Below are 288,358 nucleotides of genomic sequence, written 5' to 3'. Positions count from 1 at the left end.
AGAAACAAGTGTTGGCAAGGACGTGGAGAAAAAGGAACCCTCGTGCACTGTTGGTAGAAAGGCAAATTCTCTGTTAAAAATAGGACTACCCTATACCAGTAATTGAACTGTAAGAACACGAATTCACAGGGATACATGCATCCCTATGTTTGTTGCAGCATTATTTACAATAGCCAGGTTATGGGGTTAGCCCTGGTGGCCATCAATGGATAAATGGATGTGGTGTATATACATAATGGAATATTATTCAGCCGTAAAGAAGAATGAAATCTTGCCATTTGCAGCATCATGGATGAAGCTAGAGAGTATAATGCTAAGTGAAGTAAGTCAGTTAGAGAGAGACAAATACCATATGATTTCACTCATATGTGGAATTTAAGGGAAAAAAAAACAAGTAAAGGGAAAAAAATGAGAGAGAGAGAAAGACAAACCAAGAAACAGACTCTTCACTATTGAGAACAAACCGATTATTACCAGGCAGGAGGTGGGGGTGGGGGTGAAATGGATGATGGGGACTAAGGAGTGTATTTCTTTTCTTTTTTTTAAATTTTATTTTATTATGTTACGTTAGTCACCATACAATACATCATTAGTTTTTGATGTAGTGATCCACACTTCACTGTTTTCATATAACACCGACTGCTCCATGCAATACGTGCCCTCCTTAATACCCATCACCAGGCTAACCCATCCCCCGACCCCTCTCCCCTCTAACACCCTCAGTTTGTTTCTCAGAGTCCGTAGTCTCTCATGGTTCATCTCTCCCTCTGATTTCCCTTCCTTTTTCCCTTCCTTCTCCTAATGTCCTCCATGCTATTCCTTATGTTCCACAAATAAGTGAAACCATTTGATAATTGACTTTCTCCGCTTGACTTATTTCACTTAGCATAATCTCCTCCAGTCCCATCCATGTTGATGTAAAAGTTGGGTATTCATCCTTTCTGATGGCTGAGTAATATTCCATTGTATATATGGACCACATCTTCTTTATCCATTCATCTGTTGAAGGGCATCTCAGCTCTTTCCACAGTTTGGCTCTTGTGGACATTGCTGTTATGAGTATTGGGGTGCATATGGCCCTTCTTTTCACTACATCTGTGTCTTTGGGGTAAATACCCACTAGTGCAATTGCTGGGTCATAGTGTAGCTCTATTTTTAATTTTTTGAGGCACCTCCACACTGTTTTCCAAAGTGGCTGTACCAACTTGCATTCCCACCAACAGTGTAAGAGGTTTCCCCTTTCTCCACAACCTCTCCAACATTTGTTGTTTCTTCCCTTGTCAATTTTTGCCATTCTAACTGGTGTAAGGTGTTATCTCAGTGTGGTTTTGATTTGAATTTCCCAGATGGCTAATGATGATGAACATTTTTTCATGTGTCTGTGAGCCGTTTGTATGTTTTCTTTGGAGAAGTATCTGTTCATGTCTTCTGCCCATTTTTTGACTTGATTATTTGTTTTTTGGGTATTGAGTTTGAGAAGTTCTTTATAGATCTTGGATACCAGCCCTTTACCTGTAGTGTCATTTGCAAATATCTTCTCCCATTCTGTGGGTTGCCTCTTGGTTTTGTTGACTGTTGCCTTTGCTGTGCAGAAGCTTTTTATCTTGATGAAGTCCTAAAAGTTCATTTTTGCTTTAGTTTCACTAGCGTTTAGAGATGAATCTTGAAAGAAGTTGCTGTGGCCGATGTCAAAGAGGTTACTGCCTATGTTCTGATGAGCACAGAGTGATGCATGGAACTGTTGAATCACTATATTGTATACCCGAAGCTGATATAACACTGTATGTGAACTCTACTGGAATTAAAATAAAAAACTTAATTTAAAAAAGGGGGAAAGTACTAAAATGTAAAACTTTTCTTCCATGGTTTTTCTCCTGCTTGTCGTTGTGTTTATTATGTGTTATTTAACATTGTTCTAAGGAGAGAAAAATCAAAAATTTAAATTATTTTTAAAAAGCACATTCCCGGGTTCAGCTTGCAGAGGTTCTGACTCAGTGGGTCCGTGGTGGGTCCCAGGAATCCGGGTCGGATGCAGGTGTTGCAGTGGCTCTGCAGACTGGGTGCCAATGCCAATTCCTGTGGTGTGGGGGCTACAGGAGACAGAGGGGATGTTGAAACCTCAGGCCTTAAGCTGGACATTGGCCAAGGCCAAAGCAACATTGTCTGCCTTAAAGAATTGATTGGTTTTGACCTAAATGAGCAGAAACAGTGGTATTGTCCACGCAGAGGTTTATCAGAGAAGGAAAAGAAAAGCTCATGACCCCAAGTGTGGGGTCTGAATCCTCAGCACCGTTCACCCCAGAAGTGAGAAATCAACCTACATGGACAAACATCAACAGATTTAGCTGAATCTGAGCCCTTCCTTAAAGTTAGTCTTGCGTCTTTCTCCTACATTCTTCCCATGTGAGCCTAATTCATTATCTAGTTCCTTTAAGCCAGAGGCTTTTACAATTCAGAGCTGAGTGGAAGATCTCTTTGGGTGAGCAAAGAAAGTACTATTCTTAGATCCTGTTTATTTTATAATTTTACATATAAAGAGTAGGCAGCCAGAAACACAAATGATCTATTTTTTTCTCTATTCTCTTCCTTCCAACAGAATTCATATTAAAGCTAGAGCAATATTATTTTAAAAATTACCGAGTAGTGGGCATGAGTGACAGGCAACATGAAGTGGCATTAAATGCCCCCTCCAATACATACACAGGCCACGTGGCACCAATACAACGCATCACATCACACCCCTTCACACTAACTGATGTATCTTTAAAAAATACACTCTTTTTTTTTTTCCCTCTAACACACATTCTCTTGTTCTCTCACTCCCAACTTTGGTATGGAATCCACTTTTTGATTTAGTCAGAATCGTAAGGATCTTACTGCAGATGATCAGCTCTAATCCTATGAGAGACCACTAATGCAGGAACTTGGGTAAGGAAAGGTCTCCACACAAAAGAAAAACAAGCTGTGGATTCGTGAGCCACACTCGGCAGATGGTCTTTGTGGGCTTAATGAAAGGAGATTCAGGCTGAGAACCTTGGGATATACAAATTGGCTAAACAAACATCAATTTGTCTACCAAAGTGCCTCCAAATTACAAATGAGTAAAATCGAGTTGTCTTGGGATCTGAGTTATTTGGCTTTAAACTTGGCCAGCAGTACCATTAACTATTGATCTGTTATTTTATGATGGTTTAGAACAAGACTTTGATGGAAGCTACGAGAGCCTTGACCAGAAAATCGATAAGTCTTTTATAAAACAACTTTACCCGTGTATTATACATATGCTCATTGACAAGACTTCATCTGGGGCATTTCTCAGTTGGGCGTGAATTCACTGACTATTCAAAATATTGAAAACCTCCTATTAAACCCAGGCCATTGAAATTTCTAATTATCTGACCATTCTACATTACCTTAATACTGGTGACTCAGTACTCTGTGACTCTCTAACGTGCTAATAAAAAGAGAGTGTGAATCATTTTCCTATGTCCCCTTTTCTGAGAGATGAATCAGAGACTCTTGCTCTAGTGCTTGTGTTCAAAGTGTATTTCAAAACCAGAGTAATTGAAAACATTTCTCTGTATGGAAGAGCTAAAGAATATGGTCTTATGCTAGAGCAGAAACATCGGTGAGCCATATGGAGCAGGGGATGGGAGGGCCACAGGGGCTCAAAACTGGGAAAGGCAGGATCCAGCAGAGAGAAAGTCTCTCGGTGCTCCTGTGATTGAGTGTTCTCTCTTAACCTTCCCTTCCCCTTCCCAAGTCTGACTTTTCTTTTACCCGTCAGACTTCCTGTCTCCTTGTGAGAGACAGTCTTCCCCAAGGTCTAGTTTTCTCGAAACAAACAGTCCTGAAAGATTGACTTCCCTCATTACCATATTTTGGATGGAAGCCCATCTCATTGAGTTGAAGACACTTGCAAGTTGAAGTAGTATTTGTACAAAAATGAGCAAAAGGCCTCCTTGGACATCTCTAGGCTCAGTCCCAACATGACCTTAACTGTTCCCTCAGTGCTACACCCTGCTCAGTCCAGCCTGCAAACCATCCTCTTCCAAAAACCACGGATCTTTTAAAAAATCTTTCCAGATCCCTCAGGAAAAGACAATTCAAATTATTAACAAATATATGAATAACAAACATATGATCTCATCAGTAAAGAACAGCAAATTCAAACAAAATTAAGGTGATTTTGTGTGAGTGAGTTAATTCGGGGAAGGTCTTTAATGATTATATTCCTGGTGTTCCAGTTAAAATGCTTTTAGGCTGCAGTAACAGAACAACCAAATCAAACCTCTTAAACAATATGCATAATACATTATTTCACTTGAAAAGCAGTCCCGAAAAAGGGTGTCTCCTGGGTAGATTCATTCAGGGGTTCAACAGCATCATCAAGCTCCCATCCTTCACTGGTTTTGTCCTCAGGCTGGCATGGTTCCAAGTGCTACATGTAGACTTGACAATGTTCAGTGAAAAAAGGGAGACTGTTCCTTTTCCTGTCTCTTTTTAAGAATGAAAAAAAAAATTACCCGGTAAACCTCACCTTTCATCTCATTGGCCAGGACTGAGTCACATGCACACCTCTAAGCCAATCACAGGCAAAAGAAATGAGATTATGGAGACTGGTTTAGACTCATCCAGATTTAGTCCCACAGGAAGCATCTGCAAAAACCAAGGCTCTTTCAACAGGGAAAAGGGAAAATAATGGCTCTTGGGTAGGCAAACTCTGGTCTGCTCTAGCTGCCAAGGGTATAGTGAGGCAGGACATACCCATGGCTGGTGAGAGCTCTGGGAGTCATTTGGCACATTGAGTTGAAGACACTTGCAAGTTGAAGTAGTATTTGTACGAAAATGAGCAAAAGGCCTCCTTGGACATCTCTAGGCTCAGTCCCAACATGACCATAACCGTTCCCTCAGTGCTACACCCTGCTCAGTCCAGCCTGCAAACCATCCTCTTCCAAAAACCACGGATCTTTTAAAAAATCTTTCCAGATCCCTCAGGATATCAAGGGATATCAAGATGCTTAAAAGTGTCCATTCCTTTTGACATAGTAATTCCACTTCTAGGACCAAAGCCCATGGAAAGTATACCTAAACACAGATAATGCTTTATGCTTAAAGATGTTCACTGTAGCATCCACTATAATAGAAAAAAAAGAAAAAAGAAAAAACAGTTTAAGGGCCCAATAACAGAGAAACCATCACGTAATTACATTACATCCTTTTGCTGGACTACCGGCAAAGCATTTAAAAATTATGTTTACAATGAGCTTTGAAGAACATAGGGAGATGTTCAGATATTAGAGTTAAATGAAAAAAGCAGAATGTCAAATTATAAATATAACTCTGTCCATGTAAAATATTAACAGCAACTATCTCCTCAACATCTACTATGAGCTAAGAACATACACACTATCTCTAATCCTTTCAACCCTGAAATGTAGGTGTTCTTAGGCCCAGTTTGCAAATGAGACAACCAAGGCTCAGAGATGTTTAGTACATTTCCCAGAATCACTCAGCTAGTAAGAGGCAGAGCAGGGATTTGAGTCTAGGTCCCTCTGGCAGTTTGAATGGCAGCTACTCAATTTAGGAGCCACCCTCTTTCTTTCCCCTTTGTTCTGTTCTTCCTTCTCCATGGTGGATGGATGAGATATTCATGAGTTTTGCTACAAGAATGAGCCATGCTTCAGAGGTATAAACACATGAATATTTAGTGAAGTGGAACTGAATAAGGACAATGGGAAATTGGGGGATTTGGGAGGGGGGCAGACAGATAGGAAAAGAGGAGAAAGGGGAAAGAGGGATAGCTGGAGTGACTGTACTAAGAATTGAGAAGTGACTGTTCACCAGACCAGCCAGAATTCTTTGATTTCCCTTTTAGCTGGAATTGTTCTCCGAGTGCTTCATTCAGCCCTTGCTGCCATGGATGGTCCATACCAATTCATCAAGAGCCTCTTTCAGGCCCCAGATGCTTCTCTAGATGTTGGATCCTAGTCTAATTCATATGCTAATCAGAATCTCTCCTACCATGGCTAGCCAGATCAGGAGGAGTCGGTGCACATGTGATCATAGGGATAAAGGTAGTGAATGGCAAATCTGTGAAAGATGGGCTGGGGAGCACATATGTTGGTGATCATACATTATATCCCTTAAAACAATACTCACAGCCCCAAGCTGGGGGTATACTTGCACCTAATAAATGGAAATTATTGAATTAAGGAGGAAAAAAAAGAAAGCCAATCCTCTGGACATCTGCTTGTTTTTCACATCCATGCTGTGTCTGCTAACCCGTTTCTGCATTGGAGCCCTGTTATACACATTGGCCAAAGACACAATCCATTGCTGTAGAATTGATCTAAATATAGATAAGCTTTGTTTTAGTGTTTATCCAGTGACCAGGAGGACCCTCAATCAGGCCTTAGTGCTGTATTTTCACGACCATTTCCATATTGGAGTCGAAAGCCCGGCTGTCACGGTGCAAGGGTTATAGAATGATTAGCATCTCCAGGTCCCCTAGCTCCCTTGTTTGAGAAATGCAAGAACAAAACAACCATGCAAGAATAATGAGCATCACATCTGATTTCAGAAAGCCCATTAAAATAACAAATCAGAAATGTCTTCGATAAAAATCACTGGAGATAAGAATCGTTCAAAGACTGGTTCTTTTGGATGGAACAATGCATATTGTTGTGGGATTTTTAATGCTGAGATTTTAAAAGCTAATTTTCTCTTTCATTTAATATTTTAAGATTTATTTACTATGTCTGATATTTCCTATCTAAAAATACATTAAAAATGGGAAGAGAAGAAATCCTTGTGGCAAAATCGTCTTCCTGGAGCTTTTTACATGATATATCTGTGCAGATTTCTCCGGGCGACCCTGAGCAGCCAGCATGCCACCCTGATCACCTGAGTCATGTGCCTGAGAGCACTTTATCTCCAAAGCCCTTAATCATCAACCCAGACATCACAAGAAACAGTACAACAGCTGGAGGGCTTCCTCCCGCAAGTCCAAAGGAAGATTCTTTGGAGCTTAGGAAAGTAAGATTATTTCTGGGCTCCAAACTTTAGAGATGTCCCTTATTCCTATGCTTGAGAGGAACCCTGGAGAAAGTATGGCCAGGACGAAGACCTGGGCCTAGGGACTTGTTGAGCAGTGTGGTGACCAGAAGAGCTGGAAGCAGAGCCAGAGAATAAGGGCAAACCAGGCTTGAGGAACTTGCCAAGGGAGAAAAGGGGAACCCAGCTTTGCCTTCAGATCCAAGCAGGGCATATTTAGGGCCAGGAACATGAGACAAGGCTAACAGGTCAAGAGTCCTGGGGTAATTGCAGTGATGGGGCAGGAAAGATGGGGAAAAGTGAGAACAAGTCCCAAGGTTCAGGGTTGGGTTTTCCAAGCTCTTCCTTGTCATATGTCAGCTACAAGGAGTGTGAATGAATCCTACTGATCTAAAAGCTTGGCTTCTGGAACTCCTCCCTTTAAAACCAAACGGCCAAGTGCTGGGTATTCAGCACAGATGATGTTCCAGAGAAGACTGAAATTGGCTACTCTCATCTAGAAGTTGTCATGTTTATCCTTATGCTTTTAGTCTCCCTGATATAGCTCTGAAATTGAAATGTGTAGGTAACAGAGCATAGCAGTTTAGGGCCTGAGATGAGTAAGTATTCTGCCAATTCTGGCCTATGTAAATCCTCACCATCAGTGGCATGCTTGACATTTCCACTTCAGAGAGGTGTGCTACCATAAATGCCTGCCATTCCTGTTAGGTCATCGGCTGTGAGGTAAATGGAGTTGCCAGGTCTGGAATCTGAGAGCCAGGGCCATTATGCAAAAGGTAGAGGCCAGAGGGCATCCCCTCGTGTTTCTATCCCAATGTGTGGGATCTGCTGGAAGAAGCAATGAGGGCTGCCCCGACAACCCACAGGGTTAAGAGACACATACAGAGAAAAGAAGAAAGGCTGGGAGGGAGGGAGGCAAGGCTTTACTACCACCGCTAGAGTGGTCCCTGACTTCCATTTTCCTCACTCTGCCCAAAAGAAACCTGCCATTGCTGTTAAAATTTCCTTCTATCCACTCTTGCCCCTGAGGAGAGTTTATCTTTGCCAGACAAGTTCCTCTGGCGTTTTTGATGTTGGATTGGAATGGTAGGAAAAGCCTGGAAAGGTAGGAGGATTACAAGGACTAACAAGAGGTGTAGTGACTCTACACAATAAGGAGCTGGGAAAGTGACAAAGAGGAGAGACTGTCAAAGTTTCATGGGTGGAGATAAAGAAGGTGTATCTGATTCGGCTTTGTCAGTGAGGTCTTGGGCAGCTTAAAAGTTCCTGAGAGTCGAATGCTACAGAATTGGGAAAACGAGGAAGGAATGGGCCTGAGCTTATCACTTGGGTCCCCTTTGATTTCCTTTAAGAGATTCAAGTTAACAATAAAATTCCTTCTTGAGCAGAGCTTCTTTATATGTGGCCTGGCTCTGAGACTGGACCACATGGGCAGAGCTTCAGGAGGGTTACGAATCCATAACCAGGAGACCTAGTCATGTTCCGGCTATTGACAAATTGATCTTAGCCAAGTCACTGGAATCTCTGAGCCTCAGTTTTCTCATTTGTAAAATGGAGGGGAGGACCAACATTTCTACATTATGTTCTGTAAAAATTATCTGGAAAAAAAAAGTATTTGAAATATGTTTTGGAAACAATGAGTTAAACATATTTAGAACAGTTAGCTACTTCAAGAGCCTCTAAAAGACTTTGAAATTTAGCCAGTGTGACTTGGGAATTTCCATTAATGTTCCCAAAATTTGTTTGATTGCTGTTATGGGCTGAATTGTGTCCCTTGCCAAATTCGTATGGTTGAAATCCTAACACCAGTTACCTCAGAATGTGACTGTATTTAGAAATCGAGTCTTTAAAGATTTTAAGTTAAAATGAGGTCTCCAGAGTGGGCCTTGATCCAGTATGACTGGTATCTTCAAAAGAAGAGGCAATTAGAACAGGGGCACCACACAGACAGAAGACGATGTGAAGACATAGGGAAAGATGGCTGTCTACAAGACAAAGAGTGAGGCCTCAGAAGGACCAACCTTGCTGACCACTCAGTCTCCAGACTTCTTGTCTCTAGAACTGTGAGAAAATAACTTTTTATTGTTTAAGCCACCCAGTCTGTGGGACATGGCGGCCCTAGAAAACTAATACAATTACGGAATCTGTCTCCATAACATTCTCTTCTCAGAGTTTCTCAGATTTCACCTTGGGTAAATGCTGAACTAGATGTTCTTTAACATTTTTTCCACTCTACAATGCCATGATTTTATGAAAAATCATGTCGATCAATATAAAACATAATATAATTGATTAGTTAAGAAAATACATATCCTGGGGAGTCAGGAACGTTAGAGCTTAGTGTCACCTGGGTTATTAGTTAGGCTCCATGAAAAAAGATGGCAGAAAAGAGGGCCTGAAGGAGAGCAGGGAGGGCTACAGAGGACTGTGGTAAGAGTGAGTAGGTCTCCCAGAGATGTCCGATTCACTTGCCTTTGAAGTGGCCAGAATGCTCATGTGTATTTTGGTTTTTAATCCTAGTGTAAGCTCTAAGGACATGTGTATCTTCCTGGGATGGTGGTTGTCAAGTGAAGGAGGACTGTATCTTATCGTCTCAGGAGTTCTGCCACCAGTACCTTCATCCACAGAATAGCACAAGTGAGCACTGAGTAGGACATCATTTGAGATACCGCAAAAGCAGCAGAGAGGGTTGTTCGAGAGAGAGATGAATTCCCACACCTTCTCTCTGTAGACAGCCGTGGGTACTATCTTTATGCTTCCTACCTTCCTAGAAATCTACCACAGAAACAGGAGACCAGGCAAGGCTGTAATTTCTAGAGTCCCAAATCAACCCTTCAGAGGATGGCCAATACAAACAGGTTGTAGTGATGTTTATTTCCTGAGGGACAGTACAGCTAGATATTGGCAGATCTAGACAACTGGAGTCACACAAGAAAACAAAGACACATCAGCGTGGAGGTTGACATGTCATGCTTTATGCACTGTCTCCTGGGGTTTCTTTCTCTTTTTAGGGGTTGGCTAGAGGCCATTCCACCAGAAAAGATAAGTCAGGTCCTGGATGGCAGTTTTCACTTACTGAAATACTTCTTATCAAAATCATTTTTTTTAAAGCATGTACTCTATAGTTTCTCAGTTGTAAAATCTGGCCAGATAACTAGACACAATTACTGTCTTCATTTGCTCTGTGGAAAGATCTCGTTTTGAGTGCACTGAGGGGCTCGCTGAGCACATCAGATACTGTCCCACCCTCATAGGCTGTGCAGCAAACACATGCCCTTAGAAAAGGACAGCAATTCTGTAACAACATAAAACAGCAACTGAGGAGCAAAGCCCTGTGGCCGAGACTCACCCAACCAGATTGCATTGCTATTTTTATCCTCCGAGCTGAGCGTATTGACGGAATACAGAATTACTTTTGTGATTAAACGTGGCCAAAAACCTTGCAAGTGTTAATCTCTGGAAATCTGTTACAAATTGGATGGCAAGCACCAGCAAACTGCTATTTTTTAAGTCTAAAAATAATTCTGGGCACTCTTGTGTGTAAGTAATGTAGCAGGAAGAAAAGAAATTTTATTTAACCAGCTGCAGTGGTTTGGTTTTTAGCAGTCAATTCCTCAGTTCCTCCATAGAACAGCAGGTACGGTTCTCTGAAAGCCTCCAAATGGAGGGAAAGTCAGGTACCGAGCAGCTGGCCACGGGCCCTGGCAATTCTTTGCACTTAAAATTCTGCATGACTCTGGAACCTGAAATACTTTGAATCCACTTTTTGGAGAATTTCTGTGATTGTGGTGGGGATATAGTGAGATGTGTGCAAGAGTGTGGTGGAGGGATCACTGACCCAGTGGCACTGTTGGAACTGGGGGGTGAATGCCTTGGCCATGTAAAGTCAGCACTGGCCCCATTTCTTCTCGCTGTGTCCCTTTGGAAACCAGGGTCTTTCTGTTCTATCACAGAAGGGGGTGGAGTTTCCATTAGGGTCCATGTCGGGTGGCTGGAGCCAAGACAGCTGAGGCATACTTATCTCAGGATGCAAGTGGGACAACACAATCCTTCAATCATCTGAATGCAGGCATTTTTCAAACATCTCCCAGAACACTCACACCAGGGTTCGGTCCCAGATTGATTCCCCAGGCCCTTTCAAGGAGCCTAGCCACAGTTGGCAGTTTCCTTTCTGCTTGAGTTGACCCTGTGATGGCCATTGGTGTTCCTCTCTTAGCCACACCTCCTGTGTCTGGTCCATATTCCTGGGTCTCTGTTCTATTTCTCCAACCTTCTCCAGTTCTGAAACTGCATTCGCCTCCTGAATTACACCTGAAAGCCTGGCCTAAACTTTGTCAGCTTTCTCTCCCTGCCATTGGGCCCTGTCTTCTCCATCTCCCACCAGGGATCCTGCTTCATTCTGGGTAGACTCTCTTGGGACCTAAGAAGTTGGACCTCCACTGCCTCGAGGCTTCTGCTGCCAGGCCTGATCTATCAGATCACACCTCCAGGAAAGCAGTACCTTTCCAGGGTAGTATGGTGGCAAGAGAATGGGCTTTACAGCTATCCTGTCTTTCCTGTATTAAATGTATTTTATAGCTTCCAACTAGTCAACAAGGGCAAGCTTTTCTTTAGAGGTCCAGCTAATAAATGCATGAAGAATAGTGGAATTAGAAAATTACTATTTTGGAACACCCAGTGAAACAATGGGTCTATTCTAGACAATGATGAATGACTGCTCAAAGCATTAGGTAAAATCTTGTTGGGGAATTTTATAATGGATAGATCAAGTGGACAATACCTGATTTGACTGATTAATCTTAAAGGCATTAATGGAAAGACAGGCAGACATTATGAGCTTTCCCATGTGATTCAATGGGAAGTTGTAGACCTACCTATGAGGTATCCTTTGAAAAGACTGAATTTGAATCTAATCAAGCCTTTAGATGTGAATACAAAATTATGGGGAATAAAAGAATATGTTAAATGACATCACATGGATGCATCTGCCAAATCTAGATTGTGAGATTTTACCACAAGGTGAATGACCCAGCTTCTTAAAATAAAAAGGGGCTTAACTGTTAGAGAGTTAAAAAGACTTAAGACCATATCAACCAAATGCAACATATGGGTGAAAATGCTTCATCAATGGCCAAGTCATTTAACATTTCATATTATTACTATGACTATTGCCCTATGTCCCAGTTCCAAATCTTCAAACCTGGGAAATATATCGTTAAAATAAGCTTCAAAAATATATACTTTATTTCCTGAGGTTTGTGTCTAGAATATTTGAGAAATCTTAAACATATGAGGAAAACACAACTTCCTAATGGGCAAGGAGAAGCTAGGACAAACAGGTAATGTACCCTTAGCCTGCATCATGAAGCCATGGCAAAACTGAAAGTCTCACCAGTTCGTGAGATCTAAACCTTCACACTTTTTAAAAACCCTCTGATCACAGAAAGATTTGGCATGACCACATATACACACCCATATGTGCTCACTTTAAACAGTATGACAATGCTATATGCATATATGTGTACACACATATGTTGACAAAATTTACTAACATATGTTCGTGCATACACATACCTTTTAGCCATGAGTAGATAATAAACCTTTTTGTTTTTCTTTCTCCCAAGTAAAATCTTACATAGTAAAACACTGGCTATGGGATCCTCACAGGAAGTAAATTCAGCTGGATACGTAAAGAGTCTCAAATAAATCAAGGTGTTATATCCTCGATCACTGATTTTAGTTTTTGTCTTTCTGGATGGTAATCCTTGAAAAATGTGCTTCACTCTTCCCTGTATTGTAAAAAGAGAATTCCAAACACTTCCTTGGTACCTTGGAACTGTGATTCAAACATGATTATGCTAGAATAAATCTGTCCTTGGAGTTCATTCAAGGAATTTGAGGTGCTGGCTGTTTTCCAGTGTGTGAAATGACCTCAGCCCACTGTGCTCTTTGAATTTTTTTTTTTTTTTAAAGATTTTATTTATTTATTTGAGAGAGAAAGAATGAGAGACAGAGAGCACGAAAGGGAAGAGGGCAGAGGGAGAAGCAGACCCCCTGCTGAGCAGGGAGCCCGATGTGGGACTCGATCCTGGGACTCCAGGATCATGACCTGAGCCGAAGGCAGTCGCTTAACCAACTGAGCCACCCAGGCGCCCGCTCTTTGAATTCTTATTTCTATATTTTATGGTGTTTATTTCTACTTCTGTGTTTCCCCTTGCATCAGTAGTTGCTACCTGGCCGTCCCTTCCAATGGCGGCCTCCAGTCTGTTTTATAACCAGATAATCAAGCTTACTGATTTATGGGCAAAGTGAGAGTGAAGAGGCTCTGCTCAGCACCTAAGAGATCCATTTGTAGGTAAAGAGCATGACCTTGAGAGCCTGGACTTGGTAAACATTACTTTGCTGCTGAGGCCTCTTTTGTTGCCTATCAGGTCCTTAGCTGTGTTTCATAGGAGTGAAAGAGTCTGCCAAAAAAATGATTGCTCAGAAACACAAGATAAAAATGTATCCTTGGAGTGTACTTGAGTTGGAGGCTTCCATTAACTCCTTTTCGGGAAAACACGACATATTCCCAGGGAAAAGTGCATATTGCTTTTTCTTAAGTCCACAATGAACCTCTATAACACTATTATTCTGAGACCCCAACCTCGGATTAAAAAACACCCTTCTAAGTGAAAACAGGTTTAATATCTTTCTTAGATCTTATTTGAATACATTCACTGGACTTACCAGACCCCTGACCTATGGAAGGTTACAATGACATTTTTTCGGGCTCCTCCACATACAAATACCTGGCAGTGATATGAGCATTTCATACTCTTGAATGATTTTCCGATTAAAGAGAATTTTCTTGGTCCAACTGGAGTGACACTCAGTTACAGTTAGGTAGGCCTGTGAAATTGGTTTTTATAAAGTACCTGGTTGAAGTGTATTACTTTAGTCTTCTTGCCCTGCATGAATCTCTCTCCCTCCTTCCTCTGTTGTATGAATCAACACATGGTGTCCCCAATCCCAACCACTTTCAATTAGATCTTCAGTGCCCTCAGTCCATCCAGACTAGATAGTTTAAGTGCTTGGAAATAACAATCAGAACTCTTCAGGTGCCTTCCATAATATCCATTAGTGATTTCTGCTACATCAGACTTTAGTGCACGTCTCAATTACAATGGGTTTACCTTGCTCCTTGCAATCTGAAGTGGAACGTCTGTGATTTTAGTGTGTGTATAGAGCGATGGATGCATGGCTTAAGAACACAAGGTAGGTAATCCCTAGGCTTTTCTGAGCTCAGCAGCGCAAATGTACACAGAATCATGAGTGCATTATTGCAGGAACAAAGCATTTCCATCTAAAATGAGGTACCCATTAGCACAAGCTTCCAGTACTCTCTCTTCTCCACAAGACTGAAAAATCACGGGAGGGAGCTGAGCTGATTTGAGGAGACCAAAATTCCTTTTAATTAAGGTAAATAACCTAGCTGCTATTAGGATTTGAGTCAAACGAATGTATAATAGCCACCATTCACAAGTTCTCTCTCACAAAATGACAAATATCTTTATAGCAATAAACTGTTCCAGACCTGGGAAAGGAGAAATTCTCAAAACATATCTTCTTCATTGGCTCGCCTCAGGGATATTCTGCTTTTACTCATATTGTAATAAAGTTATTAGTGAGGGTGGGTTATAGAAATATAAAAATTTCAGAAGTTTCCTATTTTCGGAACCAAGAGTGTTCCCATTACTTCAATTTTCAGAAGAATTTGCAGGCTCCCATTTACCTGACTGCATATATCATAATCAAAGTTAACTAAATTTACTTTTTAAGATCTATAGAAAACTCAGAGCTGGTAGAATGATTTGAAGAATTCGAGTTACCTCATTCAGAGTACTTTGGTTAATGAGATCAAGGCAAAAGTTTGACCTTGGTAAAACCAATGGCCATAGTTCTGACCCATTCACCTTGAAAGCATATATTCTATTGTGGGTGGACCAATCTTGGGAGTACCCTTGAATAGTAAGAACGAAACAGTCCGTATTAGTTTGGGCCAATTTCAGATGGAGAACAAGAGAATAAAGTGTAGTGGTTAAGCACATAGACCTTGGGGTCTGATACACCTAGGTTCAAATCTAGCTCTACCACCTAATAGTTGGGTGACCTTTGGTATGGCACTTAGTTTGTGTGAGCTTCATTTGCTTCATCTATAAAATGGAAATGATAATAGTGTGTATGAGTTTAATGCAGAAAGAAATTCCAGGTGTTTTAAGCAGAAATAGCTTGAATACAGGGCAATAGCGCTCACAAAGTCGAGGAGTGGACTGGTGTAGCAGGAGTCTGGGGAGACACCAATGGACCATAGACTTCAAGGGAAGACCACCCTTGCTGAAGTCCAGAGGCCATGAAGATGTTCACTGCAGCCACTGCTGTTCCTCTTCCCCATAAAGCTGGTGACCAGACACTGAAATGTAGAATTCTCTGTGGCAAACATAGCCATCTGACCTTACTTGATAGAATGAACAATAGCAGGCAAATAGTCACCACCTTACTTCCACTGTCCAAATCTTGGGCCATTGCTTCTCACAGGTAAAATTTTCTTGCTTCCAGGACCCTAGCTTCAGGGGAATCTGAGAAATTTCCTAAACCAGCAATATAGGACGGTACATAGAAAGTTGTGAATGATATTAAATCGCCATCCCCAGCACACCTACCTCCTTGAGTTGTTATAAGGATTATATGAGATGATATGGATAAAGCGCTTAGTACAGTTCTTGGAACATGGAAAGCACTCAGTATTTCTATGGCTGTTTATATTTATATTGTTGTTACCATTGAAATTGAGGCAACCCCTGAGCACGAAATGCCCCTTATAACATAGTTTTTCCCTACTGGCAGGATCTCTCCCTTCTTAGACAACTTTTCCAACATCAATTCCTAGATGTTTAAGGCCCTATCTCAAAGCCATCTCATTTTTTCCTGGCCCTGGCCTTCCTCAAGCTTTTCTCAATTCCCAGTCCCCCCATTCCCTTTACTCTATAACATACGCTCTCCTGGCAAAATGTATTCTCTTGTCCTTTACCAAAGGGTCGAAATTATTACCAATGAATCAAACAAGCACTGTGCTTTTTGAAAATTCAAATCAGTATGCTTGTAGTGTTGAGAGAATTTTGCATCCATAAAACAAGAATATGTTGCTATTGAAAAGGAATAATGACAGAACAAGAAATATTCTTAGAAATGTAAAATATTGGAGTGCCTGGGTGGCTCAGTCATTAAGTGTCTGCCTTCGGCTCAGGTCATGATCCCAGGGTCCTGGGATCGAGCCCTGCGTCGGGCTCCTTGCTTCTCCCTCTCCCACTACCCCTGCTTCTGTTCCCTCTCTCACTGTGTGTGTCTCTCTCTCTGTCAAATAAATAAATAAAATCTTTAAAAAAACATGTAAAATATTATTACTAAAATAAAATAATTTATTAGAAAGTTTGGAAGGATATCACCTGGAACACAGTCATTACACAGAGAAATGCAAGAGATGAGAATCAACAATCAACATGGTAGATTAGTGTAGGAACTCCAGTATTCCACTAATAAGACTTTAAGAAAGCTGTAACAGAAAATTAGGGAGCTAATTATTTTTTAAAACAATACAAGAAAATTCCCCCAAGTTTAAGGTTTTATAGAATTTTAAACCATCAGAAACACTACCATCTTGGACTGACCAAGAGAGAGTACGGAATGAAGGTTGTCAGACTCCCAGACTATAACATTCAGTACCTTGTAAATTTGTTTTATAATATTTCTTTGATATTTTTTCAATTATTTCTTTGATATCAAAGTATGTCTTTGATAACCAGCTAAATACTTGTTTTCTATTTTTTACTTTTAAACTTAAATAAGATTGTTTGGATGAACCCAATGGTGTGAGTTTTATTCCTGGGACCCTGAGAGACACCTACCTTGTTCAGGGATTACACTGACAAGAGGAATGACCCCCAGAGACTGATAAAGTCATCGTGCCACTTCTGCAGCCTGCACCCTAATTGCTGGTGCCTGCTCCACAGCTCAGTGGTTTCTCATGTTGGAGGAAGGGCCCCCTTTGCATGTACTCCCATCCACCTCCATCCAAGTAAAACCAGCCCTTGCTTTCAACCTCGGATGGCCCGATTTGTAAATGATTTCCAGTCTTTCTACATCTTCCAAAGGTAGCCTTATCCTTTTAGCTTTAATGTCTCCCTTCAAACAAGTACTGCCAAGACTAGACTGAGTGATATCTGAGAAAAAGCATCCTATATCTCAGTTGACTGTAAATTTGTGTCCCATCACAGGATTAAGGCACTGTAATCCCTCTACTGAATTGTGAATTTCCTGCCAATGGGGCTGCTTAATTAACCTGCACTTACCCCCAACCCTCAACTTGAAGAATAATACATTAAGCCCCAGAGATGTTGGATGAGTATCCAAAATGCCTAGCAAATTTCCAAACAAATAAGAATAAAGCCAGCCATGTTGACTCCCAGGCCCATATTCATCTTCATGCCTGTCCATTTTCAAGGCCAAGTCAGGAGTTGTGGCTCTCTAGGAAGCCTGGGTGCTATATTTTTAGACATTTGACCTCATACTTACTGACTGCATCCTGCAGTGAAGGCTTCATCTTTAGGCGAGCTTCATCCTTGTATACTTTGTTTAAAATCATAACAGTAAAGGGTTATGTTGGGAGAGACTGAGACCCAGAATTGTACTGATGGCCCGACACCACTCGCTCGGCATGGCACACTGGCTAAGGACTTAGATTCTGGAAAGATAGCCCTGGGTTTAAATTCTTGCCGGCCATTTTTAAGCCGTGAGATTTTGGGGGAGTCACATAGCTTCTCTGAGCTTCATTTTCCCCATCTGTATAGGTGAGGGGGGACTATTAATAGCATCTATTTCATGAATTTGTTATGAGGATTAAATAGAATGATGTTTACATATGCATCTAAAGTGGCTGGCCTATATTTATTGAATGTTAGCTTTTAATATCGACAATGTTATTTTTGTTGTTATGACCATTGGCATACTGACTCATCAGGTTTACTAAATTGCCCAGGAAAGAGAAGTGAATGCATAAGCTACTATTGGAAAGAGGGAGAGTTAAATCCCAGAATTGATCCTTTCAATGGGGAAAACACCTCAACACAGATGGTTTGGAAAGAGCACTTTGTCATTTGGATCACACCCAACTTCCCTTCCTATAATCACAGCAACTTTGCATGGGTCATAACAAGGACATCCCAAATGAAAAGCGAGAAGGACCAGCTCTAGTAAAAGCCAGGGGAGAGAGCTCATTGCACGGCAAGGCCCTCTGAGGGGTTAACTGTCCTGGGGGCAGAGCAAAGCAGTGCGCCAGGCTTCCCAAGGAGCTATTTTTATCTCCAGTTTTAAGTATCTGACTCTAGCTGGTAAAAGGGTTCATTTTCTCACTTGGAAAGTTTTCAAAACACCAAAAGGATTTGGTCAGGAGGGAAATATACCCACTCCAGCCAAACCTTTTTCAGTGGTCAGAGAAAAAAAAAAACGCGAGCAAAAAATCGCAAATCTGCTTCAGGCAATATATGGGTCCATTCAGGGGAAGTTGTCCCTGGTTTATCAGCACAGAGCAGCCTCCTGCAACCAGCAGCAGCCGTCACCCTGCGAAAGGACATCTTTCCATTTTCATGAAGAGTAGTGAAAATTTGAAGGCAACGCACATGACAAAATATTTGACTGCATTTATCTGCCTTTTGGCTATTTTTACCCCAGCGCCATGCAAACGCCTTCCAGACTTCCCTGACAACATCTTGCTTTTTACCCAAGTCTTGCTTAGCAGCCAAGGCACACGGCTTGTCATTTACATTTTACAGATGGAGAAGCTGAGACCCTAAAGCGCTAAGTAACATGAACACAGTAGGGCCAGGCAGAGTGAGAAGCCACATCACAGCTGGTTTAAAACTACCCCAAGTCCCAAGGGAGGGACAGTGGTCATCCTCTCTTTTCCTTGGGACATGGGAAAGAATTTGGATTCAGTGAAGGCCAACTTGGAGCAGGTCAAAGCAGTGAGTGTGGTGACCTAGAAAAATGTGGAGCCTGATTGATACTTTCTTCCCCACCGAAGAACTTGATGTGTAACAGCGTCATCTGTTTGCAATGTACAGATTCTGTTTTCTCAGCTGAGAAGAAAGGATGGGAGACCATGTTTATTGGAGCAGTTTACATCTCATAGTGCCTTTTTACTTATTCCTGATCTGGATAATGTTTTCTACATATTTCTGCCAGGCTGTGGAGTTCTTTCCTCATCCAGACTTACCATAATTATTTTGCTAAAGTACCTGAACCCATTCATTTCTTTATTGATCCCATACCGAGTCCCTGCTACGGGGCCGCAGGGCCAGGGACCTGGGAACACAGAGATGAACAAGTGTCAGTTCTGCTATCAAGGGATGAAGAGTCCACTGATGGGAACTGGGCATGGAAACAAGTAGGCAGATTTGTAAAGAAATGTGCTAGGAACTGTGGAAGTAATCATCTCTGATGGGCAAGGAAAGGCCCTCCTCTTTCCTGGGTATCCTTGGTTATCTCTTTTTGACCTCTCACCTCTGCCAGCCCCCTCTGCCTGTCCCCTTTGGTGTTGGTACTTCCTCTCACACCTCCCTAGCTGTACTTCAGATCAGACCTCCAACACCCCTGAAAGATATTATTCCACAGCACGGAGGACAGTTCTGTGCATAGAGTACGGATTTCCCCATGTCTTGCTCATGAGCAGTTCTTCCCATAGAGTAAATCAATGCTAATTCTTTAAAGCAAAGCAACATTAAAGTAATTTTTTTTTTCCTGGAGCACATTTCAAAGATTATGATCTATGAAGAATACTAAAATGAGAAAACATTCCTGGGCCTAGCTTGTTACTAATTTTTATTCATCTGATTTATAGAGGTGATAGGCAAGGCAACGTCCTCCTCATCTCTGGATTGAGGATATGCTGACAGCTCGATCCATCAAGCAAGCTGTCAGAGCACAACACTTCACAGAAGTTGTTAAACAGAGGTCCAGCTGGTCAACACTTCTAGGAGATGAGAAGGAAGAATGTTAACCTTAGTGTCCGTGCAAAAGTATTTCACTTGCCCAGCAGGGAAATGGACAGAGCGGTAAAGTCTTTAGTCAAGGTATTAGAATTTAAAGACAAATTTCTTTCTTTTTTTTTTTTTTAAAGATTGTATTTAGGGACGCCTGGGTGGCTCAGTTGGTTAAGCGTCTGCCTTTGGCTCAGGTCATGATCCCAGGGTCCTGGGATCGAGCCCAACATCGGGCTCACTGCACAACGGAGAGCCTGCTTCTCCCTCTCCCTCTGCCTGCCATTCTGACTATCTGTGCTCTCTCTCTATCTCTCTGTCAAATAAATAAATAAAATCTTTAAAAAAAAAAAGACTGTATTTATTTATTTGACAGAGAGAGATACAGTGAGGGAGGGAACACAAGCAGAGGGAGTGGGAGAGGGAGAAGCAGGCTTCCTGCCGAGCAGGGAGCCCGATGCGGGGCTCGATCCCAGGACCCTGGGATCATGACCTGAGCCGAAGGCAGGCGCTTAACGACTGAGCCACCCAAGTGCCCCTAAAGACAAATTTCAACCATATGTCTGTATTTCTGCTTTCTTTGTGATCCTGGAATCAATCCCTGCTTGAAACATATTGATAAATAATCAGCCAGCGATGGCAATCTCACTGAAACTTGCGTCCATCTTCATTAGTAAATTTAAAGACCACTGATGTCTATAGATACAGGGCAGAGCAAAGAGAGAAAGTGCGACTCCAAGCCCACAGGGACACTGGTCCACTGAAGAGCTGGACTGTAGCTGGACGCCTTTAATAACCAGAGGGCCAAGGGAAGGACAGTGGCCATTTACACGATCACATCGGTTGGTGACATTTTATGCTAGCTTGAAGAATTTTAAGCCCATGCAAAGCATTGAAAGGACATATTTTAGCTGCTAGGCTTAATATATTTTCTTTCTTTTCTTTCAACACTTCTCAACAGTTTTGGGTCCTTCTGAGTTTTAGGTCATCGAAGTTCCTCAAGGACAGAGAGAGATTCCACAAGGGCAGGAGAGAGACTCACAGAATTACCTGTTACGAAGTCTGGGTCAGGGAGACAGCCCACCTGAAAAGCCTCCTATGTTCAGTCTTAGAGATCCTTGCTGTGCTTGGGGCTGGGAATAACTTCTAAAATGGGGCCATACGAAAGGCCCCCAGGGGGCAAGTGGCACTGCAGTCTTGGCAATTTGAGCTTTGTGGGGACTCTCTAACAATGGCCTCCGCTCACCGCTCTAACCAAAATTTTGAGTCCCCTGGATTGTCTTCTCAGTTCTCTGTGGTAGGGTGGAGTGGGGGGGGGGGGAGAGATTTTTAACAATCCCCTCCTGACTTCTAAAGAGGAAGGATCCTAAAGAGGACCCCTCAGTTGCTGAGGGAAGATGGGGCTGTTGGATTGACTCAGGCGGAGGATGCAAATTGGCAGGGAGGGCACCAGATTATTCTATACAATAAGAGGAAGAAAGACAGAAAAAACTGGTGAGGGGTGGGTGAGGGGAGAAGGAGACAGCTATGGTGGAGATTTTGATGAGGTTTGTGAGCACTGTGTGAAACAGCATCTTCTATGAAACAGCCTGTAAAAAGTCAACATTACCAAACAACGCCTTTGCAACTCTATTGAGTGTTGGAGGGAGGGGAAGAATGGAATACGGGGAGGGGTTCCATTTTTGAGGAAGGTGTTTTGAGTGACCAAGGACTGCCTAAAGGGCTGAGCCAGAACTGGACAACACCCATATAGTTAGCAAAGGTGAGGGATAACACTCCACTTGGGTCTATTGTTACTACAGCCAAGGTGATGGGGACACTCTCCAGATGAGGTATAGAGAGACACCACAAAGAACTTGGAGAAATGACATCTTCAACCACCCCTGGTGCTCAGCCATGGATCTGAGAACAAAATGCCCTCTTAGGCTGGAAGCAAAAGTTCATGGGTTTCATTCATTGGAAGTATTTGTCTTGATAAGAAGCTGTTTTAAGGCCACTGGATGTTTGGGATAATGGTACCACATGGCTCTGAGTGTGACTCAGCCCAGATAGTCGTTTAGTAGTTCTCTAAATGTGGATCCTGGACCCTAAACACTAGAATCACTGGTGAGCTTGATAGAAATCCCCATTCTCAGGCCACACCCAGATCTACTAACTAGATGGTTGGAAGATAGGGCCCAGTGCTTTGGTTAAATGAGTCCTCCAGGTGATCCTGATCCACCCAACATTTGAGAATAACTGGTTTATGCAATGATTCTCAGTGTGGATGGCACCAGAACCCCCAGGAGAGTTTGTCAAATAAAGGATCCCAGAATCCCTGGCATAGACCCCAGGGATTTTGACTCTGTAGGCCTGGAGTAAGCCTGTCACCCTATGTTCAACAAGCCCTGCAGATGCTTTGGGGGCCTCTCCACATTTGAGAACCACTAGAACAACAGGTTAAGAAGAAGCTCAGTCCCATAGCCTGAAATCGTGAGCCAATATTGCTAGCGAATTCAACAACCTAATGAAACAATCAAGGCCTTCCTGGATAGGTGAAGAGCTTAATTAATGCTCCTTATTCATACAGGTGTCCTGCCACTGACAGATAGGAAGTTTTGGAGATCATACCCAGGGAAGAATGCTTCATCCACAAGCCCAGAGCTCCACCCAAAAGAACTGGAGTAGCTTTGGAATGAATAGAGCACTGGGGAGGGATGCAGAGACTCGTTCATGTTTTGCAGGGTGAGAGCTATATTCCAAGTGTCCAACCCAGGAAGGACAGGGCATTGAGCTTCTGCAGGGAGGATCTAGCATTCAGTGGCTCCATGAGCAGTCCTCAGAATCACCTCATCACCTCGGAGCTTGTTACAAATGCAGATCCAGATTTCTGGGCCCCACTTGGGTTTGCTGAATTAATTTGTGGGATTGGGGACCGAGAATCTAAATTCTTTATCAATACTTTAGGTGTCTCTCACACACATTCAAGTTTGAGAACCACTGATCACCAAGACTAGAAAAAATGGATATAGAAGTAGGGTGGGTTAGCTTCATTTACATTTTAGTAAAAGGTAGAGAGAATCAGAGAAGGTCCAGGACCAAAAGCTGTGTGGCCTGGATGGAGAAGCAAGGAGGATCCTTAGGTCACAATCCCACCTCAGGAAAGTCAAAATGCCATTGGTTGTGGGTGAGGTCACTTATGAATTGTTGGTTTCCCAACATTTGGTATAGACCAAGCACTTAAGGTTTGAGACATGGACTTATAGTATTCTAAGTATATTAAACTTAATATATCTCTGTGGTAAGAGTGCTCGCCTGGTATTTAAAATATTTCCAAGAATGCTGGGAATGTAAGGAAATGCCTAGCTAGCAATGTGCCATAAAATTTCCTGGGGAAATGGCTCTGATGTATCTATAAATATAAGAGTTCCCATAATATTTAACTTCCTCATTTCTTGTTCTTTTTGTTAATCCCATTCTTCTTGTGGTGCCCAGGTGAAAAGTGCCTTAAGTAATTAAAAAGGAGTGGGTGAGGGGCGCCTGGGTGGCTCAGTCGGTTGAGCATCTGCCTTTGGCTCAGGTCATGATCCCAGGGTCCTGGGATCGAGCCCTGCATTGGGCTCCCTGCTCGGCGGGGAGCCTGCTTCTCCCTCTCCTGCCTCCCCTGCTTGTGCTCTCTCTCTCTCTGTCAAATAAACAAATAAATAATCTTTTTTTTTTTTTTTTTAAAGGAGTGGGTGAGTGCGTGTTTTGGAGACATCAAAGATAGGGTGCAGTTAGGGAAGCTGGAAAGCCTGCCTTCTGTCCTTTGTGGGGGGCTTGTGAGGGTCAGGAGGGAGCACTGGGGAAAGGAAAGTGAGCCCAGTTCCAGGGCCCTCTGAAGTGCCAAATGGGAGAAACTGTCTAAGCATCCCATTGCTACCCCCGCTGGGTCCTTCCTAAAAATTGTACTGGCAGAACCAAAATTTAAATTTCTAACATGAGTTACACTATTTTAACAGTGGGTGTTGGAATGCACATGCCTGTCAGTATCCAAGGTTTTAGAAGTAACTAGACACCTTACATATTTTTTTCCCTAAATATTTGCATGTCTGCTTCTACAGTGTAGACTTGTAATGTCTTTTTAAAAATCTGCTCCCCTAAGTGCAGCTTCATTAGAAGTCAGCTGGCTTTCTGACTAGCATTTCAGACCCTTGATTATTACACCAAAATCCATTAAACACATAAAATCTCTTACTGGAACCTGCAATTAAACCTCAAGTCTCATAAAAGAGAATGGAGTGATTATAGGAAAGTGATCTAATACGGTGCAAAGTGTTGGGAATAATAATGCTGGGGATTTATGTGGGGCCTTTTGCCCAAGCAACTAGAAGAATTTCCTAACCTCTGTTTAGTGGAGTAAGTTTTGATTCCTATTTTGTTCATTATTTGGCCTGGCACATGTCCAGGTTTCCCCCCTTATAAAATGGGGATAAGAATAGCTTTCTAACCTAACACCCAGAGATAACGGGTGCAAATGTTTTGTACAATATCAGGGAATAGTTGTTGCCATAGTAGAAACCAAGGAATGGCTGTTCCTTCATCTTAATCTTCGAGATTTTTTGTGGTGTATTCAGGGGAACCACTCAGCCTAATAGTGTCCTGGTCAGCATCAATGCCCAGTAGGGCAATGGTTCTCACACTTCACTGTGCCTAAAAACCACCTGGAGATCCTATTAAAATGCAGATTCGCAGGACCTGCCTCCAGAGAGTTTAATTCAGTGATTTTGGATTGGGCTGGAGAAATTAATTCATCCAGCAATTATGTGTGCTGGACACTGTTAAAGACATGAGGGGAATGCAGGTGAACAAGCAGACAAAAATCCATTCACAGTCTCTCTGCATTTGTGGCAGGACTCCAGGTGACATGGAGACTAATAGTCACACACTCTCCCAAAGGTCACACCTTGAGGACCGGAGTAACAGCACAAGTCAACTAGGGACGAGTCTAGTCGCTGTCATACCAATGGCTATACTGATGGAAACTTCAACACGTTTCAATATCCCATTTTTCTTCTCTCCTGGGACCTGCTCCTTGATCACAGTCTTCTGGAATATTTTAATTTAGGAACACTGGGTTCATTTTGGACCTTCTTAGCAAATCTGTTTGCTCCATGTTCATTGTTTTTTCATTCTAGTATCACACATCATTTACACTGATTTCTCAAGGGATCTCCTTAGTATCAAAGTCTTTAAGGAGAACTGGAAAACCCATCACTTGTTCCAGGGACTCTGGGCACGGGAATGATCAAGAATATGCTGGATTTGACCTCCAACAATTGAAAGACAATTAATTTGTCTAGTTCTAACCTAACCTGAGAGTTTACTTTAAATGGAAATTAGTCTTGGACTGGACTTACTCTGAGTCATTTCATTTTCATTTTCCTTTCTATGCTATAACATTTTGAAATGGGGAAAATTAGCTTTTGTTAATGACCTACACTTCCTGTGGAATGAAGGCAGTTGATTAATTTCTCTAAGTCCTTGGATGCATCTGTACTGAAGATGTATTGGAGACTCAGCTGACCCAGACCAACAGAGCAAATGAAGTACAGATGCAAAAGAGCATTTCACTTAAAAAAATACTCTTCTTATTTGCAATAACCTCCTTTAAAAAGATGTGTTAATAAACAGAGCTGAATTAAAAAAAATTCATTTCACTCCAGGAAACCTCGAATGCCCAAAGCTGACAGCAAATCATTCAGTGAGTAAACTAAAGGTAGAAAAAAAGCAACAAGGGCAAATAAGACTTTAAGTTAGTGAAGAAAATGAAGAACTAAAAAAATACCTAATAGATTTCAGGTTCATTGAAAAATGTACGTAGGGAGATTTCTTAAGTAATATTTCATTTAGTCCATATTTTATTTGTTATTTATGTCCTGCTTCCTTCCTCAAAGGATTTGAGGCTGCTCATTTATTCTCGGTACCTAGTGTGAGATAACATTTTAAAGGAAAAGATCATCTCTTTATCTTCATCTCCTCCTTCCTCTCAAGTTCTCCAACCACTTAGGAATTTCAAACAGGATAAGGAAAACACATTACTTATCCTATAATAAGTTTTCCAGCATCCAGTATAATCTCTGCCATTTTAATAGCTATTTTTATCAATCTTAGAGATCTTACCAGCTCCAAAACCTCTGAGTCTATATGTATGTATTATGTTTGCAATGGATGGCACAGGTAAACATCTCGCCTCATTTGCATTTTTTAGAAGTAACTGACACTTTTTTTAATAAGTCTGCAATTTTGGGAAACAATGTTCCTTTTCCTAGTCCTTCAGGGTCTTGTCCTCATGTGTACATATTTTACATGCAACTATTTTACTCAATGTTATATTGTGAACATTTTCCACACTGTTATACATTTTAACTTCAAAAGTTTACAAATTACCATATATATATACATATATACATAAAATATATATAATTTTTTTGAGAAAGAGAGAGTGGGCATGCATGCATGTGCATGCACAAGCAGGGGAAAGGAGCAGAGGGAGAGGAAGAGAGAGAATCTTAAGCAGACTCCACACCCAGCGTGGAGCCCAACGCGGGGCTTGATCTCACAACCCTGAGATCATGACCTGAGCCAAAATCAAGAGTTGGACACTTAACTGACCGAGCCACCCAGGTGCCCCTATAAGTTACCATTTTTAATGGTTACATAATTGTCCATAGAGTTGATGTGCTATTAGAACACTGGAAGAGGAAGGGAGGTATTTGAGCAGAGGGTCACAACATAGTTCACAGAATGAGTCCCACCCGTGTTATTTATAAGTGCTGGAGCACTTAATATTCCAGGGAGAGAAGTCTGGTACCAAGGAGCTTATTACTCTGAGGGCTTATCTATCAGGCATGCACAAGATGTGAGCTATCTTGGTCTCAATTTTGTTTTGAAACCCCTCTTTATCCATTTCCTGTATCAATATCCTTCAAGGGACAACAAGTTCTGCAAAAAGCAGAGAGAACAGCTGAACTGAAACTACTCACCCCTGTCTTCTTGCCAGTGGCTACAGAGGTGAGGGCTGGGTGCCCATCGACACCCAACACACAGACCCTTGCATATGCAGCCGCCTTTAGTAGAGGCACGTGGAGAGGGAATGCGTCTATGAGGCAGCAAAGCAGTGGCTCTGAGCAAGTACCCTGCAACCAGACTTTGCCTCCGTGTTCTTGTGCCTTACCTGTTCTTACCTGCAAAAATGAGGATCTGATGTCTGCACTCACTCTACAAGCTTGTTGTAAGGGTTATATAAAGAATGGGATGTGGCACACATTAAACACCATATAAGGGCTTGTTATTATCATTTCTTTTTCACTCACTTTTTTTTAGGCGGGAGAGTGAGAGAGAGAGAGAGGTGGGAGGAGGAACAGAGGAAGAGGGAGAGAGAGAATCTTAAGCAGGCTCCACGCCCTGTGCGGAGCCCCACACAGGGCTCCATCTCACGACCCTGAGATCATGACCTGAGCCAAAATCAAGAGTCAGATGCTTAACTGACTGAGCCACCCAGGTGCCCCATCTTCTTCCACTTTTTCCCCATCTTTTTCTCACTTTTGAAGGAAGGCAGGGAGCACAGCACAAGTCAAGGACACTAACTGGGCACTAACCATTGAAAATAGTAAAAGGCAAACCGTCCAAAGCAATCCTGGTCCCCTTTTCCTGTATTCACTTGTTTCAAAAGATTTTTAACCCAGAGACAATACTCGAGACTTCATGTGTGCACTTTAAGCCCAGAACTAAAGAATACCTCCTGCAAGTTTAAGCTGTGGTTTCAACTTCAGGCACAGAGCCTGTCTCAGTGATGCTGGCATTTTGTTAGTACGAGACCGTCTCATCACAGTGACTATTCATCACCTACCGGATGCCAGGACTCTGTGAGGCGCTTCAGAGAACCAGATCTAGTCTCCCCAACAACCTTATGGAATAGGTGGTGGTGGTGTTGTTATTCTCATTTTACAGGTGTTGGAACTTGCAGCCAGAAAGATAAAGCAATTTGCCTAAAGCCAAGTGGACTCAGAATTGAGAATTTACATGCAGGTCTGTGTAACTCCCTTCTATTCTTTTTCCACCTCTCCCCGTCCTGCACAGTGTGATATTTGGGCAAAGATGACTTGAGTCTTGGGGGCTTGCATTGCTGATGGAGGCAACTGGCTAATGCCCACAGCTGCTCTGCTGAACTATTCAGTGCTTCCCACAAAGCTCGGGCTCGATGCCAATCTTACAAAGCCCCCTCACCCACCCCTGCATTTCAGACTCAGCATCTATGCTCCTGACCCTGCCTGCAATGGATCGTCCACCCTGACACAGAGCCCATCAGAAAAAGCCCGCTGGCCCTGGTCCTGTTTTCCCACTCCTGCTCTGTTCTCATGTCTGGTGACCTTCTGTCTCAACTTATCTCCATGGCCCACTCTTTACCCTCTTCTTCTTGTTGAAGAGCGGGTTTGGGGGGATACAAAGGAATATGATGGAAACCCCCATCGCATTTTCCCTTAACCCCCAGCTGACACACTCCTGGATGTGAGGGTGCACACACCAACCTCAAGACAGAAGTTGGGAGAAGGTAAAATGAAAGATTTGCAGGCAATTCATACTGAGCTGCTTTTGTGGATTTCAGGCAGAAGAGGCTCTCATTCAAGGCCCATCTGAGATCACAGGTCAGTGTGAAATGCTGTCATGGGCTGAATTGTTTCCCCTCAAAATTTATACATTGAAACTCCAACTCCCAGCATCCCAGAATGTGGCCTTATTTGGGAACAGGGTCATTGCAGACATAATTAGTTAAGACAAGGTCATACTGGAGTAGGGTGGGCCCCTAATTCAATGACTGTTGTCCTTACAAAAAGGGGAAATTTGGACACAAGCATGCATGCCCCCAGAGGGAAGATGAAGGCAGAGATCACCTGAATAGGTCATCTTCTACAAATCAAGGACCACCAAAGATTGCCAGCAAGACTCTGGGAGCTAGAAGAGAGGAATCGAATAGATTCTCCATCACAACCCTCAGGAAGAACCGACCCCGCTGGCCCTCGATGTGGACTTCTCGCTGCCAAGACTCTGAGGAAATAAATTTCAGTATGTAAGCAACCCATCCCCCACACCGTGTTTGTGGTACTCTGTTGCCACAATCCCAGGAAACTACTAAACTGGAGGGATGCCCAAAAACGTCATCTGAAAGCTATTGTGAGCCTGGTCATGGGTGAGGTGGGGCGCAAACAAAGACAATGTTGCAGGAGCCTTCCTGCCTGGGCTGAGGGTCCTGGTGCACAGATGCCCCAACCCCACCCTGATGTTCCTTGGAGACTGTTCCAGACCAGGAACAGCTCACCCTCACAAAACACCTGATGCACCGGCCTTCTCTGGTGCTTGCCTGGGGAAAGGGAAGAAGTTCGATTTTAAGCCTAGTGTTACCTCGACCACAGGGACACATGATGACTTTCTTGGGCCTGAGGCAATTTGATCTTTGTGGGCTCCTTCCTGTATTGAAAAAAAAAAAGTTAAAAATATTTGACAACCTCACTGATGTCAAGACAAGGATAATCTATGCTGGATCCATCATGACATATTCGTTACTATTACATTTACTTTTTTTCTTCATATTTTAAAAGAAATTAAAATTAAAACATGTCTGTGGGGCTCTAAAATTGTCAGTGGGCACTGTGCCTATTGATAAGTCAGCCCTGCCCCAAGGATAAACCAGTGAGCCATCAAGGAGTCAAAAAAAAAAAAAAAAAAGAAAAGAAAAACAACAAAAAAGAACCCTACCCTGCTGTGTGCTTTTGCCACAAGAAACGGCCTTAGAAAGATCTATGAACAAGTGTGTTATATCTAATTAGGCACTCTTTCCAACCTCGGAAAGTGACGCCATCTTCACGTGGGTTGCATTTCTTGAGTCAAAAAGTCCATAGTTTGCCTTACACTTTTCCTTTACCTCGGGATGAACCCCAAAACAAATACTCCCAGGCGCAGACAGAGAGCCATGCCACATATTAGCTGCCACCACCTGCAAGTGTGGGACCATAAATCCACCCCCCTCCCACGGAGGTGGCCATGGGACGCTGTCCGAACCATACATAAAACATGCCCCTCTGCACTGTATTATCGGCCTTCCTGATTTACTGTATATACAGTCTCCAAGTTAAATACCAACAGAAGCACCCGAAAATATATTCTCTTGCAGCCCCTATCTGAAAACCACATTGCCCAAATAATGTCGGCTCATTCCCGGTACCTGAGTGTCATTCTCAGAAATACATCCCTACAGCAGGGCCCCATGAAACTCGTGAGCACAGAGAAGGAGAAGCAGAACCTCCAGATTTAAGGCCCAGACATTTTAAAAGTGCACATGTTTCCAAAATGAGACTAAGCAATTCAAACAGTCGGTATCTGATGCCCCCCTTAGCAGGGTTTTTACTGGCTTCCCTTAATGTCATATTTGAATCTCTCTTTCTTTTATGCACCCCTCCTAGCAATAGGAGCAGCAGTAACAAATTGAATAAATAAACGCACACTAAATGATTCTCCCTAGAAACCATAATGAAGTGTCTGCATTGATGCAGAATTCCAGTTACTTTCTGTGGAGGACCCAGGAGCATAGATTTCTAGTCTGTGCCAATCCACTGGAGCATGAGTCTCAGGAGACAGAGAGCAATCCCCAGTTACATGTTATCAATTTGAGAATAGGAGTAGCATTGGTTTTTGTAGGCTGGTCTGGGTTTAAATATCAGCTTTACACCTAGAGAGATGCCATCTTGGAGGATCCGAGTCCTCATCTTCTAAGTGAAGATAATGCCAACTGGGCCATGTTGATTGGGAATTCCATCTAGATGCCCTCCTTTCTAACAGGACCCTGATTTCATTTAGGTAACTACTCACCCAGGCCCAGTTTCACGGACGTGGGACCTGCACAGGCGCCCAGGGCCTCATGCTCAGAAGGGCTCTGTGCTTGGTTCAGTGCTCTGCTATCACCATCTTGAAATCGTTAATAATTTTATTTTTGAATTTGTGACTTGTAAGTAAATCTGCTGAGACAGTGGAGTGTGCATGTGAGCAGAGGAAATATAACATGCCTGCCACCTCATTCACACTTCTGTGATAATTCCACAGAATATTTTCATGGGTTAATTCCATCCTGGTGCTGGTGGTTGGTTTGTTCCAGACCAGGCATGCCACTCAAATCAGACCAATGTGAAGCTTTCTGGAGGCTTCTGGAAGAGTTCAGATTCCTGCTTCCAGAACTGATTCTCTCTACTTCCATCTTTCTGTGACAGTAAGCATGAAGCCAACATATAGAGCAGGGCAAAGTCAATAGAATCACAGAAAAACAGAGCTAGAGCTTCTGGACCAAGCAACCCAAATACTGGCCACCACTGTGGACTTACAAGAATATGAACCAACCATTTCACTGTGGCTAAATCCCACTTAAGATGGACTTTCTGTAACTTGATGCTGAAAGCAGACCAGTATATATCTGCTGACTGAGTAGACAGATGCATACAGCATTGAAAAATCAGAAGTCATGGCTGGCATTGGCCAAGAAAAAACATCAAAGATCTCAAGGAGGGGGGGGATCTGGTTGATAGGTGAAGGGCAAGAAAAGGCAGTCCCGGAAGGAAGGGGTGCTATAGTATGTACAAAGCCCTGAGGGAGACACACACAAGGGGGCAGGGAAGACTATAGACTGGAGATGCAACGGCTCACGCAGGGAGAATGGGTACCATGGTGTGGCTGCCCTAGATTGGCGAGGGTCTGGGGTGTTCTGGAGGTGATGTGGTCAGTTGCAGGTGGACCCTGTGCTAGGGCGTGGCTTCGAAATGCCTGGTGTGGTGAAGAGACCTGTGGCCATGCTGTCGCAGTAAGATCTTATGAGCTACTTTCTTATCATCTTATTCAGGAAAAGGCACTTTACCAGAGTGCTAATAGGTCCATTTTAGAGTCCAATTATCTGGGTTTGAAACCTCACTAATGGTATATCGTGGGCAAGTGACTTTATCATTCTGGGCAAAATGAATACAGAATGAAGGTATGAGCAGTATCTATCTCACCCTTTGCTATGAGAATTATGAGGTTGTTTAGTGTTTGACACTTGGTAAGAGTTCCATGGATGTTGGTGATTATTATTAATAGATTTTAATGGTCTTACATGGGTCCTTGCTAGGGAGATTTCTTCTGGGGACCATTGACCCACAGGCTCCTACACCCTCTCCTCATCTCTCATTGTTTGGAGACCGTCATCCACAATTGCAAACCTCTCTTTCACCTTCTTGGCACCTTCTACAGTGGCCTCTGAGCTGCAAGATGAAGACTTTCTGGGCCCCAGACTCCGTGTGCCTGTTTCTGCCTTCCTGACATTTGGGCTGGACGAGGTTGCTGCAGAGGCTCTTTGGACCAAATTCCGTTAGCCATAGGCAGCCAGCCTCTCTGGCTTATCCCCAATAGTCAGGGGAATGAATGCCATGGGACACTTGAGTCCTGGTCTGCTTAGAGTTTACAGGAGAAAGGGTAAAAGTCATACGAGAAATACTTATGTGGCCGATTTCACTTGATTTATAAGAATTCCTTAAGCAAGAAAAGCATATTGTCACCATTTTCAACATATTGTAGAGTGCTGTCCATTTTGCTGATCCGTTTGTGCAGGCCACATTTGGGGTTAACTTCACACACCCCTGCACAGGATCAGCTAGGACTCTGTTAAGTACAGCATATTGCCTTTAGTTTATTCCTGTATCAGGTACTTACTCAATGCCTCTTACGTGCCAGGTACAATTTGGTGACTTGTCTTACACAGCTATCTGCATTCTAAATGTTATGTATGATGTAACAGATGATGTTACACATAGATCCTTTCATATTTTCAAAGACTTAGAATCAAATTTCAGAGGGAACATGCCACTTAAACCACAAAGGACTCTTAAAAACTTTCCTTCAAAACTTCGAGAACTGGCTAGTTAGAAGTTCAGCTGATGTCTGGCCTCTGGATTAGTATAATCTTTCTGAGGTGGAGATAGGAATGCAGTTCCACTCAGCACACAGTTACCACTAATATTTATAGCTTACCTTTTAAAAGTAAACAAATTAGGGGCAACCAGAAAACTCGAAGCCACCAAGCCCCAAACTTTCTACGAATCCTTCTTATCATGCTATGCTAAAGACAGATAAAAATTCTTGGATATAGTTCAATACCAGAAGATGATTCTGCATCTGCAGAACATCTGACATATACAAAGTTTGAAAAATTCTTTCTAAATGAATATGTAGAATAAAGCACGCTCTGTGCCTAGGGACAAAATCATATGTTATCAATTATTGGAAACACACAGCACATGTACCAACAAACACATGTAGAATCCACCAGTGTTGTTGGTAAGATTATGGAGTGGAGAGATTGTTTGCAGCTGTTATGTTAATTAAGGAACAAAATGGCTCCATCTGCCACACCATCTCTCAGTTGGGCTACCAACCCTTTTTCTGCTTGGCTCCAAGTTGATATAGAGAGCGAGGGAGCTGATGCCTAGTCTTGGCCCCAGTCAGTTCCCATGTGGAGTAGATGTTGGAGAGGCAGGTCTGGCAGGCTGAGTCACAGAATCCCATCTGGCTAATTCTCCACCACACTTAGGCTTGGAATGGGCTGACACAGGATTGTCTTCCCCCACATGGATGTGGCTGGGGTTGGGGGTAAGGATCTGTGGACCAGGCTGGGCTGGACCCTATGGAAGTAATCCATCAACAAGAACAGATGGGGCTGAACAGACAGGCTGAGCTGGGTGGCATGCTGAGTTCCCTTTGCAGTATGTCTTGCTTGATTCATCCCCATAATGTATGTGTAGCAATAGTGCCCTACAGGACACGGCATAGCCGCCATATGGTCAGCTTTGCTTGCAAGATCCCAGAACAGTAGGGCTTGGGGTAAGTTTCTGTTTGGTACCTTTCCGAGGGCCAAAATCAGAGACACATTGAATAAACACTTTCTAGTAACTGCAGAGACATAGATCATACAGATTGAATATATTTTATTTTTTAAAAGGGGGTGCTTCTCAGTCTTCACCTATAAAGACATGACACTTTGTTGTTTCCTCCATGGTCTCATGTTCTCTAATGGTGGTGAAAATCATTCTGTTAACTGATACAAATCAAAGTTGAAGATGAAAGTAAGAATAGGAAAATTTTAAATGCATTATATTCATTTCCATGATTAAACCATTAATGGGCATCAAAAGTCTTTGATAAAATTAACATCCCATTATTTTTAAAAGTCGGTGAAAACCGTACTATCCTCCCTTTTGATTTCCAACTACTCTTTTTTCTAGAGGTACTAAGGAGCAATGAGATGCCAAGAAAGTAGTTAAAGTTCAAGAGGAAAGATTCATTGAGCACCTGTTGTGTGGTAGGCATAGTTCTCTATCCATAGAGTGCCCCATTATCCACAATACCCTCCCCCTTCCCCAGCACTCAAGGCCTAAAGGGCTATTTTTCCTTCTAGCTCTGGTGATGAGATGAATTGGAAATCACCTTCTTGCCACTTCCCCGTCTTCTTCCCCGTCTTTCTATTTCCCCTTTCCACCGTGACTACTGCTAGGGGATACACAGTCTAGAGTGGTACGGTAGAGCAAGCTCTACCCCACCCAGGAATGAAAAAAGAACAGCCATTGACAACTAAGTGGTTTCTCTAAAGAGGTAGTAGAGCTCAGGGGCAAAAAAGGGTCAGGAGGCGGAGTCTATCATATGAGAAGAGAAAGACCAAAGTCATGGCTTTGGAAGAAACATTCTTTCTTTGAGATGAAATTAGGCTGCTGACTCTAAGAAAAAAATTAATTAATGTTTCCCTGTTTACCTTTAGCTGTAGCTCCCTTAAGTGGTGAGACTGGTCTGGGATTGGAGTGCTTCAGTTCATCAATGCCTTGGGCCCATCTGCATCTTCCTCCAGAGCTTACCACATCCAAGAAGAGGAAAACACCAACAAGGTTGAAGCACCAAGGCGTTATTACTCAAGTTGTGAGTAATAAGAAGGTGTTGACAATCTTACTCCTTTTTGGTGGAGGGATAGAGCTTCCTGGGGAAAGGGAATTAGGCCATTTAGGGGGTTTCAGGGCTGGAGGGGTGCCGGGTGAGAGAGCAGAGAGAGATGGAGGACTCTACCCCAGGAATATACAGGTCATGGGGATCTGTGTCTAGATGGTTCTTCCCATTTGTGCCACAGGAGGACAGTTGAGTTGCTGTTTTTGGTTGTTTCAACTTTCATTTATCCCAGACTCTAATGCCCCTCTCCGAATTGCCTGCCCTTTCCATAGAAAGCTTCTTCCACCATGGCATCTTCACCCTCCGGTTATGTATGCGTTACCGCTCCAAACCATTTTTGGGTAGAGGCAGTAGGACAGATGCTAGCAGCCTCTGGAGGGCACTAGAAGAAAAAAAAGAAAAACTTCAGACGCTAAGGACACTATGATGCAACATCTCTGTTGCTTCTTTAATTTAGTGAAGATTCCTCTAACAGTGATTTCACAACCCAAGTTATGTCCACATTAACCACCAAATAAGATTGCAACCCAAGATGCTATGAATTCTTCTTTCTAAATTTTTTGAAACAAAATTCTTTTTAAAACCATCCAAACTTACAGGTCAGAGGTCATGTGGAACACTCGAATCAAAAGCTCACAGCAGAGAAAGTCAAAAGTGAGACCTCACTGTGGTCAGAATGCATAAGCCCAACATGGTGAGGAGGCCAAGATACTCAAGCCCTTTATACTGGAATCATCATAAAAAGGCAAACAATGATGATGAGAATTCATTGAGCGCTCACAAAGTGCCAGGCACTGTTCTAAGTGCTCTCCATGCAGTAACTCATTTAACAAGCAAATGTCTGCCAATCAAGGGCAAACAGAATAAAAGAGGTTTACGCACTGTGCCTAAAGTTTCCTTCAAAGGGCATATTAAAATTCAAATGCTCTTCTTCCATGATATAGTTCATTGTTTACCAATCATTGATAGCAGACTTAGACAACAAGCAGGCAAATACCAGTGTGGCAAGGCCAACTCTCCTAGATTTTCCTAATGATGAGCTTCCCATCAGAGGACTGCAGCCTGTACAGAAGGACCGGTCTTTTAGGGGTAAAGATTTGGATTGAATTAAGACCCAGTTGTCTGAGCAACAGAAATTGAAGCAGCATATCTAAATAAGTGAACTATCTTTTAATCAAAACTAATTTGACTACCTTTTTCTTTTTACAATTCATTAATTGAAAAATGTGTTATTACACAAAACATAGAAATCATTAATTAAAATCTCTAACATCAAATTAGGCTCTGTGGGTCTGGAACTTTTAACAGATAATGTATAGGGGTTGCCATGGTAACTCATCGTGTTGTAATTCTGTCCCTTCCTGGGCAAGAGGCTAGAAAGGAGAAGACAAACCATTTGAGGAGATAGCAGCATCAGAAATTGAGTTAATCTGTGACATAAGCCCTCTGTAATTTTGCTTGCCAGCTTTCACCATGTGAAGGAAAAACAGATAGTGAAAAGGCATAAAAGATTTCATTTTCAAAGCTCCCTAAAATTGCCAATTCCACTCTATAGTTGATTCTCAGCAGAGAAGGAAATGGGAAGAGAACACAAGGGGATGATGCTGTCATAAAACGATGAGCTTGAAGGAGAAAGTGGAATCGTTGCTTCTGAATGGCAAGAAGCAGGTGCCTCCCCAGGGGAAGGATTCTGTCTAATCCTTATGTTTGAATCCGCCCTCAACTCAGCGTTAACAGGCCAATTACCAGCCTGGGACAACACAGAAGCAACTGGAAGCAAACTCACAATCTGCAGGCACACCTTCCCTTCCCAGGACCTCTGTGCGTTCAGGGCTGGAACTGATCAGGCGCTGAGCACTCCGTGCGTCCACAGCTGCTTATCACATCGTGGAGATCAGACGGCTGACCATCAACTTTCACTTCCCCCCTTTTGTGAAGCAGGGCACAACTGATAAAAACCGTTTAGCCTTTTTGTGAACTTCTTTTCATTCTCCCTCACCTTATTCAAACTACATTGAATCAGGATTCTCTGAGACAGTCTTCCCACCCTTCATTCACCTGAGTCCCAATTTCCCTATTTAAAATACTTGTATGAAAACTGATGGATTATCAAATCCATTTACTGAGCCGGTCTCTTGCCTAATGTGGTCAGGAAATGTGAACAAGAGCCATAATAATCTCGAGGACATTATTACAGGCAGGGATCTAAATTATTTAGCTTTTAAGATTCCAGGTTATCAACAGCGGGATCAACTGCACAGCTTTTGTCAAGGGCGCTGCTCCTGCCTCGTGTTACTTGCAGTGGAGGAAAACACTGGACAGGACGGGGCTCCCATGCAGTCAGTGATGTTCGAAGTGTCGCAAGAGCGGGCACGGGGTGGGGGTTCTCTCCTTAGGTGACGTTAAGTGTGGTGAGTGTGTCTAGAATGGCGTTACAGGTAACACGTTGTCAAATAGAGTAAATAGCTTCTTAATTGCCAGGGCAATTCCAATTTTTATTGGGGTTACACTGGAGACAATTTCATGTCTTAGGAGTTAACTCACATGAGGAATTTATCAACTTCCCAACTTTGCACCGGGGAGTTATTTATGAAACAGCTCATGGGGGCTGGGAAGGGGACCTCAATGCGGAATGAACTGGCCACACTCCAACCAAAAGGCTTTGGAGTCGACTTTTCAGCACAAACCAGCAGCCATGTGCTACTACGCCACGGGGGTAATGAAAGCGGTGCTGTTGTATAAACGGCATTTGTCAGGGGCTCCGGTGTGGCCGGAGAAGGTGCAGCCTGGCATCTCTGCTCGGAACGGATCCCTGTCCATCCTGGCCCACAAAACTGCCTCTGGACCCCTCTGACCACATTCACCAGAGGAATAACTGTGACTGAACTTAGCTAGGGATAGATAGTGGTGATAGTTACTGTCAAAAGTTCAAAACCAACCAACCAACCAACCAACCAACCAACCAACCCTTAAGTAAAGCCAATGAATCACTGAAGCAGTAATTAGTAAGAGTTTATTGTTCACATACAAAAAAAAAAAAAACCAGTTTGCAAACTGGGAGCGCTCAAACCAAATTATGGCATGAGGCTCAGGGGTATATTGTTATAAAGCAGCTTACATAGAATGGAGGCAATGACTATTTATTCTTCACTGTGATTGGTTCCTATATTGAATTCTCTTCAATGGAAGGGGAACTTGTTAGTGGTTACCTCATATCAATTTTTAGGAATGATCTAAGTTTCACTTATGATTTTTAGAGGCATAAACAAGAAGTGACCCAGGTCAAGGTAGCCTCACTTGTCTGGCAAAATAAGCTAAATTAAACTTTACTTGTATGACTAAACTGGTTTCGTCTGGCTGGGGGAAGTTTCAAGTCTGGTCTCCATTTGCGTTTGATTTAAACATTACACAACATTGTAAATGTATTTAATGACATTGATTATACACTTAGAAATAGTTAAAATGGTAAACTTCATGTTATATATATTTTACCACCATAAAAAATGTATCAAGCTTTCTTTTAAAAAAAAAAGAGTGATATCTATCTATCTATCTATCTATCTATCTATCTATCTATCTAAAGTTATATATGGAGAGAGAGAGAGCATACAGAATGAGTTGCAAAGTATGGTGGGAATTTCCTAAGCAGTCAAGAATGTGGTAAGTTGTGGTAGACATTTGTGGTGTTTGGTCTAATATGTGACCATTCTACTTTGGAGGGATCTCAAGATGGAAGCTGAAGGGTGGCAGGTGTTCCCTCAACTGCTCTCTGAAAGTTGGAGAACAGACCAACTGGAAAGCATCCAATAGAATGTTCATGCCCAAGACTCTCAGTCTTAAGGGAGAGAGCCAAAGATGCAGGTTCAGCCAGATCGTCCATGGAGATGAGAGGAGGGGCGGTGAATGACAAGGTACTGCTATGGGGATGGCATTCTCAACCAAACATGGACAGCTCTGAGGTCTTGTCTCCTCTGGGTCCTGCCCATTTTCATGGTTTCTCCAGCCCTTCTGTGAATTCTGCACTAAAATCCTTCTAGTATATTCTTTTTCCACTTAAGTTATCTGTGTTAACTTCTGAAGTTTGTAGTATGAATAATGAGAAAATATTCCATTTCTTCCACATTGTCAAATAATACTTGAAATCAAAGTCAAAATGGAAATTAAGTTGTTTTTTTAACCAAGTGAAATTTTTTTTTTAATTTCACTTTATTTTATTTCTGCTTTACTGAGGTATAATTGACATATAAAATTGTAAAATATTTAAAGTGTACATTGTGGGCATTTGATATACGTATTCCTTGTGAAAGGATTCTCCCCATTGAGTTAATTAATGCATCCATCACCTCACATATTTATCTTTAGGGGTGAGAACATTTAAGTTCAACTCTCTTAGCAAATTTCAATAATACAATACATTGTTATCAACTACAGTCATCATGCTTTACATTAGATCCTCAACCTATTCATCTTCTAACTGAAAGTTTGTACCCTTTTACCAACCTCTCCCTATTTCTCCCACCCCCCAGCACCTGACAAATACTTTTCTACTCTATTTCTATAAGTTTGTTTTTTTTTTCTTTTTTTAGATTTCACATATAAGTGATATCATGCAGTATTTATCTTTTTCTGTCTGGCTTATTTTCACTTAGCATAATGGCCTCAAAGTCCATCTCTATTTATAGTGGCAGGATTTGCTTCTTTTTCACGGTTCAGTAATATTGCATTATATAATATATAATAAAAATAAATAAATGAGTATTATTCTGTGAAAAATAGTGTATCTTTATCCATTCACTTGTTGGTAGACACTTAAGTTGTTTTCCTATCTTGGCTATTGTGAATAATATTGCAATGAATATAGAATGCAGATAACTTTTTGAGATCCTGATTTCAATTCTTTTAGATATATACCCAGAAATAGGATAGCTGGATCATATGGTAGTTTTAGTTTTAATTTTTTGAGGAACCGCCCTACTGTTTTCCATAGCTGCTGCAGATATTTACATTCCCACCAATAGTGAACAAAGGATCCTTTCTTTCCACATCCTCACCAACACTTAGCTGCTGTCTTTTTAATAATAGCCATCTTAACAGGTGTGAAGTGATATCTCCTCGTAGTTTTGATATGTATCTCCCTGATGATAAATGATGTTGAGCATCTTTTCATGTACCTGTTGACGATTTGTATGTCTTCTTTGGAAACATGTCTAATTCAGTTCCTCTGCCATTTGTTAATCAGATTCTGTGGCTTTTTGTTTTGTTGCTTTTCAGTTGCATGAGTTATTTATATATTTTGGATATTAACCCTTTATCAGGTATGTTGTTTGCAAATATTTTCTCCCAGTCAGTAGGTTTCCTTTTTATTTTGTTGATGGTTTCAAGTGAGAATTTTAGCTGAGTTTTTAGCCACAAATCTTCCTCTGCTGTCATAAAACTACTCAACCCTGCCAATCCTCAGTCAAGCAGGGGCTCAAATGATTAAGAAATTATTTTCTTTCTTGTCACAATACACAGATTCCCTGGAAGATCAGAAGGACCAATTTCATGTGCTCTGGTATTTTGTTATGGTTACTTCAAAGGTTGCAGTATGATCTTCCAAAGAAGCTGTATTTTCCCTAAAAACCTTACTGATGAAGGTGTGCACAGTAAGCACGTCACTTCAGCTGACCCTAGCTTATTCTTCCAGCCAGGCAAACGAGCCTCAAACCGACGAAGGCCAGGTTCCAAAGGCCAAACTACAGAGTCCAGTGCTGAGAAGTGATCTTATTCCCTCTCCCAGTTTCTCTTCCAGCATGTTCTTTAATTCTTCCTTTATCAGCCTTGATAGACAAGAGAGTTCTAAAGAAATTGTGGCAACCATAAATGAAAAATGCACCCTCATCTGTGGAGCGGTGGCTCGGGTTGCTGGTTGACCCACGTGCTGTTTCCACCGACTTGCCCTTCTTCACCTCTTTTCCTTTGACATTGGCAATTTGACCCCATGGGTCAGAAATGGACTGTACACCAAAGAAGTGGACTGTACACCAAAGCCCTAACTCTAGGACAAACTGTGCTTTAAAAAAATCTATGTAGTCTATAAGGATGATTTCAACCAGCCTCCCAGAAGGCTCTATCAGAACCATGTAGGGTGGTGGTTTTCCTTCCTCCTAAGCTATGGGCATTCACTGCTCCCTTCCCCAGCCACACACACTCCCCCATTTGGATAAGTACCCACTCTTCATTGAGGTGCCCAGGGCAAGGTGTGACAGAATTTCTTCGGGATGACCAGCTGCCAGGGCTGGGATTTGCATCCAGCACGCCTGCCTCCATGTGCATGTGGTTTCCAGTGACCTCAGCACACTGTGGAAACCAGGTGACCAGGTCCTTCCTTGGCTCTGTTGCCTCACCATATCCTAGTCAGTGCCTGCATTTGAGGTGTTGTGATGTTTGGGGAGAAAGCGGGGTAGGAACATGTGGAGTGATGCAAAATGCTGCCTAAATGTAATTTGTTAACCGATGAACGATAGTCTTATCATGTGAGTGCTAATGCTCCTGCAGAACAGTGTCTGGAGAAGAAAGGAAGCTGTGACCCAGTGACAAGCAAATCATGTCTTGCTTCATTAAAAAAAAAAAAAAGCTTCTATTTCTTACAATAGGAAAAAGAAAACAAATGGCAATTAAGGACATGTGTGACTCAAGAGGTGAACCTGTTATTCCCTGAGAAATTTGAAAATCTGCAAGAAGGTAGAAAACCCCATCACTCTGTGTAACAGTGGTGGCGTGGCCATCTTCTTTCCAAGAGTCTGTGAGCACTAGGGATTTATATTTGGTTTCTTTGCTTTGTTTTCCCTCTGCCTGAATATCCTACTGGAGAAATTATGTGGGTTATCTAGAGACAGAGGAAAAAGACAATACCACTATGAAACAACTTGTTACTATGCCAAATGTGTGATAATGGAATGAGTAGCCTTTAGGAAGATACATAAAAGTAAAAAAGATTTTACTGACAAGCCCGTTAGATTCTGTTAAGGACTGGCCCTGTTTTTTGTTGAGATGTCACGCTCTACTTTCAATGACAATTTTATGGGGCTTTTCAGAAATTAAAATAGCAATAAAAATAATTACATTAACGCCTACACAGATGTGTTGGGGTTGTTTGATATTCTTGTAATATTTTAAGTCCTTTGCATAATCGGATTAAACAATATGAACACGTAACTCCAGAGCTAAAGGCCACCGTCATCCCAGGAAAGAGACCAGCATTAGCAAACAAATTAATTCCTGGGTAAACCAGAGAGAAAGGAGGAAGGCTTTGATCCAAGACTTAATATTTTCAAACCATCTCCCAGTTAAATTAAAGAGATATTTCCTGAAGCAAATCAGTGGAGACCAGGGTATACATTGCATTCTCTTCTAGCACCTAAGCGTCCCATAGAAAAGGACATACTCTTGAAGTTGCTGACCTGCCAAGTGAGAAAAAACACATTATGTGAGCGAGGGGAGAATTGGTGCTCCATTTTGAAAGAGTTTGTCATGTTTCCCCCTTTGTGACCTTGGGTAAATGACTTCAGCACCTCTGAGCAGGGTGCTGCCTTTCTCACACTATAAAAACGGCTATTATGCCTATCAATCATGCAGAGGTGCCACGAGGCTTAATTTATTAGTTAATGTTTGTGTTCCACTCTGCAGCTCTTAGATGGAAGGTGTTATAGAAATGCAAAGCAGCAATATATTATCTAAACATCTGCCTCCTCAAATAGCTCTCTAGAAAGTGTTCATGGCTTCAACACAAATGATTCCTCCAAAAATGGATCATTTTGTCCAGGTCTTCCTTGGTCTATAAATCGTTTCACCGTCCTGCCAGCGTACAGAGTCTCTATGCAGAATCGGCTCAGGAAACTGTGATTTCCTTCTTGTCCCTGGAACAGCCGCTGCAGATGCTGCCCCTTGCATGCCTCCTTACAGGTCTTCCCGGTTCCTCACCGCATCTACCCTCTTCGTTCTTTACTCCAGAAAGCATTTATAATTAGGCATTTCTTTTTTTTTTTTAAGATTTTTTTTATTGTTATGTTAATCCCCATACATTACATCATTAGTTTTAGATGTAGTGTTCCATGATTCATTGTTTGTGCATAACACCCAGTGCTCCATGCAGAACGTGCCCTCCTCAATACCCATCACCAGGCTAACCCATCCTCCCACCCCTCTCCCCTCTAGAATCCTCAGTTTGTTTTTCAGAGTCCATCATCTCTCATAGTTCGTCTACCCCTCCGATTTCCCCCCTTCATTCTTCCCCTCCTGCTATCTTCTTCTTCTTCTTTTTTTTTTTTCCTTAACATATATTGCATTATTTGTTTCAGAGGTACAGATCTGAGATTCAACAGTCTTGCACAATTCACAGCGCTTACCAGAGCACATACCATCCCCAGTGTCTATCACCCAGTCACCCCATCCCTCCCACCCCACCCCCCACTCCGGCATTTCTTTTGATGTTTAACTTTATACATGGGCACGTTTCACATAACCCAGGGGCTTGGTGTTTTAAAATTTGGCAGGAAAACCAAGAGAAATCACTTAAAAGCTTCTTGAAAATAAAAGAAGAAAATGCAAAAAAAAAATCGGTCCAGGTTTGAACATGTTTTGATGAGATTTAATTAATTGCTGAACTGCTAAAGATTATATTGGAGATTATTTCTGCTACTATTCATACTGTCCATAATTTTGTTAAAACTCAGTACCCTAAAGCAAATGGGCATTTATTCCCATAGGAATTCCATAGTTCCAAGTATATGCTTGGATTGAGGCAACTTCTTTCCCAAACACAACCAGAGAAAGACAATGAATAACAAATTCAAATGTTTTCCTCTTCTCATATTTTTATTTCCACTTCAATTTTGAGAGCATTTTTTTTCTTTGCATATTATTCCTCAGACCTATTGTTTGTGGTCTGGGAGTGTCTTCAAATGTACTCAGGATTTGTTTTAATCAGGTATAGTAAGATGACAGACACGGAGACAATGGACTTTGAAAGAAGAGTTTATTACTTACAATGCCCAAGAGGAGTGGGCGTGCGGCTCCGCACAGCGCCATGTGGGGAAATGCCCAGGTAAGTCAGGAAACAGAAGGAGTGATGGGAAAAGCATGGCCCAGGGGCTCTATTGTGGTTTCTGTGGGAAGGATGGGGTGAGGCAAGTTTGAGCAAACAGGATTGTATAGTTTGAATAATTGGGGCAGGCTCTGGGCTATAAAGGTGGTCTCTAGTTGTCTAGTGCCTGGACCTGGGGTGATTTGGGGCAGGGGAAATGTGGGCTTGGTGTGTGAGGGCTTGATATAGGGAGGTAGTTGGGGATATGGACTTTGGATTGGTTGGTTTGTAGGTGAGAGATGTGCTCATGGGCAAGTTGTTTGCTACATCTAAGAATTAGCCAGCTCAGGAAGGGCCGTCTCTCCCAAAGTCAAACATCATAAAATATAGAAAATAAAAAAACATGATTAATACAGGGAGATCTTCTCTAGTATCTTCCAAGAAAATCTTTAAGAATTTGGCTACACAAGTCCCTCTGTTTATTTGGTGATGAAATATACGCTTTGTAAAGAGAAAAGTTGTGGAGATAACCATGAAAACAGCTACCACTGATGAGTACTTACTATATCTAGCAATTGGTGAAACACTGAAACCCTTTATGTGAGAATCTGAGAATCACTGCCTTTTAGATTTGGGAAGAACATTTCAGAAGAAATGCTACCCATAAACCTCACCCTAAATGGGCACAATACTTCTTCTGGAAAATGCCCATCTTTTCAGAAGTATGTAAGTCTCTTGAAAAATGTTATTAAACCGGTGGTGAATTTAACCCAAAACAGAGAGGTGAACCACAGTGTACGATAGAGGGTAAATATTTCTAAGAAAGCCAAATGTTATGAGATGAGAAAGGATATTCCTACTGCTCAGGGGTGGGAATCGAAAGCCGGAAAATCTGCTGTGCTTAGTGGGGTATGCTCACCGGATTTACATTTTTGTTGATTGTAGAAAAGATTCCCCTAGAAGCCCAAGTTCTCATTGCCCTCTGTCCCAGGCTCGCGTAGAATTGTCAAATCCTGCTTTTGGCACTTAGTTACTTGATTACCTGTCGAAATCCTGCAGTTGCCACAGCTGTTGCTATTTTAGCTCTTTGCATTTATGAGCACAAGTGCATTTCCCTTGCGCATCTTCCTTGCATCTGCTTTGGCTGTTGCTTATTTTCTTTTAAGATTTATTTATTTTGGGGGGGGGGAGGAGAGGTAGAGGGAGAGAATCTCAAGCTGACTCCCTGCTGAGCACAGAGCCCCATGCAGGCTTGAGCTCACAACCCTGAGATCAGGACCTGAGCCGGACACTTAACTGACTGAGCCACCCAGGCGCCCTCGGCTGTTGGTTTTGAAACGAGCAGTAGCACTAACAGGGAGGGGATGCAGCCCAAAGAGCTCTGTGGGACTGAAGACAGCTAAGAAAAGGAGCAACTCTTTAATTAGTAATACTAGCAACATTAGAATTAGAATACTAGCAACATTAACTGTATCTTTTTTTTCTGAGAAATGCCAAGTATTTTAAAGAATATGCCCCTCATCATGGAGAAGCACAAGGACATGCTAAAAATCGTGGCATGGTTTGTAACATCTAGATGCTCTGCAGTGCAGTGACAAGAGGTGTTTTTCAAATAGAGCGACGATCTGCGACGATCTACGGAGAGAATACAATTATCTTCTCTCTAAAGGACCTTGTGAGCTCAGGGGGATCTGCCTTTCAGATGGTTCATAGGTGACAGGGGAAACAGAGCCAAGAGAGAGGGATGTAGGTCTAGAATGAGGTGATACTATTTCCATAAGCGTATCTCCTCACTTAATGGGAACTGACATACACTGTTTTCCCCAAGGTCCTAGATGAAACTGACTTAAGCCAAGGAGCAAGCCCATCAGACACCTTTAGGAGTCCTCAGTTCTACTCAGATTTGGGGAAGGCAATTCTCCTGTTTGCCTCAGCTCTGCCTAGCCTCCTGTTGTCCTGGCCTCAGAAGGCCAAATGCTGAGAACGTTCACTAAGGACAGTAAGATATTTTCTGTAAAGTCAGGTATTTGGGATCAGTTGGGGTCACTGGCTCTTTATGCACAAGTGACCAGAGTTACTGACTAAAGAACCTCAGAGCAAAACTGAGCATCTCTCCTGCCTGAGCTGCAAAGCCTGGACCATCTCTCCATTTCCATGCATAATGGCTCCTTCAAAAGACAGAGGGAGAAGATGCATCCCCCCAAAATAAATTCTAGTCAACTCTGGCAAGTGAGTCTACAAACCCCATTAAAATAAAGTGCCATCATTAGTGGATGGCACATTTAAAGTAGAATCATTAAATGTCAGGATTTCATGTTTTTGTAAGTAAATATCATTTGAAAGTAAAAGAACAGAAAAAACAATTTTGGTATGTATTTGTCAAAACTTGAGGACCATTAACTTTCTGAGCAGAGAAGAACTCTTTAGGGCCCTGAAATAGAAATGAGATAAACAAAAGCTTCATGGTTGAACACAGCTCTTGTTCTGTGGCCTCAAATACAGACTTAGAACTCCTGCCCATGTAGGATGTCATGCAGCAGACTAATGTTCTCACCAAGAATAAACAGAAAAGCCAGAAGATAAAACATAAGATAAAATAAATTTTAAAATTCTGTTAAAAGCATTAGAGGGCAGCTGATGCCCACCCATCACAACTAGACAGGTTTATACTTTGAAGAGAGTAGAATCACAGAGAGGTGAGCTATGAATCCGCAGCGTCTTTTGCCCTGCAACGATTGTAGATTTGAGATCTAGAGTCAGAGCCTGCGAATCTGGTATTTGCAAAGAGGACTGTAGGAAACCAGAGAGGTAGAGAAACCAGCAAGGCTCTTGATGGTCTTATAGGATTTGAAAATTAATAGAGGGTAGCAACCACTAACAATCACTAGCACAAAAAATATGGTAGTGGCATCCATTAGCATGTTTCATGGAAGGAATGTGGACTAGTGGTCATGTTGCAAGGTTCTTGTCTCAGGGACTAAAGGGTGAAGTGAAAGTTTACTAAGGGAAAGTGAGAACAGAAAAGGAAAGAAAAGGAGCTCTCTAAAGTGAGAGGGGTCCAGAATGTGTTGCCACTGAGGAATGTTATGGTTGGTCTTTTATAGAAAACTGACCAGGGAACTTGGTAAATATCTTTTCTATAACATTTAAGACAAGGTAGATTTGTAAATATCATGAAAATATCCTGTCTATATTTAGAACAAACAGGGTGGATTTGTAACTATCCAGTAAATATCTCCTCTATATTTAGAACAAACAAGGTGGGTTTGTTCTGTTCCCTTCTCTGTGGTTAATATCTAGTCTATGACATTTCTCCACATCTGGGATTTCTATGAGCCTGGTTACATAGCCCTCTACCTGGCCTCCCTGTCCCTTAATCAGTTCTGTAAGAAGGTGAAATAAAGGTCAGATAGGAGAGTTTCCACAGAAAGAGTTACTTAGGATGAGGAACAGCTTTTGTCAGCGAAGAGTTAGTGTTCCCGAGTATTTACATACGTGACAGTTTAACTACTATACAAGTTAAACTACCTTGAAGTATCAATTAAAATTTTATTCTAAAGAATGAATAATATATATATCACCAGTTCATGTACCTATATAGTAATATATAGTCAAATATTTAATTAGTTTTTAATTGATATTTCTGCCATGCTCAGTCTTTTTGAAGTTTAATTTTCTTTTGGGTCTTCATTCCTCACTTTAGGAGGAAAAGAAAGGGTTTGACGGGCAGAATTTGGTTCTGTTTGGATTATCAGAAGCTCCAAATGAATGGATTGCACATTGCATTGTGGCTTGTTAGGCCACTGGTGGAATGCAAGCTCCTGGAGAATAAAACTGCTGTGTGTATAATGTACATAGGATGCTACTGACACCAGTTCCTCATGAATATAATTGTTTCCTTTTAAATTCAGGCCTGTAGCAAAAATGCAGCTCAGCTCTATCCACTTGGTGCTGCCTCCACTTATATATTATGCAAGATATGATACTATGCATGGGTTTATATTTATTAGGTAATTTTTGCCTGATATATTTCTAAGAATGGCTCTCATTGTTAGATATTGTTAGTGATTTAACTTTGAAAACCTTTTCTATTCTCTTTCAAGCTTCTGGTTTGGATTAAAGAGTATCAAGATTGAAGTTGATCTATGAATCTGGTTTTTTTCCCCAATGAAACAGAAAAATCAATAAGGCTGATATGATTATAACTACTTTCCATAATCCTAGAGTTTATCTTTTTTTCTCATTTGAGTAATTTTGCCCATTTAAGCTTACAAAACTTAAGCCACTAAAATATTGCTTTTATCTACTTGCATATTAGAAAACTGCATGAGATGTGATGTGATTTTTTTTTTTTTACATCTACAATCTGAAAGCCATTGATTTAGTCCAATTTCTTTTTAAAAATTTTTTATTGTGATTAGAACACTTAACATGAGATCTGTCCTCTTAACAAATGTATACATTATTGTTGACCATAGGTGCAATGTTGTGCAGCTCTCGAGAGCGTGTTCATTGTTTCTGAGTATGGTTGACACACAGTGTTATAGTAGTTTCAGGTGTACAACATAGTGATTTGACAATTTTATACATTGTGCTGTGTTCACAAGTGTAGCTGCCATCTGTCCCCACACATCGCTGTTACAATATCACTGACTGTAGTCCCTATGCTGTGCCTTTTGTTCCCATGATTTATTCATTCCATAACCAGAAGCCTGAATCTCCCACTTCCCTTCACCCATTTTGCCCAAATCCCTACCCCTCTCCCCTCTGGCAACCATCCGTTTGTTCTCTGTATTTATAGGTCCGCTTCTGCTGTTTGCTCATTTTGTTTAGATTCCACTTATGAGTGAAATTACATGGTATTTGTCTTTCTCCATCTGACTTATTTCACTTAGGTCCTTCTATGTGGTCTCAAATGGCACAACCTCACCTTTTATATGGCTGCCTAATATTCCTCTATGTGTGTGCATGTATGTATGTGTACCACATCTTCCTTATCCATTCATTGATTGATGGACACTTGGGTTGTCTGTTGTGAATACTGCAAGAAACACAGGGGTGCATATATATTTTTTTTATTAGTGTTTTTTTTTTCCCTTTGGATTAATATCCAGTAGAGGAATTGGATCATATGGTATTTCTATTTGATTTTTTAGGAACTTGCATGCTGTTTTCCACAGTGTTTGTAGCAATTTACATTCCCACCAATAACACACAAGGGTTCCTTCCCCACCCCCCTCCCCCACATCCTCACCAACACTTATTGTTTCTTGTGTTGATATTACCCATTCTAACAGGTTTGAGTTGATATCTCAAGGTGGTTTTGATTTGCATTTCCCTGATGATGAGTGGTGTTGAGCATCTTTTCATGTGTTCATTGGCCATCTGTATGTCTTCTTTGGAAAAATGTTCAGTTCCTCTGCACATTTTTTCATTGGATTTTTTTTTATGTTGAGTTATAGCTCCTTATATATTTTGGACACTAACCCCTTATCAGATATATCCTTTGCAAATATCTTCTCCCTTTCAGTAGGTTGCCTTTTTGTTTTGTTGGTTTCCTTCACTGTGCAAAAGCTTTTTATTTTGATGTAGTGCCAATAGTTTGTTTTCCCTTGCCTTAGGAGACATATCTAGAAAAAATGTTTCTATGGCTGATGTCAGAGCAATTATTGCCTGTGTTCTCTTCTAGGATTTTTATGTGTCAGGTCTTTAATCTGTTTCAGGTGTCTTTTTGTGTATGGTTTTAAAAGGTGGGAGAGCTTATTCATCTTATTTAACTAAAACATCATGCCTATTGGTTAATAACTTCCCATATCTCCTTCCCTCCTTAGCCCTTAGTAACCACCATTGCACTCTTTAATTTTATGAAGTTGAGTATTTTGGATATTTCCTATAAGTGGAATCATGTAGTGCTTGTCTTTCTGGATCAGGCTTATTTCACTGAGCAACTGAGCATAATGTCCTCAAGGTCCATCCATGTTGTCACATTTTACAGCATTTCCTTCCCTTTTAAGACTAAATAATATTCCGTTGTATGTATACACCACATTATCTATTCATCTGTCAGTGGACATTTGGTTTGCTTGACATCTTAGCTATTGTGAATGGTGCTACAATAAATGGGAGTGCTAATATCCATTTGAGATTCTGGTTTCACTTCTTTTGGATATATACCTGGAAGTGAGATTGCTGGATTACATCCTAGTTCTATTTTTAATTTTTTGAGGAACATTTGTACTGTTTTCCATATGGGATGTGCCATTTTTGCATTTCCACTGACAGTGTACAATGGTTCCAGTTTCTCCACATCCTTGCCAACACCTCTGGGTTGTTTTTGTTTTGTTTTTTTGCTTGTTTGTTTTAATAGTCATTCTGACACATGTGACATTGTATTTCATTGTGTTTTTTAAGTTTTTATTCCAATTCCAGTTAACATACAGTATAATATTAGTTTCAGATGTACAATGTAGTGATTAAACACTTCCATACAACATCTGATGCTCCCCACAAATGCACTCCTTAATCCTCATCACGTATTTAACTCTTCTTCCCACCAGCCTCCCCTCTGGTAACCATCAGTTTGTTCTCTATAGCTAAGAGTCTGTTTCTTGGTTTGTATCTCTTTTTCCCCCTCTGCTTGTTTGTTTTGGTTCTTAAATTCCACATAAGCGAAATCCTATGGTATTTGTCTTTCTCTGACTGACTTATTTTGCTTAGCATTATACTCCATAGCTCTATCCATGTCATTGCAAATGGCAATACTTCATTCTTTTTGATAGCTGAGTTATTCTCACATCTTTTTTATCCATTCATCAGTCAATGGACTCCTGGGGCTGTTTCCATAATTTGGCTATTGTACATAATGCTGCTATAAACATCAGGGAACATGTATCCCTTTGAATTAGTATTTTTGTATTTTGGGGGGTAAATACCTAGTAGTGCAATTGCTGGATCATAGGGTAGTTCTATTTTTAACTTTTTGAGGAAACTTCATACTGTTTTTCAGAGTGGCTGCACCCGTTTGTATTCCCAATAGTGCAAGAGGGTTTCCCTTCCTCCACATCCTTCCCAACACATGTTGTTTCTTGTGTTGTTAATTTTAGCCATTCTGACAGGTGTGAGCTGATATCTCCTTGTAGTTTTGATTTGAATTTCCCTGATGATTGTGGTTTTGATTTGTATTTCTTTGATTAGGGATGAAGACCATTTTTTCATACACCTGTTGGCCATTTGTATGTCATCTTTGGAGAAATGTCTGTTCAAGTCCTCAACCCATTTTTAAGTTATTTTTTCTCATTGAGTTCTGTGAATTCCTTATATATTTCATAGATTAACCCCTTATCAAATGTATGGTTTACAAATATTTTCTCTCATTCTATAGGTTGCTTTTTCACTGTTTCCTTTGCTGTGCAGAAGCTTTTCAGTTTGTCTATTGTCTGTTTTTTTGTTTTTTGTTTTTATTGCCTGTGCAAAAGCATATCCATGAAATCATTATCAAAACCAATATCACGAAGCTTATCCCTTATGCTTGTTTTTGAACATTTTTTACAGTTTCAGGTCTTTCATTTGTCTTTTATTTTTTTTTAACATTTTATTTATTTGAGAGCGAGCGCGAGCATGTGCATGCACACATGAGCATGAGCAAGAGGAGGGGCAGAGGGAGAGATAGAGAGGGAAAGAATCTCAAACAGACTCTGTGCTGAGCTCAACATAGGGCTCATCTCATGAGCCTGAGCTCATGACCTGAGCTGAAACCAGGAGTCGGACACTTAACCAACTAAGCCACCCAACTGCCCCATCATTTTACTCTTTAACCCAGTTTGAGTTGATTTTTGTGTATGGAGTAAGATATGGTCCAACTTCATTCTTTTACATGAAAATATCCAGTTTTCCCAACACCAAGTAGTTGAAGAGACCATCATTTCCCTATTGTGTATTCTTGGAACCCTTGTTGAAATTAGTTGATCATGTATATATGGATTTATTTCTGGGCTCTCTATTCTGTTCCATTGTTTTATAGGTCTTTTTATGCAAGTACCATACTGTTTTGATTATTAAAGTTTTAATAACTTTATAATATATTTTGAAATCTGGAAGTGTCATGCTTCCCGTTTTGTTTTTTCTTAGAATTGATTTGGCTATTCATAGTCTTTTGTGGTTCCTTATGGATTGTAGATTGCCTTTTCTATTTCCATAAAAAATGACTTTGGTGGCGCCTGAGTGGCTCAGTCATTAAGCATCTGCCTTTGGCTCAGGTCATGATCCCAGGGTCCTGGGATCAAGCCCTGCATCGGGCTCAGTGGGAAGCCTGCTTTTCACTCTACCACTCCCCCTGCTTGTGTTCCCTCTCTCACTGTCTCTGTCTCTGTCAAATAAATAAATAAAAATCTTTATAAAAAATGACTTTGGAATTTTGATGGGGATTGCATTGAATCTGAAGATTGCTTTGGGAGGTATAAACATTTTAACAATTTTAAGTCTTCCAATCCATGAACACAGGATATCTTTCCATTTGTTTGGGTCTTGTTTAATTTCTTTCATGAATGTTTTTGGTTTTCAGTATAAAAATCTTTCAACTCCTTAGTTTATTCCTAAGTATTTTATACTTTTGCTACTATTATGAATGGGATTGTTTTTCTAATTTCCTTTCCAGGTAGTTCATTGTTAGCATATAAGAGCACAACTGATTTTTTTTTTTTTTTAGTAAAGGGATTTTTCTTTTTAATGTATCTTAATTTTTAAAGGTTTTATTTTAGTTCCAGTTAACATAGTGTTGTATTAGTTTCAGGTGTACAATATAGTGATTCAACAATTCCATATGTTACTCCATGCTCATCACATGTGCAGCCCTTAATCCCCATCATCTATTTAACTCGTCTCTTCACCCACCTTCCCTCTCGTCACCATCAGTTTGTTCCTGTTAAGAAACTCTCTAGTTAAGTGTCTGTTTCTTGTTTGCCTCTCTTTTTTTCCCCTTTGCTTATTTGTTTTGTTTCTTAAATTCCACATGAATGAAATGATATGGTATTTATCTTTCTCTAACTGACTTATTTCGCTTAGCATTATACTCTCTAGCTACATCCATGTCATTGCAAAAGGCAAGATTTCATTCTTTTTTATGGCTGAGTAATATTCCATTGTATATATATGCCACATCTTCTTTATCCATTCATCTATAGGTAGATACTTGGGTTGCTTCCATAATTTGGCTATTGTAGATAATGGTGCTATAAACATAGGGGTGTGTGTGTCTTTTAGAATTAGTGTTTTTGTATTCTTTGGGAAAATACCCAGTAGTGGGATTACTGGATTATATGATTATTTTAAATTTTTTGAGGAGCCTCCATACTGTTTTCCACAGTGGCTGCAAAAGTTTCCATTCCCACAGCAGTGCAGAAGCATTCCTTTTTCTCCATATCCTCACCAACCCCTGGTGTTTCTTTTATTGTTGATTTTTAGCCACTCTGACAGGTGTGAGGTAATATCTCAACATAGTTTTGATTTACATTTCCCTGATAAGTGATGATAAACATCTCTTCATGTATTTGTTGGCCATCTGTATGTCTTCTTTGGAGAAATGTCTGTTCATGTCTACTGCCCATTTTTAAATTGGATTATTTGTTTTTTGGGTGTTGAATTTGATAAGTTCTTTATATATTTTGGATACTAACTCCCTCTATCAGATATGTCATTTGCAACTCTCTTCACCAGTCTGTAGGTTGCCTTTCAGTTTTCTTGATTGTTTCCTTCACTGTGCAAAAGCTTTTTATATTGATGTAGTCCCATTAATTTATTTTTGCTTTTATTTCCCTTGTCTCAGGAGACCTATCTAGAAAAAAAGTTGCTATGGCTGATGTCAGAGAAATTACTGCCTGCGTTCTCTTCAAGGACTTTTATGTTGTCAGGTCTCACATTTAGGTCTTTATTCCATTTTGAGTTTATTTTTGCATATGGTGTAAGAAAGTGGTCTAGTTTCATTCTTTTGCATGTCACTGTCCAGTTTTCCCAACGCTATTTGTTGAAGAGACCATCTTTTTTTCCCATTGGATATTCTTTCCTGCTTTGTCAAAGATTAATGACCAAATAATTGTGGGTTCATTTCTGGGTTTCCTATTCTGTTCCATTGATCTATGTGTCTATTTTTGTGCCAGTACCATACTTTTTTGATCACTACAGCTTTATAATACAGCTTGAAGTCTGGAATTGTGATGCTTCCTGCTTTGTTTTGCTTTGCTTTAAGATTGGCTATTCAGAATCTTTTGTGGTTCCATACAAATTTTAGGATTGTTCTAGCTTTGTGAAAAATGCTATTGTTAATTTGATACGGATTGTATTAAATGTGTAGATTGCTTTGGGTAGTATATTTGTTCTAACCCATGAGCATGGAATGTCTTTCTCTTTCTCTGTGTCATCTTCAATTTCTTGAAGAAATTTTTTGAGGAGTTTTTATAGTTTTCAGAGTACAGTTCTTTCATCTCTTTGGTTAGGTTTATTCCTAGGTATTTTACTGGGTTTTTTGGTGCAATTGTAAATGGGATAGATTCCTTAATTTCTCTTTCTGCTGCTTCATAATTGGTGTATAGAAATGCAACAGATTTCTGTACCTGGATTTTGTATCCTGTGACTTTACTGAATTCATGTATCAGTTCTAGCAGGTTTTTTGTTTTGTTTTGTTTTGGTTTGGTGTTTTTTTTTGTTTTTGTTTTTTTGTGGAATCTTTCAGGTTTCCTTTATAGAGTATCACGTCATCTGCAAACAGTAAGTTTCATTTCTTCCTTACCAATTGGATGCCTTTTATTTATTTTTGTCTGATTGCTGTGGCAAGGACTTCCAGTACTGTTTTGAATAAAAGTGGTGAGAGTGGACCTCTTTGTCTTGTCCCTGACTTTAGGGGAAAGGCGCTGTTTTTCCCCATTTAGGATACTAGCTGTGGGTTTTTCACATATGGTCTTTATTATGTTGAGGTATGTTCCCTCTCGACCTATTGTTGAGGGTTTTTATCATGAATGGATTTTTTACTTTGTGAAATGCTTTTTCTGAATCTATTGAAATGATCATATGGTTCTTATCCTTTCTTTTATTAAAGTGATGTATCATGTTGATTGATTTGCAAATATTGAACCACCCTTGCAGCCCAAGAATAAATCCAACTTGATTGTGGTGAATGATTTTTTTAATGTATTGTTGGATTTGGTTTGCTAGTACTTTGTTGAATTTTGCTTTTATGTTCATCAGAGATATCGGCCTCTGTGTGTGTGTGTGTGTGTGTGTGTGTGTGTGTGTGTGTGTGGTATCTTTATCTGGTTTTGGTATGGGGTAATGCTGGCCTCATAGAATGAATTTGGAAGTTTTCTTTTATTTTTTGGAATAGTTTGAGAAGAATAAGAATTAACTTTCCTTTAAATGTTTGGTAGAATTTGTCTGTGAAGCTATCTGGTCCTGGACTTTTGTTTTTTGGGAGTTTTTTGATTACTGATTCAATTTCTTCCCTGGTTATCAGTTCGTTCAAGTTTTCTATTTCTTCCTGTTTCAGTTTTGGTAGGTTATATGTTTCTAGGAATTTATCCATTTCTTCTAGGTGGCCAAATGGTTGTCATATAGTTTTTCATAATATTCTCTTATTATTTATATCTGTGGTGGTGTTATTTCTCCTCTCTCATTTGTGATTTTATTTGGGTCCTTGCTCTTTTCTTTTTGGTAAGTCTGGCTAGAGGTTTATCAATTTTATTAATTTTTTTTCAAAGAACAAGCTCCTGGTTTCCTTGATCTGTTATATTGTCTTGTTTTAGTTTCTATATCATTTATTTCTGCTCTAATCTTTATTACTTCCTTCCTTCTGCTGGCTTGGGGCTTTGTTGTTCTTTCTAACTCCTTTTAAATGTAAGGTCAGGTTGTTTATTTGAGACTTTTCTTGCTTCTTGAGGTAGGCCTCTATTGCTAAAAACTTCTCTTCCTGCTTTTGCTGTGTCCCAAAGGTTTTGGACCATTGTATTTTCATTTTCATTTGTTTCGACATACTTTTTATTTTCTGCTTTTATTTCCTGGTTGACCCATTCATTGTTTAGTAGCATGTTATTTAACCTCCACATATTATTGGTTATTCCAGATTTTTTCTTGTGGTTGATTTCTAGTTTCATAATGTTGTGGTGAGAAAGGTGCATAATATGACTTCAGTCATCTTGTATTAAGTCCTGTTTTGTGGCCTTATATGGGATCTACTCTGGAGAATGTTCCATGTACAGTTGAATGTGTATTCTGTTTTAGGATGGAATGTTCTAAATAGTTGTTAAATCCATCTGTTCCAGTGTGTCATTCAAAGCCATTGTTTCCTTGATGATTTTCTGTTTAGATGATCTGTCCATTGATGTAAATGGGGTGTTAAAGTCCCCTACTATTATTATTATTGATTAGTTCCTTTGATATTAACTGTTTTAGGTGTTTGGTTGTTCCTATGTTGGGGGTATAAATACTTAAAATTGTTGTATCTTGTTGGATTGTTCCCTTTATTATTATATGGTGTCTTTCTTTGTTTCTTGTTACAATCTTTGTTTTATAGTATAGTTTATCCAATTTAAGCATTGGTACTCTGGGTATATTTTGACATCCATTTGCATGATAAATGTTTCTCCATCTCCTCACTTTCAATCTGCAAGTGTCTTTAGGTCTAAAACGAGTCCTTGTAGGCAGCATATAGATGGATCTTGTTTTTTTATCCATTCTGACACCCTGTGCCTTCTGATTGGAACATTTAGTCCACTTACATTCATAGTAATTATTGATTTGTGTTTATTGTCATTTTATTTGTTTTGTAGTTTTTTCTGGAGATTTTCTGATTCTTGTCTTTCTGTCTTTCATGGCTTACTTTCTTTAGTGATATATTTGGATTACTTTCTCTTTGTACTTTTCATGTTTATTGGTGTTTTTTGATATATGGTTACCATTAGGTTTGTATATAACCTCTTCTCCATATAGCAGTCTGTATTAAGTTGATAGTTAAGTGTGAACCCATTTTTTTCTCTCCTCCTCCCTACATTTTAGGTATGTTATTATATTTTATATCCTTTTTTATGAATTCTTTGATTTTTTTTAACCAAAATTTTCATTTATACTGCTTTTATGTTCCCTGCCTATATACCGTCACTTTTGGTCTTTTCTTTCCATTCAAAGAGTCCCCTTTAATATTTCTTGCAGGGCTGGTTTAGTGATCACAGGCTCCTGTAGTTTTTGTTTGTCTGGGAAACTCTTTACCTCTCCTTCTGTTCTGAATGACAGCCTCGCTGGATAGAGTATTCTTGGCTGCAGATTTTTCCATTCAGCACTTTGGATATATCATGCCATTTTCTTCTGGCTTGCCAAGTTTCTGTTGAGAAATCTCCTGCTAGTCTTATGGGTTTTCCCTTATAAGCTAATGACTTCTTTTGTCTCACTGCTTTTAAGATTTTTCTTTATCACAATATTTTGCCAATTTAATTACAATATGTCTTGGTGTGGGCATGCTTTTGTTGCTTTTATGGGAGTTCTCTGTGCCTCCTGGATCTGAATATCTTATTCCTTCCCCAGCTTAGGGAAGTTTTCACCTATTATTTCTTCAAATAAATTTTCTGCCCCCTCTTCTCTCTCTTCTCCTTCTGGGATTTCTATAATACAAATGTTACTACATTTGATGGAATCACTGAGTTCACTAAGTCTATTTCTGTTTCATATAGTTCTTTCTTTTGTTTAACTTCACTGCTTTCTATTAGTTGTCTTCTAGGCATTAATTCATCCTTCTGCTTCTTCCAGCCTGCTGTTCAGGATATCAAGTGTGTTTCTAATCTCATTTATTGCACTGTTCATCTCTATTCTTTTTTAATTCTTTTATCTCTCTGGTAAGGGCCTCACTGATGTCTTCCATTCTTTTCTCAAGCCTAGTGAGTATCCTTATGATCATTGCTTTAAATTCTCTATCAGGTATGTTACTTATATCTGTTTCACTTAGATCTCTGGCCATGGCCTTATCCTGTTCTTTCATTTGGGATAAATTCCTCTGTCTTCTCATTTTGTCTAGGTCTCTGTCTTCTGCTGTATGTTAGAAAAGGCAGTTATGTCTCCTGCTCCCAAAAGTAATGGCCTTCTGAAGAAGTCCTATAGTGCCCATGGCCCAGTGCTTCAGGGAGTGCCTCCAGTGTGTGTTGCATGCACTCTGTTGTTGTGTTCTGGCTGCTCTATCCTTCAGGCCAGTCATCCGCAGAAGCTCTTCTTGCCTGCTATGAGCAATATTTTGTCCCTGGTGTAAAGGTGGTGAATTTTAACTACTTTGGTTTGCTTGTGAAATGAGACCTGTCACCACCTCCACTGGAACTGAAGCCCTGCAAAACTCCCTGTTTGGGAGACATGGTTTGGGCAGGGGTTTGTGCTGGTCTTCTAGAGGAGGGGCCTCCCACACTGGGATCAAAGTAAGTGTGACCAAAGAGGCAGTTCCACTGGAGCACAGGGGGATAGGGCTTATGTAAGTAAGGTAGGCAGCCAGTGGCTGCGCTACACTGCTTCCCACAGGTGGCTCTGTGTTTATGCTGAGGGAAATGGCACCATCTCCTTTGTTCCTGGAGAGGTGTCTCAGTGAAAGCTGCCTCTCAGGCACACACTCTGAGAAGAGCAAATAATCTCCCCACTGTGTGCCTCAGGCGCTCTTCAGATCACTGTTTCCACACTGTATGCCCATGGGTTGTTTGCCTGCCTTCTCTCCAAGAGCAGTGCAGTGCCCTTGGGCTCTATCCCAGCCAAGACTGTGGACCTTTAAAACTCCAGGCTTTAAGCCCTGCTGATTGTAAGAACTTAGGAAATTCAGCCCCTCTCATTTTGTTGTGGGGAAACATTTTCCTTGTGCATTCCCCTGTGTGCTCCTTTCTCTCTTGCCCTTCTCCTTGACCATGGCTCCCTGCCCTCTGCAGGAGTCAGGATCCTTTTCTCCCCTAAACTATGTTGCTGCACTTCCTACCTTCGTTAGTGTGGCCTCTTCTCTCCCTTCAGTTGTGGAGTTTGTCTGCCCATCTTCAGGTCAATTTCTGGGGTATTTAAGATGATTTGATATTTATTTACTGTATTCATGGCATGAAGTGAGCCTAGGGTCCTCCTACTCTGCAGCCATCTTCCCTTCTCCTAGGGTTTGTCCATTTTGTTTCTTTTCAAAAAAACAGCTCTTGGTTTCATTGTTTTGTTTTGTTTTTGTTTTGTTTTTGTCCTCTTGCTTTTTGGTGTCTACATCCTTTATTTCTGTTCTCATCTTATTTCCTTTCTTCCACTCACCTTGGGCTTTGTTTTTTCTTTGTTTTCTTGTTCCTATAGGCATAAGGTTAGATTGATTGAGTTTTCTGTTTCTTGAGGTAGGCCTGTATTGCTATTTTTTTTCTTGGAAGTGCTTTCACTATAGATTTTGGACCATTGTGTTTTCATGTTCATATGTCTCTGTATATTTCTTTGATTGCTTCATTGATCCATTGGTTGTTTAGTATCATGTTTAGTCTCCAAGTGTTTGTGTTTTTTCCAGCTTTTTTCTTGTGATTTATTTTAATTTCATACTGTTGTGGTCAGAACAAATGCATGGTATGATTGTTATCTTCTTAAATTTATTGAGTCTTATTTTATGGCCTAATATGAAATCTATTCTTGAGAATGTTCCATGTACACTTGAAAAGAATGTGCATTTTGCTGTTTTAGGATGGAATGTTCTGAATGTATCTGTTAAATCCATCTGTTCCAGTGTGTCATTCAAAGCCATTGTTTCCTTGTTCATTTTGTTTAAATCTGTTCATTGATGTAAGTGGGGTGTTAAAGTCCCCTACTATTGTATTATTATCGATTAGTTTCTTTGTTTTTAGTTATTTTTGTTGTTGTTGTTGTTGTTGTTCTCTCTTGTTCTCAAAGTTTTGGAATTACAAAGACTCAAAGGGAGAAGTCTATGTTTTGCTAAGGAGCAAGGTACAAGATAATGAATGATATAATGTAACCAAACATGACCTAATGTAACATCTACCTGTATATATTTGTAATATTTTTTATGATGAAAGATTTTTATGATTTTTATGAAATATTGTCATGAAATATTTTTATGACAAAAAGAGGTAGGAGATAGACTCCATCCTATTAATCTTGTTTCTTTTCCCCTTTGGGGGACTGAAGATGAGATTGGTGTAGGAAATTAATTAACTTTTACTTTTTATATCTATGTAGTATTCTTGTTAAGTGAACCTGTTTTTTTTTTTTTAATTTATTATGTTATGTTAGTTACCATACAATACATCATTGGTTTTTGATGTGGTGATCCACGATCCATTGTTTTCATATAACACCCAGTGTTCCATGCAGTACGTGACCTCCTTAATACCCGTTACCGGGCTAACCAATCCCCCCCGCTCCCCTCTAAAACCCTGTTTGTCTCTTAGTTATTTTAGGTATTTGGGTGCTTCCACATTGGGTGCATAAATATTTACAATTGTTGTATCTTCTTTTTGGATTGTCTCACTTATTAAAATATACTATCCTTCTTTGTCCCTTGTTACAGGCTTTGTTTTAAAGTCTAGTTTGTCCAAAATAACTATTGCTCCTCCAGCTTTCTTTCAATATCCATTTCCAGGATAGATGTTTCTCCATCCTCTCACTTTCAATCTGCAGATATCTTTAGGTCTAAAATGAGTTTCTTATAGGGAGCATATGGATCGGTCTTATATATTGTTTCATCCATTATGCTACTCTGTCTTTTGATTGGAGCATTTAGTTCACTTACATTCGAAGTAATTATTGATAGGTATGTACTTATTGTCATTTTAAAAATATGCTATCTGGTTGTTTTTGTAGTTCTTCTTCCTTTCTTCTCTTGCTCTTATGATTATTTGTAGTGTTTTGTTTGGATTTCTTTATTTTTTGTGTAGGTATCATAGGCTTTGGGTTTGTGGTTAGCATGAGGTTCATACATAATATTCTAAGTAAATAGCAGTCTATATTAATTTGATAGTCATTTAAATTCAGACACATTCAAAAAAATAGAAAAAAATATTTTTCCACATCCTTTTTCACTCCCTTCCCCAAGTTTTATGTATATGTGGTCATATTTTACATCTTTTTGTTCACAGTTTTCTTATGTCTAATTATGGCCATTTCTTTTCCACTTTAAAGAAGTCCCATTAACATTTCTTGTAAGGCTGGTTTAGTGGTGATAAACCCCTTTATCTTTTGTTTGTCTGAGAAACTCTTTATCTCTCCTTCAAATCTGAACAATAACCTTGCTGGTAGAGTATTCTTGGTTGTAGGTTTTTCCCTTTCAGCACTTTGAATATATTATGCAACTCTCTTCTGGCCTGCCAAATTTCTGCTGAAAAATAAGCTGATAGCCTTATAAGTTTTCCCTTGTAGGTCACTTTGTTTCTTTCTTGCTGCTTTTAAGAGTCTCTCTTTAACATTTGACATTTTTAATTATTATGTGCCTCCTTGGGTTCATCTTGTCTGGAACTGTCTGTGTTTCTTGGACTCGGATGTCTATTTCCTCCCCTAGGTTAGAGAAATTTTCAGTTATTTCTTCAAATAAGTTTTCTACACCTTCCTCTCTCCTTTTGGGACCCACCCCTATAATGTGAATGCTTCTCTTGATGTCCAAGAGATCTCTTAACCCATCCTCATTTAAAAAATGTATTTACTTTTTGCTGTTCAGTTTGTGTGCTTTCCAATACCCTGTCTTCCAGATCACTGATAAGTTCTTCTGCATCTGCTAATCTGTTGTTTCCCTCTAGTGTGTTTATTTCAGTTACTGTATTCTTCAGTCCTGGCTCTTTCTAATATTTTCTCTCTTTATTGAAGGTCTGAGAATTCTTCACTCTTTTCTTTTGAGCCCAGTGAGTACCTTTTTGATCAGTACTTTAAATTTGTTATCAGGCATATTGCTCATCTGTTTCTTTTAGTTCTTTTCTGAGGTTTTGTCTTTTTCTTTCTTTTGGAATATATTCCTCTGTCACCACATTTTGCTTGACTTTTTGTGTTTGTTTCTATGGATTAGGTGGAACAGCTACTTCTCCTAAACTTGAAGGAATGGTTTTGTGTATGGTGACCCCTACGCAGACTCTGTGCTTGGTGACTTGCTGGCTGGCTGGAGCTGTGGTTTCAAGGAGTAACTAGCATATATAACTACAGCATTTTACAGAAAGAAGAAAGGAAAAAATAATAAAAAAGAAAATAATAAAGGAAAATATATTTTTAAGTGAAAAAGAGAAAACAAAAAATTATAAAACAAGACAAAGCTGAATGCCAATATCTATAAAACAAGAGATTTTCCTTTTTAAAAAGGAAAATAAAATAAATTAAAAATTATACACACAGAAAAAAACCCCTGCAGTTTGTTTTCTGTGTCCCAGCACCAAAGGGCAGCTGCTGTGGGCTTGTGGACTTGTGGATCCTGGGCTTACTTGAGGTTGCAAGTTTTCTGTGAACCAGACCCTGTTCTGCTCTGGGCTTTTTTTTTTTTTTTTTTAAAGATTTTATTTATTTATTTGACAGAGACAGACACAGTGAGAGAGGGAACACAAGCAATGGGAGTGAGAGAGGGAGAAGCAGGCTTCCTGCGGAGCATGGAGCCCAATGTGGGGCTCGATCCCAGGACCCTGGGATCATGACCTGAGCTGAAGGCAGACGCTTAACGACTGAGCCACCCAGGTGCCCCTCTGCTCTGGGCTTTTAAGGTAGAGGGGGGGAGAGCATTCCTACTGCTGCTCAGCCCTTTTAAACCCCAACCTTTTTTCTGTGTCTCAGTGTGAGGAGCTGGTGTGGGCTTGTGGACTCTAGCCTCGCTGAGATCATGAGCTCTCTGAGACAACCTGACACGCCCATGATGGTGTCCAGACCCTGCTCTGGTCTGGGCTTTTATGTTGGCGTAGGAACATAAATCATGTCATTCTCCAGTTCCTCTGACCTGGAGAGCATTCCTGAAGCTCTTCTACTGTTTGGCAGAGTTTCTAGTGTTGTCTCCTATATAAAGGAGTTGCTCTTTTAGCCAGTTACTCTTTTAAACCATGGCTTGCTTTCTGTGCCCAAGGACCGAGGGATCCGTTCCTGGTCCCTCAGTACTATCTCTCCCCACCGCCATTCACAGTGTTGGCAGTGTCTCTATCTTCCTTGCTGTGTCTCTATCTTCCCTGATGTTTTCTTGCTGTTCTATCTTTGGTTATTCAGTAGTTGTTCAGTCACTCTCCAGTTCTTCTTCAGGAGAAATTGTCCTATTAATAAGTGTAACTTGGTGTGTTCCATGGAGGAGGTGACTTCAGAGTCTTCCTACATTGCTCTTGAACAGGAACTCCTGAAACACACTTTGTATCCAGCAACTTTACTGAATTCACTTATTAGTTTTATTAGTTATAATAGTTTTTTTAAAAAATGGATTCTTATGGTTTTCTGTATGTAAGATGTCCTCTGCAAACAGATTGTTTTACTTTCTTTCCAATATGGATGACTTTTATTTCTTTTTCTTGTCTAACTGCTCTAGCTAGCACTACTAGTACTGTGTTAAACAGAAGTGGGGTGAGTGGGCATCTTTGCCTTGTTCCTGATTTTTTAGAAGAAAAATTTTCAATTTTTCAGCAATATGTTATCTTTGTGCTTTTAATATACGGCCTTTATTTTGTTGAGGTATTTTCCTTCTATTCCTAGTTTGTTGAGAGTTGTAATCCGGAATTGATGTTGAATTTGAGCAAATACTTTTTCTGCATCTATTGAGACCATTGTGATTTTTATCCTTTATTCTTAGGATGTAATATATCACATTAATTGATTTTTGTATATTGAATCATCCTTGCACCCCAGGGATAAATCTCAATTGGTCATGGTGTATAATCCTTTCAATGTGCTGTTGAATTTAGTTTGCTACTTTTTTTGAGGATTTTTGTGTTTATATTTATCAAAGATATTGGCCTGTAGTTTTCTTTTCTTTGTCCAGCTTTGGTATCAAAGTAATACTTGCCTCATAAAATGAATTTGGAAAGATTCACTCATCAGTTTTTGGGAAGAGTTTGAGAAGGATTGGCCTTAATTCTTCTTTAAGTGTTTGGTAGAATTCACCAGTGAAACCATCTAGTCCTGGACTCTTCTTCATTGGGAGATTTTTTATTACAGTTCCAATCTCCATGGTAGTTATAGGTCTGTTTAGGCTTTATATTTCTTCATCACTTAGTTTTGGTAGGTCCTATGTTCTGGGAATTTATCCATTCTAAGTTGTCAAGTTTGTTGGTGTATATTATTCATAGTTGTCTATCATTCTTTTTATTTCTATGTCCTCAGTTATAATATCTCTTCATTCTGATTTTGAGTTTGTGCTCTTTTTTTTCTTAGTTTGGCTAAGGGTTTGTCAATTGTGTTTATCTCTTCAAAAAAAACTGTCAATTTTTTCTATTTTTAAAATATTTCTATTTTGTTTTTTCTGTTCTTTGTAATTTTCTTCCTTCTCCTAACTTTGGGCTTGGTTTTTCTTTTTCTAGCTCCTTGAGGTGTAAATTTTAGGTTACTTAAAGTCTTCCTTTTTTGATGTATGAACTTATTGTTATGAATTACCCTTTTAATATGTAATTTTGGTATGTTGTAGTTTTGTTTTCACTTGTCTCAAGGTAATTTCTAATTTCCTTTTTAGTTTACCCTTTGACCTAGTAATTGTTTAAAAGTGTGCTATTTAATTTCCCCTTTATTGTGAAGTTTCCAGTTTCCCTTCTGCTATTTTTGTTTCATTTTGTTGTGGTAGGAAAAGATAGTTAATGTAGTTTTTTTCAGATTTTTAAATTGAGACTGATTTTATGACTTGGCATGATCAATTTAGTCCAATTTCATCATCTCCCATGGGAAAAACAGGCAGAAAGATTAACTTGCATGAGATCACACAGTTAGAAGTCACACAGTTACCATAAACTGACACCTAACTCAATGTTCTTTCCTCTGTCCACACTGGCTTTATGTTTTCTAATATTAATCACGTTGATTCAGACTGAAGTAATCATTAAAACCTTTATTTTCTAAAGCAGATTTCATCCTACAAATTTAGGAATACACGCAGACAATCAAAGCCATTAAAAATTGAATGTAATTGGGGTGCCTGGGTGGCTCAGTAGGTTAAGTGTCTAACTCTTGATTTTTGGCTCAGGTTATGATCTCACAGTCATGAGATCAAGCTCGGTGGAGGGCTCCACACTCAGCGGGTAGTCTGCTTGAGGATTCTCTCCCTCTGCCCCCCTCTCTCAAATAAATAAATCTTAAAAAAAAAAATCGAACTATAATCAATTGTAACTAAGGAGTTCTCATCCAAAGGAAATCTTGGTGGGTGGAAGAGACCAAAATCTGGCTAGTTTATTGGATTTCATAGCATAGGTTGCAGCACTTTCAGTGAGTTTTTACTCTTGCTCTATACAAGAAACTAACAGGAGAACCAGTCAAGCATCCTGATGCTTTTCATATGCAACAAGGGATGATAATCCAGCTTGATACCCAAGTGGATAAGTGAATAAACTAATTCTAATAAACAGAATAGGACTTTATCAAAAATGCATTTAAAAATGAGAAACATCTACCAACTGAAAAGGTGGCACATACTTGTCAGTAGCCTTGTTCTCAAATATATAGTCAAAGTATAACTTTATGAAAATATATAGCAAATATTACATGGTCATCATTAAAATGTTTTAAGTCCTAGAGGCTGTGATACAGAGCTGTACATTACAAAAAGTAGTATATTTAAATATTAGTTTAGAACTACATAAATATCAGTGCCCACCATTGGGCTCATGCTCATTTGTTTCATTAAAAAATAATAATAATTTTGAGAACGTGTGGCAATAGTCCACAACTGCTAAAGCCTACCAATTACAGCACTCCCCAAGAAAGTAAAACATTATATGGGAGAAGAGGGGGTCTGTAGTCAAATAAATCTGGGATGTACTAAATTGCTTCCCAAGGTCATAAGGTTAAAAATGACCCCACTCCACCCAAGGTCTCAGCCAAACTTTATTTATGTATTTATTTAAATTTTAATTCCACTATAGTTAACGTACAGTGTCCTATTCATTCCAGGTGTACAATATAGTGATTCTATAATTCCATATATTACTGAGTGGTCATCAAGATAAGTGTACTCCTAATCCCCTTCACCTATTTCACCCAGCTCCCCAACCACCTCCCTTTTGGTAACCGTCTGTTTGTTATGTATACTTAAGAGTCTGTGTTTTGGTTTGTCTTTTTTTCTTTGTTCATTTGTTTCATCTTTTAAATCCCACATATGAGTGAAATCATATGGTATTTATCTTTCTCTGACTTATTCACTTATTGTTATACTCTCTAGCTCCATCCAAGTTGTTGCAAATGGCAAAATTTCATTCTTTATGATGGCTAAGTAATATTCTGTGGTCTGTATACCACCAACTATATCCATTTATCTATCAATGGACACTTGAGCTGCTTTCATGACTTGGCTATAGGAACTAATGCTGCAATGAACATAGGGGTGCATATATCTCTTCAAATTCGTGTTTTCATTTTCTTTGCATAATCTGGTGTAATTACTGGATGATAATGTAGTTCTATTTTTAATTTTTTGAGGAACTTTCATACTGTCTTCCACAGTGGTTACACCAGTTTGCATTCCCACCAACAGTGCACAAACGTTCCCCCTTTTTTTTTTCCACATCCTTGCCAACACTTGTTATTTCTTGTGTTTTTGATAGTAGCCATTCTGATAGGTATGAGGTGATAGCTCATTGTAGTTTTGATTTGCATTTCCCTAATGAGTGATGTTGAGCATCTTTTCATGTGTCTGTTGCCCATCTGTATGTCTGTTTGGAGAAATGTCTGTCCACATCTTCTGCCCATTTTTTAATTGGATTATTTGTTTTTTGAGTGTTGGATTGTATAAGTTCTTTACGTATTTTATAAACTAACCCCTTATTGGAGGTGTCATTTGAAAATATCTTCTCCTATTCAGTAGGTTGTATTTTAGTTTTGTTGGTTGTTTCCTTTGTTGTGCAGAAGCTTTTTATTTTGATGTAGTTCCAATAGTTTATTTTTGCTTTTGTTTCCCTCGCCTCAGGAGCAATATCTAGAAAAGTCTTGTTATGGCTGATGTCAGAGAAATTATTGCCTGTGCACTCTTCTAGGATTTTTATGGTTTCAGGTCACACACGTAGGTCCTTAATCCATTTCAAGTTTTTGTGTATGGTGTAAGAAAGTGGTACAGTTTCATTCTTTTGCATGTAGCTGTCCAGTTTTCCCAACACCATTTGTTGGAGAGACTTTTCCCCCATTGTATATGTTTGCCTCCTTTGTTGTGGGTCAATTGACCATCTAATTGTGGGTTTATTTCTGGGCTTTCTATTCTGTTCTGTTGAACTATGTGTCTGTTTTTGTGCCAGTACTGTACTGTTTTGATCGCTACAGCTTTGTAATGTATCTTCAGTTCTGGGATTATGATACCTCCAATTTTGTTCTTTTTCAAGATTGCTTTGGCTATTTAGGGTCTTTTGTGGTCCATACAAATCTGAGGATTATTTGTTATAGTTCTGGGGAAAATACTGTATTTTGTTAGGGATTGCCTTAAATGTGTAGATTGCTTTGGGTAGTATGGACATTTTAATACTATTCTTTTAATCCATGAGCATGGAATGTCTTTCCATTTGTTCATGTCTTCAATTTCTTTCATCAGTGTTTTTTTTGTTTTTGTTTTTTTTCCAAGTTTGCTTTCTCTTGAGTTCCTGTTTTATTTTTAAATCATGAGTTTTCTCTTCCTTGTCATAATCTTTCACATGTTTCAGTGATGCCCAAAATCACAATTCTGTTCTTTCTCTTCCTTTTGGGCACTTGTCTCCGCTTGCCTCACGGAGAGCCCATAGTTGTGGCACATGCAGAAACTCAAGAGTTGACTCCTCTTCACCTCATTTCTCTCTGAAGCAGGTGCTGTTTATTCTGCATAGAAGCTTCCTATTAGCTTTTATTTTTATTTTTTATTGTTATGTTAATCACCATACATCATAAGTTTTTGATGTAGTGTTCCATGATTCATTGTTTGTGCATAACACCCAGTGCTCCATGCAGAACGTGCCCTCTTTAATACCCATCACCAGGCTAACCCATCCTCCCACACCCCTCCCCTCTAGAACCCTCAGTTTGTTTTTCAGAGTCCATCGTCTCTCATGGTTCGTCTCCCTCTCCGATTTCCCCCCTTCATTCTTCCCCTCCTGTTATCTTCCTTTTTTTTCTTTTCTTAACATATATTGCATTATTTATTTCAGAGGTACAGATCTGTGATTCAACAGTCTTGCACAATTCACAGCGCTCACCATAGCACATACCCTCCCCACTGTCTATCACCCAGCCATCCCATCCCTCCCACCCCACCCCCCACTCCAGCAACCCTCAGTTTGTTTCCTGAGATTAAGAATTCCTCATATCAGTGAGGTCATATGATACGTGTCTTTCTCTGACTTATTTCGCTCAGCATAACACCCTCCAGTTCCATCCACGTTGTTGCAAATGGCAAGATCTCATTCCTTTTGATGGCTGCATAATATTCCATTGTATATCTATACCACATCTTCTTTATCCATTCATCTGTCGATGGACATCTTGGCTCTTTCCACAGTTTGGCTATTGTGGACATTGCTGCTATAAACATCGGGGTGCACGTACCCCTCTGGATCCCTACATTTGTATCTTTGGGGTAAATACCCAGTAGTGCAATTGCTGGATCGTATGGTAGCTCTATTTTCAACTTTCATCAGTGTTTTATAGTTTTCAGATAACAGATCTTTCACCTCTTTGGTTAACTTTATTCCTAGGTGTTTTATTCTTTTTGGTGGTATTGTGAATGGGATTGTTTCTTTAATGTCTTCCTGCTACTTCATTATTAGTGAATAGGAATACAACAGATTTGTGTATATTTGTATTCTGCAACTTTACTGAATTCACTTATTCTAGTATTTTTTAGAGTCTTTAGGGTTTTCTATATAGGGTATCTGGGTTATATGACCTTTTCTTACAGAAAATTTTCTGAGACTTAATTTCTAAAGATTACATGTTAGGAAATGTTTCTGCAAGGGAAAAATAAAAACCATTATTATTTACTGAGCACCTATTATGTACCATAGTGCATTAAGTATGTTACTTTTACATCTCTAAGGAGTAGAAGCACTATTATCATTTCTGTTTTATAGATGAGGATATACTTGCCCATCCACTTAACCCAATGAATGGAATTAGCAGAACATTTCCAGAATACATGTCAAAATCAAACTGTAATTAAAAAAGGTTCCTTTTGTAACTTTTATTAGAAATACATCACTAGATGTAGAAACCCAAAGGCTGTGAAATGTGCTGTGATGACATCCACTTTGCTGATACATGGCAAGTTTCCATCCTGTTTAATAACAATTTTGAGAACTCAGCAAGCTCTCAGAATTATGTATAAATCTCACCTTAACCCTGAACTCCCTCAATGAATTTGAGAATTTCAAGATTCTTTCCATGTAAGGTGGAAATGGTTAAAGGCATGAACTGAAGAAAGCAATGATAAAGAATAGGGATGGAGCTGAGTCTGTTCTACTCACCTAAGAGAAAATGGAAGGTAGAATCATGGGGTAGGAAGAACTCTTGACTGTCTGGACCATCCATTCCCATCTCCATTTGGGCCATATCCTTCAGGTTTCCAGGAAACCACATTGGGTCAGCCAAAACCAATGCACACAATGGGGATTCAGTAACTTGCCCCAGAGGCATATGCTTCATACAATCACTTCGTTAAAGAAAAGTTTCCTAAAGCATGGAACATGCATTGCCTGAGGCGTCATTTAGGTTGTCTGTCCAAAGTGTAAATTACTGGAGAGGCCTAGAAAACTAGAACATTGCCAGCCTCTGTAGATGCCACTAAAGAATCTGCATTTTCAGCAAACACCTCATGGCACTCTGATGTGACCTCAAATTTGAGCCTGGAAGTAGGTAAGAAAGAATCCACTTTACCTTTTTTAACTAATAAGAATAACTTTATTCTTCAACTAGAACCTGTTTAGAAGACAAAAGAAGGAAGTAATGTTTAAGAGTAGTCCATTTGGGCATTCCAAAGTGTGTCCCTTAATTGGCAGTGGGTGTTTAGGGGGACACAACAGCTTGAAAATAGTCTTCTCAGGCTTATAGCTTTGGCAGCCCTAACCACCATGGTCTCATCTTGCCAACCTTGGACACATTTCATGCTCTAGGAGAGAAAACTTCCTTTTGTAGCTGTTTATGGAGAAACCCACTACAGCTATATCAATCATTTTTCCCTCTTTTCCCAAAACCACATTTCAAAATTTATATCAGTCTTTGTAATTAAATAACTAAATACCAGAACGAAATTGAAGTCACAAAAATTCATTTTTTAAGTTTAGAAAGCTATAGTTCCAAATACTAATAGTTTATTTTTGAGTGGTAGAGGAAGAGGTTTTATTCTTCATGCTTTCCAGATTTTTAAATCTTTTACAGCTGCCCTCTGTTAGTTTTTATTTTGATTATAAGAGTTTTCACATAAAAATACTTTTTATTTCTTTATTATGTTAGTCACCATACAGTACTTAATTAGTTTTTGATGTAGCGTTCCATGATTCATTATTAGCGTGTAACACCCAGTGCTCATTGCAACACATGCCTAAAAAAATTTAGAGAGAAAGTGTGCACGTGAGCGGGGGGAGGGGCAAAGGGGGAGGGGTAGAGAGAGAATCTCAAGCAGACTCCCTGCTGAGCACAGAGCCCCATGGGGCTTGATCTCATGACCCTGAGATCATGACCTCAGCCGAAATCAAGAGTGGGATGCTTAACTGACTGAGCCACCCAGAAGCTCCAAAAAATACTTTTTAAAGAAAGTGGACTTTGAGGCCTCAGAATAGCATTCTATTTCTTCCAGAAATACCATTCTATTTTTTCATCCTAACAGCAAAAAGGGCAGTCCATCCTTAGGAATACAAAGTTCTCATCAATTCTTCTTAGTGGGCTTTTATCTATGCTCTTCTTTATCTAATGGCAAGTGGAAGTGTGATAGAAAGGAATATGCTGTTTTAAGAGAACATCTCAAGGTAGGCATGGGAGGATCCTAAATATTTTTATGTGAAGCACTAAGATTATGGTGCTGTATTTAAATTCTAGGATGCAAATTTTTCATGATCTAACATTTCTGAGTTTAGTATGTATCTTTTAAAAAGTTTTGAGATATAATTCAGACATTGAAAGTCACCCTTTCAAAGTGTAAAATTTGTTCAGTATATTCAGAATTGTGCAACCATCACTGTTATGTAAATTTAGAACATTTTCATGTAATCCTGAAAGTAATAATGTAGTAATTACTCCTTGACTCCTCTCTCTCAATGTCTGTCACTTATTAATCTATGTTCTGTCTCTGTGAATATGCTTATTTTCTGACATACAATATGTGGTCTTTTGTGTCTGGCTTCTTTCACTTGGCATGTTTTCAAAGTTCATTATCAGTACTTCATTAATTTTTATAGCTAAATATTCCACTGTATGGATATATCTTGTTCATTCATCAGATGGACTTTCAGGTTGTTTCTACTTATTGATTACTATGAATAATGATGTTATAAATATTCATGTACAAGTTTTTGTGTGAACATGTTTTCAGGTCTCTTTGGGTACGTATCTAGGAGTCACATGGCAATTGTCTATTTTACGTTATGAGGAACTGCCATACTATTTGTTCCAAAGTGGTTGTATGTACTATCTTACAGTCCCCTCCCCCTCAACAGTGTATGAGGGTTTCAATTTTTCAACACATTGCCAACACTAGTTACTGTCTTATTTTAGCCATCATAGTGGGTATCAAGTGCTATCTCCTGGTTTCAATCTGCATTTCTCTGATGCCTTGGGATGGCAATCTTTTTATGTGCTTATTGGTTATTTCTATATCATCTTTGGTCAAAAGATTTGAGTAGATATTTTTCTATTTTTTTACTGTGTTCTTTTTATTGATGAGTCAGGAGTTCTTCACATATAAGGGGTACAACTCTTAATAGGATTTTCAAATTCTATTTTGTGGTTTGTCTTTTTACTTTCTTGACCATGTCCTTTGATGTATAAAACATTTTGTTTCAATGTGGAATTTAAGAAATGAAACAGATGAACAGAGGGGAAAGAAAACATTTTTAATTTTGAAGCCCAATTTATTTTTTTGTGTCATATTTAAGAAATCACTGACTGATCCAAGGTCACAAAAGTTTACTGTTTTCTTCTAAGAATTCTATAGTTTCAGCACTCTGATCCATTTTCAGTTAATTTTGGTGTATTGTGTGAAGTAGGAGTCTAACGTCATTCTTTTGTATGTGGCTATCTAGTTATCCCAGTTCCATTTGTTGAAAATACTGTTCTTTTCCCATTGAATACTCTTGGCACCCTTGTCGAATGGGATGTACCTCACAATTGTAAGTGGCTGTTTTTCTAAAACCCATCTTACAATTCAGGGAATCTTAAGTGTTCCAATACTTTATCAAATTTAATTCCTGAAATAAAAGCCCATGTTAATGTGCATTTTCTTTAGGGAAATGAAAAATCCATTTCCCTCAAAAATATTAAGCCTCCTTAAATATCAATGTGATGAGAAACTATCAAATACATATATTTTCTTATGAAAGACCTATTAGTTTAAGGCTTGAAGGCTTACCCATAATCCTTATGTTGTTAAAAGTGAATGAAGATTGTCGCAAAAGTAGCCATATGACTATAATGAACATGAAGAAAATCCATTCTATGAGTCAGGCTGAATTCTCCTGGAAGTTAGATTTAAGCACTGATGGAATTTTTTTAATAAAAAAAATTAACGGGATTTTCAAAATCAGATTTAAATATGTATTGTGTGGAATAGAATACAATAACATCAAGTATTTGGGATCAACTTGAAAGTTTGAGAAATGTAAAACTCACGTCTACTTTTGTGTCAACTTCGTATTAAATGTCCTGATAAACCCCCAGACAGCCACAGAGTCTGAAGACAATGACTCACAAACATACTGAGATCCGTTTAATAATTTTTGAAGATTTTTTTCCTGTAAAATGGCTTGTATTTCCACAGGTACAATAGTGAAGAAATAAACTTTTCAATTTGACATGAAATATAAAAGAACAGTTTTACAAATATATCCATAAAATTTAACTGCTCATAACACTATACATGGTAAATATGACCACCCCTTAACTTCTAGACTATTTAATACAGAGAAACAATGTCATCTCAGCTAAAAAGAAATAATTTCCCTTTCATCAAGTTTATTTTTGTTTAGAAACAGTTAAGTAGAACTGGAAAAATATTTGCTTCTTCCTATCTTCCTCTAGGGCTTTTTCATGAGGGCGAAAACTTGAGAGGCTATAAGTTTTACTGAAAAGAAACACTGGACCTTATTTTACTACTTCAGTAATGCTTATGCTCTTCTAAAAAAAAAAAAAAAAAAATTCCTGGAGTTGTCTCATTGGCCTTTGGGTCATGAAGAAATAAGAGCTCTGCTCTATTTCCAGCCCTGGAGAAGGAACTTCATACCCTCAGCCCATGAAGGCTAAACTACGGGGATAGAAGATCGCCTGCCAAAGGAACGGAGCTGGATCTGGCTTAAGATCAAGGTTCTGTGGTTTGCCTATCAGAAATTCCACTGTTACAAGGCAAAACTGCATGAAGATAACTAGCTTGTAGCCAGCATGAACAATGCCGTGATCACACATCCTCTCACACGAATCCAAAGCACAGAATGGCTTTCAAAAAGTTGATCAAAATCTTAGAACTGCAGGTAACAATTCTGTAAGCTATGAGAAAAGGAGAAAACATGCTCCCTTTAACTGTCAAAATTACCCAAATCACAATACTGAGCTCCCAAAACACAGGGGTTTGAGTTTTATGTAAGCAAAAATAAAGCAACTGAAGCTTTATGAAGAGTTCTCAAATTTCCTAATACAGTATCTGCAATAACTTAAGATTTCCCTATTGATACTGGAAATAAATTCTATTACAATCATGTATATGCCAGTTCCTGGCATATTTCTGCATCCAGATTCATTAGTCTCCTTCATGGAGCCCATCATTTTTCCAATGGCTTTCTCCTTTCTTTAAACCCTAACCCTGAAATTCTAGAACCAGTTTATATCACGTGGCTTCCCTGAGGCACAAAGGTACCAAACTCTATAATTAACTATTGAGGAATGATAAATATGCTCTCTATTTATATTAAAAGATTTTAATTCTTTTGGGCCACAGTTGGGGGAAAAAATAAAAAACCTAGGAAGTTTAATACTTACTCTGCAGTGTGAACCGTAGCCCTTTTTGCAAAAAGCGAAACCAAATAAGGGAAATGTTGAGTTGCAGCATGCATGACCCGACAGCACCGATTATTAATAAAAAAAATTCCAGACTAGAAAAATATTCAGAGTTGTATCCCATCCACCTTTTTTTTTTTTTTTTTTAAGTAAACTGACAACTGAAAAGAATTAACTATGGGAATACATCACTGGGGTTTTACTTCTGGTGACCTATTCACAAAAGGCATTTTGGTCAGGCCAAGATCAGGATAATCGGTCAGCAGTTTCCTATGTGGACACCTGGAGGAGTGGGATTCCCCCCTTAATGTGGTGGCAAGCAAGACAAAAAGAGAAATAACCTTTGAGAAGTTTTTTCTAAACTGCATTACTCCATAGAGCTGGAGCTCTTTATTCTCACAAACTGAACTGCTCTCAGCTCTGGAGAAAACTCTAGTCCAAATTCTAAGCGACTCTTACTAGAAGCGGCCAACACGAGCATGGCCCCTTTTTGCAGACTTGTCCCCTCTCTGCTGTTCCTTCGGTGGAGTGGGAGGGGACCTCACTTGGAGGTCAAAGGAGATGCAATGTGGACAGAGGGCAGTGCACCATGACCCCCTTCCAAGAGCTTGGAATTTATTACTCCAAGTTCAACTTTTACTTCATCATCTCCATTTACTGAAAGTAAAAAACAAAACAAAAACCCACAAACAACTTTTCACATTGGAAGATTATTTGGGGGCATGTTTTGCACGTGCTAGACTGCTAGACCCTGAACTGTTACAGTCCTTGAAATGGAAGATTACAGCAGATCGTTGTAACTTTCCAGAAATGTTTCTGATAGGGAAAATCCAGCCCTTCTAGGTGTAAGGACATTTACCTTACAAGATGCTTTTAGAGTATCAAGACTCCTCAAACCACCTTCTAGCCATAACAGGAAGAAAAGGGACTGTTGCCCCCTTTGCCATTTTGTGGAGCCCAAAGGAGCACAAACTGAAAAGACACTCTAAGTGAAAGCTAATCCTTGGGGACAGAGACTACCTAAAAAGGCATTTGATACATTATGACTTACTCTACCTGAAGACAAAATGACATTACCTACAGAATAGAGTAAGCTAGCAAGAGGACTGTTTTTGGATTTTTCACATCACTTAAAAATTACCAAAACAAAAAAAGTCTCCTCCTTAACGATAATCTCCTTTGAAAAGTAAAGCTTTTTTTAAAACTGAGAAGCTGAACTTTCTAGATATTAGGTCAAATTAAGTAGCAGCAATCAAAGATCATCTAATCACTTTCAGGAAAAAAAAGACATTCACAATGTGTTAGAACAACTGAAAATAGGGCAACATATTTCCTTGAATGGAAAGACATTCAAGTATGAATACAGTATGTGAGAATCCTATAAATTCTATAGCCTTACAAAGGTTAAAATGTAGCATGGATCTGTAATGGTCAACTTAAGAGAATGTTAGTTTAAAATACTTGCTGCTGGTGGCAGGATCCGCTTCCTGCCAGCCAGCTCTGGCAGTCTCCGGGCCTAAAGAACCTTTACATTCTGGGAGCAGTGATGCTATCAGCACCGAGGACCGAGAATGAGCATCTGAGAATTAGTCAAGACGAACGGAACGAACAGAAGGATGGTGGCGCTCATATGAAATTCTGATTTAATTATTCCTCAGTAAACACTCATTTGCTCTCTTGAAATCAGGAATTTCAAATTATCTCTGCAGATGTACCACTTGGTGTTGTGTATATCTAATGATCCCATTTAAATTTAGTTTGATTTGCAAACATTTTCGAAACTTACAGGGCTCCATAAGCCGGAGAAGGTGACAGATGGCAGGGAGGGAGTGAACCAAAATGACTGCATCCTTGTGAGCTGTTGCTTTTCGGCTCCCAGAGTTTTGGCCGCCTTAAGAAAAACTTAACGAAACCCCAACAAGTGGTTTTAAAAAGTAAAACCTTGTTTTTAATCCTAAGTCCTAAACATTCCAGTAAGCAAATGAACTTGATGGTGTAGTACCTAGGCCATGCCACAATAATCACCCTCAATTACTGAATTTTTAGGAGTTGCTGCATTTTAATCAACTAAATAGTTCTGGCCGTGCACGTGGAGTATCACGGACGTAACAAAAGGGGGACTAAGAAGTTATGGAAATTTCTTTGAAATGCCAAGGTATTTGAGGACTGTGTGGATAAAGTCATTGAATTCCACCAAAGTAAAAAACAAAACACGGCAGCATAGGGATGTTCTTTTCCCAAAAAAAGAAAAATCCGAAAGCCCCCGATTTCAGAACGCGCCCCTGCGCCTAAGGTCTCCTGCGCGCCCCCCCGGCCCCGCGGTACGGAACGGCGGATTCGGCGCCGCGCAGCTCCCAGCCTCAGCCGAGTACGGGCGGGCCCTGCACGGCTCGCCGGGAGCACCCACGGCACGCAGCACGGCAGGGCGCACAGTAAGAGCCAGCAACTTCTGAATAAACTTCTTCTACATTTGTAAAATAGGATTTAAAGTCTCGTCCAAGTTTACAAAGGAAACCGTCGTTTAAAAACCCCCAAGGTAAAGTAAAAGCATGGCATGTGGAATCCAATTATTACAAAGACAGGATGGTTTCATCAAGCATACTTCAGGGACAACGCCGCTGTTCGGAGCATGCACCACACCACTGCGACCGGGCCTGTTCCACGGCCAGGGCTCCCCCTCCTCTTCGTCCCCTCCCCCCCCAGCCTCAGGGCCCGCCCCTTCCCCTTAATAAACAGCATTATAAAAAGGTAAAATCTAGAGTTAGTGGCAAAATCTTCACAGTAACTTGTTAATAAAGTCGTAGATGGCTGTGACGGGCGTCAGTCCACGGGACCTTGGAAAATTAATTTGATGCAGTTCTGCTCCCCAACCAGCTGCGTGGCACAGAAAGGGCAGGCGGCGTGGAACGCGTGAGTTCCGTGAGGCAACGGGATCTGCGACCAGTACTTCGCGGACTTCTCTGAGCACACGTGTCCGCAGGGGGTGAAAGCGTGAGTGGGGGGTCCGGCGTCGACATAGAAGCCCGCCTCGCAGCCGAGCCAGAGCGGAACGTAGGGGCCCACAGTCCTGCACATGGGACACTCTCGCTCGTTGGCCTCCGTGTCGCTCCGGTGGCCCCAGTTGTGGTAGCCGTGCACGTGGCCGCAGCTGAGGTAGGCCCAGGGCTGCTTCTCCTCCACCACCTCCTTCCTGTTGATGCTGGGGAAGGCCAAGGTGTTGAGCCCCACGGGACACTGCGGCCGCGCGGCGTTGATCTCCTGCCGCAGGGCTTCGATGTGCTTCTGCGTCGGAGCGTGGAACAGGCCGTCTGCCGTCCTCCAGAGGAGCGTGGCCCCGCACAGGTCGATGAGGGAGCCGTCCTGCAGGACGTTGGTCTCGCTTTCCACCTACAACGAGTTCGACAGTCAGGCGGGCCTTGTAAAAACACAGGGCAGCCCCGCGCGCTAACATGCAAGTAAACACGGGCAGGCAGCGTCTCCCCCTGCCTCCCCGACAGGCTCCGGGGGCGTGTTCCTCCCCGCGACCCGTTTGTTTCCTCACCGGGACACGGGACGGAATAGGGGCAGGCCATCCTCACAAATCCTAAGCGCAGATGCACCTAGCTTTACCTGTTCCATGGCTGTGGTGATTATTTTAACCAACTTCACAAATCTTAGGTTTTCATCTTTCCTCAGAGTCAATAGCACCATTGCTCCTTGACCTCACAAGGGACAGGACATGTCCCACCGGTCCAGCAGTGAAGATTCCTACTCCTCGTGACTAGAGCCGATCCAGGTCCTTGTGGGACCCTGCGATAATGACTGCAGCGGCCCAAATAATGCCTGGGGATCCTTAGCTTCATGCAATCTACTGTTTGTCCTGCATTTCTATGGTTTGGAGCAGAAGCGTTCGCCATTAGCCATATTTTAAAATTTAAATTCAATTAGCCAACATATAGTACATCTTTAGTTTCAGATGTAGAGTTCAGTAATTCATCAGTTGCATGTAACACCCAGTGCTCATCACATCACATACCCTCCTTAACTCCCATCACCGAGTTACCCCGTTCCCCCACCCACCTCCCCTCCAGCAACCCTCAAGGGGTTTGTCTCCTCAGTTTGTTTAGGAGTAGTTAGGAGTCTCTCATGGTTTGCCTCCCTCTCTGATTTCTTCCCAGCAATTGCACTACTAGGTATTTACCTTAAAAATGCAAATATAGTGATCCGAAGGGGCACCTGCTTCCCAATGTTTATAGCAGCAATGCCCACAATAGCCAAATTATGGAAAGAGCCCAGATGTCTATCGACAGAAGAATAAAGATGTGTGTGTGTGTGTGTGTATATATATACACACACACACACACACACACAATGGAATATTACTCAGCCATCAAAGGATGCAATCTTATCATTTACATCGACGTGGATGGAACTAGAGGGTATGATGCTGAGTGAAAGAAGTCAATCAGAGAAAGAGAAAGGCTTCACTTTTAAAAGGATGGCACGCTACACCCCAGGTGCTTACAAGTCGGACTAAGCTGATGAGCAGCTGTTAGACACGGCAGGCAGGAATCCACCCACTGCCTCCACAGACCTGTGTGCTCTAAGGCCTGGGGGTAATAAAGCTGCTCTACCCATCCTGCAGAGCCCTCGTCTTTAGGAGCGGGAGGCAGACATGCTAGAGCCAGGAGCCAGCGACAGTCAGAGCGCTGCAATCGTCACGTGAGGCCACGTCACCAAAGCGGCTAAGAGAGGGGACTTCACAGCCCGTGGCCTTGGTGTGCACTCCGGCTCGGTCATGCACTAGCTCTAACCTGGGGCAGTTACTTCAGCTGCCTGAGCTTCAGTTTCCCCTTCTGTAAAACTGGACAAGAGGAGGGTGAGCATTAAATACTACAAAGAAAGTTCTTAGAACCCCATCTGGCATGCAGTAAGCACGATGCAAATGTTTGCTACTATTACTTTGATAGGAGGTCAGAAATGCTTTTTAAAAAAGATTTCTCTTGAACAGAGATTTGAAAAAACTGTCAGGAACCAGTGGGTGGCAGAGAAGACACTCCAGAAAGAGGGATGCAGAGGCCACAGGGCGTGCACACGGAGGGAGCCGCAGGCCTGCTCTGGGTGACCAACGGCGGGGCGGGGGGGTGGTGGAGGATGCAGAGCTTTCAGCAGTTATAAAAGAACAGATCTGCCTTTCCAAAAGGCCACTTCAGAAGTGTGGAGGAGGGAATGGATGGGTGTAAGACGAGAGGGAGACCGTGGGAGTTCTCTCCCAGGCAAAGGGGGGGCGCACCTCAGCACAGATTATCAGCGGCACCAGCCAAGACAGAGAGAGTAAACGCGGAGGACTCAGCTCCTGATCTGAGGAAGACAGATGTACGGATCTGGCTTTACTGTCTGCATAGGAGGCGGCTTTCCAGGGAGCAGGAATCTAGGAGAAATGGCAGATTGGGGGGAAAGGAGAGGAAGCTCAGTTTTGGGTGTGCAGAATCCGAGGGCTCGGGCAGAGAGTCTGTCACGGTGGTGCCCAGGAACCACACGCGGCTGCAGATCTGGCTTAGAGAAGCATGTCTGCGACTTACTAGCATTGGGCCGAAGCCCTGGGAGTGGACGAGACTGCCCAGGCAGGGTCTCGGGGAGGGCAGAGAGGTCTCGGGGAGGGCAGAGAGGCCCCGGGACAGAACTGGGCCACACCCCTGCAAGCCCCGGGGTCGGGGGTGGGGTTGGGGGGTATTTGGGGGTGGAAACTGTGTGAAGGGCAGCAGAGGTACAGGCTGAAGAGAAATTTTGTCATTCTCTGGCTCAAAGGTCTTTGCTGGCTCTCCACTGCCCTCAGCATCACCCCCAAACTTCACATGCTTAAAAGGCCATTCGCCACGTGGCCACAGGACCTTTCCTGCAGTGAGTGAGGGCTGCCCTGATCTGAGTCCTTGCACGCACTCGGCTGCCCTGTCCACAGGCCTGTGCGCAAGCGACCTCCACCTAGAATTCTCCAGCACGGCGCTGCACGCCCCACCCCAGGTCTGCCCGCGGTCGGGCACCACCACTCAACATTCAAGTCTCACGTGGTGCCACTCTGGAAGTTTTCCTTAAGCACCAGATATTAATAGTTAGAAAAAGTTAAAGTCCCAACAAAGTGATAAACCTTAATACTGCACAGGACAAGCACAGTGACCCTCTCTCAAATAACCTTTTAAAAAATCTGCTACTGCCCCCTCCCCACCCAGCACTGCCCGAGTACTGCCTGTCTCCTCGCCTCCCTTGGGCTGGCCTGAGGCTCCCTTCCAGGGCTGACCACAGGCAATTGTCAGGGACGTGTCATCTAAGCCGGTAACCATGTCTGAAAGAATAATGCTGATGTGGTAAGAAACTGGGGTTCGGGAGTGGCCACGCTGGTGAACCACCCCTTCTTTCCTTTCTACAGCGCAGTTCTTGGTAAACAATATCCTATAAATTTTGAGTGGATAGCTTTTTATTTTGCACACATTCTTGACTTCCATGTCTAGGATAGGTGTTCCTCCAACGTTAGAACAGGTTCCTCCTATACCTTCTAGTACCTTCTCTACGAGCGTGTTCATCACCTACAACATGTTACTGATTTGCTGCACTGTGACCTTCTCCAGATGGGACAATTTGAGGGCAGCGCCCTGGGCCTCCTGTTCATTGCTGGATTCTCAGCTCCTACCCCTGCTGGCTCAGAATGGCTACGTTATCACGGGCTGCAGCAGGGCGCAGGGCCGCTCCCATCCACACTTGGTTCTCTCGATCGTTCTCGAAGATACGGACCAGCACTATTCCAACTGCTACTGCGTGTGGCAACCAGGACCCCCGTCTACAGCCTGACTTCAGAACCGCTGGTAGACCTGCTTTCTCTCTTCCTGAACTGGTATTTCTCATGTGTTCTCTTTCAACTGTGAACACAATGCAGTTTTTCTGCAGACGACGTGTGGGGGGTAGTAGCATGGTAAAGACACCGCTGTGCAAGGACACAGGCTCGGATTTTATTTTTAAAATTCTACCAAAAAAAAAAAAAAAGGCAAGGAGAAAGCCTGAGGAATCGACAGTGATATTGTAAACGTAAGACACTGAAAACATAATGGCCCCTCCCGATCAGACAGCTAAGGTTACGGTCGAGAGTTCAAATCCCCATCCACTACTTACAAGCAAGTATCAACTTTTTAAAGCCCTGCTTTTCTCATCTGTCACTGGGAACCATGACACTGATCTCATGAGGTTGCTTTGAGTGCTGCCTGAGAGAGACTTAATATGAAGCACTTGGGAGAGTCTGTAACACTATGGTTATTTTTATAGCACCTAAAATTAGGTAAGGAGATTAACTTAGCAGAATTTACTAAATTTTACAGAGCCATTATAGTTTAATTAAATACCCCAAATAGAATCTGAGACATTATATGTCTCTAGTAGATAGGTCTCTAGTACACTCACACCTAGTTGAGAACATTTATAATGTTCTAGGTAAAGGAAGAGGATACAATTCAAAGTCTATTCACCTATTTATTCAGGGGGTTCAGCTCCTGAAAGGGCATTTCCTCCACATTTAATTAATTATGTTGATCAAGGACAAAGCTTTGCTGTGATGAGGAGAAACCATGGCAGTTAACACATCCGTACGCTGATCCACATGAAATGCCAAGTAGGATATTAACACGAAACCATCTACCTGCACTAGTTCCGCACTGAGAACAGGAGGCATCTACTACTTTTATAGTATTCTGGATTTCCAGCAGATCACGTTAGTCTTCATATTTCTGTGTTAAACTGCAAACAGAGAGTTATTGCCAGAGACCGTTCCCCAAATCTGATCTCCAGCTAGACCATTTACCTCGATGCTACCAGTCACAGGTACAGAACCAGTTAGAAATGGACACCTAAGCTCCAAGAATCAGCAGGTGTTCACCTCAGACAAACTTCGCCTGGTTAACTAGAGGGGGCTGCAGGGAGGCTGGGTCCTCTCATCCCCACGGTGTCTCCCACCGTGCAAAATCAGAAGGATGGGAGCTCAGAAACCTTTCGTCTAGGCCAGGCCCGTCGTACACTATCAAACAGGACAGCACAATCTGAGGCAGGTCTAAGGGTCTCCTACAGGGACTAAGTTTAAAATTAGTTGAGATTTAACACAACCCATGACCACAGGCTATGTTTGGAGTCGTTTCTTCTCAGGAGCACTGTCCCCTCCTCTGGCACACACAGCTGCCTGAGCTGGGTCACTGCACAATCACCGAGGGTGGGCAAGAAGCTCATCCTATAAATGTGCCCTTTGAGACAGACAAGCCCCTTACGGACTCCAGCGAATGCTTTTCTATTTCCCAGGGAAGCAAATGCTCTCGTGTAAACCCGCTCAGGTGAGGGCCTGGTGCTGTCCCCCACGAGATTATACTGAGTGGCAGCTTGGAGTCCAGATTCTCAATCAGGGAGGAGGGCGTTTTAATCCCATCTGCTGCCACCTTCTCACTCTGGGACCCTGGGTAATATTTAACCTCTCTATGCCATACCTTCCCCATCCATAAAATGGGCAGGATTCCACTTCCCTGACAAAGCTGCTCAGATTTCATGAGCTGAGGTCTCTGAAATGTTAACGTAATGCCTGCACCCCACAATGATTTATAATGACTTCTACTGTTGCCATCATAATGACTGATAACCAGTTCAGCCAACCTAGGTCAGTTTTGTATAAAGTCATCCAGTGATCAGAAACAAAGTTATTTGGAAAAACTGCTTTCACAGTCTGTTCCCTATTTACATTCTCTTGAGAAGTGTTTAAACAAGAGGTTATTGTATTTGCTCTGGTCTTTCTTAGAAAACACTTCTCACGTTTACTCAGCCAGGATGCTCTAATATTGGGCTTTATTGTAAAATGCTCAGTAATACTATGAAACATAAATAACAGTTCCCTACAAACAAACATCGAGTAGAGTCTAGCAAACCAGGTTAGTATAAGAGTCCCTCTTCCCCCAACCTCCCGCCACTGCCATCTTTTTTCCATCTCAGTAACAGCTGGTTATCATCTTGCTGAAAAATGCTAGATCACTCTGTGCTTTTCTAGAGGGGTTCTGAAGGAAACGGTCATTCTCTCTAGTTCTAGGTTCTATCTACCAATTAATTAAAAGCACTGGAGTCGAAAGTTTACTCAGAAACTTCTGGCGCGGTGCCACAGCCATGGCAAGATCAGACACCCAAAACTTCCCATTTAAGGGCTTATAATTATTCTCCACAGAAGAAAGAGTTAAAAAGCCAACTGCTTTAGGGCATTTGGGAGAAGCAGGGATATTTATAGGAAAATATTAACATGCCAAGTCAATGCCCTCAATGAATGATTTCAAATAAAAAGTTTTATGATTTTGGTGAATTATATAGGGTATTATGTATTAATTTCTTACTATGAACTCAAGGGAAAAAAGCTAACTTAATTATCTTTTAGTTCCAGAAAGTCTAGTAAATAACTCTGTAATTCATAATTTTCACTAATTAGTCTTGGACAGCTCAGGATTTTTCCACATTAGTACAGTTTTACACTAAAAATAAGTTTGTCCTTCTTAAAGTGAATTTAAGAGGAATTTAAGAGGAATGAAGCATACAATAAAAGAGATGCTATTAAGGTAGTAAGGAGCAAAAAGATAATTTTCTTCTACTATGGGAAAAGCTTAATCATGGAAGGAAATAAGCCCATTTCCTTAGCATTTTCAGGGGCTTAAGGAACGCTCATTCTCCTGGGTCAATGGTCCACAGCACTGGTGCTTCCACAAAGGTTCTGGATTTTGGGGGAGACAAATGACAGTCCTTGAGCTAGGCTTTTGTAGTGTGGTACATTTTCCAGAGTGAAGACCACTCACCAGCTTTCCTCTTTGCTGGGCTGACCTGGTTTCTCGCAGGGTGTACACGTCTCCACAGACAGAGATCTCACGCCAGACCCCAGGCTGGGACTCCTCAGTGAAGCCCCCTCGGGGGTGCATCACTAGGACGCCATTTGTAGTGAGCCCATCCATGTGGCCATCGGGGTTTTTCCACTTTGCTGCCTTTTCCTGGAGAGCATACCACAGAACAGAAAAAGCATGCTAAGATTAAGTTCAAAATGAAGGGATCCCAGAATCTCTTTAAGATACCCAGTATGGGCAGAAGGAAGGAAAGTGATGAATTTTCATTTTCTATTTAAAGCTAATAATCAGAAGGATAAAATATGCAATTATTCTGATAACATGAAAGTGCTAAAATGTATGAATGATTTATCATTGGATATGTATTATATTCATCTTGGGAGCTTTAAAAAAAAAGGAACCTGATGCCTGAGCCCTTCCCTCAGAGATTCTTTTCTATCCAACCCCCTTACCCCTGGGAGATTCCAGGAATCTAGTATGTGTTCTTCAGTTCTATTTGTGCAATCCTTTCGCCTCTTATGTACCAGTGCTTTACATGTAATCATCACCTGGGAAGTATACAGAAGGAAGGGGAAAAAGGAATTTTTACTAAACATACAAAATTTTTAAAAATGTTAGGCTAACAAGTTTTGGCCAGTATGTCTTGATAAATATCAATGTTTATATACTCAAAGATGGAAGGTAAAGACAGCTTGATATAATGGCAGGACAAACACTCTTGGATGCCTGCGCCAGTGATTTCTCTTTCTTGAGGACAGAGCCAGATACTGCTCACATGACTCAGGAGTCAGTTCTGATTAGGATAAGCCCTCTTGCCAGTGACTGAGCTCTGGCCAATGAGACATGAGTGGGTCTTCTAGGAGCCTTCCTGGTAAGGTTCCTTTGCTCTAAAAAGAGAACAGGAAGGGGGGAATGACATCAGCCTCCCAGCGGCATGGGTCATTCCTTTTTCCTTGCCCCTTGGATTTACAACTAATCAGACATCCATAACCAAGCAAGAACATGGCTGCGCAGCATCCAGATCACCTGAGAGAGATCCATACATCCATGCCCCTGAAACTGGGTGCATCACAGAGGAGGCAGCAGAGGGGAGTCACTGGGGAGCCAGAGGTGACAAAGGCAGTGGCCAGTGGGCAGGGGGATAGCACGACCTTTTCTGACAAAGGAGGTGGAGGGTGAAGGAGGTTAAGTGGGGGTCTGCCCCACATATGTTCTATAGCTGGAAGGACCCACTGCTGTCTCTGAGGAAAAACTGCAGTTGAGTGGGGGGAGGGAAGTAGGCAAAGAGAACTTCAGGGAAGGGTCTTCTACTGTCTGCCCCAGGGTTCTGGTCCATGGATTTCTTGGACCACCCCCTCACCCCCCCACCCCAACTTGAAGATTCCCCTACCAGGCTGTGGGCACATCAAAGTCCCAAGAACTGGGCGCCTGGGTGGCTCAGTTGGTTAAGCGACTGCCTTCGGCTCAGGTCATGATCCTGGAGTCCCTGGATCGAGTCCCGCATCGGGCTCCCTGCTCGGCAGGGAGTCTGCTTCTCCCTCTGACCCTCCCCCCTCTCATGTGCTCTCTCTCATTCTCTCTCTCAAATAAATAAATAAAATCTTTAAAAAAAAAAAAAAAAGAATAAAACTACTTTCATTTAAAAAAAAAAAAAAAAGTCCCAAGAACTAAGTACATACCTCCCCCAGCTCTGCTGCACCCTCCCATTCCTTTTCCCTTGGTGCCCACTCCCAACCTCTGAAAAGGCAGCCCCTACCCCTGAAGATAAACCAAAAATTTGTGCTATAGTGCCACCTTCTGGAAAACAAAAGAAAGGCTCCTAACTACCAACATGTTGAACTGTTAGAATCAAAGTAAACAGAAGCTTGCCTAAATAGGGTGTTCCCTACTTCCAATGTGAGGACAGAGGCACTTTTAATCAAACATCAAGAAAAATCAGTCATACAGTATCGCAAAAAGAAAATGACAATTTTCCAGCAACTGAACCCAAAGATATGGAATATTGCAATCTAATGGATACAGAATTCAAAACAGCGGTTATGAAGAAATTTAATGAGCTACAAGGAAACTGAGAATGGCAATACAATGACCTCAGAAATAAAACTGACAAACAGAAGGAATACTTTACCAAAGGCACCAAAATTCTTAAAAAGAACCAAACAAATTCTGGGTCTGAACAACTCAATAAATGACATGAAGAATGCATTAGAAAGCACTGGAAATAGAGCAGATCAGGTGGAAGAGAGAATTAGCAAACTGGAAGACAGAAACATAGAAATGATTCAGATGGAAGAGAGGAGAGAACTAAGATTTAAGAAGTGAAGAAACACTACAAGAGCTAGCAGACTCCATCAGAAAAGCCAACATAAGAATAATGAATTTTCTGGAAGGAGAAGAAAGGGAGAAAAGGACAGACAGCATATTTAAAGAAATAATTCCTGAGAACTTCCAAAACTTGGGGAAAGACCTGGATATACAAAGTCTATGAAGCCAACAGAACATCTTATTATCTCAATGCAAGATCTTCTCCAAGACACATTATATTAACTATTAAAAGTCCATGACAGAATTTTAAAGGCAGCTAGGGAATAAAAAGATAGTAACCTACAAAGGAATCCCCATCAGGCTATCAAATTTCTCAGATAAAAACTACCAGCCAAGAATAGTCTACCCAGCAAAGTTATGCTTCAGATATAAAGGACAAGTAAAGGCTTTCTCAGACAAACAAGAGCTGAGGGAGTTCACCATCTCTAGATCTGCCTTACAAGAAATGCTGAAAGGAGCTCTTCAAGCTGAAATGAAAAGACGGAGGCACACAAAACTCTGATTAAAGTGACAGAATTAGAAACTGCAACTCTTTGTAGTAATATGCTAAACTCTAAACTCCTAATGATAGCATAAAAGGCAAAGAGCATGAAAAATACCTGTAATAAATAAAAACAACTACAGCTACTACAACGTGGTAACAAAATCACAGCATAAAAAGAGATAATTTGTGATATGAAAAATATAAAAGGAAAAGAGTAAAAGGATGGAATTTTCATAGGCAAAAGAAGAGAAATTGCTATCAGCAGAAAAAGGACTATTTTATCTATGAGTTGTTTTATGTAAACTTCATGATAACCACAAAGCAAAAATCTAGAGCAGAGACACAAAACATCAAAAGTGGGGGAAGCTGAGCAAAAAGGACCATGGAAAACCACTAAGGTACAAAGGTAGGTAGAAATGAAAGGAAAAAGAAACAATAGAGAGACAAAATAACTAGAAGGCAAAAGAGAAAATGGCAGTAGTAAGTCCTTACATATCAAGAGTCACACTAAATGTAAATGCACTGAACTCAGCAAAAGGCATAGAGTGGCTGGATGGATTAAAAACAACAAAAGACCCAACTATATGCTGCCCTGCAGGAGATTCATATCAGCTTTAAAGACACACATAGGCTCAAAATGAAAGGATGAAAGATTATATTCCAAGCAAACAGAATCCAAGAGAAGGCTGGTATAGTCATACTTACAATCAGACAAAATAGATTTCAAGCCAAAAAGGGTAATAAGAGACAAAGTCATTACATAATCATAAAAGGGTCAGTACATCAAGAAAACATAATGATTGTAAATATATATGTGCCCAAAATTTGAGTACCAAATTATATGAAGCAAATAATAATAGATCTAATAGAGAAACAGACCACAATATAATAATTGTAGGGGACTTCAATACCCCACTGTCAGCAATGGATGGATTTTTCAGACAGAAAATCAACAAGGAGACATTGGAACTGAACCACACTTTAGAACAAATGGACTCAGTAGACATATATAGAACATTCTATCCAACAGTAGCAGAACATTTTTCTCAAGTGCACTGGAACATTCTCCAGGAGAGATAGGATAGGCCACAAAACAAATTTTAGCAAGTTTAAGAAGACTAAAATCATATCAACTATCTTCCCTGACCACAGTGACATGAACTAGAAAGTGACAATGAAAGGGAAGTGAGAAGATCTACAAATATGTGGAAACTAAACAACTCCCTTCTAAAGAACCATTGAGTCAAAGAAGAAATCAAAAGAGGAAATATTATCTTGAAACAATTGAAAGTGTAAACACAACATATCAAATATTGTGGGATACAACAAAAGCAGTTCTGAGAATCCTATAGCAATAAACATGCATATTAAGAAATTAGAAAAGTCTCAAATAAACAATCTAACTTTACACTTCAAGAAACTAGAAAAAGAAGAATAAAGCAAGCCCAAAGTTAGCAGAAAGAAGAAAATAAGGATCCAAGCAGAAATAAATAAAATAGAGACCAGAAAAACAACAGAAAAGATCAATGAAACTGAGAGCTGTTCTTAAAAAAGATAGATAAAAATCGACAAATCTTTAGCTAAACTAAGAAAAAAAGACGACTCAAAATTAGATATGAAAGAGGAGACATTATACCTGATATTACAGACATACACAGAATCATGAAGGACTGCTAGAATGTAGAAGAAATAGATACATTTCCAGAAACACACATCTACCAAGACTGAATCAAGAAGAATCAGAAAATCTGAACAGCCCAATAATGAGTAAAGAGATCAAATCAGTAATTTAAAAAAAATCCCAAGAAAACCCTAGGACTAGTTGGCTTCAACTAGAAAATTCTACCAAACATTTAAAGAAGAATTAACACCTTTGTGAATGGTGTTAGAGAATGGTCGAGTTTCATTCTTCTGCATGTGGCTGTCCAATTTTCCCAGCACCATTTATTGAAGAGACTGTCTTTTTTCCACTGCATGTTTTTTCCTGCTTTGTCAAAGATTATTTGACCATAGAGTTGAGGGTCCATATCTGGATTCTCTATTCTGTTCCATTGGTCTGTATGTCTGTTTTTGTGCCAGTACCATGCTGTCTTGGTGATCACAGCTTTGTAATATAGCTTGAAATCGGGCAACATGATGCCCCCAGCTTTGTTTTTCTTTTTCAACATTTCCTTGGCGATTCGGGGTCTTTTCTGATTCCATACAAATTTTAGGATTGTTTGTTCCAGCACTTTGAAAAATGTCATTGGAATTTTGATCGGGATGGCACTGAAGGTATAGATTGCTCTGGGTAGCATAGACATTTTAACAATGTTTATTCTTCCAATCCATGAGCATGAAATATTTTTCCATCTTTTTGTGTCTTCTTCAATTTCTTTCATGAGTGTTTTGTAGTTCCTAGAGTATAGATCCTTTACCTCTTTGGTTAGGTTTATTCCAAGGTATCTTATGGTTTTGGGTGCTATTGTAAATGGAATCGTTTCTCTAATTTCTCTTTCTACAGTTGCATTGTTAGTGTATAAGAAAGCAACTGATTTCTGTGCATTGATTTTGTATCCTGCCACATTACTGAATTGCTGTATGAGTTCTAGTAATTTGGGGGTGGAGTCTTTTGGGTTTTCCACATAAAGTATCATGTCATCTGCGAAAAGAGAGAGTTTGACTTCTTCTTTGCCAATTTGAATACCTTTTATTTCTTTTTGTTGTCTGATTGCTGTTGCTAGAACTTCTAGTACTATGTTGAACAATAGTGGCGAGAGTGGGCATCCTTGACGTGTTCCTGATCTTAAGGGAAAGGTTCTCAGCTTTTCCCCATTGAGGATGATATTTGCTGTGGGTTTTTCATAGATGGATTTTATGAACTTGAGGAATGTTCCCTCTTATCCCTATACTCTGAAGTATATCCCTATACTCAGGAAAGGATGTTGTATTTTGTCAAATGTTTTTTCTGCATCAATTGAGAGGACCATATGGTTCTTCTCCCTCCTCTTATTAATGTGTTCTATCACATTGATTGATTTGCGAATGTTGAACCACTCTTGCATCCCGGGGATAAATCCCACTTGGTCGTGGTGGATGATCCTTTTAATGTATTGTTGGATCCTATTAGCTAGGATTTTGTTGAGATTTTGGAATCCACATTCACCAGGGATATCGGTCTGAAATTCTCCTTTTTGATGGGGTCTTTGCCTGGTTTGGGGATTAAGGTAATGCTGGCCACATAGAATGAGTTTGGAAGTTTTCCTTCTGTTTCTATTTTTTGAAACAGCTTCAGTAGAATAGGTGTTATTTCTTCTTTGAATGTTTGGTAGAATTCCCCAGGGAATCCATCAGGCCCTGGACTCTTGTTTTTTGGGAGGTTTTTGATCACTGCTTCAATCTCATTACTGGTTATTGGCCTATTCAGGTTGTCAATTTCTTCCTGTTTCAGTCTTGGCAGCAAAGATAAACTCAAAGTGGATGAAAGACCTCAATGTGAGACAGGAATCCATCAAAATTCTAGAGGAGAACATAGGCAGTAACCTCTTTGACATCACCCACAGCAACTTCTTTCAAGATACATCTCCAAAAGCTAGTGAAACAAAAGCAAAAATGAACTTTTGGGACTTCATCAAGATAAAAAGCTTCTGCACAACAAAGGCAACAGTCAACAAAACAAAGAGGCAACCCACAGAATGGGAGAAGATATTTGCAAATGACACTACAGAAAAAGGGCTGGTATCCAAGATCTATAAAGAACTTCTCAAACTCAACACCCAAAAAACAAATAATCAAGTCAAAAAGTGGGCAGAAGATATGAAAAGACACTTCTCTGAAGAAGACATACAAATGGCTAACAGGCACATGAAAAAATGTTCATCATCATTAGCCATCAGGGAAATCCAAATCAAAACCACATTGAGATACCACCTTACACCAGTTAGAATGGCAAAAATGAACAGGGAAAGAAACAACAAATGTTGGAGAGGTTGTGGAGAAAGGGGAACCCTCTTACACTGTTGGTGGGAATGCAAGTTGGTACAGCCACTTTGGAAAACAGTGTGGAGGTTCCTCAAAAATTTAAAAATAGAGCTACCCTATGACCCAGCAATTGCACTACTGGGTATTTACCCCAAAGACACAGATGTAGTGAAAAGAAGGGCCCTATGCACCCCAGTGTTCATAGCAGCAATGTCCGCAATAGCCCAACTGTGGAAAGAGCCGAGATGCCCTTCAACAGATGAATGGATAAAGAAGATATGGTCCATATATACAATGGAATATTACTCAGCCATCAGAAAGGATGAATACCCAACTTTTACATCAACATGGATGGGACTGGAGGAGATTATGCTAAGTGAAATAAATCAAGCAGAGAAAGTCAATTATCATATGGTTTCACTTATTTGTGGAACATAAGGAATAGCATGGAGGACATTAGGAGAAGGAAGGGAAAAATGGGGGGGGGGAATTGGAGGGAGAGATGAACCATGAGAGACTACGGACTCTGAGAAACAAACAGGGTTTTAGAGGGGAGGGGGGAGGGGGGATGGGTTAGCCCGGTGATGGGTATTAAGGAGGGCACATACTACATGGAGCACTGGGTGTTATACGAAAATAATGGATCGTGGATCACCACATCAAAAACCAATGATGTATTGTATGGTGACTAACATAACATAATAAAATTAAAAAAAGAAAAAAGAAAAAGAAAAGGAATAACACCAATCCTCCTCAAACTCTTCCAAAATATTGAGGAGGAAGGGACATTTCCAAACTCATTCCCTTGATACCAAAACCAGATAAGGATACCACAAGAAAATTATAGACCAATATCCCTGATAAATGTAGATGTAAAAGTTCTCAACAAAATATGAGCAAATCAAATTCAAGAACACATTAAAAGGATTATACACCATGAGCAAGTGGGACTTCCCCTGGGATGCAAGTATGGTTCAACGTATGCAAATCAATAAATGTAATACATCCTATCAATAAAATGAAGGATAATCACGTGATCATCTCAACAGCCACAGAAAAAGCATTTGACAAAACACAACATCCTTTCAGAATATAAACCCTTACCAGATTGGCTACAGAAGGAATATATCTCAACATAATAAAGGGCATATATGCCAAACCTACAGCTAACATCATACTCAATGAAGAAAGACTGCAAGTGTTTCCTCTAAGATCAGAAACAAGACAAGGATGCCCACTCTCACCATTCCTATTCAATATAGTGCTACATGTCCTAGCCAGAGCAATTAGGCAAGATAAAGAAATAAATGGCATATAAATTGGAAAGAAAGAAGTGAAACTATTGCTTAGCCCTATTTGCTAATGATACAATCTTGTATATTGAGAATCCCAAAGAAGCAGTCAAAAAGCTGTTGGAATTAACAATTTCAGTAAAGTGGCAGGACACAAAACCAACATAGAGAAGAAAGTTGCATTCCTTTACACTAATGATGAAGATGAAGCATTTGAAAAAGGCCTAAAGAAAACTATCCCATTTACAACAGCATCAAAAACAGTGAAGTACTTGGGAATAAATTTCACCAAGGAAGTGAAAGATCTATACAATGAAAATTAAACACTTTGCTGAAATTGAAGACACAAATGGAAAGACACCCCATGTTTATGAATCCGAAGATTATTGTTAAAATGGCCATACTACCCAAATCCATCTATAGATTCAACACAATCCCCATCAAAATATTAAAAGAATTCTTCACAGAAATAGAAGAAATAATCCTAAGCTTTATGTGCAACCACAAAAGACCCTAAATAGTCCAAAATTTAAAAACAACTACCATATGATCCAGCATTTCCACTTTAGGGCACATACTCAAAGGAAATGAAAACAGGATTTCAAGGAGATATATGCACTCCCATGTTTATTGCATTATTCCCAACAGCCAATATATGGAAGCCATCCAATGCCCATCAATGAATGAATGGATAAAAAAAGACACTGTACATATTATTTACCCACGAGAAAGGAGGATAGCCTTCCATTTGCAACAACATAGATGGACCTTGAGCACATTATGCTAAACAAGTCAGAGAAAATACGTACTGTATGATATCACTTATATGTGGAATCTTAAAAAGTTAAGCCTACAAAAACAGAGTAAAATGACAGTTACTGGGGATGGGATGGGTGTGGGTGGGGGAAACACAGGGAGAGTGGTAAGACTGATGATGTTTAAAGGTACAAGCTTGTAATCAGCCATAGAGATCTAATGCACCGTGTTATGAATATAGACCATATTATTGTACTATAGTTGCGCGATGTGGTAAATAATCCTATACTGGCAATCATTTTACAACATATAAGTACATCATGGTAACATGGCTGTACACCTTACACTTACACAATGTTACGTGTCAAATTTATTCATTTGCAAAAAGTAAATAAAAAAACAATAAAAAGAGATAAGGAGGAAACAGTGCCTCTGCCGCCTCTTCTTCAGCCGGAAGTGGTCATGTGGCCGGGGATAAATGAAGTGCAGGAGCCGTCTCTCATCCCTAAGGCAGCCTGAGGAAGTGGATTTGCCCGGGGAGGAAGGGGCAAGACAGAACGAACCTGCTTCCCTGGATGACACGGAATCACTGAGTTACCCAACCCTGGAGCTGTCTTCCTTGGCGCTCCTTGTTACATGAAATAATACATTTTTATTATTGTTCAGGCCATTTAAAAAAATATTTTATTTATTTATTTGAGAGCGAGAGTGAGCAAGAGAGAGAGAAAGAGCATGTGTGCCCAGGAGCGGGGGGTGGGAGGGCAGAGGGAGAAGCAGACTCCCCACTGAGCAGGGAGCCCAAGGCGGGGGCGGCGGGGGTTGGGGGGTGTCATCCAGGAACCTGAGATCATGACCTGAGCTGAAGGCAGATGCTTAACTGACTGAGCCACCCAGGCGCCCCTGTTTAGGCCATTTTTAAAGGCCATTTTGAATGTTGTTTTTTTTTTCCCCCTGCAAAAACATCCTGATTTAAAAAAACAAAACAAAACTATATTAAAATTGGATATTCACTAAAACTTCTAGGTTTCATTTACATGGAAGCCTTATGAAGCCAGAAATTTTTAATCTGTTTTGTTCTGTGATATCACACCTATATAACACCTGACATAGAACCCAGCAAACACCCAATGAAAATTTTTTGCATGAATAAATGAATGTCACTTTTTCCTTTGAACTCTATGTAGATTTGACCATTTATTTTTCCCACTGAAATAAACCCCCTTAAATCTACTATAAATACATTAAGTACAATGTTAATATACATTTTTTAAAAAGTAATTACTGTACATATACATAATACAGCAAATGTAACAAGTATCAAGTAATGACTTAATTATTTTTAGATTCTTAATAACAGCCTTTCAGACTCCACATCTGAAAACTAAAATCTCCAAATCTAACTGGAGGCACCATGGAAGGCAGATTTTTGGCCACAATTAAATGTTGTATCTGATGATAATGGGCGTTTTCCTTGAAACAATGTACTTAGTAATAGTACTTACTCCAAGAAATATGTTTTTGGAAGAGTCAAATCCGGCTGCGAATATCCGTGCGGTGTAAGGTTCGTTCCTGTCGCAGACAATCCTGCAGGCAAACCTGGATATGGTGCTCTGTGTAATCTGGGCCTCATCGTTGTTCTGACTGCCAGAAATTGTGTCTGTAACAACGAAGTCGATAGGGCTTTCTGTTGATCTGCCCACCTAAATAAATCAAATGTACTCATGATTCGTTTGAAAAATATGTCACCATATTTTGTTCACATGGAATCAGTGTTCAGGATCCCTTTAACATTAACATTTATTATCTCTGCTTAAGAATTTCATGAAAAAAATTTAGTTCTTTTCCTTTTCTTGTTTAACTAAGGGAGATATTAGAGTAACCAATCATGAGATTTTAAATATTAAGAGAAAAGCTAAATTTTTTATTCTGGAGAAAAACATTAGATAGCGCCCCCCCACCCCGAGATTGTATCTCTTGGATCAGGTGAAAACATTAACAGCAAATTATCCTCTACCCCACCCACCCGCCCCCCTATTTCCAGCTGGAAAAAACCAAGATTTTAAAGAACGCCAACAAACAAAGGAACTCTTGCCCGGCAGCAAGGATTGGTTTTCCCCACTAAGTGAATCCACCAGTAACTCATGGCATAGAGCAAGAATAGCCCTAACCCCGACAGATCAAATGCCTGTTGCCATTATTCAGTGTAAACGAGAATGATGTAAAGGGCAAGACAAGTCAGCCCAAAGTTTGGGATGCAGTCAGATGAAAGGTTCAAAAAGGTGGTCTTAACATTTCAAGTTTGGATTAAAAAAAAAAAAAATCTCTCTTGGGAAAGTCTAAAAAGCTGCCAATAATATTATGTTGACTAACTTTCTTTGGTAAGATTAAATGCTTCCAGAAAGAATATATTTCATTTGGAAGATCTTACAGTTCTAAAAAAAGGTTTTCATATTCAAAAATACCAATAAGATAGGTAACTGCTCTGTCCTGTAAACTGGGAAGAGTTAAGTATTTGTTTACAAATAAAAAAAAATCCTCAAGACAAAATATCAAAACATTTTTGTAATGCTGTTCTATGAATCTCTGACCAGAAAACAGTGATACATGTTATTTATACACCATAGAGACTTTTTAAATTAAAATCATTTATATGTAAACAAATCATTTCTCACTAAGTAGGACGTTAATGTTCTTTCCTAATGCTAGTGACTTTGATTTGGAAGCTGATGAGGGGAGGGACACAGGGAGCTCCCAGACATGTATGCAGAAGACCCCCAAAAGTCAATTTGTCAGGTATCTTTCACCTGATCTCAAAATTCTATCTAAAACATAAGATGTAATATATTTTTCATCCAAAGAAATAAAAGTGAAAAAATACATATTATCTTGCATTATTTAGCTCTGTTTGCTTCCTGGAAAATTATTATTAAGTTTCTTTTATAAATCTCACACATTTTCATGCATAGACTATCTCTATTAAACCAATAGACAACAGACATCTATTTTCTCTCTTTCTTTCTTTCTTTCTTTTTTTTTTACAACCCTTGATTTCTTGTCCTAATGAAATGTGCCTGGAATAAAATAAACCTCTGGATTCACTGAAACTCATCAATGTGAATAGATGCACATTGCCTGAATGTATGCATTTCAGGTTTAGAAAACATAAAACTTGCTAAAAAAAGGCAACATAAAATCTAAATTAAGAGATATTATAAATCTTATATAATTCATCTTTCTAAAGTTGAGAGTCTTCCCTCGGCTAGACTCATTTAAAAGCTGGGTATGTGACTCAGAAGCTCTGATTCAGACTGCTTTTTTTTTTTTAAAGCTATTCTCTTAGCTACTTTGAGGTATACAATACAGTATTATTAACTATAATCACCATGCTGTACATTAGATCCCCAGAACCTATTCATCTTACAGCTGGAAGTTTGTACTCTGTGACCAACACCTCTCTATGCCCCCGCCCCCTCAGCCCCTGGTAACTACCATTCTAGTCTCTGCTTCTATGGTTTTGATTTTTTTTTAACAGATTCCACATGTAAGTGATATACAGTATATGTCTTTGACTTATTTCACTTTAAAATATTTTTTAAACTAGAAAAGTAACAAATATTTATTGTAAAATATTTCACAAATACAGAAAAGAATAAAAAATAACATAAAGGCTACTCTAAACTCAGGAATCAACTTGTCCTGAACCTCTGTTCCAACAAAGCTTAGGAGCGAAATGTGGAAAGTTCTAAAATTGCCTAGAGCTCTCACAAAGACACAGTCTCTGACATAATTTCGTCACCTCCATGGAAGAGGGCAAAGACTCTTCAAGCTCTGTTGTAAGCGCAAAGCTAAAACCATGCTCAAGTAGAATGTCATACAACTGTTACTGTCGACAAAGATTACTCTCTTCGGGAAAGGCCATGTATTAAATTAATGTTTTGATGAGTTAACGGAAATGGACTATAACACATGACATTTTATTCCAACTGGAACATACTGCTAGGATCGATTATTGCAAGTCATGATACCTATCTGACTTGGTCATGTTTGAGTTGTTTTTCAATTCACTTCCACTTAAATCTAACCTGTGGTGCACCAGTATAATTTTATACTTCCGGATACAAACCTCATGGTGCTTTTGCCAGAAAAAAAAAAAAAAAAAAACAAAAAACTAAGCCACTTTTCTACTGAAAGCTCACCTGACGTGCAAAACTTGGAACCCATCCTTTTGGGTATTGGATCAACTCTACATTATCTTTTTTTTTTTTTTTTTTTTTTTTGGCTTTAAAGCATTATTATTTTTATTGTAGGTACCTACATAGAATAAAATTGTGTTTTTAAATCATTTTCCTACATCACTAGTTTTTGATGTAGTGTTCCATGATTCATTGCTTGCGTATAACACCCAGTGCTCCATTCCATACGTGCCCTCTTTAATACCCATCACCAGGCTAACCCATCCCCCCACCCCCCTCCCTTCTAGAACCCTCAGTTTGTTTCTCAGAGTCCATAGTCTCTCATGGTTCGTCTCCCCCTCTGATTTCCCCCCCTTCATTCTTCCCCTCCTGCTATCTTCTTCTTCTTCTGCTTTTTTTTTTTTTTAACATATAATGTATGATTTGTTTCAGAGGTACAGGTCTGTGATTCAACAGTCTTACACAATTCACAGCGCTCACCATGAGGAATTCTTAATCTCAGGAAACAAACTGAGGGTTGCTCAACTCTACATTATCTTAAGGGCAGTCATGTAGACAACCAAGATGGTTCTGAATTCCATCTGGTAATCGTACAGTGCTGATATTCTTATAGTAGCCAGAGGGAGGATTTTACTGACACCACACACACAGCATCACTCAGCATGTGAAATTTTTCATATATGAGAAAAGTTTGGGTTTGTCTGGTTGTCAGTCCAATTCAGTACAGGTAATATGGCACAAAGTGGCTGGAAGGGCCTCCGTCATCTTTCCTGGACCACTGGTACTCCTATCCCTGCATCAGTAACCTTATTTTCTGACTTCCTTCTAATGACAAGGATGGAATATCGCGGCTCCTACCCAAGACCAAACTCTCTCTTGATGCCTGGCGTCTCACTATTCTTCCCTTCCCAAGAATTTTGTTCCTGACGCTGTCCCCTCTCTCTACAGAATCATTCATTTCTCTCTCTAGACTACTAGATCTTATCATCAGCTATCAAACACATTCTGGAGCTTCTCAAACTCCGTGACTCTGTGGGGATAAAAGGGCCAATTTGTTTTTTAAACTTCAACTTGTCACTGATACTTTTTAAAAGTACAATCAGAATGAGTATTAGAAAAACGATCATCTGCTTTAAGGTTTCAGGTACTCTAAAAAGTGCCGTAGGTTTCCAAACTCCTCCTGGAGATTTCATACTCAGCTCATTCTGCCCTGTTAACAGAGACTTGGCTGCTCAGTTGAGCACACTTTGAGTAGCATTTTTCTAGACTAGTCTCTCACCTTTAAAAACATATTCCTTCACTTGTAAGCAGCCCTCAAGCTATAGCCCCATTTCTCTGATTCACTTAGTGGAAATACATCCCGTAAAACCTGTCACTAGTTGTTACCCTCCCATTTCCTTACTCATCCCCTTAACTTCCCTCCTCAGCCCACCCAGCGGGAGTTTCTACCCCAGAGCTGCACTGACACCACTCTTGCAGAGCTTTCCAGGGCTTATAATCCATATCCTGGCATATCTGTACCTGGTATTGGAATAATGAAACTCTTACAGGCTAGTTGGCAAATAGCCCCCTTCCCTGCGCTTTCTGTTCTCTCCCTAGGTAGTCTCGTCAAATTCCATTATTAGCCAAAAAGCCCTGATCTCTACCTAGAGCTTCAGACTCGTATGCCCAATCTCCACTTGGTTGTCTAATAAGCATCTCAAAATGTAAGATGTTCTTAACAGAACCTGGACTCCTCTTCAACCCCTAGATTCCCCAGGTCAATGACTGACATCCAATTTGCTCAAGCTAGAAATCAATACCAAAGAATTATCCTTGATCCTTTATTTCCTCCACACCCACGTTTAACCCTGCCTGTCAACACTCCCTCCGAAGATATCTTTAAGGAATGTAAATCAGATTTTATCTCTCCCGTGCTTAACACCCCGATTTTTTTACTTGGCCTACGGGCCCCACCTCTCCAAGCTCATCTCATTTCACTGACCACCTCCCTCACCCTGCTCCTGCCTGGGGGCCTTGGCATTTGCCTTATTTGTGGTCTGTTTCCCTCCTCCAGAATGCAGGCTCCAGGAGAGGGGCTGCCTACCTCCAGTAACTAGATGACTATCTGATACATAGCAGGTGCTCAAGAAATGAAATTGATGAATGGAGGATTAGGACAGTGACCTTGAACCCTGGGAGAGAGACAGGCATCATGTTTTAAGAAATAACTGTTTAAAAAGTAGATATTCTTTAACATTTTTTCTCACCTAGGTGGGTGCTAATAAAATGTTACCATCTAAAAGTGGTATAAACCAACTAAATTAAAAACCAAACAAACAAAAACCCAAACCGTAAGGTCCAGCAGCACCCAGGATCGAAGACCATGAAACCGAGCAATGTTTGAGGCCTCTGGTTTCCTTACCCCAAGGATCAGGATGCATTTGGCATCACACCTCCCTTTAGGGGTCTTGTAAAACATTTTGTCACTTCCTGTGACAAACGACTCTTTATATTTTACTTTCTCAAAAGCTACACTCTTTTTTTCTGTCCTTTATTTACACCTATTCTAGAAAATAACTACTATGAAATTGTTGCTATACTAACTCAGACTTTCTCACCCTTAACCCATCTCTTAAATTCAGATCAAATTGATACTTTTTTCCCTAGGCAATAATATTTCTGAGTTCTGAGCTACTACCTGTTTTCCAGGGAAAGGCAGCACAAGGCCCTTCTTTGGCTTGGTTTGGTGTTCTGCTTTTAAATGCTCAATTAACCTAGAAATCATTTTAAAGAATAATGGCTACAATGAACAGCCCTCAACACCAAGGTCCATGCTTGAGAAATAGGAATGGTACAGTGCTTTTTGCTCGGTAACCTTTATCAGTGGTGGGCTGGGGACATAAAAATGTGTAAGAGGAAGAAAAAAAAATTAAAACAAGCTTGATTTTTCAGGACCTTCTAAGAGTTTGCTTAATTCTACTCTGCTTAGAGTGATCTGATATTAATCCTCCAATATGTCTAGTTATTTTGCAAGTGGAATCAGATTATTTTAGTAAAAACGACAAATGTGTTCTGTTTTCTTAGTAAATCTATAAATGCTTGTTGAATTACCATGCTTCATATAAAGAGGTCGAGGTGGTACCACGTAGGAGTGTAGAACTCAGGAGACATGAAACTGACTTCTACCACTAACGCTTTCTCTGCCCTTAGTAGCTAGTCACTGTTCCTTTCGAAGACCCAGATTTCTCAGCTATGAAATGCAAGAGGTTAGTATAGTATAATTCGGTATTTCTTAGTGTGGTCTATGAACCTCTGAGGGTCCCCGAGACCTTTTCTAAGGATCAGGTCCATGAAGCCAAAATTGCCTTCATAATAATACAAACACGCCATTTGCCTTTTCCACTGTGCTGTTTATTCTAATGGTGCTAAGGCAATCATGTGCTTTGGTGGAAATCAAACCAGTGGCACCAAACTGTATTATTAATGGCCACTGTATTCTTCATGGCCATGCACTTGCAGTTAAAAATAATGCCAGTTTCACTTAAGTATGCTTTTGATGAAGTAGCAAAAAATTACTTTTATTAAATATTGAGGCTTTCAAATATTCTATATGATGAAATGGGAAGTATGAAAAAAAGCATTTAGAAGTTTATAACAGTATGGAGGTTCCCTAAAATATTAAAAATCAAACTACCATGTGATTCAGCAATCCTGTTTCTGGATATTTATCCAAAAAAAAAAAAAAAAACCCCAAAACCCCGAAATCAGGATCTCAAAGAGAGATCTGCTCCCCATGTTCACGGTAGCGTTATTTACAATAGCCAAGATATAGAAACAACCTGAAAGTCCACCAGTGGGTGAATGGATTAAAAAAAAAATGTGGTAAAAACATCCAGTGGGATATTATTCAGCCTTTAAAACAAGGAAATCCTGCCACACGCAACAACATGGATGAACCTAGGGGACATTACAAACACTGCAGGATTCCAATTACGTGAGGTACCTAAAACAGTCAAACAGGGACTGTAGCATGGTGGTTGCCAGAGGCTGGTGGTGGAGGGAAGTGGGAATCATTGTTCAACAGCTCCAAAGTTTCAGTGCCACAAGATGAAGAAGTTCCAGAGATGTGCTGTCTAATGCTGTGCCTATGGTAAAAATACTGCATGTGCGTTCGTCGAGAGGATGGATCTCATGTTAAGAGTCTCATGAATCTTTCACTCACCCTGCACTTGCAGAGATGAGAAGGAAGAAAGTGAGCCATGGGAGTGGAATGTGCACGACAGTGAAGAGTACGCGATCTCTGTCACAACACGTCCCTACAGGACAGTGATGAAATTACAGGTGCCTCTGCAGTGTCGGGTTGATTTTAAAGTAGTAAAAAATGTACCACCACAACTGTAAAAATTTTCTTGATGTGCTTTTTTTGGTGTTGAGAATCTGCTATTCTCTAGGGTAAAATGTGTGTAAAAAAACTTCCTATGTAAAAAAAAATCTTGTCAGTAGAAGATTTATAATTTTGGAAAGTTATTAAAAAATTATTATGAAGTCCCATAAAATTAGCAGGGAAGTGTATGCAATACGTATTTAGGAAAGGATTTTCTCTGGTAGAATGAGAAGAAAAAATATTTAGAATATTATAAAATGGAATTGTATGAGGAGTAAAACCATTGTTAATATTTTGTCTAAATATGATAAATCTTACTTTTGAGGCACTTTAATAATTGTGTCTACATCTATGACTATGACTCTAGGACTGTTTAAGTTTATTTTTTTAAATTTTTTAAAAAGATTTTATTTATTTATTTGAGAGACAGTGCACACACGGGAGAGGGACAGAGGGAGAGGGAGAAGCGGGCTCCCTGCTCAGCCCGTTTAGTTTTTTTAAAAAATAGCTAACACATTCACATGTTTCAAAAATCATAGTGTGAGGGGCGCCTGGGTGGCTCAGTTGGTTAACTGTCTGCCTTCGGCTCAGGTCCTGATCTCGGGGTCCTGGGATGGGGTCCCTCGTTGGGCTCTCTGCTCAACAGGGAGTCTGTTTCTCCCTCTCACTCTCCCTCTGTGCTCTCTTCCTCTCTCAAATAAATAAATAAAATCTTAAGAAAAAAATCATAGTGTGCAATACCTCTCTGTGTACCACCTGCCCAATCCTCTTCCCCACAAAGGCAACTGCTTTAATAATAATGTCTTATTTATCCTCTTGGAACTTTTTAGTGCATGTAAGCATTATTTAAATCATTTAACTATGCTAATATTTAATAATTAATATACTACTTAATATTTAATATATTTAATAACTTAAATTTATTAACATTGAAGATTAAGTAATCTTAATTGAATACATTATCAATGGCTCAATATAATAATATTAATATTTAATTCATTAAATAAGTTTGGAGCTCTTCCCATGTCCATACATAGAGCTTTTTCTTGTTCTGTTTCATAGCCTTGGAGGCCTCCCTCAACTATATGGCTGTACCTGAATTTACTGAAAGGGTCCCCTACTGAATGACATTTACATTGTTTGCAATCTTTTGCTATTATTATTATTTTTTTTTAATTTAAATTCACTTAGCAATCTTTTGCTATTAAACCATGCTTTGAGCAATGACTTGGTAAAAATGTCATTCTGCATGAATGTAGGGGTATCTCTGGGGTAAATCTCTAGAAACAGAAGAGCTTTAGAAAGAGAAGAGCTGAGTCAAAGTGTAAGCATTTTTCATTTTTCACAAGCACTTCCAAATCACCGCCCCGCAGAGGTCATACCAATTTATAGGACTAGGAGAGCGTTTCCCCACATCTCTGACAAAACTGCTCGGATTTTTGTCAATCTAGTAAGTGAAAAATAAGATCTCTGGGTGATTTGAATTCACATTTCTCCTTTTTTTTTTAAGTCAGGTTGAGCATATTTTATTTTTCAGAGCTCCCTATTTCCCCTTTTTGATAATATCTAGGATACTGTTTGACACCTGTTTCAATATCATTTATTTAATAATTTAACGTTCCACATAGAAATGCAAAGTCTCATGGTTCCCAATTTGAGTTTGCTTTTTTCCTCATTAGCCTTAATTCTAACTTTCTATTGTTTTAAAGTACCAAATCTTAGATATATTATTAATTCTCTTCTTAAATTCATGAATTTTTTTACCATTATTATTTCCTTCCTTCTGCTTTCTTTTGATGTATTTCTGGACTTTCTATTATATACCACTAAAGCTAGTCACGAACCTGTTCTGTATTTTCTTACTGTCATTTTTTAAAGAGAACTCTTGGAGACCAATGTTTAGTTCCTTGTTCCCTCCTTCCTTGTATAATGAAAGCACTTCAGATTTTTTTTTTTACATTTTCTTCTGAGTATGAGGTCAGTCACATCTCATGAGTTTCGCTACATAATGTTCCCATAGTAACTTTTTAAAAGGCCTAATAACTGCAGTATCGATGTCCTTTCTGATTCAAGTGTTTAAACACGGCTTTTCAAAGTGGTTGGTTTTTAAAATTTTTATCGTTATTAACGTGTATTTTTATTGCACTGAGACCTAAGAATGTAGCTTTTATAATTTCTGTCTGCAGTTTAGAATGAAGGTTTCCCCCTTAATCTTTCAGAACCCAAACAGGAATTCATTTTTATATTATCCTCACCTCTTTCTCTGAGTACATCACCAAACACTACTGGGCTAGTTCTGATTACATATCGAAATGCAGAACTGAAGGAGAGTGTGCTAAAATTTCCATGAAGAAAAGAAAGGTGTGTCCTGGGGATGTCACATAGAGCATGGTGCCTATAGTAAATACTATTGCACTGTGTCCATGAAAGTAGCTAGGAGTGTGGATCTTAAAAGTTCTCATCCCAAGGAAAAAGCTTTGTAACTCCATGTGGTAGCAACTGTTAATAGGCCTTCTGTGGTGATTACTTTGTAATATGCACAAGTATGGAATCATTACATTGGACACCTGAAACTGATGTCATGTTAATGACACTGCATCCAAAAGAAAAATCAAGATGTTACCTGAAACATATCCGTATCTTTATCATGTGTGTACTCCACCACCACAGTCTGATTCCTTGACAGAGTGTATGATATACTGTGTTGACCTTTGCAGCTGATAGCCTAATAATGAAATAAACACATATAAAAATTCAGTAAAATCTCATTTCAACAACTTAATCACAATTCTTGTAGTTAACAAATATCACTCTACCAGCAAAACCAATACAAGCCAACAGTTTTTCTTTTTTTAAAAAAAGTCAGAGCCTGTCCCTGGGGCACCTGGGTGGCTCAGTTGGTTAAGTGGCCGACTCTTGATTGCAGCTCAGGTCATGATCTCAGGGTCGTGAGATCGAGCCCCACATCTCGGGCTCCGCGGTCAGCCGGGAGTCTGCTTGAGGATTCTCTCTCTTCCTCTCCTTCCGCCCCTCCCCTGCTCACTCTCTCTTTCTCTAAATAAATAAAATCTTAAAAAAAAGAAAGTCAGAACCTGTCCCTGCTGTGCCCTGAATTACAGAGAAGTTAACCGTCACAACTCTGGCTTTACCCAACCCTCTATCTTTGTATGAACAATATTTAAGCCAAATCAAAGTTAATTTACTAGTTTGCAAGATTTAATTTAATCGTATTTCTGAAAAAACATACACTTTCTCCATATTACCTTAACTCAGTGATTGAATTTTTAGATTAATAGGGTTTATTTAAAAATTTAAAGTTTATTTCAACACTACAGCAGTTCAGTCAATGACATTTTGTTATATTTTCCCCATGCAATAGAGATTATAATCTAGTTAAAAAAAGTCAGTGAAAAAAATGTAAGTGTTCTATAAAGATATCTATACATTATTCTAGCCAGTGATCATACATTTATGTAAGATGTATAACGGAGTATAAGTAGTTGCTTAACCCAGACATTTACTAAGTTAATAAAAAAGAAAGCTAAGTTAATTTTATCTTTTCTATTTTTAGACTAAAGCTAATAGCCTTTCTTAAAGAACCTACAAACCAGTAATACAATATTCTTATTTTCTTCATAATGATATATTTGAACGCATCTTAAGCTGTGGTCACACACTTTTAAGACTTCCAAATTAACAAAGTTTATTTAAATTGTACTCCAAATTATTTCAATTACATTTTATCCGTTCCACTTCAACCTAATTTATCTTCACTTCTACTCTTTTACATTAAGTATACTAAATAAAATTTTAATGAGCCTTTCTATTAAACATTTATTGAATAATGACACTGTATGAGGACCAAGAAAGCATTTGGAAGTAGCTGGACATATGAAGCATGTTAATGAAAATGTACTCTGAACATTTATATTTGACTAATATAATTGCTGAGAGCAAAAAGTAGTACAACATTCCAAATCAACTTTGAAGTTAGCTTGGTTACTCTCATGGTTATTTAATCATCTGCCCTGAGGAACTTTGTGACTGAACTGTTTTGTTCCACGTGCTTCATTAAGACAATACAAGTATTAGAAATAATTTAAATATTTAATATGGCCAGAAATCTACAAAAGACTTCTTAGACTAACAAAAAACGTCACTAACAAAAATAGTCTTAAATTTTCATTGGTTTGAGTTAGATAAATTTAATGGTATTGACATAAGTGACATTTTTTAAAAGCCTAACTAATAGCTATTTTCAAGATAAATGGATGTTTATATTATAGTTAAGTGAAAACACCCACTTTAGGAAAAATAATTTTATTAAACTGAAACTTATAAAACTAACAATTGGGATGATTATTTATAAACTAATTTTGGTTTCCTTAAAAAGTATCTATTGCACTTAAAAGTATCCAATTTACAAATATCTCAACTCAAAACACAAGTTTCATGACACATATATTACATAAAATAAGAAATATCCGCAAAATCAGGAGTTCACAAGTGCCATAACAGAACTCCCTTTTAAAATGTCATACATTTTTGTATGATTGTACCTTCTTAAGTACAGTGTTTCTCGAACAGTTGCTTTAACTGGAAGAAAGCCACCTGAACCTTGGAGACGTGTGGGAGAGCACCCTGCAGTGAAGTTTCTCCTATTATAACATTTTACCTGAAAATTATTGTAATTTTTTATTCTCCTCCTATGCTGACGGTTTTAACATTTAAACATTTCCAAACTTGCTGGGAAACTAATGCCCCGGGAGGTCTCGCTGTGCTCACCCCATTACCTGGCACAGTCCTGGGCATGGGACCCCACAGACACTTCCGCGCCCCTCCAGGAAACACCAGAAATAGCCATTTTACAGGCCCTACGTCGCTGGTTCACCCAATTCTTCTGACATGTTTTACTCAAACTATTCTTGTGGCTCAGGTTAATATAAGCCCCCACAGCACATGAAAGAAGCTACTGATAGAGAAGCCATACCCAGAGACTGCTCACAGTACAGGGGAGCACAAAACCTAGGCTGACCCCTGCCTGGCCACCCCCAAACAGGGGAGAAAGCACAGGGACTCGGAAGCCTTGTATGCCTGATCCAGGACACCTTGAATGGTGAGCCCCCTTAAAACTTACAACTTCAAACTTCTGCCCGCTTTTTATGCAGGCAGATGCAGCTCAGTGTGAATGACCAGGGTTAGGAAAGGTGAGCACTTTCGGGTTAGGGAAATGCTTTTTCTGAGACTTTTTTTTTTTTTTTTTAAGATTTTATTTATTTATTTGACAGAGAGAGACAGCTAGAGAGGGAACACAAGCAGGGGGAGTGGGAGAGGGAGAAGCAGGCTTCCCACTGAGCAGGGAGCCCGATGCGGGGCTCGATCCCAGGACCCTGGGATCATGACCTGAGCTGAAGGCAGACGCTTAACAACTGAGCCACCCAGGCGCCCCTTTTTCTGAGACTTTTTGATTAAGAAAGTACCACGGGCAGGCCATGTTCCGGAAGCTTCTGGATATAGGGAAGATGGAGAAGTGGGAAAAGAGATTCTGCAGGGAGAAACTGAACGGCTCTGAACCAACAGGTAATACACTCAATACACTCCCCTGTGGGAGGGATGGCCACGGAACTTCAGAATTGGAGTGACAGCAACCTCTCCATTGTTTCCAGTTCTCGTAGTGATTTCCCTCTGTTAGGGCCAAGCCAGGAGAGTGGGCCTGCCAGGACAGGGTCCTGAGAGCTGGCGGCATGTCAGGCTGCACCCACGGGGAGGAGAGGCATGGTGGGGAGCTGGCCCTCAGAAGACTGGGTATTAAGCCAGGACTGGGATTTGGAGCAAAAGGTGGCAGTCCAAACCAGGCCCCCTGAGGCCATCGGTGGCATCCTCAGAAACAAATGGAGAGATGCAGACAGCCCTTGATGACACAAATTGGGCTCACATGATCTTGTGTTCATATTAAAGCCAAGAGTGGGGCCAAATTTGGTCAGTGGGGGGGGGAATCAGAAGAGAGTTTAAGCTTGAAGTCTGTTTTTGCTTTCTTTCTGGCAAGTATCTAAGGCATCATTACACTCTTCTCTGGTTAGAAGTACCAGTTTTTTCAATAACACTTCTAACATTTAAAATAGGACTTTTGGAAATTCAGCTTCTAGTAAATTACAGATTTACTGACTTGAGTCAATCATTGCAGGTATTTTGGAAACACAAATTTCCCCAAGGTAACAAGTGGCTTTGAAACCTATTTCTGAAATATCATGCAGGAAGGTAGGTAAGGCCTTCTCCTGGCACTCACTGTAAGGTAGTTCAAACACAATTACTGTAACATAATGTAATTTTTATTATACCAACTCAAACTTGGAAACAAGACACTTTAAAATTGTAAGGAAAACCAGCCCAACTAGCTTGCCTGGTGGATTGTGCTGATCTCCCGTATCTGCTTTTCTACTGTGCTGGGGGGGCAGGGCAGGGATGTAGTGTCTCTCTCTCTCTCTCTCCCCCTCGCTCTCAGCACTGTGAGTACCTTTATCTGTTCTTCCATCCCCAGCACTGAGGGCGTGGTCGGCTTTCAACCAATGTCAGAGGACTAAATGAACTGCTATAGACAGAAGATGAGATTTAGAGCTTCCTTCTTCATGTCTCCCTACCCCTCCCCCCTCCTTTTCATTCACAAAGGTACCCACAGTGACACCTCAGCTTAAATTTATGGCATGTGATTTTTATGGGGTGAAAAATCACATTTGTGCAATTACAGATTAGACAATTACAATTACAGAATAAAGGATCCACAGAATAAAGGATTCCAGCTTCACCCAGCTTAGATAGTCAATCATTGCAGATATTCTGGATATAATGTACAAGTGTGTGTATACGCATTACCCTGCAATCCCAGTTGCCCAAGCTCAGCCCCTTCTGAGCCAAGACAGTTTCTTCCTTTCTTAGCTTTACTTGTGTCACAGGGTCTGCTCAGCTCAGCCTGCCTCCGCTACCCAGGGGAGCTAGAATTGGTTGTCCCGGTTCAACTCAGACTAAATGTCAGGGACTTTTCTGAGCCCCCAGACTGTAAAACAAACATGGCTCATAATGTCTACAGAATTTTCTTGCTCCCCTAAGGGGGTAGGTACATATCTAAAAGCACATACAGAGATATCAAATATGTAATGATACTGGAAAGGCAATCCTGCAGATGCATAACAGGATGGATACATGTCTTCATGACAGCCACAGAGCTTTCATGCAAATTGTGGAAGAGGAAAATAATCAAATCATTCATTTGTTATGAAGCAGTGGGATCAGCTCTCAGTCACAGAGCAGAAGGGAAAAGCCCACTGAGAAACTAACTGGCTTCTAGAAAATACTAATTTATTACAGTTAGGACTTAGCCTATCTAATTCAAGCTCTGTAAGGCTGCTAAGTGAGCCTTTATCAACTGTGTAGGGAGAGAAAATGGAATTCATCATTGTGACAGACATCGTTGGTTACCTACCTAATGACTTTCTCCCTTCTAGCTGAGCTGGCTTCCCGTGAAAAAGCCTGAAAATGCCAATACCAGCTCTCTAGGCTCTGAAGCTAGCATGTGGACATGTGACCCAACCCTGACCAGTGGGACTTTGGAGAACTCTGGTGTGGGCCGCTTGAGGCTGGGAGCCGTCAGGAGAGATTCTTTCCTTTCTCTGTTACTACCACAGTACCGTGATACTTGGAGTGGAGGTGGTCATCTAGCACCATGACAGGAAGCCAAGAGACTCTCAGCGAAGCGGACCGAGCCCTGACATCTGTGAGTTGAAGCACGTCTGGAGCTACGTGCTCCAGACTACTTCTGAGAGAAAAAGGAGGGTTTTAAGGCTGCTTTTAGTTGGGTATTTTGTTCCTTGTGGTGTAAAAGCATCACTATACTGTTTGGCCCTAACTTTTTCTCCTCCTGGGTTTCCTATTTCAGTCAATGGTACAATCATATTTCCAGCCACCCCTACTTAAAACAGCCCTCTCTTGCCACCGTTGTCCATGCACAATTAGCATTATCATCAGGATTAAAGCCAGGAGCATTGATTTTGCTGCATTAAGGCAAAAATCAAATACAAATAGAAAAACAATGTGTTACATTTCAGGCTTTCTCCTCGAATACAAAACAGTTGTTGTGCAAAACTGATTTATTCCCCAAAGGAGTTTTACAACCAGCTCTTTTACAGACCAGAGCTTTCTGCTCTGGAGATGACTAGGCATCATCTAATTTGTCTTTATTGAATCTGGGTTGCCCTTAGGAACTAGCTTGACCTACAGAATGCACAAGAAGCGACATATGGGACTACTTCCAAGGCTGGATCAGAAGAAGACTGACAGCTTCTCCTTAGCACCCTGGAACACTTGCTCTTGGAGTCCCGAGCCCCCACAGAAGAAGCTTAACTACCCAGAGGCCACCATACTACAAGGTGAGGCCCTGTGGCCCAAAATGCCATGTGGAGAGAGGGAAGCCACAGAGCACCAAGACCCAGATATAGAAGTCTTCGAAGAAGCCTCCTTGGGAGTGGATCCTCTGGTTCCAACTGCCCCAAAATTCACCATGTGGATCAGAGACAAATGACCCATGTGTGCCCTGCCCCAAATTCCCGATTCACAGAATTATGAACAAAATCGAATGGGTTTTGCTAAGCTACTAATTTACCACACAGCAAAAGGCAACTGGGCCAGTCAGTTTTCAAAGCCTACTGGTGTCCGAGCATTTTGTCTGTCTCATGTAACTCATCACTTAAGACGTTATGGCTATCTGTGTATTCCCCTTACCCCTGCCCAAGGGTATGGGATTAGGTGTGTGGCCAGAGCGGGTAGCCCGGAGCCTCCACACAGAGCAGGGGTTAGGCTGCCCACGGCAGCGTCCTATGCTCCTGAATGCAGGCTAAGAGGCGGCTGTCTGTGGTTTGAGCAAATATGTATTTTTACTGTGATATCCTTCAGTTGCTGGATGAGATGTAAACAAAGCTTTATATCAGTATTTAAAATTAATATTTATAGATTAACACATAAAAAGAATCTGGAAGGCATTCGAAGCATTCTCAGGGGGAGGCAAAGCTACCGAGCACGTCACGTGGGCAATTTTCAGTCCTTACGCATTGGCATCAGGAATAGAAGGGATACTAGACTAGAAGGAGAAAAAAATCACTAGTTACGTTAGATACTACGAAGCCAAACTTCGGCAAACCACAAATATCATGTACACCAGTGGGGGCATGCCTTACTAGAGTCCACCTCATTTAAGGGAATACAGTGTTTGTTGTGTAAGTGTGTGAACCTGAGTTTCAAATGAAATGTAACCATATTCTTCTTCAAATCCACATCTAATTTTTCTATTAATGTGTTTTAGAACCAAATGACTCAAGAGTTTAATAATCTTCCTTGTCTAGACATCCCGGATGTCAACTCTGATAGGACGGCAGTCCCTGCTCCGGGGCCACACAGAGTCTGACTACATCAAATGACCGTGGTTTTGGAAACAGCAGTACCCTGCAGAGTCTCCTCCATGAGTAGATATAATTAGGGTTGGGTTTGCCTTTCCAAAGAGGGGGCCAGACACCTGGTGTGGCTTACACACCAAAGGAACCTTTTCCAAATACATCTCAAATGTTCACGGAGCTGCTCTGAAGAGCTTTGCATCACGTGTCCAAAGATAGTGATATTCTGTGAGGCTGTTCGCGGCACCCCCTCCCCTTCAGTTTCCAACAAAACATCTCAGGAAGAAGTCGAAGGTGATCTAACAGCCTACCCAACGGGAACAGTCCTAGGAAATGTCCTGCACACTCGACTCGGGAAGCCAGTGATGCCTTTGTCTTCTGGGTCCTGCCAAGAAACCTATGAGCTTGTATCCCCAACAGCCTTCTAAATGATGTCCACAACTCAGCACTCTTTACTGAGGCAGCGTAGAGAAGTATAGGCTCCCTGGCCAATTTTTCTGCATGTTTATGGCAAGTTTATTTTCTGCCACTTTACCTGCTAGTTCTAATTTGCAAGTTAATATTTTAGTCCATCCCATGATTTAAATAGCTATGCAAAAATGATTACTGCACAAAGACCTAATAAAAATGGATAAATAACAACACTGACCTCTCACAGCCATTCTGGTTACTAAACACAAGTATTCTACGACAGGGTCTATCACTGTGGAAACATCTTAATTGGTATGGAAAAACGTAATGGAAACCGTTTTGGGGTAGGACTGAATAGGGCCAATGAACTGAACCTTTTCTGTCCATCCAACCAATTGTTGGATTGTTGGATGTCCAGAACCAACTTCCGACATTTATGTTTATGGCAGAGGCGGGCCCACGTAGGAGCATATGAATGAGTTTGCCGTGAACTGTGCAGCAGCTTGGAAAGAGCAGAATGATTTCACCATCCAGAGCAGCATGTCCGCGAGGATGCCGGGGCCGTGCGGCAGGGCGCATGACCGCTGTCCTGGGAGGTCCCCAGCTCTGCATCACCTCACTGCAATGACCATCGATAACCCAGCACACGCCTGGGCACTGGGCAGAAGCAGCCATTCCCGCTAGACGGTTGCCTCGTTGGACTGCCTGGCTTATCCTGCTGACTTCGAAGTTCACGTGTGCTTTAGGAAAGGGGAATAAGACCACGTGTGGACACTGCAGAGATCAACTTGGTCAGTAGATTCTGATGCTGGGAAAACCACACACTGGACCCCACGTTTGAGTCCTGGTCCAGTCACTCACCAATGACAGCCAAATTCCATGAGCTCTTTAGTTATCTTTATCATTCATCGGCAGTGGGAGTTAGTGCCAGGGCACGGATTTCACTGTATTCAAAGCCGAGGGAACGAGGTACAACATGGCATTTCCTCTTCTCAAATACAAACCTGCTCTTAGAGCACTGCTTTGTGACCCAAAGGGGTTTACCATCAGTTCATTGTAGTCCAGGAACATATGCTTTGGAGATTACCATTCTGTTCGGCTTTAAATATATGTTCGATATTGACTGTATTAATTAGAGATAATCCCAGTATGACAAACATGTTTTTCCAGAACTAATGACTTTTATGTCAGGCTGACAAGTATAATTAGGCAATAAATCCTCAATCAGTCTGGCTCAAATTGCTACAGGGAAGATGAGGTCTCTGCCATCCTTGTCAATTTATGTATAAAATATGTATGAGTGCTATTTCTAAAGAGAAGAGGTGGCTAAAGGAATTCATAATTTATTTTGCATGAACACACACTTTAAAATATTCTCTTTTCAAAGAGCCATATTTCAAACAAGCATCTGAACCATGGGTACGATTAGAAAGTCGCAAGGTGCTAACTTGGATTTCATCAAAATCAACAGTGTTTCATGGAATAAATAAATAAATAAGATAAGCCTGTTTGTTAGAGGCAATGACTTTGAACTTGGCACTGGGCCACTCCCACACCTGCCTAGGATCGGCTCACTGAGCTATGTGATGAACCCTGGCAGAGAACTTACTGCATGCACAGTCTGGACATGGGCTGGGTGGGTGGGTGAGGGGGAACGTGGTCCATCAATCCAGCAGACACAGATGCCAGAGAAGATACGAACCTTTGAGGGGAACCTGTTTCTAATTTGGAGTCACTCCTAATTATAAGGAAGCTGGATGTGGTCAGTGGGACAAGTCACAAGAGAGGACCTCAGACAGAGTTCAGAAAATATGAACCGTCAAGGGCTGCAGCTGGAGAGGTAGGCAAGAACACACTCACATGCCTTGGGGAGACCTGTCCCGAAGGGATTCTACTACTTACATTGGATGAAAAGCTCCTCAAGTGCAAGAACTCCTATCTTTCCAAATCAGCCTTCATTCAGGCAGTATCCTGCAAGGTTAACAGCACGGGTCAAGATGAATCCCCACGTGCCATCTGGACAAGATATTTAAGGGCTCTGTGCCTCAGTTTTATCATCTTACAAGTGTTGGTCCTCTGCCCAGGAAGGTCAACGTTGTCTCAGCAAGGTCATTGCTTCAGTTACATTTTATCACAAAGTACAGAACAAGTGAACGGTCAGCTTCCAGTCTGCATCGATTATTTCACATAATAGGTACCTTTAGAACCTACTAAGCTGCCTAATATGCAATCTCCTTTTCTATTAGTTATCTTATCTCCTCTCTTTTGGGAAATAGGGCTGAAGTGCAGTTTTCCCACACAGGAACGTGGTGGCTAGGTCACACATTAGTATACATAACATGCACACATTACCAAGCCCATTCTGGGCACTAGTCACCATAAGTGACAGCGTATTTCTTATGGTGACTTTCAAAGTGCACACTTTACTGCAAACATCTTTCCATACGGATTAAGAAGCAGCTCCCGCACAGAAGGAGAGGATGCAGGAGGGATACAGTCCCGCAGGGGCCAGGCAACTCTGGAGTTTCACCGGTCTCCACGCACACAGCACATGTCAGAACCGCTGGTACCCAGAGTCAACCCCACAGCAAGGACCACCCCATCCACGGTAACCTGAAGAGTGGGGGCCACACTTGGAGAAACTGACCTCCAACAAAGTCATTCTTCAAAAAAGCAGTACTTTTGCTTTTGAACAGTTTATGGTTCTAGATGCGAACAAGAAGGAGCATGGGAAGAAATGAAGATATTTCAGTGAAAATTAAAACAAAGATGGGATTTCTTACTGCCATATACCTTAAGCCAGACTGCGAAGCCTAACCGCAGTCTCACGTAAGAACAGGAGCTGGTAAGCTTTATGGAGAGATACTTAACCAGTCAGTGGACAACACTCTAAAGGAGGCATATGCAATCTGTCTGCTGCAACATATGTTTACTTATCTGAGTAAGTATCTGCAGACACAGGGAGCTACTTGCCATAGGAAACAAAGCTAATTGAAAGAATGAGCCTGAATAAATATGACTTACAAGGAAAAACAAAGCATCTTGCAAATGACTAAGCTGAAAAAGATACATTGTTCAGTAATTCCATTTACATACTTCTTGTTAAGTAATGCATTTACTGGGTAAAACAAGGTATACCTTCATTTGTATATCATTCCACAACACGTGTAAGTCAAATCATTATGCTGTACCCCTTAAATTTATACAATGCTGTATATCAATTATATCTCAATAAAACTGGAAAAAACTCCAGGGTATATCTTGTTTCTAAAGAGCACTGGATAAAAAATACATAGGTATCCACCACAAACCATGTGTTACAGTGAGTCAGTAGTAAACGCAAGCCCTAATTTGTTGCCTTGAGCAGGCAAACTTCCAGATGCTATAAACTGAATCTGATATGAAGCGACTTTATATTAAGATACACAAAGATGTATTTTAATATGTAGGCCAGTTTATCAACAGTCAAAATGATCCCTTGAGTAGTGAAGACTAAAAAGGCTGAAATTTACCCTTGCTCAAAATACCAAACCTTATTGATTATAGTGATAGAAGCAAAAGTCCTCATTTAAAAGATGTTAGGTTAAAAGGGGGAGGGGTAACATTTCAAATTTTTCCCCTCATTTTACTTTGATTTTTATTTTTATGGCTTGGCCTAGATTTAAAATTCAATAAGGCCACATCATAGTTATACAGAAACATGACAATATTTACTCTCAAAAGACGACATTTATCTTGGCAGCTGGTATTTTCAAGATGTGTAGCCTGCTGGAATCATACAAGTTCCAATCCTAATCCACAAAATTTTGAGTAAGACGATGGCTGTCTTTCCTTGGAAGTATAAGAAAACATAATGTACCTGACATGTGTACCTACGAGCACACACACAAGCCATCCATAAATGCTTTTGGGAGAAGTTTGGATGTCTATTTGGATGTTACTTCTCAATCCTAATTCAACTGAACTTCTTAAAAGGGCCCTTATTATCTGCGTGTCCTTAGGCCATATTCTGAATCTATTTCTTTACCTGTAAAGTACTGCAACTACCTTAAAGAGTTGTTGGAAAAACTCAGATGTTTGTAAAGGACCCAGAATACAGTGCCCAACATGTAATAATTATTATATTCAGCTATTTTTTATTACTAAAACATTCAAAATCTTTATTGGATAATTTAATTGTATAGGGTCTTCCAGGTTCTCGATTGATTTGTAAGGCAAAGGATATTTTTCATTGGTAATATGTGCACAAAGTACCAAATGTTACAGTAAATTAGTATGTTCCTTCCAATTCCAGGCCTCAAGCATAGGGAGAGGCATTATTACCAATTTCCTGTGTATCCTTTCAGGGAAAATCTATGGCTATACTAACATAGTAGATATATTAAAAAATGATAGCATATTACACAGTGCCTAGCTACTAGTGTTGACTCATTCTTTTTGATGTACAAATGCAGACTGACTTTTCTAATAAATTAATAAATTTTTTCCCTATTTATTTATTCATTTTGCATATAGGGAGATAGAGCTATAGGATAAATTCCTAGAAATAAGATTACTGGATTAAATGGTATATAAAAAGTTATTGTCAAATTACTTTTCATAGAAGTTAAGCCAATTTGAATTCTTACCAGATAGGAGTGTGTTTTCCCCTTCCTCACCAACATAGGGAGTAATTGTTACGGTCTCCACTATCGGATATGTGAAAAATGATGTCATTGTGCTTTCACTAAGCATTTCTACTATTATAAGTGAAGCTAAACATGTTTTAAAATGCTTAAAAGTCATCCCTTTTTCTTTACTATGAACCATTTACATCCTTTGCCCATTACGCTTTTGGAATATTAGTCTTTTTCTTATTGATTTGTAGGCACTCTTTATATATTAAAGAGATTACCCTCATTGTTGGCTATATGAATTCCAAATTTCCCTACTCATTTGAGTTTTTACTTTACCTAAGATTTTCTTTTTGCCATGTAGATTTTTTTTTTTACAAGTTTATACAGTGAAACTTTTTAAATTTGTTTTTATGGTTTCCAGAGTTTACTTCATAATTAGAAAGGCTTTCCTCACTCTCAGATAAAGCAAAGAATTTTCTATTTTTCTTTAGCACATTTATGATTTTACTTTTAAGGTTTAAAAATATTACTTAAACAACTTGTCCGAATAGTCAGTGTTTATAAAGAAGACAGTTTCTGTTTTCAGTGTAAAGGTCATATTATACACATATCACATAAAATTTGTTTTTTTCTATGCACTGTCTATATGTTTTGAGGAAATTAGGTTATTTAATATATAATAATCATAACTCTTAGACTTCATTGGGTTGTACCCCTTTTCATTATATAGAACCCTTCTTTGACTTAATACTTTTACCATTAATTTATTCTAAAAGATTGTAAGTTCTGAATTCTTTGAATTTCATCGGTATGTTCTTCTCCATAATTTACCCTCAATCTAAACCACTTTTAGATGTATCTTATACACAGCCTGTAATTGTATTTTTTTCTATGTGATCCAATTCTTTTAATATGTAGGTTTAGAACATTAATGTTTATTGGTAAGTACAAGATAAATGCTATATTTTCTGCTTGTATTGCTACTAGTCTTACTAAAAACAGCTTTACTGAGGTATAATTGAGACACAATAAATTGCATCTACTTAAAATGTATAATTTAATAAGTTTTGACATGTTTATATACCTATAAAACCACCATCATAATCAAAATAATGTACATTTCCCTAAACCACAGAAGTGGTTGCACCATGCTCCTCTATAATTCAATCTTCCCTTCCAGCCCCTTCCTCATGCCCAGGCAGCCAATTAACTGTTTTCTGCCACTACAGACTAGTTTGCATTTTCTAGAATTAAAGAAATGGAATCTTAAATTATGTACTTCTTTGGGGGTCTGGCTTCTTTTAGCGTCATTATTTTGAGATTCCTTCACGTTGCTGTTTGTATCAACAGTTTATTACCTCTTACTGGGTAGTAGTCTTCCCTTTAAAGGATATACTACAATTTGTTCATACAATTCATCTGTTGATGGACATCAAGTTAGTTCTAGTTTTGGGCTACTGCAAACCAAGCTGTTATGAACATTTATGTAGATGTGTTTGTATAAACATATAGTTTAATTTCTCTTGGGTAAATACCTATGAGTAGAATAGCTGGACACATGGTGGCATAACTTTTTATTTTTGCTCTTAAAATAAAATTTATTAATTTAAAAAAGTTATCAGGAAAGAACACCTACAGGTCAGATATGATTAATAACTACTGTCAACACTGTATTGTTAACAAAGGATACAATATTATTATTTATAAGGTACTCATAAATAAAGAACAATTAATAATATACATCTTTTTTTAAGGACTCATCTGAGAGAGGGAGGGAGGGAGAGAGAGCATGCATGAGTAGGGGGAGGGGCAGACGGAGAAGGAGAGACTCCTCAAGTAGACTCCCCACTGAATGCAGAGCCCAACACAGCTGATTCCAGGACCCTGAGATCATGACCTGAGCCGAAACCAAGAGTTGGATGCTCAACTGACTGAGCCACCCAGGCGCCCCAGTATATGTTTAACTATTTCAGAAACTGCCAAATCATTTTTCAAATTGATTGTAGCATTCTGCATTCCAATCAGCAATGAATGGGAGCTCCAGGGGCTCCACATCGTGCCAATCCTTGGTATGGTCATCTTTCCATTTTAGTCATCCTATGAGTCTGTAGTGAGACCTCATTGTGGTTTTAATTATATTTCCCTAATGACACTGAGAAGGTTTTCATGTGCTAATTGCCATCTCTATCTTCTTTGGAAGGTTTTCAAATCTCTTGCTGATTTTTATTTTATTTTATTTATTTATTTATTTATTTATTTTTAAAGATTTTATTTATTCATTTGAGACACAGAGATACAGAGAGAGAGAGCATGAGCAGTGGGAGAGGCAGAGGGAGAGGGAGAAGCAGACTCCCGGCTGAGCCAGGAGCCCGATGTGGGGCTCGATCCCAGGACCCTGGGATCATGACCTGAGCTGAAGGCAGATGCTTAACCATCTGAGCCACCCAGGCCCCCTCTTGCTGATTTTTAAAAATTAGGTTTTCTTATTGAGTTTTGAGGAATCTATATATTCTGAATACAAATCCTTTACCAGATGTATGATTTGCAAGTATATCCCCCGCACTCTATAGCTCATCTTTCATGCTCTGAACAGTTTCTTCGAAAGAGTAGAAGTTCTTAATTTTTACATCTAATTATTTTGTTCTTTTATAAATCATGCTTTTGAATCTAAGAAATCTTTGTCTAATCCAAAATCAGAAAAGTTTTCTATGTTTCCTTTTAGAAGTTTTAGATTTAAGTCTATCATCCATTTTGATCTAATGTTTGATCTGGTAAAAGGTATGGATCAAAAAACCACATTTTGCATATGGATATCCAAATGTTCCAGCACCATCTGTGTAAAAGGCTATCTTTTTGCAACTGATTGCCTTTGCACCTTTCTTGAAAATCAACATATATATCTGGGTCAATTTATGGACTCTATTCTGTTGATCTATTTACAAGAATCAATACCACACTGTCTTGATTCTTGCAGCTTAAAAAAAAAAAAGTCTTGAAGTTAGCATGAGTGTTCCAATCCTGTTCTTTTTCAAAACTATTTTTGTTTTTAGGTTTCTGCACTTTCAAATGAATTTTAGAATCAGCTTGTCAATTTCTAAAAAAAAAAAAAAAACTACTGGAATTTTGATTGGGATTGTATTGAATTTACAAGTAATTTGGGGAAGAATTGACACAATACTGAGTTTTCTGATCTACAAATATGTTATATCTCTCCACATATTTAGAGATATGATACATCTCTCAGCAAGGTGTTTTAGTTTTCAGTGTAGAAATATTGCACATCTTTTGTTAGATTCAACCCTTAGTACAGTCGATTCTCATTAGTGGTAGTTACATTCTATAAAGTTGTTTCCAGCAATGAATTAGTGAATACGCAGGAAAATGCAGGTTCTTGTGAGCCTCTGGTCACATTTTTGTCAATCAATCAATATATAACCTTGTTTTATATGTTTCTGTTTAAAAACACCTTGGTTAATACATATTTCTTAGAAATAATTGTTTACAATATGAGAGCTGAAATTAAAAGGCAGATTGAAACCTTTTTCAACCTCAGCTTGCAACTCAAATTTTTCACCAGGCTGCTCATGCCTACAAATAACGGAAAGTGCTACACATATGGATTTTGAGGTTACAAATAAATTTTACTACGTAAATTTACAAATATGGCATCTGCGAATAATGAGGATCAACTGTATTTTACATTTTTACATGCTATTATAAATGACTTTTTAAAAAATTTCACTTTCTCAGCTTCTGCAGTGTCATTTAAAAAAGAATCTTTCACATTATGGTCTTTGCTTTTTGCTTTATGTTCTTTATTTTATATGATTACTTAGGAAGGTTCTATTCTTGTGGTTACTTTATGTATAACTACATAAACATGGTTGTACTAACGCTAATATCAGCAATGATAAACGAGAATATTTGAATTACCTCTCTACCATCCTCCCACACTTTTGATTTTACAATGTTTATTGCTTTTTTTAACCATTAAATATACTTATAGCTTTGTTTTGATAGTTTTTGTCTCCCAGCAATAAAATCTGAAGATATTAGCATGCATACACTACACCTCTCACCTTTTCTACTCTTCCTCTCACCTAGTCATTATTTCTACATTGTCAGAATTTATGACATTGACATTCTGTGGCAATCACTTCCTCTTCTCAGGCTTACACAGCACACTGAATCTGATGCTGTGATGCCATAGTCTCTTTGCCAAAGATTCTCCACTTACCTCCCTGTTTTGGCTGAAATCTGTCTTTTGATAATTTCTTTAGTAAGGGCTTTTAAAAATTCTGTATCTTAAATTCTTGCATGTTCATCAATATTTGTCTGTTGGCTGTATACTTAAAAGAAGTCTGGGATAAGTGAAGAAGTCTTGAGTCACTAGATTATGAAACCCTTCAGCAAAGGAATCAAAGCATCTGGAGTCGTGCAGGGACCTACAGAACAACCGCAGATGAATGGGTCACTACCGAAAATAGATACAAGGTATTGTATACAAAAATGCTGTGCTCTGTGCATAGTCTATCCTAAAACTTTTACATCCTGGTGATATTTGTTGAGAATATCATCCAAAGAAATCAGGGATATTATGTAACACAAGAATCAGGTTGTGATGACAACAGCAGTAGGACAAAATGGGACAGCAGAAAGAATGTCAGATGAGGAGTGACACACTTAGGGTGAGGCTTAGCCCCACCACAACGAACAGAATTCTTGGGCACATTACTAAAAACCTAACAAATCTGGTCAAAGAGGAAAGAAGTAGCACAGATTTTAAATGCCATTTTCCATCGTAATATAGTCTATGTATGGAGAAGAATTATCTTTATCAACCCCTCCCCCAACTTCAGCTATTTATTCAAATTAGTTTACATTCCTTGAGAAATTAAGGGCTGAAAGATAAGAATGGGGGTAAGGGACATCTCAATGAAAATGGTCTGATGTGAAAAATCTACAGATAATATATTTACGCACAATCAAACAATCAACGGGAAAGTAAAGCGGCTGGACATGGGAGTATGGTGGGATTTCAGATCTGATTTGGTTATTAAGTCATTAAGATGATTACTATCGATTACAAGGTCTATCCATGCAGTAGATAACACAGTGTTTATTCCTTGGGCAATGCTGTGGAACAGAACTCCGAGAACTGCTGCTAAAATGACCAGGGTCAATGCTGCGTTCTTATACTTGCTATCTAGCTAAAGGAAGGCACATGAAAGAACAGATCTGCCTTAGGACTCTGCCTGTAGATTGCTGCTTAAAATAAACCTGCCCTGCCTCTAGTAGTTTTTGGAAAGAGAGAGAATATACATAAGTTTGACAAACAAATGTGTTGCTATCTAGTGGTTGGAACCTGCGCTGAATGGTAAGCCCTAAAGCTGTCACCTATCAAAGAAACTTCAAGAGTAGAACTCTAGGAGACCAGAGCAGACAAGTCTCATTGACGGTACTTGGGAAGTTAGCACTCTTCGGCCACATGTTTATATGTTAAGTTAGTTCAGTGAGTAATCTGCATGCACACAATACTCTGCTTGGATGCAAGTGTAACTAAAAAGAAACTCAAAACAGATTTATAAAATAAGGTAATCTGTACCTTCATAGCCAAATTAGCAATAATTTCTGCATTGATAGTGCTTTTTCAAGGCAGAACATTTGCATGTATGTTATTTCACTTAATCATCTGATCCATACAACAGCTATGATGTAGATATAATTATCCCCATTTTGTAGAATAAGGAAATGGACTTGGAGAGGATAAGCAATTTCCTTAGCAAATGGGTGGGTCTACAACTGCATTGCATCCTCTCTTCATTATACTTTTTTTTAAAAATTTTTTATTTAAATTCAATTTAGTTAACATAGTGCACTATTAGTTTCAGGGGTAGAACGTAGTGATTCATCACTTGCATACAACACCCAGTGCTCATCATATCACGTGCCCTCCTTAATGTCCATCACCCAATTACCCCATTCCCTACCACCTTCCCTCCAGCAACCCTGTTTGATCCCTATAGTTAAGAGTCTCTTATGGTTTGCCTCCCTGTTTTTATCGTACTTTTCCTTCCCTTTTCCTATATTCATCAGTTTTATTTATTAAATTCCACATGTGAGTGAAATCATATCATATTTGTCTTTCTCCGGCTGATTTATGTTTGTTTTTTGTCTTACAAAAGAATTTCCAAATTTGGGGGGCGGGGAAGAGACTCAGATAACCTTTCACAATCACTTGTAATTTATGAGATCATTGCTTTGCAAATCCCCCTGACAGTGATGTAGTTGTCACCTATCAAACCCCCTTTCTGTCATTAGAAAGGAAGGACTGTTAAGTGAAGTGAGAGAGAACCAGGAAAGGATGGTATCATGGAAGTTGAATCTGTAAGAATGAATTACAAAAGCAAGCCATAATCCAAATTGTAGCTGGGGCAGAGGGATTAAGCAGGAGAGATCAGGAAGGCCAGTGAATTTAGGTCACTTGTGCAATCACTGTACCCAATTAAAATTTAAGTATTAACACAAGTTGAAATTGAGGCACATTCTTCAGAAGTTTCTAGAATCTCAACAGCACACCATTCTTGTCAATACAATCCAGTCTGAAAAACTTCCCAAACTGAATAGCCTGAGAAGCTCTGTGGTAGGTAGAAACCTATCTTTCTGTAGCCAGAACATTCAGGGGGAAAAAAATCCAATCCCTTCCCATACAAGAGTCCTTCAAATACCTGGAGACAATAGTTTGGACCTCACCTCCAATATTTCCTTCTCTTGGTGAAACATCTCCCATTCCTTCCAATTTTTTTCAAAACTCCTGGCTCCAAATCCCTTTATTCTCTTGGGGGTTATCCTACTCTGAACACAGAATGAGCCAACAATTCTGCTTGTATCACTTAAGCATAAGATTGTATTAGCTTCTTGAGGTACTCATCATACTATTTACTCACACAACCATCATCAGACCTCAAATTTGGTTTATGAAAATCTGTTTTGCATACTTTAAAAATCAGCTTTCAGGATAATTTACATTTACTAAAATTCACCAATTTTAAGTGCACAGTTTGAGGACTTTGACAAATGAACAGTCACATACGTAGCCATTTCTTCAAGATTTAGAACCGTTCCATCATCCCAAATGGTGCCTTCATGACTCTGCAGGCAATCCCCTTCCCCACTTTCCCAACAACCACTCATCTGCTTTCTGTTGGTACAGAACTAGGTCTTTTCTAAAATTTCATGCAAATAAAAACTTAGTCTTCTGTATTTAGCTTCTCTAAATTACCGACCCCTTTTGAGATCTACCTCTGTTGCTGTGTGTATACATAATTTGTTCCTTTTTCTTTTAAAAGTATGTATGTATATATGTATGTATGTATGTATTCACTCATTCATTTATTTATTTATGATACAGAGAGAGCATAGAGGGAGAAGCAGGTTCCCTGCTGAGCAGGGAGCCCAATGTGGGACTCAATCCCAAGACCTTGAGATCATGACCTGAGCTGAAGGCAGACGCTAAACCGAATAAGCCACCCAGGTGTCCCTGTTCCTTTTTCTTTTATAGCTGTATTCCATTGTATGAATACACTATAATTTGCTCATCCATTCGTCAGTTGATAGATATTTACATTATTTCCAGTTTTGTGCTATCATGAAGAAGGCTATGGATGTATGTTTTCACTTCTTCTGGGTAAACTCCTAGGAATGGAAGGCTGGGTCATATGGGGAGCAGAAAGAAAACTATTATTATTTCTTTGTTCGCACAACATGTCAGACATTCAACGTGTGAGTTTTTCACACCATGCCCTTCTGACACTAACTGTCTGGAGTTAGCACAGACCCCACAGGTCGAAGGTTCAGTCCCACAAGATTGCCCCCACTTCAGACATCAATCACAAGTAGTAGGTCCCTAGGTTATTCAAACTTTTGTCCAACTTGGCTACAAATCGATGGTTTCCATGACCCCCACCTTGGGTTTGATGATTTGCTTCAGCAGCTCACAGAACCCAGGAAAAGTTTCCTTACTGTTACTGACTTATTGCAAAGGACATTCTAAAGGATTCAAATGAACAGCCAGATGAAGAAGTACATAAGAAGAGGTCTGGAGGGGTCTTGAAGGCAGGAGTTTCTGTTCCCTTGGGGTATGCCACCCTCTTGGCACATGGCTGTGTTCACCAACACAGAAACTCTCCAAACCCCAAACTTTTTGTGGAGGCTTCATTATGTAGGCTTATGATGAATTATTAACTTAATTTCCAGGCCCTCTCCCCTATTTGGACAATGGTGGGGGGGGAGGCTGAAAGTTCCAAGCTTCTAATCAAGATGTGGTCTTTCTAGTGACCAACTCCCATTCAGGAGTCCACCAAGGGTCATCTCATTAGAATAAAAGATAGTCCTTTTACCCGGGACATCCCAGGGGATTCATAAGCTCTGCATCAGACACGCCTACCACTCAGGAGATTACAAGGGTTTTAGGAATCGTGTCAGAAACCAATATATATTTCTTATTTCACATGTATAGGTGTACATTCACTTGGCCCCCCCTTCCAAAAATTCTGGGATTTTGATTGGAATTGTGTTGAATCTATAAATCAATTTTTGGAAAACTGACATCCCAAGTCTTCCAATTCACGTACATGTATCTCCCCATTGCATTTAGGTATTCTCTAGTTTATCTCAAGGTTTTGCAGTTTTCAGTGTATAGTGTTGCATATATTCTATTCACTACTAAGTATTTCATATAGTATTTTCAATGTTTTGCTTTCAAATTTTCCATTATCAACTGCTAAATGCTAGTATAGAAAAACAATGACTTTTATATATTGGTCTTGTATCTTATAAGCCCACTAAATCTATTTATCAGTTTGAGGTTAAAAAAATTTTTTTCTTGTATCCACTGTAGGATTTTCCACATGGATCATCTTATGGTCTGAGAATAAAAACAGTTTCACTTCTCTGCCTGCCCCCAAGGTGTATGCATTTTATTGCTTTTCCTTGCTGTACCATACTGTAAGGCCTCCACTACAATGTTCAATAGAGCTAATGAGGGCAAACATTCTTTCCTGGGTCCCAATTTAGGGGAGAACAGTATTCAGTCTTTCACCATTAATTATAATTACCTGTAAGTTTTTCATAGCTATCCTTTATTGAGTTAGGGCTTTCCTTTTATTCCTAGTTTCCCTGAGAGATTTCATCATGAATTAGTGGTTAGTTTATCAAATGCTGTTTGTGCACCTTTTGAAATGCTCATATGGTTTTCGTTCTTGTCAGCAGATAATGGTGAATGACATTGATTTCTGAATGATGAACCAACATTGCATTCTTGGGATAAACAATGTAAGAATCTTATAATTTCCTCCCTCCTGTCTTTGATGTTACATTCATACTGTCATGTTATGAGCCCCATAACATTAGTATTCATTTTGCTCTAACCAGTTAATCATCTTAGAGAAATCAAAGATAAGAAATGTCTTTTATATTTATCCTCATTTTTACCATGTTTAGGGTACTTTGTGTAAATCCAAATTTCCATCTGGTATTTTTTTTTTTTCTGCTGAAAACCTTTAACATTTCTTGTTGTGCTACTTTGCTGGTGACATTTTCAGCTTTCTTTGAAATAGGTCTTTATTTTCATTTTTTTAAAAAAGATTTATTTATTATTTTAGAGAGAGTGCAGGGAGGAGGAGCAGAGGGAGAGGGAGACTCTCAAGAGGACTCCATGCTGAGCATGAAGCCCAACACGGGCTTGATCTCATGACTCTGAGATCATGACTGAGCGGAAATCAAGAGTGGGACACTTAACCAAATGAGCCACCCCTTTATTTTCATTTTTGAAATACAGAATTCTAGGGTTGAAAGCCTTCCTGTTCTGTTTCTATACCTCCCTTCTGGTACTTTAAAGATGTTGGTCCACTGTCTTCTGTCATGCAACATTTCTGATATGATTTTTTTTTTTTCATCCTTTGTTCTTCTCTGCATATTGCCTCATTTTTCCTCTGGATGCTTTCAAGATTTTATTTTTGTTGTTGGCTTTTGGCCATTTGACTGCAATGTGTCTTACTGTGATGTTCCTTATGTCTCTTCTCTTTGGGGCTAGCTGAGTGTCTTAGATATTGGATTTATCGTTTTCATACTATACCTTGGGTAATTGAAAAAAGAGGGGGCGCCTGGGTGGCTCAGTCGGTTAGGTGTCTGCCTTTGGCTCAGGTCATGATTTCAGAGTCCTGGGATCGAGCCCCACATCGGGCTTCCTGCTTCACAGGGAGTCTGCTTCTTCCTCTGCCTGCCACTCCCCCTGCTTGTTTGTTCTCTCAAATAAATATTAAAACAAACCAAAAAAAGAAAAATCCATTCTAAAAAAGAATATTTGGAAATTTCTTGGCCATTCCTTTCTTTCCTCCTCTACCCCTATTTTTCTAGGACATCAAATACACATATTTGAGACCACCCGTTATTTTTCCACAGTCAACTGTGGTTCTTCATTTTTTTTTCGGTCTTTTCCCCTCTGTCTCATATCAGCCATTTTCTACTATGTCTTCAAACTCACTGACCTTTTCTTCTTCAGTTCCTGATCTGCTTGGACCTCAGGACTTTTCACTTTTCAACCTTTTAGTTGGGTCCTTTTGTACTTTCATTTCTCTCTTCAACATGCTCATGTTTTCTTCTACACTCTGGACCACAGGGAATATAACCACAGCAGTTGTTTTACCCTTGTGTCCATTAATCCCATCTGTAATTTCGGGGTTTGTTTCTACTGATTATTTCCCCCCTCAGTAATAGGTCATATCTTACTCCTTTTTTGCATTTCTGGTAATTTTTGATTGGATGCTAGACACTGTTAATTTTATGGTTTAGGGTACTGGATTTTGTTCAGGGTGTTGGACTTGTTCTGGCAGGCAGTTAAAGTTATTTCAGGCCAGTTTTTCTCTCTCAAGGCTTGCTTTTAAACCTTTATTAGGGCATGGCCAGAGGACACTTTGATCTAGGGATAATTCAGCCTCATTACTTAGGATAGAGCCTACAGAAGAATATCACCTATTTCCCTTGCATTATGAGGTCTTTCTACTCTTCAGGTGGGATCATAAACTAATCCCCAGCCCCTTGTGAGCTACAGAAATCATCTGATCTATGGCTTTCTGGTGGTTCCTTTCCTACCCTAGAGTTTTACCCACACAGGAGCAAAGCAGAAATTAGCCAACAGCTTAAGAGGCATCCTCTGCAGCTATCCAGAGCTCTTTCTCCCTTATCTCTGGTACTCTCCTTCACAAATTCTAGCTGCCTCAACTGTAATCTCTGGCTCAACTCAATGAGATCACAGGGCAGTTTTGTTCCTCATCCCTGTGCTTGAGCTTGGAAACTGCCTTCAGGTAGTAAGATGGGGTGGGGGGACCTGCCTCCTTTATTTACCTTCTCTAAGAGATCACAGCCCTGAGCTGCCTGTTGTCCAGTGTCTGCAAACAGTTATTCAATATATTTTGTCAATGTTCTAGTTGTTTACAGGAGGAAGAAGCAGGGAATTTCTGCAGTAGTTAATTCTTCACAGGTAGAAACAGAACTCTCTCTTGCACACATTTAGAAAATCTCTTGGGGGTGGTAGAGAGAATCTAGTATACTTGAAATGATCATCTGAAACTCAGTTCAACTTCCTGAATTATATCACTCCTAGGGACATTAAATATGAACTCCAATCTAGTTCTAATCCCATTTTATTTTCTTTTGAGCACTTAATAAAAGCTGTCATTTGTTATTTTGTGTACTATCTTCCTCCCAGTCCACATTAGAAAGTAAGGTCTGAGAGGGTAAGAACTTGATGTTGTTCATTGCTTTTATCTCCAGGACCTAGAACAGTTCCTAGCACACACTGAGCACATATCTATCTAATGAGACAACTGTGTATATCTATTCTTTGACTTGGCAGGTACCTCTCTCAGTAAAAAAGATACTTGTTATTAAAGTTAATTTTGGTTAAATAATATTCTATTTGCCCTTGATGTCCACCATATATTATTAAAGATCCCATGTATATATGCAGGCAAATACAAAGAAAAAGATAAACATTCATATTCATATTTTGAAACGAAAAACACTAAATTTACTTTAATGTTTGTCAAAGTAAATAATACATAATAATGCAGGGCATCCTATGTATCTACTACTCAGGCATCTGGCACCTTCGAGCAGCATGCACTATATGAATCTGAGGATGGAAGGCTACCTACAGAGAACAGAATATATGTTCTCAAAGGCTGCCACTTTAAAAGGTATGACCTATATTAATCAGCATATAGGAGGAGGAAAGGGATATCTGTGTGAAATCTACCTGTGATAAAATTTTTTGTTATTTAAGGAGTTATAGGCTAGATTAACTAGTAATTTCATTTATTTTCTATATTAGTTATTTCTCAAGAAGTTCTAAAGTTTTTTTTGCTTTCTAACTATAATTTGTATTAAATATGCAAAAGAGATTCTGCCTCAACATAAAATCTCTGCTAAAAGATCCAAGGACAAATTAAATTTTATGTACATACATATATTCAGTCAAATTTCAATAAATGTTTGCTGATACCCCCTTTCTCCAGAATCATACCTGGCTTCTGACATTTCTAATTAATTTTTATTTTGAAGTGAGATTTTTGGTCTTACCCAGCCCAAACTAACTCCACTATGACCACCAATACACATCTTACAGGTCATATGTTTGTTCACACAAATGTTATAGTTGTATTTTCTAAGATTTCTTTTAAAACTTGACTTGGCAAATGATGGGTCTTGGGTTATAGTACTTTATATACACATTTATTCCAAATATAATGCTCCAATAAATGAACATAATGTTGGAACATCTTTGCTTTTGGAAATCTTACTTTAAAATAAGACTATGAAAAAAAAATAATAAAACAAGACTATGCTACCATTTATTGAAAATAATTTTAAAGGCCTGAACACGCACCTTTTTTTTTTTCAAGTCTGGCTACTGTTCTAGCGTGTTTACCCTGTGCTATGCTGTTTACTCGTCTGTAAATTGTCAGCCCCTTCCTGTCGAGCTAGCACAACGTCTGGTATAGAAAACACTCAAGCGCTTGCCAAATAAATAATTAAATCAGAATACCCCGTCCTCTCAAGCATTCTACATGCCTGAGATATTACCCCGTGTCATCCTCAAATTAATGAAAAATTCTCAAAGTTCTATCTCATGATCCACTTATGCCTTGCTATGAAAAGAAAAAAAACCACCAAGAGAATGATGCTACACAGTGTTTGGAGTCTCAAGCTGTCCTGTCACTCTCTACAGGAAATAAAGATGATTATAAATTGAACTAAAATATCACATATGTGGCCGCTCGTGACGTAGCAAACCCAGAGCTTTAACAACTCCTCCTGGTATGCTATGCTAGCTTTAAACAATTACCACACTTAACATTTGACCTCTGATGGTCTGCCATCATTTATGCCTGGAGGCCTCTTTCCAAGGGTTGTAAGGTGTCACAAACTTGGGTCTTGGTTTTGCTTAACAACTGCAGACGGTGTGGGATATGGTGGGACTAAAGCAGGTGTGGAATCACACTGGCAGGCATCGTCCCAAGGGCACCACGTTCAGCTCTGAGAACACGGCTAAGCCACTCACCCTCCCCGCGTCACCGCTGCTGGGGTGGCAATCCCACCTCACAGAATCTGTGAAAGATGGACACTAAGGTGAAGAAGTGCAAATGTTAGGGGTTTACGAAGAGCCTCCGTCGGTGACCCTCCACAGGGTCCTGTGCACCTGTCGTCCCTGATACGGAGAGTGGGAGCTGCATGGTGGCTACTGAGGGTTCACAACTCTTTTCTAGGCAAGGTCCCTTGGACAGCTTAGTTAAGAAATGTGTGGGAGAGGATGCTTTTCCTCCAAGGGCATCTTGCAGCCCAAGCCCTGGCCTCAAGTGGGGCAACTGCGTGGTCCCACGCTTCAGAGCTCTTGGGGAGCAGGCAGAGGCCAGACTGCAGCTAAAAGCACATTTTCTCAGCTGCTTCCCTGTTATATCTTGGTCCCCATGCTTCTTTACTGGTTTCTCCTGACAGAAATATCCTCAATAAAGCACTTACACAGGCTTTGCTTCTAGAAAACCTAATTTAAGAAACCATGCATATCTTCTGGCTAAAGTTGGACCAACCCTCAGCCAGTGGAAATGTTTCCAGGATGGCCCAGGCTTTCATTTGGGGCCTCCCAGGACATCAGAGCAGTGCTCCACGAGCCCTGCCAATGCTGGTTGCTGCCGGAAATAAGCCAGAAGCCACGTCTGGGCAGAGCACACGGTCTCACAGCAGGGACAGACCATACGCCGGCTTAGAGCGTCCTCAGAAAGGAAAACAGGATTTTCCAAAACCTGCACGTGAAGGGGACTTCTGTCCTTTGGAGAATACTCAGAGAATACCTGCCTCACTCCCTGTATGAAACACCCCTCTAATCCAGTCTGTTGACAGAAACCAAACCAATCTTCTAGAAACGCTTCTTCCACCTCAAAAGCATTTAAATGATATCAAGACTCACATATCCGTAGGTCTCAGAACAGCTGCTGACCGTGGCAGGCACTCTGTGGCCTCTGACTCGGTCCATGTACAGAGGGGACAGAGCAGTGTGAGACACGCTCCCTACCGCTGTTTCCAATCTCTACTTTCTCTGAATTCCTGCAGAAATGAACACACAGGCTACCTATGCTACCCTAAATGCTGGTTAAGTCTTTGGTGTTTACATATTGCCTCCTCAAGAGAACATAAGCACCTTATTTCCTTACAAGACCTACTGGTACAGATTCAAGCCCCAATTTCAGAGCTTGGCATTCAAGACCCCATTGGATTTGGCCTCCTATTACCCTTCTGGTCCAATCTCCCATTATGTGCCGGGCACTGGCCTTCAGCCTACTTTCCAAACCTTCCTGGTTCTTCTGTGCCCGCCCACCTTGGCTCACTGTTCTGCCTAGATGCTGCCCTGCACACTTCACACTCACTCCCATAGCAAAACGTCAAGCCCTGGTTAAGGGCCACCTCTGCCACGAAGATTTCCAGGACTCTCCTGAAAATCAGAAAGAATCACTCCTGGTTGTGGGCAGTTATTTAATTTCTCTGTGCCTCAATTCCTTCAACTAAAAAAAAATAAGAATAATGATCTGTATTCTATCACAGCAGAGTTCTTGAAAGGTGCGAATAAGGTGGTGTCCGTGGTTGTTTTAATCTCCAAAATTTTAAAAAGTTGAAGGATGAATAAAAATGTACACACAAGCTAATGTTCTCACTGTTTACTACGTTCAAATGAAGCCACATATTTAATTGGCTCATATGCCATGTTCATTGCAGAATATTTACCATAGTAGACACTGAAAATTATTTTTGTAGTCTACTTCATATTCATGCAACCACTTTTAATGGCTTAAGTCAATCCAATATTCCGAAAATATATTTTAACCGATTATATTAAATTTCTCCTTGCTAAACAATTTCCCAGTGGAGCATCAACACCAATGCCAGTTATGTGGCAGCTAGCCGAAGGGAATCAAAATAGCACTCATACTGTATGTGTGCAATAACACTGGGCATTTTTAGACACTTCCCAAACTACAGACATCTGTTGTTTATATTTCAAGTTTTCCCAAATATAAAGTATCATCCTTCCAGACTGGGTAGCAAAGACTACTCACTAAATGACTACTTTCTTAACAAGATTCCATGAAGGCACCTGACAAGGTCTGCTGCGATGTTTTTCTACATACAAGAGAAAAACACAGTTAGAAGATAATTACCTTAAGTAGATTTATATCTGGGTGAATAAGATTATACCTAAAATATCACTTTCAGCCTAACAGGATCCCTCTGGTGGAAATTACAGAATTATGTCCTAAACTCTGAATTCAACCTTTTTTTAACCCATGATTTTCAAGATGTCAAGGAGAATAGGTTGATCACAAAAAATGATGTAAAACTAAAGACAGTGAACCTACTGGATGAGGTCAAAATCTATCCAATGATAATCCATTATAAAAAGAGGCCAGATCTAACAAGATAAATATTTTTAAAGAAATAAATGTACATTTCCATGTGCAGGTTCAGACAATCAAGTGTCACGAATAAAGGTATATGTATAAGACTGCTCTCTACACCACTATTTGTGATAGCACATAGACAACCTAAACATCCATTAACAAGGGAATAAACAAACTAACTGGTTATAGTAATACTTTGCAGCTATTAAAAAAACTATATTGGACTGAAATATATGGAAGAATGTCTGTAAGTTTTAGGTGATAAAAAATAGGTAGAAGGTATTCTAGACTGTGGCCCCCCCTTTTTAAAAGGATTCCATATATATGCACATTTTTAAAAAATTCAGAACGTCTAGACCACTGACCTTTCATTCGTTACAGGTATTTATATATAGTTGTGGCTTATTTACCACCTTACTCCTTGTTTTCTATTTGTCCTACCTGTGGTATATTCATTCCTGTTTTAAGTAACCCTTTAAACTTCATTTTTAAAAAATTTTTAAAATTTGTATGTTTACATTAGTTTCAGGTGTACAACACAGGGATTCGGCAAGTTTATGCATTATGCTGTGTTCACAAGTGTAGCTGCCATCTGTCACCATACAGCGCTATCACGGTATTATTGATTGTATTTCCTATGCTGTGTCTTTTAGTCCTGTGGTTTATTCATTCCATAACTGGAAGCCTGTATCTCCCACCGCCCCTCACCCATTGTAAGCTTCATTTTGGGTTAATGAAACTTTTTAAAAATTACTCTATTATTTCTTTTTATTCACCCAATTTTTCAGCATACTGATTTTCTCCCATCTGTCTCTAAACTATTTTTTTTTTGAAAATAGGAAAAATTTCTTAGCCTAGGGTGAGGAAGATCTATTTGTCCCCTTAAGTTTATGAAGATACAATTGACATATAATACTGTGTAAGTGTGAGGTGTACAATGTGATTTGACACACACATATATTATGAACTGATTACCATAAGTCAGTTAACTTATCACCTCAGGTAACTTTTTTTTTAGAATGTTTAAGATCTATTCCCTTATCAATTTTCAAGTATATATCGTTAACTATAGTTATTACCATGGTGTACTTTAGACCCTCACAACTTACTCATCTTATCACTGGAAGTTTGTGCCCTTTGACCAACATCTTTCTTCCAGTTCCCATGCCCCATGATGTGACTACCATTCTACTGTTCCTAGGAGTTTGGTGTTTTGTTTTTTTTTTAAGATTCCACAATAAGGGACATTTCACTTGACATAATACCCTTCAAGCCCATCCATGTTGTTTCATATTGCAGAATTTCCTTTTTAAGGATCTTATTCCATTGCAAGTATGTATATATCACATCATCTTTATCCACTCATCTGTTGATGGACACTTAGGTTGTTTTCATGTCTTGACTAGAGTATTGTAAATAATGCTGCAGCTTTAGATATATAGCCAAAAATGGGACTGCTGGATTACATGGTAGTCCTAAGGAACCTCCATTATTGCTTTCAGTGATTGGCTCCACTAATTGACATTCCCACCAACAATGCACAAGGGTTCCCTTTTCTGAACATCCTTGCCAACATTTGTTATCTCCTGTCTTTTTGATGGTAGGTATTCTAACAGGTGTGAGGTGATATTTCTGTGGTTTTGATTTGCATTTCTGTGATGAATAATAAATTCAATAAAACATTTTAAAATTAGTAAGTGATATTGAGCACCTTTCCATGTGCCTGTTGGCCATGTGTATGTCTTCTTTGGAAAAATGTCTATTCAGGTCCTCTGCCTATTAATTTTTTTATATGCGTTTATTTTTTTCCCCAGGGGTACAGGTCTGTGATTCATCAGTCTTACATAATTCACAGCGCTCATCATAGCACATACCCTCCCCAATGTACATCACCCAGCCACCCCATCCCTCCCACCCCCCTCCATTCCAGCAACCCTCAGTTTGTTTCATGAGATTAAGAGTCTCTTACAGTTTGTCTCCCTCTCTGGTTTTGTCTTGTTTCATTTTTCCTTCCCTTCCCCTATGATCCTCTGTCTTGTTTCTCAAATCCCTCGTATCAGTGGAATCGTCTGATACTTGTCTTTCTCTGTTTGACTTATTTCGCTTAGCATAATACCCTCTAGTTCCATCCACGTTGTTGCAAATGGGAAGATTTCAATTTTTTGATGGCTGCATAATATTCCATTGTATATATGTATATATACACCACATCTTCTTTATCCATTCTTCTGTTGATGGACATCTATCTGCTTATTTTAAAATTGGATTATTAGTCTTTTTGCTCTTGAGTTGTAGGATTTCCATATATACTTTGGAGATTAACCCTTTGATATACAGTTTACAAATACTTCCCTCCTTTTTCATACTTGCCTCTTCATTTCGTTGACTATTTCTCTTGCTGTGCAGAAGTATTACTAGTTTGATGTCGTCTCACCAGTTTGCTTATGTGGCTTGTACTTTTGGTGTCACATCCAAAAAACTGTTGCCTGGTCGACCAACGTCAATGAGCTTTCTCCCTGTTTCCTTCTAGGAGTTTTACAGTTTTGAGTCCTACATTTAAGTTTTTAATTCATTTTGAGTTATTTTTTGTGAGTGGAAATGACAGGGGTCAAATTTCCTTCTTTTGCATGAAGATCCAGTTCTCCAACACCATTTATTGAAAAGACCACCCTTTCCCCATGAAGTATTCTTGGCTTCCTTGTTAAATATAAGCTGACCATATATGTCTTTCTTTTCATATACATATGAATGTGCATGTGTTCGTGTGTTTAAGGGTGTAAGAGCAACTAACATTTGAGCTCTATGTACCAGACACTATTGTACCCATCCTTTGTATCAACTAGTTCAATCTTTACAGGGAAACAGGTACATATCTCCATTTTATGTGGGTTCAGAAGGTATGTGGTAGGACAAGAATGTGAAAAGGCAGTAATATTTCACACTACCAGCAGAGTTACTGGGGTGGGGATGAGTTTTCTTCACATATTCTCTACAGTTTATAAGTTTTCAGAAAGCATGTAATACATTTTTATTCAAAAAAGGAAATGCAGCTCAGGCAGTGTGAGAAAGGGTGTGCAAAATGAGTCAACAGTGCAATGGAATAATAAAAATGAGTAGGAGCTACCACTCTGCTACTTCCTGGGTAAGTTACCTTGAGCAATTCACTTAACATCGGAGTCCCAGTGTCCTTATCAGTGTACTGTCGGTAATCAAGCCCTCTTGAAAAAGTCATATGGGTTTAATAACACGGGACTGTGCCAAGCCTTCCTGACACACAGTTAGCCTGCCTCAGTAAACACTGCTTGGTACGGAACAAACAAGAAATCACTCTAATCCACAGGTAGATCACAACTGTCCTGAGGAGCACTCGAATGCAGAGAGACAGAGGGGTTGGAACCGAGAAGGAGAGGGGAAACCGACATGAAGAAGAGTTCAAATTGCAGCAACTTGCCTTCCAAGTGATATCTTAGTAAAAGATGAGTGGACTCTAAATAATTGAAGGGCTACAGATTTCAAAGAAAAGATTTTCTTCTGTTTGGCTTTGATGGACAGAACCGAAACCAATATATAACAGAGGAAAGAGGAATCCGATTCAGGTACATCTATAAGCCCTATGAGAGTTACAGTGGTTGAAAATGGGAATGGAGTTGCCCAGTCCTGGACCTGCTACCCTTACCTAGTTAGAGCAAGCTTCATGTCCTCTGCTTGCTCCACTAGGGAAGTTCAAAGACAATGCCCCAGGACTGCAGCGGGGGAGATTTGTGTCCACTGAAGAATGGACTAGATACTCTAGTCTATTCCTTTAAGATTTATCAACTCTGTGACATTCAAAGGATCTAGCCAGTTCAAAAAGTCTATCAGTTCAGTATTGATACTTTTACCAGTGAAACTACCTAAATATTCTCATTCTTTTAGATGAAGAAATAGTTTCCAAAGGAAGAAAATGTGCCCATACAGTTTGAATAATATAGACTGAATACCAGGCCAGAATAGCTCTCCAACCTCCAAGGCAGTAGGCTCAAATTTTTCCAGCTATGAGTTCACTCAGTGGGCATATGGTACACATGCAGATAATTAACTGTAATAAAAAATTCATATATTCATATTTTTGAATATCAGTAAAACATTTTAAAATTAGTAAGTCCTTTATATCAGCACATTCTTACATCTGGGTTCAATGACTTATTTAGCTTGAGCAATAGCCCGGTACAAATCTATGATTAATATATTTTAGTTTAAATAACTTAGGAAATTGTAGCTCATTGTGCTCTCCAGACAGCTGGGACTGTGGCAATGTCCTGTTCCACAGGCATTTGCATGTAGGATGAATCCAGACATTATGGAGAAACTTCTCGTCAAACTTCTCGCTGGCATCTACCAGAACCTAAGTCATCCCTAAAAGCCGGGAGATAGAAGGTTTCAACTTGCCGCAGATTTTTACACATGCCCAACATATCACTGCTTTCTTGATGAAAATCAGCATATTCAAGTAAAGAGCCAAATTCTTAGTGAGCAAGTCGTCAGCAGCATCATCTAGTTTTCAAAAATTCTCAGTATCTTATTTCTGTCATGGACCAGAAAGAGACAGATTAAATGAGAAGAGAGAAAAATACTTACGCTAGCTGCTACCTAAGCCAAGTGATAGTACAGAAATGGTTTTTAGTCACACACGGCCATGAAGAAATATTTCATATCTTATTTCGGAAAGATCTCAACAGCCAGCAAAATTCAACATGGAAAAGCTGGGATATTTATTTGCTGACTATTTCCTCATACTGCCCAGTAGAAAATATACATTCAATGATGGAACTTTCATCACCTTCTCGGTGGGAAAAGTGGCGTGTGGATAAGCATTTGCAGAATGACATCTTCCTGGCTGCTTGCTCAGCTGGTGCTCTGTCATTAGGCATGTCAAGGAACCTTTTGATTGACATCAGAACTCACAGAACAAGCAACCAAAAAAAAAAAAAAAAAAAATCAAAAAACAAAAAACCACCAAATCACCTCCCCTTCTGAAGCAAAGGTTTTCAGTGGAAAGTCATTGACTATTTCTCCCTGATCTGTGTTTTCAGACAGGTACTAAAGGCTGACCCATACCCTGAACATCAGTGATTTCAACAAACTATAAAGGAAAATGTTCTTTCACACACCCATGACTGCTCCCCCCCACCATTGCACACCACTGACATTATGTGACAAGCAACAGTAGCTTTTGATAAAGGGATTTTGCCAAAAGCTTGTTCCTCTTTCCCTCTGAGGGATGTTCTCATCAGCTGTGACGTTGATGTTGTGAACTTCTCAGCAAATCCGCCTTTGCTATGACGAATCCAATTTTGAATGATGCCTCTGAGGTTTTGTTCTATTCTGGGCGCTCAGCGCCAAAATTCGTCAATTTCACCCTGGAAAACACGATTTTCTACTTGATCTGGGAAGACTCAACTGGTTTACCAGAAAGGCCACTGTACTTTGCCTGAAAAGGACTCAAAAGTGTTAAGGGTTTCAAGCCATTATTTGACAAAGTTTCGTAACAGAAAAAGCACCGGAGACTATGGACAAATAAATCACATGCCAAGTAAAATCCAATTTTCAGAGAGCCATTGTGGTACTTCCTATTTAAAATTTTTCTTTTTCTGTTACTTGAGTGAAATTACTAACCTGGCAGGTTCACTGGTCCCTGGACATTAAGATTCACATTCTATAATTACACCGGGTTTCTGTTCACTATGTTTATGACGTTATTTTGAGCTGTAGTATTTTATTCCTATTTTTGTCACTCCTTTTATACTTCAGTGAACCACTTCTGAATTACTGATCCATTTTTGTGAACTGAAAACAACATAGTAATTGTGAAAAATGAAAAGGTTAATAAAATAACATACAACGGTATGATTATGTTCAATGTGCTAGCTGAAAGCTATTACATATACTAATTGATTTACTCTTCACAGCCACCTTAAGGAGGAGGTAGTATGACTACCCCCATTTTATAGATGGGGAAACTGAGGTGTGACCTCAGTTGCCCAAGGTCACGAAGAGCCAGAATTTGGGACCAAGCAGTCCAGCTCAAGAGCTTGTATTCTTCCCTCACCGTGCTCCCTCTCAAATAGGTAAAATGAATGCAATGATGCAGTTCTTGTAACACAAGCATATGTCTTAGAAGGAGTATGTTAGAACAAGCTTGCTCTAAAAAGCATAGCTTCCTTCAGAGATCTCACTGCAATAAAGCCATCCCACCTCCCTCAGAGATGGAATCTCATTATAAAAGTCAACAGCCAAGGGGTTGAGAGGCCACTTCCCATCCTGTGCCTTAAGTCACACTGGGCTGGAAATTACACAGAAATCCTTGGCAGGTTAGTTTAGTATTACATGACCTTCTAAATTATTTTTTCTTCATTTTTCAGTTGTTAGTTTTGACTTCTTATTTTACAAGGTAAGCCTTTAGCTTTCTCATGCAGACTCCCTTCCCAATCTTGTAATAAGTAATTTTAGGAATTAAAATAAAATTAAATAATTAAATTCTTTATTAAATGGATGTTCACTGTTTCCATGGTTATGATTATGTATATAATGTTCACAGCGGAGTCTGTAGTACACCATGACATTTCCTTTCTTAATAACTCTGTCTCTCCCGGAATTAATTATAACTTTGTCTAGGCCTGTCTTTATTTTCTATTTTCCTATCACTAAATTCATCCCCAAGCCTTCTAACATGATGGTAAAACTCCTCTCTGCAGAACCCCACCAGGTAATCTACCATGGTTCCTCCTGACCTCCACATGCCTCATACACAGCCATTCCTTTAGAGGCCCCTGCCTACCTGGGCAGGTGGACCTCCAGGACCACTATACAACTGTGTATCCTCTCACCCTCCTGGGAATCCCCTTGGCTTTCTTCTTGTGTGAGAGCTCTTGTTTTCTGGAACACATCTTCCTCTTTCTTCATCTTATTCCTTCGTTCTTGTGGAGCACAAGCCCAGCAGGTAAAGTTTTTAATCTTTGTATATCTAGAAATGTCTTCATTCTACTCTCACTTGATGGTTTGGCTGGGTATAGAACTATAGGCTGGAACTCCTGCCCTCCTAAGTAGCGTATCACTATTATGGAGAAGTTCCACACCACTGAGTCCTGATCTTTTAAGTATAATCTGATTTTCTCCTCCTGGAAAGTTTTACTATCTTCCCTTTAATCCTGGTGTTCTGAAATTTCCCAATGAAGAACCATATGTGAGTCATTTTTCAGTTTTAATGTAATCCCAGTAGAATGTAAACTCCATGATGGCACAGATGTTTATCTGCCTGCCCCCTCTCCTGTGCCTCTAGTGCATGTAACTGTCCGTGCCTAAGAGCAGGTGCCCAGTGAATCTGGGTCAAATGAAAGGATAGGATAAGCCTGGACTTGTTGGGCCTTATGAATCTGGAGGCATTTGTATTTTTCTGAATTACTTCTTTGTAACTTTCTCCCTACTACATTTTCTGGAACTCACATTAGTTGGGTTTTGGATTCTTGAATGGATACCCAAATATTCTCCCCCCCTTCCATTGTTCTACCTTCTGGGAGATTTCTTCCGCTTTTATCTTCCTATCATTGAAGTGGTTTTAACCTTTGGCTAACAAATATTTAGCTTCTCATTCTTTCTTTCTTACAGGACTAACTCTGAGTAATTAAGTGTCCCATATGTTTCACTGAAGGGTCAGAATTTTAAAACTTTGGTGTTTTTAAAGTCTTTTCCTCTAGGTCTAGTTGGTTTCCTCAGAGAAGAATTCTCAAATCTCCCAGCAGACATTATTGATCCAGCTTCTAGGGTCCCAGGAGCCCAGTGAGGGAAGGCAGTTGAAGATCTCACTATTTGGCACATGGATGTTCACTTGTTCCCTGTGTTTTCAATAACTACCACTTTCCTGCTCTCAGCTAACACTCCCAAAAGAGAACACGGATGTGCCCTCAAGCCAGATTTATTCCTCCTCATGAGGATTATGGGCCTTGGTCATGACTCAAGCACACCCCATCATCTTGTCAGAGAGCAAGAGATGGACTTAGTCCCTTCTCTCCCAAGAGGTCCCCAGACTCTCTACAAACAAAATATGTCCACCCCTCCTCCTACAGCCTTCAAACTCTCTGAGAAAAGACTTAATACTCTTCCCTCACCTAATACTGACACACCTGGATTTACATATACCATTAGCCCAAATCACATGCCCAGAAAGAGTGCACGTGCCAAGGGATGGAGCATTTCTTACAATCTTATTTTTGTGCCTCCCCCTCTGCCAGCTGTATGTTTCCTGCTGGTATAAAATACATATGTTTTATATTAATTTTAAAATTAAAAAATTTATAGCTATTTTAAAAAGTAACCCTAAAGCCATCTAATGAGTGGAATATGTTAGAATCTTAAGAATTTTACAGAACAACTGCCTGGTACAAATGATGCTATTATTCATGCTGAGACAGGTCAGCCATAGGAAGTTCTAAGAGGGCAGCTCCCAACCATGAAAGTCAATACTAGCGACTTTGAAAAAAGCCCTGATGGTTTCTACTTTCTTATTATTTTTAAGAAATATGTATTGATTTAAAACTGTAGGTCATGGTAGAATATGGGGAAGAGTAAGAAATTAATAATAAATTATTAATTATAGTAATAACTAATAACAGTAACAGGAATAATAGCAACTGTCTTATTGCTTTAAATGGTCCATTTTGCAGAGAAGGAAACTGGGTCTCATGAGGTAGAGGCAAGATTCAATTCCCAGTAGCCAGACTCTAGGACTTGGGCTCCTCCCCACAACCACATGGCCTCAGAGATGCGAGTCCACCCAAGGCCAGCCATTCTGCTTGAGTGCTAGAAACCTCCTCTTCCTCTATATCAAAATCTCTTTATCCACTAATCCCCTCTTCTGCATCTTCTCCCTATATTTTTTACTGCCTCCTTAGGCTAGCATTCAAACATGCTTATAGCACTCACTCATTTTAAAACCCCCTCTTGGTCCTCATCTCCCTCCACTTATTACACTATATTGTCCCAACACCATGAAGGCCAAACATCTTGAAAGGGTCGTCTTCTTGTATAGTCTCCAATTCATTGCCTCTGTACTCATCCCTTGTCTAGAAAGTGGCATAACTCTAACGAAACTGTTCTTGGCCAACATCACTAAAAGCTTGTCCACACTCTTCAGCATCATCCTGGTCTCTTCCCTCCCCCTGATGCCCCATATCCGGTCACATTTACTGAGAGAGTCAAGACTGCTTCTTATACATCCCTGGAATGTGCCCACCTCTCTCCATCCTCACTGCCAGGCCCCACCATCCTGCCCCCACTGGATTGCTCTAACAGGTCCCCAACCTTGAGTCTTGCGCTCCACACTGCACCCAGAGTGACTTTCCTGAAACAGCAATCTGATCAGTTCACCTCCCTGCTTAAAATACTTCTGTGGCATCTCCCTGCCCTTGAAATAACTTTCCAAATGCTTAAAAAATCTTATAAGGCCTTCATGATCTAACCCAAAGATCTTAACGGATAAAGAACTGGAAGTTTAGAGGTGTACAGAGACTTGCTGCTATTGTCAGTTTGCCGGCAGTGGGAACGGAGTTTGACTCCAGGTCCTCCTGTCCCAATCCCACTCTCTCTGCTACTGATGAAGTATTTCTTTCACTGTCTATTCTACATGGATCATCCTCCATCATTTCTATTAAGAAATGGGACCAGCTAGGGCGCCTGGGTGGCTCAGTCAGTTAAGCATTTGCCTTCGGCTCAGGTCATGATCCCAGGGTCCTGGGATTGAGTCCCACGTCGGGCTCTCTGCTCAGCAGGGAGCCTGCTTCTCCCTCTCCCTCCGTCTGCCACTCCCCCTGCTTGTGCGCTCTCTCTCTGTCAAATAAATAAATAAAATCTTAAAAAAAAAAAAAAAAGGGACCAGCTCACTGCTTTTCTAGAAGGCTTCGTAAAGCACAGGTGCTGAGAAGGGGTAGTTTCTCTCCACGGCTACACAGAGTTGGGGTGGAGGGGGGTGCTCCATGGAACATTCAACTTGGTGTTACAAGACCTGGACTCTAGTGTGGGTCCTCTACTAACTGTGTGAACAGGTTCAAGTCCTTTCACTTGGCTGAGTCTGGTTTCATTTATTAAGTGGAGATCCAGTACTGTCCTCCGTATGTGTGTGTACGGACACACATATAAACAATAAACAATGTTTACTCTGCTTCTCAGAACTCTTGAGGACATCAAGAAACAGGAAAGTACTCTACAAATATGTTTTATTAGTACTAATAAAAGCAGGTTTAAAAGTAAAAGTCTAGAGCATGCTAAACCAAAGAGCATTACAGCACTCCTGTTCACTCTCTAATAAAGTCAGTTCTCTTCTGTCAGATAGGACTACCAAACTCAAAAGATTTAAACTGAATTAAAGTCAAGCTTTCTCCTATAGAATCCATCAAGAATTTTTAAAAGCAGATACTCTAAGATATTCTCCTTTGAGGATTATTTCCCTATTCTCAAATTCAAGAAATAACCTAAGTATCCTCATCTTTCTGGATTATCTAAAACTTAAAAACACAACTGTTTTGCAGGTTTTTTTTTTTTTAAAGATTTTATTTATTTGTCAGGGAGAGAGAGAGAGATAGAGAGAGAGCACAAGCAGGGGGAGCAGGAGAGGGAGAAGCAGGCTCCCTGCTGAGCAGGGAGCCCCATGTGGGACTCCATCCCAGGACCCTGGGATCATGACCTGAGCCGAAGGCAGACGCTTAACCGACTGAGCCACCCAGGCGCCCCTGGTTTGAAACTATACAGACCAAGGCCGGCAGTGAGTATCATCTGTGGTTTAATAACTAATGTTTTCCATGATTTTAGCCCCTTTATTAAGATGGATTTATACTTCAAAATAATATCTCCATGTCACTAATAAATGTTAGCATAAAAAGTCCTCTCCAAAAAATATGTGGTATATTTCACAGTTAATTCATGCTTCCAATCAAAAAGCAACGAAAAATATTTTTAACCACGAACAATAAAGCATGTTTCATTTACTGCTTGAGTTGTTTTAATGACTTCAAGGAAGTTTTCAGCTACCTCCCTAACTTGTTACTCTTCTAATCTCTTTTATGGCCAGGCAAGGATTTTTTTTTTTTTTTTCCTAGTTCACTGATTAAATCCTTTCATGTGAATAACTTTAACCCACACATCCTCCTGGTTAACATCTTTGTCAAATATGTTCACAGGCACTGAAACTGCTGGCTTTCAGACACATGCTTTATCTCCCTGAACAATTAAATTCAGGAATCATCGTAGTAACTCATTAGAATTTGTCTGAAATTTAGAACAACTCTGTCATAAATGTAATCACAGTAAGTCTACACAAAACTAGTGAGCCCCACAGCCAAAAGTGAGGAATCACAACAGGAGAAAGAAAGATGAAGGTTTTATTTTGAGAAAAGGAGCAAAATGATTGTACGGTTAAGAGCATTGAACACCTCTAACTACACTACCACTGCCAAGACAGCCTTCCAGAAATATTTACAAGAGCCTAAATTATAACTAATAGATCTTTTGATATATTACGTACTACAAGACTGAAATCAGCAGGAAATCTCATTAATGCAGTCAATATAAAATGGCAATTGACATCACACGTTGGATAAAATGGGATTTTAAAAACTTTAATCTCTATCCTTAAATTAAGGATAGTAAATGAAACTCCTCGGTAAAATAGCTTTCAAGAGTCTCTATAACTGCAAGAGGTAGGTTATTAATTCAACAGATTTCATTATTAAGCATAACCGAGTAACTATCAATTTCTGCAGACAGAACTGACTGGCAACATATCAAGTGAAAGTGCTAGGTTTTCAAACTAACAATTTAAGAGTTTGAGATTATAGATGATTTTGTATTGAAGGGAATTATTCTTAAGCAAAGATAAATAGAATCATATTGAGGCTTAATATGTTGGTTCCAAAAGGAATCCGATAAGAGCGCATCATTTACCTTGTGAAAATGCACCATTATCCGTAATTTCAGGATGAGTAAGACCTGGCTTCAAACAGTTGACATGAAGAGCAGGGTTGGGGGTGGGATCAGGAGGGAGTGGGAGGGAAGAACCTATTATTAGCTCCATCAGCTGTAATGAAGCATGTGACAGAGCTGCTAGGGGAAGCCAGGGAGCACAGAAGCATGCAGGCAGTCCACACACTTGGACAGGGTCGGGCCATCTCTGGACTATTTGATGCAGCTCTAAATGTGCAGTACCTGAGGAGCTGACAAACTAGACACCACATAGAGGGAATCGTCAGCAATCCTGGTGTTTGATGATGGAGATTTCAGGTCATGCCACACGGGAAGGGGAGATTTATCAAGAATATCAGACAACCAGGAGAATTAAAGGGAGCTAGAATTTAGTTCCGTGTAAGAAAAAAAGATCTAGAAATCAAAGCTGTCTGCTCTTCAACAAATGGTGTTGGGAAAATTGGACAGCCACATGCAGAAGAATGAAACTGGACCATTTCCTTACACCACACACAAAAATAGACTCCAAATGGTTGAAAGACCTCAATGTGAGACAGGAGTCCATCAAAATCCTAAAGGAGAACACAGGCAGCAACCTCTTCGACCTCAGCCGCAGCAACTTCTTCCTAGAAACATCGCCAAAGGCAAGGGAAGCAAGGGCAAAAATGAACTATTGGGACTTCATCAAGATCAAAAGCTTTTGCAAAGCCAAGGAAACAGTCAACAAAACCAAAAGACAACTGACAGAATGGGAGAAGATATTTGCAAATGACATATCAGATAAAGGGCTAGTATCCAAAATCTATAAAGAACTCATCAAACTCAACACCCAAAGAACAAAGAATCCAATCAAGAAATGGGCAGAAGACATGAACAGACATTTTTCCAAAGAAGACATCCAAATGGCCAACAGACACATGAAAAAGTGTTCAATATCGCTCGGCATCAGGGAAATCCAAATCAAAACCTCAATGAGATACCACCTCACACCAGTCAGAATGGCTAAAATTAACAAGTCAGGAAATGACAGATGTTGGCGGGGATGCGGAGAAAGGGGAACCCTCCTACACTGTTGGTGGGAATGCAAGCTGGTGCAGCCACTCTGGAAAACAGTATGGAGGTTCCTCAAAAAGTTGAAAATAGAGCTACCATATGATCCAGCAATTGCACTCCTGGGTATTTACCCCAAAGATACAAAAGTAGGGACCCGAAAGGCTACGTGCACCCCGATGTTTATAGCAGCAATGTCCACAATAGCCAAACTGTGGAAAGAGCCAAGATGTCCATCAACAGATGAATGGATAAAGAAGATGTGGTATATATATACAATGGAATATTATGCAGCCATCAAAAGGAATAAGATCTTGCCATTTGCAACGACGTGGATGGAACTGGAGGGTATTATGCTGAGCGAAATAAGTCAAACAGAGAAAGACATGTATCATATGACCTCACTGATATGAGGAATTCTTAATCTCAGGAAACAAACTGAGGGTTGCTGGAGTGGGGGGTGGGGTGGGAGGGATGGGGTGACTGGGTGATGGACACTGGGGAGGGTATGTGATCTGGTAAGCGCTGTGAACTGTGCAAGACTGTTGAATCTCAGATCTGTACCTCTGAAACAAATAATGCAATATATGTTAAGAAAGAAAAAAAGAAGAAGAAGAATGTAGCAGGAGGGGAAGAATGAAGGGGGGGAAATCGGAGGGGGAGAAGAACCATGAGAGACGATGGACTCTGAAAAACAAACTGAGGGTTCTAGAGGGGAGGGGGTTGGGAGGATGGGTTAGCCTGGTGATGGGTATTGAGGAGGGCACGTTCTGCATGGAGCACTGGGTGTTATGCACAAACAATGAATCATGGAACACTATATCTAAAACTAATGATGTAATGTAGGGGGATTAACATAACAACAAAAAAATTAAAAAAAAAAAAAAAAAAAAAAAAGAAATCAAAGCTGTCTGACTAGAATGGGATTGTGAACCAGTAATGAGGTGGGGTCTGGATGTCTCTCATCATCCCTTTTAATTCTGTAAAAGGGATGCCAGCCCTTGTGGTGGAAAGTCGGCTAAACAGAGAAAGGTCCAAAGCAGTCTTAAGAACTGAGGACTTCCATTTCTGGGGGTCTGTCCAAGTAGGTACTCTGACCTATCCTCACTGAAAACTAAAAATATTGGCTAAAACATTAAAAATAAATAGCTAGATATGAGCTAGCTTGTTATTAAGGAATATTAGAAGCCAAAAATTAAGTGAAGGCAGAAATCACAAGAGGTAAGCAGGGGAGTCAAAGTGACTTTTGTCTTGAGGGCATTTGTTGCTCTGGGTGGACTTTAGCTTTTGTTCACACAGTCTCTTGGTGGTTACAGGCAGGAAACAAACAAACAAACAAACAACTCAGGGCCCACTGAAAGAGGAACGTCTAAATAGGACATACCCCCAAAGGACCACGCCCTCCGGGTTTGGGAGAACTAGAACTAGACATCTCAGGACTGCAAAGACCATCAGGTGTTCAAATGTTGGTGCTAACTGAAGGGGGAAGATCCCTGCATCCCCAAGATTTCAGAACCACAAGCCAGACCTTATGCAAGTTTGTGGCCAGAAATAACTTAAGTTGAGAGTTGAATTTCCAGGGCTCCCAGGGATAGAAAGTGGTTCCAGTCGTCTGGGAGAAGCGAGAGCAATTCCTCTCTGGGGGAACTCACCTTCAACTTCAGTTGCAGAGAATTCTGCATAAAATCTAAGAAATATGAACTCAGAGTAAAAACAAAACAAAAATATGTACAAAAGCAAGGTACCATGAGTAAGAGCCAGCAAAAACAACAGAGAGCCCAAGACCTGTAAAAGCTTTAGCTACTGCATTTATCAAAACCAGAATGGAGACAGAAGACAGATATAAACATGCATCACACACACAGTATCCAAAGCCGGCTAGGATTCCGGATAAGCTGAAATCTCATTCATTCTTCAGAAGTATCTCACTATCACAGCTGCTATAAAGATTAACACATTAATCATAATTAAACCCTGAGAATAAGTCCCTTCCTGGTATTAGACTACAACTCATCTCTGCACAAAGAGCTGTAGCTAGAACAGTGCTAAGTATTTGTATACACATGCCTATGTAAATGTGTTTTAAGTCAACCCCCAAGTATGCTTATTTTGAAACACAGTTGCATAGGTAAAAGTGGTCATATTTATTAACTCAAAAAATTTAATTCTATCAACCTCACAAAAGAGTTGACTTAAAAAATCTCAATGAACACAAAATTTGTTAAAGTGATACATGGACTCTGCAGCAGGTATTGCCCCTTAGAAAGAGTAATGCTCTACTCTAAATCCATGTGTCTCTTTCACTGCAAAAAGCAATTGAGGAAAAGATGGGAAACAGTCCTAGCAGTATGGGTTCCAAGTCAAAGAGTCTTCAGCTAAATTGAATGTGGGACTAAATCAAAATTAAACACTGGGAAAGTTTCACTACAAAATGGAGTGGTTAACCAAGGTTTAAAATAACCAAGCATCTGTATTCTTTTTTCTTTGACTCTCAGTGGAGTCCAGTGTTCTTTTCTTAGCTTCACACTTTGGTGCTAATGTGCATTTACAGAACATGTGTCAGGCAAAAGCTCAAAGCATGGCATCATTCTTGTTCCACTGGTTCCAAAGACCTCATATAAGAAGGAATCTGATGATGCTAGAAATACAGGACTCGGGATTGCCTAGACGATTCCTTCTCTATAAAGTTTTGTCGTGATCCAAACACTACTACTGCTATTAGTCTCAAAGTTGATGGTAATGAGTCAGAGGTATAAAAAAAAAAGTAGGTTTAGTAGACTCTGTTTGATTCATTACACATGGGAACAAATGTTCAACTAGAACTTCACACCTGTCAAAATGCTCAAGTTTAAAAGGTGATCCAGCTACGGCTCCTAATGCAACCTCTTCCAGTATCCCACTAACTATCTAGAAAGATGCAGAAAAGGAGACGTGAGGGCATGGAATCCCACCAGCACCAAAACAGAAGCAGAACCAAATTCCACACTACTTCCTAAAATTGATTCTTTGTAATTGCAAAGCTAATGAAACCATATCAAAGAAACACACACTGGAGACCTAACCCCACCATCCAGAAGCAGGATATGCCTTTGTGCCTGAATGTAGGCAGAGACTGCCTCTCCCTTCACGGTTTTCCCCACGGTTTACAGGCAGGCATGGGATGAGCCAACAAGGAAACTGGGCAGACAAGTTCTCTTCTGCAGGGGAGGTGCTTATATATTAAAAATGCCAGTAAGAAATAAGAACAGTCATCTTCCATCCTTTCATAAGCCTGTAAGACTTAGATGTGCCATGAACACAACCTTCCACGAACATGTACTGTTTATGCCACCCCTGCTTGAGTGGCCAAGCTTGGACCGCAGGACTCCATGGGGCCAGGCCCTGCACACAGGTGACCACAGCAGGGCTGGCAACTTGAGTCTAGGGCAGTTAGTACACAGGCTGGCTAGTGGCCCTGGGCCTGGCTCTAAAATGTCAGTGAAGGGACACACAGACATGCCAACCTCTTAGTAGAGAGGGGATGAAAGCTGGCAAGGGGACTTGGGGTTACAGAAACCTAGGTGGGTCACATCCGGGCTGAAGGCACAAGAATGGAGACCTCCATGATGTCTTCGTAGCAACTCCTGTCCCCTGCCAACCCCACCTGACCTAGCTCCAGTACCGAGCTTCTTTTTGGCATCAGAAGAATACTAACCACAACACAATAACCATCCCTGGAATCTCCCCGTTTTGTAGCCATCACAAAGACCAAGATCATCATCAAATGATATCCTGATGATATGCAGAGTGTTCCATTCAAGGAAGGAGAAGGGTCCGGATAAACACCTGCAAGGACCCACTAGTATTTACTCAGTGAATGCAGGAAATTAACTGCTGGGAAACAAAAGCAAATATTCATGTCGCCTTTGAGCAAAGGGCAGGTTCCTTTTTGGGAAAAGGCTCCTTCAAACACAGGAGAGGATTATATAAAAATCCTAAAGCAGTAAGCCTTGTCAGAGTCACCATAGTGCCATTTTAGAGAGAGAATCATGTAAATTTAGAGAGCACATTAAGGGTTCTCAGTCTTACTCTAAGAATTTTCAAAGATTTCTGTCAAAGTCCCCAAATATTTGGGGGATATATTCTGATGCTATAATTATCATAATAATATTTTTTTCTTAAGGTCTTGGTATTACTAACTATTCCTGGAGCATGTTAACATTTCACTCATGACAACATGAGGTTTTTTTTGTTTCTTTTTGGTTTTAGTTTTTTTAAGGAAGTTATAGGAAAGGAAAGTTAACTACCAAACTTTGAGGTAGAGATTGTCTTTTTTTTTTTTTCAGGTTTACTTTTTGAAGTCTTGTCTCAATTTTCTTTGACACCCTCAGAAAAGGGAGCAAAGTGGGAAGAAAAAGGTTACGTGGCCACCTATTGGGACAATCCCTCTTCCCCATCCCCGATATCAAACCTGAGTAAGGAGAGGCCCCGGCAAGCACTCCGTAACCGGTCCATCCCGAGGCGGACCCCCATCCAATCCACATGCTCTACACATCCCAAACCACCTCTGTTCTCCATCGCCTGCTTTACCTTAATTCCCCATTTTGCTAGTTGGCAGGAAGTACACTCCCAGGTCTGCCCGGTTTTACTTTTTAAATCTAAACTCATATAAATTTAGTAGATCAAATGCTTTAAGTCCAGTTTTTTAAAAATGTATAATTCTGTATTTTCCCATAATACTTGAAATTACTGAGTATTTTAGTCACTTAGTTACAAAAGCAGGATTCATTGTGAACAAAATAAAAATAAAGGATATTAGGCATGCTTAGAAAAAAATTAGGATTTTTTTTTTTTTAGGTTTACCACATAGGAAGTCTAATTTTTCAGTTGCTTATTAGTCTTTTTCCTTCAAAAATGTATGGATCTACTCTTAGATTCCCAGAGTGGCATTAATAAGTGGTTACATGCTGCCAGAAAGGGAGGGCAGAGACCACAGCAAGGAAAATCACCATGACTAACAAGCGTGAAAGCAGTGTCTCTGTCAAACTTAAAGGCCAATTTCCAATAAAAATGTTATGTTTTACATACTACTCCTGTCATCTCTAGAATTTCTTATAACTGTTTTCCAGGATGGGGGGGTGGTGTTCAGTGAAGACAGGACCTTCAATTCAGAACAAATTATTAAAAAGCTATACTGTATGTATTAGGAGTAAGAAATTATTTTGGACCCTCAGAAGCGATGAGGGAAACTCCCTGCTTTAGTTACGTCCCTAGTAATGACACAGGCTCACTCCGCAGTTTGGATTTGTGTTTCTTTTGAGAGCTTCACTATTTGATTCAATGCTTGCAATGTCCAGACTTGCCAGTCGGACTTCTGAGTCCTTCTGACGTGTGTCTCATTTCTGAGCATTTCCTTACTTTTTTTGCACAACACGATGCTCAGCCTCATCTTGCACTTTCCCTCCCCAGGCCCCAGAATCAGAATCAGGAATTTCTCCAAGGAGCCCTGGTTGCTCTCAGTGGAGACTGGTATTTAGCAGCCAAGATCTGCATGCTGGGTGGGTTCATCGGCCCTGGGGTGTTGCTGCTGCCAGGAAGTCAGTGAACACAGGGAGACAACACTTGACTCGACAGATGCATCCATCCTTGTTTCTGTAGGTCTGTATTCATTGAATTCATGAATTTGTACTGGTATCTCCAATTCCGATCTACCACCACAGTGTTCACTCTAATTTTCTCCCATTCCGTATTTGTAATTCCTTCTTGGAAGTCAAATCTGGCTCCCATTATTCTCAGTGTACTTGTATATTTGATCAATTCCCTTATAGGGATCTAATCTCTCACTGCTGCCATGGAGCTCCCAATCCCACTAGGGCACTCTCTTTACTCTCCCTGGGCTTGAACACTCTGGCTGGGGAATACTGTCACACCCCATCCCCCCCATGCCACCCATCTGACCCCTCTCAGGTTCTGACACCCACATCAGGCTGCCCTCCTCACCCCACACTGGGCCATGGCCAACTCCCCCATGGGTTACCCTCCTAGGAGGACACCCTCCTCACCACAGTTGGACCAGCATGGCCCACACCCCCTTTTCCACACAGATGGCTGCCTTGCCCCATCCTAGCTAATGGCTTCTGGGCTGAACTACTAAGGAAACAGAAGAAAAACATGACAATAATCTTAATATAAAAGAGGAATGGTATGAGACAAATGCCAGATTGGTGCATCTCTGAAATCTTTGCAGGTAAAGTTTGCAAATAAAAATATAGTTAATGACAGGTGGTACATTTTCATTTTTAGAACAGTCGCAATCCTGAAAATTTCCACATTTAAGTTTTTATACAGGAATCACATCTGCGAGCCCGGGGTCTTCTGCTTAAAAGAATACTGTGGCAAGTTATTTCATAAAGCAAAAAGTCATTTTGTTGTGTGAATAATCCCTCTTAATGTATCTGTTCTGTAAAATTTGATTTTCACCAAACATGATCTTTTAAGATGCTAGTACTTTAGTATTTAGTGAACTTTATATCTTAACTCATCAATATACTCTAGGATTTTACAACTTATGCCTAAAACAGGCAAAATGAAACATCATTCATTCCACTGTAATATTGAACCCCAGAGAAGTTTCTGTCCCCCCCAGTAAAATGAATTAAAAGAAACATTTAGGAAGTTAATAGTCATAGAACGTCATCTCAAAATGAGTGTCAGTGCATCTAAGTCTGGAAGGGGGTAGTTAAACTGAGAATTCATAAAGTAATTTTAATGCAAACATGTAATGATTAGAATTTTAGGGATATATAATTACCTGTATATTTACTTAGAAAATATGGTCTGAAATTCATCCAAGTAGGTTAGAAAAAAAGCACAATGCCATCTCCCCTCGCTTTTGTGTTATGAACTGCCATCAGAAAAGAACAAAACACCTTTTTTCTTCAAATGATCTTGGAATCAAGGGAGTCTGGTGGACAGCAGGGATCCATCCAGCAGGTGTAAGGTGGCCACAGTGGGCTGCCCCCAGGCTGATACACAGTGACATGGGCAAGGGTGAAAAACAGAAGGAATGGAGTACTAGCATAGGACTGTGCATGTCTCACCGGAACCTGGGAGCAGGAAGGCTGACCCAGAGAGAGTCAGAGCAAGGATGAGACATGTGGGTCCTACCTACACCAGATAAGCAGAGGAAATGAGAGAGCGTTAACTCAGCGCACCTGACCTTCTTGGCTAGAGGCAGATTTTAAGGCTGAGTCTTCCCCTGGCAACCCTGATTAGGGCAGTCAGTTCCTACACTGGCAAAGGAGTGTAGACTACTGTTATAAGCATAGATCTGGAAATCAGACTGAGTTCAAATCCAGGATTCACAGTGTATTAGCCGAACAACCCTGGGAAAGGTCCATAACCTCTCTGTGCCTCAGCTTCCACGTGACACAGAGATCCTCAACACTGGAATGGGGACGAGGGGAGTCAGGAGGAGCCCCCTCTCCCCCAGGGGAGTGCTGTACCACTGAAAGGCAGGTGTGGGGAAGTGGTGTGGGGGCTGCCCCAAGTCAGAGGGTTTCTCAGGATAGGTTCTCCTCAATGCTCTTTGGTAGCTTCTGCCTCCTCTAGGACAAGAAAAACAGAGTGGTAAAGATCCAAGGCAGGCAAAAGCTCTCCCGAGAAGGTAAGAGTTTGGGACTGTGACCTCAGCAGCTTCTCCTTCTCCCTCCTTCACAGTAGCTTTGCTGCTGCACCTGCTGGAGGATTGCCCAGGCTTCCATCGTTCATACAAGTAGCCCAGAACCTCACTGGAAGCATGTCCAGTTTAGGTCAATTACAGACCTCATTTCACATCATTCAGGGAGTTCGAGGGGAGGCTCAGTGCATCGTGAGCCTCATGCAGCGTCTCGCTCTAACCGCTGGTTCCTCCTCCAGCCCCGGTAGACTTGAGGGCACTGCTGCTTCTTGGAGTTTACCTCCTTCCACACCAGGGCTCGGTTTGAGCTCCCCGATGCCCGGATTTCTGGAGTAACTAGCCCTTCTGCCCTGCTTCAAATACCCAATGCAGCAATGGATCTCTGGAGTCCCCAAGTTCATACAGCTGCTCAGGATTCTTGGATGGGTCTTATTCTGTTTCCCAGGGTCAGATCTCCATTCTCGTTGGTCCCCTTTACCAATTACACTGATCACATATGCACGTGGACATTTCTTCATTCTCCACGTACTAAGCACCCGCTCTGGGCACACGTACACCAAAGCTACAGATATCTGCACATACCAAGACCTTCAGGTTAGAGCATCCAGCGAGATACCAACTAGCAGATCAGCGACTGTAGAGCAACGTGGCTGCCGCTAGACCAGGATTATGTACAGAGCACAAGGAGCCCAGGGAAGGCAGCCGCAGTGAACAGAGAGGAGTATGCATGCGTGGGGGCGCAGGCAAGGCTGTTACCACTTTGACTCAACTGTACTTTATGTATTGACATTTCACCAGTCTCCCAAAGATTACTTTCCTACAGTACAATAATACAACAAGCCCTGCACAAATGTAGCAAAATCTTCCCATTCCATTTATACATATAGAAATTAAGCTATTATGCATAAATATATTTTACACATAAAGTATATTATCTAGATTCTGAGTTGCTTCTGTGGGTTAACTGGAACAAAATTCTGACACACTATAGTGGATGGAACTTGTCTGTGAGCTCGTTTCTACAAGGTGAGAAAGATACAAAACACATGATATTCTATCCCTATCGAACTTGGAACAGATGACCCTTTCTCAAGAGCAACAACTTTACCACCTGTTTCAGAATGAACTATTAATGAGTTTTTTTAAAAGCCACTGGAGGGCAAGATAGCAGTGGGCTTTCTGAGTTAGGAGATTCCAACTTAAAAACCACAGAGCACATCAAGTCATAGTCACCACCTGGTAGGATGAGATTTGGGGTCACTGGGAGGACCAAATGGCCTTACAGATTAAGTAAATGAATGCCAAAGCAGAGAATCTGCTTGACCCTGAGTCTAAATCATCAGGCCTTACACTTGAAAGCAATATTACATCACTTTACTGTATTCCACTAACTGAACATGGGAGCTCTTTACATGAAACCAGTCCATTTAAATGAACGTCTATGACACCCATGTCTTCTTCCGGATACTTCCAAACCTATTGTGAGTTCTGAACCACAACTTTTAGAGGGTATATACACATTCCTCAACCCCCTTTTCTCCTTTTAAAAGCCATGTTCATCTGCATTCCCACATAAGATCAATTTATATTGCCCCATTATTTTGCAGACTATGAAGACGTTTTCTCAGAAATATACTCTAATGTACATTGATCTCACCATCCTCATACATTTACATTTGCCATGGGAGGTGGGTGGAGGAAAACAGGTATTAAAGGATACAAACTGGCAAATTAATCTCTTTCTGGAATTTTAGCAAAGAGCACTCAATTCTTGTGAAATTAGAATGACTTTCAAACATGAAAAAAAAGAATAAAAACCCTACTGTGATTTCTTTCATCCTTCTGCAACTTTGGGAAATTACTACATGTGGTATTAAAATCTGCATCTGGCCCTCAATGAAATCCATAAGTGATCAAATATCTTCTAGTATGAAAAGGAAAATAAGATTTGTATCCAAGGGGCACCTGGGTGGCTCAGTCAGTTAAGTGTCTGACTCTTGATTTCGGCTCAGATCATGATCTCAGGGCTGTGAGATCGAGACCCACGTCGGGCTCCATGCTGGGCATGGAGGCTGCTTAAGATTCTCTCTCTGCCTCCCCCAGCCCTGTCCCCCCCCATATGAGCTCTGTTGCTCTTTAAAAAAAAGTGCATCCAATTTATAAATATCAATAAGCTCCTTTACAATAAGATAGCCCCTTCCCCACATCCAATCCACAACTGCTTCCATATTTTGCTTTCCTATTATTAGGACTGCATCCAACCCACAATTTTGGCCTTTCTCTGCACATCTGCAATCCACAGTAGAACAACCTAATGTGGGAGTAGAGACCAGGCCATTCTTCAAAGACCAAGGGCCAGCTCTCACCACCTTGGGGCTGAAGAAAACTCAGCGACAGGGTATCAGTTAGTTCTGGAGATGCCCACATATTACGAATCAAGGGAGAGACCATCAAGGCTCCAATGCATTTCTCATTATTCCTCCAGTCTAATTCCTTTGCTCCTGAAAGCCTTGGGAGCCTAAGAATAAGCCGCTCCCCTCCCCCCAACAAGTTCTATATTTAAGCTCCGCAGTTAGAGAAATTCAGACCAGAGAAAGGATTTAAAAGGTTAAGGAAGGAAAGGTTCCCTGATGGCAAGGTGGCTGTAAGAGCGGCATGACTTTCCCGGGTTTTGCAGAGCCATCCTTTGGGTTTTAGCCATAGGCTCTAAAGACAAATGGGGCCACATGAGCCACAAGCATCACTGGGAGGACCAAACTACCTTACATGCCTCAAGCAGAGGTGGGCTACAGCCATTCTCCTCCACCCCCATTCTGAAATAATTCTTTTGATTGTTGACCGGTTTCACAATCCATTTTCACCTGGACCTGTTCTCTCCTACATTTGTTCTCTGCCTTTTCTCCATCAACATCCCAGCTCCCTCCCAGGCCCCTCCCCAAAGACACACGGGCAGAGTTAGGCCAGGTTGTGCAATGCACCAGGGAGCACCAGGGGCTGAAATCCAGCCTGCACTGTTCCCTGAGCCACACGCCCTGGTGATGGGCTGTGTCCACCCAAGAAAGGGAGGCCTTTCTCTATTTTGCACAGAAGCACCATCCTCACCAAGCTTGTACCGCAGGGACAGCATCTGCTCAGCAAGGGCACCACTTTCTGTTGTATGGACTGGGGCCAGCTCTGCTTCCTGCCCCCTATGCCATCATTGTCAACTAAAAAGCGTTCTTCCATCAAAACTAATGCTTTTTGAGTCATCGATAAAAATATTTCTTTTTAAAGCATAATATTACATTAGTATATCTTTTCCCCTGGACAAAGAGTTTCTCTTTATGTCCAATAGCACAGTTTTAACTGAAGTAAATGAATAAAGGGTTTCGAAGAGTGCCTGGCACATAGTCACATGGCGAGCTCCAACTATCAGATGTTTTTATTCTTACCTTTTAAAATTATGTCATTCAATGCTGGTTTTACCCAGCAACTCAAATACTTTTAATAGTGATGGGAGGGAAATCTACCTTAGATTAAGAGAATGAAGTGTACCTGCTTCTGATCCATATCTGGCAAAACGATTGTTGAAAATTGAAAAAAAAAATCACACCTGCAAAATGTCTTTAATTAAGCCATACATATGCAAACCAATGAAAAGGACATCTTGCTAAGAGGATAAAACGAGGTGACATACATAAACGCTTCTAGCATAATAATAGCGGGAGCTCAATAAACATTTTTTAAAAAGTTTAGGTAAAGGAAGTAGAAAAATTCAAAAGCAGTCCAAAACTAAAAAAGGAGAGCAGCCTAGGATCATCATGCACAGAAGAAATAGACCTTGGTACAAAATAACCGTTATTGCAGCCAATGAATTCCTGCTCTGTATTCACTTTGTGGGAGGCATGCAAGAGGGACTTTGAGTTCCTCTGGAGGCACCGCATGTTGTCAGGATATGTTAAGCTCTTCACAATTTATCAGCTGAGCATGGTTACCCTTCTTTTATGTAGGGGGAAAAAAAAAAGGAAGCAAGAATGCCTGGCCTCAAGGGAAGACATAACCACCCAAAAGGCGGTTAAAATAAAATGTGAATGGTTACACCATCAGCTCTTTATAAAACTCATCTATGTGGAATCCCCCATCCACGGATCATTTCAGATAGCTGAAGCCTTCCTCCAGTGGTTTCCTCTGGTCTTCTGAACAAAAGGAAAAGGAGGGGGAACTCAAAACTAGGGCCTGGGGCAGCCATGGGTTTGCATTTCAGACTCATTCCTCTAGTCCTTAAAGGCCTTGACATCTGGGCAGTTAGAGACGTTTCAGATGGAACAGACATTCCTTCCCAATTTAGTATCTGGCAAACAAAAGTCTTCCATAATTTGCTTTATAAAATGAAATGACCATCCCCTAGCACTGTGGGTAGGTGGGGATCAGGGCACTGGAAACACGTGTGTGTCTGTTTCCATATTCCCCACGTGACCGTCTGGTGGCCTCACCTGACTCTGCACGGTCCTGCTTTATGCAGGTCACCTGAGCTGCTCCTTTTAAGGTCTCTGAGCCTGATTCTCCCCAAGTGGGCCTTTCCTCTCCTTCTCAGTTGCTGAAATTCAGTGTCCCACATGGCGTTTGCTCTTTGTAGGAGCAGGTATTAGGAGTCTCAGGGGTGGCCGGGGAAGGCAGCCTGGGCTTCCTGGAGGGCGTGGCCAGCCTGGAGCATGGGCCTGGTCTGAGGTGGGCTTCCACTGTCCAGGTCACAGACCCGCCCTGGGCCCGACTGTCGGCCTGATTCATCAACTGGCTTACGTAGACCTCATCTCCAGCATGGCTGCCTTATCAGCTCAGAATTCTGCGATTCTGCAAACTCTGAATAAGTGTATCAGCTGTGTAACTTGAACGATGCAGCTGTATATATTCTCCAGAAACCTTTACTGGATTCTGGGCTCGAATCGCCAAGGTTGGCACCACTGGGTGACGTTTCACTGTCGTCTTCAGCTCCTCCTCACCCTGGTGGTGGCTCTCTACCAACTATTTATGTGGAGCCCTGGATTTTCAAGCTCTGCTACACCACCCTGTCCTCTCCTATCATGGGGCAGATTTCTCCCTCCCTCCTTTTCCTTTGCATTGCCATATTCTTAAAAAAAAAAAATTCAAACCAGAAGAGCAAATGTACTGACTGTTTCATCTCATGGTTTTGGCAAAATCAGCAAGTAGTGTTGGAATCCTACAGTACTGTCCTTTCATACCAACTATTATATACATGCCAAAACGCGGGGTGGGTACGGCTTGGTTTCTGGCTGTTTTTTGCGGGGTGAAAATTCTGACTTTCTTTCAGGAGAAAACCGTAGACACACGCTGTGTCTTATAACTATGTTGCTTCAAAACTATCATTTTGTTTTTAGTTATTTTTCCCCCAAATACTAGCTTCCAGCCAGATTGTTATCTGTGCGTCAAACGGCACACCACTCCCCTGCCCGTGCGCCTTTGCACAAATGGGATTCAACTGCTTGTAAAGCCGCAGCATTAAACCATTATTCCCGTGGGGTGGCCCACCGCAGGTGTCCCGGCCCTGGTGAGCGTGCTCTGTCCCAGGGTGTCAGCAGCTGGGACTCAGCTGCGGCGTGCCTCTTGTTCAGTGTCTTCAGAAGAGAGCAGAAGCAAGGAACAAGCTACAGCTAGATGTCTGCAGCTTGCAGATAAGAAACATGTTTGGTGACATAGGAAAGTTCTCAGTGCCTGTTGTCTGCTTACTGTTTACCTGGACAGCATGTGATAGGATTCCCATGGCAAGCATTACGAGAGCAATAAAAAAGTGTGCGCAGAACACTTAAGTTTTCTGTTCTGTGGCGAGTTTTTTTCAATCCGGAGCTTTCTTTAAGGAGCCTCCATCCATTAGAGGTGTAACAAGGGACTCTTTTCTGTAAGGATGTCAGCAGTCTCAAATCCTTCGTGGAACGGGGCAAGTTATAAACATGGGGAAGTAAATGAGCCTCGCTGAATAAAATGAATGTATGTCATGTCACTTTTTTAGTTTACCAACCTCAGTGCAATTTTCCCCATCTAATTTTCTGCTCTTAAGTTGGCTATAGACATGGAAATGGAATAATCAGTCAGTTAAGAATGGTCTACAAACAACAAATGAGCCCTGGGAGCAGGGCGGAGGAGCCTCAGGTTGGGAGTGGCCGCTCAGAAAGCCCGCGTCGCCTTCCCTCCTGACCCCGACCGCCTGGGCCTGTGCGAGACTGATGGAGGGGGCACTGCGGCAGGAGAGATCCGGCCGCCCTCGCTGGGTGCTGAGCCGCAAATCCAACCATCTTGCAGTTCCTGGGAGACCGAAGGACAGCAGAGCGGTAGGGACTGAACAGTAACGGCAACTAGAACGCTAAGAGTTGAAAACCATTAACTCTAGGCAAGTCGACATCAGTGAGAAAAGAAACCTGAGAATTAACAGACAAGGACACTCAACATGGCTTGGGTGTGAGGACACCCTCACTTTGTAGGAAAAGGTGAAGGAAGAGAAGAAGAAATCGATCATGGCCAAGAAAGCCTGAGGACGGGGCCCTGCATGAAGGCCGGGCGCGAGCAGAGCCAGGATGTCGCCCATGGCTTCCCTCTGCATGTGGCGTCGCAGGCCCACGCCCTCCGTGATCACAGTCTTGGAGAACTCTTGTCACATTTCATGTTGACCAAAACTTCTGGTCTGTGAACCACAGTGCTCCCTACAGACCTGCAATAACGCTCTGTAGCTTTAGTCCGTAATCTCCTTGCCAAATCAAATCCTCTCCCCCCTCTCCTCCTCCTCCCCACCACATTCTTGTCCCCCCAACACACACACCCCCCCTCTCCCAGTGTCTGGGATCTGATTTTCTAAATGTATTACCCACAAAGACAAAGCAGAATAACATTTCCATCTCTCGGGAATAATAAAGGAGAACATCTGGGAGTTGGAAGAGTAGGCAGCAATAAATTAGCCTTAAAATTTGGCACAAAACATTAACTTCTATGCAACAGAAGGTTTCTACACAGTCCTCGAATATGTCCAAAATGGCAACAATTAAAGAAGTAGCAATGTTGGTTTCCACACCAATTATTTATATTATCCCAAGATCCACCTGGAGTGACTGCTCTGTTCTACCATCAGAGAAGTGAGAAAGTGAACTTCTTCCCTTAAACACTAGACTAATTTTGCTTGATTGAATATCAGAACAGAGAAACAAGCTTCAAATCTTTTAAGTGCAAAAGCTACTCAGCTATTAAACACACACACACACACACACACACACACACACACTCCAAAAAACTGCCTCCATTCTCTGAAAGGCGATGTTCCAGGAAATGAGGGGCACAGCTCCCGAAACCGCCAAAGGTAAGGGACAGAACCAGTGTGTGGACGCAGAAGGCCACCGGCCGCAGAGTGCAACACACAGGCTCCCCCCCGCCCCCCCATCTTTGTCACTTCTCACCTGTGACACAGGCCTGGCTAGCGCAGCACGGGGAGGGGATCTGGGAGGAATTCCAGGAGATACCGTGCGAAGTGTGCTCGGCACAGCGCTTGCCTGGCAAATGACCCTTAGCCAGCGGTCGTCCGTACCCGCTAGCCGAGCAGGAGGCCGAGCCCACAGACCGTGTTTCCCAACAGACACGCGCGATGGTGATAAGCCCTGGGAAAGGGCAGGCCACGGGGGAGGCAAGCCAGCCACGGGGAAGTAATGCCACATCGGATCAAAGTACCGACAACAGAAGGGAACCGAGGTCTGACAAAAAGTTAACGTCTCAAAGGTTAGACAATGATAAAAATAAGGGACCTTTTTCTAGTACATGCGTTTTGGGGTTTTTTTGTTTGTTTGTTTCCTGAGATAAAGTACGGGTCTAGTTTTCAGTGTGGAGAAGAAGAGGGTATCAAATGTTTTGTTTCATACAAGTGTCAAAAATGGCCCATTTGAAAGGCTCCCTGAGGCAGTGACGTAGGGGAGAGAATGAGGCCTCCCTCGGTGTCGTTCACAAAGGGGCAGCCAGGGGCCTCTGGCCACACGGGCTGCCCTCCCTTCAAAGCTCCTCCGACGGCCACCCACACTGACCTCGTGGGTCAGGCTCGCCCGCAACGCTGACGAGCTGTGCGGACCTGAGCAAACCCCTGCCTTCCCAAGGCCTCAGTTTCTTTATCTGTGAAAAGGGGAGACACGCCGCTCCGCTTCGGCCTCACGGGACTGTTATGACCATCAAATGAGATGTGTGTGAAGCTATAAAGCAGCACAAGAAAGTAAGGAATTCTATTATTAGAAAAACAACCTATCTGGAAACACTTTCCTTATATTTCACACACTCGTGCCCACAGCGAATGCTTAAAAAAACAAAAAAACAACCTTCCAGAACTGAACTGAGATGCTGACAAAGGACTAAACAACTTAGGACATGTTTGGAAATGATTAAATTCTTAAATTATTATATAGGTAAGCAAAATTATTCTTAGGGACCTGGTAACAATGCATGCTAATCAGCCTCCGGAGAAGCAGTAATTGTCAACCGCTCTTGGCAAAGAGCCAGCTGTCTGCCGGGTGAGTAAATGCCTCAAGAAACCGAATTAGCTTTTTCAGAGGAGCCAGAAAACTGAGCCCTGATGACACGAATCCCGATAGTGAGGGAGCTCTGAGCACGGCCCCTGCCTGCAAGGTTTTGCTCCCTTCTTCCCTCTGAATGAGATTAAAATGAATGCAATCGCAACTGGTTTATAACTGCCTACCAGTGTTCACCGAAAAACTACCATCAAATGTATGAAAACTCAAGACACTGCCACTAAGAGAATTATACATTTGAAAAAAAGGGAGACCAGTTATGTGAACTACCTGCCTTTAAGAGCTACTACGTTGGTGGCACGAAACTGCCTAAGTGGGTCTCCCTGGGTAGGAATTTGTACTTTACGGAATAACAGCCCTGCCTGAATATCCAACAATACCAGCTCACACTTGGCTGAACAAGTAGTTCAATATACTCTTATTATAAACTTGGAAATTGTCAATTATCATATGGTTTCACTTATTTGTGGAACATAAGGAATAGCATGGAGGACATTAGGAGAAGGAAGGGAAAAATGAAGGGGGGGAAATCAGAGGGGGAGACGAACCATGAGAGATTGTGGAGCCTGAGAAACAAACTGAGGGTTCTAGAGGGGAGGGGAGAGGGGGATGGGTTAGCCTGGTGATGGGTATTAAGGAGGGCACGTTCTGCATGGAGCACTGGGTGTTATACGAAAACAATGGATCATGGATCACATCAAAAACCAATGATGTATGGTGACTAACATAATATAATAAAATTTAAAAAAAAAAACTTGGAAATGAATCTGGAGAAGGAGACTGAGCGTAGCATAACTCCACGACTGGCTCAGAAGGCAGAAGACAAAATAGAAAGGAGCCTTAGCAAAGCACACTACAGCCAAGCAAGTGCGACTGAGTGCCATTCCAAGCCCGCAGACACTCTCCACCCCGTGTCCCCCCCATCAAGAACCTCCACAAGCCAAATAACAGGTGAATTATTTCAGATGCACGTTAAAGCAACCGCATGCAGTTTTGTTTTGATTTTTCCATAATGCTGATCAAACAAAGAAGCAACATTAAATGCTATCCTGGAAGCTTAGAGGGGACAGTTTTGCAAAAAATGTAAGGCAGATGAAGCAAGTTCCCAAGTAGTGTTGACATGTATTCCTCATATAAAAAATATAATTGCAACATTAGCGTTAGCGTGATATAGATTCTAAAGCATCGTCACCACATTAAATGGGACTACACAAGGAGGCTGTAAGATTTCTATAAGCCACTGCAGTGCCTTGACTTTGCAGCCACATTATGTATGTTTTAAGCTACTGACAGATGCTCACGAACATGAGCTACCCAAATTCCACACCACTGGTGATAGTGACAAGACCTGACAGGTGTAATTCAGCAACCGTGAGTTCAATTAAAAATTTTATTTGCAAAACTGGCTACATTTCAAGACTCTGATTCTTTCTTAAGACTCAGTTAATTTTGAAAATTCAATGCTCCTTAACTCGTGCGTTCTGCTACCAAAATGGAGACTTTAGTTAAAATTATTATTACAGTTGAACACCAAACAGGAATTTTCAACCACTGACTTATTTTGTTTCTAATTCTTTTAGTCTTGGTTCATGAACTTATGTTCTTCAAAAGTTATAAATAAGTCTTAAATCTAGAAAACAAGTATTGTTTCCTTCCACCCGCCTATTTGAGGAAACCCAAAATCTGTGTGAAAAGAACACCCAAAGTGTATTCCCTAACAATGCAATCAGCTACAGTTCCCTTCAGTTGGTTTTTCTGTGTGCTGTTTTGCTACAGCAACAGTATGGGAGGTTTCTATCCTCAGATGCCCTCTCCTGAAAACCCTTTATGCTCCATGAAAAGGGTTTAGCCTGCACGACATATCAAAGTCTATCACTATAGATTTACTATTGACTAAATATTCTTCTGAGGTTAAGAACAATTACAATTGCTGAGTCTCAAAATAAACAAAACTGATGAAGATCTATTTTAGCATCATCTAGATCACCAAGCGAGATTATTACATAGATAATCACAATTATGCCATTCATGAAGGAGATGTGCGGGCATCATGAAGCAAAGCGAACAGCACATATTAATTACTAATACCTCCTTTGCTCAAATTACTCATCAAATGTGAGACGTGTAACTTGAAAATTTCAAAACAGAGGTTTAAGTAAAACAACTACTAAAATACCCAGCGTCTCAAAAAAAAAAAGAAAAGGAAAGAAAAAGAAAATCAGGAAAAGGAAGATATCCAAGAAAAGCACTAATCCCACGCCATCATTTTCAGTCAAAGCAGGTAATACAGCACCACATTGGTCATCTCCTTGACTACTTCTCCCCGAGCTGTGAAGCCGGAGGGTCACATTGTCTTGGCCCATGTACCCCAGCACCTCACCCAGCTCCCTGATACACTACAGGTGGGAGGAGAGGTCTGAGAGAGCCCCTCTGTGTGGCATTCATCACATTCTCAAGGTTCCCCCCGACCCTGCCCCCACCAAGTCTATCCTCCCAACTTTCTCTCCCACTGATCAAATACTGAACTTCAAAATGCCATTTCTGTGTCCCTCAAAGTCTGAATATATATTAAGTGTTCCACCAAAAAAAGGTGCATATCCATCTTCAGAACTCCAAAGGTTGCCTTGCCCACCAGCCCCCTCCAAAGCTGCCCCTGATAGTAACTGCAACTGACTCCAAGTTCAGTTCCTTTCAGGACACATAGACCTGAACCCTCTTCCTACCAAGAGGACAAACCAAGAAGAAACTGCTTGATCAAATTCATCCTATTGGACGAGGAGAACTGGGAAGAGAAACTGAAAATAAGGAGAGTCTGCAAAAAGCAGTGCACATGGGCATATTATCATGTGTGAATATTTAAAAAAAATACTCCCCAAACCCAGTCAATCCAACTGGTGAGTTCCATCAACATCCAAAAATGAATTCAGAGGAAAAAAAAAACAAAACAAAACAGCATCACTTCTTGTCCCAAACTCATCCCTGGCACCTGTCAAAGTCACAGCATCTGGCTTAATACCTTCTAGCACCGCCCCCCTCCCCTACCCCCCCCCCCCCGAGCTCCATGCCTTACGGTGACAGACTCCCATCTCAGCTGGCTGGCTTCCCTAGTCCCTGAGCTAAGGTGAGAAAGCAAGACAAATGTTCTGGCTCTGCATCCCAATTAATTTAAGAACTTACTTCCCTGTGGATCCTAATTTGGGATCTATGAGTTTCAATGAATTACATCATAGTGACATTAGGACAAGCCTTATAAAGGAGTTATTAAACATTACTGCTGCATGAGGTCCCTATTGGTCATTCAGAAGATTGATACGTCCCTCAAGAGAAAAATGAAATAAACCTAAGCTTTTTGCTGGCATCCTATTCATTATCCATAATGCTCACTCTGAGCCCTGCTCTTGGTACTTCAATCCCCCTTCTCTACCACTGGCTTATTAACTTCACCCCGGAACACATTTTTGCCCCCTCTATCCTAAAACCACCACCAGTCTTCCCTTCATCAAAGTGCCAAACTTCTTAGGGACCATAGTCCATCTGCTGCTTCAATCCCAGCTCTTTCTCACTTACTCTCTGCAAGCTCTTCCAGGGACCGGCCCGAAGCTGCCTAGTGGGCTCGCCCCCAGCCTTCCCACACTAACCCGACCCTGCCCAGCCTGCAAGTGTGCTGCTCCCGGCACCTGCAACAAGCTAATTCCTTTCTGGATCTCCTTCTGCCTCTACTGTGCAAAGCCCTTGCCTGGGCCCGAAAGGTAGGACACAGAAGAGAAATACAGGTAATTCCTAATGATACAAACTGTAACTTCATGTGCATGTGTTAGAAAAGATATCCTTACCTAGTCGGTTTCTCTACTTCCTGAGGAAGTGATAAGGATGTCTCCCAAGGCGACTCCCAAGGAGTTCCTGTTCTTTATAATCTGATACTCTAGGCAGTCTGCCTGGAGAATCACTTTTTGACTTTAGAAATAATTCTAAAGATGAACCTGAGTCAGCAAGAAGAGTGAAGGGCAATGAGTAGCAAGCTACAGGTCGGGGTAGAGAACCCTGCCATCCACTTCCAAGCCAGGCTCCCCAGAAAGGCACCCACGGCACACACAGACCCCAAACCTCCTGACTCTAACTCCCGACCCAGCTTTCATCCCCAGCACCTCTGCTGCGTCTGGCCATTGGCCTCAGCTTGACTTTGTAGTCACGGCTCCTGCCTCCCCTCCCCGCAGGGCAGGTGTGTGCTCAGCCCAAGTGCATGCCCAGACCGGCTACTGCAACAGGGGTCCCTGTCCCTTCCAGCCTCCAGAACACTCGCAGGTAAGAGGAGGGGTTATGGTGAATTGTACTGTTCTCCGCAACGGCATCAGATGTTGACGACATGAGCTTGGCCGTGGAGCTGCCACCTGCGGGACTATGACAGAACCCTTCAAAGTCAGAATCCTCTTCCTCCAAAAGCAGATCAATAAGGCAGCATCGAGAAGCTTCAGTTGTCCGCAGAAAGCCTGTCACGGGCTACCCCTTCCTCATCTCATAGGTCATGTCTTTCGATTCCCCTGGGGGAGCTCAGCTAAACCTGTGTGGGGTCAGGGTTCCAGACACAGAGGCTCTCCCTGGGAGGCCAGGGGCCCAACCTGCCGGGAGGAGAACAGGGCAAGCCTGAGGCCAACGATGTCTGCTATCTGCCTGCAGATCATTGATTTCAATGTTCCACAGAACCGCACTTCCACTCCCAGGGAGAGCCAACCTGTATGAATTTGCAAGGATTATGAGTTTTGGTAGAAAGGATTTTTCTATTTAAAACAAGGAAAAGAAATGACTTAGCTGGATCTGTGGGGGTTGGGGGTGGGAATTAAAGAGTCTTTTTAATAGTATCCATACCTGACCCCTGACTTGGAATTCAGTCATTTGACAACTTCACCAGCTAGAAGTAGTAAACACAAAATACGTTTAATATTTTTATTATTATTATTGTCATTGTTATTATTAAGTAGGCTCCATGTGCAGCATGGAGCCCGATGTGGGGCTTGAACTCACAACCCTGAGGTCAAGACCTGAGCTGAGATCAAGAGTCAGATGCTTAACCAAATGAGCCACCCAGGTGCCCCCATTTAATATTTTTATAACAAAATTTCTCTAGAACTTTAACATCAAATACCTATCTTATTTCTAGTCACCAATCCATCTATCCCAAATATATTTATTTCTCACCACATGCCAGGTATTATGTTTAGAGCTGAAGAAACACACATTAGGATATGTTGTGTACTCTAACAAGGTTGGAAAACTTATCTGAAAATGTGTACAATACAAAATACAAGGTGGTCTGTAAGAGGCACACCCGAAGTATGATGTGAGCATTCGATGCAGCCTGTGGATGTCAGCGAGAGGACATGGCAATGTGATGGCATGCTTCATAGGGATGACAGCTATGGCGATACTAGGACATCTCAACCCAGAGGTCCACCTCCCAACTGAAAACCACCTCATCGCGTCCTGACGCCATGATAACCTTCCCAGTGGTCAGAGCCAGTCAGGAGCGAGAAAGCAACTGGGGACACATAGAGTAGCAAGCTAGAATTGCTTCAGGGCTGGAAACAGCCTTCCCCATTACCAAGAAGGAGCAGAGGGAATGGGGCAAAGGCTCACAGACTTGAGATTTTTATCTTCTCTTATGTGGCTTCTCAGTTGGTTGTGTTGCAGGATCAAGAGTCACAGTAGCTACGTAGGCTAAAAAGGCTTCTGAGTGGCTTAGAAATCTTGCATACACAATACACTCAGAAAGAGTGGACTGCACCCCAAAATTCCTGGTAGTCCCTTCAGACCAAGGAAATGAGCGATAGCACCAAAAGCAACCATGGTTTATTCCAGTTATTTTTAATTAGAGAGCAAAAGGTTCATTTTTCATTTACATGGAGAGAAAACTCTACAGATGTCCAGCCACAGGTCAGATGGAAGTAGCGGAGTCCTAGCCCCTCAATTGACTGACTATGGGGCTCCAGTCAGAAGACTAACCCCAGGGGCTGTCTGCCTGGTACCCCAAATCCTGCCATTGTTGTAGGCAACTCTCGATGTCCTTGGTCAGATGGAACCTTAGCCTTTCAATTCTTTGATCTTAACAGCAGACTTTCCCTGTATTCATCTGCTCTCAAGGCCATTCTCTGGCCATCATCCCCTCTTTATGTTTGGGAATCTTAAATGTGAACCAATCTGCTTACGAACCCCTATTTCAATTCTGTGACTTGAGAATTCTGCATTATTTGTTTCTGCAATTCATCAAGCCCTTCCTACTGGTCTCTAGCTTTCCCCCTTTTAAAATTTTTATTTAAAATGGATCGTGGATCACCACATCAAAAACCAATGATGTATTGTATGGTGACTAACAAAATAATAAAATGTAAAAAAAAAAAAAAAAAAAAGTACCTGTACATTGTTTAAATCATTCTACAAGGCTTCAAGTGAAACTCAGAGATACCTGCCCCATTCCCCCTTCCTTCCAGGCTGATGTCCCCATCCCAGAGAAAACCACTTCAACTCTTGTGGTGGTTTCTAAACTTCTTCTGTAATGTTAAACAGCATGCTTTCCAATTTCAGACATTATCCGCAGACTGACATTTCCTTCTTCCTTTTCCGCACCCCTCCCCCCTTCATCAATACAACACATTCTTTTCATTCTTCCCATAGGGTTATCTATGATTTTTGGTGAAATAAATATTCACTGTTGGTGTTTTGACTATATTAACACTGTTTAGAGCTGAGCCCTGTAGCGAACTATGGTTAAATTTTTCTTGTTCGATTTTTTATTTTATTTATTTGCTTTATCTTTTGATTTGTGTTGATCATGAATTAATCTCAACTCTCCCATAGAAGTCTAGAACTCTCTCAATGCAGTCATATGTATCATTCATTGGATCCAAGTTTTTTCATGGATATTCTTGCTTATCAATCTTCAGTCTTTTGCTCCCATCTGGATGGAGTATTCTCTAGGCCTGCTCTACAGTTGTCATCCTGGGATTACCTTCTTCAGCCTGGGAGACCCCTTTGCCTTTATCTTCTGCTGGATATTACCTGGATCCCATGCACTCCTTATTTACTCTCTCATCCAGATAGAGCACATCCCTTCTTAGCTTCATGAGAAAGGATACACAGGCAGTTAAATTTTTACATCCTTCCATATTTGAAGATGTCTCCATATCCAGATGATCATTTAACATGAAGTAGAACTTTAGGCTGGGAATCATTTTCACTCACAGTCTTGAAGATACTGCTTCACTGTGTTGTTCATGCAAAGACCCAGGTCATTCTTATTCCTTGACTTTTACAGGTGATGATTTTTCTCTCTGGAAGCGACTAGGATTTATTATCTCTGGCATTCTGCATTTCACAATAATATGCCTTGAAGTGGCTTCTGTTCCACCACAGTGTTGGACCCTTCGTGTGAGTATCCGTTCCATCTGAAGATTCATCATCAGTTCTGGGATCTTTTATCCCATTTTATCCCATTACTCCTTTGGTAACGCCTTTCCTTCTAGTGTGCTTGCTCTCTGTAAGGTTCATACTAATCGAACATTAGATTTCCTAGACTGATCCTCTTTTTTTTTTTTTTAATTTCAATTTCCACTTATTTTTCTGTTCTACATTCTAAAGAGATCCTCTGAACCTTTGATTTATTTTTATCCTGACTCACTTTTCCACAACATTTTGTTTTGAAAAAAATTCAGTTATATAAGTAGTTTTAAAAACTAGTACAAGGGCAGAGCAAGATGGAAGAGATATAGGAGACCTGGATTTTCTGTGGTCCCAGGAATTCAGCTGGATAGGGATCAAACAATTCTGAACACCTACAAACTCAACAGGAGATCGAAGAAAAGAATAGCAGCAACTCTCTGAACAGAAAAGCGACCACTTTCTGGAAGGTAGGATGTGCGGAGAAGTGAATCCGAGGCAGTATTCCGGAGGACAGACGGCGGGGGAGGGGGGCCTCCATTAGCTGCTTCCGGCAAGTGATAGAGCCGTGGAGTACAAAATCGGAACTTTTAGAAGTCGGCTCCGCTGAGGGGTGTCGCTCCAGTGGCTAAGCGGGGGGTGGAACCCTCGCGGGACAGTGTGGTCTCAGGACCCTTGGGGTCACAGAAAGACCGGGGGTGCCTGAGTGTGGCAGAGCTCCCAGGTATCGGAGCCGGGAAGCTGGCTGCAGAGATGGAGCCAAGGTGTGGGCTCTCAGCTTGGGGTTGCCATAAACTGCGATCCGCGGCACAGTCGGGCCACTGCTCCTCCAGCAGGGACCCAACAAGCGGCAGATCCGGGGAGACTCCCCTTCCTCCCCCGGGAGGAGAGGCATGGGAGCGCACCACAGGGATCTGCTGGGTTTGGAGACTCCACACGGGGTCGGGTGCCGGAGATAGAAATGCTCGGTCACAGGCCGGGTGAGCACGGAGTGTGGCCGGAGACCAGGGAGACGGGAGTGATTGACTGCTTTTCTCTGGGGGCTCACTGAGGAACGGGGCCCTGAGTTCTCGGCTCCTCCAGGGCGGAGATTGGGAGGCCGCCATTTTCACTCTCCTCCTCCAAAGCTGTGCAGAAACAAAAGCTCCTGAGAGCAAGCCGGAGCAGATTACTTAGCCCTGCCCGGGCAAGGGCGGGGCAATTCTACCTCCGGCAAAGACATTTGGGAACCACAGCAACAGGCCCCTCCCGCAGAAGATCAGCGAGAACAGCCAGCCAAGACCAAGTTTACCCATCAATGAGAACGGCAGAACTCCAGCACTAGGGGAATACTGCACATAGAATCCATGGCTTTTTTACCATGATTCTTTAGTCTTTCAAAGTTAATTTTTTTTTAACTGTCTTTTCTTTTTTTTTTTGAATTTTTCTTTTTCCCTTTTTCAACCAACATCTTATCAATCCCTGTTTTAAAAAATATTTTTTATTTTTCATTTTTAGAGTCATATTCTATCCCTTCATAGTAGTTGCCCTTATTTCTGGTGTATATATATATATATATATATATATATATATATATATATATATATATATATGTTGTTCTCTCTTTAAAATTTTGAGATACAGTTTCTTCTAACAGATCAAAATATACCCTAAATCTCTAGTGTATGGCTTTGTTCTAGTCTCCTTCCTGATCACATTCTCTCCCCCCGTTTTAAGTCCTCTTCTTTTTTCAACCAACTTATCAATTCCTTTTATAAAGTCTTTTATAATTTTCATCTTTACAGTCATATTCCATCCCTTCATCATATTAACCCTTATTTTTGTACATATGTAAGTTTTTCTTTCTTTAAAATTTTGGGAGGCACTTTCTTCTAACAGACCAAAATACACCCAAAATCTGGTGTGTGGCACTGATCTATGCACCAGCCTGATCATATGTGATCACATTGTTTTTTTTGTTTTGTTTTTGTTTGTTTTTATCTTTTTCTTTCTTTTTTCTTCTTTTTTCTTTCTTTCCCTTTCTTTTCCCCCAGTTTCAGGTCTTTTCTGATTTGTTTAGTGTATATTTTCTGGGGACGTTGTTACCCTGTTAGCATTTTGTTCTCTCATTCATCTGTTCTCCTCTGGACAAAATGACAAGATGGAAAAAATCACCTCAACAAAAAGAACAAGAGGCAGTACTGACTGCCAGGGACCTACTCAATACAGACATTAGTACAATGTCGGACCTAGGGTTCAGAATGATGATTTTAAAGATACTAGCTGGGCTTGGAAAAAGCATGGAAGTTATTAGAGAAATGCTTTCTGGAGAAATAAAAGAACTAAAATCTAACCAAGTCGAAATAAAAAAGGCTATTTTTTTTTTTTAAAGATTTTATTTATTTATTTGAGAGAGAGAGAATGAGAGACAGAGAGCATGAGAGGGAGGAGGGTCAGAGGGAGAAGCAGACTCCCTGCCGAGCAGGGAGCCTGATGCGGGACTCGATCCCGGGACTCCAGGATCATGACCTGAGCCGAAGGCAGTCGCTTAACCAACTGAGCCACCCAGGCGTCCCTAAAAAAGGCTATTAATGAGGTGCAATCAAAAATGGAGGCTCTAACTGCTAGGATAAATGAGGCAGAAGAAAGAATTAGTGATATAGAAGACCAAATGATGGAAAATAAAGAAGCTGGGAAAAAGAGAGATAAACAACTACTGGATCACGAGGGCAGAATTCAAGAGATAAGCGATACCATAAGACGAAACATCATTAGAATAATTGGGATCCCAGAAGAAGAAGAAAGAGAGAGAGGGGCAGAAGGTATATTGGAGCAAATTATAGCAGAGAACTTCCCTAATTTGGGGAAGGAAACAGGCATCAAAATCCAGGAGGCACAGAGAACCCCTCTCAAAATCAATAAAAACAGGTCAACACCCTGACATCTAATAGTAAAACTTACAAGTCTCAGAGACAAAGAGAAAATCCTGAAAGCAGCTCGGGAGAAGAGATATGTAACCTACAATGGTAGAAACATTAGATTGGCAACAGACCTATCCACAAAGACCAGGCAGGCCAGAAAAGATTGGCATGATGTATTCAGAGCACTAAATGAGAAAAATATGCAGCCAGGAATACTATATCCAGCTAGGCTGTCATTGAAAATAGAAGGAGAGATAAAAAGCTTCCAGGACAAACAAAAACTAAAGGAATTTGCAAACACAAAACCAGCCCTACAAGAAATATTGAAAGGGGTCCTCTAAGCAAAGAGAGAGCCTAAAAGCAACACAGACCAGAAAGGAAGACAGACAATATACAGTAACAGTCACCTTACAGGCAGTACAATGGCACTGAATTCATATCTTTCAATAGTTACCCTGAATGTAAATGGGCTAAATGCCCCAATCAAAAGACACAGGCTATCAGATTGGATTAAAAAACAAGACCCATCGATATGCTGTCTGCAAGAGATTCATTTTAGAACCAAAGACACCCTCAGATTGAAAGTGAGGGGGTGGAAAACCATTTACCATGCTAATGGACACCAAAAGAAAGCTGGGGTGTCAATCCTTATATCAGACAAATAAGATTTTAAACCAAAGACTGTAGTAAGAGATGAGGAAGGACACTGTATCCTACTTAAAGGGTCTATCCAACAAGAAGATCTAACAATTATAAATATCTATGCCCCTAACATGGGAGCAGCCAATTATATAAGCCAATTAATAACAAAAGCAAAGAAACACATCGACAACAATACAATAATAGTGGAGGACTTTAACACCCCCCTCACTGAAATGGGCAGATCATCTAAGCAAAAGATCAACAAGGAAATAAAGACTTTGAATGATACACTGGACCAAATGGACCTCACAGATATATTCAGAACATTCCATCCCAAAGCAACAGAATACACATTCTTCTCTAGTGCCCATGGAACATTCTCCAGAATAGATCACATCCTAGGTCACAAATCAGGTCTTAACCAGTACCAAAAGACTGGGATCATTCCCTGCATATTTTCAGACCACAGTGCTTTGAAACTAGAACTCAATCACAAGAGCAAAGTCAGAAACAACTCAAATACATGGAGGCTAAAGAGCATCCTACTAAAGAATGAATGGGTCAACCAGGAAATTAAAGAAGAATTAAAAAAATTCATGGAAACAAATGAAAATGAAAACACAACTGTTCAAAATCTTTGGGATACAGCAAAGGCAGTCCTAAGAGAAAAGTATACAGCAATACAAGCCTTTCTCAAGAAACAAGAAAGGTCTCAAATACACAACCTAACGCTACACCTAAAGGAGTTGGAGAAAGAACAGCAAATAAAGCCTAAACCCAACAGGAGAAGAGAAATAATAAAGATCAGAGCAGAAATCAATGAAATAGAAACCAAAAGAACAGCAGAACAGATCAACGAAACTAGGAGCTGGTTCTCTGAAAGAATGAACAAGATTGATAAACCCCTGGCCAGACTTATCAAAAAGAAAAGAGAAATGACCCAAATCAACAAAATCATGAATGAAAGAGGAGAGATCACAACCAACACCAAAGAAATACAAACAATTATAAGAACATATTAGGAGCAACTATATGCCAGCAAATTAGATAATCTGGAAGAAATGGATGCATTCCTAGAGATGTATCAACTACCAAAACTGAACCAGGATGAAAGAGAAAACCTGAACAGACCTATAACCACTAAGGAAATGGAAGCAATAATCAAAAATCTCCCAACAAACAAAAGCCCAGGGTCAGATGGCTTCCCAGGGGAATTCTACCAAACATTTAAAGAAGAATTAATACCTATTCTTCTGAAACTGTTCCAAAAAATAGAAATGGAAGGAAAACTTCCAAACTCGTTTTATGAAGCCACCATTACCTTGATCCCCAAACCAGACAAAGACCCCATCAAAAAGGAGAATCACAGACCAATATCCTTGATGAACATGGATGCAAAAATTCTCACCAAAATACTAGCCAATAGGATCCAACAGTAATTAAAAGATTTATTCACCAAACAAGTAGGATTTATCCCTGGGCTGCAAGGTTGGTTCAACATCCACAAATCAATCAATGTGATACAATACATTAATAAAAGAAAGAACAAGAACCATATGATCCTCTCAATAGATGCAGAAAAAGCATTTGACAAAGTACAGCATCCTTTCTTGATCAAAACTCTTCAGAGTATAGGGATAGAGGGTACATACCTCAATATCATAAAAGCCATCTATGAAAAACCTACAGCGAATATCATTCTCAATGGGGAGAAACTGAGAGCTTTCCCCCTAAGGTCAGGAACACGGCAGGGATGTCCACTATCACCACTGCTATTCAACATAGTACTAGAAGTCCTAGCTGCAGCAATCAGACAACAAAAAGAAATAAAAGGCATCCAAATCAGCAAAGAAATCAAACTCTCATTCTTTGCAGATAATATGATACTTTATGTGGAAAACCCAAAAGACCCCACCCCAAAACTGCTAGAACTCATACAGGAATTCAGTAAAGTGGCAGGATATAAAATCAATGCACAGATCAGTGGCATTCCTATACACCAACAACAAGACAGAAGAAAGAGAAATTAAGGAGTCAATCCCATTTACAATTGCACCCAAAACCGTAAGGTACCTAGGAATAAATCTAACCAAAGAGGCAAAGAATCTGTACTCAGAAAACTATAAAATACTCATGAAAGAAATTGAGGAAGACACAAAGAAATGGAAAAATGTTCCATGCTCATGGATTGGAAGAACAAATATTGTGAAGATGTCAATGCTACCTAGAGCAATCTACACATTCAATGCAATCCCCATCAAAATACCATCCACTTTTTTCAAAGAAATGGAACACATAATCCTAAAATTTGTATGGAACCAGAAAAGACCCCAAATAGCCAGAGGAATGTTGAAAAAGAAAAGCAAAGCTGGCGGCATCATAGTTCCAGACTTTCAGCTCTATTACAAAGCTGTCATCATCAAGACAGTATGGTACTGGCACAAAAACAGGCACATAGATCAATGGAACAGAATAGAGAGCCCAGGAATGGACCCTCAACTCTATGGTCAACTAATCTTCGACAAAGCAGGAAAGAATGTCCAATGGAAAAAAGACAGTCTCTTCAACAAATGGTGTTGGGAAAATTGGACAGCTACATGCAGAAGAATGAAACTGGACCATTTCCTTATACCACACACAAAAATAGACTCAAAATCGTTGAAAGACCTAAATGTGAGACAGGAGTCCATCAACATCCTAAAGGAGAACACAGGCAGCAACCTCAGCCGCAGCAACTTCTTCCTAGAAACATCGCCAAAGGCAAGGGAAGCAAGGGCAAAAATGAACTATGGGACCTCATCAAGATAAAAAGCTTTTGCACAGCAGAAGAAACAGTCAACAAAACCAAAAGACAACCGATAGAATGGGAGAAGATATTTGCAAATGATATATCAGATAAATGGCTAGTATCCAAAATCTATAAAGAACTTATCAAACAACACCCAAAGAACAAATGATCCAATCAAGAAATAGGCAGAAGACATGAACAGACATTTTTCCAAAGAAGACATCCAAATGGCCAACAGACACATGAAAAAGTGCTCAACATCGCTCGGCATCAGGGAAATCCAAATCAAAACCTCAATGAGATATCACCTCACACCAGTCGGAATGGCTAAAATTAACAAGTCAGGAAACAACAGATGTTGGTGAGGATGTGGAGAAAGGGGAACCCTCCTACACTGCTGGTGGGAATGCAAGCTGGTGCAGCCACTCTGGAAAACAGTATGGAGGCTCTTCAAAAAGTTGAAAATAGAACTACCATACGATCCAGCAATTGCACTACTGGGTATTTACCCCAAAGATACAAATGTAGGGATCCGAAGGGGTACGTGCACCCTGATGTTTATAGCAGCAATGTCCACAATAGCCAAACTGTGGAAAGAGCCAAGATGTCCATCGACAGATGAATGGATAAAGAAGAGGTGGTATATATATACAATGGAATATTATGCAGCCATCAGAGGGAATGAAATCTTGCCATTTGCAATGTCGTGGATGGAACTGGAGAGTGTTATGCTGAGCGAAATAAGTCAATCAGAGAAAGACATGTATCATATGACCTCACTGATATGAGGAATTCTTAATCTCAGGAAACAAACTGAGGGTTGCTGGAGTGGTGGGGGGTGGGAGGGATGGGGCGGCTGGTTGACAGACACTGGGGAGGGTATGTGGTATGGTGAGCGCTGTGAATTGTGCAAGACTGTTGAATCACAGATCTGTACCTCTGAAACAAAGAATACATTATATGTTAAAAAAAAAAAAAAGAAGAAGATAGCAGGAGGGGAAGAATGAAGGGGGGGAAATCGGAGGGGGAGATGAACCATGAGAGATGATGGACTCTGAAAAACAAACTGAGGATTCTAGAGTGGGGGTGGATGGGAGGATGGGTTAGCCTGGTGATGGGTATGAAAGAGGGCACGTTCTGCATGGAGCACTGGGTGTTATACACAAATAATGAATCATGGAACATTACATCAAAAACTAATGATGTAATGTATGGTGATTAACATAACATAATAATAATAAAAAAAAAAACTAGTACAATCAGCTAAGCATCTGCCTTCAGCTCAGGTCGTGATCCCGGCATCCTGGGATTGAACCCTGCATTAGGTTCCCTGCTCAGCAGGGAGTCTGCTTCGCCTCTCCCTCTCCCCCTGCTTGTGCTCTCTGGCTCTATTGCTCTGTCAAATAAATAAAATCTTTAAAACAAATAAAATAAAAACTAGTACAATATTTGAACACATTTTTAAAAATAGTATAACGAATATCTACAGATGTAGGCCCTTCACCTAGATTCACCAATTGCTAACTTTTTACCACATGGGCCCCCTCTTTTATGTAAGTGTATTTTTTCTTTGGCCAAACCATTTGAAATGTGACATTTCACTCCTACGTACTTTACAATGCTTTGAAGAGCAAAGACATTCAACCCATCATAACCACAATACCATTATCACACTTTTTATAATACAACACCAAAACTCGACAAACGAGTCATTTCTTAAAGGTTGCAACATGGAATCTAAAATCCTATCAATGAGATTTTCTTACTCTGTTTAAATCCACTGGTGTAGCTTATACGTTAGCTCTTTTCACTATGTCTGAGTAATATATGTAACATGAGTTATATATGTAACATCATGCACCAGTCATTTGGAACATACTAGTTCACTGAGTTATGTAGAGCTTCCAAATGCTGACACATTCTATTTGTCAAAACATCATTATTAATGTCACTACCAAGCTCATCAGAAAAGTCCAGCCTCGGTGGCCACACAAGTTTTCCAAAACCCTAATTTTGGCTTGAAAGCTTGAATTTTTAACACAGGCAACAAAACTCCCTCTAGTTTTCCTTTAGAAACAGGTACCAAACAGCCAAGTCTGAATAACCATATTTACAGGTCATTCTTTTGAAATGCTGCCCCCTTTGAGCGGCCAGTTGACCTCGTGAATCAAACCACTGCCGAAGTGCTTTCCCAGAGCAACTAGACCACTGTGCAGGGTGGCAAAAGTGTGTTATATGTACTTCCCATTTCGGCATGCATCATAAAAAGATGTGTACTCAGGGTTGAGATTTAATAAAAGTGTTTGCTACCTCACATGAAACTGCATTTTCTTTTTCCCTTGCAGGCGCTTTGTGGCAATGAAGAACAAGACTATGGTTTGCGCCTCTGCCTTGCCTCATGTTAAGGTGCCAGGAGTTTCAGCCACCACTGCTCTGCTCCTAAGTGCAAATGTCAACACAGAGGCAAAGACAGATGCAATAGTATCTCGACAGCCTCCCTCTCTCTCCTATCCCTTGCAGGCAAATGGAAAGATTTCTTGTTCTTGGAGCAGATTTTGCTGTGCCTCAACAGTCATCTTCTCACTGCCCCGCCCCCGCCCTCTCCCCTCCCCACCCATGTATTTTTCAAGTCTTAGATGTCATCCCCTTTGGAAAGCCCTCTCTGACTCCCTCAGATGGGCTCCGCACCCGCACATCACCTGCACACGCTAGGGTAAGGGAGCTTTAGTAAGGAGCTCCTGAGGATCCCTGCCCCATTGGTGTCTGCCTCTCATCCTGGCAAGCACTCAAGAGGGATTCTTTGCTCACCAGACTCACTCCTCAACTGTGAAAGCTCCCTCCATGAAGCTGACTCGGGCAACCTGCGAACAGCATGCTGAATTTAGGCACCGATGCCATGCCTGACATGCAAGAGGTGTCTGGCCTTTATGGTCTGTATGTCTGAAAAAGAGGGGAGCTTTATGTTTGCCTTGTGAGTCCCAGTCTTGAATTCTCAACAATCCCAATGTGCCGATCATCTGGCTAAGGATCCAGAGTCCACCCAGCGGGAAGTCAGGATGGCCATCTCCCCAGGGCAGCCAAAGGCAGCAGGGTCCATGCCTGGTCAAGGCCATGGCTCTGTACTAGTGGGTCCTGCCAATGTAGAGCTTTCTCCACCCTCTGGCCTGACATGAAATGCCTCCACTGTCCTCCCCTTTCCCACACTGGGTCTAGGTGGCATTCAAGCTTGGCTGCACTTTATCCACACTGTGTGACACTGTTTTCATGGAAAGACAACCTACTGAAAGAAAATAAGCCTGCCAGAAAATTGGTCCCTTTTCTTAAGGCATCCCGGCAATATCATGCTCTAGTGGGACTTCTGATTTTCCTGCTGGGATCCTAAGTTCCTGGAGAATAGTGAGCATAACGTCCCAAGTACCTACCACAGTACCTGGAATAGAGATACTCAAAAAAAATCTCTTAAATGAGATAATGCATATAAAGTTCTTAACACAGTGACTGGGACACAGTTAGAAGCCAACAGTGGAAGCTGTTCTGATTTTGATATAATGACGACCACAATGTTAGGGTTTACACAGATTCAGTAATTTTTTGTTCTACTGGCCTCGTCGACAATGTGCAAAGTGTATTATTTATTAAGATCTAGTGAGCTTAGCAGATGTCTAAGGGCAAAGAGAAACAAAGCAGTTAATGAATCTTACTTAAAACCCTATGTTCGCTCTGCTCTTGGGTGGTAATTTCTGTCATAAATTTCCACTGTCTTCCCAGGATTTCACTGTAGACTCACAATTCAAAAGCCACGTAATCACTGAGAACGCAGGGCCCTCGTTTGATAACTTGTGGAGCACATTTTGATTAGGCACAGCCAACGTGCTTTGGGGCACGGCAAGCCCTTCCCACAGGGCGTGCAGCGAACCCCCGGAGGACAGCGCTGATGAGTTTAATAAAAGGAGTGGCAGTGATCTTGGAATTTCAGAAACCACTTGACAGAGTTCCATATCACAGGTTAACAGCCAGTGTAGGAGAGCCATAGATGGAGAGGGAAATTGGTATTCGATTGATAAAACACTGAACAGCAGGAAACAAAGAAAACGTCCGAGGACGATGGAGAGAAGTCTTAGATGCCGCATGCGCTGCTGATAAATTCCAGGATTTTTATGTTACTCTAAAACATCTGAAGGGAGGGGCACCCGGGTGGCTCAGCTGGTTAAGCATCCGCCTTTGGCTCAGATCATGATGTCAGGATCCTGGGATTGAGCCCCAGGTTGGGCTCCTTGCTCAGTGGGGAGCCTGCTTCTCCCTCTTCCATTACCCGCCCCTCCCCCCTTCATGCTCCCTTGCTCTCAAATAAATAAAATCTTAAAAAAATAAATAAATAAAACATCTGAAGGGAAACCACCGTGTCCTCTAGGAGTACAGACCCATTCGAAAAATAGACCGTGAGAAAATACTGGAAACCGAAAGATCACATCCCGCCTGGCACAGGGAAGGAGTCATTTACCCAATTCTGAAACGACAACTTACTGGAGCACTTGGAATGACCAGAACGGTGACGTTCAACCGGAAGGAAGCTCTTCAAAGGTCAGAGTACGATCCGTTCAGGGAAGAATGTTGTAAGATGAGGACAAACCGAAGAGATTGTTTCGTCAACTAAGGATTACTTTTTAAAAACTCCTGCTTGAGAGGGGGACTGGAAAGGTGATATGCAAACCACCATTCTGATACAACTTTTGTTTTTCTCCAATTAACTCTGGTAATAAGTCAGAACTAATCCGTTTCAATCAAGTAAAGAGAAGTAATCTGAGGCATTGACCCTGTAATCGGAGGACTAGAAAGTTTCTGAAGTTACTGTTTGTTCTAATTAGGTCACCTTCCTACTGTAAATACCCCAGTAAATGAGGTGTGTCATTTCAGTACTCAACCTTTGCAAAGGAGAGTAAACTTCTCAATAGCAGCCACGCTTCCTGCTGGGGAGCCTTTGCTTGCAAGCTAACTGCTCTTTGGTAGCTTATCTTTGGTCTTTTCATGCATCAAAATAATGGTTACTGATTGGCCCACAGGAAAACAAAAATCCAATTCTCCAATTACCCTCTTAAACACTCATGACACTTAGAAAAGCCTTTTATTTCAGCTGCACTGAATTAACCACTCCCCTCCTCACCCCCTGTGCGTGTGGCAGCCGGCCTGAAGCACCTCCTCACCTCCTCGGAGTGGGAGGGGTCTGTGCTGGCCCGGGGCACCCGCCACATCTCCCCCCTACATGCACACCACGCGAAGGTGTAATACGTTATTTACTTTCATAAACTACTGAAGGCTTTGCTTTGTAAATATCCTTTTTAATTTCCCATCGAGTCGTTCCCTTTATCCACACTTCCCAGCGTCCCTGGCGCTTCCTGTTACAATGGAGGAGTTTATGCTTGCTCAGCCCACGCCTCCTGCCTTCTCTAGGATCTTGCCCAGTATTGTTAATCTCCCCTTCCCCATAGGCTCAAGACTGTCATATTAAAGCATGTTCAAGACTCTTCTATATTAAAAAAGGTATGAATAAAGTTTTTCTTAACTCCACTCCCTGCCCCCAATGTCACACTCTCATCTCCTGTTCACAAACCATGAGTTTCCGATGCCTGCTCCCCGTGGTCCCCTCCCTACCACCTCACATGTATGTCGTCTGTACCACTACCAGCCCCCACTCTCCACGGTCCAGTGAAAGTACATCATTAAGTTCCCCCAGAACCCTCACAGTAAATCTCATGGGGCCATTCCAGTCCTCTCTTTGCAGCCTGCTGCCCATTCCCTGGCCTTAAAGGCCTCCGGGCCCTCTTCCCAGACTCTGCACACTTTATCATAGACCCCTCCTTCTCTACCAAGCCCTTCAAATACACCCAGTCTCTTTATCAGTCCAGAAGCTCTCCCCAGGGGCACACACTCCTTTCCAAATGCCATCTTTATTCCAATGACTTCCTACTCTTGCCCAAACCTCACTTCTGAGCTCTAGACCCATATACCTTACAGCCTTCTCAACAGCAGTGCTATGGATCTCCCAAATGCCTCAAATTCAGCATCTCCAAAACCGGTTGTCTCCATCTACCCTCCTCCCTGACAAACCAAAAGGACCCTGGTCCTCCAGGATTCAAGCTATCTGTCCATGTCCTCAAGTCAGAAGCTCAGGAGTCACCCTGCCCTGCACTCTCTCACCTACCACAACCAACCAATCTAACGACTAATCCGAGCATCCAACTAACCTGCTACAGACCCATTCCTCTCATCTGTCCACTTCTACTTTCACCGCCACCGACTCCATCAAAAACCTGGATTGCCACTCAGGCTTCTGACTGGCCTCCAGGCATTCACGAACCTTGGAAATTGTTGATCACATCCACAATGCCAAACCATTGCCAGTGTGACTGTTCAAAGGGAAATTTGATCCCATCAGTCCCCTGCTGAAAGCCCTCTAACACCTGATATTTGAGGCTGGCAAGTCCTTTTGGGAGCTGAGCCCTGCTTGTGGTTCAGGTCTCTACACCTAACCCCACACAGAGGCAGGAATCACCCCCATCCTCTCTTGTTACAAGGCGCCCCCCGCCCCCCCGCACTGGCTTTCTTCATTCTACACCTTCTCCACCTGCCCATCCAGCTCCCCACAAGCACGGTTAACTACTAATCTTTCTTCAGAAAACTTAGCTATAAAGTTGCTTTCCACTGTACATGGTCATAACCTCTTTCAGAGACACCCATAAACTCATATGGTCTTAGGCCGGACCCCAAGGTCGACTAGGATGAGGACCGATCTCCACAGCTGGCACATGGTCTTCCATGATACATATTTCTGAAAAGGCAAGGCCAGGGATCTTGGAAAAGGCCCCATGATCTGCATTTGTCTGGCTGTTTAATGACCAGATTCAGGTGAAAATGTTGTCAGGAAGAGGTCTCAGATGATAGGTTGCGTACTTCTCACTGCATCACATAGGAAGACATATCCCCCAGAAGACATGACCGTGTCATAATGCACTTAAGCCCCACACTACAGAAACCCCCACCCCTTCCCCATACCCAGATTTTAGCTGGCCTTACAGGAGAACAGACAAGCATCAGACACGTAGGAAGCCCCCTAATGAGAGACACAGGGCATAGCAAGCAGGATGTGAGCGGTGAGCAGGCCTGGAGAGCAACAAATTCGAATTCGGAGCGCAGCTAATGGGGGGGGGCGCTCCAGGAGGACCACCCCCACTGAGAAACACAACAGACAGGGAAATGAGGAATCACATGGTACCAAGGGCAGACTTACACTTCTGTGGGAGAGGGGGGGCATGAAGCCCTTCTAGAAAAACTGAAAACTAAGCAAAAAGAAAAAAATTAACTGAAGGATTATTTTTACATTTTAGGCAAAATTTCCTAAATTTTTTTGCTAAAGGGTTGATATTCTAGCTACTTTTCCCTTCCATTTTTTGCAATCATCTCCATTTTTACTCAGTGACAATACAGAGTATTTCTTCATAAAAATACCTTATATGGTCCCAATTGGATAATTTTAAGTTGGATGAAAGTGTGAGCTTTGGAGGGCTAAATATTACCTCAATGTCAATCATATTACAATATATAATTGTATCAAAGTAACATTCTATACACCTTAAATTTATAAAATATAACATGTCAAATGTATCAAATAAAAATAGTTTTTAAAAAAGGGTGGGCTTCAGAGACCGGGCACCTATTAGCTGTGTGACATTGGCAGGTTACTTTATGTATCTCTGCCTCAGTTTCTCTGTCTATAAAATTGGCCTAATAGGACTTACCCTACTGGGTAGTGACAATGAGCTAATACTTAGAACAATACCTAACACATAGTAAACACGCAACACAGTTTTGCCATCACAGTGAATATTAGTACTATAAGGTTAAGAAGCCTGTTTTGAGTTTTAAATGACTCAGCAAAAGAATTCAGCTTTTGTAGAAAAAGTATATGTACTGATTGACCATGGGTTCATGGAATTATTGTAAATAATCAGCCAGCTGAATTCCTGGGTAGACACTCCTAACTGCATCTCACTAAACCACTGAGCCACTGAGCCACCCACTCAAATAGCAGGAACATGTCTAGTAGTGAGTGGCTCAGAAGCATCACTCCATGGTACTCTGCAATTTAAGTGGATGAGAGCCTTATATAAATGGTTTCAGGTGGAGTCTGACAATACAATTTGACTGAATTATACAGAGAGAAGAATTTTCCTTAAATAACATTTATACAGTAGGCCCTTAATAAATGTTGGTTGGATACACGCGAAATATGCTGTACACAGGAACACAAGCTTAAAAGCAAAGAGCACTGCTGTACTTTTTTAAACCCCTAGACCATTCCTGGGTAACTGTAACCACTGGATACATCATCATCCAAGCCTGGGATGAAAGACTATCTCACATTAAGTAGAGGGCACCTTGCAAATCTACTTAAAGAAATACAATGAGGGCGCCTGGGTGGCTCAGTTGGTTAAGCGACTGCCTTCGGCTCAGGTCATGATCCTGGAGTCCCTGGATCGAGTCCCGCATCGGGCTCCCTGCTCGGCAGGGAGCCTGCTTCTCCCTCTGACCCTCCCCCCTCTCATGTGCTCTGTCTCTCTCATTCTCTCTGTCTCAAATAAATAAATAAAATATTTAAAAAAAAAAAAAAGAAATACAATGAAAATATCTGTCACAGGTTTCAGCTTCCCTTTCTCCATATTTTCTACATTTCTCTCTCATGGAACACTCTCATGGAAAATCACCAGCAAATCCAGAATCATCCTTTGATGGAACAACGAAATGTGAAGAACTGCATGGAAACCAGGCTAATTTACAGTTAGTTTCACTGTACGGCTTGGCTTCCTCACTGAGGCTCAGAGGGAGTAAGTTCCAGACCTCCAAATTCACAGGCCAGTGCTCAGCCTTGGGTTTATATTTAAAGACTGAAGCTTAACGTTATTTTATTTGGTGTTTTAAGATCAGATGTATTTTAATAATAAAGAGGACTAGTGTATGTCTTCTTGATGTAAAAAAAAGGAGGCCTATGAAATCTAAACATACTTGTGAATTCCCTGGACGGTTTCTTTTAATAACGATCACTAATAGCTTCTAGACCAGGCAAAATCTGTGAGCCAAACAATCAGAATGTTTGAAACGCAAACGTAAGATAATTAATGAAAATATCGACAGGTCTTCTGCTGAAGCCTGCTACAATATTAAAAATTAATCTAACAGGAACTTTAATAAGGAGAGACCTGAGTTAGGAACTCACTCTTTTTCAAAAATCATCTTTGCCTGAACTGTAGGCTGTTCACCTTACAATCATCAACATCCCAAACTTCCATATCCAAGATTTCAACACACAGGATTATATTTATAGTTGAGTGTTGGTTATACTGATTATTTTGCCATCTTTTAATAACATTTCTTTCCTTCTTAGTCATCACTTCCAGTTCCAGATGGTACCCTATGTGAAAATTAAAAAAACACTAACTCATTTTTCCTCTCTTCTCCTATGATCCTCTGCCTTGTTTCTTCAATTCCACTTATCAGTGAGATCATATAATTTTCTTTCTCTGATTGACTTATTTCGCTTAGCATCATACCCTCTAGTCCATCCACGTCCTTGCAAATGGCAAGATTTCGTCTTTTGATGGCTGTATAATATTCCATTATATATATATATACACATACACACACCACATCTTCTTTATCCCTTCATCTGTCGATGGACATCTGGGCTCTTTCCATAGTTTGGCTATTGTGGACATTGCTGCTATAAACACTGGGGTGCAGGTGCCCCTTTGGATCACTACATTTGTATCTTTGGGGCTAAATACCCAGTAGTGCAATTGCTGACGGAACCAGAGAGGGAGACAAACCATAAGAGACTCTTAATCATAGGAAACAAACTGAGGGTTGCTGGAGGGGCGGGGGTGGAGGGATGGGCTAACTGGGTGATGGGCATTGGGGAGGGTATGTGTTATAATGAGCGCTGGGTATTCTATAAGACTGATGAATCACAGACCTGTACCCCTGAAACAAATAATACATTATATGTTAATTGATTTTAAACTTAACAACAACAACAACAACAACAACAACAAAAACAACAACCACCACCTCATTTAAAATGGAATCAGGAGGCCCAAACGGGGAGCTCTCACCCTACCACCGGTCAACTGTAGACCCAAGAAGAGAAATATCTTGCAAGTCTTGCAAGTTGGTAACTACTATCTTAAGCAGGAGGAAGGTTTTCTCCTTGTCCAGCAGTAATCCTGCCAATGAGAGACTGTCACAATTCAGCCACTGAAAAGCCATTACACTCTGAACTCCCACCAGTTTACATCAATGGACTTTTTATTTTCTAAGAACACCCCACCCCCCTCGCAGTGACCCCCCCCTTTCCTCTATAAAAGTACATTCTCCTCCTTTGTGCTCCAGGCTTGCTTATGTTTTTGCAATAGTATGCATATCCCGAATTGCAATTCTCTGCTATACCCAGCATGAAACCATTTTTTGCTGATAAGATAACTGACAATTTTTAAGGTTAACACCGATATGAGAACAATCCAGTGTGTGCTCACTACGAAAGCAGGCTTGGCCATCAGACCTGGTTTGCGTCTCTACTTCTCACCATCTGTGTGATCTTGGGGAGGTTCCTTAATTACTCTACACCTCAGATTCCTCATCTGAAAAAAGGAGAGGATAAAAATCCTACAGTTTGAAACTGAGAAGGGAAACAGGGAAATTTATGACAAGTCCTTAACAGTATCTGCATCTCTAGATTTGAGCTCTACTATTAGGGCAGTGTGGTATGGTAGGAGCAAAGAAAAGTAGCTGGAAGTACATTTTGTTTCCCTCAAGGAACCAAAACAACAATAAATATTTGGAATGTGAATTATGAACTACACTATGAAGAATATAAACATTTATATGAGGCCTTGAATTCTGGCTTTAAATCATTCCTCCCGGTTTCGTATGAACTCTTCGTTAATCACTTAAAACTGCTGCCGGCCAAGAAGCCCAAGCTCGACACAAACCTGCTGTCTCCCATGTGAACACAGCAAGCGCTGCCACACGTGTAGGGCAGGTTTCCACAGCGAAGGTGAACTGTAGCTACGCACAGTCAACATCAAGTAAACAAAGATTTATCAAGCACCACCTGTGTGTAGTACAGAATTAAATCCCTGGATCCCAATAAGCTGAGTGCAAATTATATACACTGGAGAAAGAGCGGAGAGATTGGTTTATCACATATGTTCACAAATTTTAATTTACCAAAACAACTTTTATCTCTGTATGCAACCAGTAGGGTTTGTGTTTAATCAGAATAAATATGTCAAATTGGCCATTAAACCCATTTATAATGGGATTTCACTCCTATTTGCCAGTTATAAACCTTGGTTCATTGCTAGCCACACCCTGAGAAATCAACAGGAAGAACCCAGAAGCACTGGGTAGATTTATTAGCACATTTTAAATCTTCTATTTTAATATTCCTGATAATAAGGAATGGCTTCTAGTTACATTTGGGAATCTACCATCTGTGATTATCAGACACTTTCATCCTCAGTCCCAGTTCTTTAACTGGATTCCGCGCCAGCAGCAACATAGGAAGAGAAGAAATTACCCAGACTAATCCAGCTCTTGTATAAACACAAAAATGGAACAGAAATAAGTGGCTTCTATTAGAGCCTGAGCAGGAAAGAGGCATTCAGTTTCCAAACACGGGTATGTGGAGAGACTCGGGACGGTCACTACAGATGACTCAGAAACATCATATGATTGCCTCAGGAGAAAAGCCTTGAGCAGAAAGATAGAAACTTTGGCTCACACAGGACAGTAATGAAACTATTGCTGTTGGGGCACCTGGGTGGCTCAGTCAATTAAGCGTCTGACTTAGGCTCAGGTAATGATCTCTGGGTCCTGGGATGGAGCCCCACATCAGGCTCCTTGCTCAGCGGGGAGTCTGCTTCTCCCTCTCAGTCTCCCTCTGTTCTCTCTCTCTCTCAAATAAATAAATAAAATCTTCAGAACAACTGTTTATAGATCTACGATAAGAAGAGGGATGAACTAAAATGAAAGTTAAGACAATAACAGTAAAAAATAAATCAAAATCTGGCTCTTTGAAAATATGAGTAAAATGAAATACCTCTAAACAAAAAAAGAGGAAAAACAAAAATATACAATATTAGGAATAAAAAGGGGGACATAATTACAGATATGAATGATTACAGGAAGATTCAACTGTACAACTTTCACCCCAAATCAATCTATAGATTACATGCAATTCCCATCAAAACTCTAATGTGCCTTTTGATAGGACTTGGCAATGTGATCCTTAGAATTCATATGGAAGACAAGAGAGCCAAGACGACCCTTTTTTTTTTTTTAAGATATTATTTGAGAGACAGTGAGAGCACAAGCAGGCGTAGGGGCAGAGGGAGAGGGAGAAGCAGGCTCCCCGCTGAGCAGGGAGCCCAACACAGGGCTGGATCCCAGGACCCTGAGACCGTGACCTGAGCCTAAGGCAGATGCTTAACCGACTGAGCCATCCAGGCGCCCCAAGTGAAGACACTTCTGAAGAACAAGGTGGGTAGGACTTACTTTACCAAACATTAGGATTTATCATAAAGGTGTAGTAATTAAAATAGTGTGGTATTGGTGCAGGGATAAAGAGACCAATGGAAGAGAATAGAGAATTATAGATCTGGGTCCACATACTTAGGTAGGAATTTCGTATATGACTTAAAAAGTTAACCAGGGAAAGTGCAGAGAAAATTGGTTATTGACAAGGAAAAAACAATTTTGGATCTTTACTTAGCTTACAACCTACACAAAATAAATTCTGGTTTAAAGTCCTAATCATGAAAAGCAAAACTTTATCTAAAACATTAAAAGATAATATCAGAAATCAAAACTACAATGAGGTACCACCTCACAACATCAGAATGGCTAAAATCAACAACACAGGAAACGAGTGTTGGTGAGGATGTGGAGAAAGAGGAACCCTCTTACACTGTTAGTAGGAATGCAAACTGGTGCAGCAACTCTGGAAAACAGTATGGAGGGTCCTCAAAAAGTTAAAAATAGAACTACTACATCATCCAGCAATTGCACTACTAGGTACTTACTCAAAGAATACAAAAATACTAATTTGAAGGGACACATACACCCGTGTTTTCAGCAGCATTATCCACAATAGCCAAATTAGGAAAGAGCCCAAATGTCCATTGACTGATGAATAAAGAAGATGTGGTGTATACACACACACACACACACACACACACACACAATGGAATATTACTCACCATCAAAGAGAACGAAATCTTGCCATTTCCAACTACATGGATGGAGCTAGAGTGTATAATGCTAAGCAAAATAAGTCAGAGAAAGACAAATATCATAGGATTTCACTCATACGTGAAATTTAAGAAACAAAACAAATTATCATAGGGGACAAAAGAGAGGCAAACCAAGAAACAGACTCATCTGTAGAAATCAAACAGATGGTTACCAGAGGGGAGGTGGGTGGGGGGATGGGTGAAATAGGTGATGGGGATTAGGGAGCACACTCGTGACCATCACTGGGTGTTGTATGGCAGTGTTGAATCACTAAATTGTACACCTGAAACTAATATTACACTGTATGTTAACTAACTGGAACTCAAATAAAAATTTTTTAAAAAACATAATATCAGAAACAACGTCTGTGACACTAGCATAGGAAAAGATGATTTAAATAAGAGACACTAAGCACAGGCCATAAGAAAAGTGGGGAGAGGGGAAGAAACAGGTTTATCTAACTACATTAAAATCTAAAATCTTTTGACTTCTGACTTCCAGCACGATGGAGTAAGAAAGTCAACAATGTGCTCTCCCCAAAATGTTAAGTCTGCTAACATCAAGTATTTGTAAGAGCATGGAGAAATAGAAACTGGTCTTCCTGGAAGGAGTACAAAATGCTACAAACATCTTAAAGATCAATTTAAAAATAGTGACAGAGGATGAACTTCTTAAAAGATTTTATTTATTTATTTGGGGGAGAGAGAGCATGAGCAGGAGGAGCGGCAGATGGAGAGGAGAGGGAGAAGCAGACTTCCCACTGAGCAGGGAGGCCAACATGGGGCTCTATCCCAGGACCCTGAGATCAAGACCTGAGCTGAAGTCAGTCACTTAACTGAGTGAGCCACCCAGGCACCCCCAAAGGATGAACTTCTGTCCTACTAAGCAACTCCATTCCAGGTGGTAGGTCTGGAGAAATTACTGCATGTGGCCCCAAAGGATCCTGCCCCTGCCCCATAGTGAAACAGTGTGTGTCTACACAGCAAGAGGCAAACAGCTCTGAAGAACAGAATAGATAGCCAAAGAGGGTTCCTAGGGTTATATGGAAAGTCAATATATAGGAACAGTGGCAAGTAAAGTCAGTGAAGAAAGGATGGACTCTTCAATAAAGGGTTGGGGCACAACTGCTTCTCCTGAAAGTAGTGCAGGTGGACTCCTAACCTCATACCATATACATGATCTCATCACATCCCCTCACCACAGTTCTTGGATGTCACTGGTTATCTACCCTTTTTACCGAACTGAAATTTCATCCATCACTTTTACGACTCCTATAAAAACCATTCCCTCTGTCGTGTCAGACTCTAACCCAATTTTCTTTTCCACACTTGCAGCAAAACATTTACAATGGAAAAACACAGACTAGATCAGTCTCAGCTCTCAAGAGGGCTTTCAACACCATCCTAGCTATTCTGTTTCTTGAGTTAACTTTCTTCCCCACTCTACCTTCTACCTCTTTCTTCACACTCCCTCCTTACTTCCCCATTCCCTTTAATAAGAGCACAAAATCCATTACATGAGAGTGCCTTCATCCCCCCTGGCAACAAATATGCTTGCCTGCCCAAGGACCTGTTGTTTCAGTGACACACCTTCTCTGTCCTCATCTTCAATCTTCCATATTCCTGGATCAACTCCATCGGCACATGAACGTGCCCTCCTATTCTCCATAAAGAGTAAAAGTGAAATTCCTTGGAGCCCCAGACCCTCAACTGCTCCTCCCCTGGTTTTGCTGTTCCCTGTCGCTGCACAGCCGGAGTGCCCACAGGTGTGTTCTTCCCTTCTTGAGTTCCACTTCTCTCAGCCCACTCTGTTCCTGACTCTGCTCCTACTACTCCATCAACTTTGCTTTAGTCAATGAACCACCAATCAGCAATCTGTCAAACCTAATAGTCACTTCTCATTAATCTTCATCTTCTGCAACCATGCAGAGCGTCTGACGTCAGCAACTTTCTTCCAAGCTCTTGGTCCTCCTGGGTTTCTGGTCACTTCCTGTCAGTCTATTTTTGAAGGTGGGGTTCTCTAGTGATCAACCCTGTGTATTGTGCCCCTCTCTACACTGCTGAGTTCCAGAATCCTATCTCCAATTCAGATCCTGAACCCTTCTACTCATAGCTCAGTGGCACCTCAAGCTAAACAGATACCAAACCAAACTCCTGAATTTCTCCCAATCTTGTCTCTTTTCTGTTGCCTTTATTTCCTTGAATGACATCACCATCCACTCAGTTACAACTTGTTCCTCTCAGTGAGTCCTACTTGTTTCCTCCCCAAAATGTGCTCACTTCTCTGTCTTTGCATTGTCACCACCTCTGTTGTATTAGTGAGGGTCGTCCAGAGAAACAGAACCAATGTGTGTAGATACATATAGAAAGTTTTGGCTTTTTGTTTTTGTGTTTTAAGGAATTGGCTCATGTTATTATAGAGGCTGGCCAACCCCAAATCTGCAGGGTGAGCCTGCAAGCAGGAGACCAGGGAAAAGCTCATGCTACAGTTCAGGTCTGAAGGCTGTCTACTTGGCCACTGCAGAATTCCCTCTTGTTCAAGGAGGCCAGTCTTTTGCTGTGTTCAGACCTTCAATTGATTAGATGAGGCCCACCAGTATTGTACAGGACAATCTGTTACTCAAGAGTCCACGGATTAAAATGGTAATCTCCAAAAACACCCTCAAAGGACATTATTATTCTAAATGTCTGACCACATATCTGGGCCCCAGAGCCACGATGACACATAAAATTAACTATCACACCAGTCTAAGCCACCCATCTCTCATCCAGCCTATTATAGTAGTCTCCTATCTGGTTTCTCTGCTTCCATCCCACCCTCCATATCAAAGCCCAAATACTCTCTTCCTTCATACATCTCTCCCTAACACTCCCCCACCCCCCAAAAACAGCTTCCTACTGCACCTAGATTGAAACCAAGGCCCCTTACAAAGACATGAAGGATCCATTACTTCTGGACCCTCATCTCATCCCGGACTCCAACTCTGCATTTACCAATCCTCAAATCTGTCTCAGGGTCTTGGAATATCCTGCTGGTTATACCCCCCACACGCAAAGCTAACTTCAATGTACCCCTTCATAATTCAGCCTAACTTATGTTTGTGTCCCTGGACCACACAGTATTCTCTGTCACTGTTTCCCTGACAGCCCTGGGCACAGACGACTACTATGTATTTGTTTCATATCTTACTCACTGCTTGCTTCCGCCACTATACGCTCCATCAGCAAAGGGATCAAATTTTACTCATCAGTACAGAGCCCAGTGCCTGGCATGAAGGAGATGCTCAACTGATATTCTTTTAAAAATAAAACTCAAATGGAAGAAAAATCTAAATATAAAAAATAAAGTCAAAAAAGCATTTGCAAAAAAGTGTAAGATATGTAAACCTTGAGATAGACTATTTTTTTAAGATTTCAGAGAGCGAGAGAGCGAGAGAGAGAGAGCGAGCGCGCGTGCACAAGCAGGGGGAGCGGCAAGCAGAAGGAGAGGGAGAAGCAGGCTCCCCCGCTGAGCAGGGAGCCTGACAGGGGACTCGATCCCAGGACCCTGGGATCATGACCTGAGTTGAAGGCAGACGCTTAACTGACTGAGCCACCTAGGTGCCCCGGATAGAGTATTTCTTAAGCAAAACAGGAAACATAAATCATAAGTGAAACAATTTCACATACGATTACGTCAAGGTTAAAAAAAAAAAACAAAACAACCCTCGAATAGGGCGAACAGAGTCAAAAGACAAAATTTATAAGACCTCTTTGTTATATATATCACATACATAAAAAAGCTAAACAATACAGTTTAAAATTAGGCAAGGAATCTAAGCATTAGAGATTTAACAAATGCCAGGAAATTAACAGAAATTCCAGCCTTCACCCATCAGGCAAAAAATTAACTGACGTTTTAGAAATAAAAATGAAAAATACTTCCTAAGATTGAGAACAATGATTTTAAAAATGGTTCTGTTGGTCCCTTTTCAAATGGGCGGTATGCACACACGCTCCACCAGCCAGATCCGCAAGAGGAAGGGATGGGGGGACGGGGGGATGGGGGGATGGCGGGATAGAGGGAGCACAGGGGAGACGATGGTTTTCCTGCAGCCACAGCTGCAAGGAATCCACACAGACTTTGTTTGAAGGAAAGGATCACACATTTTCCAAAGCAAAGATCACCAAACCAGGGACGGAGACATAATCATGGTCCCATCACCATAAGTACAATACCAAGGACTGACATTTCTTCTGTGGCTCAAATTCCTCCATAAACGCAGACTGAGAAGAACTTTCTTCAGATCAGTGCCAAACACATTAGTTTCGGGGTTTACAATTTGCACCTCCCCCCAAAAATATGCTTTAGGAAGGAAAGAGGGATTGTTATTTTAAGGAGGGAAATGACTCCTAAGGAATATCTTGCTTCTCTCTAGCTTTTTAAATTCACTTGGCATTAATTCTATTTATAGAACCTCTAAAATCCTGGAAATTGTATTTAAAAATCACAGCTAATAGTTGAAGCACTGTGATATCCTCTTTTATCTATTAAGGTGACTAAATGCCCAATTCTATCAGACTCTCCCACTCCCAGCCGAGTTATCCTAGACTGACATTTCGGAGTCAAAAGGTCTATTCTGTCCACTGGGAAAACACTCGGTGGAAACGGAGCTCTCCTGTGGGAGGCTCTGTTCACATTCCGCCGGACAACTACATGAGCAAAGTGCATCTGGTATCCCTCATCAGCCTCTAGGCACGGTGTTCCGAACAGCCTGCTGGACAGATGGAGCTGTTTGACAGGCGATTCGTGCTCTTCCCTCGCTTCAGTGAGGTATGACGGACGTAACACTGTGTAAGACGTACACATGTTGATTTGACACACATATACTGCAAAAGGATTATTATTACCAGGGCTTTAGCTCACCCCTCCATCATGCCAGGTCATTACCATTACTTTTTGGGGGGTGGGAATACAGAAGATTTACTCCTTTGGCAACTTTCAAGTATATAATACAGTATTTTTTCCATACTACAATATTATTAACTATAATCGCCATGCTGCACAGTAGTCCCCAGCACTTATGACCAGGCATCTGTACCTCTGACCCACATCTCCCCATTTCTCTCACCCCCCAGCTGGTAACTACTGGTCTAGTCTCTCTTTCTAGGAGTTCAGCTTTTTTAGATTCTACATATAAGTTCTACCATATGCTAGCTGCCTTTTATATCTATTTCATGAAGCATAAATGTCCTAAAGGCCCATCCATGTGGTCATAAATGGCAGGACGTCCTTTCTCACGGCTGAGTAATATTCGTGTGTGTGTCTGTGTGTGTGTGTGTGCGTGTGTACACACTTTCTTTATTGGCTCATCCATTGATGGATACTTCAGTTCTTTCCATATCTTGGCTATTGTGGATAGTGTTTCAGTGAACATCAGAGTGCAGGTGGCTCTTCGACATCCTGTCTTCATTTCCTTTGCATATGTACCCACAAGTGGAATTGCTAGATCATATGGTAGTTCTATTCTTAGTTTTGAGAAACCTCCGTATCGTTTTCCATAGTGGCTGCACCAATTTACATTTCTACCAACAGTGCATAAGAGTTCCGTTTTCTCCACATCCTTGCAAACACTTATCTTTTTGAGGATAGGCATTTTAAGAGGTATAAGGTGGTAGCTCATTGTGGTTTTGATTTGCATTTCCCTGATGACTGGTGATGTTGAGCACCTTTCATTTACCTGTTGACCATTTGGAGATCTTTGGAAAAGTGTCTATGCAGTTCCTCTGCCCATTTTTAAATCAGGCTGTTTTCTGCTATTGAGTTGTATGAGTTCTTTACATATTTTGGATATTAACTCCTTATCAGAAATAATTTACAAATATTTTCTTCCACTCTGTAGGATGCCTTTAATTTTGTTGATGGTTTCCTCTTTTGTACAGAGGCTTTTTAGTCAGATGTAATCCCGCTTGTTTATTTCCCTTTTGTTGTCTTTGCTTTTGCTGTCAAATTCAGGAAATCCTCACGAAGACCAATGTCAGGAAGCTTACCCCATGTTTTTTTCTAGGAATTTTATGGTCCCAGGACTTCCATTTAAGTCTTTAATCCACTTTGACTTTTGTGTATGGTTTAAAATAGTAGTCCAGTCTTAATTCTTTTGCATGTGGCTGTCCAATTTTTCCAATACCATTTATTGACGAGAACATCTTTTCCTATTGTTATTCTTGGATCCTTTGTCATAAATTGACACTATATACGTGGGCTTATTCTTGGGCTCTCTATTCTGTTCCATTGGTCTAGGAATCTGTTTTTATGCCAATACCATCCTGTTCTGATTATTACAGCTTGGGAATGTAGTTTGACATCAGGAAGCATGATGCCTCCAGCTTTGATCTTCCTCCTACAAGACTGCCTTGGTTAGTGGAGTCTTTTGTGGTTCCATATCGAATTTTAGGTTTATTCTATTTCTGTGAAAATGCCATTGGAATTTTAATAGGTATTGCACTGAATCTGTAGATGGTTCTGGGTCTGATTCACATTTAAATAACCAAAAGATCTCTGTGGAACCACTCCCAAATCTAAGAAATGGTTTAATATAAACTAAGACATGAAGGTGGGGAAGTTTCTTCTGATGAGTGGTCTGTATTATTTAACATAGAAGGTGGTGGCATTTAGAGGAAAGGGATCTCCACCACGTTTCTTTAGTGCCAATTTTCGTAAGTGAAAATGTCTCCACTGCTTCGGAAGCCTTTAGCTAAACTGCTGAAAGGTCTTTCACACAGTAATTCTGTTTTATGACCATTAAAATGCCCAACTAGCTTCAGAGCTGCCTTGGTGAACAGATGCTGTTGAAAACTTCTTCAGCCTCAAACCAGCTGTGAGCGAGGGTAGAATGGATCATCCAAAAAAGCATCATCTGAAAAAGAGAAATGGCGCCTCGGGAGAGCACCACACATGGGATGGTAAAGCATAGCTCTTTCCTGGTATGAGCAGTGTTGGGGTCTCCAAACCCTACTAGAAAACAAGGCAACAGTTAAATGGTAAGAAGCAAACGCATAGGGTGAAGACTGAACCACAGAGACTTAGCAGGGGGTAGGTTTTATTTTTAGCAGGGGGTCCCCTTTTACTGGGATGGTTACAAGGGTATTTTTACAAGAACAGGTTACAAGGAATACTAGAAAGGAATGGTGTTCATTTTATGGTGACTATTTATATCTGGCTCCCATGCATCCTTGAGCATGCATGGGTACCTGAAAATTTTTTATTGAAAACCAGAGAAACTTGTATCAAGGAAAAACATTAAATGAATGCCCATCCAGTTTCTAGTTTCAGATTTCACCATCATCAGTGGGAAGTGAATTCCCCCGCATTCCTGTATTGTGTCACCATACACAAGGGGCAGGGCCATGTGAATTTTCCGCCACTGGCCCTTGAACTCTGACAACAGGACCAACACGCAGTCCTTGGTTTCACATACGTAAAAGCCAAGATCTTAAACGTACGCATCCCTTACAACTCCCACCTGAGGAGAAAAGGGGTGCTGGTGTAGAAAAGGAAGCTGGAAAGGCACAGGGGCCAGTCTGTGAAAGACTTCTCAAGCCATTCTCTGAAAATGGGGTCTTATCCCATGTATGATGGAGCTTTCAGCTGGGTGAAGTGAGGCACTGGGCAGACACCGCAGTATGAAAGGGACAGCGCTTCTCATCATCTGAAAAAGCATTTTCACATGTCAGTGGCATCTAAGAGGTAAGAAGAGTCCATGGCCTGGAGTAAAGGAAAAACTGTTAGGGCCTCATCCATCCATCCCTCCATTCAAGAATCATGGCCAATGTCAGCACCAGGGGCTGGCAACAGAGATGGGGAGGAGGAGAGCATGGGGCCAGTGTAGACGTACATTGTGCAGGATCTGGAGGCTCACGGGTTGGTGGGGGGGAGGTGCCCAGGTTTCAGGGGAAAGAAAAGTTAGGCATGATACCCAGGTTCTCTTTTAGACTACAAGGTAGGTGGTGATGGACTAGAACCAAAGACACGAAGTTCAGGAATGAGTGAGACGGAGGGAAGCAGGTCAAGAAGCAGATGCTTAGGATAGGAACAGAGGTGCTGTTCTAGTAGGGAGGGGCAGACAGCCACTGGAAAATGCTACCACACAGGGGATTACTCACAGTCAGTACCCCACATTTCATGCAATAAAAGTATCTTATACTCAGCTGTGGTTTTTAAAGTGCTTTTTGCCACGTAGGAGTCCATAAAGTTCGGAAACAATGACTGCTTTAATGAAAAAGAACAAGGTGGTAAAAGACTTAATTTCTCAAACCGAATTAAGAATCCAACAAAAATCTAACAGTTAAGAACCTTGGGCTCCAGCTAGCCGAGCAATCTTAGAATGGTTCTTTAACCCTAGACCTCAGTTTTCCTATTAGGAACAGTGACCAGGTAGCTCTACAGTCTTCCTAATATTATAGAAAAATGGTATCATAAACAGGGGTAAATTATATACTCCTTTGACAAAAAAGGAAGCTGAATTGCCTTTTAAAATTATATATTAACTTGAAGTTTTAAGTTTAAAAAAATACTTTAAGTTAAAATTTAAACTTGAATATCTGTCATTAACATATTTGGGATTAATGAATGGATTTTTTTAAACCTATAAACCATACAATTCAATTGCATGTATCAGAGGAAATATTTTGTATATTTAAATTGTTTCAAGTCCCTCTTAGTATGTATGACTACATATTTGTTTGCAACTCCTTTTTCCATTCTCAGATTGTACAGAAAATTTTTCCCTCCACAAAAATCTCTGCTGCTTCTTCCCCCCCATCCAAGCCCTTACCCCCTGCCCCCCTCCACTGCTTTTTTTTATTCTATGAAATTAGCAACCACTGCCACAATCAAGGCTTTGGCAAGATGAATTTGTCTGTGTCAGATTAGATAACGGGTGAAATTCAAGACAGAAGGAGCTTCAACTAACTGGGGTAACAGGAAAAAAATGCATTCCTTCCAGCCCATACTTCTATCTGGAAGACTTTTAAGATTTATTTGAGAGAGCGAGAGAACACGAGCACAAGCAGGGGGAGGTAGAGAGAGAAGCAGACTCCCCCCACTGAGCAAGGAGCCCGATGCGGGGCTCGACCCCAGGACCCTGGGATCATGACCTGAGCTGAAGACAGACGCTTAACGGACTAAGTCCCCCAGGCGCCCCTCTGGAAGGCTTTCCACCACACTCCATTCTGGGGACAGAAGGTCTCACTGTGTTTCCGACGTGAGCAAGAGAGAGGCTTAGGACAGAGACCAGAACTGAGAGCAGTTCTTAATCCAGGCCAGAGACAGTCAATGTGCAAAGCACCCCCCTCTACCTCCACCAAGCCCGACTTTGAGCACCGGTTTTTGCAAAGCGGTACACGATCGCTGAAGGAAAGAGAACTGGTCAGAAAAGGCTGGTATCAATTCACCGCCACACTGCCTGCCAGCCACAGCACACGGAGATACAGCTTTTAAAAAAGGGATTAATTTGCTGAAACCCTTACTCAGTTATGATTTCCCCTTAGTTCGCCATTCTGTGACACAATGAAAAAACAAGCAATAGAAGGAAGGAAAGGAAAGAACGATGTAATAGGATACCCAATGTTCTTATAAGCAGTAACCATAATAATCATGGTTAACATTTACTCAGCATTTACAGTATGCCAGGTGCCATTCTCAACGCCAAGAACTTTACATGTATAAACTCCCTTACTCCAACCTAGGAGTTGAATATTATTTTCCATCACTTACAAGATGAGAAAACTGAGGGACAGCGTAGTCGTCGCTTGGCCAAAGAAGAACTGGGCTATCAAGCACAGGACTCTAACTCCAGAGCCTGCACTCTGAACCAGATAACATACTGACCCGACTCAGGAGTCTGAGTCAGTGGTCCTCACTAGGGTCGTCCCTCCCTCCAAAAGAACATCAGCAATGTCTGGAGACAGTTCTGGAGCAGGGGTGCTTTTGGCACCAAGTGGCTAGAGGCCAAGGATGCCGCTGAACATTCTACAATGTATGGCACTGCTTCACAACAAAGAATAATCTGGCCAAACTGTCAGTAGTGCTGAGCTCAAGAAACCCTAATCTAAAGTAGGATTCATAAACTTCTTAATCTTTTCCCTTTTACCACTGTTTAATTAACCACTGTTAATCTGATTCAGTGTAAAGAATGAAGGACCAGAAACACAGAAGGTGGTTGTGTTTCTCCACACTAATAACAAAGTAGCAGAGAGAAATCGGTAATTCCATTTACAGCTGCTCCAAAAAGAATACCTAGGAATAAACTTAACCAAAGAGGTAAAGGACCTGTACTCCGAAAACTATAAAACACTGATGATGAAGATGGCGCAAATGAAAAGATATTCTATGCTCACAGATTGTAAGAATATTGTTAAAATGTCCATACTACCCACAGCAACCTACAGACTCAATGCAAGCCCTGTCAAAATACCCATATCTGTCACAGAACTAGAGTACTAGAGCTTATACAGAACCACAGAAAACCCTATGTAACCAAAGCGATCTTAAGAAGAACAAAGCTGGAGATATGACAATCCCAGATTTCAAGGTACACTACAAAACTGTAGTAACCAAAACAGTATGGTATTGGCACAAAAAGAGACACTAGATGAAGAGAACAGACAGGCCAGAAATAAACCCACACTTATATGGTCAACTGATCAACAAAGAAGGCAAGAATATACAGTGGGGGAAAAAGACCAGCTCTTCAATAAATGGTGCTGGAGAAATAGGGACAGCAACATGAAAAACAAATGAAACTGAACCAATTTCTCATACGACACACAATAAACTCAAAATGGATTAAAGACCTAAATATAAGACATGAAACCATAAAAATCCTAGAAGAAAACATGGGTACCAATCTTTAACACTGGCCTTAGCAGCATTTTTCTAAATAGGTCTCCCTAAGGCAAGGGAAACAAAAGCAAAATAAACCACTGGGACTACACACACACACACACACACACACACACACACACACACACACACAAGCTTTGTACAGCAAAGGAAACCATCAACAAAACCAAAAAGCAACCTACTGAATGAGAGAAGACATTTGCAAATGATATATCCAAAAAAGGGTGAATACCCAAAATATATAAAGAACCGTTACAACTCAACACTAAAAACACAACCCAATTTAAAAAATGGGCAAAGGACCTGAATAGACATTTTTCCAAAGAAGACATGCAGATGACAAACAAGCACATGAAAAGATGTTTAACATCACTAATCAGGGAAATGCAAATGGAAACCCAATGAGGTATCCTCTTACACCTAGCAGAATGGCTAAAATCAGAGATACATGAAAAAAGTATTGGTGAGGATGTGGAGGAAAAAGGAACCCTTGTGCACTGTCGGTGGGAATACAAATCGGTAGAGCCACTGTGGAAAACAGTATGAAGGTTCCTCAAAAAATGAACAGAATTACCATATGATCTAGTAATTCTACCACTAGGCATTTACCCAAAGAAAACAAGGACAATAATTTGAAGAGATATGTGTCCCTATGTTTACTGCAGCATTATTTACAACAGCCAAGATATGGAAGCAACTGAAGTGTCCATCGCTAGATGAATGGATACAGAACATGTGGTGTGTATATATGTGTACACACACACACACACACACACACACACACACACACTCACACAATGGAATATTACTCGGCCATAAAAAAAGAATGCTATCTTGCCATTTGTGACAACATGGATGGACCTAGAGGGTATTATGTCAAGTGAAATAAGACAGAGAAAGACAAATACCATGATTTCATTTGTATGTGAAATCTAAAAAACAAACAAGCAGCAGAAATAGACCCATAAATACAAAGAACTAATGGCTGCCAGAGAGGAAGGGGTTGGGCGATAGGCAAAATGGGTGAAGGGGAGTGGGAGGCACACATTTCCAGTCATGGAATGAATAAGTCATGGGAATAAAAGAGCACAGGAATGACAGTCAGCAATACTGTAATAGCGAGGTAACGGGGCAGATGGTAGCTACACTTGTGGTGTGCATAGCGTAAGGCATGAACTTGTTGAATCACTATGTTGGACACCTGAAACTAAAGTGACATTTTGTAACTATACTTCAATGAAGTATACTTCCAACACACCAACTTAGGGTTACTGAATTTAGAATCAAGAAAATTTATCTTGCCGCTCTGATGTATGCACAAAATAAAATTCCCTTTTCACAGTTACAGAATTTTATTTTATTTTATTTAAAGATTTTATTTATTTATTTGAGAGAGAGCGAGAGTGAGAAAGAGAGCACGAGTGGGTGAAGGGCAGAGGGAGAAGAAGGCTCCCCGCGGAGCAGGGAGCCCGATGCGGGGCTCGATCCCGGGACTCTGGGATCATGACCTGAGCTGAAGGCAGACGCTTAACCGACTGAGCCACCCAGGCGCCCCCCAGTTACAGAATTTTAAAAAAGAAGAAACACACAAAACTAGAAATACATCAGCGTAATAAAGCACTAGGTGGAAGAAAATTCAGCAAATTTGCTTTAAAACCTTTGTTCAGTGTTTCAAGAGCAAACAAAAATACTTTCCCATTAAACAAAAATAAACAGGCTATATTCTTTTAAAAGAAAAAAAAAAAGAGCAACCAGAGTCAGAACTTATTAAAAAACAAACAAAAAACCAAAAAAACCCCTGATTTTGTATCACAGCTCAAGTAGAGCAGTTCTCAAGATTACAGTTTGGGTTGCCACATTTTGAAGGTTACAGTGGGGTAGTGACTCCAGGAGGAATTCATGTTGTCTGTGTAACGTCACAGGCGTGGAAGGGGCGGGGGCAGCAAGAGAGAGAAGGTCCTCCTGGGTTCCAGCGACACCCCTCAGAGGGGCAAATGTGAAAACGGAGGAGAATTTGGTATACAGGCCCTATGTTACAATAGATATTTTTTCTTTTTTTTTTTAGGAGGGGAAAACAACACATCATAACATTCAAATTTTTGTATAAAATTAGAATTCTTCCCCCAAATATCCAATTCTGTAAGATCATTACTGTTTCAGCAGGCTAACCTATTTCCAGTGTGAGAATGCATTTCTGACTTGGGCGACAGGTGGTTACGTTTTCAACTGCTGCAACCTTCTGCTGTGGATGTTAGTAGCTATTCTGTTTATTTTGATTTCACACCTGAGACTGAAACAGTTTTAAAAAAAAACTTTAATTTACAAAAACTTTACTGAAATTTTAGTGTGATTAATACTTTAATGCATACTGAATAAGAGAATGAATATTCATACAATGAAATACTGTATAGCAATGAACAAACCTATCCAATGTGGGATATTTCACTCATAAACATCATGCTAATGAAAGAAATAAAAAATGTGCACACTACAGATCCAATTTCTATAAAGTACAACAGAAAACCAGGCTACAGGGTTAGGCTGCAACAGTGTGTGGTGACTAGGAGAGAAAACAATGGGGTCTCCTGGGTGCTGCTTAAATAAGTGTGTTCACTTAATGAAAATCCATCAAACTCTATACTTATGATTTGTGTACCCTAGAGAAAGTCTTTTCTTAAAAAACTAGATAAGATCTGCTTACCACAATTCCCATTCTCCTAACATTTGTTCTACCTCGCTCATAAAACCTATGTATCAGTGGTATTTAGAAATTTAAAAATAGTATTCTTGGGTTTATGATACAAGATTGCAGAGTACAATAATTTTTTTAAGTGTTGGGGGGAAAAAAAAACTGATATTCATGTTAGTGTCAACCAGACACTATGGAAAGACTTAAAAGGGGTTTTCTAACCTAAATGATTCATGTGAAACAAAGGTTTAACTCTACACCGAAAAAATACAGAACTACTCCTTTGTTCGAAAAGCAAAGAATGAAACGAATGTTGGCAGTCTGAAGATTGCGTGAGGAACCAAAACGGATTCGGGACAGATGCATTTTCACCTAAGAATGGCTTATCAAAATGTTCTGAGTACATTTTCCGGTAAGGAAATACACTGATCTTCAAGGTTAGTGGGGTTGATAATTCAAAAACTACTCAGTAACCCTTTGTTACTGTGTTCTGTAAGTCAAGCAGAGAAAGACAATTATCATATGGGTGCACTCATATGTGGAACATAAGGAATAGCACAGAGGACATTACGAGAAGGAAGGGAAAAATGAAGGTGGGGGATTCAGAGGGGGAGACAAACCATGAGAGACTATGGACTATGGGAAACAAACTGAGGGTTTCAGAGGGGAGGAGGGTGAGGGGATGGGTTAGCCCGGTGATGGGTATTAAGGAGGGCACGTATTGCAGTGAGCACTGGGTGTTATACACAAACAATGAATCATGGAACACTACATCAAAAACTAATGATGTACTGTATGGGGACTAACATAACATAAAAAAATAAAGTGTTTACCTCCTTTCAAAAAATGATAAATTTAAATTGTGAAGTTTACAGAGAAAACCTATAATCAAATCATGAAGCTGTAGTTTTTTTAGTCAGTGCATTTTAAAGAAAAAATTTTTTTAAAATATACAATCAAATTGCCAATAATTTACTCTGGATGCTAGGTGTCATCCTATCCTAAGCCCATTTATATCTTCTTATAACAGACAATTAATACTTTCCAGAGAAACCAATCTCTAACATGAGCTCACATTCATCAATTGCTACCATGTGCTAGCTGTATGTGATACATTCCAAGTATTTCCCTTCCTGAGCCACAACCTGGAGGCAGACTGCACGACCATCTGCAAATCTTTGATGCCTCTCTCTGCAAAAGGATTATGCAACCCAACATTTGAACTCAGTCAGCCCTAAGACTTGCTTTGGCCAGTGAAATCCAAGTAGGTCACCTCTAGGCAGAAGTTTTAAAAAAGCTATATTTGCTTACATCCCCCCACAATCCTTGAAATAGAAGTCAAGATGCACCCTCTATCTGGATCCCTGAATTCCCATGATGAACCCTTCCCTTGTGCTAATCCACAATGGCCATGCAATATGAATACTAAGTACACTGGGCTGCCAAAAACCCATGGAGATTGAGGAGTTGTTTGTTACTGCAGGATAAGTTGGCCTATACGGACCTAAATCTGTTTTATAAAAAATTGGAAAGTGAGCTACAGAAAAGTATTTTGCCCAAGTGAGTCTCCAGGTAGTGAATGGGGGAAACTAGGAATTCAGGAAGTCGAAACTCTAAAGCCCGCACTTTAATTCCATTCTCGTTCTCATAGTTTATAAAGCTTATTAATGGGGCACCTGGCTGGCTTGGTCGGAGGAGCATGTGACTAGATCTCAAGAGTCATGAGTTCGAGCCTCACATTGGGTGTAGAGATTACTTAAATGAATAGATAAATAAACTAAAAAAACCAAAAAAGACCCCCCAAAAAACAGTCTCATGCTTTGTCTCCCTCTCTCATTTCTTCCCATTCAGTTTTCTTTCCCTTCCCCTGTGGTCCTCCATGCTATTCCTTATGTTCCACATATGAGTGAAGCCATATGATAATTGTCTTTCTCTGCTTGACTTACTTCACTTAGCATAATCCCCTCCGGTTCCATCCATGTTGATGCAAACGGTGGGTATTCATCCTTTCTGATGGCTGAGTAATATTCCATTCCATATGGACCACATCTTCTTTATCCATTCATCTGTTGAAGGGTTACAGAGGGAGGGGGGTGGGGAGATGGTGTAGCCGGGTGATGGGTATTAGGGAGGGCACGTGTCGGGATGAGCACTGGGTGTTATACGCAACTAATGAATCATTGAACACTACAACAAAAACTTATGTACTATACTCTGGCTAACTGAACATAAAAAAAAATGACGTACTGTATGTTGGCCAATTGAACTTAGAAAAAATTAAATATTAAAAAAAACCAAAACTTTCTTCCTAAAACTCTCAAGTATGTGGTTCCTGAGATTGGAAGGAAAAAAGGATCGGAAATTAACACAAATTTCGTACAGAGCAAGTTATCACATTATTTATGAGAGAGAAAATTTGGAAACCAAATTTTTAGTTTACTAAATGTGCCTGAAATATAAACAGACCTGTGCATGTGCTTGTGGGTTTACAGAACACATTAGTTAGTGACCCATTAGAACAAGCAGCTGTCCCACCCCGTGCCCAAGGAGGCCACAGCACTTGACTACTCATTCAGCAACCTGGGCTGGGCTCTTGGAATAGACAGGACAGACCACCCCTGCCTTCAAGGGACTTGCTTTCCAGCATGACAAGACAGAACACCGACAACTCTAACACAGCGTAGAACTCCCGTGGACACACACACACACACACACACACACACACTTTTGAACTTAGTCCACAATAGGACTTTTCACTGAGGCTAGGAGTGAGGGGTATCAGAGAGAGTTCCTAGGGGAAAGGACATCTGGGCCATGTTTCAGAGGATGGTGGGACTATAGGTTAGTATTCAAGGCTAGAGCACATTCTAAGAAATGAGAATGTCAAAGGTGTAGGTGAGGGAAAACAGGGCCACCCAGGGAATTTAACTTGAACGTCAGGCTGCAACACAGAGAAGACAGAGCCACTCCCACAGGGCTCCTCTGGCAGCAAAGTAAGGATAAAGATCGAAGCCAGAACGAGCTTACCCATCGGAGAGCTAATGCGACTGGACTCCACTAAGCGCCCATTAAGGCAACTCTGGTAAGAAAAAACCCAAAGTTTCCTAAAGCCACGTATTCACGCCTTGCCGCTGACATGGGTGTGATCAATAAAGCGCTTGTAAGTAGGTTTCTCTGTGCATCAGTCAGCAGCACAGGACTTCAAAGGGCCTGAAGTACTTTTTCACAAAAGAGAAGGTCAACAGCACACTGCAATGTGAAAGGCAAAAGTGTGACAAAAGAGGCCAGCCGCAAATTGAAGACAGTCCATGATACCTCTGCGACCCTCCCTCCAAGGTCATGACTTCTTTTCAGCTGCACAGGATTTATTTCGATGTCGCTTTTACTACTTGCTGTTGTAAGCACCACTTCAAACAAACCGGCTACTAAATGCAAGCCTCCACCGTGGTGCCTTTGTAGAGACGGCGCTCTCTGGAGAGAGCTGATTCCAGACTGGACAGCTTGTCCTGACAGTGCTGATAATCCTTAAGTTGCCAAAGCAACTTCCACTTTTACTAACAAATACCATATTCATTTATTTTATCATTACAGCATTCCTAGTTCAGAAATAAATGGACTTTCCAAGCCACACTCCTAGGAGGTCAGAGAATCAGGAGCAGAATATCCAGCTTGGTTCCTGTCCTTTAGAGCACTCTCCACCTGCTAGCTGCAGCAACAGACTGATATTCCTGGGTCCTGGGCACCCCATCTGGCTGGGTGACCTGAGACCGCTTACTGGGCTTCTCGGAACTTCGAGTCCCCTGTGGGTAAAATGAGGAGTCAGAGGGCAGAAGGTTCCTTCCAAATTTCACGTTCCATGTTTTTAAAAAAGGAAGTTACAGGCAGAAGATGCTCTTCCTCCATGGAAAGACAGGATGGGTATAAGTGCCCGAATCAGGCATAATTCAAATAAGTCTGAGTAATGGCATAATTTTAAGTATAAATACAAGTATTCTCCCACACTGACATGTTAAAAGCACCTTGTTAATAGAAGTGTGCTTTAAGGACAACACAAATTAAATAGGATTTTTCCAACTAATATGTGAATCAAGTCAATAGTAAAATGATTATATATCAGGAAAGCAGATAATTACACTGATAATTAAGTTGTTGAGTGCTGGAGTCAAGCTTTCCAACAAGCTGCTCCAGCATTCTGGACCCAAGAGAACTAAAGGAAAGAAACAAAAACCTCTTTTCCATGATGGCCTCCCCAGCCTTGCATTTCCCCCAATACAAGGTCACGGGCTGCTCCGTAAAACAAGGTACTTTGTATTTAGTTTCCCACAGTAGCATACATATAAGTTTTCTCACGCTACTGTAATAAATTACCACAAAACATAGCAGCTCCAAACACAGATTTGTTATCTCGCAGACCTGCTGGTCCACAGCTTGGCTGGTTTCTCTGCCCAAGCCTCAGGAGGCTGAAATCGAGAGGACAGCGGGGTCGTGTTCTTCTACGAGGCTCCAGGTAAGATGGCTTCCAGGGACATTGCTTGTTAGCAGAACTGAGTTCCATGTGGACAATAGGGCAGAGGTCCTGGTTTCCTTGCTGCTGCCTGCCAGAGCTGTTCTCAGCTTCTAGAGGCAGCCCCTAGTCCTTGGCTCCCAGCCCCTGCCTCCAACTTCAAAGCAAGGAATAGCAGGTGTAGTCCTGCTCGTGCTTCAAACTTCCCTCCCCCCTTCTTCCTGCACATTTCTGTGAGTCTTCTACCGTCCTCTTCCACTTTTAAGGACTCTTGTGATTATCACAGACTACTGGGGTGGGCCCAACGTAACTCCCCTATTCTAAGTTCCATGACTTCAATTCCATCTGCAAAGTCCCCTCTGCCATGTGAGATAAGGTATTCACAGGTCCCAGACATTAAGGCATGGGCATCTTTGGTGGGGAGGGAGCATTACGCTGCCAACCACATCATAAGTACATAAAAGACACAAATATCTTTTGGGAGAAAACAGTAATTCTTCTGCCCATTCCGCACAGCAGAGATTTAGATTAAATATCAATGAACAGAAAAGACAGCAGCAATGACCTTGTGATGATTTTGTACACACACAAAAAAAACTCCATTCGTTCGTTGTTGGTGCTTGAACTGATAAAAAGGTATGTTAGAAGGATTAGAGAAAACAAAAATGTTAGTGCCAAACTACGTTAATAGCAAATGTGATACTCTAATCAACTTCAACTTTCTGGGATTATTCACTGTGAATCATACCTCAAAGTTTAATTTTAAGAATAGTATAAAATATCTTAAATCCTACCTTTAAGCCTCTCACACAAATCTAAACGGAGAAATGGTGATAAACAATTATTGTTTGAGATCTTCAACCGGTACAAGTCAAACTGTCTAGCCTACACACAGCAGTAGAGATGTCAACATTTAGGGGATTTGAAAGAAAGTGTACTTAAATAAGAAAAGCTACTGTTTACTTTGTGAACAGAAGTCAAAGCTAAACCAAAAAAGGGAAAGAACAGCTCACAAATTACTAAACTTACACTATCTGCAATGGCAAAACCGTCAAAAAACTTAGAAAACCATAAAAGCATTGGTTAGTCAAAATATATAGAAATACAGCAGTTAATAACTAATTCTTGATGTTAAAACTCCTACTATGTAAAACAAAATGAGGTAATCACCTAGAGAGATTTATAAGAATTATTCATGTCAGGAGTGCTAATATTTAACAAACAGAATTATAATAACTTAAGTGTATAAGTCAAAAATTTTAAAACATTCCATGGTCTGGGATAACATGAACTATAGACAGTGTAAAATTGTTCCCCAGTCATGCAAGTGAGAGTGCCAATCATTCACCAAATCATGCTAATATATTTCCAAGTCGTCTGTTAATTGCTAGATATTACTGGTGTGATCCTTTACTTGATGTAAAGGTCACATCTAAGCAATGTCTGAGCTAGGATTTCCTATGACAAACCAAACTCTTCCAGTAACTTCCCCCATTTAATTGAAAGCCAAGGAGTAAATGGAGTCTTATATTTTCCTGTAACATAACGTTGCTCATGGTAAATCTACTACATTCTGTTGAACTAGCATCCATTCAGTTCAATATTTTTCTAGCCCCAATATTACAATTTTTATATTCAGTATTTCTATCCTTACCTAAGCCATGAAAACCACTTATTGGACTGTCCTATTCAATTATTTAGCTTACTTTTACAAAATTTTATTCACCTTCGATCTATGTGCTTTGAAAACACCAGGTGGTCAAACTCCAAAGGTTAATTAATTAAAAGGAAGTCAGTTATATTCTTCAGATTTGTTATCAAATAAGTATTCTCATGTAACTTGGATAATTTAATAGTTTTTCTCCTGGAATATTTTGCTTTATTTCAAATTTGTTTCTCCAATATTCTCTGCTTCTCTATCACAGTTTTCTGCATTTGGTTTTATATATGTTACCACCCATTTGTCAAATAAATCTATCCATTTTAATAATTGAAATTTTTTTTCTCCTAAAACCAAAGAAGAATGGTTAGAATAGCATGTAATAAAGCCAAATCTCTTGAAGTATTTAATCATCTAAATGCCATCTCACAGTTTCTATTAAAGTGAATATTCAGGTCTTTGATTTCCAAACTCAGTTTGCATCAATAATGCCACAAGCTGCCCAGCTCCCTGAAACCATTTTTCTTGAGTGACAGTAAAGTTCAATATATTTCAGACTTTGTTCCTTCCAGCGCCATGAAATCAAAAACCATCAGCTATCTTCAAAGTCTTGAATATTGTATTTTAAGTAAATTGTTAAACCACTTCCATGTGAAATGGTTGCAGCTTTGTCAATAATGACTGGAATTTTACTGTCCTGATTTACAAGCTTTCCAAGAAGTTGTTCTCTCATCTAATATATGTTTTGCAACAATCCAGACTGTAACTCTAAACTGCCACGCTGCATTCAGATAAGAGTTATTTTTTTGAAGTCTCAATAAATACTAAATCAGAAAATTATTTTAAACTATGCAGTATGTTGTTGGTATTTCAAGTAACCTTTTCTTTTTTCCTTTGCTTTAACAATACTCTTTGATAAAATGTTTTTGGAAGTTATTTCAAATTTTTTTTTGAAACAGGTTTGTATGTGTTCCAGCTTTGAGATGTATTTGACATATAACATTAAATTTAAGGCACGTGGTATGTTAACTTGGTACGCTTCTATATTGCAAAATGACTACCACCATATCCCTAGCTGATGCCCCCATAGTGTCACATAATTACCATTTCTTTTTTGAGGTGAGAACATTTCAGATCTACTCTTCACTTTCAAGTATATAAGACAGTTTTATTAACTATGATCACCATGCTGTACACAAGATCGCCAAACGTTATTTAAATTGTAACTGGAGGTTTTTAAGTGTATGTATACTTTGACCAGCATCTCCCCGTATCCTCAATCCTTTGGCCCCTGGTACCATCATTCCAGTCTGTTTCCAGGGGTTCAGGTTTTTAGATTCCAGATATAAGTGATAAATAGTATTTATCTCTCTGACATATTTCACTTAGCATAATGCCCTCCAGGTTCATCTATGTTGTCATAAATGGCAGGATGTCCCTTCTCGTGGCTAAACAGTATCATACTGTATATACATACACGGTTGACACTTCAACATAGGCTTGAGCTGTGTGGGCCCACTTACACAGATTTCTTTTATATGGTAGTACTGTAAACGTAGTTTCTCTTCCTTAGGATTTTCTTAACCTTTTCTTTTCTCCAGCTTTACTTTTAAGAATACAGTATATAACATATAGAACATACAGCCTAGGTGTTAAATGACTGTTTACCTTATCAGTAAGTCTTCCAGTTAAGAGTAGGCTATTAGTAAAGTTTTGGGGGAGTCAAAACTTTTATGAAAATTTTCAACTGTGTGGCTGGTCGGGGGGGTGGTTGGTACTCCTAACACCCACGTTGTTCAAGAGTCAACTATGTACCACATTTTTATAAACCATTCAAACTGCTGATAGGCACTTAGGTTGATCCCATATTTTGGCTATTGTAAAGAGGAGTACAAAGAACATGGGAGTGCAGGTAGCTCTTGGAGATGCGGTTTTCACCTCCTTTGGATATACACTCAAAAGCGGGACTGCTGGATCAGAGAGTAGTTCTGTGTTTAGTTTGAGGAACCTCCATACGGTTTTCCACAGTGGCTGCACCAATTTACATTCCCATCAACAGTGCATGAGAGTTCCCATTTCTCCGTATCTTTGCCAACATATCTCTTGTCTTTTTGATGACATCCATTTTAACAGGCATGAGGTGATATTTTATTGTGGTTTTGATTTGCATTTCCTTGATCATTAGTGTCCCTGAGCACCTTTTTACATACCTGTTGGCCATGTGGACGTCTTCTTTGGAAAAAGTCTGTTCAGAACCTCTGCCCATTTTTAAGTCAGACGATTTTTTTTTTCTTCAAAGATTTTATTTATTTTTATTTGAGAGAGAGAGAATGAGAGAGAGTGAGTACATGAGAGGGGGGAGGTTCAGAGGGAGAAGCAGACTCCCCGCTGAGCAGGGAGCCCGATGCGGAACTCGATCCAGGGACTCCAGGATCATGACCTGAGCCGAAGGCAGTCGCTTAACCAACTGAGCCACCCAGGCGCCCAAGTCAGACGATTTTTATTGAGTTTTAATCCTCACAGATTTTGGATATTAACTCCTTATCAGATATAGGATTTGAAAATCCTATTTCTCCTATTCTTGAGGTTGCCTTTTCATCTTGTTGCCCATTTCCTTTGCTGTGCAGAAGTTTTTTAGTTTGGTGTAGTCCCACTTGTTTATTTTTGCTTTCGTTGCCTTTGCTTTTGGTGTCAAGAAATCAATCATTGCCAGACCTACGTCAAAGAGCTCATTCCCTTTATTTTATTCTAGGAGTTTTATAGTTTGAGGTCTTACGTTCAAGCCTTTAATCGACTTTATGCTGTTTTTTTGTGTATGGTGTAAGACCGGGGACCAGTTTCATTCTTTTGCATGTGGATGTCCAGTTTTTCCAATGCCATTTATTAAAGAGACTGTCTTTCCCCCTTTGATTACTCTTGGCTCCTTTGTAATTAAATAGACCGTATATGTGTGGGTTTATTTCTGGGCTCTCTATCCTGTTCCACTGACCTAGGGGTAGGTTTTTATGGCAATGCCATCCTGTTTTGATTACTATAAAGTTTGTGATACAGTTTGACATCAGAGAGCATGATGCCTCCAGCTTTGTTCTTCCTCTTCAAGATTGCCTTGGCTATTCAGGTTCTTGGGTGGTTCCATACATGCTTTCAGATTGTTTATTCTACTTCTCTGAAAAATACCATTGGAATTTTGATAGGTACCGCATTGAATCTGTAGATTGCTTTGGGTAGTATGGACATCCATGTTAGTTTATGCTCATCAACTAGAAGAATAATGATCTTTCCATTTATTTGTGTCTTCAGTTTCTTCCATCAGCATCATATAGTTTTCACTGGACCCATCTTTCACCTCCCTGGTTAAACTTATTCCTATTTTATTCTTTCTGATGCAATTGTAAATGAGATCGTTTTGAGTTTGTTACTGATTTTTGGATACTGATTTTGTATCTTTCAACTTTACTGAATTCGTCTCACAGTTTTTTTTGGTGGTGTCTTCTGGGTTTTCTATACATAATAATATGTCATCTGCAAATAGACTACTTTACTTCTTCCTTCCCAATTTGGATGACTAGTTCTTTTTCTTGCCTAACTATTCTGCCTAGGACTTCTAGTACTATATTGAACAAAAGTGGCCAGAGTGGGCATCCTGGTCTTGTTCCTGATCTTAGAGAAAAAGCTTTCAGTTTTTCACCGTTGACTATGAGATTAGCTGTGGGCTTGTCACATACAGCCTTTATTATGTTGAGGTACATTTCTTCTCTACCCGGTTTGTTGAACATTTTTAATCATAAATGGATGTTGAATTCTGGGTGTTTTTCCTTAATCTACTGAGATGATCATATGACTCTTACTCTCATATTGTTAATGTAGTATATCACATTGATTTGCAGATGTTGAATCATTCGTGCATCCCAGGAGTAAATCCCACTTCATCATGGTGTATGATCCTTTTATTGTACTGTTGAATTTGGTTTGTTGATACTTGAAGAATTTTTACATCTATGTTCAATCAAAGATATTGGCATGCAATTTTCTTCTCTTGTACTGTCCTTGTCTGGTTTTGGTATCAGGGTAATGCTGGCCTCGTAAAAAGAGTTTCAAAGTATTCCCTCTCCAATTTTTTGGAAGAATTTGATAAGAACTCCTATTAATTCTTATTTAAATGCTTGGTAGAATTCACCAGTGAAGGCTTCTGGTCCTGTACTTTCAATTAGCAATCAAACCCCTAAACAATCTCCTTACTAGTAGTTGGTCTGTTCAGATTTTCTATTTCCTCATGACTCAGTAGGTTGTATGTTTCTAGGAATTTATCCATTTCTTCTACACTGATCAATCTGTTGGCCTATGATTGTTCCGAGTAATTTCTTATGATCCTTTTTATTTCTGTGGTAGCAATTGTAATGTCTAATTTTTTTTTTTTTAAGATTTTATTTATTTGCGAGAGAGACAATGAGAGACAGAGAGCATGAGAGAGAGGAGGGTCAGAGGGAGAAGCAGACTCCCTGCTGAGCAGGGAGCCTGATGTGGGACTCGATCCTGGGACTCCAGGATCATGACCTGAGCCGAAGGCAGTCGCTTAACCAACTGAGCCACCCAGGTGCCCTGTAATGTCTAATTTTGAGCCCTGTTTTCTTGGTGAGTCTAAAGATTCATCTTTATATTTTCAAAAAACCAGCTCTTAGTTTCGTTGATCTTTTCTATTGTCTTTTTTCCCCTCTCCATTTGTTCCTGCTCTGATCTTTGGTATTTCCTCCCTTCTCCTAACTTTGGGCTTAGTTTGTTGTTCCATTTCTAGTTCCTCGAGGCATAAGTTTAGGTTGTTTGGGTTTATATCTTGTTAAAATCATTAAGATGGATTCCATTCTATAAATACAAATTATCTTAGGTTGGTATTCCTGTACAGGACCCAAAGATACTGTGGGCTGCAGTTTATTACTAATTTTTTTTCTGCCAGATTCAGAATATTCATGTTTATGGTGTCTACAAGGACAAGACTTATCCAAACTTTGTTGCCCCTTTATAATAAAACGAATTTCTGGAACTTATAAACATCAGAACACCAGATACCACTAACCCAAGAATTACAGTCCATTAACAATGAAAGAAAACAAAGTAAAAAAAAAAAAAACCTACTTAAAAGCTGCATTAAACAGTCTGAGGATAATGATAAACAGGAGTTTCCTAAAGCACCGAAGGCTGCAGCTTCTGAATAGCCATGCAGCAGACAGACAGACCACCCACTGCTGGACAGACAATACTTCCAAAGCAGACCCCACTACAGCCTACCAAATCAGCTTGAACTAATGAGTTTACGTTGAAGTTTATATTACCCCATCTCAATTGCTACTGTATTATTCATTGATAAAGAAGAGTGTCAGTAACCAGGAAAGCCATTGCAGCGCCAACAGCTCAAGAGTGGTCCTGGTGGCAACGATCACATTAAACGGTTCTGACTTCTCTTTAAACTGTCACTCCAAGACCACGGATATTTTCCATTCTGAAATATGCCAACTGGAACAAAGGGATAGCCTGTCACTTTTAAAAAGTAAAAATGCCCAAAAAAGGAGATTTCAATAAAGCACAGCCTACAAGGGAAAACCATGATGAAGAGTTTTCCCCGCAGTGATGTCGCTAAATTTAAACCATGTTGCTACCAAAATAGTCACCATCACCACCGCCATCCTATTTACTGGTTAGGAGAACAACAGTTGCCCCACAGCCTTAAATGGAAATGACCAAACAAAAAATGACTTAAATTCTCAGTCTGATTATGCCACGTCCTCTACTTAACACCCTTCAATGTTTCCTTTTAGAAAAAAACCCTGAATCTCTGTTCCAGATCGCTCTACTCTCCTAACTCCTCCTGACCCCTCACCTCGAAGCTCAAGTGCCCTCAGAGGTCCTGCCCTGTCTACCCCATCCAGGCTCCCCCCTCCACCCCTGTTCTCACAGCTCCATCGTCTTTTCCTGCCCTGCACTTCTCACAACGTGCAGTTAAGCATGTATTCACATGAGAATTTACTGTTTGCCTCCTCACTAGACAATTCGCTCTATGCAGACAAGGTCTGCACACTGCAGTAGATCCAATCCCTAGCATGACGCTTGGCCACAGAAAAGTGCTAGATAAATATTTGTTGAATAAATGAATGGTGAATAAATTGCTAAATGCCCTATGTCTATGTAACAGAACTGCCAAAAGTAAAACAAGGTTTTATTTTAGGTTTTCTTTAAACAATTATGAACTAAGTGAAATATCTGAGTACTGCTATCTCAAGAGCAAATACGCACACAAGGAGCGAGTATACAAAACCGAGATGACACAACAATGGCACGTCCTTGCTGTCCTCCTCGGACTTCGCGTGGACAGGGGCATGCACGGAAGACTAAGAGGCCCCATTTTCCAGCAGCGACTACTATCCACAAGGGGGTTGCCCGGCAGAGGGAAGAAACAACATAGAATATCAGCACTTGGCCTTCTGACTAACAATGGTAACCACACCTGCCCTTCTAGGTCTCCCGTTTACAAGTCCAAATCAAAGAGGACCCTTTCACTACCCATATTGCAGAATCAGAAATTTCAGAGCAGACAAACCACGGCTGATTCAGGTCCAATAGCTTTTGCCAAGTACACCACATACCCTGGCATTCGGACAGGAAATGGGGTGAGCAAGAAAGAAGTAAAAACAGGCCAGCAGGGCCTGGGACGGGCCTGGAGGCAGGGACTCACCAAGAGGGGTGCCAACAGGCACCAGAGAAAAGGAATCCAGGGTGAAGTCAGCACATAACTGGAAAACCCAAGTGGGCTAACAACGAGCCAAGGACAGGCTGAAGGGGTAGAGGTCTTAAGATTAGATAAGAAAGCTGTGTATATACAAGTAGAATGTACTGGAGAGTATGGTCACTTTCAAGCGACAATGGACTCTAAGGTACACTATGTAAGTGGGAAAAGTGAAGGGACAGTCAAATTGGAAGAGTTAAAGTATTATAACCCACAGATGCCAATGTATGGTTTAACACAGGTTAGGGGAAACAGATGCGATGAGGTACACAATCACTGAAATATGCAAAAGAGTGGAGTGCAGGTCAGTGAGGTCAAGAGATGCAGGGGGAGAGGCAGCTTACATCAATAATGCAGGGTTAAAGAACAGACTGAAATGGAAGCAGAATGAAATCATTCTAGTTCCATAAACTGGAAAGATTGGGCGGGGGAGAAGAGAGGAAAAAGACTATACCGGTGGGGAGGAAAAATCAGCATTCAGTTCAGGTGAGGCAGGAGGAGAAACATTTGAAGGAAAGGTTAAATGTCTAAGAGACTTTGTCTGGGGGTCAACAGAGCAGGTAGAACAGGAGGGGAAAGACACAGCTGACCAGGAGTGGGAACAGAAGGAGTGAGGAATTTGAGACCGAGGTGCTAGGCTCAGGTAGGGTGGAGTCCTGTGCAGGAGGCCCTCGATGTACAAGGTACCAGGAGGAGTAAGATGCAGAAGGAAAAGGCAGTAAGGGCTACTTGATTCGCTCACAGTAAGTGTGTCTGGTCATAGTTGATTGACCCCGGCCAGGCCTACTAGAGTCCCTTTCCTGACAATTAAAAACCTCAAAGAGAGACAGAAGGTAGAGCCAAGTCATTTTACAACACTCTTTCAAGAATGTCCGTATTAACCCCTGCTGATAGTCTGGTTCTCCTCTCTGAGCTGTTCTTACCCTATAATCTTAAATAATTTCTCCATTTTTGCCTTTTTTTTTTCAAGCACAGAATCATGTGTTGCTTATAACCAGAGTATCTTGCCTGACTCAGCATGGCTCCTGTCTACAGCCAACTCATTCGTTTTGTAGAGAAGGAAACCGAGGCCCTGAGAATATAGGTTTTTCCCAGGTTACAAGACCAAAGACCAATTCCCCTAACTAGTAATGTAGACCATAAACACAGATTGAGACCAAAAGTTTTAGAATTTAAAGGACTTCAGGTAAAATCTAGGTATAAAAGGTTAAAGTTTTATAAAAAGCTAAAATTGGAGCCGACGGAGGTGGGTAACGAACAAGGAAAAGCTTCCTACCAGAAGATCTACTTCAAATTCCAGCTGTATTTCATATTCTATCACAACACGAAGCCTGAGTAGTCAAAGGTTTCTATAAAAATGTTCTTAAATATCTGAAGCCATTGTATCAATATCAAATCTCAGCTTAAGGAAAATAAAGGCACAAAGCTAGAGGAAGGAAAGACGAATGCCAACCCACGGACAAATGTGAGGACCAGGTCTGTAATATCAGAACATTTTTGGCACTGATCACATGCTTAAAAACTTTTGTCTTGGTATCCTCCAAATATTTTTCGACTATAAGATATTTCTCCTACTTCCTTAACCTTCCAAGATTGTTACTTCACTTCCCCTCTTCTCAGAATCTTTTGTAAAGCTCATTTCCTTTGTTTTCCCTATCAAGCGTCCTTCCCTTCCTAGAACTTACTTTATTTCCCTTTCTCTAGCCAAAAACTGGGCTGCTAAATATTAATCTTTCCTGTTTCCTTGGTGTTTGATATTTTTGGATCTAACCATTCCCTCATTAATACAAGACAACTTTCATTGGTACATTCTAGCAAACTTTTCCCATGTCACGGCTTCAGAAACAGCAACAGGAGCTTTTTTTTAATAAAAACATTAACCAAGGTCATCAGTTTCTAGGACGGAACATAAATACCATGCATGCTTCCTTGAAGCTATTCATTTCCCTTTGAACTATGGGTTTTCAGTAAAAATGGGAATCAAGGCTTATTTATTCCAGATGGTCCAAACCCATTAAGATAAACATGTATAGCCAATGCACCATATGAAATATTTCAGGGGAACGTAATTTTTATAGAAAAGGAAACTATATTACATGCTAATTTATTTAATTAGAAAACTGCCCTATCTAAATAGATGGAACATGTCAACCAGAATGGAAACTCAGGTTTTTCCCCCATTTATACATCAGAAAATAAAGTAGTCCTAAAAATTAACGTTTTATATATTTCAAACCTATGAGAGGAGATGTAGTAAACTTCTTGTGGCACTTAGCTCTGTTTACTTCCAGTCTTTCTAATAATCACCCAAATTCAATTCCCTGTACATGCAGATTATATGAAAACTACTACTCAATAAACAGAAGGAAAATAACAAATCTTAATGAGGTTCTACTAAGACTTAATACAAAAACTCTTTAGGATAAAGAACATCATTTATCTTTCAACCACAACTGTTCTAAATTGATATATGTTGGTTCCACTATATCCCAATCAGTGGTCCATCATGGGGGGGGGCAGGAGGGGCGGGTTTGCCCACCCCACCACTCAGGGGCCATGTGGCAGTGTTTGGAGTCTTGTTTGGTTGTCCCAACAGCAGTGGTAGTTGGGGGTGGGGATGACGTGCTATTGGCATCTAATGGGTCAAAGCCAGGGATGTGGCTCCACATACAAAGCACAGGACAGCCCTTCCCAAAGAAAATCTACCTACCCTCAATGATTGAAAAACTGTCCGACCAAGAGGAAAAAAAAAAAAAAGCAACTGGAAAGAAAAAAAAAAAAAGAGCAGCCAAAGACAAGAAGTGACCACAAGTCACCACTTGCCAAGGCCTTCCCAACTCCTCAGGAGCCACCTACCTTGGAGGCCTGTGGCGTGGATATCACATGGACCGTGCTGGGTTTGACTCCATTCGCCTTTGGCCGCTTATAGAGAGCGAATCTGCTTTTCCTCCGGCCTCGGTCTCCATTAGGTAAAGCACCATTATACCTATAAAAAAGATGAAAGTTCATTTATTTGTAGACTTTTTAAGTTAAAAAAAAAAAAAGATGGAATAAGAAAAAGACAGGGATGATCATTAAAAAAAAAAAAATCGCCCACTAAACACCCCACAGAAAGAATGGGCTGCAAAACCAACTTCAGCTGTAATGAAATTCAAATCACTTCCAGAAACTTAATTTAAGAGTGATGTACAAAGTAATTATAGGTTTCCTATTCTATAAAGTCAGACTCTTCAAATCTTTTTGGAAAGAGACAGTATAAATAAGCAAATGAGAATTCTGCAGAGGCTGGATTAGTGCTGGCTCAATTTAGCAAGTGTTGTTCTAATGGACCCCAGAGAAACACTCAAGAAATATTTTTAAATGAACTAGTTAGAAAATAGCATACTAATTAAACCTCATCTCTCACTCCCAAATCACGTTAATGTCTTTAGGATCTTTATTTGTAAGAAGACCAAATTTAGTTAGTTGCAGTCTTAAAATTTCTGAATTCTCCACAGTCATTCTCATTTCTATTTGAACCTTTAAACTGTCAGGTGAGCAAAAATACCTTGTGAAAATTAAACATAAAACAGGACTTCACAAGAAGGTTGCCCATAAAGAGGCCCAGAAGTAAAAAAAAAAAAAAAAAAAGTTTTAGTCCAAACTGTCAAATAACTTAAAAAGTCATCTGGAAAAAAACCAAAGTCCTTAATGCTGATTTCCCACATTAGTACCTTAAGCTAATACCAGTGTTTAAAAGAAATGCAGGATTGCACTTGGTATTTCTGTTTTCTGTTCTTTTTTTTTTTTTAATTTTCAATTGTATTTCTAACTCTGGATTTAATGGGTCCCTGTATGTTCTGACCAATGTGTCCTGCCGCCACACTGACAGGACTATTCTCCATCCCCTTCTTGGGAGAAGTTCTTTTCAACTTGAAAGTCCTGCCTTTGCCTCCCGTTGAGCCACACCCAAAACGTGGTGGGCAGTATGGCAGAAGGGCCCTCAGGCTCATGAACAGTAAAAGTCAGAACAAAGAATTTTTTTTGTTTTATAATTCAGTAGCTACAGTTTGACAATGGATTTAAATTATCACTTAAAGTTATTCCTGCTGTGTTTTTAATCTGTTCCATTTCCATCACAAAGGAACATCAGCTACATAAAAGTGTCTCTAGAATACAGAGATGATTTATTTCAAGCCTCTTCTTTCTGAGGCAAGATCAAAACATGCACTGTTTTCTTACACATTATTTGTGATTGCTACTATAATGAAAGCATCCGTGAGTAAACCACCATCATAAACCTACTTTGTTTTAATATATTTCCAAATCACTTAAATCAAGATGAACATTCTATGAGAAACATATGTAAATCAATTAAAGCTAGGACTCTCAACAGTTTAGAGGAACGTTTCCCCACAGAGATCTGGCAGGGTTTTCTGAGCCTCTCACGTCTCCCCAGCTCCCTGTCCCATCTTTCCGTGACATACTGCAGGTTGAGAAGATCTAATGCAGCAAGAGGGTGTCAGATGCCTTTTAGGGATCGACTCATGACTACACACCCTTCTCAGGAACCCATCCCTTAATGGCCTCAGGTGAACCCCAGGACCATGTCTGAATGAAATGGCCAGGCCAGCATCCTCCCCACCACACTGTAGCTGAATGGCTGGGGGTGGACATCTGGCCCACATTGGCCAAGGACATGCTCATAGTGGAAAACACAAAATTGGGACAGAGGAAAAACCAGCCAGTGTCTGGGGATGGCCAGAGATGTACGACGTAAGTGCACCAACTGTGCGGATGTCCCAACCTGTCACATGATGCAGCAGCAGAGAAGTGAGGAACGAAGCAGATGAACAGAGACCAGCGGCCAGATACAAAGAAGAGGCTCAGGGCTGCTATTGGCCCTGTTGTACTCTGACCCTTGTTCATGACATCCTCTTTAGTTTTGGCTAACTCAAGTTGGTTTCTGCTACCTACAACCCCAAAGTCCTATCTAATATAAAGGGGGGGGCACGAAAATTAGTACCACCTTAACATATGCAGAAACGTTTTAAGTGACCTGAGCATAGAAGAAGATACTGCAGGTTAAGCAAACACTATGCCATCTACATACGGATTACCTACTCACTCAACACAGCTAAACAGTGATTGGTGAAAAATCCTATTGAAAATAATTAAGGTGATGGTGCGAAAACAAGTGTCACAATGAGACAAGTTTCTAATTAGGTGAAGCTACATGGCCATTCATTCAATCTTAAAAATGCCAAGTCCTAGAACTACAGTGATGAATATCGGCTTCCTGGTCTTCAGATCTCTCCACTTAAGAGCAGAGAAAGGCATAAGAACAAGTGTGATAAGACCTGTATGCAACAAAATGGACTACTGCACAAAGCTCGTGGGAAGAAGCATCAGGGACGGCTTCATGGAAGAGACAATGTGTGAATGGCCTCAAAACGTGAACCAGACTAAATGGGAATACAGGGCAATAGTACATACAAAGGCAAGGAGTGTAGGTAGTTCAGTACTGTGAGAGCATCAGGTTCAAGGCAAGAGAAGTAGCAGGCCTGAGGGTAAGAGGCAAGGGCCAGGTGACAAGAGCCTGGCGTTCCATGAGGGCATGGCTTTTTCGGAGAATAGGGAGCCGGTAAGATTTATGCAAAGGACTAACATGATTGGACATAAAGTAAATGCTGAGACAGCACGGCACAGGATGGACAGCCAGATTAGAGTCAAGGTCATCAGACGGGACAACTAGCCGAACCATAGGGAAGTGTATTGGGTTGAATGGTGGACCCCAAATAGATAGGTCCATGTCCCAGATCCTTTGGGAAAAGGGTCTTTGCAGATGTAGTTAAAGCTCTGGAGATGAAATCATCCTAGGTTACTGGAGGGTTCTAAATCCAGTAACAAGGGTCTTTGTAAGAGACACACAGGCCCATGTGAACAGAGAGGCAGACACTGGAATTGGACAATCACGAACCAAGGAATGCCTGCAGCCACCAGAAATGGGAAGAGACAAGGAAGGACCTGCCCCCTAGGGCCCCCAGCAACAGCACGACCTTGGTAGCACTGTGGTTCCAGAATGGAGGCCTCCAGAACCGTGAGAATCCATTCTGCTGTCTTGAGCCACGTCGTCAGTGGTAACTGGTCCTGACAGCTGCAGGAAACGTTAACAGCCTAAACCAAAGCAGCGAGGAAAGGTGTCAGAAGATGAGATGAACATTTCAGAGCGTTGTTTTCAGTGCCAGGTAAGCCTCAGAATCTCCAGGGAAGCTATACCAAATGATGCACGCCTAAGTCTCGTGAGTTTCCAAGTCTGGAGTTCCGGTGCAGGGCTCCAGGAGTAGGTGTCAGAGTGGCACAGGGATGCACACTTGCAGCCGTGGTTTTGAAGACCACTATCAATAGTACCTGGGGACTTGTTTGGCTGCACAGGGTGGAGGGACAGAGAAAGGTAATGGCATACGGGCTTCTGGCCTCGGCTGGGGGGCGAGGGGGCAGTATTAGGAAGCAGAACAGGAATTACGGGGATATCCAGGGAAAGCCATGTGGGAGGTGAGAGAACTTACAGTCCAGGTGCTTTTACGCTACAAGTGTGGCAGCTGAAATCATGAGTGTAAATAAGATATGCCCAAGAAAGTGCAAAATAAAGAAGTCAAGGACCAGAAGGCAAGGACAGACCCTAGAAAATGCAACCATTTAAAGAAATAACCCCTTCTCACCCCTTCTTAGTCACAGGCAGAAGGCCCAGGAACAGGAGAAAGCTGTTCACTGGAGACAGAATTCACAGTGTTCAAGCAGTTAAAAGGCCAGTTCATAAGACAAAAATGTGCTACCATGATCTGGAAAAGACCAGGTCATTGGGGACCTTATCCATCTCCAACAAGTAAACACAAGCCAGCCCCTGACCCTGGGTCTCACTCTGAGCCTCCCCTCCCATTCCATGTTCTCCTCACAGCTGAGAATCTCAGCAGAGTGCTCCTCACCCACTGTCCTGCTTCCAATACTCCTGGACTCAATTCACTATCATTTGGTCTTTGCCCCAAATCAAAAACTACATTTGGTCATGGGTCCTGCCACCACCATGTCTGACCTCCACCCTACCCTGAAAGTTCCCCACTGGCTCTCGAATCAGTGTGACAGATCAGAGAGGACCACAGATGCCGAGACTTCCCCCAGGGAGAGGGGAGTCAGACTACACCTGGGCTGGCCTTAGGGACTCGCTTACCAACAAGATGTGGAGGAAGTGATGTTCTGAGACTTTCTGAGCCAAGTCTTAAAGAGCCTTGCAGTTTCTGCTTGGGTCTTCTGTGAGCCTTGAGCTGCCACGGAAGAGACCTGGGACCACTGTGCTGGGGGGGCCACACGTAGGTGCTCCAGTTGGCAGGCTCAGCTGAGCCCAGCCTTCCAACCACCCTGCTGAGGCACCAATCACGTGAACAAAGCAGTCTTGAATCTTCTGGACCGGCCTCTCCCCAGCTGACTATTACCAAGTGACCACTATACCACGTGGGGCAGAAAAACCGCCCAGCTGAGCACTGCCCGAATTCCTGACCCACAGAATGGTGCAGTAAATAAGAATGGTCACTGTGTCAAGCCACTAAGTTGGGGATAGTTGGTTACACAGGAACAGGAGCTTAGAACAAGCCCTAATACTCCCTTCTCCCTGATCACAGCCTCTCCTTCATCCCCGATCTGTCAAGCACGGTCACCTCTTGCTAAGCATGATGACAGACTCTTCCCCTCCCACCTCCTGCCTCCCCATTCCCCCAAGGAACATCCGGTCCATCCACGGCACCTGACACAGAGCACCAGTGCAGAGGGCACCCAGGCACTGAGACCCGCCCAGGGCGACTACATGACAAGAGAGAAGGACCATTGTTTATGTACTGGAGGAGAGCCCAGAGATGTGCTGACAAAGGCAAAAAGTTATCATTCCAAGGAAGAAGGTCAGAATGTTCCCCGGCCTGGCAAGCTCTTCGGCCAGTAAGTTCATAGAAATAATATTTCCAAGTGTTGCTGCCACCTGTTTTAGCCGAACAGGGGTATTTGGATTCAAACCCACAAGTTGCTTTTCAAGCTTCCCAATTTAAAAAAAAAAAAAAATTCTGGAGATGTTAAAAACATCCACTTATTTAGTTAAGTGTGTGATGAAAATTTAACTCTTCATATATGCAGGGCAAATAGTTGGTCTTAATAGTAAAGGTATTTGGATGCTGTGAATGACAATGAAAAATCTGTGTAAGAAACCTCACAAATCAAGAATTTTTCCTAGTTTAAAATGCAGAGTTCACATGTTTTCACTAGCATTTGCTGTGCATTTACCATGGGACAAGGAACGATGGGAGGGAGGCATTATTACTCTCTGTGGACAGGTAACAGGCTTGAATGATTGAAATATACACATAGACTTGCACAGCTAGGAAAGGGCAGACAGAGCCCTAATCCACACCTGCTTTTGTCTGACTCCAAATGTCATGCTTTCCAGTAGACGTTGACAATTTCTAAATTCAAGGCATTTCTTGGCATCTAACACCAAGATACAGTCTTGAGGAGATGACTGCCACTTAAAAAATGCGTTTGTCAGAAAGAATTTTCTATAGGAAACAGCAAGAGAGGTGTGGGCCAGGGGCTCCCCATCCCATTTTGGAGGCATCACGTTTGATCCTCACCAGCCTGAACTTAGAACCGCACCCACGTGGAAATGGGGAAGAGGACGTGGAGTACAGCATCGCAGGACCGGGTTTCCGAGGCAGCCCGGCTTCCTGCCGCAGTCTGAACATCCAGCCCTCCCTCGAAAGCATTTCTGTCACTTGCACAGATAAATCACGAGCAACTACTGTAACCAAAGTAAACCATCCGCTGCCGACGAACAGGTCAGGGCCACGACAGACGAGATGTAGAGACAGGGCACAGAATCTGATAAACTGCAGCGTGGCACCTGCCTCGACACGGCACACCCCAGCTCACCAGGGTAGTGAACGTACTAGTGCAACCGTATGAAAACACACGTAAGCCCGTAAGTGCCGGACACCAGCCTGACATTACTACAGCCCCGACTCACTGTTTACTCTGGCAGAACACACCTGGACTTGCCTCGCCCAAATGAACATTATATACAAAGCCCTGGGACCCAACAGTGTTTATTCCTCTGTGCCTAACAAATGCTGTGTAGCATAGGGTTTTGTGAACCGACATTCATTTCTGGCCAAGGAACTAATTATGGCAGCACGAGAACAGTCTCTCCCCTCTGCGGATTACCTGCTGCAGCTTTTTCAACATCACTTCATTCAGAAAATCTTCCTGGGCTTGGCCTGAAAATGAGAGTTCTCCATGTCCCATTTCTGGTTGGAAATGGTCCTTGCTTCGAGTAGCTAGCTACTTAAGGTCCAATCAATATGAAAGCAATATATTCACTCAAGAATGCCACCCATGAGGTGCCCGGGGTAAGTCAAGCCCCAGGGCCAGGGGCTAAGGATACTCACAAGTGATCTTGCCTCTTGAGAGAGGGAGGGGTAGGCAGACAATTGTAAAACAATACTGATAAACGCTAATGAAAGGAAGTGAGAACACAAGGGGAAAAAAATAAATGGGAACATTAGCTTCTGAATCAGGACCCTGCACGTGGGGTCGGAGTCATGGAACTGTAGGAGCGATCTGCTACACCAGACCAGTGCGATGGCATGGGTTAATCTTCCCTTTATAACTTACGCTGTTTTGACTGGATGCTTTTCGAGAAGTTTCCTTTTGATTTGCATAAGCCCCTTCACCTCTACATGGCACCTTAAAACCCAGGAGGGGTTCAATTACATAGTCTCCACATTAGTGTGGGGATAAGGACAGTGGTGCAGAGATCCCGAGACAGGAGTTCTAGCCCCCACTCCTTCCTGCCCGGGGCTGGGAACCTACAGAAGACGGGCCTGTTTCTTCAGCTATGGAGAGCGCAACACAAGATTACAAATTCAGTTTCAGAAAGATTCCCAAGCCTCTTTGGAGCATTCCAAGTATGGACGGACACAGAAGAGGTCTCACCCAGCTAAAGGGCCGTCGTCCTGACTCAGGAAGGTGAAGGTTGGGGCGGTTCTGGAAACTACTGGCTTCTACAGCCACTCCCCTTCCAAAAGCCTCCCAGATCTTTAGGGCAGTTATGTTTGCAGGTTGCCTTTTTCTTATCTTGAGGATTGTTTTTTTGTTTTGTTTTGTTTTTTTAGCTTCTCCATACCAAAATATTTCCCAAGGTGAAATATTAAAGTTTTTTATATCAGGAACACAGTACTGCCCCCATAGCAGGAGATTTGAGGCTGTTCCTCCAGGCTTTGTACACCCACGCACTCTCCTCCAGCCCCTCTGCAGCCGGAGGTACTCGGAGAGCCCTCCTGGTCCTCCCTCCCATCCCAGAGGGGACTTGGCCCAAGTCCCTGAACTTCTCAGAAGCCCTAAAGGAGAAAGGCCTAACAATCTACCGTGTGAATTCTGCTGCAGTGTGCTGGTGTTGGGAGAGGCGCTCAGGAGAGGCGGGGACCCCAGCCTCCACTGACCCCTGGGCCATCACTTGGTTCTTTCTTGCATTTACTCAATTCCTATAGGGAGGGTCACACCTACCTTGGTGCTTCTTCCTCCAACCAGGCCATTCAAAAGAAAACGAACAGAACGAACATGCAAGGCAAATCCAGTCTACCTCAAAAACAAAGGAACTGTTTATTAAAAGAACATTATCATCTAATACTTAGTCATTTGCGTGATTGAAGTCTTTCTCCTCCTTTTTTCATTTCAAATTGGTACCGTCACTAAATCACCCAGGATTTTTTTTTTTTTTTACTGTATTGAATCTTTGATTTTTAAGCATTGCTGGAGGGCCAACAGCAGAGCATTTTTCACTGAATACTTAAAGATATGCAAAGCATCAGGAATAGGGAAAGCTATTTATGTTACTCTCACAACATCTAAGACTACTTCTTTTATTCTGTCATTGGCTTTATATAAAATAAACCAGGCAGGCAGCATGAAGCAGAGCCCCTCAATTACTGCCTAAGGCAGAGTCATCTCAACCAACCCACGGACCCATGAGAACAAATCATTGTTGCTTTAAAAGTCAGAGTTTGGGGATGATTTGTTACTCAGCATTATAAGGCAAAAATCAAATAATGTTCTGAATTTCAAAAGCACATTAACGTAAGTAGCTTCCTCCGTATCTAAAGACTTTGGGCTAAAGACACAAAAAATATCATATATATATGTGTGTGTGTGTGTATCCCAAGGTTTATTTTATATATATATATATACACACACGCACATACATATATATACACACACATATATATACACACATATATATATACATACATATATATGTGTGTGTGTATCTATACACACACCCCCCCAAGGTTTTATATATAAAGACTTCCATTCTGAAGGAAAAAGATTAGAATTCCACATGTGTCCCTTTTTAAATTAAGAAAAACTGACTTTTAAAAAAATGTAAACTTTTTAAAGAGGGGGATGAAATATCAAATTGTAGGTCTTCTTTTCAATAAATTATGTCATTTAAAAGCTGTGGTCCCTCAAATAAGCTACATGTGTATATAAGGTCTTAGTCTCTAAAATCAAATTTAGTAATTTGATCCTAATTCTTTTATGTCTATTTGGCAAAGCACAGAGTCTTTTAAATCTGTTTATATACAACTTCCACCATAGTAAGAGGCCTCTAAAAAGAGCATTTCAAAGGTTGCCAAAAAAAGAAGCATCTAAAACTAGCATTGGGCCCACCACCTAACATATACTAAAGTTCTGGGCATTTCAAATAAGGAACTTGATATACAAAGATTTTATTACTGGCCCAAAGAATTAAAGCCAGAAATTGAAACTAGCATTGGAATCTCTTCTGTCTCGTAAGTTATAATTATTCCTAACCACTAAAATAATTACTTCAAATTCTTTTCCTTTTTCAAAATTTCTCCTAAAAAGAATCACACTAATGTAACCTTTACTAATGTTTACTTTAAACCTTTAGCATACACACATGGAATCTAGAAATTCCTAGAAATATGAATGTGTCAGAGCAAGCAAACCCAATTTTTGAAAACTTGTTGGGCAATGCCCTGACGAATTAAGAGATATATAATTCATACTGTAACAACTAAATTCAAGATGGTTATAAAATATATTCACTTTAATCAATTACCCATGACAGGATGGGGGGGGGGGGGGAGGGAAGGGTTTACACCAAATGTAAATACTTTAATGAGCTACAAAGCTAAAGCCCGGTGATGGCTTCACATCATGCATATTGAGGCTACATGGATTCACATCCTTTCACGTAACTTTTCTAAAGATTCTTTTATTTCTAGAAGACCTACACGTAATACTTGAAATACAAGATTAGAAAATATTAGAATATATATAAAATCAAGTTTGTTTCAAGAAATGGAAGCATGCTCTAAAACCACATTTTGTAAGGGCAGAAGTAGTAGGTGAATCAGGTCAATTACACAAGAGGAATTCTTTCTGAGCAGTTGTAGTAAATGATTTTTGTAACAACCAACCTTCAGTGCTACAGAAGCATATGACCTACAAGTTAGTTTTGGTTTGGCATATTAACCCACCAACTGCAAAAGAAAAATTCCTTCACATTCACCATGAATACATTAACTTGTCAATGACCACAAACACATTATTTTTCAAATGGATACTAGGAGTCCTTCAACAGCCATGCACATAATCTGAATACAGGGATATCTTATCAAGAATTCAGAAATCAGAACATAAAGATTTCCTTCCCAAATCTCCCAATTTACAAGTTCTTGAAATATAAGATTCTTAGGAAATTTCTAGCCATATTCAGAGAGGCACAGTTTGAGAGGTACGAATGACCTCAGATATATACTGATTCATTGTAGAGAGCTGCCTTATCTAATATAGTAGCCACTAGCCATATGCAGCTATTTTTTTAATTTATTTATTTTCAGGGCACCTGGGTGGTTCAGTCAGTTAAGCAACTGCCTTCAGCTCAGGGCATGATCCCAGGGTCCTAGGATCTAGCCCTATATTGGGCTTCTTGCTCAGCGGGGAGCTTGCTTCTCCTTCCCCTACTCCCCCTGCTTGTGCTCTCTGTCAAATAAAAAAAATAAATAATATCATTAAAAAAAAGATTTTCTTATTTTAGAGACAGAGAGAGCGTGCAAATGATTGCGCAGGGGTGGGGTTGGGGTGAGGGGTGGAGGGAGAGGGAGAGAATCTCAAGCAGACTCTCCACTGAGCACGGAGCCCAACATATAGGTCTTGATCTCACGATCCTGAGATCATGACCTGAGTCAAAACCAAGAGTCATACACTTAACCAACTGAGCCACCCAGGTGCCCCCACATGCAGCTATTTAAATTTTAACTGAACTTTCAGTTTTTCATGCTAGCCACATTTCAAGTGCCCAACAATCACATGTGGCCAGGGGCTACCACACAGGATGGCAGGGCTATAGAACCATTCCATCATCCCAGCAAGTTCAATTGGACTGGTGCTGGAATAGATGTTCAAGCAAGTCAAATCAAGAAGCATCTTCCAGGCACCTAGCCATTTGGTAGTAGGATCCTGAATCCTACTTCCAATTCTCCCTCAGGATTTCCAGAATTTAAAGTTTTTGGACATTGTTTCTAAGAGTTCCTCAGAATAATGCCAGCATTGAGAACACATCCTCAAACTCCATCTTTATTCTTGAAGAAGAGGTTTTTCAGGTTTTTCTATGTGGTAATTCAGAAAATATCCTACTGTCTTTGAGGGGAAAGGAAAGATTCTGGCATCAAAAAATGTATTTTGCTTGAGGCCTAAGCATTTTCTCTAGGGATACACTTTGGAATGTGCGATGTAAGTTTCCGCAAAGTATGATTCACTTATAAAAATTCACTTTATAAACAACTTCCAAATTTAGACTTCATACAGATACTGACAAGGCATCTGATAAGCTTCTTTAGCCCAGATACAGGTTTTTAAGAGCCAAGAAGAGTATTCCCTTCCCATAATTACTTAAAGGTAAAAGAGTAAAAGCATTTGTATTAAAAACCAGGAATAAGGATGATTACCATTTTTTTAGTAGTTACAAGATACTTTATTGATATATGTACCATAATTTATGTAACGAGCACCTATGTTAGATTGTTTCCAAGTGCTTTTCCATTATAAACAACACTAAGCATTCCATTGCTACATGTTTGTACACAATTGATTCCGGATATACTGCTTAAAATGCAATTTCTGGGTAAAAAAAGTACATGCCTTTAAAATGGTGATATATTATTGCCAAGCTGTTCCCTAGTAAAGTTCTGCTATAGTTTTTTTTTTTTAATTTTACTATGTTATGTTAATCACCATACATTACATCATTAGTTTTTGATGTAGTGTTCCATGATTCATTGTTTGCGTATAACACCCAGTGCTCCATTCAATACGTGTCTTCTTTAATCCCATCACCGGGCTAACCCATCCCCCCACCCCCCTCCCCTCTAGAACCCTCAGTTTGTTTCTCAGAGTCCATAGTCACACATGGTTCGTCTCCCCCTCCGATTTCCCCCCCCTTCATTTTTCTCTTCCTACTATCTTCTTTTTTCAACATATAATGTATGATTTGTTTCAGAGGTACAGGTCTGTGATTCAACAGTCTTACACAATTCACAGCGCTCACAATTTTTACTAAACACGGTTCTAAAAGTCCTTACCTAACTAAAAACATTGAATTAGAATTAACTGTAGGAAAAGATATAGAACTGTTATTCCTATAATAATTAAAACAATGTATTACTTGAGAAAACAAAAACCAGTGGAACAGAAGAGATATTCCAGAAATAGAACCTTGACTATGTAGGAGATAGAAGAAAGGACCACTAGTCAACGGGAAAGAAATCGGATTATTCAATCAATCCTGTAAGGAAACCAAGGAAAGGAAAAAAAAGTGTTCAGAGCTGAAGCTTAACTTTCACCACAAAATTCTGAAACACACAAAAGATAAATGTGAACAACAGTCAAAACTAAAGAAAACAGAGTTGATCACTTATTCAGGGATATGAAAAACAATGTTCTAAACACAGTGGTGGGGCTCCTGGGTGGCTCAGTCAGTTAAGCAATGGACTCTTGGTTTCGCTCAGGTTATGATCTCAGGGTCACTGGGCTCAGTGTGGACTCGGTCCCCCACCTCCAGCCCCTGCTCGCTCTCTTGCTCTCTTTCAAATAAATAAAATCTTGGGCGCCTGGGTGGCTCAGTCGTTAAGCGTCTGCCTTTGGCTCAGGTCATGATCCCAGGATCCTGGGAATCGAGCCCCGTATGGGGCTCCCTGCTCAGTGGGGAGCCTGCTTCTACCCCTCCCACTCCCCCTGCTGTGTTCAATCTCTCCCTGTGTCTCTGTCAAATAAATAAATAAAATCTTTAAAAAAAACAATAAATGAAATCTTAAAAAAAAAAAGTGGAAAAAATTACAAAAAAAAAAGGATTGGTACATTTAAATATGTAAAAATCTGCATATCAAAAGTTACAAAATTTATCCAAAGCTAGAAAAAATATTGGCAATATGACAGAAACTTAATATCTTTAATAGGTGAATGTTCTTAGAAGGCAAAAAACCGACATCCCCATAGACACACAATAGAAAAATAGGCAAAGAACACTAATAGAAAATTCAGAAAAATGAAAAATGACTAATGAACACTTTTTAAATGTTCAATCTCATCAGTAATCAAAGAAATGCAAATTAAGGATTATTATTTGCCAATAAAATTACCAAACTGTTGAAGTGACCCTGTAGTCTAATACACCTCTGGTAAGAAGGTTAATTGGTATAATCTCTGTAAAATAACTTGCAACATATATCAATACCCTTATAAAAGTACTCATGTTCTTTGAACTAGTAATTCTCTTTTGAGAGATCTATTCTCAGGACTATTTTGAAATGCCGAGTTTTATACACAAAGATGTTAATTATGTCATTATTTATAATGGTAAAAACTGCAAATAGCCTAAATATTCAATAATAATGGATTAAGTGGATCCTATAATTCTACATGACAAAATTGTGTTTACCACAAATGTTTAATAGCAATGAAAAAGGATTATAAAAACCAGAATACAAAATGTACCTTTATTATGGTCAGGGTATTTAATATTCATAGGAAATACACCAATATATTAAGTGATTATGGCTAGACAGTATAATTATGTAATTTTATATTTTTCTGTATCTCCAAAAGGTCTGTGTTGAATATATTTTTTAAAATCAGATTTAAACGTTCTCAAAAGCATATATTAAATAAGGTAGCCTCTTTTTTATTTCTAATGGCACAGTATTGATCAATTTAGATGTGAATCAAGACAGAAATTTAAAAAATTAAAAAAAATAAATAAATCAACCCTGAGGATGGGAAGATTTAAATTTATAGTCAGTGGAAGGCCACAGGAAGCTTAAATTGTTAAATGGCTACTTCAAAAATACCACTTGGGCCCAGATTATCCCTGGCATACAAACAGAACTTGGTTTCTCCATAGTTGGGGAAGCTGTTACTTTACGAAAAGCTCTTTGCACCTATCATTCTTGTATTTCTTAGGAAATTAAATTCTCTACTTCTACTACAGATATTGTGACATACATGCTTAATTCTTTTATGTAGAATCTTCATCAAATTTTTACCTTACATAATTAACTTATCATTAGAGTACAAAAATGGTCTCTAGGGCCTATGGACACAGACCTTCAAAGATTTTAAATCTGAAATCTCCTGGATTAACCAACTCCTAAAAGAATGCTCAGCACCACTTACCAGGCAACAAACTTTCCTTTAGCTCACATGTGACCATTTCCCTGCTACTTTCTCTGCAGATGAACACGGAATTAGGCTTGATATTTACACCCTGACGGGATAACGAGCAGGAGCACGATTTGCAGGCAACTCAAAAAACTAGAGCCTGGTTGTTTATGAAACTTGGAGGTAGAGGAGGATTTTTCATACTCCCAAAACCAGTACATCTAGAACCCAGTCTTCCAGAATACTTATAGCTGCACTACTCAAGCCAAGAAATCCAAAAGTTCACTTTCAAAGGAGTTGGTCAAGTGAACCAAAGAAAATGAAGCAGGCTTCCCTGCCGTTGTCCTTCTCACAGCTTTGAATATGCTAACTTGCCCTGCGAATCTCCATGAAGTTCCCCAGTTTACTTGGCCTCGTGTCCCACTGTCCTGCTACATGCGTAACTAGTTCCCGGAACACAGTGCTCTCGGGTTGAGCTGCCAAGGGAGGGTGGAGATACGCCCCGCTGCTCACGGTTACTACCAACACACGGGACGGCTCAGAGAAGAGAGGAGGAGTTATAAACCACTGCCTGGCATACTGTCTTTCCATTAATACCCCTTTTCTCATGGACATCAATTAGAAATCTATTTCAGTATAGGAAGCTTCACTTTATAGCCATCATTTTACTACTCTACCTGCTATAAGGAAGAATGAATGTTAAAATTATAAGTTAATATGGTTATAAATGCAAGGTTTCCTTTAACTTACTTCCTTGGCATATTCATGACAATTAATCATAAGCTACAGGAAAGGAGCTAGAAATGAAAAGTTGAGAGGTCAAAACCATAAACACAGCTCCCAAACCTTTCTCATGACTGACCCAACAGAGGGCTAAACAAGACCTGTGCAGGACAGGAGCCTCCAGGTTCCTGAGACCTAAAGTAATCACAACAAAGCTCAGCCACCCAGAGACCTCCCGTAATGAGGCCAACGAGGGAGCCCGGTCTCTGGTTTTTTCCTCTGTCCCTCGATACTCATTCTCCCTGCTTCCTTTTAGCAAAATAATCACAATCATTGTCATGTATATGATGCTTCCCTTGTGCCAGATAGTGTCCTGAATGCTCTACATATATTAACTTAATGTAATCCCCACCACAACCTGGTGACGCAGATACCCCCACCTTAAAGACCACAGAAGAGGCACAGAGAGGTCAAGCAACTTCCCCAAAGTCTCACAGCCATTCAGTGGCACCGCTAGAAGCTAGAACCCCCTGAGTTTCCCTTGCAGCTGGGTGTGGTTATGTGACTGGGACAATGGGATAGGACCCTAAATGATGTATACAACTTCCGGCTCTTCTTACAGTTGAGACCACTTTCCCTGACCGTTCTCTTCCCTAAGGGCTGGAACACAGATGGGAAACAGGACAGCCAGTCCTATGTGACACCAACTCTCCGAGTAATAAAACAAAAGGAACCTGTCCTCCTCATGACCTTGTGGACTAGGATGGCACAATGAGGATGGCACAATGATGGGCTATTTCAAAAGAGGAAACATCTGTTAGAGTTCAGCTATGCTATTTTAGGTAATATTTGAGTATCTTTAAGCATCATTTTGTCTTTAGCCCCAAACTTGCTCCATTTTCTTAAATAAACTCTACTAGTCATTTGTTTCTTAATAACTTGGTTCTCAGCTTTGATCCAGGTAAGAGCTATAACTTATGAAATGCTTACTTGACATTATTCTAAGCACCTTGTATGTATTAACTCATTTAATCTTCTTAACAAACTTATAGGGAAGGGGAGCTTGTTAATATCCTCATCCAACAGAGGAGAAACTGAGGCATTGGTTGAACCACCTGCCCACCATCCCAGAGCTGAGAGGTGGTGGAGCTGGGGGTGAAAACCCCAACACTCTGATTAAAGTCCTAGCTGAACAGGTATGCTCCATCGGCTGAGGTCTGGTCAAGTTCCCGCAACATGTTGTAGCAAGTGCGGTTCTCGGAACAAGGTGCACCATTTACAATGCAGAGCGTTGTTCTAAAACAGGACCGTGTGAAGTGCTGAGGGAGTAGCGAAGACCGAGGAGCACCGGGGCCAGGTCGGCATGAGGCAGATAGAAAGAAGGGTCACAAGAGTTCACAGAGAGGAAAACTGTCGGGCAATGCATTGGGTAGGACGCACAAATTCACCCGGTAGAGGGAAGACGAAGGCAGGGAGAAACAGAAGGGACTGGCCGTGCAAGGGCCGTGTGCCCCGACACCCCCGCAGTTGCTCTCCGAGTCTCCAAGAGGCTTCCAAGAGGCTGCGCACAGCACCGCGGGGGTGGGGGTGCGGGGAGCCACCAGCAACACCTGACTCCCACTCAATCTCATTTCACCCTTTCTCCACTCCACCGTCAACACGGAAGAGGTGCCTGCACCTCTCATTTTCTTAAGTTCACGATGTCCAAAAGGTAATCTCACTGACTCTACAAGGTTTGAAGCAACCGTGGGCACCGCCCGGCTCTCCCCTGTTGGAGAGAGTCCACCCTGCTCTTTGAGACAGAAGGCCAGCCGTCCGCCCACCGCCAGCCTGCGGCACCAGGGGAGGCCAGGTCTCTGCGGCAAGTCTCCCGTAAATTAAACTGGGCTTCTTTCCCGTGTCTACCCAGTGTCTGTATCGAGTCTCTCCAAACACCACAAAGGAGACTTCCCCCTTTCCTACCTGATGGCCTTTTAGAGATATAGAATTGTGGAAATAAAAGGTCGTTAAGATAGTTTCGAAGTACTGTAAATACCTCAAAATGTATAAACAGGTATTTAAACATTCTTGTTGATGTGAAATTTTCATTCCCCGAATTCATTAACAAACACTCCACCCCTCAGTGTTGCGGCAGATAGAGAAGCTAACCTGAAAAAGTTAAGTGACCACTGAATATATTTTAAAATGGTAAAAAAAACAAAACAAAACAACAACAACAACAAAAAAAAAACACCCTGAAAGGGTAATGGACAATGGTATCCATGATAAGACCACATTGGATCCACATACAAGGGCATTCATTAAAATACAACTTCCTTCTTAAACTCTGTTTAAGCGCATTTCTTTACTTTGGCTATGCACGGGGAACAGTTTCAAGATGGCGTTTTGGCAGTTAACACTGGATCTAAGTGTCAACCACCACCAGACACACTTGGCAGTTCCATAGTGATTTTTGCCAGTGACATGATCCCCATAATATTTCCTCCTCAAACTGTTTTGCTTTTGAGAAGATCAAAGCACGTCACCTTATTTATCCTTACACCTGCCTTGAGAAGGAAGGTAGCCAGAGATCTAAGTTACTGAAGTTTCCTCTTAATATTGGTAATATCTATCCCCCACATTGCTAGAAAAGCCATTGATCTTGTCCACAACGTAGCTGGGGTCAGCAAAGAAAGTTACAGGGAAGCAGGACCTGTTAAGTCTCCAAGTATCACCAAAAAAGGAAGAAGGCAGGAAAAAAAAAAGTGTGTTCTGTACATGAGAGGAAAGACATTAAGTGTCCTTTAAAAATAACAAAATATTTGCATTATCCTCTGAAAGATACTTGAGCTCTTAAACCAAGTGAAATATAACGTATACAACATTTTAAATAGAGATCTTAACACTTTATTCACAGATGCTGCAAAGGTATGAGAAATGATATAGTCTGGAAATGAACAGAGGCAATAGGACTCCTGAAGGTTGGGTAAAAAATTAATCTAGCAGAAGGACGAAAAGATTTTTCACAATTGTAATATAGTTGAAAAAGTAAAAGGTGGGCTCCAATCTCCAAGGAAACTAGAATTATTGAAACCAAATGGAGACCTCACAGCATTGTCTTCATGGGCTCCCATGCTCCTTTGGGCAGGCATTATTTTATAAAGCATAACCCCACGTGTGATTACACTTGGCAAGTTGTAGAAATAAAAAAGGATAAAGAATGAACTGCAGTGTCCAGAATATCTAACTAGAATGAAGCAGAACTATGCATGAAGAGAAATTTAAACAGGAAAGAAGTACCTTGTATGCAAAACCCTCACTTTTCAATAATCATGGGTATGTGGTTTAAAGCTTACTTAATAGGTTCATACATTTTGACATCTAACTTCACAACTCTTGTTTCAATTTTATTAGAGCTCTGGTTTAAATGTTTATTTACCTTCACAGAAGGATCCATGCATACTAAGGCTAATGGAAAAAAAAAAACTTAAACCCTAGTATAAAGGATTTGGTGAAATATAATCCTACAGTTTCTGAGCATGAGGGCTTCTGATTACTGAACCCACAGAAGGAGGTGGTATCGCTTATGAAGCTCTTTCAATCAGCAGATGGGTTTGGGTTTAAACCTCCCTAAAAGGTATAGAGTGACCCAACATGCCTCCTCCCAGTGCTCACGGATGGCTTCTCACTTCCCACAATGTCTACTGCTCCCACCCACCTTTTGCCCAGACTCCTCAGCTCCTTATCTGCAAATCCTTACCAAGTCCACCCCTGGTGCCACGCACTGTCCTAGATGCCAGGGTCTCAAACTGAAGAGAACTCCCTGCTACCAAGGAGTACACAACCCAGCCCAGAGGACAGAGCGGCGGGCACATGACTACAGTACTCTGGGACCAAGTCCCATAGAGAGGCGTGTAAAAGTGCAGAGAAGCAACAGGAAGAGAGGGGCAGGGGTGGGTGGAGGGAGGTAAAGGCATCTAGGAAGGTTTCGGGTAGCCTGGGCACCCACATGAAGTCTTGGAAGGATGAACTTTGGGGTTCAGAGTGGACAAGGGTGGTGAAGGACAGGTCTCCCCACCAACCAGAGCAGGATCTGCAAGGGCTGGAAGCTCCAGAGAGGCAGGGACATCTGAGCAGCCCCGAGCAGTCCCACAAGGCTGCAGGCTGTACTTGGGGGGCTGGAGGCAGACGGGGTCTGCACCGTGAAGACCCTTTCACACCATGGAACGTTTACACTTCATCCTCGAGGCAACACACACCACACACATTTTTACACAAACCCTAACAGGGTCACATAAATTGCTTTGCATTGCTAACAGATCTCTCCAGAAGCATCAGGTTGTGGGAAGGACAGGCTGGAAGGGAGAAAAGGAAAGGAATCAGGAGGCAGCAGACCTGGCAGGGACAGCAAAGAAGAGTCTGACTGGAGGAAAAATTTGAACTTTAGTGACCCATGAGATGTGGGAAGGACGCATCTGGGCTGACTCCCAGGTCCCGGTTTCCATCGTGGCTTGTGGTACCAATTACAGAGAGGGAGTCAAGGGGAAGGCGGCAGATTTAAGGGGAAGAGATGCACGAATCTTGGCAAACTTCACATTGTGACCAAAAGGTATGAGGTAATCTGTACTTCCCATCTAATGCTATTAAAACATTAAACCTCAACCGTCTGTTCACAGGCTATTTACACATAAAACATCCAGTCTTGTACCAAATCTGATTCCAAGACAACTTGTCACACTAATAACTCTGTGGTCAAAATACTCCACTGAAAGATACTCTAGTTCTCCTTTTCAACACACACCCAAACCACACACTGAAATACCCACTTGTCCTCCTCCACATCGCTGGCTTCTCCCTAACTTTCTAAAAGCTGGGCCAGAGTATTCCATCACAAGGCAGACAGACAGAAGGGTGTTGCTTTAACCCAGATGGAGATCAAACAGGGGTATTTTTCCCCAGATTCCTGTGTCAGACAAAAAGTTCACTTAAAACCAGCCCATAAAGAGAAAAACACTGAACAGAACGAAAGCAATGTCCTCTGGAGGATGCCATCCTGCACAACTTGGTTGCTGGGGTAGGAATTCAGAACATCTAGCAGGATGTTCTAGCAACCCATCTCACCACGCTGATTTTCACGTCCTCTCTTCCTTCCGCCCCATATACATGATCACTTGTTGCCCATAAGACCATACACTCAGTAAGATGCTACAGCAGCTCTGAAAAGGCAGCTTGGCAGCTTCTTAAAAAGAAGTTAAACATACACTTGTTATATACACTCCTAAGTATCTACCAAAGAAAAATGAAAACCTAGATCACGTAAAGACTTGCAAGTGAATGTCCACAGCCACGTTATTCACAATAGCCAAAAATCAGAAACAATCTAAGTGTCTGTCCATCAACCGGTGAATGGATAAGATGCAGTACCTCCAGCCAATGGAAGGTCATTTAGTCATGAAAAGGAATGAAGTTCTGACACATACTACAACGTGGGGGAAGCTCCAAAACTTCTGGAAAATGAAACAGGCCAGACACAAGAGACTCCAAACTTTATGAGCCTACTGATAGAAATTTCTAGAAATGGCAAAATTACAGGGACAGAAAGCAGATTGGTGGCTGCCTAGAGCCAGGGGTGGGAGCAGGAATTCAGTACCCGGGCATGAGGGAACACTATGGGGGGACGGAATGTTCTGCAACTGGACTGTGGTAATGAATTTGTAAGTGAATGTATCAACTTGCAGAACCATTGAGCCATATGCTGAAGTAGGTAAATGGAATGGTACAGAAATTCTAGCTCAAGCTGTAAAAAAGAGACTACTCATCAACAGAAAAAAACGAAGACTAATGCTAGAGTGTCCTATAAAACAAGTGAAATACTACTCCGCATGTAAACACCAAAATTCTGTAAGGATTGTGTTCGAAGGCTACCATCAGCTCCAGAAGTCCTCCTTTGTAGGATATCATCTTCCAACAGCACTGAACACACATGCCACCAGGCCCCCTGGCCTCCCCCATGCTCTTCGTTCTCTAGCTCCTTCTCATCCTTCAAGTTTGGCCCCAAACGCCAACACCTTGTCCACCATCCCAGGCACCTCACACATAACCCCAGTACAGCACCAGCTCATCACGTGGTAACTGCGCTTGCCCAGCTCTCGCTACTGAACCACTGTTTCTCCAACAGGGATTCACGCACCTATTCTTAGGGGTCTAGAGCAAGCAGTGGGTTTTCTACCTTCTTTTCCAGCATCCCAGTGGTTCTGCATTTAGAATCAAGATGGGGCAAACTATTACCACTTTAATTGTTTGGCACGAACAAGAAACCCACGGAAGCAGACCTACTGTGCAGATGATGCATTTGGGTCAACAGAAGGCCAAATGAAATCCAGAACAAAGAGGTCTGTAGTTCCACGAGCAAACTGCTGGTGGGAAGTCTGACTCATGCCATGGGGTAGAGGCATGCCCAACTCCAAAGCCTTGGCCCTTATGAGGCAATGCGGTATTCTGTATCGCAAATGGTGCTTTTGTTTTAGTAAAACAGTATCATCTGTCATGTTAAATTAATATAGTTAATTTGGATTTCAGGGACTCTCTAGTTTTATAGTTCATCGCAAATTGGGAATAGGAGATAGAGTACATAAGGGGTTTATGCCTAGAGACATAGTTGTACATACCTAAGTAACATTACAAAAGTAATGTAAGTCAACACCGGGGATGCCAGATAATTTTTTTTCCCTTTTGAAACACAAGCATGCATTACTGAAGTCAGAAAAACAGCACTGGAATATATACGCTTTAGCAGCAGAGTCCTTATCTTTTCCTCTCTATAGCCCAAATGCATGGCAGAGGAGAAACAGGATTGAATAAATGTCAGTTTGTATTATGCTACGACTCCAAAACAGCAAAAAAGTGAATCGCTACTGTTTGCTAATACCTTGAACTAATCTATTTCAAAGCTTCAAACAATGGAAAGGTATACTTTTCTCCAAGGTAGAAAAACTAAGCAAGCCAAACTTGTAGGGGTCTGGGGTAGAGGGGAGTAGGAGAAGGGACAGCAGGGATTCTGAGAAAGGGGTGAATTTCAGTCTTTCTGTGAACTATTTCAGTATTAACCCAAGATAAAGAGAATGTTTGTCAAACATTTCCTTGGAATCCAGGATTTAACCCAACACCCATCTTTCAGTCTCTTTCTGCCCCCTTCCAAGCTGGGTCTTAGGGCTTCATTCCTCTTGCTTAATGGAAACACTGGCAAAGGGGAAATTTGGTGATCAAGAAATATTAGGGTAGATGATCTTATTCATTTTGTTCATTCAACAGTGAGTACCAGTAACCATACCAAGTCTTGGGGACAGAGGGCAAGACTGATTAGGGGTCCAGGGAGGAAGAGGATAGATAAGATTATAAACAACAGGAATAACTGGAGACGGACAAGTGCCATTCTATATTCATCATCTATAAGTTTTACATAGAAAACAATGCTTAAAAGCCAAACCTTATCTGCTTCTCATAGAAGGTATGGATTAGCAATTCTGTAACTGCTTTACTTAGGAGGTATGATGGGCAGTTTTAGGTGTCCGTTCCGCTAGACTGCAATCCCCACTTATTCAAACGCTTCTCTAGGGGTTGCTGTGAAGGTATTTTTTAGATGTAAAGTCCATACTCAGGTGATTTTAAGTAAGGACAATTATCCTAGATAAGTGTGTGGGCCTGATTCAACCAGTTGAAAGGCCTTAAGAGCAAACCTAAGGCTTCCCCGAAGAAAATGCGTCTGTGGACAGCAGCTTCAGCAGCCCCCCCACCCGAGTGCCACCCTACCCGCTGGATCCAGCCGTGCCCACCAGCCTCCACAAGCACAGGAGACGTCTCCCTGCCACAAATCTAATAGGCCTTCTACTGGTTCTGTCTCTCTGGCTGAGCCTCAAGGACATAATAGGCCTGAACAAATACCTGGAAACACTGTGGGCAACAGAAACTAGGTTTCTCATTACCTAAGAAAGAAGTTGGAAATAAGAGGTAAGTTGGGGCTCCTGGGTGGCTCAGTCAGTTAAGCATCCGACTCTTGGTTTCAGCTCAGGTCGTGATCTCAGGCTTCTAGGATCGAGCCCTACTTTGGGCTCAGCACTCAGCCCAGAGTTGGCTTGGGTTTCTCTCTCCACCTGCCCCTCCCCTTCCCTAAAATAAATAAATCTAAAAAAAGAAGAAGAAAGAGGGAAGTCTAGAATCAATGGCATGGTAATTGGACTGGACTCAGGTGTCAGCAGAAACTCACGCTGGATATATTTACACGGATATAGAAATAGAGACGTGTATGCAAGTGTAGGTTAGTATATACCAGTTTTTCCTCACTCTGTCTACTGAGAAGGCCTGGGAGCAATGATAGGCCACTACCACTGAGCTCACTTAACACCCAGATCTTAGTTTCTAAACATGATTCTCCAATAAAAGGACACAAGGCTCCTTGAAAAATGGTTGATTCCAGAAATGGAGCAGGGAAAAATGCAAGGTAAGCCTGAAACATCTCTAGTGTCAGAAAACAAGAAAGTGCTCAACAAAGGTCAGGCATTTCAAAAGGACACGGGAGTCAACCTGAAGGGGCACTAAGTGGCCAAAGCTGTAACAACTTGAGCAAAAAACCAGTAATACTCATAACTCATAAAGTAACTCATAGAGATATCCACAATCCATTCTGGTATGAATGATAAATACATAAATGGATAAAGGACAGCTCTTCTTCACGGAAGAATTCCAATTAGGAAATGTAAAAGGAATGAAGGAAATACAAGATCACCCTTAGGCCAAAATCACAGTAGTAACTGTTGCAGGCAAGATCCACTGATGGATGCTCAAAATCAGTGAGCAAAAGTTTAAGGAGAAACACAAAAATTGGTCTCAGAGTATCTTCCCGAACACGTTTATCAATTAGAAAGGAAAAAGACAGTAACGTTAAAGAGGAGAATTCAGAGGGGGGCGGAGCAAGATGGCGGAGGAGTAGGAGACCTGGATTTCGTCTCCTCTCAGGAATTCAGCTGGATAGGGATCAAACCATTCTGAACACCTACAAACTCAACAGGAGATCGAAGAAAAGAATAGCAACAACTCTCTGAACAGAAAAGCGACCACTTTCTGGAAGGTAGGACGTGCGGAGAAGTGAATCCGAGGCGATATTCGGGAGGATAAACGGCGGGGGAGGGGCCTCCGTCGGCCGCTTCTGGCAAGTGATAGAGCCACGGAGCACAAAATCGGAACTTTTAGAAGTCTGCTCCGCTGAGGGACGTCACTCTGGTGGCGAAGTGGGGGTGGAACCCTCGCTGGGACAGTGTGGTCTCAGGACCCTCGGGGTCACAGAAAGACCGGGGGTGCCTGAGTGCGGCAGAGCTCCCGGGTATCGGAGCAGGGAAGCCGGCTGCAGAGACGGAGCCCAGGCGCGGGCTCTCAGCTCGGGGTTGCCATAAACCGTGATCCGCGGCACAGTCGGGCCACTGCTCCTCCAGCAGGGACCCAACAAGCGGCAGATCCGGGGAGACTCACCTTCTTCCCCCAGGAGAAGAGGTGCGGGAGCGCACCGCGGGGATCTGCTGGGTTTGGAGACTCCACCCGGGGTCGGGTGCCAGATAGAAAGGCGCGGCCACAGGCCGGGTGAGCGCGGAGTGTGGCCGGAGACCGGGGAGACGGGAGTGACTGACTGCTTTTCTCTGGGGGCTCGCTGAGGAGCGGGACCCCGAGTTCTCGGCTCCGCCGGGGCGGAGACTGGGAGGCCACCATTTTCACTCTCGGCCTCCAAAGCTGTACGGAAAGCTTGCAGGGAACAAAAGCTCCGGAGAGCAAACCCGAGCAGATTACTTAGCCCGGACCGGCAAGGGCGGGGCAATTTTGCCTCCGGCAAAGACATTTGGGAACCACGGCAACAGGCCCCTCCCCCAGAAGATCAGCGAGAACAGCCAGCCAAGACCAAGTTTACCGATCAATGAGAACGGCAGAACTCCAGCGCTAGGGGAATACTGCACATAGAATTCATGGCTTTTTTACCATGATTCTTTAGTCTTTCAAAGTTAATTTTTTTTTTAACTGTCTTTTTTTCTTTTTTCCTTTTTTCTTTTTTTTTGAATTTTTCTTTTTCCCTTTTTCAACCAACATCTTATCAATCCCTTTTTTTAAAAAAAACATTTTTATTTTTCATTTTTAAAGTCATATTCTATCCCTTCATAGTAGTTACCCGTATTTTTGGCATATATATATATAAGTTGTTCTCTCTTTAAAATCTTGAGATAGTTTCTTTTAACAGATCAAAATATACTCTAAATCTCTAGTGTATGGTTTTTTTCTACTCCCCTGCCTGATCACATTCTCTCCCTTTTTTCTTTCTTTCTTTTTTTTTTTAATCCTCTTCTTTCTTTTTTCAAACAACTTATCAAATCCTTTTTTAAAATTTTTTATAATTTCCATCTTTACAGTCATATTCCATCCCTTCATCATATCAACCCTTATTTTTGTACATATATAAGTTTTTCTTTCTTTAAAATTTTGGGAGGGACTTTCTTTTAACAGACCAAAATACACCCAAAATCTAGTGTGTGGCACTGATCTATAATCCAGCCTGATCATATTTGATCACATTCTGTTTTTGTTTTGTTTTGTTTTGTTCTGCTTTTGTTTGTTTTTATCTTTATCTCTTTCTTTTTTCTTTTTTTCTTTCCTTTTCTTTTTTCTCTCTTTCCCTTTCTTTTCTCACTGCTTCAGGTCTTTTCTGATTTGTTTAGAGTATATTTTCTGGGGACGTTGTTACCCTGCTAGCATTTTGTTCTCTCATTAATCTATTCTCCTCTGCACAAAATGACAAGACGGAAAAAATCACCTCAACAAAAAGAACAAGAGGTAGTACCGACTGCCAGGGACCTACTCAATACGGACATTAGTACGATGTCAGATCTAGAGTTCAGAATCATCACTTTAAAGATACTAGCTGGGCTTGAAAAAAACATGGAAGTTATTAGAGAAACCCTTTCTGGAGAAGTAAAAGAACTAAAATCTAACCAAGTAGAAATCAAAAAGGCTATCAATGAGGTGCAATCAAATATGGGGGCGCTAACTGCTAGGATAAATGAGGCAGAAGAAAGAATCAGTGAGATAGAAGACCAAATGATGGAAAATAAAGAAGCTGAGAAACAGAGAGATAAACAACTACTGGATCACGAGGGCAGAATTCGAGAGATAAACGATACCATAAGACGAAACAACATTAGAATAATTGGGATCCCAGAAGAAGAAGAAAGAGAGAGAGGGGCAAAAGGTATAATGGAGCAAATTATAGCAGAGAACTTCCCTAATTTGGGGAAGGAAACAGGCATCAAAATCCAGGAAGCACAGAGAACCCCTCTCAAAATCAATAAAAATAGGTCAACACCCCGACATCTAATAGTAAAACTTACGAGTCTCAGAGACAAAGAGAAAATCCTGAAAGCACCTCGGGAGAAGAGATATGTAACCTACAATGGTAGAAACATTAGATTGGCAACAGACTTATCCACAGAGACCTGGCAGGCCAGAAAGGACTGGCAGGACATATTCAGAGCACTAAATGAGAAAAATATGCAGCCAAGAATACTATATCCAGCTAGGCTGTCATTGAAAATTGAAGGAGAGATCAAAAGCTTCCAGGACAAACAAAAACTAAAGGAATTTGCAAACACGAAACCAGCCCTACAAGAAATCTTGAAAGGGGTCCTCTAAGCAAAGAGAGAGCCTAAAAGCAACATAGACCAGAAAGGAACACAAACAATATACAGTAACAGTCACTTTACAGGCAATACAATGGCACTGAATTCCTATCTTTCAATAGTTACCCTGAATGTAAATGGGCTAAATGCCCCAATCAAAAGACACAGGCTATCAGATTGGATTAAAAAACAAGACCCATCGATATGCTGTCTGCAAGAAACTCATTTTAGACCCAAAGACACCCCCAGATTGAAAGTGAGGGGGTAGAAAACCATTTACCATGCTAATGGACACCAAAAGAAAGCTGGGGTGGCAATCCTTATATCAGACAAATTAGATTTTAAACCAAAGACTGTAATAAGAGATGAGGAAGGACACTATATCATACTTAAAGGGTCTATCCAACAAGAAGATCTAACAATTGTAAATATCTATGCCCCTAACATGGGAGCAGCCAATTATATAAGGCAATTAATAACAAAAGCAAAGAAACACATCGACAACAATACAATAATAGTGGGGGACTTTAACACCCCCCTCACTGAAATGGACAGATCGTCTAAGCAAAAGATCAACAAGGAAATAAAGACTTTAAATGACACACTGGACCAAATGGACTTCACAGACATATTCAGAACATTCCATCCCAAAGCAACGGAATACACATTCTTCTCTAGTGCCCATGGAACATTCTCCAGAATAGATCACATCCTAGGTCATAAATCAGGTCTCAACCAGTACCAGAAGATTGGGATCATCCCCTGCCTATTTTCAGACCACAATGCTTTGAAACTAGAACTCAATCACAAGAGGAAAGTCGGAAAGAACTCAAATACATGGAGGCTAAAGAGCATCCTACTGAAGAATGAATGGGTCAACCAGGAAATTAAAGAAGAATTAAAAAAATTCATGGAAACCAATGAAAATGAAAACACAACTATTCAAAATCTTTGGGATACAGCAAAGGCAGTCCTAAGAGGAAAGTATATAGCAATACAAGCCTTTCTCAAGAAACAAGAAAGGTCTCAAGTACACAACCTAACCCTACACCTAAAGGAGCTGGAGAAAGAACAGCAAATAAAGCCTAAACCCAACAGGAGAAGAGAAATAATAAAGATCAGAGCAGAAATCAATGAAATAGAAACCAAAAGAACAGTAGAACAGATCAACGAAACTAGGAGCTGGTTCTTTGAAAGAATGAACAAGATTGATAAGCCCCTGGCCAGACTTATCAAAAAAAAAAGAGAAATGACCCAAATCAACAAAATCATGAATGAAAGAGGAGAAATCACAACCAACACCAAAGAAATACAAACAATTATAAGAACATATTATGAGCAACTCTATGCCAGCAAATTAGATAACCTGGAAGTAATGGATGCATTCCTAGAGATGTATCAACTACCAAAACTGAACCAGGAAGAAATAGAAAACCTGAACAGACCTATAACCACTAAGGAAATAGAAGCAGTCATCAAAAATCTCCCAAAACACAAAAGCCCAGGGCCAGGTGGCTTCCCAGGGGAATTCTACCAAACATTTAAAGAAGAATTAATACCTATCCTTCTGAAACTGTTCCAAAAAATAGAAATGGAAGGAAAACTTCCAAACTCATTTTATGAGGCCAGCATTACCTTGATCCCAAAACCAGACAAAGACCCCATCAAAAAGGAGAATTACAGACCAATATCCCTGATGAACATGGATGCAAAAATTCTCACCAAAATACTAGCCAATAGGATCCAACAGTACATTAAAAGGATTATTCACCACGACCAAGTGGGATTTATCCCTGGGCTGCAAGGTTGGTTCAACATCCGCAAATCAGTCAACGTGATACAATACATTAACAAAAGAAAGAACAAGAATCACATGATCCTCTCAATAGATGCAGAAAAAGCATTTGACAAAGTACAGCATCCTTTCTTGATCAAAACTCTTCAGAGTATAGGGATAGAGGGTACATACCTCAATATCATAAAAGCCATCTATGAAAAACCTACAGCGAATATCATTCTCAATGGGGAAAAACTGAGAGCTTTCCCCCTAAGGTCAGGAACGCGGCAGGGATGTCCACTATCACCACTGCTATTCAACATAGTATCGGAAGTCCTAGCCACAGCAATCAGACAACAAAAAGAAATAAAAGGCATCCGAATAGGCAAAGAACAAGTCAAACTCTCACTCTTTGCAGATGATATGATACTTTATGTGGGAAACCCAAAAGACTCCCCAAAACTGCTAGAACTCATACAGGAATTCAGTCAAGTGGCAGGATATAAAATCAATGCACAGAAATCAGTGGCATTCCTATACACCAACAACAAGACAGAAGAAAGAGAAATTAAGGAGTCGACCCCATTTACAATTGCACCCAAAACCATAAGATACCTAGGAATAAATCTAACCAAAGAGGCAAAGAATCTGTACTCAGAAAACTATAAAATACTCATGAAAGAAATTGAGGAAGACACAAAGAAATGGAAAAACGTTCCATGCTCATGGATTGGAAGAACAAATATTGTGAAGATGTCAATGCTACCTAGAGCAATCTACACATTCAATGCAATCCCCATCAAAATATCATCCACTTTTTTCAAAGAAATGGAACAAATTATCCTAAAATTTGTATGGAACCAGAAAAGACCCCGCATAGCCAGAGGAATATTGAAAAAGAAAAGCAAAGCTGGTGACATCACAATTCCAGACTTCAAGCTCTATTACAAAGCTGTCATCATCAAGACAGTATGGTACTGGCACAAAAACAGACACATGGATCAATGGAACAGAATAGAGAGCCCAGAAATGGACCCTCAACTCTATGGTCAACTCATCTTCGACAAAGCAGGAAAGAATGTCCAATGGAAAAAAGACAGTCTCTTCAACAAATGGTGTTGGGAAAATTGGACAGCCACATGCAGAAGAATGAAACTGGACCATTTCCTTACACCACACACAAAAATAGACTCAAAATGGTTGAAAGACCTAAATGTGAGACAGGAGTCCATCAAAATCCTAAAGGAGAACACAGGCAGCAACCTCTTCGACCTCAGCCTCAGCAACTTCTTCCTAGAAACATCGCCAAAGGCAAGGGAAGCAAGGGCAAAAATGAACTATTGGGACTTCATCAAGATAAAAAGCTTTTGCAAAGCAAAGGAAACAGTCAACAAAACCAAAAGACAACTGACAGAATGGGAGAAGATATTTGCAAATGACATATCAGATAAAGGGCTAGTATCCAAAATCTATAAAGAACTCATCAAACTCAACACCAAAAGAACAAAGAATCCAATCAAGAAATGGGCAGAAGACATGAACAGACATTTTTCCAAAGAAGACATCCAAATGGCCAAAAGACACATGAAAAAGTGTTCAATATCGCTCAGCATCAGGGAAATCCAAATCAAAACCTCAATGAGATACCACCTCACACCAGTCAGAATGGCTAAAATTAACCAGTCAGGAAATAACAGATGTTGGCGGGGATGTGGAGAAAGGGGAACCCTCCTACACTGTTGGTGGGAATGCAAGCTGGTGCAGCCACTCTGGAAAACAGTATGGAGGTTCCTCAAAAAGTTGAAAATAGAGCTACCATATGATCCAGCAATTGCACTACTGGGTATTTACCCCAAAGATACAAAAGTAGGGACCCGAAAGGCTACGTGCACCCTGATGTTTATAGCAGCAATGTCCACAATAGCCAAACTGTGGAAAGAGCCAAGATGTCCATCAACAGATGAATGGATAAAGAAGGTGTGGTATATATATACAATGGAATATTATGCAGCCATCAAAAGGAATAAGATCTTGCCATTTGCAACGACGTGGATGGAACTGGAGGGTATTATGCTGAGCGAAATAAGTCAAACAGAGAAAGACATGTATCATATGACCTCACTGATATGAGGAATTCTTAATCTCAGGAAACAAACTGAGGGTTGCTGGAGTGGGGGGTGGGGTGGGAGGGATGGGGTGACTGGGTGATGGACACTGGGGAGGGTATGTGTTCTGGTAAGTGCTATGAATTGTGCAAGACTGTTGAATCTCAGATCTGTACCTCTGAAACAAATAATGCAATATATGTTAAGAAAGAAAAAAAGAAGAAGAAGAATGTAGCAGGAGGGGAAGAATGAAGGGGGGGAAATCGGAGGGGGAGAAGAACCATGAGAGACGATGGACTCTGAAAAACAAACTGAGGGTTCTAGAGGGGAGGGGGTTGGGAGGATGGGTTAGCCTGGTGATGGGTATTGAGGAGGGCACGTTCTGCATGGAGCACTGGGTGTTATGCACAAACAATGAATCATGGAACACTATATCTAAAACTAATGATGTAATGTATGGGGATTAACATAACAATAAAAAAATTAAAAAAAAAAAAAAGAGGAGAATTCATCCATCACCTTGGCCAAAAGATCGAGGGAAGACCTTTCATCTACATGTACTCCTCATACATGCTACCCTGAGGACAGCCTGTTACTTCCATGCACCTCTCAGCTGCATAGCCTCAGTCTGATCATGAGAACAGACCAGACCAAGCCAAGTTGAGAGACAATGTACAAAAAGATCTGACCAGTACTCCTCAAAAGAGTCATGGTCATGAAAGGTTGAGGAACCGTTACAGACTGAAGGAGACAAGATGGCTAATGTAATAGATCCTGGACTGAATTCTAGAAAAGAAACCCGGCACTAGGGGAAAATCTAGTGAAATGCATGTAAGGTCTGTAGTTTACTAGTGTTATACCAATGTTAATTTCCTGGTTTTTATCATTGTTCTATGGGTATGACAACATTAGAGGAAGGAGGGTGAAGGTTGTACATGAACTCTCTGTAGTGTTTCTGCAGTTTTTGTAGAAGATTAAAATTATTCAAAGAAGAGCTACAGTTCAAAAAAAAAAAATCTAAATCTGGCCCCACATTTTAAAAAATTTTAAATGTAGTGCAGTAGTCTAGATCTAATTTAAGAAGAGGAAGACTATACTCCTATTTTTACTAAAAATTATCAATCTTTAGGTTTCTTTTAAAAGCATGCCATTATGGGGACACCTGGGTGGCTCAGTAAGTTAAGCGTCTGCCTTCAGCTCAGGTCATGATCTCAGGGTCCTGGGCTCGAGCCCCATGTTGGGTTCCCTGCTCAGTGGGGAGCCTGCTTCTCCCTCTCCCTCTGCCCTTCCCCCTGCTTGTGCTCTTTCTCTCAGATAAATAAATCTTTAAGAAAAACTAAAGTATGCCATTATAATCTCAACCTCTTCATTTAAAATGAAAAAAACAAAAAACAAAGAGCCCGTACTCATCTGTAAAAAACAAATTGAACTGAGAATTTTGTAAATGACAAATGTACATGTAATTATGTCTTTATAAGTGTGCAAAGAGAAGGGCCTGAAAGATCCATCCATTTATTCCTTAATAAATTTCTAATGAGCCCTGACAATATTCCAGGCACTTGCCAGCTACAGGTTCCTATTATGACACGGTCCTCCTGCTTCTCAGAGCTCACATTCTGGGGGTAGAGAGAGAGAGAGAGAGAGAGACAAAAACCCAGTAAACAGATCTAAAATAAATACAAACAAGGATATGGTCTCTAAAGGTCACAGAATGTTGTGACAGGCTCGGGGTGGGAGAGAGAACACGTAAGCATATGCCAATCACCAGGGCCTGAGAAGCCAGTGAACAGTGTAAGTCGGGTGACACCACGCAGGACACAGTTCCTGCTGGTCCTCCCCCTGCTGGGTGGGTCCGCCCTGCAAAGGGGCAGGAAGGGGCGGGGGTGGCGGCAGTCTCCTCGTGTGGTACAAGCTGTGAGGGCTTTCCTTCGCCCTTCATACAGGTCTGTCGTCCACAGCTTAAGAAAAGGCACTTGAAAAAGAAAGAAAGAAAAAGAAAAAACTTGAGGTACCTCAATGTGCCACTGCTCTAGATCTGTACGTTTCTAGTAACTTTGGGATTTCCTATTAAAACCCTTTCTTCTAAGAACAGTGTTCAGGAAAAGAACAGAAATTTCATTCTCCTATTTGGGAGGAAACGGCTCTCTAGGACCCATACTGCACAGGTTTCTGAAGTCGAACTACTCTTGACTAAGAAGCTCAGAGTTCGAAGAGAGGCCATCACATCTAGGCATTAAACTCCTAACACTCTGAAGGTTTACTCTGAGACACCTGAGCATAATCACTGGTAAAGGGGAACAAATTCCTGGCATAAGCCCCACATATTCTCATAAAGTGCAGTGCGTGGGACAAAGCCCCCGTTAGAGATACCAGCACTCAAGATGTAGCATGTCCCAATTTCACCCCAAGATCTATAAATAGGTAATTTATTGCGTAGTTACCTGAAGAAAACTTGAGTTTAACTTTAAAGCATGAGCTAAAATGTTAAAGGTAGAACAGAGACCACTGTCAATATGTGAAGTTCTGTTCATGGGTCCACAGCTACCTCTTATTTCAAAGGCCACTGATGAAGGATGGGCAACTTCAGGTCAAAGTTAGAGATCACTGTTCATGAAAGAACTCTCTGGAACTGGAAAAGGGCAGAACTAGGCTGATACTGTACTGAATGGCTATGTGCCATGTGCCCTGCATTTGCTTTAGCTTTGCCAATGTCTTGATACAATGCTGTGAAGTATTTCCCTTGTAATAAAATACCTCAAATCCACGAATATGGACTGAGGCAAAATCCACCTCAGAAAAATCTTAACAGACCAGAGAAATGGGTGTTTATTTGCCTAACTGGTCCTCCACATGCCAGCCAGTCTTCACATACATTCCTGAAGCAAGAGCACCAAAGGCTCACGCAAGACTCTGCTCTAACAGCTACTCCACATTTAGTTTTCCAGATCTATCCACATAGTAGACAATGCCTGAGAGGTATTAAATATTTTCACTTCTCAATCAGATTGTCACTCTTACACTGATTAAGAAGAGTTACGCTTTTAGAGGAGAGGACTGGTTTTAACTGAATGATTGTGGTAATCATTTCGCAATATATGTCAAGTCAAGGGATTATTCTGTATACCTTAAATTTACAGTGCTGTAGGTCAACGGTCTCAAAACTGAAAGAAAACCAGCCAACCAGACAAGCCCAGTTTTACTTTAATCTCATCCAAGGGAGGCCCGGATTTACAAGGAAATAGTACCGGCAACTGCCGTCCCAGCCTGATGGGCCAAGCCTTGCCAGCAGCCTCTTGGGTTCCAACCAAATCAGACACGACTATGCTGTTTATGTTACTGAAGTAACATGCTCTTCCGCTGACAGGACAACTCAACAGGGAGGTACCAGGGGAAAGAGACAGAAATAAGACACTCGGCTGCTGCATCAACTTCCATGTACTCTGGCCAGCAAACCTGACAAGCGCCACGCATCTGCCCACTCTGCTGGCCTTCCCTCCCATGCCTGCAGAAGATCGGTCATCTCCTGATGAGAACTCGACTGCCCACGTGTCCACTGGACCCCATCCACTCCAGTTCTAGCATCAGTTTTTTCCCTGTCTTGCAGCTGAACCAAAATTTCCAACTCAAAATACTGAGTCCTTGGCATCAAGTTAAACATTAAAATTTTAAGCCTTGAAGATTCTCTTTTCCTGCGGTCATTTGATAAGGAGAGGTTGACAAAGCCCCTCTTAGAGAGGGTTAGCCATCTTGCTGAGGACTGTGCTGCGTCTGCACACAACCCCGTAATATAATCATCTTTACTTAGAAACGCTCATAACTTCAAAGGAGTCATTTCGAAGATTTGCTTAAATTCAACATGCTTTTCTTTTTAGACCTTGCTATAAAGATACAGTATCATTGTATCTGCTGTTGCTTTTACTACTTTTGAAAAATTAGATTTGTATCTAATAAGAATCTATCCAAATGGTTCATTTAAAGCAACCAGTGAGGCTGTCTTAAGTCATTTTAAATGGATATCTGGGATTGGAGGAAGGAGTTTATGGGTGTTTTGCGGGGAGGGGGTGTTATTAACTATTCCTTACAAGTCCCAAAGACATTAATGGGAAAGATGCATCAGCCCCATAAAGTCACAAACTTTACAGAGTCACCCCTCTCAGCCACATGTCTGAGGCATGATGCGCGATTTAGCCATGATCAACAGGGCTGCATTTTCATTTCATTCAGACATGTGCTAACATGTTAACAAGGGAGGAAACAGGAGGGGGAAGGCAGAAAGGCCCATTTTCAGACACTCATTTCTGATGAAAGCCAATTTACACAGCAATGAAATGCCCTACCAATGACAAGCCTCAAATATGAAAATCCCACCTCTCCTTTTTAGTAAGGGTGTATACCACCCTCTCCAAAGAAGGGAGCCTGATTTTAGCAACTAGAAAGCTGAGTGGGAGAGATGTGGGGTAGGATTATTGTCCTATTAGCCCTAGTTTTTCCATTCTTCATCCGTGCCAGTGGAGGCTCTCTGGTTACCGGAATTATATTCTCAGAAAATGAACTTTAAAAAAAATTTTTGCACCATCGAATAACAATGGCAAGCTGAAACACAAAAGGAAGCAAGCATCACACACACGCACACGCACACACGCGCACACACACAAAGGCCTTCAGGCACTTGACTCAAAAGTAAATTTAAGACTTAAAAAAAATAAAGCAAAATATCCTCATACCCAAAGATAGGACAATAAGGAACAGTAAACAGGGTGAAGGAGGAACAGGTAGAGGAAAAGGAGTTGGTTGAATAAGAAGTGAACTTTAATGGTGCTCAGCTTAAAACTACAGGGTACACTTAGGAAATAGGCACCGGCAACAGAATACAGACAGACCAGTTTTCAACAGAGTTTCATAATTAGTCTAAGACAATTAAATCTTGAAACTACTAAACACAAAGAAAACCCAGTACTTCTCCCCATCCCACTCTGTAGGGCAGCCCCAGGGTGCTCTCCTCCGACCCTCTCCCCTCCCACTCTGCCTTCCCCCGCCATCTGTCTCCCTTCCCAGCCTCCCTCACCCCGCCACCAGCCAGCACAAAACCAAGGAAAATGATCAGGTAGTTAATGCCCTATCATTTAGGGTGTCAGAGAAGCAAGACATACAGTCACATAACTAAGGATTCTGTGGCTTATCCAAGGAGTCCACCTTGACCCAGCTGTCCCTGCAAGCCTGTTGCCTACATTCTGAAAGTCCCTCCAGCCCCCGCCCCCGCACCATGGGCGGACCAACTTGAATTACTTTTGTAACCCCCATCCTCCCCCTCCCCATGTTCATCAACTTTGTCAGCAGGAAAGAAGTGAAAACCAGGCTGGGAAAAGGCACCTGAGAAAACAAACACACTAACAACACAGGAGAAATAATTGTTTCAACATGAACTAAGTATTTCCATAATCATGCTACTAAGACTTCAAACAAGCTGCACGAATGAACAATATAGACATTCCTAGATGGGCAATATTTTAAAAACAATGTGCTCACTAGCTCTTTGTTATGCCACAAATTTGTTGGAAATAAAATAAATGCTATGCTATTAACTTAGGGGATCAAATCTTTACAATTGTCATATTCTACAATTATTCACACATCTCTAATAAAGAGGACTTTTTAAGTGTGGCAAATAGATCACTTTACAAAGTTTCCGAAGTCAGAGCTTTACAGATTCAAATTTGTAAATACCCTATTATATAATATTCCTATTAAGCAATTGTCATCTCAGTCCTTTCCTGTACAGATATTACAAAATTCATGAATATTTTTCAGTCTATGAAAGACAAGAAGCACCACAGAACCACGTGCACTTTGATCAAAACGTTGCAGGAGAGGAACTGTTCCAATCCTGAAAAATACTTATGCTACTTCCATGGTAGAACTAAAACTCCAAACATAAGATGCTTTGTGTCAAAACCTATGGGGAAACACACTCTTTTGGGACTCAGCACTTTTTACTAACTAGGTGTACAATTTCCAAAGAATACTCCTGAAGTTACTCTTCCCTCCTCAAGAAAAAGGGACTACTCCAAACAGAACAGCCAGTTCTCGGAGAAAGCAGTTTTTTGAGCACTGTAACTGCCGGGGAGCTGGCCCTGCAAGACCAAGAGGGAAGAGCAGGGTGGCCCGGGGCTGGCTGACCCCCAGAAACAGGCCTCCTGGGGCCTCTCGAAACTGCACAGGTAAAGAAGGGATGGTAGGCAGGAAATTGCAGCCCAGGGCAGATCAGCTTGTGGTCCCCCACTTCAAGACTGACATGTTTGGGGGCCCCTGGGTGGTTCAGTCAGTGAAGCGTCTGACTTCAGCTCAGGTCATGATCTCAGGGTCTTGGGATCGAGCCCTGTGTAGGGCTCCCCACTCGGTGGGCAAGGAGTCGCTTGTCCCTCTGCCCCTCCCCCCCCACCGACCCACTCATGTTCTCTCTCCCTCCCTCTCGCTCACTCTTGATCTCTCAAATAGATGAATAAAATCTTAAAAAAAAAAAAAGGATTGAAATGTTTGGAATCAAGTCACGTTTGTAGGACAATGATCTAAGCACCACTCTTAGAGGTTTCTGAACTCTTGCGAAGATGAATCTATTTAACTCCCTAAATAAAGCACATTAACAACTTAAACTCAGAACAGTTTAAGATCTTAAATCCAAACCATCAGCCTCCAAGTCAATCAATCTTGTTTAAGCAACCGATGATGAAGTTAGAGAGCACACAAGAGTCTAAGCAGCAGCTTTTCATTGACTCTACAGCTAAATACCCTACAAAGGGGAAGCGTGCACAAAACCACCTCTCCTACACGTATGCCTCATCTTCAGCATCAGAACCAAACCGGAGGCCTTCACAGCAGCATTCTGTGGTGACAAGGATCCAGGGTCAGGATACCCTAGCGGGAACCTGGAAAAAAAGTCTGCTGTCCCGGCCACAGACCAACGGCCGACTAAGCCCAAGGCAGCTTAGGTGTCCATTCTTTTCCTCCACTTGAATCCACATACCAAGCAAAGACTGGTCATGTGGCTCCAAAAGCTTTTTCTAGTACCCACGCCAATGACGGAAAAGAAATTTCTCAAATTGCACGTTGAGAGAGTCATCTTACTATGCACACACACCCAACAGCCTCTCCCAAGGAAAGAAAAGTTACTGTGGGATTCTTATGCTAACGAGAAGCCATAAACTCCTTTTTCCAAGAGGTTATTATTAACCCCATCCTGGACTCCTCACTGTACACTGGATGCCATCCCTCTAGAGCAGTAAGTCAATGAAACAGGTTTCTACTGAGTGGGTGAAATTCACTTTGCTAGGCTGACACCCAACCGAGCCTTCCCAGCTGCTGTAGGACCAGCCCGGCACACATGGTCACCCCTTTCCAGAAGGCAACAAGGGTGAAGGGGGAACAAAGACTAAACTCCACACCGGTGGGCTCTTCACGCGACACTCCCAGGAGCAAGTTGCCCAAGGCAAACCGCCAAGGTCTCCCCTTAAAGAATGATCTCAGAGTGCACACACACAGAACAAGAGAGGAGGGAGGAGGAGGAAGGGGAAGGAAAAGACAAGAACAAGAAAGACACACATTCGATGCCAGACACGGCTGGCAGGTGTCCCGTATGAACTCCATGCTTTATACATCAATTAAAAACACTTGGCACTCAGTAAATTACATCAGGGGATGTCACAATTACCAAGGTCAGTGGGCTGAAGTAGGCAATTATTTTTATTCTTATTTGAACAAAAGGCGTCCCACGAACTGAGCAGCCCTGGGGAATGATCGATCACATAGGTCATCCGTAGCTTTGCTCTGGGCCCAATTCTCCTCAGCTGAAACCCTGATTTTACCTCCTTCTCAACAGCCCAATGCTTCAAGAGAAACCACCAGTTTGAAAGGTTAAAAATATAATTTGGCAGTTAGCAGGGTTCGCTTCTAAATTATATACTCCCCTGGCAAACATGTTTATTTTGTTGCCACACTATCTAAATCCAGAGCCTTCTGGGCAGGACCAAAGAAGCTATGGACCGCAACAGTCCACCACACCCCCCGGGAGATACTGAAACCCAAATGCTCAGAACCTAAATGCACCAGTGGAACCCTCCGCCAACACAAATGTCTTCCCGGCAACCTGCCCTTACAGACAGCCAAGTTACCTGGAACGTGATTTTTTCTTTTTTTTTTTATTTACGGGCTAAAATATTGGCAAAGGATTTTCAGAGGATTCCCCTGGGTCCCAGTTATTTACCTTGTAAATTAACAGTTATTCAATGATTACTAATGTTCAAAAGGATCAACAAGGCAAGCCTACCCCATCAAACAGTCAAGCAGACTCCTTACATTGTATTTGGAAAAGCAGAATGTGATTGTTTTTTCAGTCCTCTGCAGAGATTTCTGCTTAACCTACGAGTTAACCTAACACCTCCGAGGTCCACAAGCATGCCACTCCTGAAGTTTAACGGAGATCTTTAAGTTATAAAGCTGAGATTAAATACTTGGCTAAATGTTCATAGTGAGCAGAAAATGCAGCATTTTGTTAGTCTTTTTTTTTTTTACCCCATTACTTCTGGTCTAGAACAGACACAAGTTCCAGCTTTCGAAATATATTCTATCAGAAAGTAAAGACTGTTTTCAATTTAATAATAGTCCCATGTGTAGCTAATTCATTTATTACACAAAGCCCAAAATGTCAGCTCTTGGAGAAATCTCACTTTAGACAGATCTTCAGTAATAAATTGACTCATCAACCACCAAATTCCACCAAGATCTCTGGGCTACCATCCCTGAACATTTCTCATATTGACAAAATACCTGTAATTTCTGGGTCATTTTTTTTTATTGAGAGCAGGTGCCCATAATACACCAGAAAGAAAATCTGCAAGGCAAAAATAATCAGCCAAATACCATGACAGTCTCTTATTGTGATCCAATCAAAATTAAACGAGCAAATTCATTAAGCCATTTTACAAAACCACAATTCACAAATCATATGGACTGCAGCTTACTCCCAAGGATTTGTGCACACTGGGAGAAAGAGACCATTTCTCTTCTACGTGTTGGCAAGTCACGAGGGCACACGTGTTCACAGAATCAGATCCATGTATATTTTGTACTTAGAATACAGCTTTGGGGTCACAGAGACCCCACAAAGAACAAGGAGCTGAATTCAAAATAATTTATGCCACCACGGTGCTATGATGTATGTGATTTTTTTTATATCACATCTCCCTTTTTATTTGTTATAAATCCCATGAGTAACCTGAGTTTTAGACATCTCATTATCTATTATGGTCCATAAAAGGCCTCGGGCGGGAATGGAGAAAGAAGAACCCTCGTGTGAGGAAAAGCCAGCCAGAGAAGATGGCTTCTAGTCCTCCGTGATACACAACCCTCCCTGGGAGAAAGAAACCCTGAATGTCACGATCTCTGGTTCCTCATGATAATAGTTTTTTTTAAAATAATAAAAGGAATGAAAAAATAAACTCCAGTTGGCTTCCAGAGTGCCCCAGCTGCCTTGCTTCAAATATTTAACAAGCTGTACTCAAAGTGGCGTGACGGAGGGAAAAAGTCAACAAACAACCAAGTATGTTTGTAAGGACACGAGAAAAGAACACATTGAAACTGACTAAACAGCAGACATCCCATACACAAGCATAAAACTCTCAAAAAAAAAAAAAAAATCAAAGGCAAGGAGCTGGAAAGTTAAAGGTGCAGGTGGAAAAGCACACCAACAGCCAGCACACGAACACAAAGCCAGCTGGGATAAATGTCAGGAAAACAGAACGGAAAGCATATTTATCTGTGACTTTAGAGTGGGAAGATCAGAAACCAGAGCAACTAATTTTGAGTAAAAATACAGATTTATCCCTGTCAAAATATGCTTGGAATTGTTGATTTTTCTAGGGAGAGCTTTTCTGGGGTGAGATTTTTTAGTACTACATATGAAGATCATTTAAAGCCGAAAGCTGAAATTACCGTCGGCTCCAGACCACCTCCCGATACTCCTCCACGCTAACCCCTTATCCTTTTTAAAGTTTAAGAGGAAAATTTTAAATTCACTACCATCTCCTCTCAGGGTCCACACAGTCCATTCTCAACGAGTGCCCAACATATTTATGTGCCTAGGAACTTTGCAATTTACCTCAGGGAGATGCAAACAGGAGAATATTTTTTGGAAACCAATTAAAGACAGAAATAAGCTAAGTACCTATTTTAAAGTGAATAATCCGTTCTTTAAAACCCAAGCCGGGAGCAAAGAAAAGGGGGAAGAGGTCATTCATATTAAAACGCTCACATTTCCAGGCCAGCATTTGCTCATCCATATCTTGCACCATCCACGAAGTGCCAGGTACTCCACGAGGTGCTGAAGTGCTGGGAAAGAGCGCAGGTAAGGCCACTGCGGCGGGGGGGGGGGGGGGGGGGGGGGGGGGGGGGGCCTCCTTAAGAAGGCACAGAGAGCTCCCTAGAAATAACTGCTCCCCGCTGGAGGAGAGAGGAGGAGTCAGGGAGGGAAACATGCTGGAGGTGAGCAGGATATAGCAGGCAGATGGAATGGCGGTGCAAAAGCACAGGTGAAAAAGAAAGGAGGAATAAAGTTCAGGAAAAAAGCCAGAAGGTAAGCCTCAAGGGCAAGGAAGTAAGTAACCTTGGCCTTGACTGGGCAACATGTGTAGAATTTAGTGTCCTTCGAAGTGTCCTTTTCTCTAAGCTCCTAAGAAACTTATTTGCAGGAGTCTTGCCCTTAGCATACCTAGCAGTCTTTGAGAGATCTTTTAAAGTATCTCAAACAGTGAATAACACTGTATTTCTTCTCGTCCCATAGATTTCCTTGGAACAGAGGCCTTAGAAATCACATGGCAATTCCTCATTCTCCAACAACCCCCCGTCAAAAAAAATTACACAGAATTTGTGTTAGATAACCTATTTGCAAATAACTGGTCTGATCAAGAAAAAATAGATTTGGCTTACTTTAAATGTCTTCCCAGAATTCATCATATTCCCTTAAAATGAAAGTGAGTAGCTAATCCTTTATAGACCAGCACATACACCATGTATAAAATGAAGTATATAAAATATTTTGATATGTGGACAATGACTAGATGTGACTGTACAAAATATTAGCATATAGATGATTTTTCTTCCTTCTTCCAAAATTTTCATCAATACTCTTTATATATCATAGTTTTAGCATATGGCTTTTAAGAGTATTTTCATGTTACCTGCATATAAGTAGTCTGCCTTAAAAAATCTGCATTTACAAATTTATCAGTGGAGGAAAGCTAAATGATTAGTATTAATGATTACACGCTAACATCTAAGTTACAAGAATCTATGACACATAAACTTAAAACTGGTTTAACCCTAGGAGAAATTGGGGTGAAATAATTACCGAGGCAAAATCAAAGAGTATGTGATTCATGTTAACTAACACGGTGAGTATTCAAGTGGATAAAAAAACCCAATTAGATCAGAGAAAGATTCACTTCCATTGAACTTAAGGGGCCACGCAGAGCCCTCCTCCGGAGGGAGTGGAGCTCCATTGTCTGAATTTGATCTGAATGGAGGTAACAGGAAAAACAAGGGCAGGCATCCTCTGACCCTTTCCTGGGCCTGCAGGAGAGGAGCAGAAAGGGAAGGGTAAACAAGCAAAGCTGTCAAGCAGCGCAAGGGGGGCCTGCTCCGTGCAGGGCTGTCGCCTACACCATTGTCCACCCTTTCCCAGCTGGTCCAGCCAGAACTCACCAGCATTTCCATTATAATCACAACTTCAGAACCTAATGCAAACAAGAAGAGTTACACCCTTAATGTAACCCTTCAGGTGGTTATCAAAAGTTATTACCAAAAAAATAAATAAAGTTATTACCAACCATGATAATGTGAGTTACAGACTTTGAGAAGTAGAATACACACAAGCTTTTGAGAATCTGAGATCTGGATTCCAATTCCTGAGCCTCAAAATCCTCCCCTGGCTGTGCAGGCTCACGGGAGTCACTGGATCTCTCACCATGTCTGCTTCCCCATTTCTCGGAGGGAGATGACATCCCATCCTCTGAGTCCTGCTGAAATCGAGCATATGGCAGGGGCCTGGGCCCCCCTGCAAGCCTCCCACATCGTGCAAGGGACCCCAAGTTCTTGCTGCCTCCTGAGGTCAGTAGACCTTAGAGCAGCCAGGAGAAAGAGCTAGGGGAAAGCCCCTCGCTGGGCCCTCCTCAATACCTCCCAAAGGAGAAGCCACCCTGCAGAGCTGCTACGCAAGCATGGGTTACTAGTAGAACCAGGTTCCTGGGGGGGGGGGGGGGGAGGGGCGTCCCTCAGAGCTAAAGAAGCCTGCAGGCTTGTCACCATAGCTAAACTGTACTTGGCACGATCAAGGAGCAGTTTTCTTTCTTACACAACACGAAGTCTGTATGCTTCATTATCCGGGACAGGAATTCCCACTGATAACCCCAAACACGAGCTTTGGGTGGGGGAGGCAGTGGGAAGGAGCACACACAAATGATTAAGGTGATGAAGGTTTGTGTCTTTTCTCTCCCGTTTGGGGAAAAAGTTGAGTTATTTTTTTAATATTTAAAACAGTAGAACATGGGCAGACCACCACCATAAGCCAATAAACTTGACTGAAGGGCGTTCTAGTGTGCGGACGCCTCGAGTTTCACCCTTGAGCAGTTTATTACATTATCAGAACCTCCTGATTGAATTACTTTCCTGCAGCGCTTCCAAGTGTCTGCTTCCCCCCGCTCCACATAATAGCTAATATTGCTTATCAAGATGCTATATTTGTCCTTTTGTATTTTACCACCTGATATCTTAGGACGCCTGTTAGTTACGAACACTGTTTTCAGAAACTCTGGGTCATCTGCGCCTTACCACGTCTGTGACCGAAAAGGCTTAACTGCCCTCACAGGAAGGTTGGAACAGGACAGCATAAAGCTACGCCAGCTTCTAGAAGGGTCTAAGCCAACAATTTCATCAAAGCCTTGAAGTTGGCATCTGGTCTAAGTTAACACTTAGAATAGCACATAAAAGGCCTTTTTCCTGACTGCTGCTGGCCTATGCTTCTCAGATGGGCTAAACTCTTGCCGCCGCGGGAGCACGCTGTATTCAGTACCGTCAGTGAGCAGATGGAGGGAAGCTGGCTGGGTCTTTCCCCCTCATCGATACTAACAGGAAGATGGGCAGACAGGGAAGGAAACATCAACGTGCAGTGACCTTAGTTTCTAAGCAAGGACAGACCTTTACTTGAGAGGAGAAGGGCTGGACGCCCCTTTTCCCAGCTATAAACAAAATATCAATGCTACATGACGACCAACAAGAGCAAAAGCAAAAAGAAAGCCTTCAGGAGTGCATGCCACAACTAAGGGGATTAAAGAGCTTTTCTCAAGGAAGGAGGAATAACTCAACAAAGTGGCTTCAAAACTACAGAAATGAACTTGGAATTATTTTGGATTATAAAAAGCAGGTCTGTCTTGAAAGTAACCGTAAGATATTCGGGTAAATAAGAAGGCCGACAGGAGGATTCATGTTTTTATTCCCTAGAGATCACATACTTCAATTTTTTTGAAAATACACTAGGAGCATAATACATAAGTGGGCAAAGCACATATGGAGGCAATTTCCCCCCAAAAAAGGTTCATGTAAGTTGTAAACATTAAAAAAAAATTTTTTTTTAACCTTACTAGTGACCTCATTAAACGAGTGAGGTTTTGTGTCACTGTGTTTAATGAGAATATGCAGTATGGAAAGGGTTTGGTTAAAAAATAAATGAAAAAGGTACAAAGCTGCGTGCGCGCGCGCGCACACACACACACACACACACACACACACACGACAGGATTTATGAACAAAGGTGTTGGAGTCAGAAAGGCCTGGGTTTGAATCAGAGCTCTGTCACATGATAGCCCAATGATCCCGGACAAGTTTCTCAACCGGCAGGCATGGCTCAAGTTCCTCATTTATAAAATGATGAGTGATGGTGCCCAAGTGTCTTGGTCAGAACTCAAACGCATGAGCAGCACTTTGCACAAGAGCAAGCACTTAACACAGGATACTGAGACATCACCGTCACGACCAATGCCCGGGCCCTCTGTGCACCTCTGCACCCCAAACACAGAACCCGCCGCTAGGAAGCAACAGCCTAGCTACAATTTCCTCACCCGTGCAGGAGAAAAAGAAAAAGCTCAGATCCTGATGCTCCCTCTTGAAGGATGATTTTAAACTGTGGTTCTGACCAGGGACCTCCACTTCAATTCAAAAGGAGCAGAGCGCCCTGAAGGTGAGGCAGAAGTTGAAATGGGAGCAGTGGGAGAGCAAGGCAAGCAAACAGGACAGAAATCAGACACCCCGCACCTCCTGCAAGAATTAAAAACTGCTCTGCTCCCCTCTCCTGGCAATAGGATCAACACACCGCCAGAGGGGCCGTCGTATGGGAACGCTGGTCCCACCTGTCCCCACACCTCTGCCGTTGGCACAGCTCAGCCAGAGACAGCCAAGACCCTGGTGATTCGCTGGAAGGCTAGCACACTCAGCCTCCTCGGGGCAGGGAAAGGGGGGCGACGGGCTGCAGGTCCTCTCCAACTGGTGGACAATGCACGAGGGCTGCCATCACTTGGGGTCGGGGAAAGTGAGGCTCCAGAGGGCAGCAGGCTGAGTGGCTTAAGGTTCTTGGATCTGCTCTGACAGGTGGGGTCTGACCCCAAAACATTCATGGGTTCTGCACAAGTTTCCCCGCCACTGCCATCTCTCATGAGATGACAGACCCAGTGTGAGCCACTGTCCCTTGGAGACAAGGAGGGGGAAATGATCTACAAGAGAAACTGCAGATCCAGTTGGAGATCCCATCCGTCCTGAGAATTAGTTAAGGCAACTGCTCAGAAGCCTGAAACAGTGCCTGCCACCTCCACACAGAATACCTCCCCGAAGGCCAAGGCTTCCCAGTCCTGGAGGCCTGAATCCTTACAGGGCCCACGGCACCCTTCCAGTCATGGTCATATCTCATCACACTGGCCCTCCAACCCCCTGATTTCCAAACCTACTGGATGTCTCTCAGCCCCTCAACTTCTAAATGTGTCTGATACACGCCACTCTCCTCCCTCCGTGACCCTCGGCTAATTCCTACTCACCCTCCTCATCTCAGCCTAAATGGAATCCTTCCCTCCTAACAAAACCAAGGTTTCTCCCCTGCACAACACCCCCATGAAACCCTGTACTTCTTGCCTACGCCCTGGCAGGCTCCATTTGTTTAAATCCCTCTTTTGTGATAGGCTCTCAGTTCCAAGAAGGCAGGGATTACTCGGTTATTACCCACTGCATCCCTAGCATGAGTAGCTGCCAACTAGCTGACAGTTCTCCAACTTTCTCTCCTTCCCCAACCACTTCGGCCTCCAGCCAAACACCCCATGCCTTTACTACTCCTGCCCTATAAAACCCCAGGTCGCCCTTCACAACTCCACTCGGAGGCCACCTCCTCCTGGATACCATTCCCGATCTTCCAGGAATACACATGCCTCTGACCTTCACCCTGGCGGAAAGAAACAAGCTTCAGAGCACTGCGGACAGACCTACCTTCAAATCAGGCCCTGCCACCGATGAGGTGAGTGACCTGAACTGGAGCCTCACTTCCCAAATAATAAAATCCAATTCCTGGGACTGATCAAGCCAAACATCTAACGGAATCTGGCCCCCAGTACACCTGAAATAACAGCTGCCTCCCTCCAGCCCTCCTCTGCACCATGTATGGGTTGTTGCTAAGTTATTCGTCTTGACCTCAGGTTGTCCGCCCCTGGAGGGCATTTCCTTTTGTGGGTTCCTAAATGTGAAATCAGCAGTGGCATCAATTCACCCCTCCCGAGTGGTTAATGTTTAGGGTGTCTATGAGTGCTTAATTTCTAGTATGTACGGTGGCTCCCATTTTTAATCATATATATTCATACAGAAGACACATGCAGTGAAACACATCTCTCTCTGTATTTGGCAGCCCAAAGGTCTTAGTGTAGCGCTGAGCTTTAAAAGCTACCAAATTATAGTAGTTTCTACAAAACAGATCATTTACAAGTTTATTTAAATTTCTTCTACACTCAGTTTATAAATTTTGATTGCAAAACTCTGAATTTTACCTGTTTCAGTCCCTCTGATTAAAAATGGCAAACGTTAAAATTCCCTAAACAGAATTTAGGGAAATTGAAGAAGTTATATTCACTTTACTACAGGAATCTTCTTTCCCTCTCTTTATTCGGCAACGTGCTCCGTTTGCAGGTGGTAACTGGTGATTCTACGTGTGTGGTGGTGTGAGAACCATGCAGGTGGCTGGCATCCGGGCTGCTATCACACTTCGTCCCTTTCTGCAGAGCGGACGACGCGGGCCCAGCCCCGACTGCACCACCCAGAGCAATCTCGCGCCTCCGCTCGCCTCTTACCCGGCACATCGTCGTCCCCGAGGCGTGAATGAGACACGTAAAGTCCTTCAGGACCGGTGCTTCCTTCTTACCGCTGACAGCCAGACAGGTACGACTGATAGAAATGAGCTGTTCATCCTGTCATTTCACCACCCAACGGCAGTGAGAAAACATTCTTGCGGCCCATCCATTGGCCTGTACCTGCAGGCTGCTAGTGCAGATTACCTCCCCTACTCAGATCTCTGTTGGTGCTATTATTTCATGTCAGGTGGCCTTTAAAAGCCTGAAAATCTGTGTCGTGCATTAGCTCCCTGGGTTAAAGCTACTTATGTTCGAGCGTACCAGAAGCGGGGTTTTCGGCTAAGCTGGGCCATTCTTCACCTGCCGTGCTCTCAACGAAAATCAGGAGAGAATATTGATTATGGAGATGAACGAACGCAGAGAGCCTCGCAGATGACGTACACGTGATAAAGTGATTCCACAAATGCGTCTGTTAGCTAAGATTTTCAGACCATACGGTACTTAATGTCTGGAATAACTCATCTAACAGGCTGAAATCGTGCTTATTAAAATAATCAATAATCCGAAGGAAACGAAAAACAACTCAACAAAAGCTCAGTGGATTACTTCAGATCAGTCTGTCGGGTCTGACAGCAGAGCCCCATGCTGGGGAGTACTGCGGTGTCTGAACCATCCGCCGCCGTCTAACAAAGCACCTCAAACCACCACCCACAGTTCCTTCATCTGGGCAGAGCTGGGGTGAAATGGCTCATCTCTGCTCCATGTGGTGTGGACTGGGCAGCCTGATGGGCTGAAGGATCTAAAACAACTTCACTCCCAGGTCCGCTGCCTTGGCCCGGTGTCTGGAATGGCTGGAGGCTGCCTTCTCGGCGGGCATTATAGACTGAATTTGTAATGTTGAAGTCCTAACCCCCAGCCCCCCTCAGAACGTGACTGCATTTGGAGAGAGAGTCTTTAAAGAGGTAATTAAGGTGGAATCAGGTCATATGGGCGGGCTCTGATCCAATATGACTGGTGTCCTTATCCGAACAGGGAAGGGCCATCAGGGGTGAGCACGCAGAGACAAAGGCCATCTGAGGACACAGGGAGAGATGGCCATCTATAAGCCAAGCGGGGAGGACTCAGGAGAAACCCAACCTGCAAACACCTTGATCTTGGATGTCCAGCTTTCAGAACTGTGAGAAAAGAAACTTCTGTTGCCTAAGATGCCAAACCTGCAGTATTTTGTTACGGCAGCTCTAGCAAACTAACACAGAGGACAGAAACAGAAGCCGCAACACCCCTTAAGGCAACATCCAAAAGTCACAAAGTGTCCCTTCCCTCACATGGACTGGTCAAAGCCAATCACAAAGCCGGCCGAGATTCGAGGGGCGGGGACTCACCTCCTGATGGGAGGTCCAGCACACGCACGCCCGCGCATGCGCGCGCACACACACAGAGACACACGGGGAACTACTATGGGCCATATTTGAAGACAACAGGGGAAGAACATGGGATTAAGTCAAAACCCTGCGTTCTCTTACCTGATCGCCAACTGACTACAAGACCATCTGAGAAAGTCGGGTCATGTCCGCCTCAATAACACAGCCATTAGGTCCAATTCCCATTGGACAGTTTCAAGCGTCAAGCCAATGAATGTTTATTAAATGGAAATAGCTCAGGTATGTGAAAAACTATATTGAGAAGCATAAAGCACTGACCAATAGTACGGTTATCTGTCCTATAACTTCCCTGTATACCTTAGATACAGCTTACAGAGTTCATCCTGTATTCTATCCTCCAGCACGCAATAACAAAAGCGCCCAAACAATCTAATGTACTCCTGCACGGGTCTGGTCTGTGTCATTTGCTGGCATCTGGTGTGAAACACAGTCTTTTGTCTCTATGGTCCTTGTGCAGAAAGGGCCTTTCCTCAAGGTAATCAGTTAATCAATCAAGCGCTCCAGAAATCCTCACTGTTCACCCGTCACAAGCTCTGTCAAAAGAGTGTTCTATAACCATGGAGCACGAAGCACAAGAATCCCAGGTATGGATGGGAAAGGAGGAGAGGCCTCTGTTCCTCAGACGCCCCTGGTAATAGTAAACAGCAGTTTCCCACCAACAGCCTAGAAGCCAAACACACCACCGCCCGCTTTGGCTGGATCCTGCTAAGCCAGGACCAATTAGAATGGAAGTACAAAGCTTGAAATAATGATTCTTATCCTAAAAAGAGAGCCTGCATGAGCACAAAAGCAGGGAAACGAACAGAGTTAAATGTTTGAGAGTGAGATGCATTATGTGGACGGCTGGAAATAAAACCTCAATCGAGAATGACTTGCCATAGTCTTCAACCTGACGATGAAAATGGCCCTGATGCATATTTATTAGGTTTGTCGTCCAAGAGGCTTGTATTCCATAGTCTATCCAGCCATCATTAACAGGCACTAATGACCACGGCCTTTCAACACCACCGTAGCACACTGCAGTGCAGCTCAGAGCAGATGGCCTGCTTCCCTCTGAGGCAGAACTTTCTGCAGGTGACGAAATGTTAGGTGACTGACAAAAAGAAAAACAAACAGAAGTGGAAACTGGAATATCTGATGTGCGCATTTCGTAGTGCAGGGAGGGAGCCTTTAACTTGGGCCCGTAAGGCTGGGAGGACTGCTGACAAAGCCGCAGCTGTGCTACAGAATGGGAGAGCTGCTCCCAAATCCAAGACCACTCCCGGAGCCCCAGGGCTCCTCTGTGCCCAGCGGGGCACTGGAGTGCGCCACACAAATCCATCCCTGCCCCATCCGACGAGGACCTCCTGTGCACTCTGAGGGAGGTGCAAGCCGGGGTCCCTGCCCTCCGGCGGCCAGCTACAAGAGGAAACCAGATCATTTCAATGAACCCCAGTGGAATGCAATCGCCACTCTGGGCACATGGGGAGAGCACAGTGGACTGAAGCACGTTCGTCCCTACGGATGTTAAATATATGCCCTTGTATTTGTCTACACTTCTGTTTTCCCTTTGGTCATTTGCTTATATATTGTGCCTCCTTAACTAGTATCATACTCGGGATGCTTTGGCTGTAAGAGCGGAACCCACTCAGGGTGGCTTAAACAAAACAAAACAAAAAAAGGAAGTAAAAACTGAAAAAGGTGGGCGTTCTCAGAGGACACAGGATTATTTTCTCAGAAAAGCCTTTCCTGATTATTCAGCCTACAGGGGCCTCCCCCTGCCTTATCCCTAGCTCTTCACCTTGCTAGTCCCCTACTGCTACCCACTCAGTCGCTCTCTTCCCCCTTACCCTGCTTTCTTTTCCTCCTACCACCTGTTTTAGCTGTTTGCCGGCTCATGTACATAGCCTACCGCTCCCACTAAAAGGTAAGCCCCCCGCCGGCGGGGTGTTGTCTGTCTCACTGGCTTCCGAACACGCAATGTTGGGGCAGTGCTTCCCCCCCACCCCCAGGACTTTCGACACTACATGAATGGCCAAACACGCAGAGCTCCGGACAGGGGACGGGAACCAGAATCTAGAGCTAAATAGCTGCTCGCTGGCTCACACTCTGTTCCCTCCTTGCCTGTCTCATGGGGGCTCTGGCCTCTGCTTTTCCCTCCACCTCCTTTTCCTTCTACCTAGGCTGCATCCCCCTTTGAAGAAGTGCTTTCTCCATTCCCCTTTCAGAGCTGAAAACGCTGCTGCAGTGTCCCATGCCCTGAGGATAAAGTCCAAAATCTTTCCAATGATTTATAAGTGCCTTATGACCAGCCCCCGTCCTCATCTCTCATGAATTTAACTCAACCACTCTTCCTGGCCATGCAGGGCTTTTCTCTGTTCCTTGGAGGAGCATGCACGCTCACCTCTGGGTCTCAGAACACTGTGTGGCCTCTGCCTACAGCACTCTTTCCCCCCTTACCTCCTCCTCACCATCTTCTTCTCATCCAGGCACGGTGTTGGGTGACCCTACGTTCTGTAGATTGCTTTCTATCTCTCCGACTGGACTGCAGGCTCCAAAGTGGCAGGGACCATCCCAGTCTTGTTCTTCACTGCATCCCTTAGTGCCAAGCACAGCATCCGACACTAGTAGATGCCCAAATATTTGTAGAATACATAAATGCACTATATATTGGTAATGGCTATTCACTAAGGAGCTGTGATAGGAATCGTATAGCAGTTCATGAGGGCGGGGAACGTGATTGCCCTAACTTCCCTGTGCTTGGAAGAGTAGACACCCAATAAATATTTGTTGAATGAATACATTCCTGGCTTGCCTGATCTAACTCCACCCCTTTCTCTCCCACTTGAGAAAACATATCAGAATTCAAGTGCGTGAAAAACAACATTATTAAAGGGACATCTCAGAATCATTTGAAAGATCAATACTTTATTCCTTGTCATAAATTACTGGACACGTAACTCAAAACTGATCATTACTTATGAGGTCGTTTGAGACAATGGTTGAGAATAGCTGATTTAGACAAAGCTAAAAAATACGAAGCATTTTCTGATCTTATAATTTTATTTTCCAGAAGCTGAAGATGACAATAAGCTCAGGAAAAACTAATAACTGAATCATTTATACCCTCACTTTTTTTTTGATAAAATAGGTTCTGCACACCCCAGGAGAAATCTTTACTTAAATCAAACAATGTTCAAATTTCCTTTCCAGTTATTTTTCTCCCATACCAATGAGGTCCACCAAGTTGCTGTTGTCTCCATTCAAAAGCCAACGCACAGCCCCACCTAACTTACTTCCAGGACGCTATGCCGCTGATCCTTGCACAGCAGATACAAAATCATTGCCCCAATGTGACAATATTGGTCTCCCTCAAATACAGCAACTGGGATGTTTTTGGCTTTTTGCTGTTTTGTGTGTATGTGTTTTATCTCTTGGACAAAGTATGTTTGGTAAAGTTGCTGGGACCCACATACAACCCAGTTTTATTTTGTTTAAATAAAGCATCCCCAAATATGGATCACATGATGAAATATAACCAAAAAATGAAAAGTCCTAATGAAGATGTCGGTCTTGATGTGTTAAAGAGAGAAACAAGTAAATCTGAGAAAGTCAGACAAGAAACCACACAGACAGCCACATACTCCAAACAAGGCTAAAGTTAGTAAAGGAAAATATAGCAACCCAAAGCTAGTAACATCATGACCATTAATAGCCTACAGAATTAGACACTCCATCCACACAAACAGATCTGAGCTCTTCAGATCACCCCACATGCTGAGTGACAGTAAAGATTTTGTTTTCTATATGAAAAAAAAAGTTCAAAGACCTTTTAGTCCATAAAGGATACCACTGTTTGAAGTCTTCAGGCCCAAATTAGAGAGGAGGATAAGAACAGGAAAAGTATTAGGGTATATTTTAAGGTTTCTTATTACTACCAAGGGGAGGGGTAGTCAAGGTAAAGCGCCAAGGTTAGACTATGGACTCTGGGAAACAAACTGAGGGTTTTAGAGGGGAGGGGGTGGGGGGATGGGTTAGCCTGGTGATGGGTATTAAAGAGGGCACGTATTGCATGGAGCACGGGGTGTTATACGCAAACAATGAATCACAGAATACTAGGTCAAAAGCTAATGATGTACTATTATGGTCACTAACATAACATAATAAAAAAAAATTTTTAAAAAGAGCGCCAAGGTTAAAACAAAAACAGCATATAGAAATCGGGAGCTGCTTGTTTAAAAAAATAAAGACCAAAAACTCTTCAAGCAACAGTCTTCTTTGTCTTATCAGATAGAATGCTGCACCATCCAAAGGAAAAAGGGCAGGTCCCCCCAACCCATCCCTGACCTTTCAACCTTTTGAAGACCTTGATCAGTTTCCACTAAAATACTTCATTTTCAGTCATATTCATAAGCATTCTTTTGTAGAGGTTTTTAACCCATTTTTGTGCCAAGGATCCCTTTGTCAGTCTGGTAAAGCCTACTGAGCCCTTCTCAGAAAAATGGTTTAAATACATAAAATAAAATACAAAGGATTACAAGTGAAAATAATTATACTTAGTTATCAAGACAGTTTTAAGACACAAAAATATATGCAGTTCTGTATTAATGCAGTAAGCAGCAAATCTAGCAGCAGTTCTATCTGTTGCCTATATTCCTAATTGAGTGAAATGCTAAATGTCAGTCTGACTATAGTGAAAATAGACATGCATTTTTCTTCCCAATCCAAGTTCAGGGATTTCCTGAATTCCATCTGAAGACCCCAAAAACTGTTGGCTGGGAGAGCCAATAAAAATACATTTGGCGAAGCATCAAATTAAAAATAAAGCCTTGCAAAATGTATTATCCATTCCACTGTGAGGTGAGGGGAACTGAGAGTAAGCAATATTTTTCCAAAAAACCATGATGGGCCATTAGTCAGCACGAGAGCTGCATGCTTCAAATTGAATCCAGAAAGGGATTCAGCTCCCCTCGTGCAAGTTACGAAAAAACTGAAGCTTTGAGGAACTGACAGCACCGCTGGAATCTGCCCCGAAGTGGGGAAACAGTGACCCAGCAGCGCCATGATCCAGCTCAACTGTGAACGTGAACAAATCTCCTCCCTTCCGGAGCCTCAGTTTCTTCTTCATCAGTAACATAAAAGGGTTAAAGGTATACCAGGACCTCTTAGGCCCCTTCCAGTTCCAAAATCCTATTCAGATTATCTCTTCCTTATGCTGGCTTTTCCAGCCTATTGAGTTTAACTACAGAATAATACTGCCTTTCTTAAGTTTGGAACAGAAAGTTTTACCAAATTTGAATGCCTTCACATATAACCCAACACCAATGAGCCAAATATATGTGTACCATGACAACTTTTTTTAAAAAGCCTGTTTTGCACATATCTACTTCAAAAGAAGTAATCACAGCATTGGTCTTTTCTGCTATTTAAAGACAGTTCCCATTAGAATCCTGACACCATCACCTTAAGAGTATTCAAAACCAACAAACAGCATGTTAACTGCATCTTCCATATTTGAACCAAGGAACAGTGTTACAGAGTATAGACCAGGAAGGACCCTTAAAGATGACCTAATCCAATCATATTTCATTATGGCTGAAGAAGCAGAGACAGGGTAAGAGACTAAGCAAAGTCACAAAGTTAGTTGGCAAGAAAGCAGAGATTCAATCCGGGTCTCCCGACTGTTCCTTTATGCCCTCCCCACTACACTGAACTGCCTCGCAAATCCAGACACGTTGCCCCAACTTTAACATGTCAGCCAGCTTTAAAATGAATAGCAAGAAAGACCTGACAGTTAAACCAGTCATTTTCTCTACCTTGAATTATGTAATGGGTACAACGAAGGGTTGTGGCATGATATATTCACTGGTAGGAATCCAGAAATAATGAAATTCCACTAATCCAGTGAGAAGGTGATGACCCTATTAACATCCTAACTACCTGGCAATTCCCTTAATATTGTGTAATACGTGAAAAGACACATATTTGCATGTGGATATAGATATAATACATATATAGCTCTTCACACATACATATATACATATATATGTGTATGTCTATATATATATACACATATGTGTATATAGTTCCTCAGTCTGCTCCCCAGGATTTCTCACTAACATTTTACTATGAAATTTAGAAGAGAGAAAAAAAAAGAAGAAATTTAGAAGAGAACAGAAAGGTAGTTATACAACAGTTAAAAAAAAAAAACCAAAAGCTTGTATCAGTATCAATATTGGTCATTTTAGACGTCGAGATTAATTTTATCAATAAAACCTACTAGAAATCCTCTACCAATATTTATGACCCAGATGACCAGATACGCAAAGTTGATATTAATTATTGACCCTTATTGTTGTTTTAAGGGGGAGGGCACTGTCTCAAATCCTGAGGGTAGGATACAAATTAGTAAGAGTCTCTTTCAAGTCTACCTATTACTCTTTCCCCAGCATTCTTCATTGTGTTCGATATTTCTAGAGTCAGAAATCTACCCTCAAAAAAAAAAAAAAAAGACCACAATTCTTCTCAAGTGTTCAATAACCTGACCAGTACCTTCTCAGCAGTCTGATGTCAACTCACATTTCACTTCCTCAGAGAGACCTGCCTTGACCGCCTAGCTAAAGAAAGCAGTACCTACCTAGCACAGACATTCCCTAAGTTAACCACCTTCTGTTGAGAGCCTGGCAACACCTGATACACGCCATGTATTATTCATTTGTTTACATGTTTCTGTCTGCTGGTGACAGCCATTCCACGCTAAATTGAAAGCTCCTCACTCACTGCTGGATCCTCAATGCCTAAGCAGTGCTGGCCCATATCAGGTCTCAAATAACTGCTCCGTGTCTGGCCCCAAAGAGTAAAGTGCCAACTATGTCATACTTAGTGTCTCCCGGAAAACCACCAGTGCAGGACAAAGCACACGCAGTGGGCACTGCATTTACATAGCCTACTTTAGAGCAAGCCTATGATGCCAGGACAATCCTGGGTCTGAATCCTTTCCACGGCTCTGGAACGCCCTGCACTTGCAGCTATAAACACAAAACCTCTCCAAGGCCCACTAGGACACTGCTTTTCTGAAACATCTCAACAATGATTTCCTCAAAAGGAAATAACGAAATAAAGCTCTGGTGTAACTTAATCTTTGGTGTCAGGTTCACAAAGTACGTTAAACATACTTTGAAGCCAGACACACAAACAAAACCAAACTCCACAAAATTAGGTTGGGCTGAGGTTATGTAAGACAAGCTAACCTCGGGCTTTTCCCTGTCATTCCGCTCTCCTGCCACTGAACCCGGACATCTGTCTTTTCGGCGCAATTAAGATGCAAGTGGGAAAAACCGCTTATCTGCAAACTTCAAAATAGGTAATGAGATTTCCAATAATGCTCCACTTAATACTGTAGCAACAACGTGAGGAGGACTAGACAACTTCCAGCTGTACTGTGGAAGCTTCCCTTAAAAATTCTTCTCTTTAAAATTATTTTTAAGTCGGCACTTACTTCAACGTATTCAGTTATCAAAACACGTTTTTCAGAGTTCCCTGAGTTTCTCCCTACCCATGGCTCCTCATTTGTGGGCTAAGCCTACCTATCAGCACCGATGACGGTCAGAATACAGGTCTTTCAACAGAGAAGGACAAAAGCACGGGTTCCCAGGAGTGACACATCGGAAGGAGAAAATAATCCTTTCTTCTCCAGATACTAAATCCAAGTTGCTCCCTCTCCCGAGTTTCCTGCATTTCCCTCCTCCCCATTCTGCTCCCCTTTCACTGCCCACTTTATCCTGCTTTAATCCTGCGAAGCCTCTCTCCCGGCTTATTAAGGGTAAACAATAGAAATGTCACAGGGAAACTCAGGAAGTAGATGAAGTCTCTAATTGCTGCCGTTTAACGATTGTAGATAATTACTATCTTCAAAATGTGGTTTTCACAAGCGGGGAGGGAGCCGAGGCGGGCGAGCTCCCCGCCGCCCGGAGGACAGCAGCGAGGCCACGGCCCGGGACGGTGGGGATGCGGCCCCGCGCGCCCCGGGAGCCCGGGCAGGCGCAGCCGTGTCCCTGCCCCCTCCAGGACACTCCCGCCTGGGAGAGCCGAGGGCCGGCCTGCCCGCCCGGGTCACAGACAGTTCACTGCTCCCGGGCTGCGGCTACCCGCGGCGGTCACCATAACAATATGCAAAGCGCTGCCCGTGGACGCCCACCGCGCAGATCCCGCTGCCCGCGGCGGCCGAGCCCGCAGCGCCGCGCTCGGAGTTCCGGGACCCGGGATCACAATCCACCCGGCAGAGGGTCCCCGGGGACCGGGCCCCACCGGCCTTTCAGCTTCGCCAACTGGGGGGTCTCCCCCGACACCGCGAGGTGCCTACGACGGTGGCGCCTCGGCCCCGGCCCTTACCCGCCCTCCCTGACCCAGGGCGCGCGAGGAAGTCGAGCAAGGGTCCGCTCCCCTCCCCGGTATGGACGAGGACTCGGTCCCCCAGCGCAGCGCCCCGCGGGGCGCGGGGTCGCCACGGTCCCTGCCTCCCCGGGGCCGGCCCCACTCCGCCACTTCCTCGGCCGCGGTCCTCCGCAGGGAAAGCGCATCTCAGCGGTTTCTGCAGCGCCCCGCGCGCGCTGATGGGGGGCAACGCTCCCCGGGCGCTTGCCGCCCCGGCCCCCGAGCCGCCCCCGCCGCCCTAAGCGCCCCAGCGTTCCCTTGAGAGCGCCCGAGACACCCCGCTGGCCCCGCTCGGGGATGTGGGCGCCCTGCGGCCACCCAGCCTGGAGCACTCGCCGCCCGCCGTCAAGCTCCCGGGGTCGGAGATCGCGGGACTCACCCCAGTACCACCAGCTCCCCGTATTTCACCGGCTCCTTATTGGGGGCGCAGTGCTCCTCCTGGCCGGGGGAAAACATGGAGCCCCGATCGGCCGCCGCCGCCGCCTCCTCCGCCGCGATCCCCGCCGAGTCCGCGCCGCCGCTACAATCCCATCCTGAGAAGGGGGTGAGCGCGCCGGGGAAGGGCACGGCGGCGAAGGGGGCGCGGGGCGGCCAGTCCCGCGGCTGCTCCGTCGTGGCTGTGCGGCTGCCCCGCCGGGCTCCCGGGAGCTCCGCGCGCCGCTGCCGCTCCGAGCCGGACTCGGCAACAAATGGGACCGGGCAGCACGGGGACCTGCCCGCGCCGAGCGCCGCCGCCGCTGCCGCCGCTGCCGCTGGAGCCCGGCCGAGGGAAGGAGGGAGGGAGAAAGCCAGCGCGGGAGGGGCGGGGGCAGCGAGCGGGGGAGGGGCGGGGGCAGGACCGCGGAGCCGCCCCTCCAGCGCGCGGGCAGGTGGGAGCCAGCCAGCCCTCCGCCCAAAGCCCCGCAGCCCCCGCCCGCCCGCCCGGCGCCCCCTCCCCTCGGCGCGTGGGGCCGCCCGCGCCCCCTCTCCGCCCCCCTTGGGCCCCGCGGTGGAACGGCCCCCGTGTTATGTAAACATAGAGTAAAAGGGAAAGGAAGTTCTTAAAGGAGCAGTTCTATTTTTTTTTTCCTCTCGCTTCCTTCCCCAAACTTAAAGCACGGGGTTCTCCGCCGTCGCAGCCCAGTTCTCTAGCAGCTAAAGGCTGCACTGGATCCCGGAAACGCAACAGTCAAGGTTCCCAAGTCTAGCTTAGCAGTCCGCCGTTCCGTTAGATGGAAAAGAAGAGCTTCCTCTCGGGGTTAGAGAGCATTTACTTTCCCGGTGTCACTGTAGAGCGGCATACATCTGGAGCTGCACTCACGCACCTGGGTACCTCCTCTTCCAAAACCAACTCTTTCAAAGCTTGAAGACATTTAGAAGTTTGCAGAGTTTTGCTAATTGGTGCTGAATTAGAGGGAGTTTTGAATTTTGAAGGCATTTGGAGCACCCCGCCAGTGTATAGGATAAAACTACCCAATGTGTGATCAGCAGGGTTCCACATGGTTAAAAAAAAAAAAAAAAAAAGTTGTTGTTGTTGTTTTAATCCATACTCCATCCATTTTTCCCATACCTTCTCTCACTCCCCTAAGAATTTAAGAGGAAATTACCTGGGTGAACTTTTTAGTGAATATAAGTGTTTCTTTATTACCATAATTTAGTCAATGCACTGTGTTTGCTTATAATGCTTTTCTAAATAGTTACTACTATGGCTTTAAAATGGTTTGAGTATAATAGATTTACTGACTGCTGTTTTTCATCATGCAGGATTTTGTTTTACCATTCATTAAGCACTCGTAACATGCTAGAAACTCCATATTATTGCTAGTCACTGCCTCCCAAGACTGTTAAATATTTAGAGAAATAAATACTGCAAAAGCTACCTTATGTATAAACAATGACTGATTAGCCATGACCCTAAGGAAAGGGCTAGAAAAAAAAAATTACATCTGTAACTTTCCATCCTGCCGTTCAACACCTTTGCATAACATTCTCTGACAGGTTATTACTATAGTGACACGATGCTTCAGAAAATTTTACTTCCGTTATTAACTGATTTTTTAAATTGAGGCTTTAGAAATAAATTATTTCAAAGTAACTATAGCCACACCATTGGTAAGCCAAACACACACAAAAAATTTAAACCATTAACTTCTTTCAGCTAAGTATAGAAATTCTATACTTCAACTAAATCCAGCTACTTTGCATATTATATATATTCTCTGTATTTTTTAATGTATATTCTGTTGTAGTTTTAACCCACAAGCCTTCACTAATGGGTGTTTTCTCATCACTAGTGTTTTGATGTGAATTTCCGTCTGAATTTTCTGTTTGATTAATGCTACCTTCATCTATGTAGTCTGTGCTTCTACTTACCATATAGATGTGTGACTAGCAAAGATCTATCAGAATCATGCCGTGGTTATGCAGTCCCCTGTTATTATAGTACTTGGCTCTGTCATTCTAACTTCTCCAGGCTTGTTCTGTTGTTGCTACTGCTCTCTAGGCTACAATTACCTCCTCCCTCCTTCTCTCTTGGCATGCTGTGCTTTTGTGCATTGCATTACACTATTCTGGCTCCATTTCCTCCTTGCTGTGCTCTGCATCTGCTCTTAGGAAGATAGAAACAAATATTTATTAACCTCCTACTAAGTATTCCAAACCCTAGGCTAAGAGTTTCCCATAGGATGTCCCAGTCTTTGCAGGTTCTCCATTCTAGCTGTCTGCCCGTGGCGCCCCTGACTTTCAGAGGCGCAGCACTCTCTTTCTGTTCTCCCAGCATGTCTTTGAGCATGTTTATGGTTCTGAATCAGGTCTGTCTTTATCAGAATTTAGGAAGTGTTGCTTTGAATGAGGTGGGTTTTTTTGGTTTTTCTGTTTTGTTTTTGTTTTGATAAGTGGAGACTTTTACTGCAGGCAGCTCACGGCTGGCAGACTGGTTTTGTAAATCACTCTGACACCCGAAAGCCTCGGGAATGTACACAGCGACTAGGAATGGAAATCCAAATGAGCACATGGGCTGAGTGAGGACTGTGGAAAATTGGTGAGCTAGTGCCATCCAACATGAGCATCAGTCACTCATCTCCAGCAAATTGTTGCCATGTGATGATAACAGCTCACTATTGCTAATTTTAACTTTTTTAAAAGCCCAAATCCTGAATTTTATGCTAAATCTCCCAATTTTGAACTGTGAAACAACTCGTTCAAGTTTGTTTGTCTTTTTTAAATACAGCATGGGCCCACTAAAACAGTTTCTATTTTCTACATTGGGCTCAAGGTCCCCAAATTTGCATTGTCTGATTTCAAGGAAACACAGTATAAGTAAAAGAGCACTTTTTTTATTTTTTTTATTTTTTTAAAGATTTTATTTATTTGACAGAGAGAGACACAGTGAGAGACGGAACACAAGCAGGGGGAGTGGGAGAAGGAGAAGCAGGCTTCCCGCGGAGCACGGAGCCCGATACGGGGCTCTATCCCAGGACCCTGGGATCATGACCTGAGCCGAAGGCAGCCGCTTAACGACTGAGCCGCCCAGGCACCCCAAGAACGCTTTTTTTAAAAAAAAGATTTTATTTATTTATTTGACAGAGAGAGCAAGAGAGCACAAGCAGAGGGCAAGGGAGAAGCAGGCTTCTTGCTGAGCAGGGAGCTTGATGCAGGGCTCGATCCCAGGACCCTGAGATCATAAGATCATGAGATCATGACCTGAGCCAAAGGCAGATGCTTAACCATCTGAGCCACCCAGGCACCCCAGTAAAAGAACACTTTTAAGTGGCATCAAATGGCAGGGCTGGGAGGAGAGCAGAGTGATGGGGCATAAATTTTAACTTTTTCAGAGAGTCGGTGACTTACGTCCCTTTAGAAGGCAGCTTGCACCTTTCTCTGCCCATCCTTTTTGAGTTTTCTGCTCACAACTTAAGCCAATTAGAATATCAACCCCTACGATCCCTAGCTAATATTAGGAATCTGATTGTAGCATGAATTTATCTCTTCTTGAATGTAATTGTTTTAGTTAGTAGCTTCAGGCTGGTGGGACAATCTGGCTGTGCCATCTGCCCACCCATGGTGGGTCTGACTGACCTAGCTGCCAGGGCAGACCCGCCCATTCCCTCCCTGCTTACCATCCCATTTGCATCTCTCCTAAACCACTCTCGGGGAGAGGATGACCCACCCACAGCTTCCCAGAGGGAGTTGATGCTATTTCTTGGGCTACCAAAGGCCATATATTTACTACACAAATAAATAATATAAGGCTTTCTCTTGATTTCTCCCTGTGTTATCTACCTCTTTTTAAGCTAGAATGAAAACACTCAATGAAGAAGTTTGCTTGTCTTAACCATACCTTGAATAAAGCCAATCAAATACCTTCCGGTATTTCCAGAATGAAGAATCTAATTTTTGGTCATTCTACATTCTACCTTACGTGTTTATGTTTGCAAAGACTTAAAGATTAAGATGATACTTTAAAAAATATATGTTTGGGAAAACTGGTCTTTTCTTTCTCGTGAAACCTTAGATCACATTCCATTTTAAAATTATATATATAAATATATATTAAGATACATATAAAATATATATTTAACATAAAGTATTTATATAATAAATTAAATATATAACATTGTATGTTAAATATATCTTAAAATCTTATCTTAAGTCATCCATAGTCTCATTACCCAGAAATAACCCTATATAACTTTTTGTCGATTTCCATCACTTTTATTTTTAATTTTTTGACATAGTAGTAATAATATAATGTGTAATCACCCTTTATATAATTTGTTATCCTCCCTTTTATTACATTACTAATATATAATATTGATGATATTGTATATTATATAATATATAATTATATTAATAATATATTAATATTATATTGTGAGTAGTTTTCTCGTCAATAAACTTCATAAACATTTTTGTTGTTTCATCATATATGTCAACATCTATTAACCATTCCTCTCTCATGGAACATTGGGAAGATTTCTAATTTTGGGTCTTATAAATAATAAACATATTTACATTTGTTATTACTGCATGAGAAGAGATTCCTACAAGTAAAATTATTACATCAAAGGGTATAAACACTTTTAAGACCCTTTGATGAATATTTCCAAAGTGTTTTTCAAAATGGTTATGCCTGCCAATTTACACTGTAACTAGCAGTAAATGAGAGAGCCTGCCTCAGGGAACTCTCACCAGCATTTTAAACCCTTGCTAATGTGACAGGTGATAATTTTTTATTTGCATTTCTTTGATTGCTATTGTGAGGTGCATTCACTTTTTTTTATTGTGGTAAAAAATGCATAACATGAGAGCTGCCCTGGACAAATTTAGAGTACTGTAGGGTATTGTTAACTCTACACACAGCTTGTCCAGCAGGTCTCTGTGAACTTTTTCATCTTGCGTGACTGAAACTTCATACTCATTGAAGAGCAACTCATTTCTCCTTCCTCACAGACCCTGGTGATGACCATTGCACTTTCTATTTCTGTGAGTCTGATGATTTTAGATACGTCATAGAAGTGGAATCATGCATTATTTCTCCTTCTATGACTGGCTTATTTTTTAGCAAGCTGTCCTCCAGGTTTACCTATGACATAGCATATAACAGGATTTCCTTCTTTTTAAGGCTGAATAATATTCATCGTGTGTCTATGCTACATTTAAAAAAATTTATTTATTTATTTGAGAGCAAGAGAAAGAGAGAGAACGAGCGGGGGGGGCGCGGGAAGGGGAGGAGGCAGAGGGAGAAGCAGGCTCCCTGCTGAGCAGGGACCCCCCCCCCCCCCCCGCAACACGAGGCTCCATCCCAGGCCCCTGGGATCACGACCTGAGCCCAAGGCAGATGCTTAACCGACTAAGCCACCAGGCGCCCTAATGCTACATTTTTTTAATGGACATTCAGGTTGTCTTCACTACTTGGCTATTGTGAATAATGCCGCAATGAGGAGGGAAGTGCAACTGTCTTTGAGATCCTGATTTGAATTATTTTGAGTCAATACCCGGAAGTAGGACTGCTAGATCATATGGTAGTTCTATTTTTAGTTTTTTGAGGAAACTCTATTTTATTTTCCATAATGACAGTACCACTTTCTATTCCCACTAGCAGGGCACAAAGATTCCCATTTCTCTATATCCTCCTCAACATTTGCTATTTTCTGGGGGGTTTTTTGATAATGAACATCCTAACAGGTGTGAGATATCACATTGTGGTTTTGAGGCATATTTCCCTAATAATTAGTGATGTTGAACTCTTTTCATATATCGGTTTTATTTATCTTCTTTGGAGAAATGTCTATTCAGTTCCTTTGCCCACTTTTAAATTGGGTTATTTCTTTTTTTGGTATTGAGTTATAGGAGTTTTTTATGTTTTTCAGATATTAACTCCTTATCAGATACATAGTTTGCACATATTTTCTCCCATTCTATAGGTTGCCTTTTCACAGTGCTGATTATTTCCTTTGCTGTGCAACAGTTTTTTAGTTTGATGTAGTCTCATCTGTCTACTTTTGCTTTTGCTGCTGGTGCTTTTTGGTGTCAAATCCAAGAAATCATTGCCAAAACCAATATTATAAAACATTTCCCCTTTGTTTTCTTCTAGGAGTCTTACAGTTTCAGGTCTTAGGCTCAAGTCTTTGACCCATTTTGGGTTGATTTTTTGGTATGGTACAAGATACAGGTCCGATTTCATTCTTTTTCCTGAGGATATCCAGTTTTCCCAGCCCCATTGATTGAAGAGGCTATCCTTTTCCATTATGTATTCTTAGCATGCTTGTCAAAGATCAGTTGGCCATATTTGTGTCGGTTTGTTTCTGGACTCTCTTCCGTTGGTCTATATGTCTAGCTTTATGACAGTACCATACCGTCTTGATTACTGTAGCTTTGTAATATGTTTTGAAATCAGGAAGTGTGAGACCTGCAGCTTGTTCTTTTTAAGATTGTTTTGGCTATTTGGGGTTCCATATGAATTTTAAAATTGTTTTTTTCTATCCTATAAAAAATGCCATTGGGATTTTGATAGATTGCACTAAACCTGCAGATTGTTTTGTATAATATGGACATTTTAACAATATTAAGTCTTCTAATCCATGAACAGGGGATGGCTTTCCATTTATTTGTGTCTTCTCTCATTTCTTTAATTAATGTTTTCTAGTTTTCAGTGTAAAACTCTTGTCTCCTTGATTATGTTTATTCCTAAGTATTTTATTCCTGCTGATGCTATTATAAATGGTATTGCTTTCTCAGTGTCCTTTTCAGATAGTTCATTGTTGGTGCATAGAAACACACCCTAATTTCGGTATATTGATTTTGTATCCTGCAACTTTACTGAATTCGTTTATTTCTTCCAACAGCTTTTTTGGTACAATTTTTATGTGTGTCTACATATAAGGTCATGTCACCTGTGAGCGGAGATAATTTTACTCCTTTTCCAACTTGGACCTTTTATTTCTTTTTCTTACCTAATTACTCTGGCTGGAACTTGCACTACTATATTGAATATAAGTGGCAAGAGTGGGCATCCTTGTCTTGTTCCTAACCTTAGAGGGAAAACTTTTCGTTTTTCACCATTGAGTATGATCTTAGCTGTAGGCTTTTCATACACGGTCTTTCTTATGTTGAGATAATTTCCTTTTATTCCTGGTTTTCTGAGGTGGTTTTTTTTTTTTTTTAAATCAAGAAAGGGTGTTTGATTTTGTCAAATGCTTTTTCTGCATCTATTGAGAGCATCATGAGATTTTTTTAAAAAAGATTTTATTTATTCATTTGAGAGACAGAGGGAGCACAAGTAAGGAGAGGGGCAGAGGAAGAGGGAGAAGCAGACTCCCAGCTGAGCTGGGAGCCCGACATGGGGCTCGATCCTAGGACCTGGAGATCATGACCTGAGCCAAAGGCAGACACTTAACCATCTGAGCCACCCAGGTGCCCCCCATCATGAGATTTTTATCCTTTGTTCTGCTAATATAGTGTTGAACCATCCTTGTATACCAGGAATAGATCTCACTTGGTCATGGTGTATGATCCTTTCAGTGTGCTGTTCAGTTCAGTTTGCTAGTATTGTGTTGGGGATTTCTTCATCTATATTCAAATTGGCTTATAGTTTTCTTGTAGTGTCTTTTTCTAGGTTTGGTATCAGGGTAATACTGGCCTTATAAAATGAGTTTGGAATCAAGATAATGATGGTTCCTCTTGTTCAATTTTTTTTGGAAGAGTTTGAGAAGAATTGGTATTAATTCTGTAAATGTTTAGTGGAATTCACCAGTGAAGCCTTCTTCCTGGAATTTTCTTTGTTGGAGGTTTTATATTATTAATTCAATCTCCTTACTCGTTTTGGTCTGTTCAGATTTTCTATTTCTTCACAATTCAATCTTGGTAAGTTACATGTTTCTAGAAATTTGCCCATTTATTTTAGGCTATCTTGTTTGTTGGTGCAGAATTATTCTTAGTACTCTCATAATCCTTTTTATTTCTGAAGAAGTGGTAATAATGTCCCCCTCTTTTATTTCTGATTTTATTTATTTGCATCTCTCTCTTTTTTTCTTAGCTAGGCTAGCTAAAAACTTGTCAATTTCATTGATATTTTCAAAAAACCAACTCCCAGGTTAGTTGTTTTTTTCTATTTTCTATTTTGTTTATTTCTGCTCTAATCTTTATTGCCTTCCTCTGACTAACTTTGGACTTAGATTGTTCTTTGTTTTCTAGTTCCTGGAGGTGTAGGATCAGGTTGTTTATTTACGATCCTATGTCTTTTTTAGTGTAGGTATTTATCATTTTAAAGTTCCCTCTTAGTACTATTTTTACTGCATCCTGTAAGTATTGGTATATGGTATTTTATTTTCATTTGTCTCAAGATATTTTGTAATTTCCCTTTTGATTTCTTTTTTGCCCCATTGATTGTTCAAGAATATGTGTTTCATTTCTAAATATTTGTGAATTTCTTAATTTTCTTTGCTATTGATTTCTAGTTTCATTCCACTGTGGTCAGAAAAGATATGAGTATGATTTTATTCTCCTTAAACTTGTTAAGATTTGTTTTGTTATCTAACATGTGATCTATCCTGGAGAATGTTCCATTTGTACTTGAGAAAAATGTGTATTCAGCTGTTGTTGGGTGGAGGTCGTCACTTTAAGCAGACACGTGGTTGGGTCATGTTGAGCTTGTGGTCAATAAAATTTTAGCTTTTTGTCAGGTGAACTGCTTTTAAGCAGGATGCATCTCATCAGGACCAGTACAACTGAATTACTGAATCTAAGTGAAATGTTAAATGTCTATTCTTGTTATATTTCCAATTCGCTAGGTTTAGACAATCCAATGGGTTCTTCTTTTCTCATTCTTTTAAAGAGGCTTTAATTACTGTAATAAGTAATACATACAAGTGGTAAACAATCTAAATAATACAAAAGAGTGAAAAATGTTTTAATCCCATTTTCATCCTGCCATTCTTCTCCCTAGTGGAAACCACTGTTATCAATTTCTTGTGTATCTTTCCAGCCCTATTCCTTGTATATATTTGTGTAAATGATATTTAAGAAAACACAGAGAAATGGAAGCACACTGAGCACACTATTCTATACCTACTTCCTTTCACTTAACAAGGAGACCAGGAAAGGCGTCTTTAGGGAGGTTTTTGAGCAGACACCTGAACGCTACGACAGAGTCACCTGTACAATATCTGGGGAAGACCTGAGGGAACAATGAGATTCCATCTAGAAGGTACAAATACAAATGCCCTAGGGTAGAAATGAGCTTGGCTTATATTAGGAGCAGAAAGAACTCCATGTTGTTTGAACTTACTGATTGAGCAGAAAAGGGTTATACAATAAAGTTGGGGATGTAGGTAGAAGCCAGATCATGCAGGGTTATCAGGATAATCATGTGAACATTTGATCTGCTTCTCTTTGATACTGTAAATCACTGGAGAGTTGGGTATGGTTGTGGACACAGTAGAAAACAAAATCAACTAACAATGTTACCTACATAGATATCATGAGACGGTAAGATGCAAAATCAAGGTACACATTTTAGAAGCTACATTATAAATGATTTTTGAATAGAAGAATTTATTTTGCCATTCTTAGCCCAAGGCCAGAGTAACTACAAACAATGAAGGGAACTTGTAGCCAGGAGCTAGGCCTGGAAGAGAGCCTCCCTGCTGTCAATCACCCCTGAGACAGGGACACAGGAAAGAGGTCACACTGAGGCAGAAGAAAGGCATCCTAAAAAAGCGGACAAAGGGCTAGTTTAGGGGACAGACACCTCAGTACCACATCACTAATCCCTTTATTGCTGCCTTGGTTATCCCATCTGTGAAATAGGAATGATCATTTCCTGCCTATATATCTCTCAAGGTTTTTGAGAAAATCAAATAAGATAATGCCTGTGATAGTAACTTGTGGGCTGCAAAGTATGAAAACAGGGACAGTGTTGTCATTTTTTGAATAAAACTATGGGAAGAATTTCATGGAAGGGAGGATGTGGAAATATTAAAGAAAAATGAATCAATAAATGTGTTAAAAGCTTCCTGTACTTGTTTTGTGCAGTCCTGTAATAATTTGATAAATATTTACTTAGGACCTATTACTCTAAGGCACCATGATCGACACAGCAAATGATCGAGCCACATGTTAAGACAGCAGGGAATCGGAGGTCCCAGGGGCTCACATTTGGGAGGTAAACTCCTCATCCCAAAACGAGGGACAGAGAGGGAGGGTTCGGGACTCTGGTTGGCAGAGTCTGCATAATCTGTGACTTTTCCGCTAATTGTGAGATGTTCCAGTTGTAGCAACGAGAGCCTTAGAATCTAAGTAAGAAATGACTCCAAATGAGAATGCTTTCCAAACTATAAGGTGCTACACAGTGGCACGACTTGGGGGGTGCACTAAAAGATCAGCTGATATCAGAAAGCTAAATCTAAAATTTTGATCAAATGTTTCATCCATTTCCAACTTGCTTATGAATGTCCATCTGACCTTGAACTATACCGGATGCCTTTGTTTTATTTTTCGTTTTCACGATTTTTAAATTCAGCCAATACAACTGCCTATGTGAAGTGACTGGATGTGTTTAGCTGCAGAGTCGACACATGAAGCCGAGTGACCTAATCTCCACTACCGCGTGCCAGTTCACATGAAAAACCCAAGGGCACGCTGATACATACAGCTCAGCACAGATGGGACTGACTCCCACAGTCAACAGTTAAAGCAGGAACAAGCACCAGATAACAGGTAGGGAAGTTATAACTACTCCCCTAAGCTAAATAATAAGGCAAAATGACATTTGTCATTCCTTTTGAAAGACCTTAAACCAAGGTTGCAGCTTATTCACAGGAAAGGGGAAATTAAACACTCTAAGACTCACAAAATAAAAGTGTCAATTCATGAAATATCCACCTGCCTGGTAAATTGAAGCTCCTGGTAGAGAGCTTTGCTTGGTCAGTGGTCAGTTAAATGAAGGGTCTTTCCCCTCTTGTTGTACTCAATCATTATGTTGTGATTAGCTAAAGTCAACATGCCAGAAAAATCTGTAGTTGACCAAAAACAAGCCATAAATACACAACAGGGGAGTAAAGAATCTTCACTGAACTAACCACATTTATTTCTTCTACGGATAATGAACATTTTATTACATGTTAAGCATCTTATTAACTGTGTCCTTGTCTATGTTCAGACCAACAGATGCTGAAAGCAAGTTAAAAAAAAATCTTAAAAAATCAAATCCCTTGCGCTCCCCTCCTTCTCTAGGCATTTTAAAATTCATAATCTTTCTGGCATTTATCACAGACTCACCATATGTTTGCTACTATACATCATATTCAATAGAGAACTTTCTTGCACTCCATAATCTTTTTATAATAAAATCATATGGATATTAAGTTGAAATGTCTATAGCTCTAAGCATATTTTTTCATTCACAATTAGAGATTTTATTTACAACTTTTGAGGATAATGATATACCAGCTACCTATTAGTGCAAAAAACAAAATACCCCAAAACTTAGTGGCTTCAAACAAAACCCAAAACCACCCTTGGTCCCATCAGCTAGGGTTAAAGGGTGGGTCATGAGTTCTAACACAGCTGCTATGGGAGTGAGTGAGAAGGCAGAATTGTGAGCTGGGAAAACACCTCCAGTTGTCTCCTACAACTATAATTCCAATGGAAAGAGAGCAGAAACATTTGAGTGTAAACAAAATGTTAAAGTATGAAGGAGTTATATTTAGTACTACATGTGGGATAAAAATGAGTAAGAAGAACATAGCCAAAGAAGACACATTATTAACTCAAGTAGGCAAGGAATAGTGAAAGGGGCCAACTACATAAAAGGAGAGAAGGAAGTTCATCCCAGGTGAGACCTCTGAAAGATGTGAAATGCAGGATGAATTTTTCAAACTTGAAAAAAATCTCATTGAAGATTTTGAGACAAGAGGTGATGGGGTCAACATGGCGGGAGAGATATTGACATTCGATCACTGAAAATCAGTGAATAGACAGTGAGTGTCTACCATGTGGCAGACCTCGTGCTGGGCCCTGGGACTGTTTGAATGGTGTGGTTCTAGAGCTTCTGAAGGGCATACACTGCCTGGAGGGCTGCCAAGGGATTCTATTCTTGCGTGTTCTTGCAGAGAGAATGACAGTGAAGTCAGAACAGCTCAATGACAAAAAAAAAAAATGAAAATTAGCGAGGGACATCACCTTTAGTATAAAATTTCACTTTTCATTCTTTAGTTTACTCCACCTATAATTAAAAATAAATATGGGTAATGTTATACTTCTTTCACAGAATCATGAGAAATGCAAAGTTTGGTTTTATTTTAGAGTGTTAAAAAAAAAAAACAGTGTCAAACAGGAACTTTGTGGCTGATCATCTTATGGGTTCGGTAAGTCTCTATGTCTCAAAGTATAGTAGGTGCTAATAATTAATAACATGGACTGAGTATTATGTGCAAGACACTGTTGTGCAGGCTTTATACAAATTAATATATTTAATCCTTACAATAACCAGATGAGCTAGATCATTATCCCCATTTTATTGATGAAGAAATTGAGGTATAGAGAATTTAAGTGCGTTGAGCAGGATTATACAGGTAGTAAGCAGTGGAACTGTGTTTTAGACACAAAATATCTGGCTCCAGAAACCATGCAATATGCTATGGTGCCTTGTAGTTACTTTTTAAATTTAAAATATTTTAATTTATACCTCTTGGAATTATCGGCTGAATGTCCTTTTATATGTCTACAGTTGTAGGACATTGTGTCATACATACACTTCTAGCATGTAGGACCATTTAACTAACTGGATATACTTCCCTGTCCTAAAGCAACCAAAATCACAAGGCCAAAGACGTCTATTCACAATATACTGTGGGGTGGGGGAGGGGGGCATCATAACCTGTCCTGGTCAACCCTCCAGTAAGAGCTTGAAGTTCTCGAGGCCATTTCAGGCACCTAATACTCTCCCCGAGCATGCAAGAGAGCCATTCATGAGAGGCTCACTCTTTGCTTACTGCTGTACTGGCCAGACACCACACATGTGTGTGTACACACACACATACACACACACACGCTCCACTCAGCGTGGACAAGCGGTTTGCTCTCCTCATTATTACAGAGGGATTGGCACATCCAGCTCTCTCCCAGCTCACTTCTGTGCTAGCTGCCTGAGGGACTACTGCAGCCAGCTGGTAAGTCTGCCCACATCAGCATGGGTGAGAGAGAGGGCCAAGCTTGTTGCTCTGGGAAGGCAGGCCAACATTAAAATGCTTTGCATGACTGCTAACCCCTCAATTTTCTCAAATTTCACTATTGAAAGGATCAATGTCAGTGTAATAAATATCAAATTATCAAGTTTCATGATCTCATGTAAGTTGGCAGCCGTTGGCCTTTTTACATAAACCCAGCATAAGATGGTGTTGAAGTTTGGCTTTTGAGTTACAAGAAACAGAGAGCCACT

General features: G+C 41.3%; 1 protein-coding gene across 3 annotated transcripts; it reads right to left on the bottom strand.

The window, feature by feature from the left end:
• Window positions 1-73,248: 73,248 nt before the first annotated feature.
• On the bottom strand, window positions 73,249-275,177 carry PELI2 (pellino E3 ubiquitin protein ligase family member 2). Of its 3 annotated transcripts, XM_078053748.1 has the most exons (6): window positions 274,820-275,177; window positions 217,972-218,101; window positions 104,413-104,514; window positions 94,733-94,930; window positions 84,372-84,560; window positions 73,249-77,928 (listed from the first exon to the last, which is right to left on the bottom strand). In XM_078053748.1, the coding sequence occupies exons 1-6, from the start codon at window positions 274,894-274,896 to the stop codon at window positions 77,362-77,364; spliced, it is 1,263 nt and encodes a 420-aa protein (XP_077909874.1). In that variant the 5' UTR covers window positions 274,897-275,177; the 3' UTR covers window positions 73,249-77,361. The 3 variants fall into 3 exon arrangements, with proteins under 3 accessions (XP_077909874.1, XP_077909876.1, XP_077909875.1); XM_078053750.1 differs by lacking the exon at window positions 84,372-84,560; XM_078053749.1 differs by lacking the exon at window positions 104,413-104,514.
• Window positions 275,178-288,358: the final 13,181 nt, after the last annotated feature.

Source organism: Halichoerus grypus, chromosome 8, assembly GCF_964656455.1.
Source record: "Halichoerus grypus chromosome 8, mHalGry1.hap1.1, whole genome shotgun sequence".
Classification (NCBI taxonomy): domain Eukaryota; kingdom Metazoa; phylum Chordata; class Mammalia; order Carnivora; family Phocidae; genus Halichoerus; species Halichoerus grypus.
The sequence above is the reverse complement of the archived record's forward strand: the minus strand, read 5'-3'. Positions and strand labels throughout refer to the sequence as shown.

Excerpts from the sequence above, each read along its gene's own strand:
- PELI2 (XM_078053748.1), bottom strand. The coding sequence starts at position 274,896 with ATGTTTTCCCCCGGCCAGGAGGAGCACTGCGCCCCCAATAAGGAGCCG. Across the intron at positions 94,931-104,412 it reads AAGATACGGATATGTTTCAG|GTGGGCAGATCAACAGAAAG; the intron begins GTAACATCTTGA and ends TGATTTATTTAG. Across the intron at positions 77,929-84,371 it reads CCCAGCAAAGAGGAAAGCTG|GTGGAAAGCGAGACCAACGT; the intron begins GTGAGTGGTCTT and ends AACTCGTTGTAG.